The sequence below is a fragment of the Lineus longissimus genome, chromosome 1 (assembly GCF_910592395.1).
Source record: "Lineus longissimus chromosome 1, tnLinLong1.2, whole genome shotgun sequence".
In the NCBI taxonomy this organism is placed as follows: Eukaryota; Metazoa; Nemertea; class Pilidiophora; order Heteronemertea; family Lineidae; genus Lineus; species Lineus longissimus.
The window spans coordinates 5751328-5985902 of NC_088308.1; the positions used below are offsets into that span (position 1 = coordinate 5751328).

The 234575-nt window shown below is 41.6% G+C and overlaps 5 protein-coding genes and 1 non-coding gene across 29 annotated transcripts; 3 read left to right on the forward strand and 3 right to left on the reverse strand.

Moving 5' to 3' along the window:
• Positions 1 to 237: 237 nt before the first annotated feature.
• On the reverse strand, positions 238 to 70663 carry LOC135486659 (bifunctional heparan sulfate N-deacetylase/N-sulfotransferase-like). 4 transcript variants are annotated; one of them, XM_064769671.1, is made up of 14 exons: positions 70576 to 70663; positions 59844 to 59896; positions 57966 to 59134; positions 57531 to 57657; positions 30274 to 30386; positions 21041 to 21226; positions 18730 to 18858; positions 15877 to 16059; positions 5976 to 6072; positions 5668 to 5791; positions 5032 to 5206; positions 4515 to 4685; positions 4242 to 4351; positions 238 to 3826 (listed from the first exon to the last, which is right to left on the reverse strand). In XM_064769671.1, the coding sequence occupies exons 3-14, from the start codon at positions 58965 to 58967 to the stop codon at positions 3604 to 3606; spliced, it is 2640 nt and encodes an 879-aa protein (XP_064625741.1). In that variant the 5' UTR covers positions 58968 to 59134; positions 59844 to 59896; positions 70576 to 70663; the 3' UTR covers positions 238 to 3603. The 4 variants fall into 4 exon arrangements, with proteins under 4 accessions (XP_064625741.1, XP_064625713.1, XP_064625722.1 ...); XM_064769643.1 differs by lacking the exon at positions 30274 to 30386 and adding an exon at positions 41165 to 41280; XM_064769652.1 differs by lacking the exons at positions 30274 to 30386; positions 70576 to 70663 and adding exons at positions 41165 to 41280; positions 68419 to 68755.
• Positions 70664 to 72337: 1674 nt separating this feature from the next.
• Positions 72338 to 76873, reverse strand: LOC135498421 (aquaporin-like). The gene is made up of 5 exons (XM_064788686.1): positions 76586 to 76873; positions 76107 to 76233; positions 75180 to 75439; positions 74125 to 74274; positions 72338 to 73627 (listed from the first exon to the last, which is right to left on the reverse strand). The coding sequence occupies exons 1-5, from the start codon at positions 76819 to 76821 to the stop codon at positions 73438 to 73440; spliced, it is 963 nt and encodes a 320-aa protein (XP_064644756.1). The 5' UTR covers positions 76822 to 76873; the 3' UTR covers positions 72338 to 73437.
• A 3095-nt stretch (positions 76874 to 79968) lies between these two features.
• LOC135486677 (prominin-1-A-like) lies at positions 79969 to 132401 on the forward strand. Of its 21 annotated transcripts, none has more exons than XM_064769684.1 (28): positions 79969 to 80388; positions 95938 to 96008; positions 96640 to 96845; positions 97541 to 97673; positions 97938 to 98004; positions 98281 to 98364; positions 98663 to 98862; positions 99187 to 99198; positions 101546 to 101620; positions 101937 to 102000; positions 103544 to 103697; positions 104042 to 104188; positions 104667 to 104799; positions 104995 to 105074; positions 105416 to 105497; positions 105960 to 106118; positions 106646 to 106720; positions 107181 to 107270; positions 107503 to 107550; positions 107835 to 107915; positions 109474 to 109542; positions 109876 to 109965; positions 110301 to 110425; positions 111185 to 111325; positions 112412 to 112465; positions 116563 to 116610; positions 119244 to 119498; positions 128129 to 132401. In XM_064769684.1, exons 1-28 carry the CDS (start codon positions 80115 to 80117, stop codon positions 128166 to 128168), a joined length of 3057 nt encoding a protein of 1018 aa, XP_064625754.1. In that variant the 5' UTR covers positions 79969 to 80114; the 3' UTR covers positions 128169 to 132401. The 21 variants fall into 21 exon arrangements, with proteins under 21 accessions (XP_064625754.1, XP_064625764.1, XP_064625773.1 ...); XM_064769703.1 differs by having other exon boundaries at positions 79970 to 80388; positions 119244 to 119386; XM_064769724.1 differs by lacking the exon at positions 119244 to 119498 and adding an exon at positions 123669 to 123688 and having other exon boundaries at positions 79970 to 80388.
• A 3683-nt stretch (positions 132402 to 136084) lies between these two features.
• LOC135498427 (26S proteasome non-ATPase regulatory subunit 12-like) lies at positions 136085 to 140912 on the reverse strand. The gene is made up of 9 exons (XM_064788699.1): positions 140816 to 140912; positions 140435 to 140494; positions 140078 to 140206; positions 139630 to 139737; positions 138984 to 139238; positions 138413 to 138547; positions 138045 to 138157; positions 137417 to 137672; positions 136085 to 137237 (listed from the first exon to the last, which is right to left on the reverse strand). Exons 1-9 carry the CDS (start codon positions 140909 to 140911, stop codon positions 137028 to 137030), a joined length of 1362 nt encoding a protein of 453 aa, XP_064644769.1. The 5' UTR covers position 140912; the 3' UTR covers positions 136085 to 137027.
• A 3655-nt stretch (positions 140913 to 144567) lies between these two features.
• On the forward strand, positions 144568 to 148012 carry LOC135496873 (cation channel sperm-associated protein 3-like). The gene is made up of 6 exons (XM_064786443.1): positions 144568 to 145125; positions 145473 to 145691; positions 146085 to 146246; positions 146632 to 146730; positions 146916 to 147073; positions 147916 to 148012. The coding sequence occupies exons 1-6, from the start codon at positions 144568 to 144570 to the stop codon at positions 148010 to 148012; spliced, it is 1293 nt and encodes a 430-aa protein (XP_064642513.1).
• Positions 148013 to 163544: 15532 nt separating this feature from the next.
• On the forward strand, positions 163545 to 163618 carry Trnan-guu (transfer RNA asparagine (anticodon GUU)). The gene has a single exon. It is a non-coding gene; the product is annotated as a tRNA-Asn (tRNA).
• Positions 163619 to 234575: the final 70957 nt, after the last annotated feature.

Genomic DNA, 234575 nt, shown 5'->3' on the forward strand with positions numbered 1-234575 from the left:
ACAGTGTTTTCTTTGGAAAGAAGGTTGTCACATCCATGTTGTGCTATTGCAGTCTTTCACTTGGGGAATATTTGGTTGTGACATTAATGTGTATCGCTACAGCAATGTCTCCTTCATGAGAGCAGGTTGTGACATCTTCAGGACTTCTAACACACAGCCAAGAACCCTCCGATTGTAAGATCATAACCAAGCCGAGAGCAAAGAAAGAAACATCGACCAATTTTCACAATAACCGATTTTATTATGACATACAACTTTTCAATACAAAACCCAACTGTATTAGTTATAAAATAATCCTTTCTCAGTATGATCTACTTACAACAGTAGATATTTTATTTACATATTTCAAAACCCTATTAACCCATTCACAAACACCATCCCTAAACTAACCTGTACAAGTACATAAAACGAGGTTCACTTCAATAAAAAATGAAAAATGTTAATATTCTTTTCCAAGTGCTTGTTAAGAAATCCATCAGCCCCCCCAAACATGTTCTGTCAACTAGCAAGGGACACCCACATGACGCAACATTGGGTGTCTTCTTGAAATGAACACTACATGTATAACGACCCAGATCATAAGTTACAGATAAATATAAATCCGCATTAAAATAGAATTGAAAAGCATGCAAATAATTTTCCAATCCTACCAAAAAAGACATTCTTTTTTTCTACCATACAATGCCAACTCATTAGGCTCCTACATGCAGTCATATTATTTTAACTAATTTTAAGTTGCACATCATTGAGAGATGAATTTACTGCACTTGAATTTGATAAATGTACTTTTCAGCAGATGCATTTACCTCGCTGTCTTTTGATTAAAAAGAATATGGATCAATAAGGCAAGTGTTTTGGAGTGAATTAAGTGTGAAATGGTTGGAGATTTAGGAAGATGTGTCTCCTTTCAAGAAGGCAGGAGCAAAATGCACTTTACCGCCTAACAAATACCTGTATCACCTCCGAAATCTCATTGGCATTTGAATTTTTTTGATTAGTGTTTTTCAAGAATTTCTCTGTATAATTTTGTAGCCCTACATTTGATATAATGTGATATGTGACCCACACTTGCAAAAGGGGATGCAGGTTGCATGAAGGATTAGGAAATATTGAAAGTTCCACTATGCCTAGTTGTGTCTAGAGACCACCAAGGCCACGTGATACAGCAAATAGGTTGCTCCTTCAAATTTTTTTCCGATTTAGAAACCTACCTTTGGACAAGGCTTTCTCTACTTTACACCTGAGAAAGTGATGTACATTGTACTCCCAAGTCCACATCTGGGTCAATCTTCAAGAGATTGTCATGTATCCTACATAAATTCGAACCAAATACACCAGTAGGGTGTTTTTCAGATAGATCAGCCCAAAGGTTCTGACCTCTTGTCACTGAGCTGTAATAGTTTGATCAAAAATAGGACACAACCCTGGGCAGCCGGCTTTTGTTGAGACTGTGAAAGAGCTATACTCTGTTTCTTCAGCCTTGGTTAGGCCTACTCTAATGGAATACAAGATACCCTTGTGTTATGCAACACCACTATCTTTTGGTAAATGTGATCTGGTCGCACTCCAGAGTACATGTACATTTACATTGGCCAGAACCATAAGAAACACGATACAAGTAATTTCATTTTGAAGAATTTTACTCGAAAGCCTCCCTTTGCCAGAGTGGATCACATATGAGTGGGTCTATCAAACATGCCCTGCATGCTGAAATCTCAACTCACATTGCCAATTTTCAACATTATTACAAGTATAAAGTCTACACTTTACAGGCAGTACAAAAAATCGTACAGAAAATAACACTCAAATCCACAAAAGTTTCACATCCACTATCATCAACATACAAAAATGATTTGTTATAATAGCGCGGTGTGCATTATAAAACAATGCACAGGCAAAAAAACAAGCTAAAGTAATTCACCTGAGAATCAGAGGTCCCGAATAAGGTGTACAACTTGAAATAGGAAAAGGATATCAACATGACAAAGTTGAAGAAGTCAACGTTGTTATCTCTCAAATTCTTGACCGTCCATCAGTGCTGAAGAATATTACAATAAATGGTCACATCAAAGGTTTTAACAACTCTGCACTTTTTGGTGACAATTTCTTTGAGCAAATTTTGGTAATTTGGCAAAAACTGTTAATCCTTTTTAAAGATTAATCTTTTAAAAAGAGTTCAGAGTTGTCCCTCTGACCCTCGGGTAAATCTGGGTATCATTCAATCTATACAAATCAATCATTCTATACAAATCAATCATTCTATACAAATAGAAAGATTATAGGAAAGGTAATGCCCTTTCCACATTATCAATTTCATCTTCGATTACATTATTGGATAATATCATATCCATTTGATAGATCAATCAAATGCTGTTCTATTTTCATAAATAGGTCATAACATGTACATCATACATACCAGGGCTTGGTATTTCAATAACTTGGCTAACAATTAATCTTGGTGTAAATTCTTCTCATCTGAGCTTTTATGCCAGCATCATGACACCAATGAACAGATTATCCCCAGGTACTAGTATATGCTATCCTATCAACCACACAACCATTCCTCTTATGCTATTGCTCATAAAATATGATCACTTTCAAATCTGATGTCATATTTTTGGATGAGAAAATTTTCCAACAATCAAAAATGTTCATAATAATCTCCACATGATGACTAAATATCAAACAAGATTCCAATGTGGCATAAAATTCAAAGAATCTCAATGAATCATATAAAGAATAGAAATTTCAATTCGGCTTGAGATTATGTTTATTTTCCGAATCTGACGAGGCACCAAAGTTGTATCAATAAATTATGATCCAGTAATCAAATCTTTTGAAAAGCATTGAGAATTATTTGATCACAGAAAATATTTGATTAAGTGAAGATTCTGAGGAAAATTTTTTAATAATCTGAATTCTCAATTTCTTTTCATTAGGCACCAATGATAATGGTATCAGCCAGAAACTTTTATAATAAAATCTCGTGGCAAGATCTGCTGGGTATATAGAGACATAGCTCTATAATTGATTAGCATGCCCGATAATATCCTTTAAGCTGAATGAAACTTTTGTTAATGTTTTTATGTACAAATGATGATGATGGCAGTTACTTTTCATCAAAATGCTGAAATGTCATTGTTCTGTTTGTATCAAAGCGATGGAATTATTGGAGGATGCTGCACCACACATCAAGCTAGCATGGCAGTGTACAGGTTAGGACATCAGACTCATAATCAAAGTGTAGTGGGTTCAAACCCCCGGCTGGTCATTGTTTTCTAGTTGGCTCTACTAATGGTATCACAAAACCCCCGGCTGGTCATTTTTTTCTAGTTGGCTCTACTAATGGTGTCACACGGTGCCGAAAAACAGCTCACTTCAACAGCTCACAGAAGACCAGCAATCCAAAAATCAATTGTTCGAATCCCAGTCAAGGAAATTTGACTTTCTGTACTTATTTCATTCTTGCTCACTGCAGGTCGAACTCAATAGGGCACTGTACAGCAGCATATCCTACCAAAAGCATCTAATCAGAGATACATAACAGTGAAAGGTGTTGCAAAGCACTTTGATTGTAACTAGAAATAGAAGTCTGACGCTCTCCTATAAAGCCTCGGCCAGTTCGTCTTGAAGCCACTCAGGTTGTGCCTGAGCAAGACGGCTGAGCAGCTTGGACAGCGCAACGTTAGCTTTCCTGTACAGAGACTTCAAGTACTTCTCCGCACGGTCTTCAATTGGAGGGTATTGGCGGCCCTTACTCCGACCCAGGCATTTCGTATGATCCCCATTCACCACTTGGCAGAAGAAACCCTTTTTGGGGTCATATCTGAAAGAAATGGAAGAACAGAACGTGAGAAATTTGAATTAAGATTTCAAAGCTTCTTTTCAAAACAAGATAATGCAAAATGAAATTTATGATTGTGTCACATACCCTAGTCACTCCCAGAACTAACTTCCACAACACTTTATTCCCCAAACATAGTTCCATGTTGGTTAATGCCAGACACCTGGCAAGAAGGTACATGTACATAGTTCATAGCATTGATATTATTTCATTCGAAGATGGTAGCTTGTTTCAACTTGTCACTTTGGAACATGTTACCAGTACAAGGGGCTCTCGAACCTAATAATGTTTAATACAAGATCACACTGACGAGTTTGGGAGTAGCGTGGTAACAAGGATGATTTAAGATCAGGAGGAGAATGCCCTGCTTACTAGACTGAGATTTTACTTTTCTTACCTCAAATATTTTGAATAATTGTAATACGGTTCTATTCTGAGAAATCTCTGGACTTTATGCATGACGGACACAGGATCTGACTTCAGCAATTCCCCATCCAAAATTAATAACTGAAAAGGAAAATTCACGTTATAGTCATGAAATTCGCCTATTTTGCGATCAGCGTCTGAGTGTCGGAGTTTTTGAGGGTAAACGAAATTGCTGAATTGAACTTAACAGTGAAGCTGTGATGAATGGATGATTCTGAGGACTATATATCCGAGAGAATCCTACCTGTTTTGGCGAATAGTAGTCGAGCCACCGCTCCAGGTGTTGAGCATAATACCCTGGATTCAGGCAGCGATGTCTAAGCGTACGGAGATCTCTTGGTGCATCATCTCCGGCCGTCACCACATCGTGGAAATTATACGCCAGCGCCGTTTGGTCCCCATGCGCTCGCATGTGCTAAACAGAGAGAAATCTCGGTTAAATCTGTTTTATTTTGACTTTTTTACTTGGTAAATATTCTTGAAAGTATTGTAAATCACTTCAAACAACTTGAAGCAAACTGTGATGTAGAAGTTCATAAGTTTAATTTGAGGTTTTTTGAGACAGCCCCCACAATCTCTTTGTTGCAGACGTCACTACAGTTGTCTGCAGAAGTTATGAAGGGCAGTGCTGACATCTAGAGTCCTTAACTTCAACTACAACTATAAACAACACAGCCTCCATCATAAATTTCCATGGGCCACAAGTCATTATGAATGACATAGGCCTTTAAAAACAGCTTGATTTGTGTAGGATGACTCACCTGATACCACGAGTAGGCCCGTTTGGATGGATTGATGAGAATTGTGATTAGCTTGGCGCGAGGGAGAAGTGCATGGGCTCGCATTGGCACCAGATCATAGTCAAAGTAGTTGGCGCTCTTCTCAAATATATAACTGTTCGTGGTATTTTTTGAATGTGGAAAAAACCGCATGTACCTGAAACCCCAAACACTGAAATATTTACTCATGTGATTAGTAGGGGGCGGAAGACCAAAGCTGGGCCATGACACCTGAGTGACGACAACGATAATGATGCAACAAGTGGCAAATCAACTCCACCTCTAGATATCCAACGACAACTTTGCCTGCAGGACAACTTCTGCAGCCACATAAGGTAATTAGGGAATCTTAAGCGATTTTTTAGCCTCTGCCATTGTGGAGTTGAGGTCCCCACTCAGTATTCCACCTCTCGTGTGTTTGTGTCACCACTATCGGCCTCTGAGCGGTCTAGAAACATAAGGGACAAGATCGCCTATTTCATGCACGTTTTCTCTGAGTGGCCATGTATGTAACTTAAGGAACAAGATGCCCTATTTCATGAAATTATTCTCAGAGTGCTTATATGAATGTGTCTCAACTTGAGACCAATACTTTACGCCTATTCTCCAGTTACTTACCAATCTAAGCCCCTGTAGTAGTTCTTCCCACTAAAGAATTGGACTTCTTCAAATGTCTCAGCGCTCTTGTAGTTGCTGAGGACGGCAGGGTGCATAGATAGGAATGTATACAAAGCTGTTGTGCCTGAAACATCAAACAATTTGTCGTGAAACATCAAGTTACGCGTCTGCTTGGGAATGGCTTGAGCTGATTAACTCTCGTGATTTACTCTTCACGCTCCAGCTTATTCAGGAGCACCAGTGCCAATACACCTCCGACATCAACCTCCCCATCTACTGACACTTTACAACCATTGATACAAACTCACCTGTTTTTTGTGGTCCAATCACAAGAAACCGTGGTAACATATCACAGGATTTATTGGTGCTCCATATGGCCATGTGGCGCTTATCATCGCATGGATTCTGCAAAGATACAGCGATAACAATCCATTAGTGAATGGTTGTGAATACAAATAAGGGGGGTGGCCTCGTATTAGATGGACCTTGGCAGCAGAGTTGTATTGACTCCTCTAATCAGGAAACTTCTCTATTTAGGACAGCACTTGTTAGTCCCAAGGGTGTCCTTGATAGAGAGGTTCTACCTTACGACCATATTCCTCCTCTATTGATCAGTCACCAGATTTGAATGTAGCATCCAGAAAATTTGAGCCCCAGGAATCACGGCTATTAACTAGTGAATAATTTACGCCAAACCTGAATATTCCTGTCTTTTTAAAAATAACCTAAAGGTTACAATTTTACTACAAAGGTGTTAATCACATTGTCAGAACACTGAAAAAATTCTATTGGTTTCTATGCAAAATAATCAATAATCAATAACCAATAATCAATAATGTATCCATGATATATGATCATGTTCATATGATTGTTTACTTTTGCTTCATATTGTAAATATTTTCCCGCAAAGATAATGTGCATTTGTGACTCGCTCTACCAAAACTAGGCGCTTATGTCGCATCTGAACTCGACAGGTTGATACGGACTTGTTGTTCATTTCCCTATTGTAGACCTTTTGTGAAATCTATTACAAACTGATTTGGTCACATTTCACAAAAGGTCTACAATAGGGAAATGAACAACAAGTCCGTATCAACCTGTCAAGTTCAGATGCGACAAGCGCCTAGTTTTGGTAGAGCGGGTCACATTTGATAACAATAACATCACGGTTTTAACAACTTCATGCTGAAAAACACCCACGAGGGAATATTCGCAAACCATAATTTTCCCTTTTTGCTGCCATGCTGACAGTTACTACTTGCAGTTACTATAAACTTTGGAGATCCCAATCAAACAGTTAAGTTCACAACTCCCATTTTCCATCGCTATGAGCAACAAGTTCATTCACTATAACTTAAAACAAGAACAAATGTAGTGGCATCTTGAGAGCAATCGGCAGGGAGAGTAATGACAATGTACAGAGATATAATTCTTCATGCGTGTACATTCATTATGCAACGATAGCATGGCAGATGCATGTCTTATCACCATCTTCAATAAAGAGTAATTGGAAGAGAGAGTAATGAGAATGGCGCAGAATCGTAACTCTTAATGCATGTACATTTACTATGCAGCGCCGGCTGGCAATATGCATGTTTTATCACCATCTTCTGTGAAAGTGAGCCGAGGAAGACATGAAATATGGTAATAACATGTCCAGTAGAAAGAAGGATGAGAGCATAGCGATAGTAGATAGTAGATAGCGATAGTAGAGAGGTTTAGATTTTGATCCGAGAACGAGAAAGTTCTTTTCTCTCTCTGTGGTTTAATACGACATCAAGTCGATCGCTTTGTATCACTGTTTCTGGCCAATGAAATAGCCATCGTCAAAACTCAACCTCGTTCTAGTTTCCAAACCAAATCTGATAACACCTTATTGTGCAGCAGCTTTAAATTGCATGAGAGATTGAGTGCGCATTTCAAACTATTTTGTCTAGAGGGCCTGATTCCTCTACAACAGCTTACGGCAGAATTCTCTCAATTTTGTATTCTACACTATTCGCTACAGCATGTATGAATATTTTCCCCATCTTTCTGCAAGCTCCACACATCATTAGCAGTATCTTCTGCCACCATTAACAATTCATATATTATGGCTCATTTTGACAATATCCAATTCGAAGTTATTCACGAGAATGTAATAACACGAAATCATACCATTCTGCATCATTTGCAGAGAAGTGTTACGAGATAGCTGTTTAACCCTTTTTTCACAAATGCTTTAATTGCCAAAATAATTTATGGGACTGGGGGGAGGCTTCTAGCCGTTCTAGCCAAACAGTCTAGGAGAAGGAAAACTCTGATACAAAACCAAAGTCCACCAAAGTCAGCAGGGTCCAGGCCATGTGGCTTAGCTGTCGGGACCATATGACAAAATATTTAGAAGATGAATATATGTGAATCACCTGTACCTGTTATCTATGGCTTCCTTTTTCTTGGACATACTGACAGTTCTGACACCCAAAATGAATGATGGAGAATGTCATGCCAAGCCTTATTCTTGTGAAAGATTCCATTAAAGCAACAGATAAAGAAGAAGTAATTGAAAATAAGACCAATCATCCTAGTCTTATCATGGATCACTCAAGCGACAATCGGACTACTAATGTCTGCCCTTGACCCCCAGCCAGTGCTGACTACCAAATGTCCATTGCGCCTAAACGCCAGGCCATCACAACAACAGACTGACATTTGCTGATATTATCCACATATCGTCAAATTATCTTATTATTTCTTGACAGGAGAACATAAAAATTTCATTTTTGATATACATTCTGTAAATAGGCTGGCCAGAGTGTTCATTATCCTGCCAAGCGAAAGAGTTATTGGCGCCAAAGTGAGAAGCAAGGTTCAGTGGTTCGGTCACGTTGTATGAGAGATGTCCAAGAGAGGCAGCAATGTTTGATGGCAAGTGATGCCAGAGTAAGGCTGCAGTGTGGAGTGCTTTGGTGGTTCAGACTGTGAATGTTGAGACATGAAGATGGCACTGCTTCTGTGATTGTATGGATGGTCACAGGTACAATCTTCGTGCTTGGCTCTTTCCTTGTTACCTCAGGCCAGTCACTTTTGCATTGCTGTAATTGCCAACAATATCATCAGACTGTAGTGGTTCCAACTGTTCCACAAAATCGTCCAAGCACCAGTCTTAACTGCCATTCTAACAACTATAACTCTTAAAGCAGACACGTATCAACATTACCCTGATGTGAGGGTGGCCCAATAACCATTCACTGCCATTCCGAATAACATCAAGCCCAACAACATTCCACAAAAGCAATTACATCGCCAATCCTATAGCTAATGCCAGGCTATCTTGTTTTAGGGAGAGGATGATTAGACAGTGTGACATTGGAAGAACATCGGCTGATGCAGCTGTGTCAGATGTCGAGTTGAAGATGGTGCAGGATCTAGAATCAGGCAGAAGAGGATAGGCAACTAGGCTGACCAGGAAAATAAATATGCAGTTACACACAATGATGTAGTGCAGTTATTATGTATGCAAATCAGTCATTGGGGGAAAAGGCAACAGACCACTGCTTACCAACAGAGCCCCACCTTAGTAGGAAAGGGGAAACCAAGCACTTGTCTCATTGATATATGATACAAAATCTCCACGTCGACACTTGGTCATCTACTCTGGTCAATCCTCACATCAACCATCCTCCTCCACGCATTTCTTACTGGTCGCGTGTCATCATATTGACCGTTTCCTTCTCCACCGTATTTCCCCAAATTTGCATGATCAGATATCTACGGGAGGTGTCGTCAGCTCAGGCTAATTACCGGAGAAAGAACGTCATCAGATCCCTCGTTCATTAGGAAAGGAGTCGGACTGTCTGAGATGGTTCTCTTGTTTCTTAGCCGCTTAATGGTTATCATTCTTTCATACCGGCTTGTTCACGTCGACTAAAGCTACAAATTATTTCTGAGAAGGACTCCTCTCTTTCACGCCCCAAAACAACTGTGTCTGGCATATCACCTATTCTTTATTAGCTTCCAATAGCTTTTTTGTTTAGGGATGGTTAACATATATGCTGGATGAGAAGAAATGTCAAATAATATCATGATTACGATCAAAGAATCATCCAAGAGAGGTGACAACCTTGCTGTCATCTCCATCGGTCCTGCATCAGCAAGAAGACACATCACCACTTGGGATGTTCCACCGATAATCACCTATCAAGTGACAGGAAATAAGCTACGAAGCTCGCCCTATCCTCATTCATAATACACATCGACCTTGCTGATCTCCCGAGACAGAAAATAGAAGCGTAAATCCTCCGGTGATCTCCAAGTTTCATCGACACCAAATGAAACGCGATCGGTGGATTAACAAGTCCATCAGAGGATAAAGACATCATAAATAACTACATAATTTACATATTTTTCTATCCCCAAACGGGAATTTGGTAAGTATGTGATCCACAGTTGGAAAATTAAGGCAGTAATTCTTTGAAATATTAGAAATTTGGAACATAAAAGCAGGTTATCAAATTCAAAAAGGAGATTTTTCAGTTGAATAATGATCTTAAAATTTCCCTTTAAGGAAACAGTTTACAAAAACAAGGAAGAGACTTCATTTCGAACCAGTCAAATCTGTGACAAGTACAATCTTTAAAACCATCACAAGCCTGATCAGCCAATCATGAAAATATGATTACATGCCAATCAAGTCTTTACAGCAACCTTTTGTCCATGTCAGCCTAACATGACCGCCCTCACCCATACTTTGATGTAGAGATGTATGGATAGAATGCACATCTAATCTGAGTGAAACCAAGTTGAGCGAGATTATCGTTTCAATGTCTTTGAGAGTTACCAGAGTTTACAAGAACTGATTAACAAGAGGCCCAAGGGCCTGGCACTCGGCTGAAATACATGGGTACAATGTACAAAACATGGAAAGTACCTGGTAGGTCTCTTTCAACCTCAATTTTGATTTGCCTAGATCACCCCACTAAAGTAGACTCTTGGACAAATAATGACAAAACATGCCATTAATGAGTGAAATTGAAGAGCTTGAGGCTTATGGCCTTTAAGAGTAAGTCAAACTGACTTTCGTCAGCTGAGCTAAAAATAACATTAGCCGATTCAAAGATATCAGGGAAAATTTAAATTAATTAGGTAGAAGATGTATTTCCTATGTTCCCCCTTGGCAAATAACCTCTGCGGAAATTAAATCTCCAGAGGAAATTGAACGTCAATATTAAGTGAAGTATTTCAGTATTCTGATAACGCGACTGTTGAATACCCACGACCATCAGGATCGAAAATGATGACATCTTCTGGCCGTTGGAAGTGTCAGGGTTCCAGGCGGCAAACTGGTATAAATGACTCTTTCTAAACCACATAGTCATTGGGATCAGCTGCGTCTGAACTTAACACCAACAAGAAAATGGAGATATAATCGTTAACGCGCCTACTTGGTTGTTACTTGATCTACCAGATAAATGGTGTTGGTCATTTGTATGGGAGACAGTGCTTGAAGTGACCGAAGGATCATGCCTAATGGGACAGCAACAGATGGAGTTTAAGTAACAAGCAAGACACAGAGAGACACTATCCCTCTCCTCTGTTACTCTTACTTGAAATACCGTCATTTGTCAGTGGGCCTATAGATTAGAAGCGACTGAGGACTCCTTAGTCTTTACGGATAAACTGATGGCCTGGTGTGGAATCAGACAAAACATAAACTCTTTCCTGCAGCCAAGATAATTTTTCATCTCGCGTAATCTAACAACTGTGCCATCGGATGTCCAAGTAAATTTTCCCAAGTTGCGCCGAAATGAATTGAGATACCACCTCTGATGTGTTCCTCATGATTGGATGGCCAGCGATATCATCAATCGCGGCATTCAAGAACATCTCAATCACTGGACCAGATGTCCCAGTTGTGGCCGCGGTTTTCTTCTGGGTAAACACACCGATCCAATAAAGGCGATTCCGTCCACGGGAATGAATCCATGGATCAAGTATCAACGTGGCATGCTGGATGCAACCGAGGAGAAGTACGATGTATAGAATTGCAATAAATATCTCATACAGACCTAGTCTGTGTGAAGAATGCCTGTCCAGCTCACATTACTGGCCTAGTGAAGCGGTGATATAGAAATACAATAATCATCCCACACTGATGTATCCATTCGTGGTGGGTTATCGTTTCCAATGGGGTATATTTCTCCCCGATATCAAGTATGTCTCTAATCTGGATGACTGGAGCCTCACTTTACACAAGTTATCTCAATATTACCTCTTTCAGAAGGATACAGTTGACTGGTTGAAAGAAATCAGGGATGAATAGAAACTCTATCTCTACCTCTAGAAGACCATTGTCAACTATTATTTAAGAAGAAACTCAGGCTGGAAGAGTTCCTGATAGGTAGCTTTTCAAAGATATCTTCACCAAGCTTAATGCTGCGCTTCCTCCAGACTTGTATTTTAGTTTTTTGGTATATGGATTGCAAAATGTTCCCAATGGGTAAAGTGGGGAAGATCAGTGGCGCAGTGGTTAAGAGCACCGGGCTCATAATCAGGAGGTCGTGGGTTCGATTCTCGGAAGGGTCACTGCTGTTTCGTCTTTGTGTCCTTGAACCAGGCACTTAACCCTACTTGCTTCTCTCCACCCAGGAGTAAATGGGTAACTAGCTGGCAGAGTTGGCACACTATGAATGTTAGTCCTGAGCGCTGTATAGCTGCAGCTCGGACCTGTAATACTCCCAGGGAGTAGAGCTTGAATCATGAATGTACAGGCCAATAGCTAGGGGTAATAATGTGAAGCGCTTTGAGCGACTGAAACCTGTTGGATTTAGCGCTATATAAGTCTCATAATTAAAGTGCCTCTTTAATAATTTGCAGCAAAATAGGTCTCTGGGTCTATTTGTCCCTCCCTAACCCCATCTTGCTCTTGGCAGGGTTGACCCTTTTAACCCCTTATATTCCTGACATCGATGTGGCTTACCAGTGGGACCATTTTAATGAAATTGATACCCGGGGTGATTAGAAAACAGAAAATATCCTAAGGTAATGTGACCGTATCATCCAGAGCTACTCCAGACATATCAGACTCGAGCCCCGTGAGACGGGTCAAAATTAGATCAGGTTCAGAGTGAAATAGAATCGCTATCTCACTCTGTATCAATACCCTCTCAAATTCAAGTCATGATTGGTATCAATAGTATGTGATTTGCTAACAATCTCAATAACTCTCTTTGTAATTTCTAATAATATCTCGATCCAAACTTTATAAATTATTCATCTCACTTCGTTCCATTCAATTATCGACTGAAGAAATGACAATCTGATCAGACATATATTTGGCAAAGACGATATTGGATTTTTCGTCAATTACAAAAGAAACCATTCAATCCATAGAAGTGGATATGGATGTGTCTGTATGGATCCGTGACGCTGTCTAAATGATCTGCTGGATCTGGAGCAACGCGGTGATAAAGCTATGACCCCTGACTCCCAGCATATCTGTTTTGTCCCAAATCTTAAACGACCAGCACATTAACGTCTTGCATGAAATAAGTGTGAAGTTTATTGATTCGTTTCACAGACGACGATCATTAACCGTGTCAGAAATAATTGATCGATGTGGGCCGGGGACCCAGGGGGAGGCGGTTCAGAGTAAGTCAGGTGCTGCGTGACAACATGTCAGACTTAATTCCTATGATCAAAGCATATTATCAGCAGTTGGCCAGCGAGGCGTGACCCTGGTAATAATAGTACCTGGTTTGGTGGTCTTGGTTGGGCGGTGCAAGGCCGCGGGGAGTCACGAGGCAAGTGGCAGAAGTAATTCGTGTGATCTTGGTTTGTGGTAAATGTAATAAGCTGGAAGAATGTTGGTTCCTTTGGCAAGGAATGTATTTTTGTCAAAGAAATCTAAGCTTACCCTCTCAACACGTTCCAATGGTCCATCTGGTTCTGGTGCCAAAAAAGAAACCTACATCCATGACGGATCATTTCGAAATCAACAAACTGGCCATTATATTAGAGTTATTGTCCTCGTGTCACATCCAATGACCACAATCTCCCGTCATGAGGAACAGAGGTCTCACGAGGATGCTTGATGGGAACCATCTCCAGGACATTACCACGCTAATCACATCAACAGTTAGCCAGAGCACTATCGTAACTCACACTATAGTTGCTTTTCCCCAGTGTCAACTCTCTAGAGTTTCACTTGCAGCTATTGTTACAGGAAACAAACAACTTTGGAGTGCACTGGTCAAAGTGATGCACTGTATTGGCAGCTGCTCGGTAGATACCTATTCTATGGGAGTTGGGTCGAGGACAAGGAAGGATTTCGAACCTATCACCCTTGGACCCTTGGAATGTGATGAGACTGACATAGAAATCAAGTTGCAGAAGAGAGTGAGCGGCCTTTGGAATGTGAGCCAAACCCCTCAACCAGTGCGCACCACTGCTCTGCCCTCATATCCTCTCGGATTCTGTGGCATCCACTCCCACTTCCTGCACTAATCCATGCACGATGATGGCTTCCAATTCCATCATGAACAGAATTCATTTTGGCAGAGTGAGGACTCGAGCTCATCCACGGCATTGCCGTGGATCATAAACATGGAGTAGCTCACGAACGACGTCGGTGGGATTATCGACAACGTCGGCAAAACCACCACTGCATAAACGAAATATTCATAAAGTTATTAACTTGTTGAGCTCCTTCTCATTAATTATCTCATCATTCATAACAGTGACCATAGTTATGCCAGTAGCCATTTGTCGAGTCCAACTTTCTGACTAGAGCAGATTTAGCAACAACCATGTTTTCTATCACATGCAGCGTAAGCTCACACGATACCTCAAGCCAAAACAAGCTGTTTTCCAATACAGAATGCGCACTCCACATTTCTCATAAACTTGGGGCTAATTCTTATTTCCTCTTACAATGTACATGCAGCTTTACAATATGGTATGACAATTAAAAGTAGTAAACATCCTGGAATACCATCTTTTAGGAGAATGTGCCCCGAGCTTCCAACAGACCGATTAAAAAGTTCACTACAGATTCTTCCAATATGCTTTGTTGCTGCAAACAAGCAGTATCTGTTCGCAGAACCATCACCTTTTTTTTCGAGACATACCGTATTCATAAAATCAATCTCAGATTTCCCAAGCCTACTGTACATGTGGTATTAAGATGTTCTGTTGCCATTGCCACCAAAATGCGATAAAATTGACATTTCTTTCAATAACTGCCTCTGGTGTCTTAGTCCCTATTGACACCTCAGTGACAGCTTTTCTATAAGAAAATTATGATCGAAACCAACTTCTGTTAACCTACATCAACGGTTACAGCCATTCTGTGATAGAATACCTTCTCCTAATGCTGTTCTGGGAATTTGTGGTATGCCACTAAGGTTGGCTGCAAAATGGGGTCGCATGGTCAAGGAACCCTGTCTGCAGTGAGACAGAGGGTCCATCACAAGCTACTCATGTTTCTCATTTGCATCTGCCTCATATCCTTATCTAACCTAACTAAGTTACTGCGCTACAATTGGCCTTGAATGGCAACTTAGTTACTTAATGCTTGATTCAGTTCCTCTGACCATTGTCACATCAGATTGAAGTGCTTCCTTTAATCAATGGTAGACTATAGGTTTTCCCCGGGAGCGGTGGTTGTCAGTTCGAATATATTCAATTGTTTGATCAAAATTTGCCTGTTCATGAAGTCGTAAAAACAAAGATAGTTGTCATTTTCATTCATGGCTAGTCTTTAGGGTATTGAGAAATGTCAGGTCTAGTATTGAAGTTTACCAGATGCTCACTGAATTGTAAAGACAGCAACCTTCGTTTTCATTCTTCTCCAACCAAGGTTTTGGTTCTGAGAATTTTCAAGCTGGGTACGGTAGAAGCTGATTTGGTGACGAGTCTTCGATGAGAAATGCCGGTGTTGAAATATTCATGTGATCCGAAGATAAACAAGACCACGGCTCTTTATGACGGATGTGCTGTCGTACACTGATCAACTATTCATTACCTTTCTGTCATGACGGAGTATAAGCATGCTTATTAACGAAAACACCAAACAACATATCTCATTAGTTATGATCTGATGAATGAGTAATGGTTCATCGGCGACCAAGTAGCATGCACCATCAAGTTCGAAGAGTTAATAGCCTGTATGGGGCAAGGCCAACCTGAGTAAGACTACTGCCCTCCTCTTAAAAATAGAACACTGCCTACCTGCCAAATTGGGTCCACCTCTTCTGGATACATCATGAAATACTTCCTGGCAAGCTGGAGTGGAGGAATTGTCTTTAGCTTAAGATTGGTCCAGCACTGCACGAATTTCACGACGCTCTCAAATGTGTAAATTGCCAGGCGATCATTGCCGTAGTTTGACATGTGCGTCATGAAAATGTTGATCTGGAAAGAGTAAAAGGAACGGTTGGTAAGAGGAAGCTTCCAATAAGGGCAGGCAAAGAAAGGGGACATAACTCTAGCTTTCAGCAGCAGAATAGAAGAGCAGGTAATGGTGTAAAACTTGAAGATCACTCCGCCCTTCACAATCTCTGTAGTACCTCAGCAGCTTTATTAGATCGAGAGAAAAAAGCTTTATGATGTCAACCAAAAACAATAATGTCCACAATACCATCACATTCATTGCTAATGAAATAATTCCTTCTTCATCATCCACGCCAACCAAGCGAATGCGCCAATTCATCTCACCGAGATATTTTTTCCCAATGTCGTCAAGACTTACTTATCCTGTTTCACACTCGGCGCTTCCTTTCACGGTGTGTGGACATGATTGTTTTCTATATTTGGCAACAGAATTATTTCCACTACTTTCTGGTTCGTATTTTCTAAGATGAGGCAGCCATTTCATCTATTTGAATGACCGAAGAAGACTACCATGGGGTTTACACTTAGCGAACTTACTGGGGCCCAACGGTTTATCAGGCAACTGAAGATGGAAATACTTTTATTTCGTATATAGCACTTTATGATGCACAAATGAAACCATTCTGTAGAACTCAGATAAGGTGTTCAATCAGCGCTACAACCCGAGCATTTCGGACTGGTACCCATTTTAAGACCTGGGTAGATTTAGGCATGTAAGGCAAAGAGACCTGCCCATAGTCTCACGCCAGCAGTGAGGATCAAACCAGGGACCTCTTAACTGCTAGTCAGCCACTACACCACCGATGATTTCACATACCCCAGAATATGTCTGTGACTCGTGCAACAAGGAGACAAGCCATCCACTGACTGTTCATAGTGTTTGATATAGGAATACGGATCAGGCGGGATGTAGTCATTTGATCAACATGTTTATGATCAACAATAAGCCTGTGAAAGTCTGGCAAACTCGATACCTAAGCTACAAAGCTTTTCACCACTTCCAGTACCAGTACCGGTATCACAGATTTCAAATCCAAACAACACATCAAACATGAACAAAGCCTGTCGTCTGCTATTTCACAATTTCAATGAATCAATCTGGGTTGTTAATCTGAAAGCTGTATTGCTTTTACACTGTTAAATCAACTGAAATTCATTATAGGAAGGAAAATATCACGCTTTTGATATAAGATACATGTAGCACTAAATTATTCAGCGATCTATAAACACAGTTCATTTTGAAATTGTTTGTGTGCGTATTGAAATTCATCTGACAGCTAACAATTAATCATCAAAGCAAGTGAAAATTGTGTTCAATTTACTAGGAAGTATCAAGTTTGAATTCGATTAAAACAAAAAACTTTCATCTCGGAGATACGAGAAAATTAATCGGAAACTATTTTTTGCAATTTTCTTAAAACAAGTTGTGAATTGCAGAAAAAAGTATTATTTTCTATTACTCCATGGCATGAGAAAACTAACTTACAGTTGAGTTAGCGTTATGTTATGGTAACATTCTTCAAATCCATTAAGTTTGCAAGCAAGCATTTTTTTAACATTCAGTAGTTTGCACTGAATAATTGTTAATAACTCCAGCATCATGTTGAAATTAACAATTACTGAACAAAGTAATATTTTTTCCAGCTGCGAGTCAAACGATGAAATTGTCTATCATATTCGATGTGTATGTACTATTAGGAAGTTTTGAAGAACTAATTGTTATCTAATTAATTTTTGGGCTGGCTATTGTGTCGTGGGTTTGAAGCACAGAAAGATATGAAGAAGTATTGATGGATACTAGAAGACTAATTGTTCATTGCTACATCGCCAGTGCACATCACTCAACTGCTCACAGCAGTGAAATTGTTGAGAAGTTATCTCGGGTTCCGTGCCATATGGCTGCCTTGGTTCTGTCCCCGTTCTCCTTCTGCAGTCACATCAGTCCTTCCCCAGTTTCGAAAAGTTCAAACTCAGTCACAAATTAAAAAATCTTAACAAACGGCGGACGTATTGACCTTTAACTCATGCTGCGCTCATAGTGGTTTCACCCTTTGATGTAAGTCAATACACCAAGATCAATTCTCCAACGGATACTTATAGAGCTCACAAATGGAGCATCGCTGTTTGCCTTCCATCCGTAGGCTATATAAGCACACGTTAATTCAGCCTGTGATGAAACTGAAGACAAACAACAGACTATCCTATAGTTTCAGTTCAGCTTTAAATCAAAACTATCCACAATCTTTGCACCAGCGAACTGTCTCAGCGCACAATTACAGCTCAACTGAAGGAAGTCTCCCAAGTTGATCATGATATGTATTTGCCAAGTAATTAGTGAGCTTGGCTTTCGCCCGAAGGAAATCACATTTATAACACTATTGATTGTTTGTATCGTTATCAAAGCTACCCCTTCAGGCGTTGTCCTCGCTCCGAGCCCCAGTGTCCAATTAATCCCAGACAATTAGCAAAGCCGACCAACTTTCAGTGATTAACCCTATACACTAATTTGCTATCCATCTTATTGGTTCCAGAAGCTTGCAGTCAGATGTCAGTTCAGATCAGGCAGCACAGTAAGCTGTTTTCAGTCTGTGTCCTTTCCTGCCCTGCCTTTCAGATTCTTGGCTGAAACAACAGTTACGGCGCAGTTCCCCTTAAGAACGCTCGACTACTTTGAGTACAACAAATACTTACTGGGTTATTTAGAAAAGTTTGGAACAACTCGCCACCTCGTATACTCATATCCAGCTTCCTTGGACCGCCCTGGTATTTGTCCAGGAAGAGATTGTGTGTGAACAGCCCGCACGTCTGCCTGGGTAGCACCTACAAAGATATGAAAGAAGAGATTCTGTGAAAGTGGTAACGAAGGGCCGAAGCAGGAGGGGGTAAATCCACACTAAGTGTCACCAAAATGGGCCTACTTGCAGATTTTAAAATTTGTCTTTCAGGAGCAAGTTAAGCCACAGTGAAGTATTCTCCCCAGATCAAATAGCTTGTTACAGAACTAAAAAGTTGGGTTTTCTCAGTCCAGTATATCGCTGTTTCTTCAGTTCTGACAGCGATGGCCAGGTCATAGCTTTTGACCAGCACAAATCAGTATTTTCTAAGGTATCCACCGTTAACGTTCGGGCAAGAAGATCATGGTAAAACGGATATTTGCCTGAGGGATCATGTGAATAAGATATGAAGCCTCGATCGTTTGAAGTTTTTCTTGACTAGATACACTGCCCTTTTGAAGATTTTCACCACATGCCTCGAAGGTGCGCGTGAAATTCATCTCCAAGATTGATCAGAAAATTGCGGAAGCAACATGAAACCATGCGGATATTATTGCGGAATTTCATAATAAGGAAATTAGAATTAGAATTTCAATTTCAAACTGACAGAAAAGAAAACGCATCATCTTTGGTAAGAAATTTATGATTTCAATTCGAAATTGCAAGAAATCCTATCTGGTTTAGAATCGGGGTTTTTATTAACGATATGACATTACAACTTTTATGTTTTATTAAGCGTTGGCAACAACACAATAAAAGTGGTGTAGCTTTACAAAGATGATATGTTTCCTTGCCGATATCAAAATAATGAAGGGAATATTGTTGAGGGAAAAAAGAGCACGGAAATTTATTAAAGTATTGAATTGCACAAGGGCCCAACTCCAGCACAAAAATCGAATCATTGAATCAAGGAAATCCAGGATTCTACTGTGCTTTGGTACACTTTCATGGAATATTTGAATGGGGGGGGGGGGGGGTGGTATAAAGACCTTTTAAATGAAATATCAAAGATGTGTACCACTGCATGTAACTTGTTGAAACATTTCCCATTATTGACAGAAAACCTTTCACTAGAGAAAGCCATTTCCTCAATTCGTATTGCCATTACTCTGAAGTAGTTGTTGAGGATAAATGGAACAAAACCTACTTGACGTAAATGTACTCTTGTCTCAATTAGATTGAATGTGATATCTGTAAATGGGTCTGGTGCTTGGAGATGGCAGATTTAATGGCGAATTGAAGAAAGCGTTCACAGAAATATCACGCCTGATAAGGTATATGCTAACCCAGAAACAACTGTTGCCAATCTTGTCAACTCGCAAATTAGCAAAGAATAAGTCATCAGAAAGTTTCCGCATTTTGCTAAAAGGTTTGGGCTTCCACAACAATGGAGCTGTCATCAATAGGTTATTTTTAAATTTAGCAACACTGCCTCTCATGTTTTAGTCATTGTTGCATATTTATATAACACAGAAGTAGCAATATTTCACATGTTTCATGACTTCAAAAAAACCTGGTTGTGTATATATACTGTAGGTTTTAGGTACCGTTATGAACTTGGCAAATGAAGCATTAAAGGTAGCCTGACTGTAGTTAATATTGCACCACCAACCAGAATAGAGAACCCAGGCTAAAAACTTGGTCGTCACTTTTTTTGCAGTCATTGCAGGTGCCAGCAATGACCAGTTCTTGTTGCCATTCCCTGCAATGACCACTGCAAACGAGATAATTTGGTCTCGTTGCTGCAACAACGATCTCAGGCTTGTGATACCAGACACGAAGGAAATATTGGCAATATGGCAACGTAGCTTATGACTCTTGACCTATCTCTCTCACTGTGTGTTATTTGCACTTGAATGCTTGCTGACTTGTTATCATGTCCGGGGAAGTTATTGAGACTGCCCTGGTACTTTGAGATCGCTCAACATCAACATAGCTGTCGTTTTTGAAGGAAATGCGTTTTTGCTTTTAAGGGTAGAGAGACATGACACATCAGTTTTTGTTTGTCAAGACAAAAATGTTTGATGCTTGGAAGCATGTTTCATTAATGGTAGATCTTGCACCTGTAAATCATCCACTGGTATGCCAGGACTCATCCTTCAGAACAAATCATCCAAATTTCGTCTATATCTTGTTCACTTGCTCTGTATTCAAAACATGTATTTCAAACAGAGGGTATTGAATGAATCGTGGGTCACCAAAACCAAACACACAATTTCTGTACCTACCTTAATACTTTTATGTATAAACCCCCTCCTGAACCTGGCTGGCCTGAGATGGGGGTACTCCTCCGTGCTGGTCACCTGAACCCCCCAGACCTTCTTCCAAGCCTCGTAGAGGGGGTCATGGATCGGGAAGACACCGGAGTGATGGGGGGCAACAGCGTAGGACTGGTTGACAGGGATATCATTGTCCTGCAAAGAAAATTGGTCAAATTGAGACTAACATTTATTTACTGCTTTGTTTTTCTTCATATTTTAAGCAGTTTGACAAGGCACATGGAAAAAGAGGAAAACTTTTTAGCCACCTTTTTTCAGGAGAAAATGACAATCAAGACCAGTTTGACCTTAGTGATGACAAGAAATTGCAACTAGTTCTATTTCTAACTTGTTATTTCTAGAGTATTCTCGAAGTTCTTAAATCGACTCAAAATGCCAAACTTAAATCTGGTCCACAAATCTGACATTCACTATTTATACTCAATATAGACTTCAAATGTCAAAGCATTTGCGTTCAACTTCTATTTACAACAAGAGAGAGTATTTCTGGAAAAAGAGTTTGGAATGTGAACTAGAAATAGCCAAGTCAGTTCTCGTGGTTAAGGCTTTAGTTCGGTTTGATTTATCAACAGCTAATCCTAAGATGTCCTTGAAGAGATATTCCAACTTAATGATAATCTTGCAAAATGCCACAGGTCAAAACCATATAAAACTGCCACAAATCTCGACAGATTGAAATCTCTAATTGAAATGCATTCTGTGGCTACAGCCTCGGGATTTAAATGATTATATTTCCTTCACAATTGTTATAATGGAAAATAAAGTGGAATCAATTTCAATTAAATTTTGTAAAACTTTATGGAGAAGTTTTGACAGTTTTCATAGCTTTGAGAAGGAAATGACAAGAAGTTGGAAGGAAATTAGAAATATTGGCTTTCTTTGGTTCAGAATTCAAACCGTAACAGATGATAGACTTTTGATTATCATGAGATTTTCTGACCTTAAGGTACAAATATCTAGAAATGTACCAAAAATACCATGGTTTTTATGAACGAGGAAGCGTGTTTCCCAATGTTCATGCTTATCCGACCACCCTTTGACAATGACAAATAACTTAGATTTGTGATTTAAGTTTAACAATGACATTCAATAGCACGAGATGTGGTGTTAAGAAATCCCTAAAGGCAGCCAATCATTTCCACTCAATGTCAGGAACATGTGTGAAAATTTCAAACCCAGTGAAGATGAAATTACCCTCTATGCGTGATCAATGTGTGATGTTTTTGCAGTAGTGATGGAACAATGTTCATGAAATTGACACCACTTATGAAAGAATAGACCGTGAAATACTCAAATAATAACAAAAAATTTAAGATTCGTGAGCGAAGTTTCATTCTGTCATTGAATGGCATGAGACATGATGATAGGAATCCCTCAGGACAGAAAGATCATTTCCACAATCTGCCAGAAACATGCTAAGAAATCTCACCCGATATGAAAACCGAGGTAAGATCAAATTGCCCAGTATGCATGTTCAGAAAAGTTTTCACCTCCCCAATGAAAGTGACACAACTTTTAAAAGCAACTGCGTAAATCGAGCACAACTGATGTCTGAGGTGGTTTGCTCACAGCTACAGTCACGAAACCCATTCTGACTCGTACTCTGAATAAGAAAAGGGAACTCGAAAATAGTGCTCCAATGAAAGTTTAATAGTGCCGAGATTGCCATTAGAGTGGCACATTTATCATTAATGTTGAAATATCAATACACACCCGGACAACACTTGTATAAAAGCACAGAACTCCTCAAAGCAACTGTCAATCTATGATGTATAACCTGAAGTAATTCTCTCGAGCACGTCAATCCAACTCAATGAAAGTAGAGCGTGACAAATTTTCCATCATAATTTTACTCTCCACCAAAGAAATGGAATACAACACGAGGAATCTAAGTTGTTTGATAGTAAGAAATCACCTGAAGGCAATGTTATTCATATCTTACATTTTTCCTGATAGAAGTTGCTGATGTGTACAATAACTCGTACTGTTTTTTAAATGCCAAAGGTAATGTTTATGTCTCAATTGAAAGATCAATTTCTGTTCTTCAGATGTTTTGACGCTGTTATATATAGTGAGTGATGCAATTTGCAAGTTTTTAAGAAGCATGAAACCAGAATTGGAATTATTAAAGTAAATATAGGTATATACATCTCATAATAGATCAGTCTTACTTGCAAGAATCCTTTAAATGAGCATAGATACTCCAAGCCTGAAACAAGGCACTTCCACATGAAGCTCAGTAGGCGTTGCTGTGCCATATGCCATCCTCAAAAACCACAAAAATATAAAGCAGTTTCCCCTAGAATCTACCATTTGAGAGTGCATGAAATGCTATTAAATGAAGAGGCCTCAAGCCTTATTGTTACACATTCTATATATTCTGTGGCATTGATAGAAGCTTTAACCACAAAAACAAAGTGTTTCTTCTTTCAGAACCAGAGCCCTGTAGAATACTGAATCAACCAGCTTGAATGCCTGTGGTCTTGTGCCACACTTTAATTTCATCCAGCATCTCAAAGAGCGCACACAAAGCTTATTTAACTATTACTCAGAGCATGCTTTTAGAAATAAAATATCGTAAAGGTTTGTGGCAAGAGCGTGGTATTCACAATACTTTGATGAAATCTCCGAGACAAAGCATTCATATGGAACTTCAGAAACAAAGGTAAGTGGTAATAAAAGTTTCATCAGACAAACTGTGAATACTGAATGTATCCCGCCAGCCTCCAATCATGTGAAGTGTTGGCTTTGATAAAAACCAGTACACACTGGGTATATAGGAATTTCAACAACTTTTATTCTTGAGTTGACAAACATTATGGCATTGTGATGACATAGCATGCTGTATGTTGCTGCAAAGGGTAAGAGAGGAGACAAGATTGGCTTTGTGGCATGTCGCAGACATCCCGTAGCATTCCGATTATCACCCTGAATGTTGAAGAAAGTAGAGGACTGTTGACATTTTCATCTGTGATGCGAACACTTACTGTCGGGAAGCCTCATCAGCATTTAAGATTCTGAGCATCAACCTCGAGGCAAAACAAACCAATGGAAAACTGTAGATGAGGTGACACTCAGTTTGCAACTGACACAAACTGAAACATACATTAGCTGGATGTTTTCATCTTGAGCACAAGTGCAGTGACATAAAAGCATCATCATCACCATTATGTTCCTAACCTAACCTCGAGGCTGACTACATCCTACAACCCCATAAATTTCTCCACATGTTATGACAAGAGATAACAGAGACGACATTGCACTTCCCAATCTTCACCAACCTACCGCAGAGGCAGAAAGAGGCATTATTAAGCCATTAACATCAGACCGTAGCAACTTGAAATAGATTTTAGTCCTGCTAAGTTCAGAAACTCCAGTGGGAAGGGATTAACCAAACCTAAAGATAAAGGTTGCGGGTTTCATTTTACATGGAATTCCAATCCAAAGCAGTACGAAACTTGCAATAAAGAAGACTTAAAACGGAATCAGATTTCTAGCAAATATGCCTGGCCTGATAAACTTCTTTCCACTCTGAACATATCGAGATAAAACAGGGTTTGATTTTTGTAAGCTGGCAAGATACTTTAGCGAAGCTTTTAAGGTACATATCTGCATGCTTTTTTAAGCTTGAATGATATTACTCCAGGGTAATGTTATGCAGAATACTAGTATTACCCTACTTGTTTGTGCGAAACATCAAAAGAGCAGCCATACTCAGAATAGTAGAGATGACATGAATAGAAAGATGCCAAGATCAAACAAGTCATCCTGCTTAGCTGTAGCAAGGAAAGTGGAAAGGAACCTCTTTCAACTTGGAGGTCATTTTTCTTTCACTGTCCAAGGTCTGTCTCAAAGTACTTAAATCTGAACAACTGTGTTTACACACTCTAGCTGCAGGTTTAATACATTGCTCCTTTTGAGCTGGAGGGACCTGGGAGCTAGAATTCTGCAAAGACCAGAACATGCTAACATTTGACCAATTCCAATCATACAACTCTAGACCAATATCCAAGTTTGCCAAGTTGCCATTCCGCCTGCCCTAATCTCTGTCAACCTATCAAAGACTTTTGATTTGTGAGTTTCACAACCTCGCTCATCTCACACAGCTGCAGAAATTCATCCCCCAACGCAGAAGGGTAACAGAGGTGGATGCAACATGAGACCATCAGCATCAGAGCTGCCCCCATAATCCGCTCCATGTTCTTCATAATCCCCAATTCTACATCTGCTCATTTCCCCAATGCACTCCCTGATTGCAGAATGACATCACCTAATCGTTCCTTCATTATCTGTACTGTTCGGTCTAGGCGTAGAATTCTCTCCAAGAAGACAATAAATAAGGAACTACAAATCTCCTTCTAATCCTCGATGCACAATCAGTCTGATGTCCCAAAGGCACAAGTCAAACCTGATGACATATTTTTACCAGTTGCTCCATGCTGTTGACACAAGAGTGCTCTACTCTAACATTTCTAGTCTAAGGTACCCAATTTGACCTTTTCTGCAAACTTGTAGTTGATATAAACAATACAAGTTTTGTCCAATAGTATCTTTCACTAATCCCTACGGTTGCTCAAATACCCAAAGCTCCTCTATATATGACATTTCGATATGAGCATGTCATCTGAGTATGTTTTTTTCCTATCCTTGGTAATCCATGTCATGATTGTGTCCGCTGTCATTTGCAGCTTAGTAGTTATCATGTCTCCTGTTGCATCTAGAATAGACTGTCAAGGCAACTCCCTACAGATAAGAAATAGAATTGACGTCATTCCCTGTCTGCCAACACAGGCGTCCTCCACAAATGTCACGCGAAACCCACACCAAAGGGGGACTTTTAGGAGCAGATCAAAAGGTCATCAATAACCTTCAAACTCTAACGTGGAAAGAACTTCAGGTGGGATTTGACCAACGGCTTCTGCATCAGCCATCAAGCCGTGTCAGCAATCAAGCGCTCCAACAAATATCTAATGCTCAAGTCAACGCAAGGCAAGGCAACAATGAAAAAAAATAATGTATGCCAAACGCGGTCTGACAGAAGACAATGGACAATAGATGAGAGCATAGACGTGGAACCATTTGGTGACAACATGAAAAGGCTTTCAGCTTCTACCAGGAAAGGAAAATCAGGTACTGTTTACCAGTTTGGCAAAGAAAACAGGTAAAGAAATCTTACTGTATCAGATGTTGTAAGATGCGATTGTGTTATCACTCACGATAAAAGGGAACGCAGACTAAGAGATCCAAGTCATCTGTCAATAGTATCAGAGGAACAGACAAAAGGTCATCAGAGAGATACCTTAAGGGAGTGATCTTTCTGGGCTGTAATTGGCGGGATACCATCGCATTGTACAAACTGCAACTATTCCTTAGCTGGTGATGCCGGTTCAACAACCAAGTTTTAGCCTTTACTATGAGAAATGTTTAACTGACCACAGGGATGTCATAGTGTCACAGTGTTCCTCAACTACTTTAACAATCAGTAGGTCGTTCAAACTTTTCCATGAGTGCAGCTGTAATTGGCAACTCTGCTTCAACCATTTCCTATAGTTTTTTTGGAATGATATTTTCTCTCGAAAGGCTTCCTTCTTGTTGGTCATCAAGGGAAAGCCCTCCAGGATGAGATCAGCTTTTGTTTTGAGACGTCACATCCACACATATCAGAGTTGCATCAGGCAAGAACAAAGTGATACTGGTACAAGGTCTTTGGGACTGACCATCAGCAGATCTTAGTTTCTAAGTGACTACACCTTTTTGGGCAACTAGCAAACATAAACAAAAGTCTTGAAACTTGCCTACTCTAACAGCCACTTTGTAGAATTGGCAAACTGATGATTTTATAGTCATTACACTAGAGAAAGGAATCCACTCTTATGATAACATGCCTGGTTATTCACTAACGAATTTGTAAATCAACAAGTTAGCTTAGCCTGATTAAAGCCATCAGGAGAAGTCTTGGACCCTTAACGTAATTAGGTGAAAACATTAATCTACTCGAGTTAATCAAATCAGAGCACTAGGAAGAGATTCGATTAGACGACACTCAAGATACTTGACAAGTGCTCTGAAAGAATGAGGGATCTATTTTTGATGGTTCAATTTCCGGTGGCTTTATATGACCAAAGGATTTTTCTTGAACGGCCACCTCTATCCCATGGAAGCCAGATAGATGCCATTCTTCCTGTCAGTCGGGTGTTTCCTGGTGGACACCACCTCTTATCTGCACCAAGAAAAAACATGATGTGACGGGCAGATCATCACACTCGGGAGAGCAAATGATTTCGAATGTTTAACATGTTTAACAGCAAGGCATATTTTCAGTAACTGCCAGCAACATGCTTTATAAAAACCCTCTAAACCAGTAGGAAATACTACTGCCAGTAAGCAAATTGCAGTCTTGAACCAAAAGACATTTTGCCCACTCCTTTCTCCAGTTACCCTCGGGCAAGTGTGAGTGCCACCATATAAACTATCCTCGAGGAAAACCATACCATTTTCCAAAGCTTTTCTCTGATGTTGGAAAAAGAAACCATTCACAACCAAAGTAGTAGCCAATGATCTTTTTTATTGGAAGAGAAGCCAAAGGCTATCGGCATGTTCTAGCATTCTAGTGTAAGAACGCAAAGGATGCCAACCTGGACCAGTTAACTGTAAAAGGAAGACTGGCCACTTGAGGCAGTTCGTTCTGAACAAAAAATATCAGTATAATAGTTATATTTTAGACTGGGGCTATTCTTAAACTATTTCTTGCAGGCTGTTCTGACCTGAGTTGGGTGCTGAGTTACGAGAAATGCAACCTTGCCACTTTCATTCGAAGAATTATTCGGGGATAGCGTACACCACTCCGTCATAATTAGTCAAATGGACTATCTGAGCAGCATAAAACTGCCATGTTGGCCACATGCATTTTGAATAGCCCACAGGATTGGTATTACGGTCACATGAGAATAGCCACAGCCTGTTTTTTATTCAAAGCATCTTGCAGATGGTTCTCCTTTAGCTATCTGAGTTAAATTGAGTAGAAATGACATGCCTGATGGTGCTGAGCCATTTGCTGAGAGCCATTAAGCCCAATGTCCACATCTTCTTGGCGAAAAAAACTGATAATTGACCATCGTTTTAGGTGCTAGTCATAAATTGTCCCTATCACAGATGCTAGGGATAGCGGAGGAAACACACGCTAGGGATAGCTCAGGAAACAAACGGCATGAGATGAACAATCTAATACTGGGAACCATCTACTGCCTGCAGTTATCTTTCCCAAATTATTGGATTCCCTGCTTTTAATAGTAGGTCACCATGCTCAACTGCATTATAGTTGACCTTTTCTTGGGCAAAACGCTTTGAAAGCCTGCAATATTAATTGCCATCACACCATACGAAAGCAAATCCAAACTGCATGATTTTGATAGTCCAGCACAAAACACTTCTAAAGGATTGACCATAGGTATATAACCATTTCGGCCAGAACTTGAAATCCTCAAGCAATTAGAACTTCTTCAAAATGATTTGAATGCCGATGGAGGCTGTTCTGTGGAAAGCAAAAGACGGAGTCTCACCCTTGAAATTGGCATCCACTTCTTATTAATATTGCGTTCGGAGGTCAAGTTCCAGCCAAAATGGTGTTGATTATTAAACAGCAGCCACATACCTATATAGACCAGTGCAGTGCAATATGGTGGAATGGCCAAATAGCCATACCGGTACATGAATTTTCACAATTGCTTCGAATGCTCCAGCACACCAGTCTGGCCAAGCATAAGAGCATTTCTGATCTTGATTGTCATTTCGTCCCCTCGATTGGATTTGATGAAAAATATATGAAGAAACAGCAATGCATAACAGATGAATAAAGGACATCAACACAGTGGCCACCATCATACTGATGGTTTGTGGATGACAACCAAATGAGAGTTTGGTTCCGAAATGAGGAAACATAAAGTGGGGGAAAGGTAGCCCTTGTCATAATTCCCTGTTCAAAATTATTGAGTGTATGAACAGAGAACGACGACGGGTTACTTTTCCCCATATCGACTGCTCCTCGAGTGCCATGAAAACCTGAAATGGAATATTCTTTGGAATACAACAAATTCAATACCTACCTCTGAAACAACACTATGCAAATTATGACAAGGCAAATATTTTCTTACCACAAACACCATATTCAACAGAAAAAGGATTTATAAGATCACAACATCGAACATGATGGCATTCACTTGAAATAATGTTTGAAACAATAATAGAATCTGGAATTGTTTTTTTAACACCCACCTATATTCACCTTGAAGAAAGTGCAGTGTGTGAAGTTGGCAGAGTTGAGAAAATTGTAGCAGTTTCTCTGACAATGTCAGAGTAAATAGATTTTTTTCTTTCCCTTTTCATACCATAGGCACAAGCCCAATATCAACAGGTTTTATCACATTTAAGATTTATACCCTGCTGATAGGGACCCTGCATATCACTAGATTTCATCAAATAATCATTTTACACCAGAGACAAGATCTGACTAAAGCAAAATAACTGAAACGCATGGCCAGAACAGGCATACATGCTGGCATGCGCTAGGTCACATAAAACAGGTCTTCAGCACAGCATCAGAACCACCACCACCATCGATGTAATTTCTATCAAAAACATTGCCAAGTGAGCAGTTCTACACATACGCCAAGCACTAGAGATGAAGCTGTTAATACCCTAACCCTGGCAAATTACAGGATGAAATGTTTTTTATGGCAGCATCAGGTGGTAAACTAGCCAAGGAAATGAGGCCAGAAAGTCAACGTGACCATACATGATACCAGTGGAGCTGAACCCATTTTTAGGTTCTCTTGATGCAAAACCAAAGATCTATTTCATGTGGTCTCTGAGCGCTTCATCGTGCTCAGTTTCAGAAGCAGGGTCTTCACCTGAGGGTACGTTGGGCACAGTTAAAGTACCCTCAAAGATGATGTGGGTAAGGATACCAAAAAGAAATTAGCAAAAATCCTTTTTTTTAAATTTTATACCCAGAAATGTGTTTACCAGATGACTTTTACACATTAAGACCCAGAAATGTGAATTCTATTGAAAAATAAAAGAAGGGAACATTTTGGGGAAAAAGTTTTTTACCCCCCGCCCCTCCTCCCCAACCCAAACGTACCCTCAAAACGAATCCTGGCGGCAACCCTGAGAAGCCTAATTACCTTAGCAAATAGCTTGTTTCTAATCATTTCTTCTTCTATCCTGTCACGTTCTGACATATGAGCTTGCGAGTGACTCCACATATGTCCAAACCACCAGAATGCATGCCTGTGTTCTATAGGAAACAACGACAACAAACAGAGAGCGGAGTTAGATGGGAGGCTAAGCAGCTGAAGAGCAAAATAATCATTTCGAGTGTGGGTGACGAAAGGAGTGACGAGTAAGGTGGTTGCATGGGTTGTTTACATTGAAATACACTGAAAGTGGGAGAATTTACAGAGAAATGTATTATAGAATTTACAGGAAAATCATAATAGAATTTGGAGGGAATTTCGAATACGATTAACAGGAAAATACAATAAGGAATGGAAGAATTACATTGAAATACACCTTTGATTTTCATAGTAGTTGATTTTATATCGACGGGCATGAAGTTTATGGAAAGTTTACACTGAGATACATGCAGATGGAATTGTAGTTTTCATTAAAATACACCTAGAGTCAAGATTTACATTGAAATACACATGATTAGGCTTTAATTTACTTTCATTCGGTTTGTCCATATCCTATGAAGTTTGTTTGATTTTAGGTTGAGACACTTGTTAATTTCATCATCAAAATACAAATTACGCATTCCATGAAACGTCTAACTGAACATCACGTCATACCAAACATGGTATACACCCTACAAGGTAATATGACTCATCCCCAATGGCACGTATTTACACCCTTTTTACACTGGCAAGCACACAGCAAATGGCAAGTAACATGGAAGAAATTATAAAACTTCCCCTAAGGATGGTATGAATCATTGGCTTAACAAAATAAAGATGGCTTGTGTGTGATATTGTGACTACAAAGCTTTCTCGATATTTGTAATTTTTTTAGATAGCTGCAGAATTTATGGTTGTTCGAACATTCCATGTGTTTGTGTGAGGAATTCACCGTGTAGCTTAAACTGCAGCGTCATTGCGCTAGCCTGGGGAAAGTGGTAAACGGTAGCAATAGCATTTATAGCATGACAATACAGTTCCAATATGTCTCCAAGATACACTTAAGAGAGCAGCTGTTAGAACATAAACTATCTTTCAAGATTAGTAACAATTAAAACACAGCAATGCCGTCTCAAAAACTCCACACCACCGTCAAGTAGAATCTCATACACATTTTACAGCCATTTTGTACTCCAGACATGTTTTGCATCTTTGCCTTGTTGAAGCATAGTCAAACAACACAGTGATTGTTATGTCCTGAAAATGGCTCCCAAATGTGACAGAGTCGGAAATTCTACATCATAATCTGACTCTGTCAACTGATTGCAAACATTCATGTATCAAGACTTTGAAGTTTATAAATATGCAGCTGTTCTGGTCCACTGCAAACCCCTTTATTTTCGTGAGCCTAATATTTTCGCGATTTGCACTTTTGGGACCTGAAAATTGTTTAACTTTATAGTTTTATCTATGGAAAATGCACACATTTGCGAAGATAAATAACCATGGACGAACATCATGCCCAGAAGGATTTAAAAAAAACGTCAATCTCATCAACCAAGTTTTAACAGGTAAAACAAAGCCATCAGTCGAGACCGAAAGACTTTCAGCAGCACGAACCAGCTCCATGGCAAGCTATTGCTCACAAAGCTGTGGGCTGACATGCAACTAATGTCAATTAGCTGATTGCGAACTGCCAATATCAGCTCAGGATTATGAACACAAGCCTGCCTGCACAATCAGTTTCTTTCTAGCGGATTTCAGCAAACGCAGCTTTTTAGGAAATGATTTCGTAGCAGATTTCTAATTTCCTTATTGGCTTGGGTGTTGTTTCCATTGTTGTCTACTTCCTGTCTCCAACATTAAAAACCCAGCTGCTTTATTACTTGGCTACAGAACATGAAAGGTTTGTATTTTCCGATAGTTTTCAAACATACTTTTCCTGATTACTAACGAATCTATCCAATTCCAGACTTGTAACTGGACAGAAACAGGTTTAATCCTCTCCTACAGACCAACAGGATGGCTAGATATAAACAAACGGCCAAGGAAAACAAGTTTGTCGGATGCGCAAATACCAGCAAAGTGTCTGGAGGGTACTTCTTGGCCATCTTGTCATCTCCTTGGTAACACCCTTGCCATTTGACCAAAACAAGTCAGGCAAATAAGGAAATGAGTTTGAGCATAAACTAGGTCTACGAGTAATACTTCGGGAGTTGAGATAAATTGTAGGAGGAAACCTGCAGTCACCTTCCCTATCACATGAGGGCTTGGTTGGACTGGAAATCAAAATCCACTAGCCACTACGGCTGTCTTTAGTAGAGGCAGACAAACCGGAACTGGAAAATAGATTTTTTCATGCAGATTCTTGACAAAACTTTGTCAGATTATGCCTTATAGCTGTCACTGTCTGCTTAAACGGTCCATTTATGGCTGCTTCAAAGATGCTTTACGCAAGAACTTACATCTTCTATTCCTTTCTTTGACTAGCATCCCTCCTAATGTCAACTCAATCAGTGGCACAGTTTGGCTCCCCATTCAGCTCTCTTTCGCAGCAAATACCAATAATCATCTCCTCATACCCAGGAGGGCTAGATCTCGTTTGTCTACAGTGGCCTGTTCTATCGTTAGGGTTCATCCCCAGATTAGATCAACAGAAACTATTGACATAAGCATTTGTGGACTGACCATTACTGATTGAATCATTTTAGATAGTTGCCCCTGCGACGATGCCTTTGACTTTGGTCGTGACTCTCATGGCGTTTCTGATAGCATTTGTCATCGAGGTCGAATTGGCCATCTCAAGGCGCTTTTGACCATGGAAATTATGGAAGTTAGGTGATGGGGGACTGCAACAAATTGGTAAGGTAGTTAGGTCGATTATCTCATTCGATCTTGATCATTCACCCCTGCAACTCTTATACTGACCTTAAGGACAACTGCTTTCGAAGACTTACTCTCTGCCTTCCTAACCAACAGTAAGCATTGAGGTGGTCAAAGCCACTGAACCTGCAATGTGAACCTAACCTGCTCATCTCACGGTTACTGGATGTCCATAATCGTAGCAAGTTTACCAATGCTATTTGAAAAGGGAAACCTGCCTAATGCACAAATGAGTCACAACAACATCAAAGTCACCAAGGAGTCTCTAGTATTGCATTGGTCATTCTCTTGTTACAGTCACTGTCAGACTGGCGCCATGTCAATTCAAGTCAGCGGTATGCCGCACAGACACCAACGGATTTCAAGTCCATAGGGACGACACAGGCCATCTTCAGGGATACCACCACCAGTAATCAAAAGTAAAGACATTCAAATAACTGAACAAGAAGAATGTCGTTCCTGAGCCTAAGATATAAGGGTCACCCACTCCCTTCCATTGCAAAGGAACTGATGTGCAAAAAGAACGGATAGCAAACATTACATCAACACCACTGGCATTGACCTCAGTTCTTCTGCGCAAGAGCCTTTCTGGCTTGTGTTGTCAAAACCCATTCAGTGGCATCTTACTTCAGAGAGCTTTGACAGAAAAGGGACAAATGTTCAGACAGCTTAATAATACATGTCTTACAATGAATCATAATGGATCATTGACTTCTCTTTGGCTCCATCAACCAGCAACTGCTCTCCTCATTCACTTTGAACTACAAAACCCCCAGCCATTCAGCATGAAGAATACATTCCACCCATCGATGAACTATTGCTCTTACAACATCCCCTTGCCTTTCACCACATTCAGCAACCCTTTCAACACTTCCTCCATCAACCTCTCAAGACGAAATTGACAATGTTTGAAATGACGAGATGAGTCACTTGAGCAGCACAGAGAAATTTAGTTAGTCTGATTGAGGATGGTTCGATTTGATAATGATAATGTCATAAAAGAAGTGAGGATCTGAGAAGGTCTCCAGGGAGATAGGTGGAGTTGTAAGGTTCCTCCACATTGAAGGAGATCCTCTGCGGAGATTGGTGTCAGCGGGATATCTTTTTGTGATGCAAGGAGTTTGATACAACCAACTACTGAATGCTAGTAGGATTGGTATTGATGTTAAAGGTCATAGTTAATACTCGATGATGCCTTTGAACTTTAATTTAAAGTGACATTCTGCTGAGCATGCATGCTGAACAGTAACAAACACCACTACGGCAGCAGTGACACAGTGCATAAGCCTCCAACCATCAGGTTATGTCCTCGAGATCTCAAATTTCTTTACCTACACATCACCTTAGGGTCACTATACTTTGGGTTTTTTCAAAATGCTATTATGGTAGAAATTCGTGTGAGCACAATAATGCCAATCGAATACCCTATGATTGATAGATGAAATGGCCAGGGCCATTGTGCTCACCTCATGTGGAGGATAGATGGATAAAGAGCATGGTATTGTGTCATGTAGTGTTAGGTTTGATGTAGGTCCAAGCAATTACAATTTCCCCAAAATGGCCAATTTACAGTACATTCGACCTCTGTGACCTTGAAAAGTAGGTCAAATCAAAGAAGACCCGGGTGACACATTGAATGGTTGTTAGAATTAGATGTACCTATGATATAAAATTGGTGCCAATCGGGCAAGTCATTACTAGGTATAATGGCATTTTGAAGAATTTAGGATTTGGCCCCCTCCCTGGAGGCCAAACGGCAAATCAGATCGCACCAAACTTTGGTACCTGAGATCACCTGACCAAGGGGTACATGTGTACCTAATTTGTGATCAATAGTCATTGCAGTTAAGAAACGTGCCATAGTTACGGCCTGACGGCGAATTTATGCCATTTGACCTCTGTGACCTTGACAAGAAGGTCAAATTAAAAACCTGTGTGACATATACTGTATGGTGGTTAGATGTACCCATGATATCAAATTGGTGGCAATCGGGCAAGAAGTTAAGGAATAATCACATTTTTAAGGTTTTTGGATTTTGCCCCCTGGTGGTCAAGTGGTGAATCATATTGGACCAAACTTTGGTCCCTGAGATCACCTGACTAAGGGGTAAATGTGTACCAAATTTGGTATCAATAGTCATTGCAGTTTAGAAACGTGCCATCGTTACATCCTAACGGCCAATCTACACCATTTGACCTCTGTGACCTTGAAAAGGAGGTCAAATCGAAAACCCGGAGGATATATGATGCACCTTTGCTAGAAGTACCTACCATATTTTTTTCAAAATTTCCCGACTACTATTAAGGGAGATATTGCATATTTTCACTTTTAACGTTTGGCCCCCTGGTGGCCAAACCATGAAACGAATCAGATTGAAACTTAGTCTCCAAGGTGTCATTACATAAGGGTACATGTGTACCAAGTTTCAACTCAATAGCTCTAACAGTTACGAAACGTGCCCTGCTAACGGACGACGGACGACGACGACGACGACGACGACGACGACGACGACGACGACGACGGACGACGACGACGACGGACGACGGACGCCACGGTATGGGATAAGCTCACCTCTGCTAAGAGGTGAGCTAAAAACGAAGCAATTAATTGTTGGATTGCATGCAAGCTTCAACAGCTTGAAGATTCATCCATATCGCGATCTCTGACCTGATAGGAAAATGTCTCTTCCCAATGAATCGATATAAAAGATATCAGTTAGATTGCGCACGCTATTCCAACGAGTCACTCGAGCAAACTGAGCTCGGAAACAAGAGCTTAAGGTACAGCTCTGGTGATCAATGTGGCTTTATGACTTGTTTGCATGCAATGTCACAATCTGGACAAGCATGCCTGGGTTAGAAAGTGATCTTAGATAGAGAATGCAAGTCAGGAATCGCTGTGAAACCGTAGTTATAAAGTAGCATTCATGCCGGGAATATATTCAGATACAGGTTTTGGTCGTTTGTATGGAAACAAGACCAAACTAAGAGAGCAAGATACCAAGGGTTAAACTACTCCTCCCTGGCAATGTTCTCATGGTCCCCTCATGGGTCACCAGACTTCATGTATCGGGAACCCGATGACAAATTGGATTGGAATAGATAATGGTATTACAAACCAATAAATCATCTTCCACATTGACAATGATAGACTGGTGTCTTCTCATTTGTGTCAGGAACGTGGAGAATATAATAGGAAAACTTGTAGCTGTTGGCCAGGGTGGCTTGACATCCTGATGGTAAGTTGATAGGGAGAAGTATCATGCTTGGGCACATGGTTCCATTGCCTGGACACTGGGAGTGGTGCTTTGAAGGGCATTGCAATCAAATTGGAGGACAGGATGTTATTGAGGGAGGGCATGTAAAACAGGAAGCTTGTATATCTTTGCCAGCACCAGTCTGATGACCAGACATATCTCCTGATTGGGCCACCTATTAACCTCATTTGGACCAAATTACTTGACATTTGCATGAAATTGCATGAGCACTAAAGAATTTTCATCCTGTGTTCCAAACTCAATGTACCGTAAGTCTTGATCAAAGCATTATTTCTTGTTTTCAATTAGATATGCACCACAAAGGCTTTTCATCCCTTGTTACACTCAACAAATGCATGTACCAAAGCATTTTTTCTATATCTTTCATCCCAATTCAATAAATTCACATACAAAGGCAATAGTTCCATAATTTGGACCAAATTACTTGGAAATTATAAGTACCAAAGGAATTTTTTCTATCTTAGCTCCCAATTCAATAAGCAGCACTACTCCCATTGCGTGCAGTGCATCCTTGCATAAACTAATTTTCTCATATTACCTCTTGATTGAATGACTCCTGACCAAATATAGCTTTTTTTCCTGCACAGTCAGTCAGATTTATTAGGAGATAGTCAGTCTTTTATTTCTTTGGCTCTGGTTGCCTGGGGATCTCTGCTCCACTAAAGCAAGATTTGTGTGGTATGGTTGCTTGGATGGCCCGACCAATCAAGTCAGGCATGTTGCCTAGAGACCGTTGACAGTTCACCCGAAAGCCCAGCTGATTTGCTACATCCAAGTTTGGCCCCTGGTAAAAGTTAGCGCATACAATATGAATCTGACGACAAATTGAATCAGACAGGCTGGGAATTGTGGTCCATCTCTTGTCCAAGTTGTGTCATTTCGAACAACACTCAGAGCCGGAAGCAGGTGTTTTTAGCCGTTGGTTGATTAAACATGGAAGCAGTTGATTCAATTCACCACCTCACTCATCATGGAGAGTGCCGCGTAGTGTCCCCGGGGAGTAATGAAACTGGTGGCTGAGCCCACATTTGGATTGGACCGCATGCCACTTGTTGGGTAGTAAAGCCAAATAGTGCTTTTTGGAAGATGGATGTTGAGTGGGTAAATCACATTTGATGTTGGCGACAATAACTGTTTTTTAACACATGATGCAGGGGTTTCTAGCCATTTTACCAATTTTACCCATTAAATGATTATAGTCGGAGGCTTGTGTAAATTGTGTGAATTCTATTTAGTTTTATCTTGGCCACCAAGATTTTTGCATCTGATCATACCCGGGCTACGTTTAAAGAGAGTATATAGACTATGAGGTTCAGGATGATTTATAATTGCTTTTGCACCTATAAGTCAAACTGCTTGTGGACTATATCATCCAACATTTGATGTCCGCAGGCAGTAAATCCCCTCATAGTCATACTTCCAACAACATCCTAAATCTCATCACGTCCCAAAATCCTCATATATCTTTTAAAAAGATTTGCTTCCATCAATATATTCATGCCAATGAGACAAATTGTTCTCTACAATATGATAACACCAACCTTATACCGATAACTTATACTCTAATCATTAGATGATGTCAGAGGTCAGAACACAGGCCAAATTACTCAATGATAAATCTTGCCCAGATGAAACGGAGAACCAAGTACGCGGGGACCATTTTTACTGCCTAGTACTCGTCTTCAGAGGTACCTTTCAAGATAAGTGCACTGTTTAATCAGAGTTATCTTTGAAGTTCTTCAACTGGTAGTTAATCGAACCAAAGATTAAAGGTTGACTCTCTCAAAAAGAGGCTTTTGCGTCCCTTTGCTGTCAATTTGCCATCTGCATAATTGAAAAACAACACACACGATTTTGTACATGTAACTTGATAGAAGCTCAGCATTGATGATGGAATATCTTTATAACATAGCTAAAAGCGACCTGGCACAACACAAGTGCAAAAATATTCCAAGCCATTTCCGAAATGAGACAATTTCAAGCTTATATATTGAATCATCATGGCAACAAGCACTTAGCATTTTTCTGCCTGTCAGAGGAATGAATGCTTCCATTAGCAGTAAAATGTGATGGGTACAAGTCAACTCCTGATAAAATTGATGAAGGAGGCCATTACCATTTTAACAAATAGAAATCAGCATGTTTTTTTCTTCAAATGATTGATCTGGTTTTTGGAAAGTTTACTGCGAGAGGTTTTCAAGTGCTGGAAACATTCAGCAGTAAAGTACCCAGACTGAAATGCTCTAATTTCACCGATCAAGACTGGTTTGGAAAATTTCAATTTAAGCTCGACACTATCCACTTTGAAAAAGTGGATAACTTTCAAATTTAGACAGTAGCCCAGAAAAGAAGTTCTTGGGACAAGGTTGCAATGTCTCTGTAGTTACACCTTCTTCATACATGTAACTAAATGTTGTGTTCCCATCTTGTGCAACTCCCTGCAAAATGCACATAGACTTGCTGTAGTTCAGCATGGAATTTTCTCTACTTGCAAACTATTGACCACATTAGGATATTACATGTACATATGTTGATACTTGAGAACGGTCGTCTGCACCAGAATCGAAGGTTCAGGTCACACTCGGTTATTTGTCCGAATATGGTATGCTCAAATGCCAATTTTGTGTTACCAAATACAGATGACCTTGAGAGGTCTTTAATAGTAAGGGGACGCACACCACAAAGATGACCATACAGGCTCTTAAGAACAGAAAAGTACAAAATACACAACAGTGTTCTTTATTTAACTTCATGATAAGAAAGTCTTGTAACCAGGTTGTAACCGCTGAAACTCATCACCATCAGGCAGAGATGAGATAAAATTATCGCTTTGAAAAAGAAAAACTTGCAAGATGTATGTTTTCGTTTGTAGCCATGTTGTGTTTTCGGCGAGTAACTCAAGAATGAAGGATGGAGAAGGTAAAACAAGAAGATTTTTATAAAGATTTTGTTGAGTCTTATTTACATGAAAGTATCCAACTCACACAATGTTTGCAGTTGGTCATGAGGGAAATATCTTAGTTCAAGCTGAGGGTAGATACCACTATTTTCTATGTACCAGTAATACCCCAGGGTTCACTCCCAAAGATAGGGTATGAACATCAGAGGCCATGGAGACTTTGTTAAGTCCCTTATACTGCAGGCAGGCAATGTAAGAATATTTTGTGAACTGTCAATTTCTATGGTGTTACCCCACCCCGGTGAAGGCTTTATTCTTGAACGCTATAAAATGGCAGCACCAAGGTGACACATGTGCAAAAGCTTCTCCTTATGCAAGAAAATGAAGCAAAATTATCCACCAGAAGATGCAAAAGTTTCTTTCTATGCAAGTAAATGCAAGAAAATGGAGCACCATTATCTACCAGAAGGTGCAACATGCGCCAACAAGATTTTCTCAAGGAGGCAATATCTCGACGCAGGCAACTCTTCCCAGATAAGGAAATCACCTGCGTCTGGTGAAATCCGCCATTTTTTCCCCTGAAAGTCTTCCCATCTCCAAAGAGGTGATCACAAAATAATGTAAGCTTGATGAACTGCTCAACGGGATGATAACAGGTATCTTGGGATATGTGTTTCTTCCAAACACGCATGACTTCCTCACTTTTTTTGCCAAGATGTTGATTTACACCCGGTTGATTGAGCTACTCTCTGTGTTGAAATAACATTCACATGATTATTCGCATTCTCGGGCAAGCTACCAGTTCTGCACAGAATTCTCTCCTCGGCTCCGCAAGTCTGGAATTCTGTGATAACAGCCGAGCAAGGCTTTTTTTCCCCAGCTTAACCTGCTGTGTCCTAAAGGTCACGGGGCAGAAGGTATTCCTTCAGATCTGGCAATAGTGTAAATGTTATGTGGAATGGGATCTGTGAGCATGGGCCACATCTACAGTTGTGACCTCTATTAGCAGAGATGTGCAGCTTTTTCAACCAATTCCATTAATACTGATTTAGTTTGACCAATTGAATATTTTAGCAAGGATATTAGCGCATGGGGAGGTCATATCGACCAATGATGAAATGCCAGTGAAAATATACCTGAGGTCAATGGATCTAGATCTAAAGTACATCAAAGAAAATGCAATCAACGAAGATCTATAAAAATTGCAATTCATTTGATAAATGGCCAGTGATTTAATCAATATTATTACCGGTACACGAAAGTTTAAAGGAATAGAAGAGCCCTGAGGCAAATTGTGATTTAACAATACGATATCAATCGACAGCTTATCAATAATGCCCAGGGATGAGATTTAATATTACATCCCAATTTGATAATAGTTATTGGTGTCCAGGTACTGGAACATGTCTGAAATTCTAACAAGCTTTTGTATGGACAGCACATGTACATTTGTAAGTCCTGAGGGTGTCCCTATTAGAGAGACTCTACTGTACTTTAAGGTTATAGGAAAGAAATGTCACATTATTTTTGATGAGACACCACAGCTGTTTGTATTTTTGAAAGTTTGGATGAAATTTTTCTTCAAGACAAACAGGAATTGCTGAAATTGGCTTTCTAGGTGTAAATTCAATGATTACATCTCAGAAAATCTTAACGCAAACCAAAATATGTTTTGAAAATCAAAGGTGCACTTAAAAGAGATCAAAATGCATGTTCATAAAACACTGAAATAGTCTGAGGGGTGACCGTGCAACCATCTTACACATAGGGAAGGGAACACCCATAACAAGGATTCTATACACCGGCAGCCAGCGACAGCTCCATAACGAAGCAACCATACCTTGGCAAATTGCCTGTTTAGCAACATTTCCCGCTCCAAGGTCGCCAGGTTGTCGAACTTATGTGCTGATAGGTGTCGCCACATGTGGCCAAACCACCAGAAATGGTGTCTATACTCTGCAAGAGAATGGGTTGTGTTAGGAATACCCACCTCGTAATTTCAGGGGTGAACATAGATATTCTGATTTCCTTGTTTTTGTAACGAGGAGGAGATCAGAAGTCTGCGATGTTAATCCTTGAAAATCAAGATGGCGATGCGGGGATAGGCATGTTAGGTTATAACGGGAAGGAAGTCTGAAAAGGAAGCTCTGAAATGGAATATGTCAAAGTTGTCTTACTTTCATTTTTACATCACTTTAAAATCTAATCTCATCTTCTTGAGATGCAAAGCCAGCTTTGGTAAGTCAATTTGACAAGATCTTCTTTCAGTAGAGATACACTGAACATAACAATGCCTCTGCTTTGGTAAGAAATTGTCTTTCGCTCAACAAAGTGCACTGGCAACAAATGGAACACTGAAATAGAACTCAAAGAAGAACGGATCAATTGATGAAAAGGCAAGCTTTTACCTTTTTTGAAACAGATAAAAATCGTTGGTTATTCTGATGGGTAAGATTCTCACCTGACAGCCATTCATAACAGACTGGGAGTTCATGAAAAGCGACTGTAACTGATAAAGGTACATGCACTTTGTGTCACTTTAAGCAGGTTTCGTGATACCATTGGTAAATATTTTTCATTTTAGGATAAACAAGATAAAGGAAGATGAGTCACAGCAAGACCTGGAGTAAGAAAGAAATGCAGGCTTTTAAAAAGAATACTGGAGTTTCGAAAGCACTATTTTAACCTTAATTAGCCAACTGCCGCATACACTCCTGCGTCAATCCCCTAATCCAAAACAAAACACAGAAAATGTCCCTTAATCCTGATAAATAATCCAGCCGTGGTTCTTCTACTTCAAGACAAGTTCATCACTAAATTCACTCCCTATTTGCACCATAACCCTGTACCGCTACATGTACAACGTTAAAAACCCAACCCCAAAGCAATCAGTGCACACACCCTCATCTCTATACATCATCCTAATCAAAACATCCAAAACAAATCACCAATTGACAAGACGTATCATCCACATCAATAATCAGGCTGTGGTTTGTCCATGACATACTCATCACAAGACAGGGAAAGTTATACTTCCACTGGGAGCATTACGAAAATTGGAAAATGCAAGAGGGATATCACGCGTTGTTTGGGTAGGCAAGAGGGATCTTGTCATTCTCATCTGCAATCATGCAAATATTGTAATATCGTAGAAAGCAAATCTTTGCAACAGACAAACACGTAGGGATGATCCGGTAACTGCCTCATTTGGTGTGTTTTTTAGATGTGTTGATGCGATATGAGATTGAGAATGGCAGCTAATCATTTGTCATGAATGAAAACGTCCAACTTGGAAAGAATCACCCGCAAGAATCCGAGATTACCAACCTGCTCTGCCCTTGAAGGAGGTATGAAACACTCTACGAGAAAGTTCTCAAGGGCAGTGTTGAGCTAACAGGAGATGGTCAATATGACAACTACTGCATTTTATGGTCACTGCAACAACGCGGGTCAAATTGTCATGAACGCAAATGTCCGATTTGGGAGGAACACAATGAATAGCTAATGACTAGGATAAGCTACACTTGTCGCCGAGTAGTCTAACGAGCATGCACCATCACCAAGGGTACCATCAATGATCCTGCGGTAACCGTTAGTGACATGATTAGCCTTGTGGGGCAGGACGGTCATTTATGTTCATTTGGAGATGTAATACTGACCAAAGTTACTACATGACAAACATGTAAAGCTAGTACCATCAACAGTACTGTGGTTCATGTTAGGAATGGAATATGATTAGCCCCAAGATGGATGGTCTTTCGCTGAAGTTACCAACAGAGGTAATTCATAATGACCAAGTGGCAATCCGTGCATATTTGAGCAGTTTACTCAATGATATATGGTCTTTTTTTCGGTAGACTTTTTTTCCATACAGTAGTCCTTCCTCGTTTTCACCTTTCCTCATAAAGTTGGATCTGTGTGTTACAAAAAAAGATCACATCTGCAGATCTTTTATAACAAGAGGCCCAAGGGCCTGGCGCTCAGCTGGATGACCTAATAACACAGGACTGAGGGTATAAAGTAGTAAATATCGGCTTTATACTACTGTTTGAAGGTCAAGAGAACACGTTATACCACTAAAATTTCCAATGCAGAGCTGCCAGGTGGATGAAATATGATTGAACTAATCAGCCATGGTATGTAAACATTACAGGAGGCAACGGAAGATATCCCTAGTTCAGCATGTTGTATCAGTAGCTTTACAGAAAAAAAGTGTCAGAGAGGATGAGACTTCTCCATGGACAACTGTGGTATGTCCAGGCTGGGTTGTACAGCACAAGGATACAAAATGCTGTCTGTAATTGAGAGGTATCATGATTTAACAGAGGTCAAAATAAATAGAAATTACCAGTTTGGGACTAGCACCACTTTCTTTTTTTTTTAATAAGGTAGAGATTACAGGAGTCAACAAAATTAATTTTATTGAGAGAAATTGACCTGTCCTGCAGGTGATTGGAATTTACAATACAAAGGGTCGTTTTTCATGACATTGTGCTCTACTGCGTATTCCTAGTCATAGTGAGTCGATCTGGAACCAATCTATCCTTGGCGCAGACAGGTTCAAATTGGCTATATCTTGAATAGATCGAATTGCGATGAAAATCTAATGCAATAAAGGAGCAATATCGAAGAGACAAATTAATCAAACCAATTGTCCACAGACTCGGACCCTGAAATGGCATGATGTATGCGTGCATATAAAAGTATATCAATTGGTCCCATAGAGATGATGAGGCAATGTCAATATGCCTTGTTCCTTAGTCAGCAATATGCCCCTTTTTATACGGAGAAGAAGGAGAACCCAGATAGGCCTTCACATGTCGGCTTCCAAATGGCTCGAACCAACTATCACTACTAGAACTTTAAAATGCGTGCTCCTCCTAGTCCTACATGAAGCAATGTCTCAGCCAAAAAGGCAAAGTTAGCAGCTCCTTGGTAAGGCCATGTCAGGTTCCGCGCGCCTCTTCAGATACATCAAGTATTGAAAGCTGTGGTGAGCTGAGCACATAAAAGACTATGGTCACCTTAATTTGAAAATCCCTTCATAATCAAGGGCTACCTCTGACTAAAACAGCACAATAGACCACCAATTTGATCCAGCTCCTAACTGCGGGAAAACCCAAGTCCAGCAACCAAAAGTACCAAAAATACATTTTTGTTTACATTTGAACTGCACACATGCGTTTGTTTACAATTTCATTTCCCGCGAAATCTCGAAAATCAGGTGACCTGCAATCGTGGATTGAAAATAACATTAACCTCGGTTCAGCAGGTCAGCAGGTATACCGGCTGTTCCAATCATCCCCCTACAGCCAGCCGTTCAAAAGGTAATGTTATTCACCCCACATGGAGTGCAAGTAATTGATTAAGCCCCTGCATAACTTAACAGCAATCGCTTGGCTTCTGTGAGTGGTAAGGAGAATTGACAGTTTTTTTATGGGAGTAACATTATTGTGTTGCTTAAAACGTCTACTTTTTACTCATGTAAGAATCGTAGTACTAATAGTAACTTCAACTTATTTTCCAGTTATGATAACACAACACGCATCTTCATGATCATGATCTTTCTCAAACTAACTGAATGACCTAATCGCCTTGGACGCACAACCGAACCACATACAATCCGCCCCGACGATCGACACATCCATTCGATTCGATAACCCTCGATAAAGTTTGATAAATAAACTAGAACTGAGATTTCACAGGAGCACCTGTGAATTCATGACTCCAGGGTTGTTTTGAGGGCGATATTGTAAGAGTTGGTCTTGAGTATGGGGACGTGAAGGTCCGTGTGAGGCACCTGGGCTGGGGAGAGAAGACTAGTTGAACGATGTGATCATGGAGGTATAAATAATTATTTATACCTCCATGATGGGATCTGACACGGACACTACTATTGATCTCATTATATGAATACCATTTAATTACAAAAAAATGAAACGGCCAGGGGCCATTGTGCTCACCGTATACATCTTTTAGTAGGCAGGATCATGCTTAGTTTAGAGGTGAATATGGTGAACACAATCAGGCATGAAGACTTTTTTTAGATGTGTATTGATGTCAAGTAATAAGACAGGGCAGTATATATAAGTTTATGATCCAACCAATAATTGTCTATGACATCAACAAGATCAATATCGTGTGATTGCTAAGAGTCCCTGCAATAAAAAATTCATCGAAAAAAAGTCATTAATAAGCGAGATATTGCACGTCCTACTTTTTCAGTTTTGACCCACTGGTGGCCAAATCAAGAATCAGATCAGGCCAAAATTCGGTGTCAGAGATTATCTAATGTAGGGGGTTACATGTACCAACTTTCAAGTTCATAGCTTCAGCAGTTAAGAAACGTGCCATAGTTACACTCTAATGGCCAATTTACGCCATTTGACCTCTGTGACCTAGAAAAGGAGGTCAAATCCAAAAATCGTAGGACATGTGGTGTATCCTTGCTAGAAGTCCCTGCCATAAAAATTTTATCGAAAACAATTCACTCAAATAAGCAAGATATTGCACTTCTTCCTTTTTCCATTATGGCCCCCTGGTGGCCGAATAAAGAATCAGATCAGGCCAAAATTCGGCATCAAAGGTTATCTGATGTAGGGGGTTATATGCACCAAGTTTCAAGTTCATAGCTTTACTGGTTAAGAAACGTGCCATAGTTTACACTCTAACGGCCAATTTACGCCATATGACCTCTGTGACCTTGAAAAGTATGTCAAATTGAAAACCCGTAAGACATGTGATGTATTCTTCCTAAGAGTACCTACCATAAAAATTTTATCGAAAACAAGTCACTTATAAGCGAGATATCACACTTTTTAGATTTCCACTTTTGGCCCCCTGGTGGCAAAGTTGAGGATCAGATCAAACTGAAATTCAGCACCAGAGGCTATGTGATATAGGGGGTTATATGTACTAAGTTTCAAGTTCATAGCTTTAGTGGTTAAGAAACGTGCCATAGTTTACACTCTAACGGCCAATTTACGCCATATGACCTCTGTGAACTTGAAAAGTAGGTCAAATTAAAAACCCGTACGATATAAGATGTATATTTGCTATGAGTACCTACAACACAAGTTTCATCGAAAACTAGTCACTAATAATGATCACATGACCTAGGACGTCATGTGTAGGCCTATTCAATTTCAAGTAAAAAGCTTTAGCCGTTAAAATAACGTACAATGTTCCACCCTTCACGACAAATTTACACCACTTTCCCCTCAGTGACCTTGAAGATTACGCCACATCAACCTGATTTTTGGTCAACATGTTCAGCTACATAAGATGTGTCTACATACCAAATTTAAAGACTGCAGGACTAATGAAGGCAAAACGTGCTACTATCGGTGAAATTTTAGAGTTTGACCTCTGTGACCTTTACAAGTAGGTCAAATCAAAAACCCGTATGATATGTGATGTATCCTTGCTAGGGGTACCCACCATAAAATTTTTATCAAAAACTAATCAATAATAAATGAGATATTGCACTTTTTAAGAATTCGGTTTTAGCCCCCTGGTGACCAAGCCAAGAATCAAACCGAAGGGAAATTCAGTGTCAGGGTACATATGACCTTGGGCATGATGTATAGAAAGTTTAAGGTTCACAGCACAAGCGGTAAAGAAACGTGCCACAGGATACGACGCCGGACGACGGACGACGGACGCCGGACGACGGACACAGAGCTATGGTATAGACTCCCCTACGGTGAGCCAAAAAGTGAAAACAGATCATATCATATTCCTTGGCATAAATTAAAATAGGAGTGCGGGAACAAGGTTTTTTAGCAGGAGGAAAGCGAGAACATTTTGCGCCGTCGTATTCCGATTTGGCTGGTTAGTGGTGAAATCTGCTTTTAATTTTGCAAATTAACATATTCGTTTTCTAGTTCTCACGTTGTCTGTAAAGATGCTGGCAAGAGACATTGCCAGGAAAACGTGACGTCATTTTGGCCATTCTTCTTACCGCACGCCCTCTCTCTCCGTAAAAGTTCCTGACATGGTGTGAAGTGGGAGGGCGCACAATGGGAACCACACTGCCGCGATGTTAATAGTTTCTATTTATAGAATTCAGCGGCAGCGATTTTAGGCACGGAAAAAGTGGATTAACTCGGCTAATCTCAATGGATTTTACCCAGGAATGTTTTCAAGGCGAGAGAAACATCTGATTTAAGTACTGCGCTTATTAGATTTCATGTTCAGGCCGAAGATTGGCCTAAAACGTGGACGAAAAGAGTGCATTATCGAGTGTTGGAGAGGTCACGTGATTGGACGAGAAACCTGAACAAAGTTTTCGTGTTTTTAGCTGTCAACATCAATGGCTATAATATACTCCTGCAGAATAGGAGAACTAATAGAACTAATTTCCGAAGTTTCCAATAGCAGAACATCACCCATCAGCTGGACTCAGATCTGCATAAATTACGATAAATAATGAGGTCGTCGCTTCAATTTCGCAAAGAAAGTTGACTCCATTCGAAGGTTGTTTTGACCAAATTCTGTTGAACTCATCGTTATGAGGGCATTTGAACACATTCTTGTTGATCTTTTCTATAAACGTGTGAAGTTTCGTACCAAAATACGTTTCCGTAAAGGCTTAAAAAAGAAAATTCGTCACTTTCAAAATCATCGCTCCGGTAGAAATAAAAATGTCACCGCCATTTTTTTGACGATAGTACTCCAGGTAACCTCGGCGGGAAATTTAAAGCGGGGTCATCCGGGGTCAAACAACAGTTTTGCTCACTACCGCCAACTGGTGATATAAATCGACACTAATCTATTTTATATCAAAACTTCTGTATCATGAAGACCTTTTCAACTTTATTTTAAGCTTTTATCTGCTGGAATAGAGCGTCAAAAAATTGTTTTTTCATTTACGCATTTTGCCCCCTGGGGAGCTGAATTTGAGTCGAATCGCCCAAAATTTTTTCCGTAAGCAACATTTTCTGCGGTGTTTATAAGCAAGACTAGATTTGAAGTGCCTCGGTTGTATGATTACAAAATGCCCAACTTTGTCTACAGATGGCATGATGGAAGGATGGCAGGATGGGTGGAAGGACGGACACCAATCGAATAGCTATTTGACTAGCTCCGCTGACTTTGTCAGCTGAGCTAAAAAGCATTGTTTGAAGACAAAGCAACAGTTTGATTTTAGCAGCTGTGTTTCACTTGTGGTTAAAACTAGAACCGATATGAATATGATCTCTTCCGAAAGCTGATTCAGCATTATTCACTCACATCGTGTATTTTTGATTCAAGATGATAAACAATATGGTAAAGAATAGAATGCATGCAACTGTTATGGAGCGATGTTGATTCCCTCAACACCTGAAAAAACCGAATGATTTTGTTGCTCTTCTGATTCATCGAGACTGCAGATGGTTTAACCATTAGAGGCAAGCAAAGACACGCTGCAACAGACAGTCTTGCAGTGATGCTGATAACATCACCTGACGCCTCACACCCCGAGGGAAGGCATAACCTGCAAGGTAATGACAGCATCTAAAGGTACACAAGCACAACCAGTTTTGTTAGGTTTTTCAAAAACGGGATTTCTCCAGAGGAAAGGCGTAATCTGAAAAAACTGCCCATGGTGATGACAGCTGCTAATAACACTCTCAGACGTGGACTGTGACCCGAAGCTGAATTCATACTCTGACGAGCAATCATCAGTGTTGGCATTTCGTATTGATACCCCAGTGGCGAGGGAATAAACAATACAAAATGTGAAGGTTGATGGTCTGTGAACCCTTGCCTGCTGTTCATCCAGTAAAACAGTGGCAAAACCCAAAGGAAAATTTGGGGAAATCCAAGTCAGAATTTGACTTGAGAAAACTAATGAAGCAGATATCCAAGACCCTACGCCCTCCCCCCCCCCCACCAGTGCGACACTCCCACAACTTGTGATATGTTGTGTCCACTGCAACCATGTGGAGCAAACAGAAGTTAGGTTCTCACCATCAGAGGAACTCCTCCCCTCCAATGAGAACTACGATTGGCGCCAACACCAATGAGAGTCTTGATACTCTTCTGAATTCTCAATATGGCCGGCAGTGTATCCGCTGCTGATACCGCCAATAGTACTCCAATATGTAAGGTAACACATGTAAGTTAATTACAGCCCTACAATGAAACGTGATCATGTGGAACAATCACTCTTGGTGCAGATTGCAATCCCAATTCTATGAATCCAATCTGCTCGTTCTGCGAACTGATCCTAATTGGTTGCTGTGACCTCCTGACCAATGATCATACAGTTTCATATTGTATTTTGGTGGCCACTTATTATCTTCTTTTTCTCTTCTTCATCCGCTCTCAGTGGTAGTGCATACCAGTGTTGCTTGGCACCTTAAACCCAGTGATTCCAACTTGGCCGAACCCTACAAACTGAAGGCTCTCCTCTAAACTAATGTTTCGAGACTGCAAAACAATAAACCAGCAATAAACTGGACTCCTGTGCCTACATATACCTCAGTAGCAGTTTTTCCCCAACGATAACAAAGCTAGTCTATCTGAAAACTTCGCCAAGGTCATTTCTCCTGATCAAACGGAGCAGTTCTTTATATTCTCGAGCTAAACAAGGCTAGCAACCTAGCTCCTCGAGGGAGTAGAAATCCATGCACTAGCTACCTCTCATTATGCATTTATCAACATTAAGCTACACCTCCCCCGTGGTGACTCTCCCTAATGGGTAACAGTTTCCTTTTTTCCAGCCACTATTCCATCTAACTGAATATATCAGTTACAATCGGATTAACAGATTTGCTTTTCTTCTCACCAGCACCATTGACATGATGCGGAAAATCTGATACCATCATTTTGCACCCTTTTTGCCAACTATTTTCCCCTTCTTGCCTTCTTTTTTCCACTCGCTCATATTCTCTTTAATTGATTGGACAAAGTTCTCAACCTCATCCAAAATACTGTCACAATCCGCCGATGGTATTTCCTACTCCCCAGCCAGCACAGCAATGATTACAGAGCAGCTACTTGACATGGTGCCAACACGGAGGACAGGCCATTTGGTATTGACACCAGCCTGGAAACCTCACCCTGAGTAGCTGCAGCTTTTTTCTTCGCTAATGGCCAGCTTTTAGCTGGAGAGGCTAAAAGCCCTGGCTTATTCGACCCATACACTTCACACAGTTGTTGGCGATATGACAGTTGTTGAGTTGTTTTTCCAATATTGATGTGTGGATAGGATTATTTCTATCATCAATAAACCACCATCTTTGCCGTTTGCATACTAAGACAAGAGTCTGGTCATCTGATGACAGTTTTCATGGCTTAGTTTGGATGCAGTTTGACAAAGTTTGGGGCGCTGTTGCCATTAACAGTAGCTGAATCCTAATCCTAAGCAGTGCTGCAATCTTGGTCTGTCACAAGCTAAGACAAAGAGTATGGTTATCCGAAAACAGTTTTTTGAGCTGTAAGTAGAATGATACTTGTAACGGTTGATGCAGGACTCGTACAGCTTCTATGTCAGCCCGATCAAATGGCTTCCATGCATGCTGTTGCATGCTAAGTGTTGGGCTTGAAATCCTCAAGTAAGAAATTCTCCACAGAACAGAGTCGTTTATGTGGTGAAGTCGTCATGACAGATAGCATCAAGCGAAATGATGTCTACCATGCTGCTTGCATACTAAATGTATAGTATCAGGTTTTAGGGTTCATTTGCCAAAATGTAGTTGACATTTACTGATCTAGTGGAGGCGATAGCCACCCTCCCTGGCGCTAATGTTAAGTCTGTAGAAGACCTATTCCGCCAACTGGGATCAAGTAAGCTTTGTGGCAAAGTAGGATGGTTGACACTGTCCAATAAACATGATGAATAGCAACGACAAAATGGAAATTGGCAACCATCTTTGAAATACCCTGGAGCGGCTGTCTTGATGATGCTGCCAGCACTGATCCATAACTGACGTGAGCAACAAGCTGACCTCTTCAAGGCAGAGAAATAAGCAAGTTACTCAGAAATGTCAGGTGCTGAAAGTGATTTTGTTTCCAATGCCACAACGCATGCTTTTCAGATTTGTTGGAGGATGTGATTGTGACAGAATGAGTCCCCTCCGCTATGGAACAAAATTGAGTTAATAGTGCAAGATATTATAAAAGTCAGTTGCCTGCAGAGAAGTAACCTCTCCACTGTTTGCAACTCTTTGAGACGTCGGAAATATAGTACGTGTGACCCTTCTCTGCCCTTTTGCAGAGAGTGAATGAGACATCAGTACATTTCCTTCTTGACACGAACAATAGCTGCGTACTCTTGCGTCTGGAATCGCCCAGAGGTTAGTTCACAATTGTCGCAGTGAGATCTATTGTCGTCATTTGGCTCAGACAGCTATCATCGCAAATACTGTAGTACAAGTAGAAACCGTTTTGTGTCCTCAAGAAGAATGGATTAGTAACTCTTGCGTCTACCGAAAACCACAAAGACATTTGGATCATTCATGTCATTGATTTGAAATGAAAACTGATGCCATTACCTTAATACTCCATCTGATGATTGGACTCACCAAGTAAAAACCTGGTAAATACATTCACCATGTGTTTCCAAGCCGTCAAAGTGCAGACAAGAATTCCGCATTACCATTTTTAGAATGTCATTCATTTCAAGAGCAAGGCAACATTTACACATGCCAGTGGCGATGTTGGTATTTCCTCGACATGCTTTATTCTGACACGCTCTTATGGGCCACATAACAGTTTCCCAAAGGAATCTTAATTATTGATTTTTTTTGTCGAGATAGAATTTGACTTGGAAAGTGTCTGGATTTGCAATCATGGAGTGACTTCTACAAGAAGGAGACGCATCCATCAGGGTATGCAGGATTCTTAGCTGATCAACTGAGGTGGAGGTATACAACTGATGTACATTACCTAAACTAAAGGGGAACTGATCAAGAGAGGAGCACATTTAGGTTTTATGTAGCTCCTTTATTTCTAAGCTTGGGTCAAGGTGGTGGTAAATTGATCAACAAAAAGTCAAACAACTTCAGCTTAATGACTAAAATGCACTGTCAGTGTCAGGCTACATCAAAAACTGTAGCTAGCAGAGCTTCTAAGCTAGATCAGTCACTCTTAGTCCTTCTTCGCTTTTGTCATGTTAGTTCTAAAGCTTTGGAGAACACTGACACCAACCTGGACGATTGGCCATAAGAATGATGTTGACCAATACGAAACTCCTCCTAGCCATCCCCCCCCGCACCACAACCCGAGCAAAATGTCAGACAGGACGACAGCCAGATAAAAACATGAGTTGATTTAACCCAGAGTCTGATCGATATAGTGGCCCGAGGGAAAGGTCACAATTTATTGGTTATCATTCATTCACTCTAAATGTATTGGAGATCATCGAGACTGGCCAAATGGCAAATGACTCAATCAGTTTTTTAACTGAAGCTGACATATTTGTGAGAAGTTCTTATCTATATTTGAAAATGGTATGCTTTTTGTGCTCAATTTTTAAAATGTGTATTACATTGTATAACTGGAGATACTGATACTTGCCAAACTGGCCAGACTGTTGTCAAATTGGCCAAACTGAAGAGTTTTCAGGACTAGCGAAAGGTAAGTTTTCATGCCAAAACCCAATGCCAATAGCTCAGAGCATTTTCTTTCCAAGCTACATATTCACAAGATTCTGTAACTGAGAATCGAACCTGTCTGACAGCAATAGAATGAGCAAATTGGGTCTTTCTGACAGATAGGAAATGACTGATCAGCAAGGGAGCAACCTCAAATAAATCACTTTTGAAGAACTCTTAACAATGCTGATGGAAATGCCAATCATAAAACTGGCTTCCGGGTGTCTGGTGCGGCCATTGTCAATACTAGCTAAGAAGCTGTTGTAATTTCAACAAAAACATTGTCCAGACTGTAGCAGATGCTGCTAAAGCTCCTGAGACAACTGCCAAGGTTGTGTGCTCAGCACAGTCCATCTTGATTCCTGTCAATCTATACTATAATGCGCGTTGTGGCCGCTATTTAGGAGGTAATTTTTGTTTCAAAATTGGGCCTTGGAAATGCGTCGAATTCTTGCAACCTTTGGCTTCGTTGGTCTGGATCATACGTAAGAGTGTCACTGAGGGTGTCATACGTCGAATATCTTCGTGGTTTAAGAATAAATAACAACTTTTCAGAGAGCACGTCGACTGGAGAGCTCCGCTCATTCTCAAAAGCATACACAAACTTCACGCATATTCTCCCTGCCACATCAGTATTAGCTTCCAGCACGTATGTAGTGCTATACAACCTGGTCCATGGTGCAGGGTATTAGCAGGGAGATTAATGATTAGCCTGTTCTATTTTAGTTCTATTCGAGAAACACTGACCTGAGTGATAAGGCAAATTCTGCAGAGTGGCCTACCGGAACATGCAGTCAGGGTATCAATAAACAGTTATGCCAGGATGGACAAAATATGTACAGTGGCCAGCGCTTGCTCTTTGTTTTATTCTTTACTGACTGATGTTGTCAGTTTGAATTGCGTTCTTCATCTCTCCATGCGCCTGGCTTTGGTCCGACAGTGGCATTGGGTACGGGAGTGGGTAGGTGATATGCCTAATATGTGAGGGCCTTATTTGGAACAGGACCTGCTGTCACTGGTCTCAATGCATTGTGCAAAATAGCGTACTCCAATCAATCTATTGGGGGTTGCATGTAGATAGCAGCAATAAGTCCCTAAATGCAGTTAATTTCGTGTTTAACCTTTAATAAAACTTCAGTAACGTTAGAAATTTAATGTAGCTCAATCATCGTGCCCATTTAACTAATGTATATTACATTTCAACTTTGCCCGCTCCATGGGTATATGCTAGTTCTTTTAAAGAAGAAGGAGGACATAACCTTGTCAAAGCCTTTGTGGTCAAGAGACTGACACTGACCTAATTTACCAACAACTGATTTCATCTAAGCACGATTTTCTCTGACAACCAGACAGAGAATCCTTACAAATGAGAGGAAATGACTCGATCAGCAGTGGAACAAACTATAAAGAAGCCGCATGAAGGAATGACAATTATAATCAAATGATCATTGAAGAGAAATTGAGGAGGAAGCAATTAGGCTTCATCCTTCCTTTGGGAGCCACATTGAGCATGTGAAGAAAGAGAAGCAATGACATCCTTTTAATAGCAGTGTTTGCTTTATGAGGACTCCGAAGGAAATGGGCAAACAATGTGAGATTACAATACATTACCACGAAATCCCCTAGGACTGTGACAGGATAAGAAATCAAAGATGGGCTTTATAGTATGGTTCGGTTTCAGCCCTTCGGGAGCCACTTTGCTAATGGAAATATGCTGGAGAAAAGGTCAGCTATTACAGCTTGATATTTTTTACATAGAGAGTGTGATGATAGTGACATCAGGGCTATCATCAATACATCACGCTGAGTGTTAATTTGTTGTTGATTGTCTGCAAAACATGACCTTTAAACCAAAATCAAACCAGCTTTGTTCATTGAACTTTCACAAAGTTAGTTTTGCCTGTTGGGTCTAATTTCAATGCTTTTTTCTGGAACTGTTGCTTAGATTGACCTTTATTGTGGCCTAGTGTGTCATGATCCACAGTAAGCTAAGCCACACTTACAGTCCAGAGACTTCATGATAAAATGCATCATGGGAACCTGTAGCATAAAAAGTTTAGCTAAAAAGCTCAGTAGCGAAGTGGTAACTGTTTTTTCACCAACATCCAATGACTGAGTCATTCTTTGAGTGCTTCATTTAATGAGTGCTTCCTGGTAATCTTTTTTGATAATCCACCCACATAAATCATCAAAACAGACCACTCTTTCAAGCTTGACAGCCAGTGCTCATGTAAACAGCAATCTCATCCTCTCCTTCTTGCTGGTGGAGTTATGCCTGTTCAACCTGCCAAACATAAGTTCATACTTGTATAGTCTCTCGCAAGTACTTCCTGTACAAATGTGCAGATGCCAATATTTCTACATTTCAACAGAAAAGTAATATGCTGAAATTTGGCAAATTCACAAGTGCATCTCTCATTCATTTTGGAAGCCCCAACGAGCTGTTACATGCAGCACCAAGCTATACCAATATGGGAAAGCAGATTTAAAATGTTATGAAAACTGCCACATATTTTATAGTGTAGTGTAGGCTGGCAAATATTTGATAGTGTAATTCATGAAACTGGGCAAACAATATGTGCTAGACCTGATTTAGAAACAACATTGAGGAAAGAAGGAGACTGAAACCCCCTTTTTGAAGCCAGATATTACAGGTCCTATTGGCATAACGCATCAGCAGATTCTGACCAAAGTCCTGAAATGAGGTAAAAACCTGAAGACTCTCATGCCTGATATCAAGATACCAGCAAAAACAGATTGACCCCAGTCACACAGGTCGCTATTGACCAAAGATACAATTAGTGGGTAAGTATGACCATAAAGGACCGGGTTCCTGCCTCACCATCTCCGGCACTATTGACACGAAACCTTTGCCAAGTTGTGAGTTGCAAATTTGCTGATTTTCAATTGGTGACAGGCTAAATATCACGTTTACTGTGAAAAATAGTCATTGGGTTACAGTAAAACAGTTTTGCGCCTTTTAAGTTTGCATACTGACAGTGCATTCGGGAAAATAAAATCTCACGATTATTTCATGGTATACACTCCCAGTATTACAGACATCTGTGAAGATAGCTCTTTATGTCAATCTGACTGGCATCTCTGCAAGCGCCACATTGACGGAGGCATCTTGCGACAACCACTGCCAAGGTCAGGAAAAGATGCAATCAAGGCAACAGCATGGATGATGCTTTCTTCCTTCAAATATCAGGCTCCTGTCAACTCCAGACATGCTAGACAGATGACAGACACAGATTACAGATTACAGATGAATGCCCTGGGCTTCAATGGAGTAAGCAACATAGTTGGACGAGTGAAAACTACGTTCTTACTATCAAGATATAAGACATGTCAATTCTGACAGATTTCACTACTGCTGCTGGCATCTGATGACATTTACTGCCAGCCCAAGGTCGGGAAAGAAGCCAATCAAGACAATGGTTTTGAGCATGATTCCTTCCCTGATTGGGCACCTGTCAACCCTAGACAGGGATTATTGGCATGCCCCTGGTGTCTGCTAAGACTAATATGGTTGTCCTGGAGACAAGAAGAAGTTCTTTTATTATTTTGTTATTCCCAGAGACATCTACTATCTTCGGTTGGTCTGTTAGGCAGTTTGCCATTGCAAACAATAACAGGATGCAATCACTTCCTACTTCCCCAACCTTTCTAGAGGCTTTCAAGTCTCTTTTCGACATAGCTCTGCAGTTGCGAACATTTATTTACAGTAAAACCTGAAGGACTCATGATGTGACCAAGTACTGTATTGACTCTGGCCAACGTCAACATTGGTATGGATGCTATCAAGGCAAGGTCAAGGAGAGTGCAAATCTTAATATGGTGGTGATATTTCGTCCCCACAAACCAAAATCAAGGATGCAATCAGTGCAAGTGTCCTTGGTGCCTCTTCTCTGCCTTCACTTGACTCATACGGACATGAAGGACGCCATGCTCAATGATGTGGACAGGTTCCTCATTGACTTTTGCAAAAGATAAAACGGGTGAGGATGCAGTCAGTGCAAGGACAAGGTGAGGAGGATGCGACTTCTTGAAATGGCAGTGCTAAAGGGGGTTTCATGTCCAGTCACCTGATGGATAAACATTCATCTGAGATACAGTAAAATAGCATTGTGGCTACATGGTATCATTTTAAGATCAGGTTTGAAATATCTATCTTAGAAAGTCACCTTCTCTACCTCAAAAGGATTTGGACATCGAGATACTAGTGAATTCAAAGATGTAGGACTTACGCTGAACATCCATTGGGTAAACACTGTCACCCCTTCTTAGCTATTTCGATCCTCTCTACAACACAGTCTACTTTAGACGGGTACATGTAGGTATTGTTAAGCATTTTGACATCATTGATCCCCGGCATTGATCTTCATGCAGCAAATAACGCTTCAAGATGACAGAGAGCGTATTTGAACTTCAACCTTTCAGAGTCTTTACACAACTAATAATGTAACATAAATATAGTTATCGGAATTGGAATCGAAACCTGCTTATTATGACATGTGTGACACTGAGATACATGTATTAATATCATATTCAATTAAATGATGCTTTACCATTTCAAGGGTATAGCGTCTAGGCGATTATGACAAAGGTTTGAACACTTACTCAGTAATCTGTCATCCCCTAGATTTTCTTCTGTTGACCCGTGGTGGAAATATTTCCCACTAAATCCTAGATTATAAGTAAATCCTTCAACTGAACGTCTAAGCCGTTCCTGGGATGAAACCAGTGCCTGAAAAGGGAGATCAATGAAAAATAAGAATAATAAGTGCCTCCCGCCCCGATTTTGATAATAGGTTCAAACGAGAATTTTTGTATCATATTTACTTGCCCTAATTAAGGGAAGATACAAAATGATCCAGATGGCATTTAAGGTTTCCCATGACAGTGAGTTCTGTTTTTGGAAGAATGGCCAAACTGGCTATGCAGCACATTCAAGCAATGTACCAGTTCTTATAAGTCATATTGCAGCAATGAATACCGGTAGATCTCAGATTTGTTTTTCATGAGCCAACAGACTTTGGGAGAAGGCCTGCTTACCTCGACGTCATCTGGTTTCAGCCGTATTCCTGATTTTCCAACAAATATATCATCAATGTCTATCAATATATGCCTCTCCAGAGGAATACTGAACTTTCCATGGGAAAGATATGATAATGAATCTAAAAATAGCAGTCTATGAAGCCAGAACCGCAACCCATTACCAAACAGCACCCGCCGCACCCCGTCAAAGTTGCCGCAATCCTGAACAACCACCGTATGTAAAATATCAGACTCGTGGACAACACTCGATGAGGACTGAGTCTTTGCGTATGCAAGGGGCTCATATGTCGAATGATTTGTGGCAAATACCGTCCAATTGTCATCAGGGAGGTCCCCATACGCAACCTCCCCAGCTCGAGTCACTCTCAGAATGTCAGATTCGGGGTTGATCTGGTAGTCCCTCAGGGCTAGATTTGTGTGTAGCTTTATCGGCATGCCCTTGACCTGAAGGGCGAGTGGGCTATCATTCTTGGCACTTATGAACGTAATCATCCCCACATTGTAGTCCCTGCAGTACTTGTCCAATAAATCCCGATTCCATTTATCCATACTTGTGTACGTCTGCAAACTCTCAAAAACTACTACACCATATTTCCCTTTATCCATATGAGTCAGATACGGCAAATTTTTTCTCGCCAACGTCCGTTTGTACCTTATTTTATTTGCTTCTAATAACATTAAGACATCTATGCCAAGGCGTGAAAACTGGGTCTCCATTATCACTAACACCCTATTATCATAGCGTAAATTTGCACTTGAGGAATGACTTTTTGGTGAAAACGGTGTGTGATGGCTAGGATTGAAACGGCATTTTATTTTTGGCTCCGGTGGCTTACGCTCCATTGTCGAAAAGTGGTAATTTGAGACGTAATGCGCCAGAAACATGAGTGAGACCACACTGAAGATGATCGCCACTAATATCCCTTTGGTGATGGTTGGTTGACGCACATGGCACCAACGGGCAAACACACTGCCAAGACCAAAAGTCTTCAGCAACATATTCAAGAATTTCTTTTCCTCGCGTCCAGCTCCGACTTATGTGATGTCAACCATTACTCCATGTATCTCCGCAGATATATCCAAATGCAGCCCAGTCCTACGACCCCTCGACATGGCAGCCATCTTGCTGACAACTGTGCGTCATCCTTTAGCTGAAAATCTTGATTCTGAAAAGAGAAAGTCAAAGACATATTAACATTGAGCCAAAATCCAATGTCAGTTTCAGATTCAAACTCAGGCATTCATAAAGCTTGCAGTCTACCAACTAAATAATCCACCTATGCTGCCCTACATCCAAACCCCAGCCAAGCCTATGCCTCTGACTTTGATGACATTTTTATGCTTTTGTCACCAAATAAAACCTCATATTTCATTAACCACGGAAATCACGCCTTCCAAACCAGGAACAGGAAGACATCAGCCACATTCACCACCAATCAAGTCGGGCAATGATTCATAATTTTCATGATAATTAACAAATTATCCGCAAGAAAAATCTGCGTAATCTGAATGTGAGCATGATTAATGAGATGGCTGGAGTCTTACGGACGGGACTCAACGACGCCGGGATGCAGCTGCTAAAATCTGATTAGAAGGAACTCAATGCTTTATAGGCTCAACAGTTTTCCTCTGGATTTTGTGAATTACATTGTAGGGAATTAAGTTTTACTTCTTATAGCGTTGTCCATGGACAGATCCTTGCTCAAAGTACTCCAACATCACAGGGTCTTCCGGGGATAATGTTGTCCTCAGTATTCCCCATTAAACATTGACGAGAGTACTTTAACCAAGTGTGGGTACTACAGGATAGCTTAGAGTAACCAGAGGATAGTAATTCTGAAAATTCAGATACAACTATGATATCACCATACATACCTGGCCGACACAAGTTACAATCAGGTTTTTCTGCAGCTAAATCATTGCACCATCTGCAAGTACAAAAACAGGCAGTTGGTAAGAACAAATGCAAACAGAATAAGGTACATTCTATCTCCTGTAATCAAAAATTCACATGAAAATAACATTAGCTGCACTTACACCACGAAATATTGGTGGACCAATTGCACTTACACCACCACATTGCCGCGACAAATTGGTTCGGCAATCCATTGCCGATACAAATTGCCGAGCGAATTTGTCCCACCAAGCTTGATGGTCCAAATTCGCCCGGCTTGTTAAAAGCTCGGCTTTGTCGTGGTGTAAGCGCAAATGGATCGGCAATTAGCTAGTTAGATGGTTCGGCTCCAGGCGGCGCTTTCGAAATGGCGCTTTCTGCCAAGGCTTTCCGCGTTCTGCTTATTGTTTGCGCGCCATCTGTAGCCGGATTTTATAACTAGCTGCAGCGCTGGTGTAAGCGCTTGGTGGATTTTCGATGGTGCGGCATTGGTTCCCGAACCAAGATTGGTGGTCCATTTTCAGGTGGTGTAAGTGCGGCTATTATGGTGATCATTATTTGGATTGTGTAACCATTTCTGGTTTTAGCCAGTTGGTTGTCTTGACATAAATCAATATTATCACAGATGGACAAGGAAAGTGTATTCAAGATGCAGGTAATGATGAAACATTAGCCGCACTTACACCATCTGAAAATGGACCACCAATCTTGGTTCGGGAACAATGCCGCACCATCGAAAATCCACCAAGCGCTTACACCAGCACTGCAGCTAGTTATAAAATCTGGCTACAGATGGCGCGCAAACAATAAATTGCATGCGCAGAAAGCGCCATTTCGAAAGCGCCGCCTGGAGCCGAACCATCTAACTAGCTAATTGCCGATCCATTTGCGCGTACACCACGACAAAGCCGAGCTTTTTACAAGCCGGGCGAATTTGGACCATCAAGCTTGGTGGGACAAATTCGCTCGGCAATTTGTATCGGCAATGGATTGCCGAACCAATTTGTCGCGGCAATGTGGTGGTGTAAGTGCAATTGGTCCACCAATATTTCGTGGTGTAAGCGCAGCTATTGGTAGACAAACTTGAAATCAAAGTAATAGTATCATGCAGACAACTGACTCCCGGAGGATGTATGTACGGTTCTGGAGCCAAGAAGGGTATCATGATTAATTAGGGACAATACAGAATCAAAAGGCCGCCATTAGGGACCCTGCAATCAGACAATGCAACACCACACTGTTCTGGCCTCAGGAAGGCAGATCAGGTCTTGTGTTAAAACACATCCTGTCATTAATTTCTGGTCAAGCATCCTTCCTGGTCATTGCGTTGGCCGTCTCTGGTCTTGTATACTGCCAAGTCGTTATGGTTGTCCATCTTTGAATGGGCGCATCGTAACTTGCTTTCAACTGTCCCCCGAGCAGGATGATATTGCAAACCTGTTGTGGTTGCCTGTGCATGGTAGCCTACATGGTTTACAGCCTAACATGTATTTCCTATTTCATGGCGGACTTAATTTTACCCATCCGAGGCAACAGAAAACAAATGGTGCAATTAGTCGATGCATACTGAAATCATTAAATAAACTAACGGGGTTCCACATGAAGTGCATTAATTGCCTAATTAAATTTAATGGCGATGATAAATGAGCCATGTGTATTATGCCGTGGGCAATTCATGATGCCGTCCAATGCCTGTAAATTTATGCTGAAGATATCCCACAGCAATCTGGGGATCACTTAGCTGCGCTGATGCTTATAGATGTAACAGCCCATTTTTAGCTGTGATGTACAGCTGGACTTTCATGAAACTGGATTGAAGTCTCTGTCTTTTTTATCGTCTGGACGGCTAAAATAATCCATAAAATGCATTACTGATGACTTTTTTCCAAACAAATACCCACTAATGTTGATATTCCAACCTTTATTTCTATTAGTAGCCTTCAGGCATGTCAGGCGCACACATGCATTAGGCTCTATCCTTCCACCTCGCAACACAGTATCGTTTTCCAATACAGTTTTGCGCTGCCGTCTTTCAAAACAGTTTGTCAGGTGGTCAAACCGATATCCTTATATTATATCATTACCTATTAGCAAGTAGCTAGCCTCAGAAATCGGAATCATGCGCTCTTGTTGTGGCCGATGTTTCACTCAGCTGTAGGGGCTGATTGAGCAGGTCTTATTTGAAAGGATTGGAAACTCACATTTGCCCACTCGTAACCGGGAAAGGTGCTTTAAAAAAGATATTCTATTACCTCTCATTTCACTGTCAGACACAACAGATTACAATCGCTATTGTTCTCAACTGATTTTTACCTTCTGCTTGTAATATGATGTTTACCATTTTACCTTCTGCTTGAGATGTTTACCAAACAAGACTCAGCAGAAGACTCTGTGTTTATAAATCTGAGATGGCGACATTGGTCCAATAAGGCCCACATTTTGCAATATTAAGAATCAACACAGCAGCTTCCACGGCCAAATGTTCTGGCATCAACATCAATGTTGGTGCCTTTCATTGCGATGTTGATGCCTCTCAATCCCTAATCATATCTGTGTCTCTTTGATGCCTCTGAATACGAAAAGCAAATATGTTTGCTACTGCCTCCTATGATTACACGCTATTTCATTTGTTTGACTCAACTGATATCCATTCTTATATTGCTCTCATCTCATTTTTAACTTCTGCTTGTGATGTTTACCAAACAAGAGTCAGCAGAAGATGCTGTGTTTACAAATGTACTTCTGGGATCAAACAGTTTCTCTTAGCAACATGGTTTTTAGTCTCGCAAGGGATTTTGTATAAAGATGGCAATTTCCCTACAACCATGGAGCGCTAAGTCTCGGCAGTCTCGACATAAGGGCAATACGCCCTGCCGCCCCTAGGGGCCACCACTGTGCCCTTTTTACCCCAAAATTCAGCCAAATGTGACAGTGATTCGAAGCCCTCAAGGAACAAGCAAATGTATCTTGTTTTCGGACTAAGGAATTTAAAACAGGGTGAAACGAAACAAAAGCAATACCTTTTGACCAGAAGTCGTATTTTAATGAAGTAAGATTGTATTGGTGTATTTGATCAAACCTGGATTTTCAACCAAAAAAAACCCGTATTAATTTGCCGAAATGGTACTAAATGAAATTACCTCAAACCACTTGTGTCATTTTTGATATCCTGAACCAACTGACGAAATCAGACCAACAACACAAAAGCAGATGATGTGGAAATGTCTAATATTTGCATAAGCTGCAGTGCCACGTATGCCACCATAATATGGTCCGATCTAAATGTTTTGAATTGAGGTTTTCGCCAGTATGGCACCTCAAAGTAGGAGTCTAGACTAGGGCCAGCTCTCATTGCTTGTTTGCAGCACTTGACGTCTGCTTACAAAACGTTGACAAACATCCTGGATGATGATAATATCAAATCGTGACATGAAAATCCTGTTTTGTGATACTGCTTGGCGAGACACTGTTGAATATTTTTTAATCATGATGCTATTGCCAATGCTGAATCATGTCCTCAAAAGGAAAACTTGACAAGCTTATAAAAAAATAACAATATCATGATTTAGGCAGTGGTGTGTACAATACACGTAGATCACAGGCATGCATCTCCCCAGGCCGGATACTCCCCGCTCATTCAAGTGAGAAGAAAATTGCCTTCATTATATCCACCATTCCAGACTAACTAAAAATATTTTGAATCCTAACAGGCATTTAGGAGCCAGCAAGGAACAATAAAACTTTTATTGCCCCCACAATGGGGTGTCTGCCAAGCAATGAAAGACCCCAATCATGCCACTAGTGAAATGGAGAATGTGAGAGTGATAATATATTGTACAAGAACCTTGTTCATCCAGAGTTTTCAAGAGAGAAAAATTCTTATAATAGGAATCCTATTGTGATGATCAGGAACCTGTCACTCTTGATGCCCAACACTGTGACAGGGACAAGGAACACAATTCATCTCAAATCGCCGTATATCTCAACCAAAAATAGACTAGAGCTGCTTTGCCCAGATGTGACGCCCAATATTCTGCCCTGGTGTATGACAGTTTCATCCACTAGGCTAATGGTGCTTGGTGCTCCTTCATACATGGCAGTTTTCCCCGAGGCTACCCTACCTTCTAGTTGCTGTTTGGCATAAATTGGCTAGAACAGAAACCTTTTTGTCACATTGCGACTTTCAACACGCTCTATTCTGTGTTTTACTGCCACTAAATTTCAGAAGATCGTCAAAAAGCCTTATCCATCTCAACAAAACCTGTTCTCACCTATTACTAAGACAAATGTCTGAACTAAATCACCCCCCAGAGAACCAATAAAATAAAACAAAAGAACAAACACAACATCTCCATGTCATCCTCTAGAATAAATAGAGAAGAAATGGTTTCAACTAACAATATCGTTCCTCCTAATGATGGAAAAAGAACGCTTGGAGAAACTTTCCTAATTTCACTAATGGATAAGAGATGCAAAAAGCAGCATTCGTTCGTTTGGTACGTGCTCAGCATGACTTGATCGGTGCAAAGGTAAACTTCTTTTCAACATGTAATAGGTACATCTCTATAATCCCAGGGGCAATTTCATATGATACTATTTCTATGATCAAGACACTTCACCATGAAAAAAACATGATTTTGGTAATTTCAGCAATAATTGTGGATCCTGCTAAAAATGCACTTTCCCACGGTAAATAAACTCTCATTCATTTAATATGCATGTAATTTTCTGTTTTTTTGGCCAATATATATGTACATTTCTGTCTCGAAAATGGAATTTGACCTGATGAAAGATGCGTCAAAGTGTGCCTCTGGAAATCTACAAGTTCATACATGTATATTGCAAATCCCATTTCCTGGTGGCATCTCCATCTTCAGAAGGCAACATTTCCTTTATCCCAAAGACCTGAGGTATCCCTTAACAGACGTTACTGTTGATGGTAAAGAGAACTCTGCTCGAACCAATTGGATCCATTAATTAGCAAAAGAGAAAGTAAATTCCTGAATAAAACGGAAACCAGGCAGGAAACAATAAATACAGAAGAAGATCTAGTACTTTAGAGAGCAACAGAAGCTGCCAATGGTTAGGAGAACTCACCTAGAAGAGACTGCAGGTGAATTCCAGTCCACTATAGGATATCCCACAAGGCTCAACTTGCCTCAATGAAGGTTAGCTGATTCTGCTGTGTTTACTCATTCAGAGATAACAGGAAGATCCTCTGGAAGTGCTTTTTCTTGTTCCAACTGATGAAACAGGTTCACATTATTAAACAGTTCCACCCAACGAAACACAATGTAGAGCAGAGTCTTTTAGAAAAGTCATTTGCTGAATATAAACACACTCCCATCAAGACGTCAACAATTGTCATTCACTTAATGATGTAATAACCCCAAAGATACCAAGTGAATTCCCGCCGAACAACGTCATTCACCAGATAACAACCTCCAAAGAATGTGCCAAATGATGATAATCACCAGCCAGTCATACACGATTATATCACTCCTAACCACGAGTAGCGAATGATAACGAAAGCGGCAACGAAGCAATATGTACCATGTGAGTGTAATGTCAGCGAAGGCGTGTTCTTGTCCAAACTCAAGCCGATAGAAGACTTGAGCCAGACAGCGTGGAGGAATGTGATTGTACGAACGTAACTTGAAGATAAGATAACGGTGATGATGAAACTTTTAATATTTTGAGTAGGAGCTCATCCAAACAGCTCTACGGTCACATGTATAAACTATGCATATTGGCAAGGGCCTATAAATAATAGCAGGGAATACGTACAGGCTATGTAACATGCCACCCCTTAACGAAAATACCTTGTCCTCAAGGTTAAAGAAATACCTGTGGCGACAACAGAAGAGCTAGGGTAGGGAGTGTCACTGAATAAATCTAGATACTAATCTTTGGACAATAAGAATAAATAATACACCTGTTCTAATGATATATAGACAATGCCATGTATGGCTAATATCTGCCGTGTGTGGCGAACGAAGAAGCGGGTCACGTAAGGATGCGTTAAATGCAAAGTGATAGCGACAATCCCTTGATATTTCATCAGTAAGGACCAGCTAGTTAACATGAGCTTACAGCATCGCTAGAAGCTACAGGCAGCGTTGTACAGAACTCCGGTTGCAGCCACTTAGAATCCCAAGTCGTTATCATCGATGCATTGATGCGCCAGACTACAATTTACTCCAAAGTCATTCATGTCATATGCTGAACACGCATTATCACATGTACAGTGAACAATACATATGGCATTCAACTTATGATGAAGGAACTAAAAAAATTACGTTGAACTCTCACCAAACCATGTCATTTATTAGATAGACGGATGCGATAATTGCTATAATATACACAATTATATCTTTCCTGTCCGTGGGCATCAACCGATAATGAAACCAACGCAAACAAAATAATCTGTAGACTCTGAGCGTACAGCGTTGCTAGAAGCTATTGACTGACAACTTTTTTCGGAACTCCGGCAGTGCCTTTATACGAGGCTGCTGGAGAGTTGCATCCAAGACAGCGTTATGCACAACTCTGGCAGTGACAACGTGGCTACTTGAGAGTTGCATCCACAGTCGGCATTATGCAGAACTCTGATAGTGACTAACAAGGCTGCTGGAGAATTGCATCCAGAATGATATGAATGAGGCAATTTATTCGAATGGCTATCAAGCTGTGCCGACATCGGCAATAACAACAGCAGCCAGTTTTCTGACTCTCGCTGATTGTACGTTTCTCCCCAGTCCTTTTCCAAGAGGACAATTTAATGAGATATTTTCACAACTTTTCTTTCATCGAACCCAATGGGACATGGATAATGCAGCATATCAGTTTATCATATGTTGTTCGTTTTGAATGTAGACATGGGGATGTGGGTGAGGGGAGTCGTGCCCATCTATGAGGGGAAGCGGTCCTCAGTCTTCTTCTTCAGCCAAATTAGCCTTCCTTCTGCACTTGGAGATAGTGTCATTCTTCAGTGAGTATTCCTCCTCCAAGGCGGGAAGAGCTCTCAAAATCTTATATATATAATTCCCATCTCTCAACCCCTAACGTGCGTACTTAACCGTCATGATCTAAGTGTATGACAGTGTTGCTGACAACCAAATATTCACCCCTTTGAGCCACTATCCCTTCTCAACAAATTTGTTTACGAAGCATTTCCTCATTCCAGCAACATCATGAGGATGTGTTCGGCTCTCTTCACAAGACAAACTCTTCCTCGTGTTGACTTACCAAACATTGACTGCCTAATTAACTACAAGAATGGCAGGAATGGAGGCTGGTGATTGTTGCAAGTTGGTTTACAGTTACAGCGCAAGTGAAATATAATGTATATAGTTACATAGCATGTCAAGTCATGCTCTCACAGCAAGTACAATGATGGTAGGAGTTCATCCAAGAATAGCAACCATACAGGGCCTACTATGCCAGCTGTTCATCTATTGTCAGGACAGTTGTATACAACAGCATCATCTACAGCAGCATTTCACCAACAGCGCAATAGAAAATCTCAAATGGCAAAAATGCAGTTCCAAGTAGTCGCAATCAGAAACCATTTTATGATTTGCTTTATTCTCCAATATCTTACAGCTGGCCTATATCGATCACAAATCTCTAACTCATATCCATGATATCCAAAAACCACCAATTATTTAGAAATGGCAATGTGCGATTGGCGCAAAGGGATGTACAAATCGATAAAGTGTCCGTGTTTGAATTCAATTTATCATTTCTACATTGTTATTGTTGTAGATGTTTTTGGTGTGTTTAGTTGACCACATCAGATGTAAGAGGCAATGTTGGGTGTTTGGTTGGTATTTGCAAGCAGTTTTCAAATATTACTGATCTGTTCTAAAGTGGCTGGATATGGAAATATGGAGCATTTGATATTGACATGCAGCCAACTATTCATGATATTACTTTGACATAGAAAAGACCTGATAGTCAAAAGTCAAGGCCATAGCTTACTGCCTTTCAAGTCTTTCTCATTTGAAGGCTGTATAACAAGAGAATACAATGCCCAGCTTGCAAGGCTAGCTGTTTGCTTGTTGACATACTGTCAACAAATGTCAAAGCCATTACTTGTTTGCCTTTCAGTGACTCTAATCTAAATCCATTACCAACATTAGCTGTTTTGCTGGCAGTATCATTCTAAACCGTTAGCAAAATGCAGTTATCAAGGCTACAATGTAGTTGCTTGCTTTCCTCGACAGAGGCCTATAGTTTATTGTCAAAGCCATTGCTCGCCTGCCTTCCAATTTGTGACAACATGAATCAAGTGGAAAGTTTCGGTATCGAGTACTCCGCACCCATGATTGCTACCATTTTTTTGCACATTTCTGACCATTTCAAAAAGCTTCCTGTAAATCGAAGCCCTCAAAGTCTTAAAATAATCAAATGGCCTACTCTAGTCTCTAGCCGATGGAAGCCAATGGAAGCAGGGACAGAGCGTCACCATCAAGAATTAGAGTTCCAGTCCTGCCCAAGGAGGACAATTAGTAAAACAAGCTATTGTCACCACACAGAAGAGAGGGTACGTACCTCCTTTTCCAAGCCAAGCGGGTATTTGCACCCCATTCTCCGCTGCCAGAAAAATACTGGTAGAGTTGTCGTCTATTCTCGCGAGCAACCGTCTCCGATGTCATAAATGCACTAGCAACGAGCTACTGTACAGTAATGGTTCTTTTTCAGGTGAATGATGACATTATACAGATCCCAGGCATCAGCATCCGATTGGATTAGTGAATCATTCTCTGATGACATGAATCTTGCTTCCGTCCCCAGGGATTAATTATCGTACGCGATGCAGCATTGACGACACTGGCTTTTGAGTCACCCTTGTCACAGAGAGTGTCACCAGGAGAAACCTTTGTGGTTCATATCAATGATATCATGCCTTGTTTGACAATGTTTTACGACACAAATCATTGGTGTTTGGGGCAAGATTGTTAGAAAGAATATCCGATTATGACTTTGAGAAATCATTGTCATGCAGAATACCTGGATTCCAGGAGAGTGCCATCAGGAACCTCATATCCTGTTTGACTGAACAAGGTGGTCGTCCTTCTTCACAAACCAGTAGACAGAAGTCCTCCAGTGTATTTTTCGGGAATAGGTGAAATATCTGGTTGCCAGTACAGGGCAATGTCACAACTCAAAGAAGAACCCTGCCCAGAAGTCAATGGGAAGGCCACTGCTATAAAATATTTAAGCATGAAAGTACGAAACCCATTGAAAAGAGTATATTACCAGACAACTATCTACATGTACATGTAGTAACTATACCACAGTTGTCTATCATCATAATTCTTCTTTAATTCCATCATTATTTATTCTGCAGTTACCGATTGAATTGAGGTTAGAGATACATACCAACCTGCAGCACTGGGCACTTTAGACAAACAGTCAGGTTACAATTATTGCAATATCAGCATTTTAGGTCATGAGGTCAAACACTCATCAGTGATCTGACATCCTCTCTAGGGAGCACCTCTGTATGAAGGACGTACCCTCTCTAATAAGGAGGCGATTTTGGTCCTAAACCTGTCATTTCCATTCAAATTGACCTCTGTAGTCAGGACATCTCTTTATTCAGGACAGCATAGCTCAGAATAGTTTTGCATCCACTGTCTGCCTGTTGAAGTCGCTCAAATTTCACAATTCGAGAGTCAAATTTGATTAGTTTCCCCACCTTGTCTCCTTAAAGGGGGACTATAGGCAGGAGGTGAGGGGCTAATTTGGCCATCTTCAAGTGGCTAGTCAACAGAGTAAGGCCCTTGGTCATGTCAGACTTACACTAAATATATCCCTCGTACAAGCGTGAATCATTTCAACCTACTGCAAGATGTGAGAGACTCCTATTGGCGGCTTTGTGTAACTTTATCTTACCTGCCTAGCTGCTGCCTATATTGTCCCTTTAAAGGGAACTGGAACCGCCGAGCGACTTATTCAACTTTTCGACTTTCACCGCCGGAGAAAGTCAAACTTCCAACTTCCTATTCGAGTTCAGATTTGTAACTCCGCCCCCAGTGCCCGAGCATGCGCAGTTCAATTTGTTATTATTGAGAATCATGTGAGAATCACGTGAGTCATGCGATCTTTCATTCATGAGTTTTCGTAGTAAATTCCATAGCAGTGACGTCACTCAATGATTGACAGCCATGACAGCTAGGCGCCATGTTTCATTCATGCCTCGTTCTGATCACCCGATACGCGGGAAATGAAAACGAGGTCATACGAACTGGCTTGGCGGTTTCAGTTCCCTTTAATATGAATGGCCCAGCCAAACCAACTCGAAATTGCCTACTATCATGAATAAATAAGCATGTTACTATACATTGGTAACACCCTGTGTAAAAACTACATGCTCAGTACACTAAATAAAATCAACTACACTCATCAACATCATTGACATGGTTACTCACTGTCTCTGTAGTGCTGTGTGCTGTTCAGCTGTAGATGTATTGTAACTGTATGTACATGTGTGCATGCTATAACAGTAACACTACAGAATACAGTAACACTAACTAGTAACACAGTGTACTGTAGTGTAGTGTAGTGCAGGAAGATGAGAATGAATGAAGTAAAACAGTTGAAGTAAACAGCTGAAAACACTCGAAAATCGGGAGAAAAAACGCAACCTGAAAGAATATGCTACTACAAATTCACACATGAAGCCTTACACGACACAAAACTTACCAAATTCAAAATATGAACGTATATTTACGAACAAAAACGATCCACAAACACAAGAAAAATTTCTGGAACTGGAATTAGCTAGCAATTTGTTACATCTTCGATTTGCACAACGAGTAATAACAGGTGACGCCACCATGGTGGCGTCACCTTTTAAACGCGGGAAATACGAATGCGCACGTGGATTACATTTGAAAAAAAGGATACCCGTCCGTAGATTTGTATCTTTTAAAGAAGAGGGTTCGACATAAAGTAAACGGCCTAATTTACCTAATTGTAAACGAAGAGCTTTTGAGAAACGAATTAAAATCGCACAATGCATGGAAAACGGTGAATGTTATATCCAATCCGCGTTAGCAGGTTGTAAACAAACGCACGTGCGCAGTTAAAATGGTGAGCATTTGCGGACTTGGGTTTTCCCGGTGTTTTGTCTTTTGTCGCTACGCTATTAAAGGGGCCAGGTCGGTACTGTCTCATGGTTTAGACTCTAGAGATCAAATAAAATTGTTGCCGTCTTTTCTGGTGACATAAACACTAATTTAAGTAGCTCGATGATATCATTTTTTCTTCGTCTTTCTTGACGTGGATGTCACTTCTAGGGCAATATTGATGGCATCAACTCTGGCGCTTTGACCCAGTGTTTCCAAAGACATAGATGTATTCGAACCATCCGCATTGAGCTGTGACAATGATGACTTGGAACAGAACGTTCTACTACTCACGTGTTTTGACCAGTAATAAAATCAGGCTGTAAACCGATAATGAATAATGAAAAATGAGGCTCTGTGGTACATAATGTCTCAATTAACTATGTCCGAAATAAAACCTATCCTAAAAGACATGGTTTATTATCAATGACACTACCGCCCTACCTATAGCCCCCCTTTAAGAAACCTTTTTTAAATCACCGGGAAAACCCAGGTCGGCAATTGTTGCCATTTGAACTGCGCACGTGCGTTTGTTTACGGTTTCATTTCCCGCGAAATCTCAAAGATCACATGAGCTGCTAACGCGGATTGGATATAACATCGACCATTGAAACGGACGCGAGGTTGTTTGGTTCTACTTGTGACCACCAGATGTCTTCAGCTGACGGAGCGTTGTCTCAAAACATTGTGCTGTAAACTCTGCTAGGAGCCGTGTCCGTCTTCACTGTACGAATGATAGCTTCAACGGGAAATGAAGCGATTTGGTTTGCAGTTTGATGTGGAATTTTTTTCTGTCTTCTCCCGGCTCAATCTTAGACTTAAGTAGTTTGCAATGTCCTCGAATAGAATGTGCGTCCGGGAACAAAGGATTCTATCATGGGCTTTAATCTCTGTGCCACTGACGGCTTGGCCTCGATAGAACAATCTACCATAATCCGTCAGAATACAATAGGGACGGACATTCTATCCAGGGGGACATGTTCTACTTCTACACCGCCATTCCCTCAGCGACAACGTTACGACGACTAAGTCGACTCCCCTAGTGGACAGAGACCCAAAGTCAAATCAAGATCAGTTTTGTATTGACAACCACCATGCACTTTGGGCGATAGAGGTCAAAGACATAGAAGGGAAATGTATGCACACATAGCGGAGCCTCAATTTTCAGGGACATGATGCAAAAGATCAGACATTTGCCTCAACGGTTCATGATCTGACCAAGTTTACAGTCTGCAGTGCAATTGTTCCAGCATTGTCCAAACTCTGACCTGGAACTGTGGATAGAGTCAAATACAGTCAATAAAATAATGCGATGGACTTTGATGGTCATGTATTACATCGCAATGATATTTCAGATATATGTTTATTGATTAAAACAATACAATGTATTTACAATAAGTTATAGCATGAGGCGCCGTCTTATTATTATTATTATTATTATCATTATCACTATTTCATAGCAAATTTGGCAGGTTGCCGATCAATGATCTGATTGGCTGCACATCGAGCCGTGGACGGAGATCATGAGCTTCAGGGCCTTTCACTCGGCACTTACCAACCTTGCGTGCAAGGGGAGGAGCATGCAACTGATCCTCTGGTAATCGAGGATGTAGTCGTGGGGACAGCAAGGTTTTGGTAATAGGTGGTGAAGAAAGAGACTTTACACCTTCAGCGCTGAACCACGTAGATCGACGTGGGCCAAATCCCCCCCGCCCCCCCCCCCGCTTTGAGCTGGTTATCGGAGTCTCATGGACTTCATGAAAGAACTACGCCATCGCCATCTTCAGGGCAAGGGAAGAACTGAAAAGACCAAGCCACTGAATTACAAAAAAAAGCTGTTCCGACACCGGGAACCTTTCGGGGGTGGGGGGGGGGGGGTGTTGGAAAGCGGGGTCATTTTGGTCATTGTTGGTCCTTTTTTCGACCAAAAAATAAAATATAGTAAAGGAGTGTAGCTAACATAACTCTATTGATTCAAGAACACCTTGTCTTGGAGAAGTTACTGCAAAAGACCTTATGCAGCCATCTCTTATACTTTTTTTCTGGGGTCTGAAAAGGGGGTGTTGGGGGGGGGGGCGAAACACCGGCGCTGAAGGTGTTAAAGACAGAAGAACAACGCCGGTACGTCGGCAAGGAGGTCGGGTTATACATAGTCAAGGAAATATTTACAGGCGGAGTATATTGAAAACCACTGGTTATGCCAGGGTGACTAAAAGTTGGACCAAAAGGACTTTCAGATGAAATGTTACTTCATTTAGCCACCGGGCACAACGCAATGTTTCCTGTCACCATAAGGTAGGCGATCAGGAAGACGAAAAAGACTGCATGGAAATCTACTGGGGCCTATAATCTTACTATGGCTGACCGTCAAAAAAATGTTGTAGCACCACTTTTTCTGACAAATCACATAATCCGGGTTTTTTTCTCTGAATTAGTCCTACAATAAACTTCCTTCTGATGATTCTCTGGAGCCCCACGTCCGCTCTGTTTGTGTGTGCATGTTCAGGCCTATCGCGTGACCATCATCTCCCTCCTCATCCGAGTCTTCCAACTCCCCCGCCGGCGACCCCTTCCTGTGTGGTACCACAGCATACTCCTCCCGGTTTGTGGTACTCGCGAATATTATCCTGGTCGGAGAGAAAGAAAACATGCATCAAAACACTGCTGATCAAAGCCATCACGCCAAACGAGGAGGAACCTATCTTGGGTCACATATATACTTCTGACTGTTTATACGAATATCAGTTGAGTCAGGAGCCGTCGCGACTTTCACGTCACCAGCGTAATGGAATATCATTACTGTTCAGTGTTGCTACTCCTAGGTATTACCCCGGTTTGCTACCAGCTCAAAAGTTGTTACGGCTCCTGATCAGTATTACAGTTATCGTAGGAAGAAACACCCATGGCATCCTCACACTATTTCTGTATCAATGGCTTTGAGAAAGATCGACAGTACAACTGAGTACTGATGTCACAACAAGATGACCACATTACTTCTAGCTAATACTATAGGGAGTTTCGCAAAGCGCCCGAAACGCCCACCAGAACGCCTATCCAATTATTCAACTTCCTAATCACGTTGCCGAACAATGTGATAGGCGTTCGCGTTGCTAGATTCTCTCACCAATATAAGATTGTTGCCGCTATGCTTCCTGTCATTGGACCCGCCCAATAGATGTAGTGCTTGTCCCAGACGCTGGGAAAATAAGCCATGGATATGACGGCTGGGCCGAAACTTCGGGCAGGGTTCATGCAGCCACCGGTCGTTTTTTGACTGCAACCAAATAAACGAATAAGTATAGAAGTATTAAACAAGACGTACACAAAAAATCACAATAATTGTATTTAACACCTTCAGCGCCGAACCACGTAGATCTGCGTGGCCCAAATCTCCCCTTTGAGCTGGTTATCGGAGTCTCATGGACTTCATGTAAGAACTACGCCATCGCCATCTTCGGGGCAAGATAGGAACTGAAAAGACCATACAGTGCCCTGAAGATGGCGATGGCGTAGTTCAGAACTTTAATGACTTCATGAAAGAACTACGCTATCGCCATCTTCAGGGCAAGGTAGAAACTGAAAAGACCTTTTCAGCTCCTCCTTTGCCCTGAAGATGGCGAATGCGTAGTTCTTTCATGAAGTCGATGAGACTCCGATAACCAGCTCAAAGGGGAGGGGGATTTGGGCCACGCAGATCTACGTGGTTCGGCGCTGAAGGTGTTAAACAGTCTTTTTGGCGAGAGTCTGTGATATAAAATTACATTACTGCTGGGAAGTAATATTCGTCGGAACGCCATACCTACCCTTTGACTTGCAAATGGTGAGAGATGTTTCTTTTTACTAGTGCTATACTGATTTAACAACCAGGTAGATTATTATTGAGTGATACAACCGACGTTTGGTTTCCCCACAGACGGCAAAAACAAGAAGACCACAATTCGTCTTGCTTGGCTGTTGTGCAAAACTGGCAGTGCTAAGCTGCGCTGCATATAACGTGGTATAGGTCAGAAGTAACTGTACTGAAACTTACACTACGGTTACTGGTCAGGAGCAAGCTGCCCAACAACTTACGACACAGTATTGGTCAAGAGTAAGAGTAGGATGGGCTGCAACACCTGTCGATAAGCTATATCGGCATGCGACAACTATGTGACAGTACTGGTGAGGAGTAACTCTTACTTAGCTATTATTCCATTCATGACTGCAAAACCAATGGCGAGTGGTGCGAGGGGCGATTTGTGTTCTCTATCTACGGCAGAAATAAGGACTGTCAAGGTGAGTATGGCAGTGATGATAGCTTCAGCTAGAATGGCATGCAGAATGTCGACCCCCACCTCTGGGTGGTGAGTTCCTCCTTTGATGTACATGTACATTGACATGGTGTGGTTCCCCGTCACTAAGTCTGTTGTGATGGGAGCGGGTATAGGTTGAACTATGATCTGAAAGAAGGTAAGATATTGGCCTACTAAGCATTGTACCGGAAAAGTCCAACTCTATCAATGAATATATTCCAATCGGAAACGTTAGAGTGGAGGCTACTGTCAGCCATTATTATCATTATTATCATCATCATCGTCTTCGTCTTCGTCTTCGTCGTCGTCTTCGTCGTCGTCGTCGTCTTCGTCTTCGTCGTCGTCGTCGTCGTCGTCGTCGTCGTCTTCGTAGTAGTAGTAGTCATCATCACTAACATCATCATCATCATCATCATCATCATCATCATCATCATCAAATTAATCACCGGATTTCATCTTTTTGTTTCAAGTCACGTCATATGCACTGCAGAGCCGGTATAGTGAACCATGTATGCGGTGGCCATATCATAAAGACATGCATTCGAAAGCTTGTGGGCCAAATCACCTAGGAGATGTTTAATATCCTCAAAAGAATGATCACACTGATTTCCTCACGCTTGTACACTACACGATCTGTCAGTTTAGTCCCGTGCACGTTTGTGCGACCGCTTCTTCCTTCTCCAAACATGCTCCCGTCTTTAAACTCATTATACTGATTGATCTGCCTCACAAAACAGAGTTTATGACAATTTCAAGACTTGGTTTTCTTTTCAAATTGAGTATCATGTTATGAATTTGATTATTTCGAACTCACCCGAGCAGCAATAGCGCCGACGATGCTTCCAGCTAGCTGTGCGATGACGTAACACGGGAAAAATAGGACGGGCAACCGTCCAGCGATACAAATGCTGAGGGAAATGGCAGGATTCATGTGAGCACCACTGCAATGAAAGGAAGAAACTATATGTAAGGGATGCTACTTTTAGACACACTTCAACTTCCCGGAGCGATAAGTGCGAGGGCTGTTACTTCCGATCAGCAATGTGCATTCTTCGCGAAACGCTCCAGGTAAGGGATGCTATTGTTTGAGGAACACGTGCCAGTGATGTTATCAGGAACAGTTCTATGTAACCAACGCTGCCATGTTGGATACTCCTAACTGGCACTGCGAGGGCTGTTGCCCCTTGTGGTCAGGAATCAATAAACCTCCCGAGACAAGCCTGAAGCGACAGGCGCTAATATTGCATTTATTGCGCCTGACCGGTAGGTCTTCTCTCTACTGTATGTCATCACCTGATTTCTCCAAAGGCCACAGCAAGAAAACTTATCGAAGTCCCGTTCACCAATGCAATAGCCACCAAGTTATCCGTCATTTTACACAAGAGGCACAAATAGACGTGGATTGCTGTCGCGACCGTCTCAGCAACGCAGGCCCGTGCGAGGTAAAATGCCTTGGAGGCGACTGTGTCCCCGTTGCGCCATCCGAGGAAGACACGAAGACACTTGGATGTCCCTTTTTCCTTGGCCATTACACATTGCAAGTGTAATAACTGTATACACCTAGTTCTCCATTTTAAGTGGTATTTGATTGTTCCATACAGTATGTCAACAAACCACAGACTGACCTGGTTTTCTTCTTACAAAGTCCTGTTCTCAACCAATTCTCAGGGTGTTCCAGAAACAATTCAGGACCAGTTTTGGCCACCCGATTCGTCACTTTGATCACTTCGCCACTCAACAACCCGGTTGTTAGAAAGCATGTTAGCTTATAACATCATGTTGACATGTTGTTACATGTACATCAATGCACATTTAACAACATGTCAGCATGATGTTAGGAGCTAACATGCTTTCTAGCAACCGTTCGTCGCGTACCATTGGATGATACCATAAACCAGACGCGTGTGGTTCCAAGGTCGCAGTAGTCACGCACCAACTAATGGTGCTGGTCTAGAATCACACTCCGGACGCAGTGGACTGGCCTCGCCCTGTCGCCCATGAAGGAAAGACGATCACTAGGACGAAATCGACTGCATATGAATCTAGTCTAAAGTAGCTTCGACAATCGAATACGCTCATGCAAAACCGCCTAAAACGCGCATACGACTTTGCGCGACGTTGTCTGCTTTCTCCTTCTCCAAACATGTTCTCTTCTTTATAGTCACGAGAGATGTTCAAATTATGTTCCCAGGACGAAAACGAGGTCTTTCTTTCTCTGGTTGACATCAGTAAGTCAATCTGATTACTTTGTGTTATCATCTCTTGGTGTACCAGACATAACACACACGTTTTCATTAATTGCACTTCTGACAATAGACAAACGCGATATCCGTCGTTAAAATGCCATCTCCGTCCTCGTTCTCGTTCTCGGATTAAAATCTGAACTTCTCTGTTTTACTGACTGATCAGTATTTTATGGACTGTACTGTTCCTACCTTATTTCTCCAAATGCCACCACCAATAAAGCCATCGTCGTCCCAGTAACCACTGCTGACATCAGCAGATTTTCTGTCTGCAAAGCCAAGATGCCCAGGTAGACGTAGATCAGCGTGCCGACGGTCTCAGCAACGCATGCTCGCGCCAGATAAAGGGCCTTCGGTCCGTAGGTATCACCGGCGCGAAATCCTATGAGGATCCGTAAACAGCTGGAACAGCCTCTTCCATTCACCATCCTTGTTGACACCTTGACGTTAGAAAAATGTTGCTACTCTGTTTATCATACGACTGGCTGTTCTAACTGTTCACCACAGATCGTTGCATGTGGACCTAGGCCTACTTGTAAGGCAGTATGTATACATTTATGATAAAAGGGACCACCAAGGCTTATAGGTGACCATTAAAAAACACGTACCCTTTTGCAGACTTTGCTCAGGCCTGCTTTTGATCGAAGTTGTGCTATTTACCGGTAGGTTTTAAAGTACATGTATGTAGTTCGCCTCAGTCTAACTTCACTGGCAAGCTACTAAAGTGGATGTTAAAAACGCTATTTGTTCTCAATTCACGTCTTATTTTCATGGTTGATGTTTTTTAAATTTCCGGTTTGTTTTGGCAACTAAACTGCAATTTTAGTCACTTGCATTGCTCATCTTTTTAATTATTTTGGTAATGACGATATCTATGTGTTTTCTTATCAATTGATTTCGAGCATAAAAGTGATGTTGTATTTTTTGCTTTACCGTTAGTTTTTTCTGGGGGCAGAGTAATCCGTTTGACACTCATCTTCTTTTCATCACTGTCATAGCATAAAACTAAAATATATATATACCGTCATCGGATGCGCACCCGATATGCCACGAGTTTTACTGTTCCCTTACCGTCAACATCGCCGAAGACGGGTGCCACGAATTTTAAAGTTCCTTTACCGTCATCGGATGCGCATCCGATATGCCACACACACTATATACAATCATGCCACGAAGTGTGTTTCATTGAGGTTTCGGGGGACGACTTGGGCATGCGAGCCCCACCGCGACCCCCAAACCGCCCTCCCGGCGTACCCGGATGCGACTAGACTGTCCGCAACGGGCCCTCACGGCATGCATGCACGCACGCACGCACGTATCTACAGGACTAGAACACCGGTGTAGAAGTTTAAAATGTCCCAGGATAGAATGCCCGGGAAACAAAGGATTCTATTATGCGCTTCAATCTCTGAGCTATTGACGGTCAAGGTCTCTATAGAACCGTATTGCAGGATACAATAGGGCCGGACACTTTTTCCAGCGGGCATTTGTTACTGTTACACCGGGCCTCCTCTATAACAACGAACCTCTCTTATAATATTATGTGTTGTCTTTTTCCTATGCATTGTACAGCGTAGCGGATCGAGGCTTCGCGCCAAGTCGTCTCCAGCTTTCGGAAATTAGTTTTACTATTTGTCGGGAGATGGAGACCATGTGCAAATTGAAAGAATCCGAAGCAGGGGAGAATATTGATATCCTGGTCTGTCCCATATCTCGATTGATAAACAAAGTCAACATTGATTCTTATATTTATAGATTTTTTCTGTGAAATGAAAATGATTGAATCGAGGAAGTGTCGAACGTGGTGACGTCGTCTGCTGCCAGAGGAATGTGAACTATGACACATATTCATCCCCCAATGAATGAGCAATACTCGTCCCCCCAATGAGCAATTGACAAGAAGAGTATGGTTTATCACACATTGCGTCAAATGAAATGTCAGAACATCAAATATCGTCGACCCACTGTCAGCCCACATATAAACGCAAGTCTTCCTAAGTTTAACTTTTAACTGCCACTTACCATGGAGGTAATACCTCCATGCACTTACTAAGGGCCAAGGGACCACGCACTTCACATCTCAGCGACAATTAGTTTGAAAGTTTAGAGCCAAGTCTAGCCCCTCCCCAGGTTTTAATTTTTTTAAGGCTAATCTACTGGTGAGTGGTATAGCAGTCCCCCTCCCCCCCCCCCCCCCCCCACACCACCCCCCGAAAATGTGTCTCAGACACTTTTTTCCCGGGGACATTTTCTGCTTCTACTCCGGTCCGGAGTAACTTCGGCTGATCTTGGCACTCACTCTTCATATTATGCAAATTTCGGTTACAAGTTCCTTTAATTACCCAGTGCTAAAGGGTGTGGTCAAAAATAAGATAATCCTGACGTCACCGGAAGTGCGGGGTTATAGCTCATTCCGGATATGCATAGACAGCACAGCGTACACAATATATCCTACAAATGTACAGTGTGGTGTAAGTAAGAAGATGCGGCTCCATAAAAACTAGCATTTTGGGATGTTTACAACTAATCTAAGGATATATTTCTGTTTTCTGTGATCTCATAAAAGACTTTGAAGCACGATGGCCGCAAAGGATACAATGGATCAGTGTTCATTCGTGCTAAAAACGTTTGTTTTGGTGGGGATCTTATTCGTCGGGAGTTGCGTACACTACGCCGATGCTGTTTCAGATGGGACCAACAGTTCGTCAGCCGCGACTGGCAGCGGTGCTCAGGGAGATGAGGACCTCTCACCCCTAGAAAAAGGAACACAACCTTTATTTTTCGTCACCAATTTCTTCCTGAATTCAATACTACAGCCGAACACTAGTGGGATACCCATAAACTTTGCAGTTGGTGAGTGTGTATGCTGTAGTGTATTCTAGTGTATTGAAACATTGTATACCGATAGTATTACAGGGTGGTCCAGCAAAAATATAGTATAATAGATAATATAGTCTAGTACAAAGACTTGTGGTACAACACTCATGCTCGTCGTTTGAGGACTCTCGACAACCCATGGCTGGGTCCCGCACAACTATGCATTGTGTTTGCGTTGTACTAGCTGGTGTGTTGTGAACTATAGCTGTTAAAATTTTATAGCCAATTTTTCAACAGAACCTTACTGGAAAATTGCACATTGCACACCTGATATAAAGTGTTTGTTGTGATATATAGGCCTATGTGTGTAGATATATACATATATATATTGTCATTGAAGTGTCAAGTTTGCCTTTAAATACTGTGAAACCTTCTTTGTAATGAGCATGCAGTCACCTCTGTCTGTTAGCAGGACCCTCTCTGAATTTTGTTCCAAATAGGGATTTCTATACGATTTGACCTCTTTAATCTGGACTCCCCTCTCTAAAGAAACGTATGTCAGTCCCGTTCTACTGTATAATGGTTTGCTGTAACCCTCCCTGATCCTGCCAATTGAAGTACATGAACCCTTGCCCTAACCAAGTTAGTTTTATTGTTCAAGACAGCCTTGCATGGCAGGCCAAGTTATCTAAATGACCAAGGGGCAAATCAATCACTAGATTGTTAGGATCCCAGTCAAGTTCAGGGTGGTGCCAGCCAAAGTACTTGAATATTGTGTACTTGCAATATAATAATCTTGATTGTACAAGTATGTCAAAACTGGTTCTTATTCCATGGCTTGTGTCTGGCGGGTGCACAGTCTTTCACTTGAGTTATATATGACATAAGTACATGAAGTATCAGTACACTATGTTATACATGTATAAGGCCCTAAAAAAATTATATAGCAGTTTATAACTTATTTACAATGTACCAGAGAGGGTTTTTGCTGAAGAATTCTGTCGGAAGGAGTGAAAGATCATTATTGCAAGGTTTTTAGCTTAAAAAAGTTAAAGGCCATTGGAAAGTGAAAGATGAAAGGCTACAACATTAGTTACGTACAGAAACCCATAATAATCCTTTGAGGATCAAGATATTGTGACCTTTTATTGACCAAATGTTGCCAGTGGTAGTTGATGCATTTCCAATGTCCTGGTTGCCCAGGGTTGCAGCTTTTATGGATTTCCCTGTTTGATGTTAAGAGTAGGTGCCTTCATGACCTTCAGTAACTCATGTATCCATTGGCAACAGTATTTCCTGAGAAGATGCGTCCTTGAACCTCATTCTACCAGCAGTAAATTCTACATTGTGGACACGATTATGGATAGTCTACATAACATGTATCTACATAACATGTATATGCACAGCTGGTGTAATGTTCTTGCTGCCTTCATGTAGAATGTATCCTTCTTCGTTGACATCACCCTTTGATCCGTCATCTCTCAAATTGAGCCCCTCGCTGTACACATCGTCCATGTCCAATAAGGCTGGTTTGACTTATTGATATAGAGGTATCCAATGGTGACAGCTTCTCTGATGCCAGGACCAATGAGTGCTTGCTTCTTCCTACACCAGACACTCTGCTTTCTTCATACTTAGTTTATTTATACAACGGGTCCCAATGGAGTCTGTATCCATTCCATATCGGAAAATTCTCACTTAAGACTTGCTGTTCGATATCTATTTGCAGCTCATGTTACAACTACACAGAAAGAGCTTCTTGGTTCTATGGATAATTGACTTGATGCATTTGAAATTATCTATCAATTTAGCGTGTTTGCTATGGTTTTCAGATGGTTTCCGATATTCTTTTGTTTGTCGGTGATGGTTTGGAAATCGTATCACTCCATACATCTCGACTTTTTGGCCATCTTTCTCGATAGTTGAGACTTGCAGGCACTGGAAGTGGTGCACGTAAAACTTCGCTATAAAACTAGACTTGCTATAGTGCAATGTATATTTAGTCAACTCTTGTGCCTCACTATTTAGCAGTGCACAGAAAAGCTTGTCATTTGAAATGGCCCTGCTGATGTCCATGTCACTGTCTAAGTATATTTATACGCCTGCATTCATATTCATCGGCATGGAAATTGAATGAAATTATCACTTCAAGTCAGTGTTAATTCTTGGGAGGAGCCCTATTTTCCTGGCCTTAAATATAAACCATCAAAGACCACAATATGGATTTATGGTCCCCATGGTAACACAAACTGATACTGAGCACGTCAGTTTTTGTGTACATAAGCATGTACATGTATTTTCTAGTAATTATTGGTTCAGGGAATTTGAGCTGCTATCATACGAAACTGCTGATAATCTTGAACTTCAAGGGGGTTCAACTTGGGCACACCCAGTGCATCCTAGAAATCTGGATACCTAGGCTATATGCACATTGGCCACCACACCCTTCAGAAGTGAGATTTTTTGTGGTGAAGCTGCTGTTTGATAATTTGCCTTGGATATCATCTACATTTTATCATTAGTCTCCGTCAACCTACGTATGTAGGGTTGAAAGGAGACTCTTGGTTTAGCTAGGCAAATTCCCCCAATTTATAACCCCGTTCCATGTGACTACGGTGTATGCAATGCACTATGTATATCATTAGTGATTGGAGAACCCAGGTGGATTCGTGTTCGCGAAGTTTAGGGAAAACTGGACATTAAGTAAATCAAATAGTATAATGAGTTGTTTATCGAAACATCAAAGGTGTGCAGTGCGAATTTTCAGAATTATTTAGCGAGCAATAACGACATATTTTAGGGGACGAGACAGCCGTTTGGCGATGGGTCGTGAAAATTTGATCCGCCATTACACAATCTCCAAACGAGACGTATTATGCGACCATATTCCCTGCCAATTTCGATTTCCGCCATTGCACATTCTCCAAATGAGACGTATTATGCGACCATATTCCCTGCCAATTTCGATAGCTTCCATGTTGGACAGGAAGTGGCCCGTGGAAATGGACTGAAAATGGCCGCAATTGATCAATTCGTACTTAAGAGCAACGATTACAGGAACACACTTGCTTTGACATAAATTGAAATCTTCTATGATTCATTGTTGTTATAAGTTATTCTTGCTACAAACAAATTTTCGCGGCAACAATAGTGGTCAATACAGGCAGGGCCTTGGAGCGAGGCGACGGCGTTGATAAGACGATCAAGTTCCGGTCATGCGCAAGTCGCATGTGCAGAATAGTGTTTAAGGCACATGTGAACCACAACATCACCATCGCTGCTATCCCAACACCGGCGGGCAGAAAATGCATGCTGCATACAGTCTGCAGACTGGGGGTTTTCTCATGAGTCAATAGAATCTAAGGTTTGGAATTAGGGGACCATATCAGTAGTTGCTTTGCGCCAACTTTTTTTCAAAGTTTGTTTTCTTATATTTGAATTACCTGTGAATCATCTTGCAGGAAGATTTTTTTGGGTGTGCATAACAGATGACGTACTTGATACAGAACATGTATATTGTATCGGCCTGGTGCCTCGTGCGCCTGGTTGATTGGCCGGCAAGGTTGGGTTCGTTTCAAAGGCAGGATTTCATGATAAAAAGTGCTGAATGATATGGGTAAATATAATTAAAGATAACAGAATGAAGAAACCCAGGGAACAGAAAACCATTGTATATCAAACACCCACCTTGACAGTTCTCCTCTGTCTCTTGATGTTAAGTGAAAATACCGGCCTCTTTGACATTCTAAACAGGTGTTGTTAGGCCAAATAAAAATTTTTTCAGGCAAATGTTTATTACTACAGTCCTGGTCACAAGATACATCCTAGCTGATTAGCATCATGTAGGCCGTACGTGCTAAATCCGTGCGAGTCACACATACATGTAGCGTGCCAGTGGATGCACTTGGTTCACAGTTAAATGAATTTAGGCCTACACCCCAACTCGTGGTGTATCGCGAAGCCTGTTTGCACAACGGCCTAGATAATCTTTGTTCTACCGTTTGGCATATACCTGAAATGGCCTCTTATTTTTTAGTGTGAAAATCACATGGCAACTGTTGAGATGGTCCCCTAATTCCAGATCTTAATTTTAATACAGAAGTTGGCTGAAAGCAACTGCTGATATGGTCCCCTAATTCCAGACCTTAGATTCTATTGACTCATTAGAAAACCCCCAGTCTGCAGACGGTATGCAGCATGCATTTTCTGCCCGCCGATCCCAACACAGCGTTAACACAGCAGCAACATAAACCCAATGCAAACCTTGCCAGCGAAGACAATTCTCATACAAAGGTCTACAAACCAGTAACCCAACTTTTAATCTCCAACTATGTATATATGTATACATCTATTTTCCCAATAAACTTTTAACCAAAACATACTGCCTCCTCCACTTCCTCAACAAAGCACCCCACAGTTGACGGAGACTCCAGAGTCTGCCTGCAGACTCAACCGACAATTCTAGTTTTGACATGCCACAACTTATGCTAAATGAGAACACACCTGAACGTTTTTGAAAAGTTATTTTTCTATGCATCTATGTCATTTGTTTGTATTTATGTACCATCTGTTGACAGCTCCAGTCGGTACCAAATAGAATGTAAACAGTCCATGGTTAGAATAGAAGGTTCAACCATGGCCAACGACATAACTGAACATATCCCATTGCAAAATGTCAAATTGGCATCTGTTGGTGTCGTCATTATGATTTTCAGCTTTTGGGCATTCTAAAACAGATTCACTCAACAGGGGACCTTTCAAAAGCTCCAATGTAATCAAGAATCCTATGAAATATTCATATATTCGTTTGAGTGTTCCATCTATTGGTTTTTGAACATATTCACATTCTCGAGCTCCAATTTGCTATTGGTATTATTCTGATGATGATGAGTTCATTTGGTACATTTCAATAATGTTTTCTAATTGGGAGAGGGTGGTTGCTATGTGAGAAAAATCACAAGCAAATCATACCCTCATTGCCCTCATGATTGGCATCATATGCATATTCACAAGTTTTCATTGCAAACTAGCTGACACAATGAGCATTTTCATCACAGCTGATTTCACATGTATGATGGAAATGCATGATCAGCTCTCGGTGCAAGTCTGCATGATATCCCTCATCCTGAGGAAATCACGGGTTAATGTTCGCTCCTCCAGCCCTGCACACAATCTCCCGAGATATTCGCCCACATTTGGTGAGTGTCTGGAGGACAGATTTGCTGCTTCTGCAGAGATATTTTTCAGTGATGGTGTATTCCAATAGAGAGCCTATTCCTTTTGAATAACTCTTTTGATAAATCCACCTTTAATCATCATTGAGAATCAAATGACAATGTCATTCCTAGAAGGTATAGGTATAGGTCAGTGTACTCTAAAAGGCTTTCATATGTCAACCAAAGTGTTCCATTATTTGAACTATTTGGAGTACTTCTATCTGAGTGTGTTCTTTGGGTGGAGATGTTATTCACTTTGGTTGTAAAAACAGGACGGGAGACCGATGACGTTACTGCAGGCCTATATTTCCATTTGTTGTCAGCGATTGGCAGAAATGAATTATCAAAACGCCATATTGAGTAGGAGTACAACAATTTGAATACAATCGAACCTGGTTTATTGGGAATGCTTATGAGTCGGCCCTGTTCTTTGTTGAAAGTGTCACTCAGCTGGTACACAAAATATATGGGGTCTGCGATTGTTACAAAGCAAATGTTTGTACATGTATGATGGTCATGTAATTTATAAACGAGAGATCATGGGACATACATAATACTTCTAGCTCTCTTGAGATTCCTAGATTTTAGATACTGGGTGGGGCTGTTTTCTTTTCAAGTGTGACCAAAACGCGTGTGACTCTTTCAATGTGGGCCTCATGATGTTTGAAAACAATCGGTCAATAAAACATGCTTAGTTCTTGACGTCACACACTTACTGTGTACGTATGAATTTATTGACATAATGTCTGTGCTCAGTGTACATCCTGCTATGTTATATCCAGAAAGACACATAGGGCTGACCATTGATAATTGCTGTTATTGAATACATAATGCTACTTTTGTTGATTTTTACTGATATCCTGGAGTTTGATACATTTAAGACCAATGCCGGATAGAATGATAATTGGGGTCATTGATAGGCCAGGGATGTTTCTTTCAGTGAACACTGTGTATATGACTTTAAAAAAAGTATATTCTCCACTATACTGTAGACCTGTTCCTGTTCATAATCCCCCCATTTGCTTTCTTCTGTTGAGTTTTGTTCTCATGTGAACACATGATCAGCCGAAAAGTTAGAGTTAACTGTATTTTGCCATTTACCCAATGTTCCATTCCGTATATTCCAACGTTTTGGTTAGTCATAAGGCCCTTTTCCACTACCGCACAATCTGTCCCTGTTCAACTGTGCCGTGCTCGGTCCGGATCCGGCCCACTTGTTTTGTACCATTTCCATTGCGCGCAATAATATCCAGGCCAAATTCTGGTGTCCACATCGGCCGCTGTCAGCAGCGCTACTCTCCTATTTTTGGAGTTAGGAATGTAAGTAAAATTCTCTAAAGATGGCAGCGAGCATGCGCACTATTACTCAGATAAGTGGGCCCGGCCCAGTTCGCGTTTCCACTGCTCATTTTTATTGCCGAACCGTGCTCGACCCGGGTCGAGCTCACGTCCTTTTGGGGGGGTTCGGCCCACATGGAAATGGCACCGTGCCGAGCCCGGTCGACCCATTTCCATTACACTTTTTTTAACCGAGCCGTGCTCGACCCGGGTCAAGGCCCGGCAATTTTTGATAGTGGAAAAGGGGCTATTGGGTGCTAGCTAACCAAATTACTTGTAAATAGGGTGAATGAGCCAGGAGCTATATATAACAAGATTTCCCTGTCTTCTGACCTAATGAATGGCACGTGATATCAAGTTTTACTCCTAACCCTTTCTGGCCCAAAATGTCTTTCAAAGGAAGGTCGGTTTAAAACAAGGAAGAATGTTCCATTGTTGCAATTTTCGACACTGCATTTAAAATGATTTGCCACAAACCCCTCCACAATCCTTGTTTAAGGCTGCATATGATTTTTGCCGGTGCGAGAGTTAGTCTAAAACCTCAATCAATTATCGCTTTAAATAGTTATTGAAATGTTGCTGCTTGAATCTACGTGTAACCCTTGTCACATAACATGTCGATAAACTCATTGTCCCAGCCCATCTCACCTTTGGAAACTTCATGAGGACAGCGCTATGAAATTGTTTGGAGAGACAGTGGTCGTGTGAACCGCAGACAACAGCTTGTCTGGATCAGAATATGGTTTGTGTTGTAGCAGGCGAGGTGCTTGCGAACGCTTGGATCAGCTCCATGATCCAGTACCTTATGAATAATTCACTGACCTATATTCTCATGACATGGGAAAGCTTTCTGACTATCTGAGTGATGATACTGGGTTAGGCTGTAACCATGACATTATTAAGTACATGTAGCTAAGTTGCACGATGGTCAGTGCAAGTACCTGCGACAAGTGATAACACCAGCAGCTATGATCAACATCAAATCAAGCGCTGATCTGTTTTAACTGCAGATGGGAGATTGTTTTATGAGATATAGCAGTGATAACGGTTTCGTTGTGTGAGAAGCAGGTTATCATAGTCATTGTTTGCTGATCCATTCTTTGGTACTATGACGGGCATAATGGCCTGGAAACACTATGTCAGCAACCATCAGGTGTTTCAGTGTCTGCGTTCTGTGCCTGCACATTGTGAATCACGCAGCAGATCAATCCTCTCTACTCTGATTCATACTGAGAACAAAAAACTGACTTCATATTACGCTTTTGTGTACTACGACACCAATGAACCATGCTTCTCCTCTCCTGGCTTTCATTTTAAGTTTTTCCGACCTGAAATTCGTTGCAGGCGTAACGGAAGGTGGGGAAAGATGGGCTGTTGGAGTGGCACAATGGCAACTTCAGTGCCTGTCACCTCTGTCATGTCTGTGAGAAATGACTTGTTACATTTTTAAAGACACGCTAAAACTCATCCAGGTCTATAGCCGCACTTACACCACCTGAAAATGGACCACCAATCTTGGTTCGGGAACCAATGCCGCACCATCGAAAATCCACCAAGCGCTTACACCAGCGCTGCAGCTAGTTATAAAATCCGGCTACAGATGGCGCGCAAACAATAAGCAGAACGCGGAAAGCCTTGGCAGAAAGCGCCATTCCGAAAGCGCCGCCTGGAGCCGAACCATCTAACTAGCTAATTGCCGATCCATTTGCGCGTACACCACGACAAAGCCGAGCTTTTAACAAGCCGGGCGAATTTGGACCATCAAGCTTGATGGGACAAATTCGCTCGGCAATTTGTATCGGCAATGGATTGCCGAACCAATTTGTCGCGGCAATGTGGTGGTGTAAGTGCAATTGGTCCACCAATATTTCATGGTGTAAGCGCAGCTTATGACTCCACCGTCTATACAGAATGTAAATTCAAGTGCAATATGTATGTACTAAGGGTGAAGCAAACAGCAATAACATTTCTTATCTATAAACAACTTGATATTTGGTAAACAATCGGTTTGTCATGTTCGTATCAGTTCTTCATAACTAAGTGCATTAAATAGGTCGACATTTTCTTCCCGTGATTGGGAAATATCAATTATGGACCCGATTGTCATGTTTTAAAGGGACAATATCATTTTAAAGGATCCTGAGTGTCATGTGTGCATTGTTCCGATTGTCTTTGTCAGTTATGCTCATGAACTTAGATTTGGTAATCAGGATGGGGTGCAGTCGAGCTTTGTCCGTGTTTTAAACGTGTGCAAAGCTTCTAAAAAGATAACATTATGACAATATCGCCCACCAGCACTGAGTGAGAAGAAGGCCTTTGATATTGTATAGTCTACCCATTTCACATTGGCACTGCATGTGTTATTGTGGTGTGTGTAGGCCAAAAACTTCCTTCTTGATATGGCTTTGAGATAAGCCTATACACTTGTTCGTAGAGCTGATTATTCTACCATTGAATAGTTACATGTATTAGTCACAAGTCCCAGTTAAATCACTGGTGAATAAGCACAGTCAAATATGGCATTAGCTCAACTCACTTTTGATGAGAGTCCGCTTTAATACCAACAAACATGTATACAGGATATTCTTCAGTCCTTTCATATGCCAGGCGGCTGGGAACCTCGAGTTGTGTGCCCCAAACCTTGCCAAAGAATTGGCCTTAGTACTAAGGCCAAGCAATTCTTTGGCATATATATGGTGGTGCCCAAAGACAGTTATTCATTTGCTCATAGTATTCAGCAGCCTTGACTCATCAGCATTCACTGCATAAACCAGAACTTGGCAGCATCCCGGTTAAATTTCATCACACATTTTAATGAAGGGATAAATGGATTAAATACAGATCACCGCAGAGCTTTTCTACAGATCTTAGACTCAATAAAAAAACGATTGTAGAATCCTCTCAATCCCTCAGTGCAGTTTATAGTCAATCTCTGTGCTAGGCTGCCATGCATGCCATAATGCATCATTCTGTATCATGGTCTCATGTCCTTGAACATTTTCTTGATAAACCCTCAAATATTATTGCTCGTCCATCTTTGAACCCTGACGTATCCCCGACGTGTCCTGAATATAAATGAAATCTTGAAGTGAAGCTGTCTTAGATTCAAAGTCGATAAACATCAGGGAAGATTGAGTGTTGTCAAAATGAGAACTCATGAGAAAAGTAGTGTGGACTTTATTGATTCCTACGGGAAGAGGAAGAGAGTTTTATTATATCTTTCAATGAAGAGGAAGGCAACCCATTCAACTTGGTCTGATTGAGATGTTGGGAACTGGAAAGCAGTATGTTATATTGCTTAACCCGTGTTGGTTCCCAGGGTGGGACAGAATTGTGAGTGCTGTAAGTGATGAAGCCAGATAACGTTAACTGGATGCTGTAGCTGGTGCGGTGCCATTAGGTCTTGGCTGCTGGTGCTACCCCGGGCTTTTTTTCTCAAGGTCAGGACTGGAATAGAACTTGATCTGTTTCAAAGAAGAGATTTTCCCTCAGCAGACATTTGCCAACTTGTTAATATTCATGCTGACAGTCTCTTATACAAGGCATTGAGAAAGATACAGTCCATTTCAGCAGCAAATTCGTATGGCTGCTTCAAACTTGATGGCCAATACAAGGTGCTGAGTAGCAAGTTGTTAGGCAGCACACTATCCGGTCTCACTCTCATCTGCATGCTCTCGCTGGCCATGATTTAGTGGTGCGGTGGTACTGCTATGTCAGGCACACTATTGATCCGGGGTGCAGATTGCGTGGATTAGAGGTTGTCAGAGATAGCAGCGAGGCCGATTCATCTCTTTTCTGAAGGCAGTTTGAGAGATGGCCAGAGAAGAGACAAATCTGCAGGAGATCTCATTCTACTGTTGTGCCATCATAGTTGGCAGTTTTGCTGCTGACCTCCAACATCTCTCTAACATTGGAGGAGTATGCACTGAGGACGTATAGTGATGTCAAAGCCTTGGCGTTGAGCACCAAGATGGTTGACTGTGGTGGAGGTCCTTGTTGTCTGGCCAGCTACTGCTAAACACCCAAAGCCTGGTGGTCATTATTACATGGCATCTTCATCTGTTCCCTCCTAGTGACGTGCAAGGGAAGGAGTTACGGTATTGAAATGAACCCGTAATGCAGGGATGCCTGTAAAGGGGTTTAAAAATGACTTGTTTCCGCCCTTTGAGTACGATTTCGGAGGTTGCTATTAGCAGGTACTTACTCTGATGTACTGATGGTATGCATCCTAGCTGTACGTCAGCTATTGATTCTTCTACAGATCGGTCATAGCTGATGCAGCACACTTTCAAGTTACATTTGTATTTCAGTGTAGTGTACCTTCAATTTTGCAAGGGACACCGTAACATTGCACGTCATGCAAATGCTATCGCCTTGGGACATCGCATCATATTGATCGGAAGCACCTTCATGTTGGTCTGTGCTGGCATGATACTACAATATTTTGTGCCAGGAATACGAATTAGCATGCTTACATTGCTGATTCGGTTACCTTGTTGGCTGAGCATTTATTTAGTCCTGAAAAAATGACCATTATTGACCACGTGGAGATGCTGTTTGCTGTTGGCCATCTATTTGCCATCGCCTTGTCCAATACATAATCTTACCTGGCAAAGGCCTACATGTAGGATCGGGAGTATAACTTCCTATGAATTGAAGCTAAAGTTAGTCTTGTTGGAATTAGTAGCTTGGAAAAGTAATTCACTCTATGATCTTGCTGCACCTTACCACGCAGTTCAACTTTAAAACCAATACTCTTTTGCTTAAACTTCAGAAGAGGCTAATTAAGTTACACCGGGTGTGACTATTGATTTTGATCGAAAACCCATTACCTTGTTGATGATAAAGTCACACAAATTTGCTCTACCACTGCCAGTATTTTCAGATTGCCGTAAATGCCTTGCATCCAACATGTCTGAGGTGTTGGCAATCAATACTTGGGTTGATTTCCCTGAACTTACATGTGTTTGCAGGTGTAAAATGTAGAATGAGAGGTATATGACTCAGTGTGTGGGTTTTTCATGGATTTCTGCCTGGCAGGTTCAGAGAGAACACACAGGTTTAACTCCCAAGTGCATGTCTGGCCAGTTTTTGTCGAATAGATTTCACTTTTGCACCATGTAAGAGCCTCTGGGTTCTGTGGGGATTAAAGATGTCCAACTTGTTTCAGAAATAAAATATTTGATATAATTGATAAATTAGTTATGATGACCAACGATGTCGATAAAATATTGTGCATAGAACTCGTTGAAGAAGCTTCCCATGTTGAACTGCCAGGGAAATGGATATCTCTGTCCTGGATCCTGTTGTGGATGTTGCAACAGAGCTCCCATCTGGGACGTCAGTAGATATCACCATGACCACACCAGCAATGGCATTACTAGCCATTGTAGCAGGAGACAGGGCGGCAAATTGGAAATATTGACCATTGCAACGACAAAAATCTCATTTGCTTTCTAATGGATCTGAGAGTCGGCTCGATTAGCCAAAAATCCATACCATGAGGTATTTGATCATTCTGATGCTCTCGATGAGGGCTTCACTCCAGTTAGTCTCGATCACCATTTTCATTTTGACGGAACGCGAGTCATGAGCTCATCAATGCAAAGATGCATCGATATTCCCCTCGTCATTTCCTTCAGTATTGCAGTGGTCTGCATGACCCTGCTCTCTACTCATATATATATACAGTATATACATCATGACTTGTCAACCACAAGCATTGATCTGCAACATGTGTTTTCTAAACGATCTAAAATTTCAATTTTCTCGTCCAATTTATTGACAATATGTCACAAAGTTGACGGTTTCAAATGAATGTTTCAACAAATGCACCGGCATCACAAAGCCTAATTGTTCAATTATGCTGTACTATTTCAATTTCATAAATTGGCGTCCCTCTATATGGAAATCAAGTTAATTATAAATGATTTACTGGATGCAGCTGACGTGCAGAAATGGACATGAATGGTGTTGCTGTTCTGTGTCACAATAATATGTGCTCCTTCATCAATAAACATGATAAACAATAATTAGTATCATTGATTACTTACCACACGCAGGCACACAGTCATTTCTGGGATCAATTTTTAAATGTTGATTTGCCATCGATGAGAAAATTAAAGTAGTGTCGTACATGGTCGGGCACGATTCACATTTTGGGCAAAAATGAAGGTTGGTTCTTCTTGAAAGTTGTGTGTTATGCTATGTGGGGATTTTAAACACTGATGTAAGTTCTTTATTACTTGTTGCAGTCTTCCTAGCTATATTCGACAGATATTTGAATTGAACAGATTCTTCAGTTATTTATTTGAGCGTGCGGGCAGAATTCATGAAACTAGCCCATGCTCTACATACTGTACTACAGTCGTCCTTCGTACTCATATCAATATTTAGTCACATTATTGATTTCTGATCATCAAGGTTTATTAAAACCATTGATATGTTAGATAATCGATCACTTTCTATATTGTTCATGCACTAGTCATATCCTGCTATCAATTCTGAAGTCATTTAGTCACAATTGATATGACAATTTGAAAAATTGATATTGGCTTGCAAGTGTGATAAAGTTAAAAGTTGACTTATGTATCATATTTTGGTATGGAATGTTTGCTTACAACAATTAGACATCACATTCTTCTTGATGTTCAGGGGGCTTTTGATCTTCGCAATCAAAAATGGAAATGTAATATCATATCCGTTGAATATCCAGATCTGTTAAGGCTTGATGATGGGATGACAGGGAGTCTCTACTTGTAGAAAACAGCCCAGATGTATACAATGACCTCTGGGGCAACTTGGTTTCTGTCTATCGCAGTATCAGAGGCTAAAGTTATTCCTGTTTTCCTCTGTAGAGGAAGTTTGATATGTTACTCTAAAAAAAGGTGATGATTTGAGTGAGAAATCACTGCCAAAGCCAGGCTCTCTGAAAACTTGCTCACTTGCTCTCCTTGCATCTGAGGCTAAAGGTCCTTCTGTTTCCCTCTCTGTAGCTGAAGCTTCATATGTTGGTAAAAAAACAGGTGATGCTTTGAATGAGAAATTACTGCCAAGCAGAGAGGCTCTTCATCACCTTGCTCTGTTCACGAGTGCATTGACATGTGTTGTGGTGCAGCTGTCCTCACCTTTTCTTGCATTAGTCCACTTGCTTTGGTTTACTTACAATAGTATAGGTACAAATGTACATGTACAGATCATAGAAAAAACGCTTTGTAGTAAAAATTCTCCTGTATTCTCAGTTGTACCCTTAACACCATTTACAGTTTTACCCAAAACCCAACTTGAACTTGAAGTTGATTAAACACTTGGCTATGATAGTTCAAAGTGCAGACTTCTGATCCTGCACAGGCAAGGTAGATTGTTGTTGATAATCTTTCTAGATTCATCAGACTTTCACTGTAGGTGTAATCCTGTCTGATACAGCTTGCTTCAGGCAACAACAACTGCAGTAGGCTGATCATTGATGGATTGATCAATTGGATTAGATCACCTAGGCAATACGAGTCTGTAGCCTTGGTATTGTCTCACCTACATACAGGTTTGATACTTAAGATTTTGTTGCCATGGCCATCCTTGCGCTTCTGTCTGTATCTTGCGTTTTAGTAAAGTAGTCGAAATAAGGGAGTTCAATAAGTAGTGAGCAACCACACATATGCTATTGTCATTTCTTTTCAAAGATTTTATGAGAAAAAAGTTACATGGTTAATAGGTCCAACTAATGGCCCATGCTTGTGCTATATCAGGATCAGGAAATTTGCTTTTGCACCCAGTAAGCCTCTCTTGGTTTGCATTGCAGACAACAGAACTAGACAATAAACAAACCGTAGGTGATGTCAGGCCTAACCATAGAAAATTGCTCATCTTCCTTCCTGTTCACCATAAAACATATTTACATTCTGTGCCTGCAATGTTGGACATGTTGGAGTCGCTCCAACTTTCATTTCGTTGCCAACATTATGCATATTATTGGCTTAGCATGCAGTTACCCATCAATCTATCATATTGTCCGGTTTCATAGTAAAAGTTGTGGTCTCTAGTTGAGAAGCAACAATCATTGCTTCAAAGCTTTCGGGCTACAAATTGCAAGTCAGTTGGTCGTTGAATTGCAGGTCTGTAAAACGTTTTGCGTCAGCCTCTGATAGCCATGAATAAATTTTCTCAGAACTAGGAGTTATCTGGAGGCCAGTCATCTTCCTGCTTGAGAGCTCAAACCTCTTACATTCTGGTCGACACAGTTGATAATTTCCCAAGGGGTGATTGAATTTGTTGAACTGAACATGTGCATACATGTACGTAGTTCACTTGGTTTATGCATGTAGTAGTTCCAGGTATATCCTCTCAGCTATAGCCCGTTCCCGCCAAGCTATTTACAGTATGCCAGTCCTCATTGCTGAACAATAGGTCCTCTGATGAAACACTCTAAACAAAACATGAGTTACCATGGCTACGTACACATCTGCACAGATCAAATAACTTATGACAAAAGTGTAAAATATGTTTTTTTCATACCGATATGCGACACTGGGATGTGCTCTAGAATTCAGCTTTTCTGAATGTTTGCTCCATATTGATTATGTATGGGGTATGAATGGAGTATGTTGATATAAAGGTGTCGGGGTTCCCGCTGAGCCTACACATTGCATGGAGCCAACTCGCATAGTCACATTGATTGTGACAGAATAAATAAATAATGTCGAAATTCCAGATATGATATTTTTATCATGTTCATAATCGGGAATTATCTGACAATGTGTTTGGCTGTGTCAGGACATGTTGACCTGTAATACAAAGCCGTTAGCCAATGTGCCAATATCACAATTTAGAATCAATAACCTGGCTCATGTCTGGAAATGATTTCAGGAATTGGCTTATGATAGAAAAGTGTGTTCAGTCCTTTTAATATATTGATATTTGTATTGATAAACCTCTACTGGGGAACAAGAGAGCTTATATTCTTAGAATGATATACCGGTAACAAATAATTCCTAATGATCTTTTCTTAATTGTATTCCCTTCTTTCTCATTACAGTTTTTGGGAATGGTACTGGTACAGTTGATCTTTTTGCGGTGTTAACGACTGCCGAGACAGAATGGTCAAAAGTAAGTCGTAAAAGTTTTAGAGTGGTCTGTTGCTATGATTTTGAGATTGATCCTCCTAACTTTAAAGGACTTGTTGCAGCAGGAACTGCTGGTGAATCAAGGATATTGTTCGTTTTTCACTGGCGTTTTTGAGTATTGTAACTCGCCACAAAGCCTGTGTGATGTGAGATGCCACTGAGTTTTTGGATTAGATCCGCAAGAACCTGAAAGCAACTTTATGTAATCTTCATCATGAATACCAAGGATATCAAGAACCAATTCAGGACCATCCCTTAAGGAAACAACAGTAAAAATAGCAACCTTATTGTAATTTCAACAATAAACATACAAAATTAGAACAGGTATTTGAAAGGAATCTATTTTGGATAAGGTACCATGTACCAATTTCTCGTTCCTTCATATTCAAATAGTTGTTTAAGAAATGATGGCTTCACTTCAATAGAGAAGTTTGACAGTGTCCTCACTCCCACTGCTACACTGGCCAAAGTCTCCATCCATGAATCTATAATGGGCCATGGTTGGTCCATGGATGGACCTATGATACAAACCGCTCCCATCAACCTTGTTGTATTTTGGAATTTGTTTCCAGTTGACTCAAAAAAGTGATTTTATTTTCTGTCCTCTCTTGCAGTATGTAATGCACTACTTGGGCTTCTTGATATGCTTTGCACTGGGCATAATCTTCATCATTGTGATGCCCATTGTGGGCCTGTGTTTCTGCTGCTGTCGTCTCTGTGGCAGATGTGGGGCGCGGCCAAACCCAATGGATAGCAAACACGCCAAATGTAAAAGAGTGACGTTTGGGACGTTTTTATTCATCGTCACAACCTTTATGCTGTAAGTATGATTGGATTCATCAAAGGCTCGATGTTTCCATAAACATTGTGGTAGGGACTGCAAATGTCAACGTTTCTTGGCATAAAAGATTCCTGGGGAGTAATTAAGGTTGATTGAAAGTTTACCCATTCTACAGACCTTTGTTTCAAATTTCCTCTGCCAGTATGGGCCCTATGTGCATAGAATTAATGGTGGACTGTACTGTTAATACTCATGTAATTCTAATAACTCTGGCACACAGTAATTGATGAGGGAGTAATTTCAACTTTCTATTAGTTGTATTTACGAAGATAACATGATTGTTTGGATTCAATATAAACTCATTGAACATATTAACCTGATCACGCTAATAATGTGGTTTACTCTGCTACTGGATGGAATGGTATTTAACCTGTCTAGCTCGCTCATGCTCAATTATTATAAAAGATCTCTGGCTGTTTTGGAAAAAAAGAAGAAAATGTGTCATGACATACGTCCCATCAGAATGTGCCCACCGACAGTTTTCAAACAAGTGGATGTGAAAATATTGCTTACCCCCCCCCCCCCCCCGAGCTGAAATAGGTCCTGATATTGAGAGGACTATAGGAGTATAGTATTGACACCCTGTTTTTTCCCAGTTTCCCAAACACATGAAATCTGGCCCACCTATAGCACTTCCTGTCTTCTCCCTTTAATCTCTCTATTTTCACTTCCAGTGCTGCCACTGTCTGTGCTTTTGTCACCAATGATCTCATACACAAGCAGGCATCAGATGATGACAACGGTTTTGTGGGGTCCGTCAGTAGTAACATCGAGGGGGTGGAGCAATACGTCTCAAACACTGCAACGGTAAGTTGGCCTGGATTATCAGCAGACGGTGTCAGGTCATGTAACTTTAGAGTTACCTGCCAGAACTCAGCTGAACTGCACAAACAAAATCAAAGATCAAATTGATTTAAAATATGGTACGTTTCGACCCAATTGAGCAGTCAAGGATCAGAAATTTCTTAGAAGTCTGATAAATCGGATACATCCTTTGAGGGGATGATATGACTCATTGATGGAAATCAAAACTAACTGCTAGTTTCAGAATTTCATCTTCTTTGATTTTAGGAATTAAAAACAACGGTGCTGAATAAATTCGATGAAACGAAAGCGAAAATAATCGCCGACGTGAAATGTAAGTATAGAAACAGACATTGAAAATATCCAAGAATAATGACAGAATAATGACAAAACCGAGGACATTTTATGAGGCTGCATGATGTTGTAAGAAGAACACTCTCAGTATGATTATCAGAAGTTCAATGAAGTCATGAGTCTTCGGAAGATTCATGTGTTGAAACCAAAAATACGGTTTCGACACGGAAGTGATCACACCGAAGAGGAGATTTTGATGGAGCTTTCTTGAACATGATGCCATCTTTTAGTAACAATTTCAACTGTTTTTTTCCAGCTATATCAACGAAAGTCCAAAACGATATCGGACAACTCACAAATGCTGGACCATTACTAGACAATGCTACTAAGCTTGCAGAAGGTAAAGGTTTTGAATACAAAATAAGATGATTTTGTTAATGATGATTACTATGGAAAAGTTGTTTTTATGATGGGTTCATATCATTTTTCATATACTGAATAAATTGGGTGAAAAAACCATGAGGATTATAGTTTATTTGGTATTTTTTTGCTTGACTGTACAATCAAACCTTTGAAAGCATAGCTGTAGTGGAATTCTGCCAAGAATTATTAGATGTTATATCATTGGTGGTGACATAGTCCAGCTTTTTGTGTATCGACCAATCAGAGAGCTGCTTACATGCTCAGTTTCCTTTCAGATGTAACAACCCTCAGGAAAGGTTTAGAGGTGACGCGGGATTTGACAAGTAAGCTCATAACGGATGCCAAAACCCTCGAGACTCAGCTCGGTAATGTCCGTACAGACGTGAAAGGTGCACTCGGCGCCTGCTCAACTAGTTTGTGTAACACTGTGTCAACTGAGACGGATAAACTCAAGGTCAACATCGAATTCACCAAGGTATGCCTTGCATCTATAAACTGAAGTGCCTATTACTTGTTGCAGAACATCACAGGGTTCCCGAAAAAAAAGAAATGGGTAGTAATCTATTAGAATTGATTCTTTTAGCTGTCTTGTCCATGTGAGTTTTCATTTAGTGTCTGTTTTGTAGATAAAAACATAGGGTTGTCCAAAGTCGACGACATGGATAACAAGAAAAATGACTTATACATGCAAAATCAATTTCACTGTCCCTTACTAATTTCCCTTACGATTTTTGTTGCATCGTGTAATTTTCGTCTACTTTATGTTTCATACCGTTCCTTTGTTATCACTGTATTCCAGGTTAACCAGACGGTGAGTTTAAAATAGGAGAACATTCTAACCTCACAATCCTCCTTCCGTCACAACCATATTTGTCTTTAACAGTTCATTGGACAGAATTGCCCCCTTTGGCCATTCCAACCATTCCAAATTAACGTAGAAACTTCGTATCTGGGATAATTCAAATTATTCTGGGCATGGTGGTTCATAACTAATTTTGTCACTGATGTTGGCGTTAACTTGACGTTATCTCCTTCAGTGAAGCCCTTAGACTTAAGGTCTAGTTAACTGAAACATTAGTGGCAAAACTTGTTTTTGAACAATTGGGCCCTGGCTGTACAATTCAGGTCTGTTGAAATGGTGTGCAGGTTTTCTCCTCTGTTGACTCCTACTTGCTCCATCGGACGTATTTTACATAGGCCTAGGGTTGATATATAATTCTTGTATATATGCAAATGCTGCATCTGGTACTAACAAGTCCTTCAAGAGGATTTCCCTAATGGGATAATCAGCTCAATTGCCTGTACTCTACTTCCACAGATGTAAGACCAGTTGATTAATTACTAAGAAATGAAAACTAAGGTCAAGCCAGAACATGATGTCATAACCATCAGCAAAAACATCTTACTTCACTTTAAACAAAAACTTACCTTCTCTTTGAAGTAATATGTTTTTGGTGCGAATTGGTACGTTTTTGACAGTGGGCAACTTTAAAAGTTTCGCCAACCCATAGTCTATTCAAATTGAACTTGTTGAAAGGCATTGAAATGCCATGTGCATTAAACTGGGCTTTAATTGAATATTCAAAACCGGTCTTAGATAGGTGAAACTAGAGGACGTGCTTGACAAGCATTGGCTGAAGTCTCTGCAGGTATATGCAGGCCATTGGTGGCAGTTTGTTATAGCATGTTGCTTTTCTGTTCCGATAATTTCAGTTGTTCAATGGTGAGGGGGGGGGGTAGTGTTTCAACAGAACTTCTTCTGCTACCTTATAATGTGATAGGGCTCCTATTTGGACGTATCTAATCACGTGTTTAAGAACTAGACCTAAACAGGGTCGTGCATGACTATGAATGCTGTTGTAAATCCATTGGAGATCTTCAGTATGTGTTGTATACATTTGTGATAGAACCACTCATGTTGCCTCTTGTTTTTTTCGTCACCTGGCTCATGATATCATGCCAGTTCTTCCTTATGTCTCAACAATGACTTGATTTGTAAGGAAAATCTTGATTTACAGTGATATGTTTGCCAGCAATGATATGTACATTGTGATAATATGAGCGTTAGCGTCACATAGGATGGACATATCTCGTTCACGGAGTAGATTCTATGAGCACTTGTGTCTGAGCACAACCTCCTCAGTGTGAATCTCCTAGGCCACAAGTTCTTGTCACATGATGTGAACATGCATGCAGATAGATATCTAGGAATTAAATCACGATTATTTCATTATGGTGGAAGGTATGATGCATCAGTTTTCACTCGAGGAGTATTTCTGAGACAACTTTTCCTTGTACAGTACAGTAACAACTAATCTTGCGAGGGGCTTGGTGGTGGCGCTATTTCCCTACTAACGTAACTTGTGCTTTCATGGTGTAAAAAACTGCTTGAAATGCCTCGATCTGCCTTATGCTGAAAATAATCCCCCTCTCTCCCAGCACTCCTATCAACGGTGATTCTCCTGTATCACAAGCAGTGGGAACTTTTCTGTGTGTCATTCTAACAACTGAAAGATCATTTTGTAGTTGATTAACAAAATCCATCACCCAAGTTAAACAGATCTCCCTTTCTTACATAAAAACAATTTTATGAGACTTGATAGAAAATTTATTCATCTGGCCTGGGCACAATCGGCAGGCGGGGAATCCTTCGTCAGCATGGAGATCTGATAAGCTGGGGTGATTATCATTGGTTGTTCAGGAGCAGGCGTGAATTTGCTGCAGGTCAAAGTCGCACTGGCGGATATTGCAACATTGGTAATTTGTCTTGAGGGTTGTAATAGTGACCTGATGACCGCATTAGAGCAAATTCATTTTGGATTTTGCGGCATACAAGTGTCAATTTCATTCACCTGATGCATACAACACACACGTGTGACACAAAATTAGGGACCGATCAGCACCTGTGTGGCATGCATCCTGTGTTAAAATTTCAATGAAAGCACTTCTTTGCAGATTTGTATAGATGATAATCATCTCGTGGTCAACACAGAGTTTAGAAAATTTCGATGAAACAGCACAATCGCATTGATGGATCCCAAGCCAAACTGTTCATTTGTGTCTAGTAACAAACTGCTGATCATACTGTACTCATCGTCATCTGTCCACTTTGTTTTAAGGTGTGATTTATATCTCAGTGTTTCCCTCTGTTTTTTTAGCTGGCCAACGTTGATGGAGTTATCCAGAAGTTAAAGGATATTGAGGGCAAAAATATCACAGCAGAGATAAATAAGGTAAGTTTAATTTGTACCGTTTAGGAAAAATCAAGTTTGAGAGAGATTCGCCAGCGGAAAAAACAACGACGATGTCAGACGACATATACTTGTAGGTACCTACATAAATACCCTATTTCGACAGCGCTCATTTCAAGCAGGTGCTTGCTCACAGTGCTTTCCATATGGTGCTATTACGTGGAACAGTGATGGCCATATGCAGATAGTGCGTTAAAATATAGGTCAAGATAAATTTCCCTCTGTTGCGTAAAAATGAAATCACTCGGCATATGAAATCTTTGTTGTCCCGAGATGATGTCGGTTATATATATTTCAGGGCAAAGCAGACTACAATGAAATTTCTGCCAACATTTCAAAGAGCGTCCAGTCGTACATTAATCGTAAGTGTTTTGAAGTTGGAAATTTTATTCGAACACCACTGACTGCAGTCTTGATTCAAAGTCCTCAACCTTGATCATACAAAGTAAATAAAAGCTCTGTTTCCCAGAGACCAAGCTAAACATATGGACACTTTAAAATTGACTTGAGTTTGGGACACCCTGTATTCACTGGTGTTAAATTTCTATGAAGAAGGCACCAATTCAATTGAATGGGGCAGCTGTGGCTGAGAAATCATTTGCCTGTGACTATTATCAAGTGGACAGTCATTGTTTATGAGGATGTGAAAAATGACTTGCATAGGATTTGTGCTAGAATTACAATGTAGATTAGGTGTTGTCACTGACCCCAAATTTCCTAAGTGTACAAAAATAAATAAGACGCAGAAAATTTTAGAAGGGAGCATAGTTTACTGTTTACGATACACTCTGTTTACTGTAGTTCATTGGCATTCACTCTACCGCTGCAATGAGTTCTTTTGTACACCATGATGCCACTTCCCATTGTGTCACACTATAGCAGCAGTGCTGCCATCTAGAATTTGTTTTTGTTTAGGTCATAAATTGCAAATACCTGCATATAAACTAAAACTAAGTGATAAAATGCTAATATCTTTTAACTAAAATGTTGTTTCAGTGACAATATACAATGTGTCGAAAGAACTAATCTTAACGTCATTCCATTTGGTAGTTTAAGCTGCAAAAATCTGTGTGAATCTAAATTTCCTTGACCAAGTATTGAGTGGTACTAAAATTGTACTAGTGATCAATGGTGCCTTCATCTTCATAGGCGCATAGCCTAGGCCTACAATACATGGCACTCGGGTCAATTCCCGAGTGGTCTTTATTTATGTCACCTCACAGATTGTTCGCAATTTGTTGGGGTTAAATTGAAAGGAAAAAGATAGATGAGAATTTTGAAGCAAAATGTGATGATGATAAAGGAATTCATAGAATTCCCCTTTGGATGCCACTTACCAAAATGAAGTGGCTGAAGACATTGTGTACGCCCCCGCCCCCCCCCCCCCATTGTGTCACACTATAGCAGCAGTGCTGCCATCTAGAATTAGTTTTTGTTTAGGTCATGAATTGCAAATACCTGCATATAAACTAAAACTAAGTGATAAAATGCTAATATCTTTTTACTAAAATGTTCTTTTAGTGACAATATACAATGTGTCGAAAGAACGAATCTTAACGTCATTCCATTTGGTAGTTTAAGCTGCAAAAATCTGTGTGAATCTAAATTTTCTTGACCAAGTATTGAATGGTACTAAAATTGTACTATTGATTAATGATGCCTTCATCTTCATAGGCGCATAGCCTAGGCCTACAATACATGGCACTCGGGTCAATTCCCGAGTGGTCTTTATTTATGTCACCTCACAGATTGTTCGCAATTTGTTGGGGTAAAATTGAAACCAAAAAGATAGACGAGAATTTTGAAGCAGTTGTATAGAGAAACTCCTCTGACACAGATATTGTATTCAGGTAATTCAGCTTGAATGAAATTGTGAAAATGGGTTCATTTGCATTTGCATTTCAGAGTCTGAAACAGCCATCAATGACATTAAGGGGAATATAGAGCAGCAGCTGACCAAAATGAGTGATATGTTGTCGGACATGACAAAACAGTTGGAGACTGCCAGACAGACAGTCGAGAAGTTTAAACCCGAGGTCAAGAAATATGGCGACTATGTGTAAGTGAAGTAATCGTTTACTAGAAACTTAATTACACCCAGATACAAAGAAAATGGTGACGTAAACTTCACTGTATATTCGCTTCTAATGGGTTTATAGTATACGAGGCTGTTTATAACTTGACCCAAAATCACCTTAATAATCAATTTACCTTGGAGCCATGACTCACAGAACTAAGGCCAAGGCTGTGGCACCCAAGGTCTTAAACGACTTTGTTCATGTTGCCTAGGCAAAAAGGTTGATACTTCATTGGGAGGATAGCAATGCCAGGGATTGGTAAGTGTAACTGCATATTTGTAAGTTTCACTGCAACGTCTAACGAAAATAATCATTTCTACTTCAGGATGTACGGTGGTATTGCCCTGAGCTGCATCCTACTCCTGGTCGTCCTCCTGAACTTCCTTGGGCTGATGTTCGGAGCATGCGGTGAGAGACCTTACGAGGATGCACGGGCCTGCAACAAGGGGGTGGGCGCTGACTTCCTGATGGCGTGAGTATCAATAGCGTTGTTGTGTTCTATTCCTTTTTTGCAGTTAAACAATTCTTGAGCAAATCCTCGAGACACTGTAAGAAGGGGGTAGATATTAATTTTTGGGGTCTAGAATCCCGACTAAGGGCCTTCCTGATAAAACTTGCCAAATGCGTATTGTACATCACGAGGTGTAGAACTGGTTTGTCTTGAGACTACTCCCTAGAAAGGGGTCTGATCTGCTCCCTGGAAAGGGGTCCTGAAGCTTTGACAATGTCCTGTGGTGTCCACCCCTGACCTTTTCGAAGTGGCAGAACAAAAGTTTCTGGCATTTTCGAGGTAGGGATGCCTTCCAAACTTAAGGTATGAGCATGGGCCTTTACCCTTTGATAGAGTTTGTGCCCGGGGCCTCTGGGGAAACCTGTTGTTGTGACAGTTCTTGCAAAGCACATGGTCAGTATAAAACACTCATTATAAAATTTGACCTGTATGATTTCAGTGGGGTTGGATTCACATTCCTTTTCTGTTGGCTCCTGATGCTGATGACCATGATCCTGTTCATTATTGGCGGACCTGTGGAGACCGAGGTCTGTCGGCACTTGGTTGATCCAATCAACAGTTCGCAGATTGAGGTGAGTAAATTTGCCGAGATGAACAGAAAGGTAGTTATGTACAATGCCGAACCAACAACACTTTGAGAAGAAATTGAGATGAGAGTTTAAATTCGTATCCAGTATTAGATAGGAGTTACATGTGCCATTGTGACTTTTTTTCAACGAAACCAACCAGCTTATCAAAAGGCTCAATGATTTTCTCCATGTTTGCAGCAAATTGATGAGTTCTTGAACCTTGGCCAGTACATTTTCCCGGGAAAGAATACCGAGTTGAGCGTGCAGGAAGTCCTAAAGTGAGTTCTGCCAAGTTTACATTTGTAAACTTTTTACCCAATCCATCCTCAGGCTGACCCCCCCCACAAATTCACCCAGCTCACATTAACCCATTAAATTAACTGAAGTAGACAATAGACCAGTCATTCGATGTCTTAGTTTGTCCAATTGATTTTTGTTTGCATTCGTATCTGCACATCTTATAACAGGAAGAGCATCCACTATTGGAAGGCACCAAAAATATTCTTATCAATATTACTTCTCTGAGGTCATTTCTAAAAGGGTGTTAAGTGATTGCAGAAAAAGAAGTATTGATATGCTGTAGTGTGTGTTGTGACACGATTGTTTGGTAATGTTTCAGGAAATGCAGTGAAGATGCTGCCATTTACAGCGCCCTCAAGTTGAAGAATTTGTTGGACGTCAGCAAGATCATCGACGATGCTGTAAGTCAGTTATTCATTGAATCCACTGGACACCTGTCGATTTTTTTGCCCGCTAGAAAATGCTATAGTGCATTGCTTTGTACATATATGTGTACGTCAAATTTCTCCTGGGTCACCGTGAAAAACAGACATCCAAGATGGCAGACGGCTGGTAATTTCTATTAATACTACATTAAACTTGAGTGTATTCTGGTTAAGGGTGACTTGGATCCGAAGCAGTTGTGGGTTTGAACCAAGGTCTGGTCATCACTTTTTTATTTGTCCCCCCTGCAGATTGAGCACAGTTGAGTGAGACGTACTCGAGGTATGGAAAAACAGATTAATATAAAAACCTGCGATTATTTGACTGTAGATACTATGCAGTCATATAGGGGAGTGTCCCATGCGATTTTTGGCATAACTTGATGTGGTTAACACCACTATCATCATTTCTCATCTTTAAGTTCCAATTTCCTTTTCCAGATGAAAACAGTAGACCAAGAAGTTGATAAAATCGCAGCACAAATTAAGAACGTGAAGATTGATAACATAGTGTTGCTTCCGCCGGATGCCGATAAACTGCTCACCGATGTAGTCAACTCAGATTATAGTACCATCAACTTCCAGGACTCCTTGGATGAAGTAAGTTGGCTATAGTGTGGTTAGAGATGTACCTAATTGTACCATATTCATTATTTAGTGATTGATCAGAATACAATGTCTCATGATATACTGACTGGGGAGCACGGTGGCACAATGGTTGAGCATCGGCCCTCTGATCAGGAGGTCCTCGGTTGCGATACCCAGCCAGTGCCACTACCTTCAACAGGCCTGAAATGTCCTTGCGTGCGCTAGATTGTGGCTGTCCTTGGTTCTCCAAAAAGGGTTCTGGATAGGCTGGGTAAAAATGGGTGCGATTGTAAAGCCCTTGTGAGTGCAAGATTATGTCCTTGTGTGAGCTAGATTGTGACTGCCCTTGGTTCTCCCAGAAGGTTTCTGGATAGGCTGTGTTATAATGTGTGCAATTGTAAAATGCTTTGAAACCGTAGATGGTACAGTGAAAAGGGCTATATATAAACTCACTATTATCATTATCATCATTGACTGTTCTTCTATCCAAAAAGATTGCTTTCGTCATTTTGACTTAACCTATACTATTTATTTTTCAGCTTAAGAAGCAGCTCCTTAGTATTTCACTTTCTACCTACATCACAGCGCTTGAAGGAGTAAAAGGTGAACCAGGGGTAAGCATGTTTACCAATACTGTAGAAATCGTTAGGCGAGTGAAAGTTTGAATCGTAGATGTATCTACAGGCAATATGTAATATTGCAGGAAACGTTAACTTAAGATGATTTAAACTGCTCTGCCATACAGAGTGCTTTGTACAATTGAAGCGTTACAGTCTCTGTTATAGTGGCCAGTAGAACTTCTCTATAGAGGACACCCTCGGGGAACCACAAATGATATTTGTAAAGGAGAGGTGTCCTGATTTGAGATGACAAATTGAGTGGAAACGATTAATTCAGGATTAAACGCAGTGTAATGAGAGATAGGGTGTCCAGCTAACAGATGTGTCTGCTAAGGAATGTTCCACTTTATTTTTCCTGAGGTACGTTGTAATGAAAATATAGCATGCCATGTTCTGAAACTCTTTCAAGTTTGACACATACCTGACCTATTTTTGTCGTTTATAAAACTTCCAGGTGGACCAAGCTAAGATACAGACCAGCATCACCACCCTCAATGATCTGAGCAAGGATTCAGGACTTATCAAGACGATGAACACAGATATTGTAAGTATGCTTTCCTGTGGATACGAAATGATAAAAATAATGCTCTTCGCAGAACACCTGCATTTATTTGCTTCGGATGGGCCGTTGTTGAAGTCTAGGGCAGACATATATTCCTTGCTCTTATCATATCCCGAGACTTGATATTCCTGAAGTGTCCATTCTGTATCAATGATATTTACCAAAAGGGTCAAGGCATGTACTAGGTTTCTAATCATTGCCTCTTTTTCTTCAGGATGCCCTCAAAAAACAGATGACCGACCTCTCATCGGCAAACATTCAGGTGAGGTGCTCTCTCTGCTCATTTAACATTTTAACCCTTTAAGGACCAATAGATTATGAATCATCGCACGCTGACGGTTCCTAATTTCATATCATACCAGAAAAATTTGACTGTAATTTGAATTTTTTAAGCCCTTGAATTGATCTAAAGTTAGTATTTTGAGATCTTTCCTCTGATTACCTGAAATCATCTTGTTTTGCAAAACCTTTCCAAAGATATGAAAACTTGCTGTAATTTTCAACCAACCTGCTTTGGGTCATTAATAATCCTTTGTTTATTTTCAGACCAGTGCAGGCGATCTGAAAACCGGATTAGAAAATGCGCAATTGAATATAAATACTAATTTCGGCACACTCATCGCGAAGGTAAGATGTTGAAAATCTGTTGTTTGCATGAGCTATACTCGAGAACTTCTGACGAACTACAGTGGAACCCCGGTAACACGACCACTCATGGGACCGTGGTCGGAGTGGTCGTGTTACCGGGGTGGTCGTGTTAGCGGGGTTGGGAATCCCCAGACGAAATACATGATTATTTTTCCCGCCAAAATTGCCGACTGCATGGCGTGTGTACGCTGTACTACCATAGCAACGCTGCCTGATTGAGATGATGCACGCTCCAAAGTTTTGTTATCATGCCTCGCAAGAACAGTTCGTCGATAAAATTACATGTTACATTCTCAGAATGAGTTAGAAAAGGTAATTTTGTAACTCATTTTATCCACAAAGTTTCATTATCTGCCCGACGTGACGCATTTGCGGGCAATTTGGTGAATCATCCTCCATGTACCCGACTGTTTGTGACGATTGAAGTAAACTTGTCGTATGATTCCACGTGAATGATGAGTTGAGTAATGCTACAGTTTTAATCAAATCTATTTTCAGTCAAAATATTTAAAGAAATATAAAATGATACTGTCGTAAATCAACCAAGTTCTCCATATCATAAAACATTCAAACGTCTCGCAAGCTTGTTATTGTCATAAGTGTGGTCTTCAAACTACCCGCCGTTTTTTTAAGTTCATATGCAAATCACGCAAATCACATGATTTTGCTGCTGCTGAGTGCGCATGTCTGGTACTGAACTGGCTCAGTAATGAAAACAAACCATGAAAACGTTAGAAAAGGAAAGTTTATTTATTCATTTACACTTATACAATTGATCATACCTGCAAAATCACATTGTATTTTTTGTTTTCATATGTATTCCCATGGCCATTGTCCCCGTCTTAACAAAGCTTGGCAGCGAGGTGCTAATTACTATGCCGCGGTCGCGACCGATTACGGCAATTAGGCCTGGTGGTCGGGTTAGCGGGGTTGATTTTCAGTTTGGGACCGGCCAAGCCAGTGGTCGCGGTCGGGGTACCGGGGTGGTCGTCTTAGCGGGGGTCTCTTAATGGTAATTAGAGAGGAAACCATTCGGGACCGGAGAATCGTGGTCGCGTTAGCGGGGTGGTCGCGTTACCGGGATGGTCGCCAACCGGGGTTCCACTGTAATGTAAATTGTGAAATATTTGATAGAAGAGCAGGATTTGTGACCATGCTACTCCAAGCCCTATATATGAGAAACTGATCAGATGCAAGAACCTTGGTGGTCAAGATGTATGCCGTCTAGAGTTAATCAGAACTGACCTTCAGTGAAAAAGACTCCCGGTTCTGACATAACTTAAATGCATCTCACCACGTTGGACGAAACCTTGATTTCAGTATTCTAGAACAAAATCGCCCCCCTCCCCTCCCACATGCTCACAGCATTGCCAGATATTGGAGAATAATACAATATAAATAAATCAAGCAACTGGTTGAGGTACCCTTTGAGCATTCTTAGACCAGGCTCGATTCGAGTTTTTCACGAAAACATCATTTTGCAATTTAATGGCTTCCTATTTTGCATTTGTTTTCATGATTCCCTATTTCTTTCCAGGCTGCCAATTCAACTGCAGTTTCCATAAAGCAGAATGCCAGGGTGCTAGGAAACCAACTTGTTTATGAGGTGAGCTACCGTTTCAAAATTGTGAGGTGAAATACTAGTCAAATGTGTGAACTGAGTTAGAGTGTCGTGTGTGGGCATAGAATAATTTCTGTGGTGAGGCAATTTTCCTGAGGGTTTTATGGGCATTATCTCGGCCTTGAGAAGCTGTGACAGAGCTAGCTGTCTAGTCAGCATAAAAGTGCCCACTCATGCCCGGGTGGACTAATCCTATAGAAATGTGGGACAATGCAGGCTGGGCTTCAGGCACTTCTCATAGGCCGTCCGTGACTGCAAAAAAAGGCCTCCCTAAAAAAATTATTTGATATTTTCAAATCTTCTCTTCTCTCATTCCAGTTGGAGAATAATATAGGCAAATGTAAACCGTTATATGATTCATTGATGGGACTCATCAACACCACATGCAAGAAAACACTCAACCCACTCGTAAGTACACATAGAATCCAAGTTATATCCTGGTTACAGACAATCCGAGTCCTTTGGGGCTAGTTAGAATTGCGGGGTGAAAGGATTAGAGGGTTGAAAGATGCTCGTTTCGCCCCTCAATTTTCATCAGCCACAACGAATTCCTGCGAGTCAATTCTGTTATTTCCTGTGGCATGTAACGGGTGTATTAACTTGAATCACCGCACTTGCATCACCTGTTGAAAAATAACACTCTTCTATATTAGATATCAGTTCTCACTCTCAGATGTCAACTTATTTCTCCTTCACCCGTAAATATCTCGCCCTGATATTCCAATGTTTGCATTTCATTTCAGAATGGATTCTGGTTTGCATTTGGCTGGTGTTTATTCTTCTTCATTCCAAGTCTGATATTCAGCGTCAAGTTGGCGGGTTTATATCGCAAGACAGAAAAATACTCCGCTAAAGAGTTTGATGACGCGTAAGTAAAGAAACACTTAAATTTAACTTGCTCCTGTTCTCAACAGGGTAGACATGGACGATAGAAGCACTGCTCGTGTTTGCTTATGTTTGTTTAACATTTGTCTTATCCCCAAGTGCACCCGGAGAAATGTCACCCATCCCACCGAATTGGGCAGAAAGTCAGGCCTAGTATTGAGTAATCACCGACAATATAAAATCATGTCAGTTTCGGTCCACTTCAGATTAAAAGAAAGTAAGGTTCGTTAAACATTGTCAATTTGGCAACGATTTAATTCAAAATACATCCAACAACTCTCATGAAGCATGTCAAACGGAAAAATGTGTTGTCTTAAAGACCTTGATGTTGTTAAAAGCTTGCGATTTCCTCCGAACATAATTACAAATATCAATGGCACGGCAGACGATGGGAATAGTCTCAAAATAAAGCTTGATGCTCAACTGAATGTCATAATATCATAATTGTTATCGGATTTAACGTTGCACTGATGAGCTCAGTTGATTGAACATTTGATTTTGAATCATATCAATTTTGGTGTGAAAGTTTATGAGCAATTTTTAGCTTACATGTGCAAGCTTATAACAAATATATTTGAGTATTGGTATGGATACTATGGTAGTTGCTTCCTTCGGTGAACTAGTGGTTCACCATATTTCTAATTTGTTTGAATGAGGGAAAATCCCGGTACGGCAGAGCCAGAGGATATTTGGCCCCACCTATTGGTCACATTGGAATAACTCCTCCGCTTTCATTCCTTAGAGTCGATGACCGCTCCCCTTGTCATCATTTCCAAGCTGAAGACCCTGGTCCTCTCGCAAAAAGAAGGAGTTGGTCTAAATTGACCAGACGGCACGAGAAAAATGACCATCGAAAAAAAGATGTCGTTAGAAAGCTGTCCAGGTAGCATTTGAATATGTTCGTGCCTTCCGCAAACCCTTTGAATATAATTTAACATGCTAAAAGCTAATTTTTTTTTCAAAAAAGATGCTCTATGTGGCTAAAATAGTATAATAATATCAATCCTAGATACCGGTATGTTTTTATGACGTAATGGCAGACTGATGATGGTGAAGACATCGTGCCTAAACAGAGCTTGTCAATTTTTACCTTGGCTGGTGAGCTTGTGATGTCTGGAGGGATCATATAGTTTAGCAGCTGTCATGAGCGATACAAGTTCTAATGTCACTGATGTCTCTCCCGATGTGAGTCCAACATTGCATCGTCAAAACGTACAGCACCAGCCACTATTGACATACTCTCACCTGATGATGAAAGCTTCTAACTGCTTGAATCATTTCTAGTATTAATGGTTTATTAAAAAAGTACAAATTAAGTTAACGACGCTGGTTTTGTGGCAGCAAACACATAGATGTTTCATTTCATATGCTCATTCAAGAGGACACAAGAACATTTATCGATTTGCTGCTTTGTTCCCATTCAAAAGTCAAATGCTACATCATGATTGTATGAACAGAACCAGTCCTTGTAAAAACCATGCCTACCCAAAAATAAGACCGTAATAACTAAAGTCCAGATGTTCGGCGATAAGTCATCTAACCTCTCTCACCTAAGCCTCGTCCTATTGCCCTTCCTGTTCCATGAATACACAAAAGTCTAAGATCACCAAATCTTGATGTCAATAAATAAATAGGACAATAGGTTGTGTTATTAGGAGAAAAGTATGTGTTATTGATTTTTCTCATCTACTTGCTTAAGTCACATTATCGTTAGTGTTGATATGATTTTATGACTTGTGTCAACTTATTCTGTACCATTCTCATGTGAGCCAAGCTTAAGATTTGTTGTTACAAGAAAGTATCTCATAACATGTCTCGAGTGAATGAAACATTCCTCTGTTATCAAAATGCACACAGGAAATTTTTAGGTAAAAGTGCTGAGAATCCTTCTGTCGTCTTGTGCGCTGTCTTTGCCATCTCATTCTTTGACTTTAATCAAGTTGAATGAATGTTCATTTTGTCTTTGCAGTGATGCTAATAATTACCACGGTATCTACCCTGGAGATAACATTCCACTCAATGAGTAAGTAGTAAATCCCCCCCCCCCCCAAAAAAAACAATCATCAAATGCCTGTAAAACGATCAACTTTTGCTTCTCGAAGTGACTAACTTTTCGCTGGTGTTGGCATGGGGTTCTTTTCCTGGATTGTTGTGCTGGTGAAACATTTTGAGGTGTGAGTTTTAAATTTGTTGGAGTCATCCGTACAGTTTCTGACCAGTTGTTCTATGGTGTTCTATGTCCAACTGTGTTCGAATGCCACTGTCTCGGTGCCCATGTGGTATAGTAACTTGTCCGACAGTCACCTCGTACTGGGTAAAAAATCAGGAAATTTGGTCTGACTTATTGGAGTATTGAACTACTGCCTTCAGGCAATGAAGTCCCTCATTGAAAGGTCATGCCAGATCTGTCTTTGAAGCGTTATTTGGTACAAATTTGTCGCCAGTATGTAAGCAATCTAAGAGAACTCAATACTAAGGAAGATCAACAGTCAAACTTGCATTTTTCATTTAAGTTTGTCTAGAATTGGAATCCCTGGGTACTGTATTTCAGTTATTAACCTTTATTCATATTGATAAATAATTATGCGTATTGTGCGTCCATATTTCATGAACTTTTCAATTAGTTTTTAATGACATTTTCCGCAAATTGCTTCTTATAGTTCTCAATTCTTCACTGGATGCATGATCAAATCGAATTTGGTTTTGTTTGATGAAAATATTCTTTTTATCAAACAAACAAAAAGTTGGAAGATTTCTGAAAATAGTATTGTAATAATCAAATTGGATTGCATATAAAAATCCTGAAACTTTACATCAAGTGAAGATTAAGAATCAGAATTCTCGCTGTATCATGTGTACATATACATACTAACATTTTAACTTTCCATCCTCTCACTTTCCAATCTGCATAATACCGTACACCACATGTTTCAACAAGTATTTTCCTGCGATTGCGGTTTCTCACGAAATATTGGAACAAATTCCCTCGAGGGAGAACTTATTTCTTGATAGTCTCCTTGATATGCTTGCTCTCAGAAGGTTCTCACCTATTCCAGGGACCGTCAGTGCAGGATGATCAATGCTTGTTACATGGGTGTATGGCACAGGGCCATCTGTCATGTATCTGGCAAATACTATACTAAGACACCACAACCCCCAGGTTGTGAAAAACCGTTGTCAGATTCAGCTTACTAAGAAATCTTCATTCATTTATTCATTCGATGTGAATTTGATCCTCTCTCCCCTCGTTTATAAGTACTTTACAGATGGCCCTGATTCAACATGAACATCATCATAACAATACCAGCCATGTCATTACCATTATACCTGTAGCTTCGCCGGTCTTCTCAAGCATACTCTGTCTTAGTGAAGACACCCCTGTCTCAGTGAAGGACCTCTGCCTCAGTGAAGACACGTCTACACGTTGCTGTGTCACTCTGCATGCCTTACACTTTGCAGTCATGGCTACTAGTAGTACAGTGAAACCTCCCTAAGCGGACACCTCTCTATTAAGGACAACGTCTCTATCAGGGACACAAGTTTTGGTCACAAATTGATTGTATCCATTCAATTTGACCACTCTAATCAGGACATCTACTAGGGATAGCAATTGTCAGTCTTGAGGGTGTCTTCAATGGAGAGGTGCTACTGTTTTGAAAAGAACAAAAAAACAAGATATTAGTTTGTAACGATCCATGGCTGCTTGTAAAGACACTACATTACTCCTCACATCATATCTCCTCACTAACAAAGGTTACTAATGCTACGAATCTTCGCCTATTAGTCGGTTTCCTCCGCCACACAGCTGATGCCATCTATTGTGGAGAACCAGTACCGGGTTGTTACTAATCAAATTGCAGTTTTGTGAAAAAGGCATTCACCTACCGGTTGACACTGTGTCTACTCCATCTCCTCTACCCAGGATGACGAGGAATTAACTTTGGGGCGTCATCATTTGTTGGAAGTCCTGCCTAAGGTCGTGAAACATTAAATGACTTTCCTTGGCCACGTTGTCAGTCTCTTTATCGGTTGTTGTAATAGTCTCCAATATCATTCACTAGTAGTCTTCCTGAGATATTTGACATTACACACCATCGGATTAACATCGCTATGACTTTTAAGCATTTGCACAACACCACATTTTAGGGACTGGTCTGTAGCGTGATTTCAGATGCATTCTGGTGGAGAGCTAAGGCCTCTTAGATGTAGAACTTGGTTCAGGAAACTAACTTGTGGATCGTATGCCTGAAATGCATCTGAAATTTGCTTTAGACATGGTAGAGTGCATTTATGCATGTCGCGTGTGCTGAGACAGATGTAATCACTGACAAGTACTGTAGACCCTGTTATCTTTCTCACATAAACGTGATAATTTGGGATGATAAGCTTGGTGATGGCTTATGAAAAGCTTTCCATTGCTTCCAGTTTGTGTAGATTTGATAAAGTATTTTGGCAGAAATGTCATATTTCTAAAAATGAAGAAAATCAGTCTGAGACGAAGGTAAAAAAATCTTGACTTTTTGGCTCCGGGCTGTGGAAAGAACAGGGTTTACCATCACAGTAGGCATAATCACTAGTTCTGTGTTTGTCCACTAGGTGTCAGCACTGAGCATCCCATCTCATTTAACTCTATCTCATCTAGGGACATGTTAGGCTATCGCATCAAAGGCAAAAAACTCAAATTTCCACGCTTCCCTCTGAGTGAAGACACGAGACATTTGATAATTGAGGACATGCTTCAGTTTGTTAATCCTGCTGAAAGGTATTTTGTCACTCAGATGTTTGTAAAATGCAAGATGTTGGGCCTCTGAAATGTGCACACGACAATTTCATCGATGTGGGTGGTAATTGCAGATAGCAGTTGGCTGTTTCCAGCTGAAAGTATTTTGTGTCAATTTTCCTCTTTTCAGATGAGCACCTTTTTGCATGGGCAAATTCTGTTGGGTTACACTGTTGATTGGGTCGTCAGAGCTGACAAAATGTTGACAACCTATAATTAGACAGCCATTTTCCCCGAAAAAGAAAAACACCACTATGAGCGCTGATCTGGAAAGAAGTAAAATATGTTTTTCTTGCCAAATTTGAATGGAAGAGAAATCAGAATGCAATACTGAGAAAGCTAGGCTTTGGAGTCTTTTTCACTGTTTCTAAATAATGTTGTCATGACAAACAGCAAGCATGTCTTGCCTCAATGAACTACATGCACCTTGTGAAAAACATAATTTGACTTTAATCTAAGCCATCATCTTGACAAAAATGATGGGATGTCTTTCGATAACATATCTGCAATTGTCACCCCGGCCACAATCTTTGTATCACAGGCTCATTTCGTGCCCTTGTCATGCATTCTGTTGTTTGAGCTTTAGTTTTCACTGTATGCTGAGTTGTACCCATTTTTTCCCGCCTACTAAGTATGTACTGTGTCGACCCATTTAAGCCAGTTAAGGCAGGTCTTTTACACATACACATAAAATAGGTGTTTTGTACAGGCGCCTCTCAGCTGGTTTAAATGCGTTGATACAGTATGTGCACAATATATATGAGCATGTGTTTCCTTAAAGTACTTGGGGTACCACCACTGAAGATTAGAGGTGATATAATGATGTTCATTATAGGCCTGGTATTTTAAGGAGAGCACATTTTGTCCTTTAAAGGGGGACTTTAGGCAGGGGCTAGTGAGTCAAATTGAAAGTCTTTAGCTGACTAGTGTGCCAAGTTAGGGGCAAGGGTAGTGTTTGGTTCAGTGATGGTTATAACACAAGCACGAATAGTTACCATTTACTGTGAGATAAGAGAGACCCCTATTGGTCACTTCATGTAACCTACCTAAATCCTACCCATAGTCTCCCTTTAAGCACAATGCACAGCAACTCAATTGAAGGCGAGTGTTGGAGCGACAAAAAATCGTGATTGCTGATTGCTCAAGAAGAGTCAACTAGCTTCTCAGACAAAGGACTTTTCTATTGTTCGAATTGTCTCCATTTTTTGTCGTCAAGGCCTGTCCCTCATGTCACTCATGTCATTCATAGTCCTTCATCAGTCATTTGCTGGGCTAGTTCTATCTTGCCCGATGCTATTTTTCTCAACTGGTACATGGTATTTTGTTCATTTCCATATCAGGCCAGACACTTACACGTACTCTGCCCACATCCCAGCTAGAGTGTTGCAGTAAGTCGACTGCTGGTGCCATGTCTTTGGTGTCTGTCAATAGTGTTGTTCATATCACTTTAGGGGGTTTTTGTATTTTAGTGATATACCCAAATGAGGTTAAGAGATAGTTGAAACGAAAAGACAACTGAAATAGAAGAAATGTTAAACTCATTCGGTCTAAAGTTGTTCATAGGTTGTCTGCTCATGGTTTGAGTGTTTTCAGTCGTAATGTTGAAATGGATGGACTTGCCACGCGAGCTCCCAATCACACCTATGCAGTGATGTGCAAAGCCTGTTTTAGTTCAATCCTCAATCCAGCATCAAATGGAAGATTTCCCCAGTCACTCGAGACATTGTTGGGACCCGGGTAGGGTAACATTCTGCGACTCTGACATTCTTCTTGAGGTTGATTTTTGATTAAGGGCTTAGGTTGTTTGGGAAATAATTGGGTGCACCGTAAACCTGTATTACATGGGAACCTCTTCTGTTTGGTACTTTTGGCTGTAATCATCGAATATGGCTATAAATGGGGACTATGCATGATTTGTCGAAGAACGAGTTGTTGTCATCCAATTGTCATTATGATATTCTCCACAAGTTATCCAATCAATTTCTTTAGAACCTTTCATCAAACTTTGGCTATAAGTATCTTTTGTGATATTTACAAATCTCCGATGACTGATCAGTTTTGCCATTCAGCTTAAACACTTAAACTTGAAACTTTAGTTAGTATACTAATATGCACTAATAACATACTAACATTTAAATTTCTCCCTCATCTATTTATATGATTGATTCAATCTGAACTGTTTTTTTGTTTCCTCAGTCTGCACAAAAGTTTGGCCTGCTCAATGAAATCTGGTGAATTATAGTTGAATTCAACCCTACTGTACTTTCAAGCCCTTGATTATGATATGAAACACATGAATAAATGTGCCAAAAGAGAGGAATTATTCAATTCTATTTAACTATATATTTTATTACTAATATCCAATTTGATCATTTCAAGACCACCTGGGTCACCTAAATCCCTCTGACCACTGTATATTTTGATTAATTAGATTGATAGATTAACCTAGGCACTGTACATATCCTTGTGATGAATCTATTAATCTGATGTGTGTTGTCCCTTCACTGATTGGTATATGCATGCCTCACTGACACCCGACCCCCCCCCCCATTAAAACCCTTTTGGTGCCAAAGTCCCATCTCTCCAACGTGCACTTTAGATCGGAGGTCTGCCAAAATTACGTTTCTTCTACTTTTTTAATAGTTGATGAAATATCCCTCCATGTTGTAAGACAGGATATTTCAATGTTCTTCGGTCAATGCCAAATCGTAACCTATGCACAAAGCTATTCCAAATCGTTGTATCTCCGTAATTCTGTATTTACAAGTCCCAAGTATACAAATAAGGTGATTTTCACGTCAATTACTGTTTCTAGTTCCTTCCCTTTATCCCTGTTATTGCAGTGTGTTAATTTGAATTAAGCTGCTATTCTTAACTGCCAAACTCCATTTGATTGATGATAATTTAGTCAGAGAGTAGCCCATTGTTTATCTCAAAGTTCTCTAATCCACTTCCCTAGTTCATTAAACACTTTGTTTTGCAGCCTAGACTGGTGTTCTCTTCATAAACCCAAACCTCATTCCTATGTTCTAGGTCGAAACAAAAAGACAAATCTTATGGTGGCGTTGTTTAGTCCGAAAGGAATAGAACTAAGATGCCATGTGGTAAATTACAAAATGTTCGCATAGGGGATTAGTGGTACCCTGTAGGTTCATGGTTGAAGCTATGCGCTCCCCTGTGGCTCCGCAGCAAATCTTTTGCCAAGAACATTTGAATTTGCTTTAGTATTTTGTCATTCGGAGGAAGCTCCTTTGGGTTAACTTTTCCTGTCCCCCTCTATAGACCATCCTCAGACAACATACAATTTATTTATTTCCATAGCCTTCATCAACCCAGCCCGTTTTAGTAATTTCCTTATATCTAAGCAATGATGCCATTGGGAGATTATTATCTGGACTACGAATAAAGAATCTGAAACCCCTTACATCTGTGATTATATTTGGCAAATCAAAAAATACATCATATCCTTTTTGTCATTTGGAAATTGATGATGATTTGATGTGCAAGAATGAAGTATGACATGCTTTTTAACCATTTAGGAGTCGGCCATATTGTCGCTATAGTAACGGTAACTATATGATGCAAGTTTTGTATGCACTGAAGGCAGCCTGTAATGTGCATGACACTTTCTGGGGGTCGAATTAGCGTGTTGAAATGGCTAATGTCGTTCTGCTTCTGCTACATGAATTGTCCAAGACGGCAGATGACTGTAGCTTAGTCATATTGTTTGTTCCTCTATCAGTTTAAATAGGATTGGGTGTGTTCAGGCTATGAATGGGTGTTGGTTAGAGTGCTGGGCCCTGTCTGTTATGTGCTCCAACTGATTAAATATTGCTTTGGCTCTGTAGTTTGGCATCAAATTCATGGTGTGGTGGATTGGTCTGCAGACTCTTAGTCCAGATAGTAATCCCCTCTGGTGGCAGGTTTTAGAACTAGAATTAGTAGTGGAATGATCCTGTTGGTTGGTAAACCCATTGCCTGACTTTGTTCTATCATACTTTTCTTTGCATGCTTTGTACAGAATGAGGAACAACCCCAAACACTATCGCGATGGTCGTGGCTTACAGAATACCGGTTATGAAAGAGATAGTAACGGCCCAGGCCGTAGTGATCAGAGAAATGCTAACCCTGCTCATAATCCTGACTATAATCCTGACCACAGAGGTGGGTACGGTGATGGGGGGTCTTCGCGGGCAGGCCAAGGATATCCTGATGATTATCATCCACATTCTGGGCCACCCGCTTATTCGGCACCCTCTCCGCCACATTGGCAAAAGTAAGTTTATTTAACAGACTAACACACCTGACAGCATTTGCAACTGTAACACATGTGTTGCCATCATTACATATTTGTTGCTATGGTTTTAAGTTACCATGGCTATGTTGCTCTGTAACACACTGGTTACCATGGCTATTTTGTTCTGTAACACACTGGTTAGCATGACCATGTTGCTATGTAACCCTCAGGTTACCATGGGTATGTTGCTATGTATCACGCTGGGTACCATTGCTATGTTGCTATGTAACACACTGGTTACCATGGTAATGTTGCCATGCAACACTGGTTACCATGGCTATGCACATGTTGCTTTGTGACCATTCACTCATCACCGAGTTGATGTCAAACATTGCCACACACTGGTGTTTGAGTGCGATTCAGTGGCTACCATTGTCACATATATGTTCTATGGCGACACATTAGCTGCCTTAACCTATTGTCATGGAAACTCACTTGTCAGAAATCTATCGGGGACCAAGTTTATTGTCGCTTTTTGGGAAGAAATTAGGTAATTTGCGGACAAAATCCACGAATGATATTTTTATGCTTTGTGTCCTTACTTCATGTTAATTCAACATCTTTTAGTTATTTTGTTTTCTTAAACAGTTATTTATTGCTTCAGTTTGTGATAATTTCTGACAAGTAGCCTGACTCCCACTGCCTTCTTTTAGCCACATTGTGAACTAAAAGGTAGCGCTGGGACTCTAACCTGCACAAACACTTTCATCGTTCAGTTATCTCATGTCATTTTGCTCTTACTCAGTGGGAAGTCAAATTGGTTTTAAAAAATATATGTACAACATTAATTTCCTTTCTTTTGAAACGCCTCTAGGTTCTTTATAAAGTACTAATATGGATGCTCAGTTTATTTCAGTTTCTCAATTCCTTTCTTTCGCACTTCTTTCGCACACCAAATAATGTAGGAGTGCAGTTGTACTTAGAGATGTTTGGCTATTTTTCCTTCGTTCTTCAGATATCCTAGTTTAGTAGCAGTATTTGTGGTCTCCTTCTTCCTCATCCTGAATTGATTGATATTTGTGTCATTTGATACTAATCATTCCAGACATCATGCTCTTTGCAATAGTATCATTCTTTCAACCACCTCTAGTTTGGGAAGGGTGTTCATCGATGCCGAGTGCATTGGTGACACCTGATCAAACCTTGCGAGCGCCTCACCGATACATCAGTTATAATTGCTTCAACAACAACCTCGATACATATGTAGTGTTTCTTCATAACCAGAGAACCTCTTCATGTTCCAAGTTTCTCCACACATACTCAGTTCCGACAGGGAGAGGGGTTGGGGTGGGTTGCATTCTCCATGGCATTCAACCGTACTCGTATCACTGTCTCTGTCTCCGTACATCCTAGTCTCCGCCGTGTCTACATCCCTTATCCTCCTACAGCAGAGTGTATTTCAGGCCTTGGATCAGACCTAAAATGCACTCACACAGATTGTATTCAGGAGCGATGTAGGAGGATGGTTCTCTTGTGATGTTCAAAAGATGTTTTATCTCACTCTGCGAATCCCCCATTCGCCTCTGTCTCATGTCTAACCTTTGAAGTTTGTCTCCATTATTTCCTTACACATTTCTTCTGCGTTTCATCAACTTTTTCCAAAGATTTTCTATTTTTTGCATGTTTTAAGATTAATATTTCTAAGCAGTTACATTGCTGTAACAGTTACATTGCCAGTAGATGGTGACTGGCGGTCTCGTCACATACTGGTACCTCAGTGCTTTTCTTTCACTGAAGCTCCTGTGAAATTCTTAACCAAGGTGTACCATTACTGTGAAATTCACAATTTAGGTGTACCATGACTGTGAAATTCACAACAAAATGTACCATGACTGTACAATTCACAATCAGGGTGTACCATGACTACAATTTACATCCAGTAAATCAATTAAATGCACTACGTGTATATGCATGATATTACTTCTGAGCAGTACTTCATCCCCTATCTCTGACACTTCTATTCTTTACATACTAATAACCGACCCCTTTCATCTTGGAACAGAGTGACGAGGGGTGACCCAATGCCACCGGAAGCTGGTTACACCAACCAAATGTGTAAAGCCTAAATGTATAAAACCTTATGTTTAAGTCTGGTAAGTGGTGCCCCTGGTGGTGAGAAGCAAACTTACTGGTAAATGAGACCCAGCTTAAACCCCCTGTCATCCTGGTTCAAAGGTCACTGTAAACACCCTGCCCCCTGGTTCTAAGGTCACTGTAAACACCCTTCCCCTGGTTCTAAGGTCACTGTAAACACCCTGTCCCCTGGTTCTAAGGTCACTATAAACACCCCGTCCCCTGGTTCTAAGGTCACTATAAACACCCTGTCCCCTGGTTCTAAGGTCACTGTAAACACCCTGTCCCCTGGTTCTAAGGTCACTGTAAACACCCTGCCCCCTGGTTCAAAGGTCACCGTAAACACCCTGTCCCCTGGTTCTAAGGTCACTGTAAACACCCTGCCCCCTGGTTCAAAGGTCACTGTAAACACCCTGTCCCCTGGTTCTAAGGTCACTGTAAACACCCTGCCCCCTGGTTCTAAGGTCACCCAAGCTTCACTGCGACATCTAGCTTCGGGCCGGCCCTACACATGCTTTCATTCTGTCCAGAGCCAATAGCATTCCGCGAAGATGACGTCACTGCAGCTGCTGCCCTCTATTTCCCCATCGCTGAATTACAGGCAATGTCGGACAAACATGCGGTTTCGTAATGGATTCAGGCTTTCTAACTAGGGCAGTTAGATTCAATCTGGCACATGTCCGAGTGTTGGAAATACTACATAATTGTTCTGAATATTTCTCTCTCTGACTCTATGGTATCATTCATGCTAAAAACAATGCAGGGTCAGAGATAATTGACTTTGAAATAAGCTCAAATGCGTAGAAATAGGTGTCGATGGCCGACTGTCACGTGACTAAAACGTCATCAATATCTTATGCAAATGACCTTGTGACCTATAAATAGTAACTTCGCAAGATGCTATTATGAAATTCAAGTTATTTCATCATATTTTGCTGTGTCATCTGGAATGCTCCTGTTGCCTTGTCCTCTGCCCTCGTGGTCATTTCTTGCGCCCTACCAAAATAAACCATCAAACTCCTCTTTCAAATACAGTTCTTTCCTATACACATATCTAACTAACTCTTCTTGCCTCCATCTGTTTATTTCAGATCGGCCAACATCAGGGATAATTTGAGAAAATATCAGAAAAATCCTCACTTCCCGCCAAATGCTGTCAAACCTGATAACCGTGTCACCCATCCAACTGCCTCATATCAGGCTTGGGACTAGTTGTAGTGATCACTTTCTATTGTTAGGTAATAGTAGTATTTGTATGCAAATGTGGCCCGCTGTGGTCAGGCATATATCCTTCAAATGTTTTCTCAAACTATCCTGCTGTTGTGTACCAACACACCGGTAACATAATCACATCTTTTGCCATTTGGATTGGACCGAATTCCACTTCCTCAATTTTGAAGGGTCCTCAGTCCCTCCCCAGTCCATACTCAAGTCCTGGAAACACCCGTGATATTTTCAGTCCCCGTGTTCAAGGTGGTGTAAGCTTTTCACAGTAATGTACCAATGTACTGTGCCCTCACAGTCGGTTTTGAGTAAAAGGAGCAGTTCTGTATTGGACCTCGACTTGTTGGTAGAGCTACAAATGCCTAGTTCATGAACCTGCAATTAGATGGCACTGAATATCCATTGGAGAAAAGCAGCCCAAAGGTTGAGCTTGAAAGCATGAAGCTTTATCAGGGCATTACAGTATGAAAAAATGTTTGGAGTCAGTTTTATTTTTGCATGTAATTCGTCAATTTAATGCTCATGATAACATAAACGAGAGGGCCCAATAAAGTCAGGAATAATTCTCGTCTCTCACTACCCTCCGGCGCCATCTAGTGACAGGTTTCTTCACTAAAAAAACCGCTATGTAGCTCTACCAAATGGCCACAGCCAGAAGGCAATTGCTGCCGCCTTTGAAGTTAGGTGGCCAGATTACCAAGTCTACAGTGACACCCTCTGCAATGAAGGACTCAGCTTGGGATTTGTCCTTACCTCATTCCTGACCAAAAGCTTTGGCGTGTGCCTGTGTTTTTGGTTGGTGGAGTATTTCTCTGTATCATACTAATACAATTCTCGCACTATCTTCCACAGTGATTCTCAATTTATTCCCTGTGAGTTTGTTTTGTCTTCTGATAAAAAACAGTGTTACATATCATTTGCTGCTGCAGTTCAGTGGTGTACATGTATTTTGCTTAACCTCTAAGACTTCCCACTTTGTGTGTTGTGCCATGCTCTTCACCCAAACCAGTGCCAAGTTTGGTATACAGTTCTATTCAGAAGTAAATTCAATCAGATATTTCTGTCAAGCCTTGGTCTGTTTTGGGTAAGAACAGTAGACATAATGAAACAAATTTTGAGCTCCTCTCAACTTTGTAATTCATCAAGAGACATAACATTTAAAACTCCAGTAAATTATGAGATGATCTTAACCAGTCTTTCAATATAATCACTGGCAGACGTCATTTAGTTTTTCACACGATAATCTTTCACGTACTCGTAATTTGCTTTCTTTGGCAAGAAGCAGAAAATATTTGAAATGTCAGTAGTTTAGTGATGAGTTGGACATTTATCGAGTTGAGAGGAGCTAATGTTCATTTCAGTGCATTGGGCTAATTGATGTTGTAGTCCTTGTTTTCAGTGTGTACATTTACTTGGCTTATCTGCTGAATGAAGAGTTCATCTGAGCAACGGTAGTTTCAGCCCATGCTCCGACCGATTTACAGAATAGCCTCAACTAAACTACATACAGAGTGTACCACAAATTACTTAAAGGCAAAATAAAATGCTTTCAATTCAGCGAGTGACCGTCAATAACATTTTGAATGACATGTAGCTTATGATTTAAAACTTTTTGGGATATGTGATAATTGTTAACGGAAATGAAGGTAAAAAACTTAAAAGTGACATTTGTTGTTTCACAGAGAATGCCGTCTGTGATGTCACTTCTGTCTTTTTGGCTATTTGTGACTTGCTCTACCAAAACTAGGCGCTTGTCGCATCTGAACTCGATAGGTTGATACGGACTTGTTCATTTCCCTATTGTAGACCTTTTGTGAAATCTATTACAAACTGATTTGGTCACATTTCACAAAAGGTCTACAATAGGGAAATGAACAACAAGTCCGTATCAACCTGTCAAGTTCAGATGCGACAAGCGCCTAGTTTTGGTAGAGCGGGTCACATTTACTCTAATGCTATTTGTTGGATAAAACATACATATTTGTCATCATAACTTTCCAGCGGGTGTTTTTTATTATCTTATGCTGGAGGGGATCTTAATATTCGGTTTTATTTGCGCTTTAAACAGTCTGTTGCAACAGAGACAGGATTCAATGCACTGAAATCTGAAGCATGGAGAAACGCACAAGGATCTGCAGAGAAAACCAATTGAAGACAATGGAAATGTCCAGGAAAATATGTGCAGACGAGATGCAGAAGTCAAAGGAGGGCATTGCTTAACTGGCTTTCTCTGCCTTTTCTGCTTCAAATTTGTAAAGCGCTTTAATGTCCTACATTATAAAGTGCTCTATATCATTAAGTTTAGAAAAAGTCAATTTGCCTTCAGAAGAAATGATCTTATTCTCTGCTTTAAAAATTCGTCTTCTTGAGCAATTCGTTAGTGGAGATAACTACACCGTCCAGGAGGTTTTTCTCTGCGAGAAAGATTGTGGCTGATTATGAAACTAAACAGAAGTTATGTGATGCGATTTCTTGTCGAAAGGAAAATATCGTCCTGTCTTGTATTTCATTTCGATCCTTGTGCGTCTGAGTGCCCGATAGACCTTAGCTATGTTAACTACCACATTTAGTTTTGTATTAACATAGCTAGGGAGCTTGGGTGACATGTTCTAATAATCTCTATTGTCTTTTCTTTTGCTGATATTTATCAATTGCATTGTTTTCTCACAAAAATGGGTGCAAATATTGGTCGAGATTAAGTTTCTTTATTTCAAATTTACTTCATGGCCTCATCTCTGATACGTTTGGCCACCTTGCCATCAGCTTTATTTTGGTTAAAGGTTTTGAAAAAATGTCGCCACTGGTCATCTCCGTTGGTCATTGGCTGATCAAAGTATTAATGTAAAAGGGAAGTGCAAGATTCTTTCAGTTCTTTATCATAAAGAATGTCTAATTCTAGACCTCCTTTAATCTAATCCATGCCATCAGCATCCTACATCTAAGAAGGCAGGAGAAATTCCGGCGACGGTCGACGGTTCATTTGTGGCACTTGCCTGGCATGGTCAACCAGGTTGGCCAGACGGACAATACGTGGCCAAAACATAAACTTCCCAATTCCCAAATAGACGCGCCGTTATGGATTGAAAAACCTTTCGCAGAGGTATTCATTGGTACTATTAATAAGCAAGGGATTCTCTATGAATGCATACAATGCACAGCCGATACTGTATTTGCACTCATCATTTTGATTTTTAGGTTAGGATGAGATGTTTTTTGATAGCAGGCCAGACGAAAAGTGAATCATTGAATTGAGTTTAAAATTACCCTGTTCCTGTGGATGATTTGAAAGAGAAATTTTCTTTTTGATTTAGTTGATAAAAATGGTGTGCCTGCTCACCCATTAAGCTATATAACCTGAGCCTGCTAACAACAAATGCTGTAAACGGCTAAAGAATTGCGTCTTTTATTTTTGCGATATGCTAAATATTCAGAAAACTTTGGAGGATTTCAAAGTTCTTTCAGTTTTCTATTCAAAAAGTATCCTTTTGCGATTCTTATTGTCGCAAAGCTCTGTTATTCGCAAATATGCAGAAAGAAAACACACGCAAAAAAAGAGCCATTTACAGTATCTTGCCTTCTTGAATTTTTGCCTTTTTCTTGCCTTGGCTATGAAATTTTGATATTCTAAATACTATTGATGGTGTTCGTTTTCAATTTTTTTATTTTGTATGTTTTAGAAATTTGTGGCATGTACGTGATTGATGGCGTGTTTTAGTAAAAAAGACAAAGTTTGTCGACTGTCTGAGAGTTATTGGTTGTCATGGGTTAAATTGGTTTAAATGGATGGTTATCATAGGCCAACTGAAAAATTTCAGGCGGATGTGCCTTTGATTTTAACTCGTTGTCTCTGATAACCACGAAAATGTATGCATTGATTGTTAATTATCAAGTAACTTTCCTTGATTTTTATTAATACTTAAAAAAAATAATCAAGTAAGCTCACAACCACTCTTTGTATTTGTATTGACCACTACTTCCGTTGCCCTGGCGACACTTTATCACCTTTGTTGCCATGGTTGAGCATTAGCACTTTGGTTACCATGGCAACACAATAACACTCGTGACACTATGTCAAAGTGGTTGCCATTAGGTGGCCCCGTGGCACTTTAGTTGCCATGGTGACACAATAACACTTGGTTGCCGTGGTGACACCAAAATGGTTTTGTTTCCATGATTTTCTTCAGACACTTTGGTTGCCAAGATGACAACGCCTTTGTTGTCATGGTGACACATGGGTTGTCATGGTGACACATGGGTTGTCATGTTGAGACAGTATCACACTGGTTACAGATTTGAACATTTGAACACATGTTGGTTTGAGCATGAACACATCTGTCCTCTCTGTTGTATTCTATTGTCTAGACAATATTACAATGCTCTCACACAAACAGAAGCAGTTACACCAAGTTATTACCATGGTGACGCTTATATACTGGTTTACCCAGTCTACTCTGCTTCGAATTAACTACATTTTCTCAAGTTATCAGAGAAATTGACAAGGCCTCGGTGTGTGCCTTTGCTTTAAAAGCCTATGAAAAGCTAATGTTCTGCTGCTCTGCCTTTATGTCATTTTCATGATGCAATGCTCGAGCCTAAAGTGATGCATTGAAAACACACATCCTGAGTAGCTTGACAACATTCCAAGAGATTGCATCGTGAAACTCATGTATATAATTACTATACTTTGTTTCCCTTCTTGATGCTTGGTTTAAAATGCACGAGTTGCAACTAATACTTTACTAATATCAGAATTCGGTTGGGATGGCATAAGCCATCTCCCAGTCGATTTCTTCTTGTAAAATAAAAAAAATATTGGCGAGTCCCAAAAGTGTTCAGTCCAAAAAGGAGAGGGGGCATTTGTACTCGGTTTGAAACTGCATTTAACCTTGTGTAGATAATACTACTATCGTTTGATATCAATCTAATTTGTTTCTACATACGAGCTGAAGAAACAAATGTCTTTCAAAATGAGTAATGTAAAAAACTTTGATAATTGAGTTGGTCGCTATGTTTTAAAAACATGTCTGACATTACATGATAACTATTCAGAGGCACAAACGTGTGAATCGTTATATATTCTCAAATTAATAGCGCATCTTCACTGTAATTATGTTGCACAAATATTGTACTGTGAGAGTTTTCATTTTGACAGTAACATGTAGAACAACACTCCGATACATTTCGTTCTGTGTACATTGTATCAAGAATTAATAAAGACTAGTCTTTATCCATTCTTGATTGTATACATGTATTTGATGATGTGAAAACTTTTTTCTTTGCCTAATTCTTAATTTTCCTTTTGTATGTTTCAGTAACCGGTACTATGGACACGGGGGAGGGAATGGATACTGAGCTGCCATACGCCACACCTGCCCGGCGCCCGTACATGCCCGGGGAGCAAGCATCTCGTGATCACACGCCATATGGGTTTTCTTACGGACCGTATTTATAGGCCTTGATTCTTTTAACAATTTGAACATTTACACAATTATTTTACAAGTAACAATGTGGGGAAGATCTCTGTTGGCTGAGCTAGCCATAGGAAGCGCTGTGTCCATAAACTCTGTCACCAGTATATGTCCAGAACACTTTGACCGTACATGTATGATGCTGAAAAGTTCGTCACCATAATTTGTCAATAAGTCCTGAGCCGTATCGGCCAATTAGAAAACTAGGTGACCTTGTGATAGGACTTGGGGGTTGTTCGGAGCCATATTCTTCAACTTGGAGGATTGGAAGCCACCGTGAGACGTAACCTGGAGGTCGCACGGAGGAACTGATTCGAGATGCAAATCTAGATATTCTCGAGACCTGAAATGAACATAGCATCCAAATTTCATGCAGATGCCCAAAATTGTACTTGGTTCGATTATCAAATTTCCGGTAGCATGATTTCAATGCATAGGTTTTCTGGTCAATCATTGTGTTACGATTTGTACCCTGCTTGAATGTGGCAGACGACAGGGGCAATAATTCCTTTTGGTTTGATAGAGGGCGCCCTCAGTTGCTTCAAGACCAGCTACCATACTTTTATGCTATTGTTCTATAGGACTTCCGGCATTAAGTCAAGGGCATCCTAAGACTTTTATAACCCTATGAAAGTAGAAGTCATCGACTGATCACGAATTTGCTCAGTATTTTTGTAGATTCATTTTCATATACATGTTCATTTTATGATCCAATGATGTCTTATTTATCTGCGTACATAATTTATTGTTCTGTAATCAGTCATGCACATCAACGAATGTACGAGTCTAAATCGCCCCGCAAACAATCAAGTTTCATTGCAGCAACTTGCAATAATTATTATTGCGATAAGAAATAAACATTCCAAGTCTGACAGTAAAACTGGTCTGCTTGGTTTGACATCTATCCCAGCATACAGTGATGATCAGGTTTTCACAGCAGGCACCTGCAGTGACTTATGCAGACAGGCTATTTTTATTGCATGCGATAATTATTGCACGTCATTGCAATAAATGACTCATTTGTTGGACGCTTATTGTGTGCACCGGACGACCTGAAATAGTGTAGTTTGTTTCGAATCTTGATCAGTTTTGAAAATTTCACATGCAGAAACCTGTCGATTCGTTTATAAGTTACCTGTACAAGAGGCAGTAGCAGAGACAACTCGCCCATTATTATTTATCTTTGTTGTTATTAAATCGCCGCACAGTAGATAGTCCGATTCATGAAACACAGATATTGTTAACTTGGTTTGATTGTCTGATACAGGTTGGCGCAATTGCTGTACATTTTGCTTTCGGCACAAATAGATGTAAAAAATATTGTTTGCTTCTCGACTTGGCTTTTGTGAAATGGAACTTTTAATGGAAATTGAACTGCCTAAGCTTCTACATTGTATACTCAATAATGCAGGGTTTGGTTAGGGAATGAACCTTAGGTCCATAATCATTTACTATGGATAGCACAACTAGCGTCGGGATTTTGTCCCCCAGGATAGAATCATCATCACCATCATCATCATTAGTTTTGGCTTGGTGGGCCAGACTTTAGCCTTGGGGCGGTAATGGTCGAATAAATAATATGGTAAATGATGTGTGGCATTCTGACTGTTGTGGTGAAGAACATTGTATACAACCAAAAGGTGTAAACAATCACTTGAAACTCTTTGGATACTCATTTGTCTACTAATCTTATGACTCCTAACTCGATTGTGTTCTTGATCTGCTTTTCATTTTCAAGGATAGCTGGCTTGGCTAAATGATGCTATTGCTGAGTAAAGATGGTATCAGAGCATCAGTTTGTTGTGAAATAGATATATGAGTTTAGTTTTCACACTTTAACAAGTTTGTACTTGTTGTGTGCAGCCCATGGCTTAAATTATCAAATATATCAAAAATAGTGGAGACACTTGTGTGGCTGGTTCAATTGATAAACATGAGGACCTATGGAATTATCTTGTGTCTAATATGGAGCCTTGTCTTGGATGTTTTTAAAAAAAATGGCTGTTTTAGTTTCTTTTAGGCTCGGTGTTTAAGTCTATAGGGTGGTTGGTGAAATCCTGGAAGTCCTGTTGCAGATCTCTATTGGTCTGTTCCTCCCATCCAGTCCCACCTGGGTGCTACATCATTTTGTCTATCTGACTCAGTGACCGCACAGAAAAAAGCGTTGTTGACCAACTGTCTATAGACTTGACTCTGTGTTTCTAGAGTATAAACGATTGTAAACATAGTAGATATGGTGCTATGTGTATGTATGTGTGTTTGGAAAGTCACCGTGTGCATGACTGTTGTAAATCACGCCAATTTTATAAAGTTGTGGAATCCTCAAGTACGGCACACTCTGGCGACTAAAGTGAGAGCGATTGAGTGATGGAGAGTCTCGTTCGTCTGTGTGATGCTCGACTCTTCTGATTTGTGACACATCCGATCACATCTTTTTGTCTTTCCAACTTGCCCTTGATTTAGTTGCTTGTGTGAACCGAACTTAAGTCTGTCAGACAAATGACTGGATGCTTTTGTATTCAAAGATCTAATGTGTTGTTGACTTTTGTACAGAATTCATTACATTGTAAATATAATGACGATTATTGCACAGATTCATTTGATTGTTTTAAGTCTTTGAGACACAGCTTTTCCCTTATCCTGATTCGACCTGGTCGGTTGTGGAATACCAAAAGATTTTATCATTAGATTCAAATTCATTGGCTTTAGATCCATCTACTAGTACATGTATATTGAATAACAGATTTTAATTTAGGGAAGGTTGAGATCAGATCTGTGTTCGAAATATTTGTGATGGCAATTTTTTGTAAACAATGTGCCTGTAAACCCCATTATTTTCTTGTGCCTTTTATTTCTATGCTTCTTCTGTGAAGGGTTAATGGTTTTCGAACCATCCATTCGTTCCCATTCTGGGAGTTGGGGCTTAAAGGCACACTGCCTCTGAAAGAATTCGTAAATTTTCAAATCATGTACAAACCGAGGAGAGAAAAATATCCACGGCGTCATGAACAGTCATCAAACTATACGCTATACTTACTTTGTTGTATTGGATTGTCTGAATTGCACATCTGGTATGTTGATGTCTACTTTATAATCATGATTGGGTCAATATTTACACAGCTTCATATGTAGTAGGATTTTGAAACTTGGTTGTCCAGGGCCTTGGATGTAATGGGGTTCACAGCGGCAGTAAGAAGTACGCTTTATATCCTGATAATGTGAAATATCCTGAAATTGTTGGTCGATATTGTGATTGTGGTTTTGCCCTTTTTGCGCATAGATGTTGAAAATTGATAATTTTATTAGGATCTTTGTTTAAATCGATGGTAACTTTTTAAGACAATTTTTATTGCATTACTAAGATAACAATGATACTAGCTATTTGCCTTCAAGGATTCTAGGTACTTCATATTGTATAGAATATTGTGATCTTTCATGTTAAAACTAACCAGTTTATTGAGCAACTGACCGAGTCGCTAAGTATCGACGGAGGTGTACAGTCCAAGTCACAATTGACATCCTTCCTGCTTCACATCAGTTATGCGCAGCATACTGGCGAGTTGCACGCCAATGACGCACCAGTGACCCGCTTATCCCTCTGTTTCGCGTGTATTACGGTGACCTATATAGGATTTACCCGCGACCTACTCGCTATTGGTGTGTCAATTACGCGAATTTAAAGGGATGTCAATTGTGAATTGGACTGCCCAGGTCAACACTATTAGGGAGCATCTCAATGTATGAAATTGATGAGGGTTTAGGAAAAAGAAGCTTACTAAATAATGAGGATACTGGTTCTGCATAGCATGGACCATGTCAAAACCAAAATAGGACTTTCCTTCAAAAACTGGTCAGGGTCCATTGTTCAAAACATAGTAGCTATAACTTGGCGTTAATTCTAACTGAAGGAAATAACACAGAGTTGTAGTTAACGCCAAGTTTGTGACATAACTTGTTTCGAACAATCTGGCCCAGGACACCTAATTAAAAAGCATCTTCAAGGTCAAGTTGTCAATACTTCTGGTGAAATTACTATATCTATTTTGCATATGATTTGTACTTTGACTTGTGAATATGAAAATTGTCTGAATAAATGATAGTTCTTATGATAAACAAACATCTTGTTCTGTACTGGACTGAGAAAAAAGATTCTGTTGAGCCACACTATAAGTCGGGAAGTTCCAGCATGGATTGAAGCTGATGATCGACTTCATCAGAGTAAGTGTAGCCCCTTGTGCAGTGCCTGTCACCAGATTCAAGTGATAGATTCTGCTGAGCCACACTACAAGTCTGGAAGTTCCAGCATGGATTGAAGCTGTTGATAGACTTCATCAGAGTAAGTGTAGCCCCTTGTGCACTGCCTGTCACCAGATCCAAGTGATAGATTCTGCTGAGCCACACTACAAGTCGGGAAGTTCCAGCATGGATTGAAGCTGATGATCGACTTCATCAGAGTAAGTGTAGCCCCTTGTGCAGTGCCTGTCACCAGATTCAAGTGATAGATTCTGCTGAACCACACTACAAGTCGGGAAGTTCCAGCATGGATTGAAGCTGATGATCGACTTCATCAGAGTAAGTGTAGCCCCTTGTGCAGTGCCTGTCACCAGATTCAAGTGATAGATTCTGCTGAACCACACTACAAGTCGGGAAGTTCCAGCATGGATTGAAGCTGATGATCGACTTCATCAGAGCAAGTGTAGCCCCTTGTGCAGTGCCTGTCACCAGATTCAAGTGATAGATTCTGTTGAGCCACACTACAAGTCGGGAAGTTCCAGCATGGATTGAAGCTGATGATAGACTTCATCAGAGTAAGCGTGTTCCCCTAGTGCACTGCCTATGAAGCTTTTCCATGAGGCATGCAGTTACCATTAGGTATTGGAGACTGAGCTAGGATGGAACAACGGATCTCCACCAGCTGGTTATCTGATCATCTTGGTTATCTGATAATGCTGGTGGTCAAAGACCACTGAAAATGGTACCTCAGACAGCAACGGGACCCTCTGCCTCTCGGAGCTAAGGTGGACCATCATCTATACATCAGTCTCTGGTACCAGTAAAACCACAAAGGGTCATGTACTGGGCATGAGAGACCCAGGAGAGACGATGGAACAACCAACCTCTACCAGCTGGTTATCTGATCAAGTTTGTAATTGGCATGACCCAAATATCAAGGTTCTCAAATAGTATGTTACTATTGGGCATTGGAGACCTTAGATGAGACGATGGCACAACAACCTCTGCCAGCTGGTTATCTGGTCATGCCGGTCGTCAGAGCAGGGAGTTGAAATAGACAACTCCCTGTATTGCAACTCCCTGGTCGGAGGCACGACTGTGAATGGCCAGAATGGCTTTTTCATGGTGTCCTCCTCTAAGATTGTGACTGTCCTTAGGTTAAATCTGATTGAGACAGTTACCATCACATGGTTAGGGGCAAGTTATTGGGGGAAAGACCCAAAAATATTCCATAGCATTCAACCTTTTGTGTTGTACCCTATCCCCAGTCAATGGTAGGTATGGAGTACAAGCCTGTTCCTTCAGTATTTGATGAGACATGCCACAGATAGATGGTCAGGAGTGCATCCTTGATGGCCTTTTGGAGCAGTATATTTCAGTCCATTTCGTCAACGTGGTCGTCTCTTCCCAAAGCATTCCATACGTGTGCTCTAGACCATCTGTAGTGTGTAATGGTAACTGTCTTAATTAGACTGAATCTAAGGACAGTCACAACATTAGAGGAGACACGATGAAAAGCCATTCCTAGTCCGGCATGACCACCAGCTGGCAGATGTTGATGTTCCATTGTCCGTCTTTTCTATAGTGGTAACTTATTATTGGTTTTAGTTTATGCCAACAATAACTGCCGAACTGGAAAAACATCCTTATCCTTTCTTGGGTGGGATGAAGTACAGGTCGAATGCCTTAGGAAGATTTTTGTGTCTCTCTGGAGAACTAGCTCCAGGCCATCTGGCGTGTATCGTCCAATACTGGAGGGACAGGGTCGTACACCATCTCTAGCCTTATTGGGGGTAGATATCACAAAAGGTCGAATGGATTTGGAATAGGCGACCAGGATGACGAAATGGACTGCACCAGGTGTCTATCAAGAACGTGCTCCTGACCATCTGTGGCATTTCTTGTCCAAAACTGAAGGGACAAGGTTGTACTCCATACCTACTATTGCTTTGGTTTGGATGGGATACAATACAAAAGTTCGAATGCCATGGAATATTTTAGTGTATTTCCCTCAAGAACGTGCCCCAGACCATCTGTGGCATGTAATGGTAGCTGTCTCGGTCAAACCGAATCTAAGGACAGTCACAACCTTAGAGGTGACACCATGAAAAGCCAATCTTGTCATTCACAGTTGTGCCTCCGATGACTGGCGTGACCAGATGGCAGAGGGTGTTGTTCCATCGTCTCCTCTGTAGTCTCCAATGCCCGGAGGTAGCTGTCTCAATCAGACTGTATCTAAGGACATTCACAACATTTATAGGAGACACCAAGAAAAGCCATTTTTCTAATTTACAGTTGTACTTCTGATGATCGGTGTGTTCAGATTATCAGCTGGCAGAGGTTGTTGTGGGATGGGCTACGACCTTGTTACTTCAGTATCGGACGAGACATGCCACAGATGGTCAGGAGCTCGTTCTCAAGAGAAGACACAGACATATTCCTATGGCATTTGACTGAATACTGTTCATTGTTTCGAGGAGAACTCTTCATGACATGGAGACAACGTCACAATCTATCTCTGTCTGAACACTTGAGTAGGCTATACTGTCTTCCTTGCGATATTCGGAATATCTCAGAAAATGATCTGTACTGCGGCAAGGGCCATACATTGAGATATTGTCAGAATCGATCTCCTTCGCACAACTGCTTTACATAAAAAAGGGGGTATACAAAAAGGGTCTTTGAGGACGGCCTGATATTGAGACATTGTCACAACTTGTCTCTATTGCACCGGCGAGACACTTCAGTCTGACTACATTTTAAGTATAGTCCACATGGGAAGCTCTGCTGGTTGTGACTTGCAGTTAGTGGGTGTTCCTTGTCTCCTGCCTGTTGAGTTTGTGCCATTTCTATGTCTCTTTATGAAAAATCTATGGGTGTTCTTGAAGACAAGGCTTGATGGTGATCAGGTATTGGGTTCGATATCTTGCCATCCATGGCGAATTGAGTGACATTATCTTTTGGGAGGAAATGAAACGGCCGTAAATATGGCTGAGGAGCTCAACTGCCCAGAGCCTTTAGAGCTACATTACCAATGCTGGGGAGAGTGTTGGCCAATCATTACTGCGACAAGAGACTTTTTGCAGCTTGACTTCCAATACTGACGAGTGTGTTGGCCAATCATCACAATGGAACAACCCACTCTGCCAGCTGGTTATCTGGTCATGCCAGTTGCCGGAGGCACTGACAGATCGGGTGATATGAATAAAGGCTAGCAAATGCTTTTACTTCAATTTTGTACAGAAAGGCCAAGTGTAAATGTACATGGAGTTTTAGATAAAAGCATCTACTACTCTTTATTCATATCACCCAATGGCTTGTCATGGCGTCTCCTCCAGGGTTGTGACCATAACATGCCATAGATGGTCAGGGGCACAAGTAGAATGCCTTGCTGGCACGACATGGCACTGATCAAAATTATGTTTCATATACACATGTCACCTTTTCTTTGACATGTGGAGGTTGTGCCATCAACGTTACAGGCACGTAGAAGTGCCTTAATGTATTGCTATGTCACAACACGCTACATACATGTAACAAATTCACAGACAAAGAAATGTTCACCATAATAGCATTCTTTATTTAAATACAAAATGCACAGTTGGCATAACCAGATACATTACCCACATTTATGCCCATGTCATCTGACAGAAAAGCACATTGAAAACGAGGACAGATTGTGCCAAATTAATTTTCAAACAGTCACATGAGAACACTGTTGTCGGGACACCAAGAACCCAAGAAAATTTGATATCTATCTGTCTCGGTGAGATACATTGTGACGGACAAACATCGGTCAAGATTCCAAACTTCCCTGCAAGGAAAATGGACACATTCCCTCTCACGTTCAAATGTAATCTCACTATCATAACCAGTACAAAAACTCCCCATGTCTGATAGCAATAGTCAACAGGCTTAAGTTTCAAATTTTATTTCTGTCCAGACAGTTTTTTGAGATCTTCTCCGTGTCAATTCATTTCACCCAATTAATCCCCGAATGATTAATTAACCTTTCTTTAAAAGCAAATAATTGATGATGATGTCATACTGGAATAGAATAGTCTCCTTTTTTATTTATCCTTTTTAATTTGCAGAGCTTTATTCAACATTTATTAAGCAACATGAACCAAAATACTGTTTCAGCTAAACCGATCAGCAGTACACGACACCCTGCTTTTTTCAATTTTCTCTAACGGCCCTCCCTTTCTTCATCACTGCACCCCTTTTAAAGCAGGGCTGCACCTTCCTTTTTCAGACGGTGCCCTTTTCTGCCCTGCCTTTTCAGATTTTTAGCTGAAACACTGCAATGGACCACATTTCAGTTACTCCCAGGATCATAATACATCCCTGTTTAAAGCTTGTTGATCAACCAATGCAGAAGATTTTGTGAATAAAATGTTGGAACAAACTCAATGAATGCAAAATTCCCCAATATGTTTTTCTTCAGAAAGGATGACACTTAGTTCAGGGGAAAAGTCAATTTAACCAACAGTCCTACACTTCTTAATGTTCAACTTAATTTATGCACCATCTCCTCCTTCGTGATGAGATGAGTCGTCTTGTTAACGAGGTCCATCAAAGAATTGATATTAAACGACCATTCGTTTAACATGTCGTTAGGATCCTTGGCTTGTGAGAAACTAACAATGCCGTCCAAGCGGTCGATCTTGGCTTCCACAGTTTTATTCACGACCAGATTTGACAAGAATTCTTCGGTTTCCTGAAAACGCGAATGCAGGAAGGTCAGTTTACAAAATGTGATTCAAAAAGAAAGGCCAACTGTTTTGCATCAGGTTTGTTTGTCCTCATCTGCAGTGATTTAGAATATCAACCCCATTCTTCAGTAAATTTTTTTACAAATATTTAAGACAGATATTTCCAGAGAAAAGTACTACTTACAGCTTGTGATAGCTCCAGCAAATCAGCCATTCTCTTCATGTATATTTTAGTGTAATACTTGGCCATTACACGGATGTTGTGTTCAACAACGCGGATCTTCAGATCGGCCCACCTCTTCTTCCCCTCCTCTGTGTTCATGCTGAAGACTCCAGTCGGTGGACTACCGGTGGAGCCGGTCTTCAGCTCTGCTTCATACGTCTGACAAATGTCCTTCCACCTCATTATCTCAAAGGTTGTGAAGCATTCTAAGAGTTTTCTGAAATAGATGAAGATAGCTCAGATGAGGAAGTCTTGTCAACATGGATTGGTCTGTACCCAGAGCCTTTTCAAACTAAGGAAGTAAAGTCTGCTGGGCTATTGCATGGGCCACTGAACGACTCATACAGGCCAGGGCTTATCCCAGTTCCAGTAGCATTAGTCAACTTAGGAATATCATTCTCCCTGGATAGGATGCTATTCCATCGCAGGTTACTCCCAAGGCAAGGCTGGTAACCATTCACACTCCTTGGTGGAGAGAAGAAAGTTTTAAGTCCCTTGCCAAAGGACACACCAACCCACGAAAAGTTTCAATTTTTAACAGACGTCATTCGCTGTTAACAAAATTCACCACGGAAGTGTCTCAACTTACTTATACGGTTCAATTTCTTCCAACAGTTTCTCTTCCTTGAGTCTGTGGGTGAGATCCGCCTGGTCGTTATCGAAGGGAGCCAATATCAGGTAGAGTACTGAACACTTCAGCGCCTGTGACACATAAACAGAACGTTCTAGACTAAAACATATCAGAGACACGAGGGCCAGAGGCATCCACAAACTTTAAGTTAATTTCAGAAAGTTTACATTGTATTTCTTAGTTCTTAGTTTATCTACATTGGCAGAGTCCCAACTAGTCATACATATACTACTCAATTATTCTTCACCAACAGACAGTCAATATGTCTTCCCCTTTTGCCGAATGGCTAACCGTACACTCTCACGCATTAATTTTTGCCTCCTTACCTCATGCATTTTTGCCTTGTCCTCCTTGATACAGGGTGTATCAAAAACAGCTCGGTAGTGCTTGCATATTGACAGGTAGGAGCTCTCATGTGCACCAAGCTCAATCATAAGCTGGTAATACTTTAACTTCAGATCCTGAAAGAGATGCGAAATGACATTAGAACTACACATTTCCTATGTTTGCTGGTACTAACTTTTGTGTACTTTAATCCCCTTTCATCAATAGAGGCTTTGTATAATTTATTCCCCTTCCTATGAATGTTATCTGTCAATAGAGGCAAGGCCATGTGGGCAACTTACTACCAGATCTCCCAAGTTCTGTTTTGCAATTTCTTAGGCGGGGAAAATGAACCTTCACATTTCCTGTTTATAAGTCCAGTGCAGATCAGTAAACTAGACGCAGCCTGATACACATGTGGACAAAAGTGTCTGCAATTTGGTTCCATTCAGAAACTCGCGAATGACTTGATGATGCATCAGTTGCTTTGATACCGACTGAGGCGTGGTAAGGGCATTGTTCAACTGTACGAAGTTCACTTTAAGGTCAATGGTCTCGGAATAATATACTGACCTGTGTTTTGTCTTCATCAAAGTACTTGGTGGCAATTTTCTTGCTGATGATCTGCGTCCTGATGTAATCTTTCTTGGCCAGACACAGTCTCATCTGCTCCAGGATAAACTCCACCTTTTCTTTCTTCTCCATGGAACCAAACGTCTCAACCTGGAGTTCTTGTAAGACGTTAGCCGCCTCCGTCACATCTCCCTGGTCTTCCTTAATCTTGGCTAGCTTCATCGTCAGGCGTGCTCGCTCGATCTCCACATAGATCTGAAGATATGAAATAAATATTCAAGTCACTACGGCAAAAACAAAGTAAGCAAAAAAATTTCGGAAGTTTGCATCTTCGAAACTGCACATTCTGAAGTAGCAGGGTATTTCAAAGCACATTGTAACGGATGAAAATTTCAATTCAATTTGATCTCTCTCATCTCTATAAATCTCAGGCTCATGGGCGTTTTTAACCACCTAGTTATGATGGACCATTTGTACAGTCCAGTGCATCATTGCGCTCACTATGGGCTTCTGCAATGCAGTGGCGTAACAAAAGGCATTGCATCAGGTATAGCGTCGCAAAGATGCAGTAGTGGGCTATCGTTTACTCATAGTGTAAAAAATGTGTTGTAGCGAAGTTGAGATATTCTTTAGTATATCCAATTACCTTTCCAGCGGTGACAGTTATGAGTGTATCGATGAGCTTGAGCTTCGTCTCAAGGTCAGGTGTCTGCTCAACATAACTGTAAGCCTCCTGTACCATCTTCGTCACAGCCTGAAACAAAATTTAAGCAGATTTTGAAGTCTATTTCACAGATGAAGGACTGGGGAGAAACCATAGCAAGGAACAGGGACTGGCGAAAACATTCGAGGCCATCATTATCACATTTTACACATACATTACTAATTCAAAATTCCTCCATTTATAGTGACACACCTGTTGTAAGTGTATTTTACCACCTTTTTATGTCATGCCCATTGAGTCATGGTCGTCCAGCAGCCTGTGGAAAAGGTGATAACGAAATGGCCGCAGGTATTACGGAACTCCCGGGTCCTTGGCTTTTGTACGAAATCAATAAATAGAAGGGAGTCTGGAACACGTGCTGAGGATGTACCTGTTTCAGTTGTCCTCTCCTCTTGGTCAGCAGTACGATGTTGTCATTCAGAGCCGTCCAATTCTTTTGTTCAAAACACATCTTTACGACAGCAACGAGGATGCGCGCAGTGGAATGCATATCAGATGCCTGTAATGGGATCAATCAGAATATTCATTTTAGAAGACTCTAGCAACAGGGTACATAACAGAAGATTATATTGAGAATTCCTGAGAGTTGAGACCAACATTTCTCAACCGTCATGTCCGCAGTGGTACTCTTTTTGTACCAAACTTGTCACAGTAAGGTCTACACTAGAGCTTTGGATAAAAAGTGCCTGTTGCACTATTGTTGCAGCCTTCATCGAAATAGACTTACAGTTCTTGTTTGCTTCTCAAGCGACAATAGAATCTCCAATGCTTCATTCAGACTTCCCTCCTGAAGAAAAAATGTTACAATATTATAAAAGTAAACGAAAGTAGGCTACCGTAAACAAATGGGGTTGGCTAGGCAAAGCTAAGTGCTCATCAGAAATCAGTGGAACATACAACAGCAATCGTGTAGAGGAGTTTATAATCCCAATACTTATTGGTTTGGAAAACAATTTGTACATAGAACAATGCACATGATGATGCGTACAAAATGCACAGCGTGACTTGCAGAACTGAGATTCCGGGGTTCGGTATGAATTTGTGAGAAAAGTACACGTCTGCCAACCTTGATTTTTACCACATATATTCCCTATATTTTAAGCCTTACTTTGGACATTTTTTCACAGAGAGGAAGCTTTTCATCGACTGTGGAACTGTAGTCCACTTCCATCGTTTGGAGCTTTCCTTCGCTAGGGTCCGCCATGTTGCCGCTTTGATGTTTAGTGTACAAATCTTTCGTCAGAGGGCGCGGGATATTAGTCCGACAGATTGTCTTCGAAGACAGTGCCGTGGTTCTGGCCATGGTTGTGCCTTTTCGTCTTTCGGCACCGCAGGATGTTTCTTTGTGATCGGGTCAAATCCGATTATGATGGTTACAGACAGTCGGCCCATCAGTGGCACTTCATAGTTCTGAAGCTATATGATGTCGTATATAGTGACAATGTTTGTTTCTTTTGAGGAGGTGCGTGATGATAGGTTGTACCCATATATTTTAAAGACTTATAAGAATTGGAATCTTCAGAAAGGCCCTGTATGTCTTTATTGATCTTTCAAAAAAGACAAGCTCAAGATTTCCTGAATAAGAAGTGAATTAATTCGAATTGCTTGTCTGCCTTAGCTCTTGTGAACTCTCAAATAAAACAAGAACATGCAGCATTGAAATATATATAGCTTAAAACAATTTATTTTGCGGTTTCTTGCCTTATTTGGGCTCTACCTAGCTAACGAACGTGAATCCAGGTTAAAAAAAATCTCGAACACTTTGCTCTCCATTTTATGGTCAAAGAAGAAAATCACGTCATATAATCATCGTTGTACTGCATTATGAATGTACTGCATCATGAATGCAGTACAGCCAACAGGAGCATTCTGACCCAGGCTCTCTCGTAATTTACCGAACATGTCCACATTTACATAGACCTTGAAAACCAGTGATGTTTAATGATCCATCGGCATCGCCAGTCCTTTGACAATGACAGGTTGTGCGTCCCCCTGTTCCTCGCTGTGTCCCCGGACCAGTCCATGGTGAGACGACAAGATAGGCCAACTGATGGTCGGTCTCGATGGATCCCCTGGGAGCTCGATCTTCAACATCGAATGCTGTGGCGAGTCCGACCCCATGTTGGTGTAAGCACGGAATGTTTTCTTGAGAACCAAAAACACGACGAGCTCTCCGATTCCCACAACGACGAAGACAATTCCTGCGGAGAAGACAATCGGGTCAAAACTTTCCGTATTCGAGGCAAAGACTGCAATGACTATGGCGATACCCACCACCATGAATATGAAACCGAGTACGATGTGCGCTGTGATGAGTTTCCGAGTGACCATCTTGATTTTGAACGTGTAGTCTTTCAATGGCCAGAGGCGGATCCCATCCGCCGTCCGTGATCGGCGGAGCAAACCTTGCCCAACGCAACAAAGAGGAACGTCACGAGACGTCACTGCCTCGTGACTGGTTTTCGCGCACATGGTGACGCACATGGTCCTTGTCTATTTCTTGGCGCGAATCAGGCCCACCAGTTTATGGCCATAAATAGGGTCACCAGTAAGCTTACACAGGAGTCCATCAAAAGTTTTAATAGTAAGTAACTTTTTTCTGAGAGACAAAATGGAGAGTAGGAATTGCCACTTTCCAATTCCCACGGGACGAAGGGTGGTCCACGACTATTTTTCTCCTGTGTTTATTTAGATTTAAAGAAAAAAGGATCGGTGCCTCGATTTTAGATCCTTTGACAAAACAAAATATGCTCAGTGGTCCTTTTTTACAGGATACCACCAACACCCAATCCAGGAAACATTTGGGGGTCAGATTCGCCCCAGGGAGGAATAATCCGACGCAAAAAGAGATGTAGCGACGCCAAACTACTCTCTGGAGGATGTGAATGACACCGCAGATCTGTTTTTCGTAATTTCACCGCATTTATTCGCCCGTTTGCCCGAAGAAGAGGAAGCTGTATTCCAAACCATCACTGCACTTCCTTACAAGTTGTGCCGCATAATTGGAGTCGTTAAGTCATTGCGATGGCACAGCGTCCCCGAGAATCAATCAAGGTATTTCACGGCCCCCTGCGTCTCTACATTGTCCTTGCGTCCGGACGATTGTCTTCGGGTTGGCGGTGACCTATAAAGCTACCACAGGAGATAATCATGACGTAATGTTCGGCGGTAAATGTAGCAGTTGTGCTGATCCTTGATGCAACCAAATGATTCGCCTCGGGTGATACTTCTGTCGCAGCCAGCCGAGGCTGGGAGTTTTGGCCTTATCATTCCGTATTTGGGGTTGTGTCTTCTCTGCAAGTCTACAGACGATGCCGGAAGTAGGAGAATACTAGAATGGTGTCCTTTCTCCGAAATACAAGTATTATGAAAATGAACACGAACGCGTTTCGGTGATGTTTGGTAGTCTTATTCATTCCAAATCGGTCGTTTGAGGACAAAGTCACAACCAGATTGCATGACCATGCGTGTTTACAGTGCAGATAATTCGATAAACAGGTACATGTATTATATTCTACTGGTTCAACTGGACAAGTTTATGGAGATGACAGAGTCGGACGTGAGGGAGAGAATTGCATTCGAACGCCGCCTCTGCTTTAAGAGTGTAATTTAGAAGTAGTGCTTTTACTGTATGAGATCCCAGCCTTATTGAAGTTTCAAGGGTTGAAAGAGATTCAGACGTGATTTTAAGAATAGGTCAACTATGATTTCTGCAATGTGACCAAGACTATGGACGAAATCAGGTTGTGTCTGAACACAGTGTCGTTTGAGAACTTCAAAGCGCTGGCAAACGGGCTCTTTGTCTCAACAAATAGGTGTCGTGTTCAGCACTGATGCAGTTTGGCCCTTTTCTTAGCAATCTAAGACACGTTTAGTCCTGGACGTTTGTACATAACCTGTCGGTGATGAGAATGGCCTGCGGACTGTTAGAGCACCACTGCACGGTTAGGGAGATATCGGGTCCTAATGACAGCATGGCGTGAGGGCGGAAGCTCGTGTGCACTGACCACATGAATAATCGTCTGGTCACACCTATAATTTGGCGGGGGACCCGGTTTGTAATTTTCGGATTTGTTGCGTAGCATCAGTCACTGAATCAACGAATAAACAAAGAAGACACAATCAGCCATGTTTATCACTCGCCGCACAAAGAAGGCGAGGAAATTGTTCTGGCAGACGATACACACGAAGCGACGAAGCGCATGTCGGAATTAGAGACTCTGTAGTGTTTAGTGGGGCGGAATATTTGAGAGTCGACAGAAAATGAAATTACACCACCACAATGGAAGGATTTGTTCAAAAATTACCCAAGGCTATCAAATTCGTTTGATCTTTTTATGAAATCGTTATAGACACAGAGCGCAGACCAGTGCATTTCGTCATCCTGATGCCGGACAGGACGAGACCGGTCCACTGCGTCAGTCCTGAGTGTAACTCAGTATGTGCAAAACTGACTTCTTTGCTTCAGAATCAAATACTATTTTCATAATCTCTAAAATAAAAAAAGTGTCCTTGTTTTATGACGAAACCACTGGCAACGTTTTCACGCCATGACGTCTGAGGTGACGTAAATTATAGAACGTCTCCGTCCCAGATGACGTGATTTTGCGTCATTCAAGGCGAAACGCGCGCAAGATATCATGTGTCACTGTCATTGTCGTCAAAGCTGAAAAAGGCGACGAAGCCTGAACTGAACATTGCTGAACGGACTCAAAATTTTCGGTTTTATCTTCTCGATTCGTTCTTTAGATGTTGTGAATTTATCATTACTCATGTGATGTTAGGCGTCCTGATTTGAAGTGATAGTTGGTGTATCCTTGCGATTGCGGGCACCGACCGCCCACGCACCAAAAAGTAAACATGGAATTACAGGACCAACCGAATTTAAGGGTGTCTGACCCCGCTGAAGCCAAATCAGCCATCATCAAGTTCAATCTCAATGATGAACCTGAAAGAAAAGATGGTGTCGATGACGAGCAGACGGATGAGAGTACCGGGAAGGCGAAGAGTACTCGATTGGACGCTCAATTCCATACTTTCATACGGAATATGACTGAAACGTCCCTCTTCAATGTCTTCATCATGACCGCGATTGTCCTGAATGCGTTTGCGATGGCTTTGGAGACAGACATTTCCTTGTCCGAGTTGGTTGGCCCTGATTTTTTCTCAGTGCTTGACCAGATATTCTTGGCCATCTACACCGTTGAATTCATCATGAAGATCTACGCCGAGCCTAAAGAATACTGGCGAAGTTTCTATAATTTGTTTGACTTTTTTGTTCTTGTCATGTCGTATGTCCAAGAATTTATGGTTATCATCGACCCAACTGGACAGCAGAATTTTGGTGGATTGCGGATCCTGCGAGCTCTGAGATCACTGAGGACGCTGAAAACCATCTCATTCATCCGAGGACTTCAGGTGTGTACTGTATAGCCAAACTCCCGCCGTTTTCGATTTTTGCTTCGGACACTTATGCACTTATGTCGTAGTAACGTTGGTCGTCCGTATTGTTGCGCCAGTTGGGACAAAGACGACACTGCGACAGGAGCCAGCTCAGTTACAATACATTATTGGAACGAATCATTTCTTTGTTGCTCCCTTATCTTCTCCTTCTTCTTCCGTCTTCATCATCATCCCCGTCGTGGTCGTGGTCGTGGTCGTGGTCGTGGTCGTGGTCGTGGTCGTGGCCGTCGTCGTCGTCGTCGTCGTCGTCGTCGTCATCATCGTCGTCATCATCAACTTCTTCTTATCTTCTTCTCCTTCAGGTCTTGGTCGTCGCCCTGATGGACACCATCCGGAAATCAGTGCTCAACATCGTTTCTCTCTTGCTGCTCATGATGCTACTCTTTGCCATCATGGGTTACTACCTTTTCACCTACGATATCGAGATAAACAGCGAACAGGACCAAATTAATGCGGATCTGGTGTACGAGAATTGGGGAAATCTTGGGGCAGCCATGTTGACACTATTTACTTTGGTCACAGTAAGTGTCCTCCCATAGCCAGTTTTCCGCCTTGAAGGCAGAGGGTGCATCTTATAATATAGGATATGAACTTTAGTCTTCAGATCTAGTATTGAGTGAAACATCAAGAGTGTCAAATGATCGAAACCCAATGTTGAATCGGCTGAAACTGAGTTCCAAAACACACTGCTTTAAAAAAGGAGCCTACTCCTGCCGTTGGTCAAATCATCATTCTCACATGCCTGGCTTCGTTTGAAATTAGATGAGAAGTAATGGTGTGGTACGAGAAAATAATATGGATATGTCAAAATATGCACGAAAATGGGGAATATGTATTGGTAGGCGTCTCGAATAATGTGAATGAAAATAAGTTTCTCCGCAGATATATGAAATTATACTCTTCCCGCGTAACAGGTAGAGGGTTGGACCAAGCTGCAGGCAAGACTGGACGCATATGGTTTTGAATACAGCCGTCTCTACACTGTTCTCTTCATCGTCATCGGTCACTTCATCTTCACTAACGTCTTCATCGGCGTCATCATCATGAACATCAGTGATGCGACAGAAAACTTTAAGGTAATGTATGACTACACTCCTGAGGCACTGGTTTCGGTTACACGCATAGTAATTACCAGGGCTGTAAAAAACGCGCTGCAGGAGAAGTATCCAAGCTATGTAATGTTATAGGACACGTCATGTCGTGGTGATTCTGGTTGTGACAATACAGAAAAGTGGCGCCGGGGCATATTTTAGTCATATATTATCGTTATCTACAGAAGAATCTGAGACCTCTGGTGGTGGAAAGGCAAACTAGCCAGCAACACTTTCGTGGAGACATAAGGTCCCTTTAGCAGTTGTGCCTAGTGGTCAGAAGAATAACATTTTGATAATCTCCACTATGATCTCGCCCGAAAAATAAGATATCGCTTCATATCTTATTGGAACTTCCGCTTTTTAACAGAAATCTCAAATGAATGAGCGCCAAGCAGCGCTCCAGAACAAGAAAGATTTTACACTCCAGAGGCAGCACAAGTACGTCTCGCAGATGATGGAGAGACAGGTATGGTGAATTGATATGAGCTAGCTTTAAGAAAATGGAAAAATGCTCAAGCAATACACATCTCTTTGGAAAAATGTTCAAGCAATACAACTCTCCGTAACAAAACTTGTAACTCTCTATCTCACTCTCAGCTAAATTATGTTCTCCACCGAATCTTTTGACACTCATATTTTGATATCTTTCAGAAACATGGGAAATATTTGAATTTTCAAGAAATGGTAAAAGAATTCGGGTTGGCGCTCAGCCACGATGATTACGTCATGATGGCAGACTTGTGTAACAATCTCCTCTGGATGGAGATGTTTATGACGTCACTGGATCACATGGATAACACCATGTACAGGTAAACGCAAAAAAAATTGTCACAGGGAAGACTGCAATTGGCTACATACATGTAGGTCTTTTCATCGAATCTATAATTATCAGCTGTCAAAAAGTTATTTTGTAGTCTACGAGCCTAATAATGACTAATAATCTGTCGCCTTGAATAGCCGTAGTCGTAAATTCTAGGAAATTCTTGCCTATACAATCGTAGGCCTACGCCAAGTCCGGCACAATGTATCTGAGAAGACAGTAGTATCACGGATGCAGAGAGCCGCCTCAGTCCATCCGCGGCAGATTCAGTTCAGACGAAATCCAAAAGGTGTCTCTGTGCTATGATATAGATTGGATCTATAAAATTCCCAGAAACAGTAACCAGAATGTATAGAAATGAAACTGCAGAAAATATTTGTGGTCTTTGTGACCAGGTTTGTGTAAGAGACGAACTTCATTATTTTATTACGTGTCCGTATTTCCGTCACATGCGAGTAAGGTTGTTTCCAAACTTAAAAGAATTACCTCAGGTTTTTTATCATGAATTTTTCCATCGCATTATGACTAAATGTTCCCGGGTAAACTTAGACAATATTCATAGTTTTTGTAAAGAATTCATCAGCTTGGTCCACCATATGTAAATGTTAAATCATGTAACCTCTTATACCCGAAAGGGTTTTTTGGAGAGAAATAAATTATGTTATGTTATGTTATGTTATGTTATGTTATGCCATGAAAGCCACGCGTCATTCAGGACGATCTGTTTTTTCTTTTCATTTCGATATATTTCTTTGATACACAATATGAGTTGTTTTAAAGAATTTGAGTATAGCGTTAGTTACATCTTTTTCGGAATTATGTCCACTTCAGGTGTCAGCAGCTCCATTTTGAGATCGCCCATGTTCTATCAAGCGCCATGGAGAATAAATACAGGCAACGCTATGGGACTGCCGATATCGAAAAGTGAGTTGATGAGCTAGGCAGGGAAAAGTCAGAGACGGGGGACTTTCCACGGACAGCTTTGAAAGGTTTTGGGTGACCACCGAGGATTTCCAGCGGGATCCGTGTGACCAGTGAACGTACCGCGTCTTTCGTAGCTGATGTCCTTGTCAGTGAGCTCAGATAGTCCGCCTTCAGAATGGTCTCCGTGCATTTCAAGATCGGTGGATTTCGTTTGCGATTTCAAAAGAGAAACTGAAGTATTACTTGTCAACACGCGTTTGTACTCAAAGTGCATCGGTTGTCTTTGATATAAGTTTCGAGCGGGAAAGAGCATAATACCTTGTAATTTTCCATGACGGTCAAGTAATTTAAAGACCGCGATCGCACCCACCGTCTGAATTCCGCCGCAAAAGTTCTATATTGGTCAACGTCTGCAGACTCATTCTGTTCAAACTGTCTTTATTGATTTAATTAATTAGCAGAACAAGCCGTCCTCTGTCTACACGGCCAATCTCCGTGACGCGTGTTGGACAACCGTCTTCAAAATGGCGCCACGTGTCCGATAGGGTACGCATAAGGACTTCCTCTAGATCTTATCACCGTCACCACAGCCTAAATATAACAATATTACATCGTTCTGATTTATACTTAATACATCAATCAATTGTTGGCAAATCAGAGAAATTCAAACTTTTTGTTCGTTTCGCTCATAAGAATGTTGGTTTATCCAGAAACGGATGACTTACGGGAATCGGTATTGTCCGTCGCGCCAACATCACGGGCGGTGATGGTGCTTGGCGGACCAATACCGTTTAATCCCCGCCACTATCAGGCGCACTTCGGGGTGGCCGCGGATTTACTCACCCCGGCAACATGACCAGCCATCCGAATGACAATCGTACAATCTAGAAAAATAGAATCGGTGCATTCTGACGTCACTAACGTCACCACATTGTCTCCCATTACGTCCCCTAATCCGAAATCCTCTACCCCCGTTAGAACGCGTGGAATAGATTATCCTCTTAAAGTCAGATGAAGTCAACCCCTGGTGATCCCTTCTGGTATCCTACCAATTTGGACCCGTGACTTACCGAGGATGAGCCACAGGGAGTCGAGACATTTGGCCTTGTTTACGTCCATTATCCTCTTCGATCCGGGTCATCGGTTTGGAACAAGCCAGCTTTAAAAGGCATTCCGAAGACTCTGGAGGTGTTTACATGGAAACAGTTCCCAAATAACCAATATAATGGTGATCTGTATTCTTCATCAAGATCATTGACAAAAGCCGAACTTGGCAATTGCTACCCAACCGGAGGTATTAGGTTGTCGCAATAAAAACAATACTGCATTGCAAAAAAGGTTAGAATTGCCAAACATAGCTTGTAACCTTTTTGGCACCCCAGCCGTTGGCACCAGCAAGCTGGCCCTGAAACCGATCAAGAATATTGCAACTTGTAAGCTGTACTATTATATTGCAATATGCTGGTGATTGAGAATGTTGGTCACCAGAAATCGACTGAGCAAGTTGACAATTCGGCCATAACTGTCAGTTTCTGCCGGGAGTCAAATGCCTTTCTTGTCTCAGCAAATATCACTCGCAACACACTGCCAAATTTAGACCATTGGCACCTTATCGAAATTCTTACGACCGTTAATTTTATAGCAACATTAGATGGTTACAAATTTTCTCCATTGTGTGAGATGGGTTTAATCTAGTCAAGTGGTCATACCTACTGTCTTCCTAAACGATGTCATAAAGATTTGACCAGATCTGACAAAGGGCTGGCATTTGTGACATCCGTGGCTTAGAGACCAGTGTTTGGCTAAGGCATCCAGTTAGTTGCATTTAAACCAAGGTATGGCCATTCACCACAGGTAATACCATCTCAAGCACAATGATGATGATAATTATAGCGTTTAATGGAGAATATTATCATCTTGGCTAGTTATCTCCTCTCCATAGATCACGGCGTTGTCAGAAATAGCCTACGCCCATTATCGCCTCCTCCTCCAAGGAATTTAAACATCTCTAAATATCATCTGGTGCAGGTGCGAGGCGATGTTGCGGCAGGGGGCTTGACTGGTTATGGTCGTTTCAGTCACCTATCCCAGGGCGAGATCCGGGCGAAAGAGGCTGACACCCGGCAAAATATAAAACGGAGGGAGTATAGAACCCAGGAGTAGACCGAGAAAAAGGCCGGGTTACCTGTTTACCCTTCCACTGCAAGTGCATGGCACACACTTGAATGGCTGGGATAGTTTATCGTATTGATATAGCTCACTGTGATTTAGAAGGAAACTTGGGTTTTGGATTTAGGTAACCAGGACAAAAATGCACCAATTCGCCTCCATGTGCCTGCTCATGCAGCAACAGACTAAATGCTGACCACTAATAACGATTTCCGCAAGTGTTGTGAGGTGGTTTTGGACATGTCTAGGAAATTCTACAGTTACGTCGTATCATCTCTTGAAAATGAAATAAGTGATGGTAGAATTAGTTTCTCCACGACGATTAGAGCGCATCCGAGAAACATTGACCACTTTTTTTATTCGTCCTTCCACTTTACCTATAAGCAAACTTGGACACATGGCATTGTTTGGACTGCGCCGTGACGCCGGTGGCTGCGGCTCGATATGTCAACAATGGGCGGCCGCCTGCAGACGACCACGACACTTCCGATGATGGATATTTGGCCAAGGCAACATGAGGTCGATCAAACACTGGAGGAAGAATGCAGGGGTGAAATTATGGAAAAATGACACTTTGATAAGTTTTAGTCAAGGTGCTAGACGCGGCACCTATATAAAAGAAATTAATATTTTTTTGTTGTTTTTTTTGTCCTTTTGCTTATTGAATTTCACGTGGCGCTTATCTTTGAGTTGTTCTATCTTTTCTGTAAGATGGTATTTACATTTATTTTCTACTTGAGACACTTTTATGATGCTGTCATAAAACATATTTTCTCGTAAAGTACAACGTAAGTGTTTGGCCGAAGATGCAAATATTTTGGGGGCAACATAAAAATGCACTTATCGCTGTAAGTCAAATACCTAATTCACATAAGACAAATGTTCCCGCAAAACAGTTGCTCCTAAACCGGACATGACCTTAAAACATCTATTAACATTTTGACCATGATTCCAACTGCTCCTCAGGGATAATTTTGAGTTCATGAGTTGCCTCCTAGGTGGCAGGCCTGAAGGAACCAGGTTTGGCCAACTAGGAGTGAAATTATGAACTAAAATAGCTGTCGCCAGCATTGCTGCTGATAGACTAATTGCAGAAAACTCTGTCCAAATATATGATTCGGGCTCTTCGAATATCATCAATTTTGTTTGCGGTCATTTCATCTCCGCGCCAATGTTTTGCTTTTGACTAATTGGCGTTGTGATCAGTTGGTTTTAAACATGGGTTACGTGGTCCTCCCGTTGTCCGTAGAGTACGCTAACCCATCATCGGGTTTTAAACGCGGTAAGCCCGTTGTCGCAGTATGCTAACCGGTCAGAAAACTAGACAGAGACAAGACGAATGTCCGATGCTTAACCTCTTCTGGCTTAATGGGGTGTCATCATTATACAGAGTGGATAAAAATTGGGGTGTCGAACTTATAAAGGACAACCACGCCGCCAGCCATCTGTAGCGTCTGCTTACAAGGGGTAAGCGTGAAAGGTCACTGGCCCCAATTAGGATGCAAAAACTACCCTTATCTATTTAATGATAAAAAGAAGCTTTTGGGATAAGGTCAACTGGTCGCGTCATTAGGGTTGGAAAAAGATCATTGAGAGTCACGTGTTTCGCGGACGCTAAACAAACGCACCGTCTCACCATTGTTCGCTGGTGTCCATTTGGATAAAACCCGAATTGTCTCAGGCCGGGATCGTGCCAAAACAACCCCTCATCACTAAACTCATTATCACGACCTTGTCAACTCCTTGGTGCAGCTATCCATCACATCTTTCACGAGGGTGACAAAATTAGCGCCCTGTCCGGAAAATTTCGTGCAGTTCACTCAAACGCAGGTACTCGGGACTTCCGGTAAAAAGATAGGTGTCAGTTTTCACACTGTCGCATTGTCATAACGTTTAAAGCCATTATTTTTGGACCACAGATCATTATTTCCGTTATCTGTAAACTAGCTCCCTGTATTCGGAACCACGTCTGGGTGACTTTGCGATATCTCGACGAGTCTTGAGGACACTGGTGTCGGTGTCTGTCCACATGGCGCACGTGTCCATGTTTAATCGAATGTCAACAGAAGGCCAAAGGTCACCTGCAAAATCGATTTCGCGGTATCGGAATACGACTCTTGATTTGTACTACATTGGTACAACATTTGAAGAGGAATCTTATCCTAATAAAGTCCAATCTGGCGCAATTTATTAATGGAAGAAAACATGGACGACAAAGATGAAATTGATGTATGATTGAGATTGTTTTCAAGGCGGTAGATCATTCGTTCTCTCTTCAAATCATGTCAGATTGATGGACCGATATAAAAAAGTGCTTTTGTGACAGGGGTTGGATATGTGTGTTACCTCTAAATGTTAGAAATGATTCCTCCATAGATGAAAGCGGCATTGCTTAAGGATGATGTACATGTATGTTTCAAATTATCTCAGATCCGTGTTCACGCCCTTATAGTATATACTATTGGTACTATTCAACCTTTTCCGCGGCAGTACTTTTAGTCATCTGCACCTTTACCTTGAATGATACAACATCCAAACGTCGTTTTGCTCTGAGAAGCTTATCTCAACTTGATGATAACTTCTAACAAGTTTAATAAATGCTGTTTGATGGTCGTGAAATATTTTTCAGTTATTTCAGAGTTTTATTGTTGGCTCTCACAATCATAAATCGATTTGCCCAGCAGCAGCAAACAAAGAATTTATCAAACTCAACAAGTTTGACAATCTGACAAGTGTTTTATAGAGGAAATGAATGATCAGCAGTGTGCAAGCAAAGGACAATGCAACCTTTAACATGTTTAAGAAAATGTAGAACGGAAGGACTTGAAAATTGCTTGGATATTTGTGATAGTCCACGCCACCTGACATTGCCCTCAAAGGGGTCTGCTTACAAGACCAGCTTTTCGACGTCATGAAGTTCTTAATTAATTTCCTCAACAAATAATGCTGTTCTTTTCTTAAGGTTTTGAAAAATGCCCTCCCTTGTACTTGGTTCAAAAGTTCAAAGGATAAACTACGCGTTTTATGGAGTAGTAACGATTAAGGATAGGCAATAATGGTAATATACATTGCTCCGTGTGAATGGTAACTTGCCAAGCATAAAGAACCAAGGATTGGTATTTGTTTTAATCAGGCAAGTGGCCCATTTGAGGATTAAAGCTCCAATTTATGTCACTATCAGTAAATCACAACGGCAAATTAGATGTATTATGACTATATCGTATTTCATGTCCAACCGCTGTTTGTTACCCGATGTTTCTCCCTCTTATACACTGTTTTGTCGCAGCCTCCCCATTTCTTTGTGGCCGTCTTCCTAATGCACGGAGTCAACACAAAAGCTGTCCTGCCCATGGGGTCCAATCTACGCGGACGGGTCACAGCGAACTGCAGCTATTGTTTAACTGTGCCCCTCAGAGGTACACGTGTGCCCAGCAAGGACCCACCCTCTGCGGCAAAAGTGCATTCAATTGCTTCAGAACCCCCGCAGCCCTCCGCCAAATCATCTGCGACGTTGATCCTCCGCGCTAATTCCTGTAATGAATTCAGTGACGGTGTCCCCTGTACCAAAAGCTTACTTCTAGTGTTGTGTCTCCCACTCTCCATACCCCAGAGTTCCCCTTCCAGCAACAACAACCCCTGCACTCACTTTAAATTACACAGAGGCGAGCTGCATAGAAAACGTCTCGGGTAAATTAGCGATAAAATAAAGTCCCTCTCATAATTAGCGACGAAATAACTCGTGCTATGGTGAATGTTTAATGAATCGCGAGAGGGTGTAGGCAGATCGTCAAGATTGAGATTGTTCTGATGGCAATTTACATAACTGTTGTCTAATATCGTGAAACAATCATTTATTTTATCCGCTAATTGGTCCATAGCTTGAGGTGATGTTGGTGTTCGGACGAACGCCTGTGACGTGTTGGAAACGGCAGACGGCAGTGCTCTTGAAAAGCAAGAATCCTATGCTACTTTATGGAAGGATGACTGTTGAAGTTGTACGCGTGCATCTTCACTGTTCTTTCAGGTCAAGAGTATATGTAAATGTGGTCTGGTGGTTACGAACCTACATGTATTGATTGAAGAAAATTTGGGAAGTGTAGGTCACGGGCTGTCTCCAATGTTTGCGGCGATTCCCACGACGACATGAACAAAATATCAAAAATCCAATATGGCCGCCATCAGGCAGCCATCTTCAATTTGGTTTCTGAAGTAGGAAATGGCTTTTCGTTCACTCTGCTGTTCATTGTAGTGCAGTTTATGTATCTACCAGTTTCTGTTCAGGGAGTTTACAAAAAGATATTTGATCTAAATTTGGAAAGTCTTTACCTTATTGATATAAGCAGCAGTGTACAACCGGTACACTGCTGAAACTAGAATTGAAATATCAGATGCTCACGGGTGCTTCTCGTTGGGTAGTCAGATGGATGCACCCAAAGATATTGTCCCCGCCAGTGTCACAGGTCGCCAGTCTTGTCCCACACCACCCGGCCTATGACCATATCGCCCGGGGCGCCGAAGCTGCGAGTCGCCTGGGGGCGCAATTCGATGGTATTGCTCCACAAAAATAAAATCCTCCCAGACTATTTATTAATTTGCTGGCACGCGTATGACCGCGAGCTAAGTTCTGAAACGCCCTGGGCAGAAGATCCCGATAAACGCGCAACATTTGGAGGCCTCTTGACCGTAATAGGCACAAAACCCATAAAGCCAACATAAAATGCAACACATATTGCTTTTCTGTCAAAAGTCTATTTAAGAGACACGACGTGCGAAACATTAATTGCTTTTAAATCGAAATATGAATACTTTGTTTCGCCTGCAGTGTGTCAGAGACCAAGCCTTACGGTCATTACGTACCGCCCCCGGGCGTGATGGAAAAATGGCATCTTTGTCCAGGCGCTCTGGGAAGCGTAGATCTCCTCAAAATGTACTTAGTATTTCCTTATGGCGACACATGTCTCTTCAAAATAACCCCACGATATCTTTCTATCATTGTTAAATCAATCAAAATTATTTGCATTGGATGTTTTATCCATTGCAGTTGACATTGTAATGTCGAAGTCAATTCATAGATTTTTTGCTGCAAAATAACAGGTTTGAATTGTTTGTCTCTGTTGGAAGTTTGGAAGTCATTCCAGCAGCAGTAGGTTCCATGTTGAAGTTTTTGTGAATAGTCGAAATATTGGGAAGATTGTCTTTTAGAATGCATTGAAAGAAACCTGGTGGGCGTGCAGGGGGCAAGGATGTTTTCTTAAACTGATCGTTGTTCACGAATTGCCCATGGAAATATATCGGGATGAAGGAGTTATCTACGTGAAATGGTGTCACTTTGGTGAAGATGTAGTTTGTATGCCGAATCCTCCAACAGATGGTATTTCTTGGAGCACGAACATCCTCGTTACAAATACACTTCTCTGTGATACTCACCGAAAAGAATAGAAATGTGGACCACAGGTTATCATAAACAGACAACTGAAAATCACCATGAAATTAAAGAAGCCAAAAGTATTATGGCGACTTGTATTTCATTCCTTATTTTAAAGCAATTATAATTTGAGCAAAGCCACCATTTGTGGACCTCCTGCGGCGCTGCCAAAAAGCAGCCCGCGATTCTCGGGGTGAAATTGGAATGTAACAGTACACTTAATTAGTCCAACTTTTTGTGAAAATAGCTCACGTGGAGACAATCAAAAGTTGAAGACATTATCTGCCGTTAGACTTTTGTTCCTTTTATGTATGAAGATGTTTTGAGTAATGGTGCGAGCACCTGCATGGTTTGGCTGGCTGATTCGGCGGCAAATGGAACCAACTTCTGTTCTTAAACGAGCTTCAAATTACTCCATTAATGGAGAAGATCAGACTTTAGTAGCCCTTGGAATAAACCTGGATTAAAAGGCCGCAGTGACGCGGATTGTCCCCCCAAATACCGCGTTGTCTTCCGATAAAGTTTAAGAGAAGATCCCGGGGAGATGTCCCGGGGCCATCAAAGGTACCGTACGATTGACTCCGGGCTGTCGTAATGACCTTAGGCGGTGCCGACCAAAATAATATACAACTGTGAGGCTGAAGGTAGACTTCGGCGCTGCTGAAGGCAAACTGATCATTGTGGCTTACCCCCGGGTGGTGGCCGCCGGCTACGCTGCATTCAACCCTATCCAGCCACTTACTCGAATCTCCGGTGGACGCCACCAAAATACCAGTGGCAGATTGGCGATAGAGGAATTTTGGGAATTTTCGCAGTTGGAGCCAGGACGATTTGGTCATGTCCCGTTGGCCGCCTGAAGCTCACCGAGCTGGCAGAGAAAGGGACACTCTGGCGGGCTGAGAGCGGTTTAAAGAAATCAGAGTCGATAGCCTGAGGGCATTAGTGACTGTCACCCCGAGGACCAGCAAGGTATTTTCATTAAGATGTAACCGCTTTGCCGATGACCGTTACGTAAAATTAGACCACTTTTCCCCCAGAGATTGTGTGTAGTACCAGTACTGAACGAAAAAGATCCGATGCTTTAATGTATGGTGATTAACTTACAACAAAGAACATAATCTGAAATGTCAAATCATGCAGGTATGGGGATAGATTTATAGCCAAACTGCCACAGATTATCTCATCCGCTCCCCCCCCCAAGAACCTTCACGAGAAATTTTTGGAAGTAACGTACATCGGCATCTCATCTATACATGCTTCCCGAAATTGGTGGCTTGCATTGGAACTAACTTTTTCCCCCTTGTCCGTCATTAAAGGCATTCTAGTGTGTTGATCAACCATGACTATCTCCTTTGTCCCTCCACCATAAAGCCTAGTTTCCCCTTATGACATCACTATTTCGGACACTCAGCGCCCCATTTCTGGAAAGGTGTATACAACATGGCCGACAAAAAACAAAATGGCTGCCAACAATTCTCAGTGCAGGTAGCTTTTGCTGTATCTATGCGATGAAAGGGAGTAGATGGATCAAACTTTATACATCTACAAATCGACCTACAAATCGGGTCAATGATGCAGTGTCATGAACCGTCGATCGTTGTATGTGCATGCAATTGTTGATAAAAGTAGCGTGCTCCAGCAGGCATGGCAGGCGGAGACTGGGAGGAAATGTCATCGCGTCCTAATTGCGTGATCGCCAATTTGAGGAGTCCCATAACACTTACAGAATTTTGATAAGAACCCATCATATTCATTCAGATATGGCTATCTCCTTCACAGAAATAGCTCAAACCTGAATATAGAATGGTCACTTGAGTAATAACGCCGCAGGGTGCGTTATCAAATGTGTGGAAGGGTTATTTCCGTGAATTAAATCCTGGCGACGTTTGTAATGTAACTTTATTCCCGAGTAGTGTCGCATCCTGCACGCGAAACGTTGATTGCCATGAATCGAGAACTTTAGAAAACCTTCGCTCGGTGGAGATGTGACTGGCAGAAGCAATGTCAATTCGATTTCAGTGGCATGTTCATTGATAATTCACTTGACAGGTTATCAGGAAAAATAGAAGTCCATCTTTATACATTGCCATTCTGTCCAATACAGGGCGGTTTTTTTTTCTCGTCCTGTGTTTTTGTATCTTCTTATCACCTTTCATGATTTGGTTACGGGTTTTCTTCAGCCCCGGACGATTTTCAGCAACCTCTTTGTCTCTCTCAAGACGACTTCAACTTTATGTTCACCGACCTGCTGCATTAACAGACTTCTTAACCGACACCAAGCGTCTGCTGTGGCAAATTATAGGGTTATAATGAGCCAAATAATGAGAATTTCACTAATCAAAACTCATTCATCATCGCAAACGAATTCGTCCTCAGGGCAAAAATCACCTTGCACGAAATCGTAGAAATTACTAAAAGTTGTTTGATTCCATTCCAATTATTGCTTGATTGAAATGTCCGTACATTTTATACGTCATGGATATACACCAGCACCAAACATTTTGGGTCTAGTCTTGGTGAATTAGATTTGCCGCATCATGAAATTCGTCTTGCTAAGAGAGAGTTTCCTTTCATGGTTCCAAGAAAGATATTGTGACCTTGGTGACATTGGGACGATATGTTAGGTATTGCTAATGACTGGCTTTGGGCTATGAGTGGTTTCACTACAGGTGTGGTGGTTGGAGATCAGTGGGGTCGGCGCGGCTCCAAGGGACGGTCAGTCTGTCGCCGCCGCGTGATCATGCGTGGAACAACCACCAGGACTGGGGAGTGTTATAGCCCGTGGCTGTCCGTTGCCGATTCCTCCACCTAATTTCTGTCACAGGATTAAATTTCCCTTCGATCGAATTTGGTAAAGTTCAGTTTAGAAAATGCCTCAGATAGAGAGGGGAATAGCTAATAAGTAAAAAAATGCATCAGTCAACATGGCTGCAATTCTTTTAAAATGATTAATGTTGTCAAAAAGCTAAAAAAGCAGGTGCCGGGAAGTGCCTTTGATAATGGTCGACGAAACTTTTGATGAATTCTGACCAGGATGATGAGAAGGGGTTTTAAAAGAAGCGACGGCAAGGAGACGGTCATTGCCGCGAGATGGTCAGCGGGTGACCATGCTCGAATGATGGTTACTCTGCACTCGGTTGTCATGGCTGCAAGATATGGCCACTCTCGCGAGGCAAGGTCACGACATGTAACTTGGTCTCGTCAGTATATAGACGACATCAAAGAGATGACCAGACGACAGGTGCAAGGTAGATCAAACCGGCTGGAATCCGGCACGCCCAAGCCGGAACCCCGTCCAATGAATCGTTCTAATGTGTACGTCCTATAATTTCCAATAGGAGTTTAGGTACTTGGGGACCAGAGTTTATCACTCCGCTAACTATGGTCATTTCAGAGTCATCTTCCATAATCTTGTCCCTCTCCAGGCAAGCCTCTCACAATCTTAATTATAAATCTCAACAGGACAAAGCGGCGCTCGACCTGCCCAAGCCAAGTGGCACAAAAATAACCACCAACAAAGACAAACAAAGTCGTTTCGGTTGCGGCAATTAAAGTGGAGGTGGACAAAACGTGTTGGGTCACGAGGCAGGGTGAGGTTGACCGTCAAAAGGTTCTCCACACCGCTTGATTTGAGTTGAGATGACTGTTTAATCAGGACAGAGAAATCACCAGCACGGTTCATTACGCTTATTTTGGACAGCGTCCGCGCCGCTTGGCTTAACGGTCGTGATTTCGTACTGTCACAAGATTCACTGCGCTTCTATAACCATCAAATGACCATATAAATTAGTCTTTCCGCCATTATGCCGATTTGATGGGGACTCTGAAGCGGCTGGTGATAGGGTGTTAAGGGTATGAAAAGGGTCTCAGACGCAGGGTAATGGTCATGAAGTGTTATTGACCACATTTATAACGATCCTTGAAAATTGCAAGAACTCTGATGGTAATTGAAACGAAGTAAAAATTTTCTGGTCAGTAGCTTTGTGGCTGGTCAGAAAGCCATACAGCCCCAGCAAGATTTGAAAAGGTCGTCTGCCGGTTTGTATCAACAGCAGATTCTCCATTCAATGAATCATTCCATGAGTGAGATTCGTGAGATTAGTTTCATTGGCTACTGTAGACTGCCAAATGTTCGTGGATTTCGCAAACACATACATGTACAAGGATCCGGCGTAAATATTTTATTTCTATCCGAAATTTTCGCGAATCGCAAAATTAAAGAGTCGAGAAAGTTTGGCGGTTTGCAGCATAATAGTTTGCAAGAGGCATGACTAAATGAAACAGCTGAAAGGAATACACGCTTGGAATTCCCTCAAAGCGAAACCAGTGTGATAATACAAGTCAATCATGGTCGTCGAGATCGAGGTAATGATAATGGCAATAGCATTTAATAGCTTTCCTCTCTAAAACAAAGGCAGGTTCCGTCATACCATATAGAAACAACAAGGAAAATGTATTACATGTACTTTTGAACCGACTTGTCCTCGAAGTTGAGTTTCATTTCTTGCCACTAGATGGCTCTTTCTAAAAAAGATCAAAGGTATTGCAGACTCGGTTTCCTAAACAGATGGTTGCTGAAAGCTGTGCATTGCGCTCCATCAAAGTTTGCCGTATTTTTGATTTTGTCAAGAACCAACTGGTGTAACTACAAAACAAACACCATATGCACTAGTTCTCACATGTGATGACTGTCGTTATGTTTAAATAAACACGTTAAACAAATACATTAACTGAATTAGGGAAAGCATTATTTCAATGTGATTGTCACAACTGTAAATGTTGTTGCGATGGCACATCGAGGCAGCAGTAATTGAGGATGATCTCATCCAAATCGCCGTGATTTGTTTTTCAAGAGAAAGGGACGGGCGCGTGGCAACGGCAAAGTCCAAGACTTATGGGACTCAGAAGAATTTAAGTCCGTGGTTCCACTAATTCCAAAATTATTGGATTTTCCATTGATTGTCAATAGCAGTATGCTAAGGTGTGTTCTTTGTTTCCGATATACTGCTGTAATGCGTCATAGGACAAATGCTTGCTAAATGAGCCCGTAAGAGTATTTCCCACTCGATTTCATTGAACACAAGACATCTGTTTTGACGTCCTTTATTGCAAACCTCTCCAAATAGTTGGCCTTAACTTGCTTACAAATCCATCTTTCCTACTTAGCTTTTCGTCAAGAACGTGGCAGGGAGTTTAAGGGTCCTTGATTTGACAACTGTAGGGGTGGAAACAAATCCTTAAATAATCGGTACTCAATTTAGTTAAAACTGTTAGAAATGTATAAACTATTTTTATCGTCATCATTAGTACGGGTTCCCTAATTAGTTTTGACGATTACCAATATTGCATCAATTGAGAGTTGGGTTACCTTAACTTAATGTGTTACTTAAGTTACTTCAAGGGCCTCCTGACGTTTTTTGCTCTCTACACTTCCTCTTGATCAAGCAAATCATGGTTTGCAAACAGAACTAAACTATTAGATTGAAACTTGGCGTGTACATTTTACGAGTAAATTTTGTGTCAATGCCTTCAATGTTTGAAAAGATAACTGAGGTAGAAATGAACACTTATACATATTCATTGTACACGTACTTGTATTGTGATTTGGTGTTTCCCGAGCATTTTAGGTGTTCCTCCAGGTTTCACCAGACAATTTCTGCCAGTAGTGTTGAGTAACTGCCTGAGTTAATTGATAATTAGCTTGCTTTCCCCAGCGAAGTAGCGAGTCGACCCATCTTCACCACGAGATGAGGACACACCAGCATCTGAGACCTGCTGCGAGATGTGAAGTTTGTTCAAGAAGAGACAAGAAGATCTTCGGTGATAATAGGGCCGCGTGTTCGGAATCACGACCAAATTAGACCAAACAGGACTGTTAAATTTAGCACCAGAAGACAGAAGATTTGGGGGACATTGCGTAAGCGCAGGCGATCAATCACATCGTCTGCTCGTACACCAAACAATGGCGCTGATGTCGTCTGCCTGCTCCACAACAACTTGAAGTTGATCTCTCTCTGTGGCTGCTCGCGGACCCCATCAGGGGTTATTGCACATTTAAGAGGGATGTCGGTTAAGATGGGTTGGCCCGAGGCTATGGGTTTGCCGCCTTGCTGAGGAGTCGTCTGCCAACCTTTCTATGCCTAATTCTCACCAGACGACATGATAATGTATTGGTGACAAGTGGTTTCTTGCTGATCGCGCCAACTGTTTGTATTTCATCCTCAGTCCAGGCTGACACTGACAAACCGTGCCTCATCTCGAGTCGAAACATCATTTCTCACTTTCCAAATGAAATGTATAGGCTTATCCTCAGTTCAGAGATAGAAACCGTCAACATCGGCCCTTACAGAAATCAATTTCTTCCAAGCAAAGTTTTGATTGTCATACTCCCAGCTCCGCGGCCTGATGGCGGTGAAAGTTTGACTGCCGTATAAAAGGATCGGAATATCAAGATCTACATGTATTAAGTCTTTACACTGCTGGCCTGGACAATTCATGACTATCAACCAGTAATCCGAAAACTTCCTGGTGTTTTTGCGACAATCCGGGTAAAGCTTATTGTTTCAACTGGTGCAGGACATGGGTTCTGAGATCTCCTTTGGCCAAGCCTCGGGATAGGTTTCTAAAAAAAACTACTCCCTATTTCTTACAGAAACAGCGTCAGTTCCTTCAACACCGGGGGTCGAACACAGCATGGATAATTTCGACATTTCTTTCCCAACTCCTTGAGGAGTGCTTCCCGTGGATGTGAAACGTCTTGACCAGTAGGTTGCCATACCTCTCCCAGTCCATCTGCTGAGTGTCCGCCTAAATGTTCTTGCCCAGTAATGATGTGAACTTAAGGATTCCGGGCAAAATACGACATCGTGGTTTTAGCATTTGAGCTACTGCTTGATGACCAGACTCCCGCCCCGTATTGATGTTGCGACAACTTGGACCAGCATCCAAACCTGTCCGCTCCACAATAAAGATCAATCACTGGATGGTCTTGATGTTTTGGCGTACATGGTGGCCCCCTGCCTCTGAGGCAGGACCCTGACTGTCATGAGGTGACAGGGCAGGGACTGGTGGATGCAGGTCGTGCCCTTGGGGAGGTAGGGGTCCTTTGTGTCAAGCGATATCCGCCAGTACGCCCTGTCTACACCCACGGCTGGCGTTCTCAATAAGTCACTTCTAAAGAATTCTTTCTTCTTGATTGGACTGAGATTGTTATGAAAATAGTAATTAAGTGTTATTCTATCCCGAGAATGATGTTAAACAATGGCTGGTTTGATGAAATCATCATGATTGCAAAGGGCAGATGATTTGGCTCCGGCGCCTGCTTCACCCTAACTTCACGATGCTCTCAGTGCATAATGTACGCGGTCCTGTGGGCAATGTACAGCCGACGTCTTCCAACATGGTTTGAAATGGCTTCAGGGAATGTAAAGCTTCTTTGCACATTTTCAAGAGGCAATGTATTTTCATTTACATAGAGCCCACACTTTTGCTTCAGGGTTATACTTCCATAACCATATCTAAGACAAAACACAAAGAAAAGTCAGATTTTTGATGATCAATAATATAAGTTGACACTAAGACCATAGGGGTGCATGTAGATTGGAACAGTATTAAACTACAAAGGCTGGTAATTGTATTGGGCGATGAAATATTCGAAATGATTCTTGCTTTTAACAAAACACCAAACGAAATTATGATAATGCCAGGTTCTTTCACTGTGGTGTGCGGCATTATATCCAATGGTACTTCTACAATGTATACTAATCATAATTGACCTTGAAACTCGCGATATTTGGGATATATACAGCATTGGTCTTAAGTAAAATAAACTGCCCAGAACGGCACAACGTGCGGAAGCGCTCAGGCAAGTTTTGAGCAAGTCTCTATTGTTATCGCAATCAAACCTTCAGTTTGTCCCCATTTTCATTGTAAGATAACAGCTGTCTCTGTGGCGCAATCGGTTAGCGCGTTCGGCTGTTAACCGAAAGGTTGGTGGTTCGAGCCCACCCAGGGACGCTTCCTTTTGGCATCTGAATGAGTTTTAATTTTTTTACTCTTCCATTTTTCATATTTTGAAAAAATACTGTAGTAGAGAATACGTTATTTTTAATGTATCGTTCGAAACAAGTATGAGTCTCGCCTCGGTCATCCCGGTTAGCAACAATTGTTGAGTATGAAGCGGGCAGGAAAGGCGGGAACAGTCGTGATATATCGAATAATTGCGTGGAAAATTGGGATGACGCTCCAACACGATGTTTCGGGATTAGGACTAATACGGTGAAGATTATCCGGTGAAATCCATCACATTGGGCCCGCGTGCGAGCGTTTGCCTGGGCGGGTGCTCCTTTCTTTCCACTGAAAGGTGCCACAAGTTCTTTGTCCGGGAAGACGATGCGTTGAATGGCGTGTTGCTGGCTTCGCGGCGGAGATGTCAGCGCAACAACGCCGCGCTCGTCACCGAACACGTAATCTCTTGTAACGGAGACAAAATTTATCAAATTGTGTAATTCTTCAAGCGGGATTAGGGCGGATCTAGACCTTGTACCAGCATGTGGCTTGGGTCAACAGATAATAGCCCTGATGCAAGGGCTGTTTAATATTCCGCCAGCTCAGCCCTTTTTCGGTTCGAACCGATGACAGTATTTAAGGACTAATGAGTTTTACTTCTGCTTGACTAAGAATATGTAATCGCTTCAACAATGATTGGGCAACGCCTGTGAAATTTTTAATTGAAAATGACGGCGGGGTGGTGGTTTCTTTTGGCTGACATTTGACAAAAGGACGCTACAAGATGGATGACAACTTTACCAGCAGACGACGTTGCAGACGACACGTGACCATTTTGAATGTTTTGACCAGTAACTCTTGTCTCATGGAAATATTTTGATCGATTTTGGTCATTGGAAACACAATGTTATGATAATTTGTCGAAGAACGGCCTCTAATTGGCAGTTAATTGAGAATATTCCGCGTATCAGTCAATCACGCGATCAGCGTTTTTGAGATCGGAATGGTTGCCTCAGGAAACACGTGCATGCATAGGAATCGTTTTCAAACACAATCATCTTTTGAATTAATGCCTCAGTTTTCAGTTAATTGACTCCATGTTGGCTACTTTAGAAAAAGTAATTAAAAAAAGAAGCCAATATTAATTCCTGAATCTAAAAACACCAGAAATGTTCCACAGATAGGCCTTTGTGACCTGCTTGCAATTGGTTAATTTCTTAGAGTAGAGGTGAACCGGTCAAGCAGGATCTAGAGCCGCTATTGCAACAGGAAGCCTTGAAATGTGGCTTGAATTATTTTTCCTGACCACGCTACAAATATCAAGCAATTCGACAAAATTAAGGCCGCGGCAAAGACTGTTCGAACATTCAAATCGTTATTTTTCAAGTAGTGCAACCAGTCAGTGGTTAGAGTCGTTTTAGCGCTTTATGGAACTACCACTTCATTTCCTGAGATCACCAGCAATTTCCGACGACAATACCAAAGGAGAGAGACCTGCAGTTTTCACCTCCGGCATCTCCTGAGCATATTGCGTATACGGTTGGACCACGGACTTCTACATGTATGCACCACATATGGCCATTCGCCACTTTTTTGGACTTCCTGACAGGTATTGACCAATCAGAAGACAGCTATCATGCTTGTTCGGCACAGACTGCACGGCCATGATCACATATGGGCGTTCTGATTGGTCAAAACCTGTCAACTGACATTTAAGTCCAACAAGTCAGAGACGAATGGTAGTCAATCTGCTATAGGTCGCCTCTTTGGACGGACTCCGATGCTATCAGGTGCGCCTCGTACAAGTTGCCGCTCCCGAAACATCCTACGGTAGAAGCGGTCAGGTGCACCAATCAACCATTCTAAAATTACGGCAAAGGAAAGAAAAGCTTCTTGAAATACGAGTCCGCCGCCAATATGTTAAAATATCGTGCGCACGAGACCAAAGAAGTCGATTCAAATCTTCACAAATTTGCCTCTGTTTTTATCATTTTTACACAGATATCTACAGGAGTTTCGACAAGGTAGAGCTGAAATGGACAACAAAAAGGAGTGGACCTAACAAAAAATTGGGCAGAACTAATCCACTTTTGCCGCCTGATTAAGATGAATATTCGGGGATATTGTTGACTTTCTAAACGGCGGGTTTTAAGTCCGGGATCGCGTTTCCATACGAATGTCATTCTGGACCTGTCATCAACCACCTGCATCCTCTATTCGCCTGTCCACTAATGCAGCCTTAAAGGGGAAAGTTATGTCAAAATCAAAGCTAACAATGATTATTCTTCCCATGTCTTAAGATAATTGCTATTTTTCCAATGTCAAAATGCAAATGGAGTTTGTAAGGTGTAATTAAGGCGGTCCAGCCGGGTGCACCTGCACGCGCGTCAAATCTTGCTGCGGGACAGTTTTTCTAATATGGTCGCTTGGCGATCTATGAGAATACATCGCGCGCACCCATCGGCAAAAAATCAGCAAGCCCTGTGTTTACCTGATTTATAATGGACCTGTTTTAATTTAATTAGAAAATATCAAAAGTTCCGAGCAAGCGGGTAATGTGTTTTGTGTGCGTACATTTGCACATCTATGAGATAATTCCTTTAGAACGCTGATTAATATTCTTCCGCCTTCAAAAATGCAAATCTCCGTTTCGAAACCTGTTCACCAGCGATGTCAACAATGTGGGTCACGTGACTTGTCGTCTGTTCAAATGTTTATCTTCGGATTAGTCTTTCTTCATGCTTTCTTCGATCTATCGGTCGGCTTGTTTCGGTTGTTGCCGAAGCGGCGTTTGTGACCACAGGACCGTGTGCTCAAAGAGGTACGGCGTAAAATATCCAGATTAATGGCCGGTTGCCGTCTTCTGTTGTCACCAATGTCATTTTCACTGACTACATCATGCAACACCCTAAGACAAGAGACATGGCGCCGGGCCGCCAACACGTCATACTGGTACTGCCATTGTTCTAAGCGAACTTTGTTAGACTGGAACTAATTCTATTTTCATACCCGAAAGTTGGTCTTTTGATGAGAAGCAGTGGCTGCGTACACAAGACGTAACGCCGTCTTAGGTGTCAGCAGCGCGTGCGGACGGTGTTGGAGCGTTGTTTAGCGGAATTGTTAGAAAACTATGACAACCTGTAATAAATCTGAGAAAGAGCTCTTGTAGCTTTAGCGCGAACACCTTGCTAGTGGCAAAGCTGAGATGAGACATCACGCGTTCTTAGAAATCAAGGTTTTTGAGCCGGTTTTTCGCCCACCATGATACACTCAGAGGCTCTCTGCGAAATGAATCCCTGAACGTACAATCGCGGTACAGTTACAACGTAGTATTTTCAATTTCACGTAGTCTCGAACTTTGAACTAATTTTTGAAATGGAAAAGTATGAAATCGAAAAATGAAAGACTGGTTGAACGAAGCTGAAGGCACTGACGATTAGTCACAACTTCAGTGTAGAGAGCGAAACTTTAAATTCTATAACCTTGTTCGAAGGAAAAGGCGAGAGGCGTGGCAAGCAAACGGTAATATTAAACTTCACCTCACATTTCAACAACTGCATACCACTTATCAAAGAGCGTGTTGAATGATTTGCGATGAACCGCCTTGGAACCATGACCGCTATCAACAATAACATAAACTGGAAAACTGCAAACACAAAGATACTAAATATGATGTAGAATGCAATGATTACGTACGCGTAATGGAGGATGATGATATCATTCACAAGGTTCCTGGTAGGACATCGAGATAGCATTGTAATTGCTACAAAACCAAATCTGAACCTATTTGCTAATTGAATAACTTTTTATGAAATGTTAAGCAGAGTAAATTACTAATGTAGTGAACTCTTCACCTTTTGCTATCATATCTTTTACCACCCGAAGAAGCGAACCCCGCCTATTTCGTAACCTTAACCAGGCTTTTTGTGACGGGGTTGCACCGTAAGCCATCTGGAACCCGGATGTTACGTGACGAACAATAGCCACAAATAAGCGAAGAAAGGAAATAAATAAATGGACCTCGAGTCGCATTGCGCAAAAATCTTTTTGAGATATCAGTAAAGTCCGTGCAGCAGCTGGTAAGGGTTCAAATAGACCCTCTTTTGGGTATCAGCTTCTTAGGAGTCTTTTGTAATAATTGAATCTGATGTCTTGTAAAGCCGTCGAGTTATTTTCATTTTGATCAAAATGTCATTCAAAAAAGGTTTAGTCGTGATGAAGTGATCATAACGACATGGGGGCGCGAAACCTTACAAACAAGTACACGTTTCGTTACCAAGATGAACCCCAGACGCTGTCACCAATGCGAGTGGCGGTAAGGTCATGTTTGTGTAATCGTAGTTACATGACAGATACTGTTTGTAAAGAGTGATAAGGTAAAAGACATTTCAAAGAACATAGGAAACTTGACACATTGACCGATATCATAAGGAACTAACCCATATCAATATCAATAATACACGAAGGCTCGAATAATACTGTTTGACCACTTCAGCTTAGTCTTTGGCCTTCTTCAGCCCATCATCTATGGAGTTGAGGGGACGTCCCACTGGACGAAACCAAGGAAGTTCCGAAACTTGACAAAACCCATGCACATAACCACTGCTTCTAATACATGTTTAAGTCATTTCAAATTCATCTTTGACCACTTCAAATTCATCATCTTTTGTCACTTCTGCCTATCACGGAGTTGAAGAGTTCATATACCCGACGTATTCTGGTGTTCAATCGCTATCAAAATATGATTGCTTCGGAAATTCAAATTCAAATAATAAAAATGGTCAAAACGGAAAGAATGGGCAACTCAAAATAGATTCATTTAGCTGTACTCATCAAACATCACCAATCTCTATCAATATCATATCTAAAGTGGCCATTTACAGAAATCAATTTAAACACTTGAGGGACAGATTGCCTCAGATCACAGCGGAGACGCGTGATAAAGGCGCAAAATGCCGTCCAAACGTGGCCAAGTTTTATCTCAACAACCCCTATACCCCAGATTATCACACAATTCCTCCCTCAAGTGCACCACTCAGAAATTAATGATGTTTATTTTGGATACAATTTTGGCGTTTTGCAATCCGTCAAAATGTCCACCAGCTTGTTGGTCCCTAGTTTTGTAGTTGTTACATTGAGCCGAGGTGAGAGACGCTGTGGCACCTCCAGACCCCCATGACTCCATCCTGCCGGTTTTGCCTTGCTTTCTCCCACGCAAACGCGCTATTACTCACCGAGTTCACCGTTTTCTTCAGTGAGGGAATGGCGGCGGAATGGTTGGTAGATTTCTCCAAGTCTTGAAGACTTTGAAGTAGGGCCGAGTCTCATGATAATACAGCCGTCTCTCCATAATCACAGCTGCGCGTCTTTCTTCTCCTGACCGACCAAGGACTATCAGTTGATCCACCACTACGCAGAAATCAACAAATTTTTTTACACCTTTCGTGTGTTATCAAAAAAACGTCGTAGGAATTGCCAACAGTTCCGAATCCTAAGCTGTGGTGGGATACTCTAAAGAAATCCGGGCAACAGGTGGGCAGTTCTAAGGTATAATCACGGGCACAATCAGCCCGCAAAGGGTGGGGTAAATATTTGCCTCACACAGTGACCTCTTCCTCACCCTCCGGTCTAAGTCAAACACCATCATCACACGTTACATAACCTTGTATCAACTAAAGACAGAGACAACGGTTACTCCGACCAAAATCCTAAGTCACATCCTCAATGCAAATCCCTTGTCGGTATTGTCTTCGAGCGAACACCAAATCATCCTTCTATTTATTCTCGCAAAGTGTCGGAAATTTTGATACGAATTGAAGGCCTTTTGAAGGCGGTTACGTCACCTTGTTGTGATGTTTACCCAGGACCACTGACAGAAACCCGCCTCTATTGTGCCGCCCAAGGAAGTCAAGTCCCCCGTCATAGCTCTAGGGACGTTCGGGATATTTTTGACTGGGTTCCCCTTGAAGTTATTTGCCGACACGTGGGTCTACTAGACTGTTTACGTAATTATTAAATGGTATCATTAAGATGGAGTCCTTGCACCCTTTCAGATGTCGCTAACTTTATACACGTTGTTGCATCGGTTATGCGCATGACGTCACATGAAGAGTTCGCATCTGCCGCGTGTGTCTCTACAAGATTTCAAACTTTGTCGCCTCGGTGAGTTTTCAACAGAGGATCTTAGCTATTCTGCCGCTTGCGTTTATTTTGGATGACTTTTGTTTTCCCTACCCGCTGACTCTAGTTTCAAACACCCAGCTTCTTAAAAAACGAATGGGTCGCTATAGCAGATGTTACTGGCAATGTCGCTTATGCACACACACTGCGGTTGACATCGAATGACATTGTTACAGGGTAAGTTATCCCACAGACATGCCTTACAATTTCTGTCACGATTAAAATCATACGCGAAGAAAACATTGATGTATTTTTCCCACGGAAGTGATTACTGCTGATAATTACATACAAGCTTGCTTTCGCAGTGCGCGTTCCCGCAGCAGGAACAGCGTAAATCACCCGACGATTGACGAGACGCTCGCATGGACCTCACGTCCAATTTAAAGCCGTCGAATTCTTGAAGAGATCAGGAGAGATTCCAAAAACGAAATTGCATCATGAATCAACATTGAAAAAGCTTGTTGCATCCGATGGCCACGAAAGGTCTCCATCACGCGAGATGGATGTCATACCTAGAACATCGCATGATCTCGTGACAACGAGAACCGCCCAAAATCACGACCGCCTCACGTGTGTCGGAAAAAAGTCAACCGTGTCTGCACGCAAGGGGAAATCGTCAAGAAGTAATTTTTATAAGCAGTTTTTTTAATGCTCTGCATTTTTCTCATGATTAACTTCTCTTCTTGAAAAGAACTGGTTTCTTCTGCAGGAAATAGCTTGGAATCCAACTGGGTGTCATCACGCGGGTTCATGGTGGCAGACCGCGTGACTTTGGTTGGTTCTTCCGCGTACCAAGCGTCGTCGCGCGAGCAGTGTGATCCACAGCATCTCGACACTCATGTCGGTACGTTTGGCGTCCTAACTGATCATAGTCCTTACATCTTTTAAGTCCAGGTCGTAACGTTTTGTTCAATATGTATGGAGAATGCACTAAACCTGTTCGTCAAACTCTAGTTTTAATTTAGATTAAGTTGTTGCCATCTCCCTGCGTTCTTACCGATGTTACAGCGGTCTTTAAATCACGAATTCGTGGCACTGATGGACATATCGGGTATTGTTTCACATCCACCACTGCCACTGACCACCATCACCACCACCACCACCACCACCACCACCACCACCACTGGCGTGAAATGATGATCCATCCAAATCACCCAAAGCCCCGAATTCCAAAGATAGAAGTCGAATTGCGTGATGTCTGCCCAACACCATTACGTCTGGCGTGAGGCTGCGCAGTGTGCACTTCCTTTGTTCAGAGAGTGGCCTTTGACCTCCATGCAGATCACGTGCATTGAAATCGGCAACATGGCGCCTTTAATCATACTTAATTATTTAATTGGTGCAGATTGGAAGGCACGGACCTTCTGCAGGCGAAATACCTGCCGTGCTATAACACCAATTTTGATTACTATTACAGTCATTTTCGTACGACAAAAACGTCCAGTTCGCCTGCAGATGGAAAGCGGAGGGGAAAGAAAGGTTCCGTATAGAGGTTAAAACATCCCCCGAGGGTGGGTGTCGAGTTACCGCCTCTGCACACGCATTGGGTGTATCAAACTGTATTGCGCCCATGCACTCTTTCATAGACGTAATAAGGGTCCGCTGATTTCAAGTAAATCACTTAAGAAACCAAATGGTCAAGGATTTTTGCGAAGGAGGGGGTAATGATGCGTTGAATACAGAGTAGGTGTGAAGAGGGTGGGTCAATACGCGGCCTTGGTCGTGAGACTAAAGGCACTCACGCCTGCTCATAATGAAAACATAACTCTAATCTGACCTAATGAGAAAATTATACACTTTGAGAGTGGTCTGTATCTAAAGAGGCAAGAGCAGGCTTGTTCTTTATTACAAATTGCAAACTGGTCTTTTTCAAGTAATAGAAGGATTGACTAGTTAAAAAGGGGCCTTTCCCCTAATGTTTATTTTGAGGGGGAACAACCAGGCACTTACCAGCATTATTTTAAGAAAATGGTGCGCCGTTCTTCAAATCATCTTTCTTCAGATTTGAGTTTTTTAGTGGATGCTTACATCATAACTATCGCCTGCCTCATCCAGGACATCGATCAAAACCATTCAGCACAAAAAACGAGCGGTCATCAGGTGCATTCCCATCTTCTTGGTCCCCCGCAGAGAAAATTGATAGCTGTCCACGGTATTGGTGAATTCGATATAATTTAGATATATTTGGGTTCAAGTGGTGCAGTGGTACCCCCGCTATAATGCGTAACTCAAGAAAAACTGGTTCATTCAAATGTTGGAGAATGTAGAAAGCCGCGACAGGAACAGCGCGCATTTTGGCTCTGCCAGGCACTCTACAGGGCAGGCTGCACGGCGGTAAGTTGGAAGGCCTGCCTGCACAAGGTTATATACAGCATCTTATTGGTAAACCTAGCAAATAGTGCGTCCTTTAAACTGCCCCAGGAGGTCTCAGAAAAAAAACGATTCTTGCAGATTTGGGCCCTCCAGAGGACCAACTTCTCCGACAGGACGAAAAAAGTTAAATACGGCCCTGTGTTTTCCAATTTTTTCGCTGTCTTGTTTAACCCATGTTTACCTTGTTTTCAGTGACAGGACAATTCGACTGCCGAAATATATTAAACATTGGAAATCCGGTATTCTATGAATGATAGTTACAAGTCCGTTGCACCCGCTTCTCAACAAAGACAATCTGACATAAACCACTCCAAAGATGGTTACGTTGTAGCAGCGTGAACTGATGAACGGGTAAAAGTGTCGTTATTGAGACATGGCCCCGGCACTCGCCCAGTCCCCATACACGGATCCACCCACGCACGGTCGTACTTTCCTCCATCGGAGTTGCCACAAGCCATAATCGCAACACGTGCGTAAAATAAAGCTATGAACTCCGCAACAATGCGCCGCACTTGCATTTTAACTTGACAAACGGTGACTGGCGGAGGCTGAGTGTGGGAACCTTTGCTGTCCAATTGTTCCACGTCAGCGAAATCCAACAATTAAGCACGAATTTGTAGTTTATGGATTTTGGACTAATTAGCTGAGATGATTTTCCGGGAACGATCTAAACCCCCGTTCCCAGTGACAACAACGGAGCTAGTTGTATCGTCAGTTAGAGATTACCAAGCAACCAGTTACTATTCTGAAGAACACCTTGAATTGGCGTGAAATTCGGACAATCATTGCATCAATGAATGTGCGGAATATGTCATTAGGGCGACAAAAATGGCCGACACCTGACGTGACCTTGACTTTGACCTCTGCTAAACGGGCCTGTCCGGCCACAAAATCAGCTGCGTGTCCTGGTTGATGGGTCATTTCTCAACATGTTTTGATGTGTTAATGCTTTTCAAATACGAAAAGAAAATAAGACAATCATTTTAAATAGATAATGCAACACACCAGATGTGTTCCTTTTTGTTTTCAATTTCATCTATTGTTTAATTATTCAGTCCTAACGACACCCACAGCGTCATTTCCTTCAGACATTAATCCTGTCTTTTGAAAGTTACAATTGTTCTCCAATTAGGTACGCTTTCTGCAAGTGAGTCTGATTGTCCGCAACCTTCTCCTTCCCTGATATGCTGGACCTCCCTCAATTGTGGACAATAGGCGACAGGTCAGAGCCTTAACATTGTCTTACTTCATAATAATTCCTTATATCAACAAACACCATGCACGATCTTCAAACCCCGTCTTAATAAGTGCATTGTTGCCCGATTGTTGTCTAAAAGCAGCAGGTTTCTTTCTAATGAAGGCGAATCTTTTTGGTCTGCAGCTGTGCCGCCCTAATGATATCAGGTCAGTGAAAGCGAGGCCGAGATTTCCATGAGATTTCAAGATTACTTTTAGAAAACGAACGCGCCACGAGCGTCCGTCGAAAGCTACCCCGTGTTGCTTCAAACAAACGAAAAACCTGAGAGCCTCGTGTCGATTGATTTCAAAATAAGGGTCATTTTCTGGTTCTTGTTTGGGCAAATCTTTGGTAACGTACAGACGATAGCCCACGCCAAAGGTCAAAGGATCCTCAGCTGCCGCTTATGACAAAAACAAACGAGGTTCACGCCAATCAAGGATATCGAGAGTTGCCATTGTGATTTCGTTTGGTGATACCATTCTTATTCTTCTTTCAACCTAAGTCAGCCGAAAAAATGTGTATCAAACCATAATTTCCAACTCAAAATGTACACGCATCTCCAAATGTCGCATTGAACAATGATTTACTGCCGCCTCGTGACTTCTCAATGACATAATGCACAGGAACTTATCTTTTTGAACCAATCTGTCCTTGATCGACAAGTTCTGATTTCAACTTCAATGAATATCTCAGAACTTCGAGAAATTGTTGCCGAATCTTTGTTTAAGTCTTAGTCTTTGGTTGGAGGCCAGAATGATAGAATCATTGATACCATCGGAAAGAGATATTCAAGCTCATACCAGAAAAAGCTTTTACATGAACAAGTAATCAACAATGGTAGCAGATGATGAAATCCATAGTTTATTGTTGTTTGTTGCTGCCGTATAACAACAAATAGTCGCAATGTAGTCCGATTCGATCTACAACAGAGCTTTATCAGGAATCGCGGATGTAGACGACAAATTCGATATAGAGGAGATTTTGGGAGTAAGCCCCACAAAGGGATTACTAAATGGAGGGTAGTTAGCACGACCAAGATGTATTGGGATATAAATACAGGCACATGAACCAGTTTTTCATTTCCAATGTTTAGTTACGCCCAATTTCCCAAACTATTTGGGAGAACAGAATCAGAATTTCAAATGTGTCAAACTTATGGGTCAAGGAGGCTTATTTGGAATCAGAGGGAATAAAAAGGATGTCTCCAAGTGCGATTTTCTTCAATCTGTTCTTGTTTCGTTCTTGTTTGCGCGGTGTTCTCCCCCGGAAGAAATAATATCCGTTCTGTGTCTTGAACAAGTGCATGTTTATTTCTATTGTTAACATTGTCAAATCAAATTCTAAAGGAAAGGGATATCGCAGGTCCCGACCTTGGTCAAGGTTAACGGCAAAGAGGCGTATTATTCCTTTACAACGGATGTAGGTTGTGACCTTGGAGCAAGGTGAAATCAAGTGTCACATTGGGAACACTTGCGTACAGGTTACCGCCGCAGGTCCCAAGGTCAGGTGTAAAAATCCAGACACTTCTTACAAAATGTTAGACATTTTCCCGGCTTTTTGGGATGCAGGATACGATTCCTTTAAAGGCGGAGCCTGGACAGTAATGTTAATGCTGTGGGTTGGAATAGCCGCCACATTCCTTTTCTGCATATTTTGAAGCTTGACCTTGGTTCAAGGTCAAATAATGTTTTTTGGTTGTTTCAAGTTCATCATGAAGAGAGGTATAAAGTTCAAAGTTCCGTCAAACTATTAATTAGTCTGTAGTTGCCATGGTCTAAAAATGGTGAACTCGACATTTTGATGTTCTATGACGAAGCATGCAAACGCTACAGGTACTCCGTCGTTGCCCTTCGTGTAAGGCCATCAACAAACCATGACTCTCAATGTTTTGGTCACGTTTTGTTGATTAAACGTTTACACCATGGCACATTGTTTCTTACAATACAGTTGTCACGTAGACCTAATCTAAAGGTGCACCTATAGCTAAAGACTTTGGCTGAGAATTCTCGCGGTGACCCCTCCCTTATCACTCATGCGGCTCAGTCATTTCAATCCCCAACCATCGACCCTCTTTGCTTGCTGAGTAACGACCCATTCAAAAAGAGGACCCCAAGGGACCATCCCGTGGATATGACACTGATCGATTTTACTCAGCTGCAAAAACCAATTATAAATTAAATTTGTTTTGTTGTCCAAGACTGACTTGTTTATTCGACTGATGAATAACTAACAGGCTATTAAAAAACAAATAATTAAATAAATTACGAATCTTATTTTCTACTTCATGGCCCCATGGGACCCCAACTAGGTTTGCCGTGACGTGTGAAAAACTCCATCTCCCCTGGGGCCGTTACTCAACTGATCAGATTTTAACACAGCAAGACAATGAATCAGTCATAACAAATCACGAATGGCATAATTTGTTTTACTGTGTAACAACCTTTGTTTTGGTGATGTTTGTATTGGTAAAACTAAAGGCAGTTATTGCCAATTCATGCAAGATAAATGTAACTACTGGATGCGTTAGTTTTGCGCGTCCCATATAAAGAACTACATCGTACATTTGTATAATTACATGACGATATATTGTCTCAATTCATTATTGCGATTTAATGCTCTCATTTGCGGGGCTCATCGGACTCAAACATAACCGAAGCATCTCCATCACACAATCTGCTGTGACTTCTGTAGCGTGCCATTCGTCGATCTCAACAACGTGTTACATGTACTTTAAAATGGGCGTATTTATTCAAAAGCGTGTAAAAAGCAGAACCCGATACTTTTTAACCTTCATCAATGCTGCAAGTAAGACCACTCACGAAACATCAAACTCCCATTTTCTCGTCGCCTGTAAACCTGTCTTCAGCTGCTTATATGAATGCGTTTGATACTTGTAACGTAAACCCTAGTCCTACTCGATGCTGAAGAGAGGCTCATCCCCCACTTTATTGCAAGTGGCACAAATATTGCCAAACAAACTAGTTTCCGTTCAAGGGGCACTTCGCGACATGTTGTGTTTATTATCACAGATGTGGTGTTGGATTGAACAGGTTCTTGGCTCATGATATCTCTGCTAGGAATGGGCCCTGACCGCCTGATCTACATTTGAAATAGGTGCCGAGAAACTATTCCGTAGTTTTCGTTGACCATTTTCCCAGCGACCCACTGCGTCGTATTCGGCACTGACAATTTTTGGCTGGGGAATGCGCGTTAGAAAAAAGGTCACTCAAACTGATTGTGGTCGAAGACCGGGACTGCAATCAACTTTGTTCCAAGCCTGGTCTATATTTTGGGAAATATATTACTTGTTTAACGCATACTGTGACTCAAATCACCAAAGTGAAGTGTGTGCACGTCTCTGACTGTCTAAATTCTCCACCGCTTTCTTCATACGGCCGGTTAATGAAAACAGGACGGAGGGAAATTCATAGGGAATATCATTGGGCGATGAAAGTAAAAGAACTGCTGTCCGTGTCCAATACATGCGGTGATCTCGAGCTAAGACGGTTCCATCATCCAAACCGCCCCGCAAGCGAGCGATTTATTGGCGTGATCGCAGACGACAAAAAATAGCTCGTTCGCAGTGGTCTTCGCAGGTGCCTTCGACAAGAATCGGTCAGATCGCATCGATCTGCAATCAATATCGATCCCAGCGATTACCGATTGTACCCACAGAGAGTGCGCAGTCTTGTCATATTCCCGCCAATTCCGAAATTTGCGGTTGTCAAATCCGGCACTCGCGCCTTTGACGTCACAGCAGGAAAGATCGGTTTGATCGTTGTTTACGAAATTTAGCGGGGGTTTATGCATTATATGGCCTAGTGAATTTTGATATAATAGGCCAGACGCGAGTTGGTGTCCGCCAGGGATTATGGGCCAACTCTGACGGTATCTCAAACTTGTGAACGCGAAAACGGAAAACTTGCGGCATTGTAGCGGCCCCTGCTGGAGTCGCAGGGAGTTGACACGTCCAGACCGAAAAAACAGTTACAATTTAATGCGATTTTAGACATTTCAACCAAAATGTCATGGATGTGTCGATTGGAATTGACACTACACAGTTTGCCATTGACCAATCTTATTGACCACAGTCATGTTCGCATTTCCATGAGAGGCGTTGGCCGTGTGAATTTTTCCAATTTTACGCGGCAAAAAATATATTTTCGTAATTCCTGTCACAGTCGACTGATTTTCTCATACATTCATTTTAAAATCACAAAAGTGTTATAATTAATTATTTTTTTGCAAACCGACCTTCTGTTGATATCATAGGCGAAATATAAAGGTAATATTCGCGCGTCGTAGTCAGGTGCGCGCTTTCTGCAACAGTGACCGAGCCTGACCTTTGCGCGAAAAAATGTCCGTTTTATCAACTGTGTTCGTAATCTGAACCCTTTTAATATCATATTTCACAGATGAGTGTTGCGAATTTAACAATATACAAGCAGGTGCGAGAGAAAGACCCTTTTAAATCTCGCGCATACGTTTCTAATTGGAATAGTGTTTTCTCACTGTTTTGGTCAGAGCGAAACTAAGGCGCAGCAGGTGTCACCGCTGCATCCTGATCTAACGTCACAATATCCTCGTCTAAAACTAGGTGCATCTACTTTTACCGACACGTTTCTTTTGTAATTTACGATGTTTTAATGCAGTTTTCTTCTTTCAAGTCAATGATTTATCTTTTTGGTCATACAGACCCAGCGGGCAGTTCAGCCAGGGCATGCGGCGGACATAAATACAAAATCATACGGTGCATCCAATCACTTTCGCACTTTTGTCACAAAAATAGATGAAAAAAGTCTCGAAAGGTTTTGAATTATCTTTAACGGCCTTACTTGAAAATCAATTGGTTTTTTGTGAAAAGGGTAATTTCTATCAAACGTCGGCTCGCCTGACGTGAGTGTGTCTCTACTGTCACAACCGTCCGCTCCGGCGACCATGAGCATACCCCGACATTGGATTGTGACCAATGCGTTTCATAATTGGATTGTCATCATAAAAGGTGAAAGAGCCATAATTATACCTAATGACACGTGACCGTAGAGTCGACAACCACCAGAGTGTTGTCTCTATGTATTTATACGCATCTTTATCACGAGACCAGGTCACAACCACCCGGCGTCGGACCATTATGTTGTCCTCGTGACGTAAAAGACGCATTCGCTTTGTCCCCGTTCTATTCCTGGTGTCAGCAAATCTAACTTAAAGCAGCAAAACGTAGCCCTTTTTAATCCATTTCATGGGTACACTGTCATCGAGAGATGTGTCCACAATCTGTGTCTTAACCTGTTTTTCTTCCGAAATAAACTTCCTGGTGAAGACACTTTTTCTGAGGACGAAAATCTGTCGTTTTGATTCGTGCCTTCTGTCTCACTGAGAGTGTTTCTCTGGGAAACAATAAAGAGGAACATATGTTTTCTCAGGGGCGTTATAAGTTGGTTTTAGGACTGTTTTGAGATATGGCTTTATAGTTTTGTCAGGGGCAGGTGAAAATGGAGCTCTGATACCCACTGTCTAACATCCTCGTGCCAGATGAAAGAGGCATGGATAAGTTTGACAAACATTTGCCTATCATTGTCTGTCAAACAAAAGCGCAACATAGGTATCCTTTAGTCCACGACAGATGTGAGCCAAAATACGTTTTTTAAAAAGGAGAAAAATCATAAAGGACGCACTCATAAAATCGTAACGCGAAAAATTCCACTATCTCTAAAAATCGGAGGTGTGGAGGCGAAACATGTTAACAAAAGTTTACCTAAATTAGACAAGGTGCACCGAAGCAAATACTCCTCTTAGCTAAATCAAATAGCCAATTCTAGCCTGATTAAAATATGAAACGGGCGCAAGTATCGTCCCCAGAGAGTCTGGGACGGACCTGGCAAGGTTGTGCGATTTTTTGTGAGGCACGCTCCCCCTAAACAATGATAGAAGGTAAACCACCGACAGGTGAAACGAACAGACGCCTCAGAACAGCCAAATCAATGATTAATGCATGTAAAGTACCGTCAATTAAGTATAGAATTTATTAGACATGAAAAGAGTGCGTTTTATTAGTGTCCCATCACACAGAGACCAGGTGGGGGTTGATTTTCGGCCTTTGTGGAAACGAACTCTTGCAGCCGTCGCAAACAGAATAAAACTTATAAGAATCAGTGTGAATCATAATTCAGAGAGGAAGTTACCGGCAGGTTGCAACGATACACCGGTTAAAACGATAAAAAACCGCATTGCGCGCTGCAAAAGTTGCGCGCAAAACGTGGATAAAACGCAACTGGCCAACGAACTTCAAACCAGCGCGCCAGGTACTTTTGTTGCGCATGCGCGGTAAATAGCCGCGTGCCTATTCATGGTTAGCTGCTTTGAACCTGCGCGTCGATTAAGTGACTCCACAACAAATGTGTCATCTTCAAATGCGTTGCGCTCTCAACACGAGTACGCCATACTCAAAGTGAAAAGTCTCACTAAATAAACAATCATTTTTTTATCATAAAAAGATTTTTTGAAGAACTTTTGACAGTGCATTTGTATTCTAATTTAGTTGCGCGCGCGTGTTGCGCAAACAGTTCCAGGACGAGGAAGTGCGTCAAAAAGACGGGAGTCAATGTTGTGTTTTGATGATACATGACTTTATAATAAGTTCGATTGTCACTAGTTAAAGTCTGATAAAAAATGTGTAAGTTTGCTAGAGATTTGAGGCTCATTATATCTTTTGAAATTGGGGAGATTTGGGCAAAAAGTTGGCGACATCGGCGAGTCACTGCCTTGGCGGGAGAGTTGGGTTTGAAGCTGCGCCGCAAGGGGTTTAATGCCGTGTCGCCTGCTAGTGAGCTGAGAACTAGAAAATGGCGGCGCAATGGACCACGTTTGGGGCGTGGTCTTCAAGATTTTGGGAACAATAGTTAAAAGTTGATTGGCAACCATTAAATATCAAAATGGGCCGCGTTATCAGAGCGCGCAAAATAGTTTGATACGACCGAGGACGGTCTTTGCTAGCCATTGTTGACACTATCAAGTCCTTCTTAGTAGTAGATGTGATAACGTGGTGTCCTTCTAGTGGACGGGCGCTCCTGTTGACCCAGTATATTCATAGAAGTATGGAAGTCGTGTGTGGATAAACAAACGCACGCGACTTCGCCGCCATCTTAATTTTTACCTGCTGAAAAAGAAAAAACTCCGGCGCTGCTAGTGGGCCAGTGTAAGAAGAAGTGGCACAAAATCCTCACAACTCATACCTAACGTCAGTGACAGACTCAAATTCCCAAGTAGCCACACAGTAGGTCCACAACAAGTGTGTAATCCTATAATAATTAAGAAAATTCACCAAACGCCATTGTGATTTTGTTGTTTTTGTAAATGTGCGTTCTCTATCGAGATAATGCGCAATGCGCATGTGAAACAAAAGAGTGTTAATTTGTCGCGTGCCCCGGCTCGCAAGAGCGTGACGGCCGCCGACGGGCCCTTCCGGGTCCCCTCGCATACCTTTCAAATCAGAGTTTCCAAGGTGGGTGTCACGTGGTCTTTACCCCGGCTCCCGTGGCCCATTCATAGCCTCTGCTTCCGTGATTCAATTGTCCGAGGTCCCGCCCCTCCGGAGGATTTTCAGCTTTACGGCCTGTCAATGGGTGAATGGGGGGACTGGTATAATAGGCCGCCAACAAGGCCATGTTTATCATTCGGGGTTAGACCTTTCAGAGATACGGAGCTATGGTGCAGCAGAGTCTTGAGATGCCAATTAAAGTCGAGATGCCCGAGCGTGATTTGAGTCCGATGAGTTCGCATTCAATGGAGTACAGCATGGACATGGAAGACGCCGCGACGCCCACTAAGGACATGAGTTCAGAGTCTGGAGACTCACGGTCTGGGAACGATGACATGGAGTCTGACGTCAAGCCGGAAAAGGGCCTTAAGAGGCAATCGAAAAATTGTGACAGTGACTCTGGAACTAAAGCCAAATCGATCAAATCTGAGACGAATCCGAAAAAGAAACGGTACACGAAATCACGACAGAAGGTCAAGAATCCAGCGGTGGTTGTCAAACTGAAGAAACAACGGCGTAACAAGGCGAACGACCGGGAGAGGAACCGCATGCATGGACTTAACAACGCCTTGGATACGTTACGCGATGTGTTACCTACGTTACCAGATGATGCTAAACTCACCAAGATCGAAACTCTGAGATTTGCTCACAATTATATCTGGGCGCTTTCGGAGACACTAAAAATGGTCGAATCGGGGAAGGAGCTGCCGCGGGAGCTTCAAGAAGCTATCCAGAGTAACGCACACACGCATCAGCCGCAAATGGTCGATTCTGATGAGTATTCCACGGACTATACCCGCAGTGAGAAAGCCGCTAGTGATACTCGGTCCCTAACTCCGGTAAGTCATGGCTGCCTAACTCCAATGACTGATTACAGTGTCGCATCGCCGCAAAGTGTGTTCAATAATGACTTAACATATCATCCATGTGCCTATGATCCCGTGCCTTCTCTCTCCCTGCCCTTGATGGACCAAAGTCGCCTGGCCAACCCGGAACATCACACCCCTGGTGTTGCGTTTACGCACTCCTGGCCCCAGCCCTCCGCACCAGTATTGTGCTCTAGTCAACAGGAATTGACAATGATCCATCAGGTGACAAACGACTACCTGCTTTGAGCGAAAAATCTCATATTTGTTGACTTGTAGCATCGCTATCCCGGAATTTCGTCCAACACGTTTCGGGGTTTCATCGGATGCGGGACTTTGTGCTCTTAACGGAACTTGTTCAACTTTAAGACATTGACGCAACAAGCCATGATGGCAATCTGTGATTTTGTAAATATTAAACTTGTGAAGATTTCTCGTCGACAACGCATTCTGCAGATCTAAAGCTGTGCATTTATATGTTTTAAAGTCCTGCTTCGGAGTGCAACCACTATTACATTGGTTACTACGCTAATGACAGCTTTGAAACAGCATCAGCGGAATAACGCATTGGACTCAAGTAACTCACAACTCCACAGCCTCAACTCAAGACGGAATGGAAGCGTGGTATGGCCTTACCCGTGACCAGATAAGTTATTGACACTGCCAAAAGAGGATGCATCAAATCATCTTTGTTTTGCATTTTTGTATATTTGTACATAAGGTAAATTTTTATATTTTCTATTTCTGATACGATATACACTCGGATGCACTTGTACATAGCTGCTGTAGATAATCATTGTATCATTGCAACATCATTTCCCGCCGACATTTGCACATTTCGTCCTAAACACCAATATCATGTATAAATTGTGCCCAGACTAAACAGTCTACACAACTTTATCGTTGTTTCAAATTACAGCAAAAGTACTCAAATTACCGGTAACGTAATGTTCAGACTTCGGAAGCTTTAAAATGTCAGCTCTTCTGCCTTCTGCTCGAAAGTTTGAAAAGTCGTTGGTAGAATATTTGCTCACACCATTATATACATACGTCACGGACTTCTATACGCTTTAGTTACAATTTATCCCATTTTCGATCAATTGGGCATATACATTTTAAGCCTATCACCCATTATCCACAAGTTTGTTTACATTTTTCAAAGTATCGGTGTAATCAAGATACTATTCCTGGTTTATATGGTATATCTTTAATCAAAGTGTCCTCCTTTTGTGTACTATGGTATTTAGCATTTATGCTCGTTTATTTTGCTGTTTACATTTGACATAAACCTCGATAATTGCGTCACAGATACTCTACAACAAAATGACCAGGGCATCTTTAGAGCTCTTTGTACAATTCGAATTGTCTTATGTTCCAGAAAAAACCTAATTACATCAAAATACGAATCGTGCATTTTCAATTTTACCACATTTTGATTACCATAGGGGGTTACATGTAACGCAAGTTTTGTTTAACATTGTGCGATATTGACCTCTCCCAAGGTCAGCGTGTTATTCAAGAGCCGGCTCAGAACGTGGGTGTACTCGGTATTCAGAATCAGAGCCCCAAATCTCAGTACCCTTTGATACAACTTGACAATGCATGTGTTTCCCAAAATATTTGCTCGTAAATCTCAACTGAAAACATTATAAATTGAACAGTCAATGACAGTAGTGTTTTTGCTGTAACCAATTGGTCAATGTTGACTGACGCTGTCCTTAAATTTTCATCAGGAATTTTTTCCGGCGTTGACAGATTGCTGGGATGTTCTTGCCTTGTTATTATTGGCCGATGTATTCAGCTTAAATATCTTAATTCAGTTGTACAAAGTACAAATTATTCATTTCACGCATTCTAATCTTTGTTTACTGCCAGATTGCAAAGTTTAACTAACTTTTCAAGCCAACATAATACCACCAATCTCGCCGTGATAAGACCAATTTATCCGTTTCAAATATGTTTTCTTGCAATAATTAGCTTTTTTCAAAGAACGTGCCCCTATCAACAACAAACTACAACAAACTATTAGACTAATTTGTACCTTTTTCATCTGTCATTATTTGCCCCCAATGCGTTCTCCAGTAATTAGCTTATACGTTAGATTGGTTGAATTCGATGTTTGCTGTAGAACGCGGAGCCAGTCGCGATCTTGTGTTGTTAAATCATCCAGTTCGGTGACTTCCTTAACAAAAGCAACACAGAGGCGAGGCTCATTATTTCTAAAGATGGGTCACAATAGATTCCCTCGTTTCCTGAAATATCACTCGGTGGCACATGATTTCTTGAGTTCAGCTGGGGTTCTGTTTAGTTTCCCTGTTAACCCTTTGGAGAATAAAGGGAGCCGTCTTGAACTATCTTGAGGTTGAGCTGGGGCTCTTGGTCGTCTCACCAAACATCGCGAGCGTGGATGAGCTCAAATGTAGTCTAAAACCGAGACGGCTCGCCGAGGTTATGGGGAAATATCAGCTCACCGCATCTGTGGTACATCATGACGCCACCCCGTAATGCATGACAATGGTACTGCCACCTTGCTGTATCAAATGAGAATGCCTGCTGCATAAGATTTGAGGCAGGTCTTTGTTATAGAATTGCATATCTCAAGACGACACATCTTGTGCATACAACACTTTCTGGCGAGCCACCTTTTATACTAGGTGTTTCAGAATTGATTTGACACTTTTGGCCTCATAGATCCTCCTACAAAAAATTGGTCCGTTACAATGAGTTAATACTACCAACTTCTTGCATTATATTTTCAAGACCAAGTTATGATTTTTTTTGTTTTGGTGTCAGCTACATTTAACCTGATCTTATAAACATAAGCCGAGGTATCAGAAATAAAAAAGACAAATATCTATTTTGAAACACCTAGTACTTTTTAAGGACATTAATAAGTGCGACGTTCTCATTTTTTTATATTTGAAAAGTAGGTCAAGTGGTCGATATAATCGCAAAGATTCAATGGTATGTTGAATACCGAGTCAAAAGTTGTCAAATAGATGATGGTATGCCTTAGAAATTCGTGAGTTTTTTATATCTCTGCAGACGCTCAATTTTTATTGTACATGTAGTGCATCCTCTATTATGTCAACTTGAACGTGTAAATTTTGACATGGCAGCTGTTAGAGTATGGCAAAAGTGTGTGTTTAAAGGATGTTTCAATGTGTTCTTGATTAAAGGTCGTCGGTCACTTATGGTAGAAAATTGATACCGATATACAGGGTGACACAAAAACATTTCCTAGACATCAAGAATGGGCATAATTTCTGGGACAACCTGTACATGTATTATACATGTACTATCACATTTAGACTAAAAAACCCCTACCATTTGTGACAGTTTCGTCGAACTCACATTGATGTGTGCTCACCCTAATGTGTTCAAAAAATGTCCTGGCGTTCATGTGTTCATTCTAATGTGTTCATGAGAGTCAGGTTCGAGTCTTAAATGATCAATCGAATCTGTCTGCATCTGATTTATAGCTCAATTAACAGTCCTGCATTTAATGGTATACAATGTTCTTGGATCTCATTTGTTTAAATTCATAATGTTAAGGTTAAATCATTTAAATTTCAAACATTCCAGTCATTAACTATGCATTTGATCAATATTGGGACTTTCATGCTTTTCAATGTAAAGTTGGTCTTATGAAATCTTGATATTTCTTACCATTTAACCCCCTTTTGAAGGGATAGCTTACATTCCAAACATTAGCCTGTACATTTTTTCTCAGTCATTATCATGATAATTTAGTCAACAATTTGTATATTTTGTATAAATCTACGCCTTCCACTGCCGAACAGAGTATATCGTTATGTACATGTATATTGTTATAAAGTGAAATAAAATTTCGCTTATGTTTACAAATGAAAAACGTCTCGTATCCGTTCTTATATCATAGCTAGAGTTCCAAACTGTTGTAACTTACAGCAGTCTTGCATCTTACAGTAAGGCAGTCGAGAGCTTCACAGACTGGTAACTTACACAGGTCCGAGCGTTCTGGCTTGTGGCTAAGTATAATGCAGTCTAAATTCCATGGATTGTAACTCACTGCCATTGACCTGTAACTTACAGGCCACGTTCCACGTACTTGTAACTTCCATTGACCCGTGGTAATTTACACAACAGCCCAAAGTCCCACTTAAATGTACTTGCAGCCATGTAGCTTTCAGCCCCAAGTTACACTTACTTGTAACTTACTGCCAGACCTGTAGCTTACAGCCCCAAGTTACACTTGTAACTTACAGCTCCATTAACTTGCCTCAAAAATCAAATGGTGAATCCCAAAAGCCAAATAAGTTGTCATTCTTCAGCAAGATTCCTCAATTTGCATGAGCAGAAACACTTTGCAAAATCAAACTGAATGGTTGGGCTTTTAACTGATTTAAAACCTAAACCCACTTTAAATTCCGCGGACTTAGAAATCACAGTTTAAGTTTCACGGACTTGTAACTTTCAGAGCTCTGATTTCCTAGTCTGTGTTTTTTCACACCCGTGGTTTTCTCTGGGCACGAATCCTCGCCTCCTCAGCATCTTGCCCCATTCAATTGATGTGTTTTTTAATCGAACATTTCCTCGAGTTTCAAATGGTGTTGTAACTTTGATAAAGGGACGGCGTCCGCGCCACGTGCGTGACCACTTGTTCGCTTGGTCTTGCCATCCACACCACTGCACCCTGAATGGAGCCGCGGGGGGCTAGCAAACAGCAGAGGCGAGGGGAAGACAGATCCGGGGAGTGGGGTGTGGGCTCGGACCCAAGCCGATTACCTCTAAATCCCGCAAGAATCTGCACTGATCTTTCTGCCGAATTTCATCACCCGCCGTTACAGGAATTATTCTGCTGGAAGTCGCCCTATTCTTTCTTCTTCGTCTTTGTTACGGGCGTCCATTGGTGCATTATCCGGCCCCCATGGCACGCTCAGCTGCAAGATTTGTTTTATGGGCAACAACTCGAGCGGAAGTGCCTTACAATCTTAAATTATCTCATTTTGAAAACTTTTAAAATCAAAGTTTCATTATGAAAAGTTGATAGTGGTTCTTATAATGTGTTGCCCAGCCACTGTGAGGTGCCAATTCATTAGCCAGAAAACTGGGCCGAGTTTCTTTTTTAAGGCGTCGCCTAAATGAGTGCCCGTTTGAACTCTACACCACTGCAGTGCAGACCGTGCGTTCTTTGCCATCCTCGGCGGGCATTGTCTGAAGGAGCGCGAAGAGGGGGAGAAGAAAGCATCTATTCAGACCAGCATTGTTGCACCAGCACAAAAGTCTCTTCCTGCTTTGAAAAATTTAAAAACTTTAAATGATAAAGCTGCCTTTATGATAAAATGATTCATTTTGAAAACTCGGCCTCAAGACGCTTGAATATGAAATATGATTCACGCGTTGTGTACATGGACTCAAATCTCCCTAACTCTTCCCCCCGACTCCATGAACTCATCCTTGTAACTTCGTGACTGCATCTCGGGATTTAACCTTCTAATTATCGCTAAGGTTGGGCAAGACCTGCAGTGCAACGCCGTGATTTCACGGTGGCCACTTTCCAGCCCGTTGTTTCTTTCAGACGGCGCTGACGCACGCGCATGTCGGATGGCCAACCCACCAGAACAATGGCGGCGACAATGGCGGACGCGTGTCGGAGAATAAATCCCTTATCAAGACTCTGTCGAGATTGTACGTGGCAGTGTAACAACTGGTGCACTTCATTCATGCACCAATTAGAAGGCTGTCTTGTCGTGTGCTTCTTTCAATCGTCTCATCCACAGAGCAGCGAAAAATTAACAAAATTCCCTCCCAGTTACGTCGACTGTCAGCAAGACTAAAGGCGACCAACCCATGCAGATGCTCCCCGTCACTCTCCCCAGTACTGATTACAAAGTCATTTTGGAAACTGCTTCTCAAGATATAGCAATTTTGAGCGGAAAATTAGCAAACTATTAATTTGCATTGTAGAAGACGGCCCACCCCATAGAGAGCCTGGCTGTCCCTTGTAAATGGATTTTCTTATGTTCGAAAGGTCTTCGCCAGAGTGACCTGACTCCCATATTTATCTGCAGGTTTCCTGGTCAACTGTGTGTCATGTCAAAGTATGTACTAGAGCACAAGTAGCAACACTGTGCAGGGAGTGAAATACGCCTTCCATTACAGTAGAGGTGGTTTGAAAACAACGACGCCCTCATCAGTCCGATTCCAACTTGAAAATGTGGATTGTGCTAAACGACGTTTGAGCCTGCTGGTTGTGCAGTGTGCATATCATATCTTTTCTTGATGAGCGCATGATCGTCATATTCTGAGATAGATCATCGCACTTATGTTCTTTTGTTCCGATGCGGGCAAGAAGCAATAACAGAAATTCGTCCATGTCCACAACGTTTTGGTCTCGACCTTCAGATGTCAACAGATGGCGAAGTTGCAAACCGGACATCACGTGGGTTGGGCGGGGCAATTAGGCCCTTTTTAGGTGTCAACATAACGTGAATAAGGGGTTTAACCACTCGTGTCATGTCGGGTCGTATTCCGGTCGCCACGATAGGGGGTAACCGTGATTGGGTCGGCGCACGTGGTTTTTTAATTATTCTTTGTCATTAATTTGATTTATTTGTTTGCAATCACAGGGCCTGTTTGTGGAGGCCTTATCTATATCAATAGACGGGCGTTCTCACTCACTATCCGTAGCACAAAACGCGCCCGAGTGTTCTGTTGCGAATTGCGGATTGCAGACTTTGGTCGGAAGTGGGGTACAGAACAATATGTAAAAGTTAGTAAAAACTTGATCAGATAAGTGGAATTTAGATTATGATAACAACATCATATTATAAAAAAAAGTCGGGGTTGTCACGCCCGCAAAAAAAACCACTGAACATTAAAAAAAATTTGGCAGCACCATCTTGGCCAAAACAAAGACTTTTTAATCATATCTTCTAATCTGGTTATTGAATTGGCGGACGAGCTGTTTGATTGGGGCATTCAAAAGTCATATAACGAATGGATACGTAACACAAAGCCTTGTTGCCCAACAAAAGAGAAAAACTAAAATGAATTTCATTGCACCAACTGTCAGTTTTTAAACGTCGCGATTTAATAAAAGCAGTATTGTAATATAATACAGATTTCACATTTTGCTCTGTGAGGAAAGAAAGGGCGGCCATTTTGACAGGTTTGTCTAAAACATGGGTTGCAACCGCACAGACGGTGCGCGCTGGTAAAACAATAGACCAGTCGCTGTAGCATTCTGGTAAATATAGTAACATGGTATCAGCTGAAAAAGAGATTCTTTTAATTCATTGATAGCAATACAATTTGATTGGTATCTCAAACGGGACAATGCATCCTAGACAGCCAACATACCGCAGATGAACACACGTCGACAACTTGATGAAAACATCAGAAGCAGACGGACAGACGACACAGTTTAACACCCAATTGATTTTCAAGAAATGATATCTTCAGAAGACATGTCAGGACTTGGCCTCGGCCTGACCCACGTCTCTTCAAAAGTTATCGGAAATGGCGCCCGCTAAAATATTTCATTATCTCCCCGTCTTCCTCCTTAGCTATTTGTGAGGTGTTAACATTATGATTACGCTGCCCCCTCAAGCATGACTCCAGGTAGCCACACTGGCGAATTTCAGAAAAAGATGCTGCATCTTATAACATTAAAGCAACTAGGTCACTTAATTTCAGGCCTTGTCATTTTCGACATAACAGTTCATCCTTGCCGCCGGCTCAGTTTCCTCCTTCTATGTTTCCTTTTTCCTCGTCTCTATCTTACCATATGAAAGCACCCTGGAAAGAATCGAACCCGCCTCGGGTGATCCGTTGGACCATTCCGAATCCGATGAGAAATATTCTCGATGGCAACACCGTCTTTGAAAACAATCATCTATAGAATGTCGATACATTACCGGTGAGGTTAAAAAAGACTTAGATTTAGGGTCACTGTGATGGAAGAAATTGATAACGGAATCTATTTAGGAGATGGTAGGCTACAAGCACGACATGGGTTTTCACCAAGGATGCCGGACAATTGGCCACATTGAAAGCCTTTTGAGGCCATGACAAGAGAAACTGGTAAAGGTAATGAAAATCACGCCGAGAAAAGAAAACCAATTCCAAAAAGATTTCAGTAAAAATTTAAAAAGCATTGAGCATTTCAAAATCTTCACCGTGATGGTTGAAGCCACCATTGCTACCACACGAAGGACTACAAAGACTTGGAGGCTGAGACATTTCGAAGCCAAGCATCACTTTGGTCGGGGCTTTCCCTATACCTACCCATCAGGTCATTTCAACGCTGTATGGCATATTGAAACTGTTTTTTTCCCGCAAGGTCGAAGGCAAGGATGAACTCGATCCACTCGATCGTCCAAGATGATCCCTGGTGCTTGTCCCATAATTATATACACATTTAATTACATGTACAATGCAGCGGACGCGTACTTCAAAATGCTTTCCTGTTTTGGAAACCACTTGTTGCCATATAACTACTTGCATAGGCACCAAATAAGGGTCAACATTCAAGCGGACATTTGGGTTCGATTTACTAGCCGAGAGCAGCCCAAAGAGTCAAGTGAACACACTCAGGAATCCTTGATGCTTGATGGATGCATAAGAGTTTGCGCTGATTTCACAACCACGTGTGGCAAACTAGCCAAGAAGGGTCAACGCCTGGGGTCAAAGTCAGCACGGCCATATTTAACAGTAAGGGTTTGGTGAGGGCACTCAGGAATCCTTGATGTTGTCCAAGATTGATGGTGGATGCATAACATTTTGCTTTTGGGACACCCTTCCTCATACTTATCTGTCAACAGAATCTCTTTTATCAGCCCGCGCGGGGTTTCTGCACTTGTGTATGAAGATACACCATTGAGATGTTAACACACTTATGATACGGTGGTATTTTGAAGTATTTGAGCACACATTCACTAAACATATATTTAACAGTAAGGTGTCGTGAAGAGGTGCTGACTCCGACCCATCCCCATGACCTGGGCTCCTTCCACACGTGGCAGACTGGAGTGCGGCTATTTTGACTAAGGTGAACTCACCTCACACCTTTTGATTGGGGATGCCGATTTGAAAACGGAGCTGGGAGCTGGCTGGCTGGATACCGGAACAAGACAACCGACCAAGGTTTAAACTCTAAAATGGCATTTCGTCGAATTACAAATCAACCGACATTTTGCTGCCCATGTTTTGGTCATTTAATGGCAAAAGAAGAGTACGCACAATAAACACATATTTATTGCCGTTGTCTAAAGCTCAGTACTTTAGTAAAAATTGATGTACAGATGAAGTTTGACAGTTTGGTATTTACACCGTTAAGATATTTCAAAGTCCCTCTTCACCGAGCTTCTGGTAAACTGTTGTCACAGTGCAGTTGGCCTACTTCCGGTTATGGCGAGATGAGGTCGCTTCAACACCATCTACCATGATGTGCATTATTGGTTAAGACGAATCCTTCGCCGATAATAGCGTTAAATTGAATTCTGTCTCGGCGCAAAAGTGATAAAAATCCATTTCGAGACAAGATACTTTTTAGCAATCAGTTGTTGGTTGTCCTGAAACATCGGGGTGATTAGTATAACGTCTTCAAGTTTAAATGCTTAGAGAGCCACGGGGATGAAATCTGAGCACAAACGCCGAGCGGGTGACCTTGTTTGTAGAGGTATAACACCCTTTGTCAGGAGGCGTAGATCCCTTTCAGGAAGAACATGAATAGTGTGATTGTTTATTAACCCCTGAACGCTGTAGCTGAGGCAATTGACTTCTCAAAAGTAGCCCTGGACTAGCGGAATTTGAAAAATAACAATACGCTGACCTGTTTAGCGAATCTCAAGGACACCTATATTGAAAAGTGCGTCATGCAAGGTATAAAAAACCGCCGTAATGAATTCGGATAATTTCTTCGACGCGGCGTGCACAACTTACCATCAATAGGTAATTTTATTTAAAACGCTTGAAGACAATCAACACTTAATCTCGTTGACTTATTATAGGCCATAATTCAAATTAATGATACGGTGTGCGCGATCCTTTGGCATTCTATGCTCTGTGGTGTCGGATTGCCGCATCAGCAGGCTTTAGTACCTTTGCTAAAGAGGCCAACTGAGGTGTTCCCTTTTAAAGGAGGATAAGAAAGGTAGGGGCGTTCGGGAGACGTTCTAGGATTATGCCATTCAATTTGAGCAAACTTTACCAAAAGAGATTCATAGGCTATGATTAAGTCATTCGTCTTGGACCGTTATGAGCGTTTGACCCTCGGAGCTCTTTCTTTTGGAACCGTTCATAATAAGTTGATAAATTAATTTTGAATTTGTAAAACTGGTAAATAAGGACCACTATTACAGTTGTAATTGTATCTTGGCTTCTAATGGCAAAGAATATCATGAAGATATTAGCATTATCTTTTTAACAAATACAATCTCGAGTTATATTTTCTGTGAATGCGCGGAAGCGAACTCCCCAGCAACGACAACTCCTCGGGGAAGGGGAGGCTTGCGGCTCCTCCCTTTCCAAACCCACACAAATATACCTATCCATCAAGTCTCTTCCATCTTTACAAGAAAACTATTCCGTTCCACTGCAATCAGACTTGATCTCGAAACGTGTGCATGCACTCTTAGAAATAAAGTTTTTCTGCTTTTGAAAAGCTTTGATTGTTTTTCGGCTAACACAATTATGCACCCCGTAGAAGCCCTTCAGCATCTTGGCCCGTAATTTCCCATGATAACATCGATAATCATATACATTTGTATATGCACGATAACCTTTGTCAATCAGGACCAGCCTCAAAGAATCATCCCGAATGAAACGCATGTTAGTGTAGTTACGACACCGAAGAGACTATGGGGACAGGAGTAATAGTTGCATTGATTTGGTCAAAACGTTGAATCGGTGATTCCTATAGTATTCCGTGAAGGCTGTTTGCTCTGATGGCTTTAGAGCCACTTGGACGTTGTCAAGGGGAGATATATCACCATGGACGTGAATCGTCAATCCATATTTTCACCTGAGGTAAGCAAGGGTTTGTACACACAGCTGATGCCCTTGACAATCTTGCCAACATTTCATCCCTTAACGTGGATTATGTCAGAAGCCGGAAACGGCGGAATAACATTATGGATGTGTTATGATGGATGAAAATCGGTTGAGATTGCGCATGGACGGTGTGTTAATAGTCTGTTTCCGTGGACAACATGATTCCTTGTGTCCACACTCGACCAGGAGAGACCAAGGGTCACCTCGAAGTTAAAGACCCTGCGGTCCTTTATAAAAGGAGGAAGGGTATGATCACGGATGGAGAACATCATCAGTGTTTGTTTTATGATTGAAGTACGCTTCCTCCCATAATGCCAATTAAGATTCCATAATGCATATTCCATCTTGATTGCGCTATGTACACACGGCGTGACTCGGTCACAAAATGCAGTAGGGCCCCTCAGCGACCCTACCTCTCAGAATAAAACCATGATAAATGCTTAACTCTACTTAAAATATTTGATAATTCGGCCATGAAAAGACACCAAATATCGGCCTATTTTCCTCACCTTCTTCAAGATGTCGCCAACACAATGGGTTTGTCCGGGCGGTTCCTGGTGAAGACGCTTCCTAATGTATGAGCAAACATCTAAACAGGCCAGCTTATGTGCACTCATCCTCTGAAAACAGGCGGTCGCGATGGTAAACATTCGTACCAAGGCGAGAAAACCTTACGAGAGATGCTGCAGACCGATCGTTCAGCCCAATTCTTACCCCATACTTTGCCTGCAAGAATTATAAACAATATTTTTGCCAAATTATCTCGACAGGCACCCAGTTACAGTGTACAATGCTTATAATGTACGATGAACAATATGGCTATGTTTATTCTAGTATACTTGTGTTTCCTTTTTGGCATAAATGTGAGAAAAAACCAAGCAAACAACGCACGACAGCATACTGCAACATGTACATGTCGTCTGCCAGCCACCTCACTTTTTATCAGTATACTTCGCACATCGAACAGTAGGTACATGGATAGCTTTTCATTGTACTGGACAACATATTGATAAAGATACAGAAAGGTACTTCGAACAAGTGCAATATTGAACCTGACTCCAAGGACGTCATTCACAATACATGGCCTTCTCAACGCCCTCTCTCTTGCTTTGAGTTAAACCTGTCGGTAAAGGCACGTAGTCATCTAATTTCTTTCAAGGACAGTCTTGTCACGACAGTGAGAAGTCACGTTTTAACAAGAAATAAATAAAGGGATTGTCTTCTGAAGATGGATGGGGCATATCATAATCCTGCCACAATGGTATTTGGAGAGGCCACCTTGTTTTCTTTTAGATATACATTGGTTTTCTCTTCTTCTTTCAGCCTGAGTTGATCTGAATGACAAGTACCACGGTGTACGGGTTCTAAACGAAATGCTCGAGGGTTCTCCAAAAGTAAAGATGAACTTGATTTTGAAGACATACGCCAGCAGTTCATGATGCACCATAATGCTCCCGGCGATGGTATCTTTATTCTTTATAGTACGACAGGCGACCTTTATCCTAGAAGAAAGGGGATTGCGTGTCGATGGGTCATCACGATGCAACCTTCAGACAAGACAGGGGTGAAAGTGAAAATAGTTATTCTCCAGCGCATGATGAGGATGCCCAAGTGCTATTGTTACTTTACAACCGACGGCGTCTGCGTATTCTTATTCCGTGAGCAAGATGGTCGGTTCGCGTGCCGAAGTTGCACAAACCAAGATCACCCCATTCACCCAAACATGGCTGCTTTCATGTAGACTCTCAAACAAGTCGTAAAATTCACATTCCAATTGTATTTTACGCCGAAATCTGACTTTTCATGAATTGGGGTCATGTGTTCAATTCTGTGTTTAATGTACGTGTCCATTTTATTTGCAGACGACAGTGTTTAAGCATGTGCAGTGAACAAACACGCCAATGTCAGCAATACCCATAGTCCATGAGCTAGACTCCACAGTTTCATGGATTGGTACCACCTGGGGGACGTAAAGGCCACTATGATTTTCTGAAAGTACTTGTTGCTTGGAGCCAGAAATGAAAGATCGGCGTGCCAGGTGCATTCCGCAATTCATATGCACTCAAGAAATGTCTGCTGGTCATTTTCTTAAAGTACCCGGATGGTAATCAAATTTTACACCGACAGTGAAAAATGACTTCCTACTGGTATAATCATCAACATGCCTCCTTGTTTTAAATATAAGGCGTTTCCTTTTGTGTAATAATATCAAGCTTTGGGCGTTTTTTTCTCAAACAGTGATCAAACACGTGTAAGCAAAACAGCTGAAGCTTTCGGGACGAAAGTTTGAAAATATACTTCCCAACTGCACTGAGGCTAATTAAAGACGCGGGATTATAACACTGCACTGTGGTTACACCCTGCATCGTTCGCGGTGGGGAACTGCAGATGCTGGCTCGTAGGACCAAAGCATCTTTTCGGCATTAATTCTCATTCGGTTTGTGCATATTTGCATAAAATTTGCACAGAAAGCATGTGTTCAAGTTGTGTTGCGAACAACGTATGAGAGTTAATCATGGGCGTATAACAGGTCATAATCAGACGAGAGTAGCTCGGGCAGTTACCAACAACTGCCTCTTGGGGGCAGTTATTGGTAACAGGGCCCCACCCTGTACATATACATGGCTTCGGATTAACCATAACTCACAATACATTGTACATGTACAAGAAGAAGATGTAAGGCAAAACGCTGCTAAGAATGTCTTCGGTTGCAAATGTTAAATAGGAAACATTAAAGCCTGGAGGTAGAAAATCGAGAACTGTGAATCTCCCATTCAACATTATGCGATTACCGAGCCCATCCATATCTAACGTATCAGTGAAATAATGTTCCATGAAAGTTTCGTCAATGTCTATGATGTTACTTTGAGGCTTCATACCTTGAAGCGAGTACTCTTACCTCCTTCCTCTAGGGCTGGAAGAGCTAAAGGTCTTGGAATTGAACTGGCCACCGGTACGAAGGACTATCCTTGCCTTTCAGCAAAGCCTTTTCAAAGAATCCAACTGCCGTCTTTGTAAAAGACCTTATCAAGTTTCCCCGAAATTTGGGGCTACTTTTTGTCATCTTTTTGTCGCCTGCTAGAAAATAAATTAATGGAAATTGACAATGGACGTAAGGATTATGGCGATTCGTCCTTTTAAAGTGCAAAAGGCCAAGGGCCTCCGATTGCTAGTTATAGCCCCGTCCTGCACGGGCAAACGGAATATCATATTTCAACGCAGTGTGACAAATGAAAACTTTTTTATTGACGATTTTGTAATAAAAAGCTGGAAGGTTGGGCATCTGAACATTTTTAAAGGTGCTGCTTAGAGTAATATTTCAAAGGTGCCCCAGTTTCTGGTACTTGAGGCAATGTGAGAGGGGAAAGTGATGGAATCGTTTGGATAATGTAATGTGATTTTTCCCAATGGACTGGGCGGGCATGCCACGGTGAGAGTCCTGAGCGGGGTGACCCCAGGGGTGATGATCGAATGCTATAAAAGGATGTGGGCGCAGTATGAAACTAATAAAAGAAGCAATTCTTTTTGTTAATGAAAATATCTGGTTGAAATACAAGATTCGATGTTGATGGGTCAAACAGCAATTCCCCGCGACAACAACAACTGCAACATGTACATTACTGCACAATGGATTGTCCGGCCTGAATCACTAACTTTGCACTGATTTGGTGTTCTCTCGTGACATGACAGGGTTCAAAGAAAGAAGGTGTAAAATCCTGCTGTTAATAAAATCCGCCCGATCATAGACAGGGATGTAATGAAGTCCTTAGTAAATAAAAAGTGCACTTGAGAAAGTTCATATGAAATCATAAAACTGCTTCCGAACAAAGGTGGTACTGGCGTTTAAAACTGACGCTGACACCTAGACCAATTCGAAAAGGCACGAAGGAGACCTATATCGCATTATAAAGAACTTTAGGAGGTGTGAAGAGATGAAAGTGGTCAATAAAACAGGTAATTTTATTGCTAATTTATTATTTCAACTTTCTCTCCTGATTGTCTTCCGCCATTTTGACTCGTCGAGTGACGCCTGTGTAAGATGGCGGCACTTTGAGGACCTGTTTTAGGCGAGACTGAACAAACATTGGTTTTGATGATCGGGAGGTCGACTTTTAACACCTTAAATACGGTATGCGGGCGAATACCTATTTAGAACCTGTACGACTGCAGATGGTGAGGAATATGTGTATGTGAGAACTTTCCCCTTTAGATGAACTCGAAAAAAGTTCAGTCACCCTGCGCGGCTTCCGATAGGTTCTGTCTCGCTGAATCAAGGTTTTGACATTTGGACTGAAACCCCCAAGTCTGAAAAAACGACAATAAAATATAATAGACCAAACCCTGAATGACGCTGGTCAATTTTAGTTTCTTACACTTTTAATCTGAAATGGCTGCCTGGGATTACTTCTGCATCTCAATAAAGTTAATCTCTGAGCACTCGCCGAACCCTACAGAATGGATATTCAATTCTGCTAGAATCGTGTGTTAGAAAATAGCCATCTTTCAGGTTTTGCCATCCTCTTGATGAGGATAATCGTATCATCGTCATATCTCGCGCCATTCGCGAGGTGAGATCAGAAAGGGAAAATCTTACGCAAGGACAGATTGGCGACCAGCAGGAGGCGTGACAACAATCATAAAATGCGCCTCTACAAAGTGAGATAAAAGCATAACTGCGAGTTAATTGGCCGTCATACAACCCGGGGATGGTACGCGAGTAACAGGTCTTACGTCACCCATTTTGGTCAAGGGAACTTACCGAAATATCTGAAGAGGTTATCACAAAAGTGTCAAAAATAAAACTTGACAGTTCAATTTTCCCAATAAAGAAGGCAATTAAAGAATTTGGCGGAGTGTCATCGCTAGGAAGAGACGGTCGCATACCTCGGTCATTCTGTTTGGCCATGAGATTGAGAGAGGGCTAAACATGATATTTTGGGGACGTTTGGATGACAGGTTTTCCAAGGTCCCTCCGGGGTGTTTCCGGGGTATGCAACGGTTCGGGTTTGGGGCGGAGTCGGGTGATGGTGTCCTTCGCCCCGATGTCATGAGATGGATTTGGCGGCATTCATACTGCTGAACACACGCTGTGAGTTTGTGATCTGGGTATCCATTTTTATCAAAACATAAACTCTAGCATAGAACGAGTCATTTAAAGGGAAATACAATGTATTGAAAAAAGTTTCCAGCCATTTCAGCCCTTTTTTGCCTGCAAGTGCAATTTTCTCGTGAAATGCCCTATAGATCGTGTTCCTTTCCACCACCTTTTCATCAACATACGCACTCCTCGAGTAGTCTCATATCCAGTTGGAAGTTTGGTACAAGTGGCTATTCTTGTCGATCTTAATCCAGTTTTATAAGGTTGCAAATTCTAGGAATATGATCTTAAGTTAAAATGAGGACACTTACAGCAGAGAATTAAACTTTTTCATCTGAACTTGCGCAAGACAAATGCGAACACTTAACACCTAAACAAAATGTTACCATCTTGACTTCTAAACGTAACATTCAAAGAAAAATTGACGCAAGATTGCTAGGATAACGCACAAGCGTCCGTCGCGCACGTGCAGATGAGAACTCTGGGCGGCTTAAAAACCTTCTTACACAGCTACATCAACGATTCATTGTTTAAATAAAACTATCTGATTACACAGAGATGCTGAGGCGAACTCCAGCAAGCATCCAACCTTTCATTTCTCACTTTGCCACAGGCAGACGACAAGCTATATCGTCTGCCAGACAATGGTGACGCAAACGGGACGTCATGTAATCAAGATGATCGCATCAACACGTGCGGCCGTTTGTCACACAATCAACGCCATTAGTGCAAACCCGAGACTACTGTCTTATAGAATTTAAAATATTAAGTTTATTTCACTTCAACGTTAAGCATGGTTTTGTGTAGAATCATATAACCGTTTTTTTCGTCGTAGTTATGTTGAGCTGGAAAAAGTATTCGACAGACGATTCCAGTTGGTCAAAACCTGGATCCATGTATTATGTACATGTAGTGTACATAAACCTAGGCATACGACGTGCTTGCAGTGTGCTGAGGTTGATTTACATTAAAACCATCCATTTTAAAATTGGGTTGATTTCCTCGTAAGCAACGCCCGGTCTTCTTTCACAGTAAGGCTGCCGTATCCAATTACAGACGGCAGTTGAAATCTCCTGCGCACTCTCCGCGTGAAAGAAATTTCCGGAAATAAAACCGCAAGATGCGTTTTGTTTCTGATGAGTCAACAATGGTTCTATTTTAAAAGATTATGAAGTCTCTCCCAGTATTGCGACGTTTGTTGGCAGTGTTTTTTCTTCAATAAAACGAAGAAATTGTTTTTTAAAGTCAACAAAGCCGGTGAATGACAGTGATTAGCAGAATCCTCATCAGTCATACCCGTTACGCCATGCACATGCACATTCAACCCGTGTTGACATTGACGGCCCGTAATAACGAGTAAACTCCTCTTCGTGAGGATATTGCTCCAAACAAAAGCGTCCATTTGGGCGTGATGAACCAGCGGCCTAGGGCGGGTGACGGGAGTCCTTACAAAGCGGCAGAATCGCAGTTTTAATTGATAGCGAAATCGAAACTCTTTCCTCTAAGACAGTCGACCCGCCTGGTGAAAAATGCGGGACGTCAAATTCACTGAAGAAAAAAGCATCCCGGACCTCGCACTCGTAGATTTTCTGCATAGACTCTGTCACATTGGGACTCTAATCAGCCTTCTTAGTCCCGCACTGAACTAAGAATGTGTGGATTAATTCATTTAAATTTGATAGGTTTCGTGTCGGGGGCCCACACATAGCCAGAGGTAAATAGTCTGACTTGAATATTTTACGTGGTTGTCATTCTTGGTCGCTGCGGGATGTTAGCGTCATATCGGACAGGAACTATATCTGTAGCCAACGTTTGCAGCATTCGCGGATTTTCTTTTGGCGCTAATTTTGGCAGATTTTTAGGTGCATTGTCCAATCAGAAACACACAATACTGCGTCACCGGGGTATTCAGTTTGATAACGACCAATCACATTAGACAACCCAGTGGCGTCCAATCAGTAGCACTCAATCCTGCTTCACCGGGGTAGTCAGCACAAGAACCAATCGCCTAGCGGAACGTTTTCTTGATAGCTTTTCTTTGCAAACATCACTGTAATTATAAGAGGTTGTGCACTGCACATGGCCTGCAGAAGTAGTACGTTAAAACTATGCTGTCTTCTTTCAGGGTTTGAAATAAATCCAAAATCTTTAAAAATTGAAATTCAGAATTTTTGAAAACTCACATTGCGCAACATTGGCTTGTTAATGGGGTCAGGACATTTGCCATAAAAACGTGTCTGAGCCGTCCACGCCATTGTCGTGTCACACGTCCACATTCCCCATCCAGCACCATGTACTCTAAAAGAGCAGCAATACCAACTTCCGAGCATAGAAATCACAAACAAATCGTATAATTGATGGCAGGGATTATGTAGGTCGCATCCCATTCTTTAGGGACACTTATTGCCACCCTGACTGACCCCCGGGCACCGCGCCATACGCATCAGTCACCCAAAGAAAGGCTCCTAGTGTTCCGAAGCGTCTGTTGGAAAGACGGCCGTTGACTGCTCCTCCGTCACAAGCGGAGAAAAGAAATACATAGACTGTTCAAAATCTCTGCAATTGCTTTTATCTTTCCTATACTGAGTCTGCATTCTAAACAATCACGAAGTGTAAGCTATATATCCCTGTCAGTCGCAAGAACGAAAAGTTGACCGATTGGAGCGGGTGACTTTGCTTGTTGATTACAACACGGTCACGTGACGTGTCTCAGCCAATTTTAGTCACGGAAACTCATCTGAGGTTCGAGATTTAATTTGGTCAACCTTGCCTCTCAGGAAGAGCGAATTCCCAGGCAGGTCGAAACAATTTGGATTTTTAGTTCAAGCCTCACCCGAAATCCATCCCTGCAGTTTGAACTATTTGTTCGTCTTAAAATGACAATGGCGGGAAAAAACGAAGCCGAGTGCCAATTTCGGCATTATCTCCATGCATACCGACTTCTGTTGGTTTCAAGCCTATACCTATATCAGTCTGAGCAGCTCACCATAATGGTATCTTTTGTTGATTGGTTTGCATGAATTGAGACAAAAGTAACTGGAAAATTTTGAGATGAGGCACACGAAAGGGCTATGATCAGGTGCCATTATTTCGTCGCTTTCTTCTGGGGATCGGTAATCGGGTGAAAATTTCACGAAACCCTTGGAAATCTTGCAAAAAATGTTTCCAGTTATTATTTCAGAACAGCTTATAGTGTCATTAAGATGTGGCAGAAATCTTAGCGTTCATTTGAACTCGTGTGCCGCGCTGACAAAGAATTTCCAAAGCGTTTCTTCGCTTTTCCTTTGACTTTCGTCCTGGGAGGTTGCGGCATTATTCTGACCAGCCGCGCCTCGTCATAGAAGTGACGAGGGTCACTGACTCCCAAAAAGTGGACAAAGCATGAAATATGATATCATCCTGGATATGCCATCTCGGACGACTCTTGATGGGTGTCTTCTCTTGACAACAGACTAATCCTTCTTCAATGGGCTGTCAGGGATGCCGCAACATCCAATATAATGAACCACTCGGCAAATGTGATTCGAAATCCTACCTCCTCGCATTGATGAACCAAACAACACCGTAACGGCAGCAGCGGTCCACTCTGAAGAAAAACAACAACAGACAGGTCGCTTGTACTGTAACCAACACTCACTCACAATTCTGGCCGCCATTTCTATATCAACCCCCGGCACACACGCATTGCGGTCCTGAGTCGTCTGTGACAGAACCTCTCTACTCAGACTCGGGCACTTTCTGCCTCGCGGGATACAACATCCATCCAGCGTGTCCGGGACATCGCGGCTTCGTCTTTAGGCTCCAACATTCCCCGGTTTCCACCCCATCAGTAGCTTGGGAACCGACTATAAAACGGATGCTGAAATGGCACTGGCAATGAAGTCCAAAAGGGTGTTTTCCCACTGCGATGCTTCCCAGAATTGTAATGATGATTCAGTTTTTCCAGTCTTCAACGTTGATCCACTGGATGGCTCGGTATCGGACATGAATGAAATCTCAGGACTCGTACAATACTTTGTCCCTCCGATGTCCTTTTTCTGCCCTCAGGGTAAATCCCTTTTCCATAGACAAGGGCCAAAATCCATTCATAAGAAGATGGATTTTTCTCAATATTTCTTCTATCAACAAAATGAAGGGCTCTTCGTGATTGACGAGATAAAATGACTAGATAAGGGTCCCTCTTGACATCAAGGCGACCCTGACGATCCCTTAAAGGGCAAGGAAAGTGGTGCATACTTACTTAATAATGAATGCCATTGACCAGTAATTGTACAAACAGAGCTTTTGTTCCTGGCGTCCATTAAGGCAGAAATTTTGTCAAATATGATGACATCCCTTCGCACTGATCAAACAAATTCTATAAGAACATCAATAAAAAGATAAGTCAATTCTTTCCGGATTTTCCCGAACAATGCCGAAGATTTCGATCAATACCGAGGAAGCTCCATCGAGATAAACCCATATGATGGAAGTCGCGTTAACGTTGCGTTTATGACAGCTGATGAGGATGACACGGCATATGGCTCAATTCGCTGTAAAGTTGCATCAGCGGGTAAAAGGGACGAAATCTCAAGATGTGGGGTGGGATTAGGTGCAAACGATTGTCAGTGGTGTTATGTCTCCTCAAAACCCTAATGCAGCCAAAGTGTAAGTTTGTAAAGTGTTTGGAAGTCCTTTGATTTCGGCTTGATGTACTTCCTCCGGTCAAGAACACTGCACGACATTGGCTCATTGTCATAGCAGGTTTGCGCTTTTCTGTCCGAGGATGACTCTGAAAGTGGCCCAATGCAGGACACCCGAGAAAAAAACCTGATGGTACTGGTTCGAACCTGTACGACCGATGACGTGAGTGACACGAACAGATATTCATTTTTAACATCCACTGCACAACTCAAAGAGAAATAGCGATAACTTTGAACTCCACGACTGAATGCCTCAATCGACCAGTACGAAGACAGGTTCGAGGAAGCTGAGGGAACGCTTTAAAAGCAGAAGTATCTGAAAATGATTATGATGAAGTGTCCGATGTTAATGAAATTCCTGACCACACCGGTCGTCGTGTCCCCTGAGATGCTGGTGAAATATGCTACCCCTCGGTACCTTTTATGTTCTTGAGAACGAAAGCAGGTCCAGACATAGGGGCACGTTATGAAGTAAAACATATCCAAGCATACTTGATGATAATTAATGAGTTCAAAGCATGATGAACGATCACCTTTATAACCAGAAATATCCAGGTACCCTAACCTTAAAATATCATTGATGACCGAAGTTTGGGATGAGTTGATTTATGTTCTCTGAAACGTGCACTGGACAATCATTTGGACAGCTAACATGTGCCACTGTCCGATGATAACAATGGACGTCTGCTGGACATTGTGTTGACCAAATCTTCCACTTGTTGTCGACAAAACCAAGAACCAGCGAAGAAACTGATTTCCTGCACTCCTCGTAAATCTTATGTCCAGGCCATCTTGAGCTAATGGGGGTAGTGATTTTTAGGGTGCTATTCTCTGCTCGCACTCGACCACCTGTCCCCAAATGCGCAGACGACCTGTCGCACGGAGCAGACGACACTTCGCGCCTTTTTAGAATGGCCGCCATTTTGCTTCGTGACCTATGTGGCCTTTCCAAAACAAAACACAAACGCAGAAACAGCAGGTGCCGATACGAGTCACACTCAGACAAATCATATTTGAGATCAGAAGGAATCTGCGGCCGGGGCACAATTTATTACCCATTTGCTTTTGTATGTAAAATATCTCTGAGTACAATGGCATCCTGCAGGGATGAGCCCATTCAAACAGACAACAATGCCTTTCTAATTACCGACAACAAGATTCAAGGGGTCATCAGATAGCACACTGACTTCTGACATTCGGAGACAATCACAAAGTAACGGTAGCCCAAATACCTTCAGACCCTTTTCCGTTATTGTCTCCGATGTCACTCTTTCGAATTCCTGTTTATATACACTTGACAGTATCAGCATCCGATGCCCACTGGAGTTCGCCGAACAGACGACCATAGACGACATTGTCAACAGACTGGATAGTACGCCAGAAAATCCCACCTCTTTCACCAAAAATATGACGCAAACCGGCAAAAAATGTTGACAGCAGAACCAAGGGCTTCGTAACTGATGTTGAATTACCTCATTTTGTAATCAAAGTCTGGTTTTGATCTTATCCCACCCACAATTCACATTAGATTAACATCAGATATTCTGTAAACGATCACGGTCGTTCCCCAAATCTACCGTTTGGAACCGTTTTTAGAATATATCATTTACAAACTCTCTTTTAACGATAACGTATTTTTAATGTAAAACGTTGATGCAGTCCCACCCAAAACACTCATTAGGCGAACTTATTTCGGGACAAATTGACCACATATCATCAGATCTGATAAGGTCAGTTGACTGTGAATTGGATGAGTTATGGATTAAATTCCAAAATCCGTTTTCTTTCGGCACTGCTTGTCGTCTTAGCGTCTTTACTTTGCTTTCCTAATGACATATGATAATCCTTCTTTTTGTGATGCTCTAGCTGTCTTCGCCGCATCAGTTCGTCATTTAGCAGACTGAATGGACAGATACAGAAGTGACATTGTCATGTAGGCCCTATGCTTCTTCCCTTTGAGCAAAGCACTAACTCGTACATATGCCCTATGTGGAGATCAGAAGGGTTAAAACAAAAAAATGCAAAAAGCATTATCGTCATCTGGAAGTAGAGTCCAAAATGCTAAGACAATGGATGCAAGAAATGCCACATTCACATGTGCGGAGCTCTCGTATTGGCTCGTACAACAAGTGGTAATTTGAACTGCCTGACTATCAAACCAATCAAAAACCAACTCACAAACTGCTATAGAAGTACTAATAATGTCCTTGATGGCGAACCGCGCCGATGGTTTCAGTCGTTCTGATTCTGTTCGATAGGTCACGTGCCTCGATGGTCATTATCCATCCTTGTTTCCGCTACAAAATAATACGTCACCTCATTAGCAATGCACTGTTGCCCAAAAAAAACCAAAGTAGCCTTGTGTGAAACGTTTGATGCAAAATAGAAAATGTCATAAACTTTGACCGTACTGGGTGTGGTGTGACCGTTTTGTTGTCTTAAAGTATATGTCGAAAGAAACGGAGCACCTGTCTTCGCTTTCACTATAAAGTCAGATGTGGGGAAATATTCCGAAAACAGTCTGGACATTACATGAATGCTTGCTGCTGAGGACACTTAGACCAGGAGTGGTTGCACTTTTCGTAGTAATGAAGTGCGCAGGACTATTAGAGACCATAAAGGGCAGGGGGGCGGGGGAATCGTACTTTTGCCCTGGAGAGGAAAGAAAGAGAAAATTGCCTCTCGAAAAAGAAAAAAAAGTCTGAAGTAGTTGGTTTATTTTGTGCACCATATATCAAAGATATTTCCGCTTGTGACCCGGAACTTCAAAAAGAATGTTTTTAGATTATGGAGTAGAGGGGATAGGGGTCATAAAGGCAGATTGGGTGTGGCATTGCAAAAGTCCGTAATGAAACATGACATTTTCGTCTTGGTTTTTGGGCGTAATAATAGGGTAAGCAAATGCTCTACGCTTCGGCTGCATTTTCCTAATAACACAACGTATGTGGAGTGCTCTTGGAAAATATGAGTAGGGCGGACAACTACCCTGGGGCACCCTGAGTCCTAACTCGCCGCACGCTGGAGAAACAATCAGGAACGCCCAACAATGGGGGAGAAAATGTGCGATAAAGAATCAGAAACGGCCACACACCGCTCCTAATCTTTATAAAACATCGTGTCACCCTTTTTGCCATCATCTCAAATCACGATACTGACGCGATCCTCACAATTTCACGCCAACATGGATAAGTCACTTTATAACAGAGTACACTTTATTTCAAATGATATTCTGCTCAAGTTTAGGTGAAATAGAATTGATATCATATCGGAATACATTTCACCACAAGTAGAGTCAAAATCGATTTGCAGTATGTGGCATGAAAGTATGACGTTTCTTGTTCTTTTTGGTGTGGGATCTAGCTCGGTCCGACCAAGCGAGGGTGGGCCACGGCCATCTTTGTTTGGCTCTTGATCCATACCTTCATCCTCAAGATCTATGCTCCCATCTTCCATTGTCCGCACAGATAAAGCCTGCGGCGAGTGTCCACCAATGTCAGAACAAATTACTGAGATTTGAGTAGCCATGTCAGCCAAAGTCTCCCGATCAGTTTGATGGTTTAAGGGAAGAGATAAGCAGATTCACCGGCCCCTAACTTTCTCGGATGACCGTTACTGGACCCTAATAACCCAAACATGGTCAGTTTATCCTCGGCAGATCTGTGTTATCTGATGAGGTATTCAGTATGGTCGGGCCGTGTCACTTCGAATGAAAATTTACAGAGGTGGTCACCAATACCCCTAACTTGTTTGATCGGAAGGTATTTGTAACCCTGGGCGGATTAGTGACCAGGCTCATATAGTCCCATCATGAGCTCCAGGACCTTTCACTCATCGGAGAAACATGTAACTGACCCAGGTATTCAAGGATGCAGAGTACCCTGGTTGCAACACGCGTAGCTCTGGGAAATGATGGAAAACTTGACTTGAAATTTGAAAAGACGAGACATAAAGACTTATGTTTAAAAAGTTGTTCACTTCTTCCATGGCATGATTAAAATATAAAGCACTGTACACGTACATGTATGAACTTAATTGCCAGAAAGACACTATTTCATTCTCCGACCAACTCCTAACTGCTATATTTTGACGCCTTTTCATCATCGGGAACCACCACGCTGGAAACGGAAATGACTACCGGATTCTGACGACCAAAGAATTAAATTACGGCTTGTTCTACATTTATCACCCCTCTGTTAACTTGACGACATGAAAATACTCATATCCGTGTTTCTTTCTGACACTATCTTGGAAACATTGAAAAAAGTTTGAGTTGGAGAATGCGACGATTTTTTAGGTAGAATTTTGAGACTTTTTATCTGAGCGGCCGCCGAGGATTTTTGTTCGCGGTTCAGTGTCCCGGTCACTCTACCGGAAATGAACGGTTGTCAGGTTTCTTTCAGTTTGTGGAGAGGCGGAAGGTGTACCTTTTTACTGCTTTATGGAATTCAGGTGATTTGAAATCAGTGCTCTTTTGGATAAACAAGACGAATGAAGATGGCCACTTGATGATGGACCCAGGTACATCTTCCCATTGTTGTGTCGTCTGCCCCTGCGGCGGTGTCGTCTGCGCAACAATGGCGAGCATCCGTCCAGATACAATAACACAAATATCACCCAGTCGGGAGCTTTCACGCGAAGCATAATTAAAGTTCATCTTTTTCATTCCTTGCAACTGCAATAATAAATTCCCCGAAATCCCGATTGTTGGCTCTAATCGCATGACTAATGGTATTTGATATTATTTTCACCAATGACTTGGCAGATTCAATGCTGATATTTGCTGTTGGGTGGCGGCCATCTTGTTGGCATACCGCAGGGGATTGTGGGCTTTTCCGCTCTGTCCGCCATGTTGACCAAGCGGTTTCCTATGGTTTATCTTATCCTGTTGCGAAACATCATAAGAACAAGGGCATCAGATTGTCCACCTTCTACGCCAATGACCCTAATGTTCTTTTCCACCGGGCGCAGCTTGAAAGGAAATCTTGAAAATTCCATAAACCAGTTTCCAGCCTGCTACAACAATCCTAAGTAAACAGGAAAAACAATATGATTTCTACCTGATGTTTGAAATCATAGCAAACTTGGAGACCGTAATTCAGTTATTCCTTGCAGATTATCAATAATTTGGAGTTTTTGTAAAGTGCTTTTACACTATTTGCTTGAACTAAATCAGAGTGCCTGTGTCGACATTAAATGAACAGAGGTTCTGGCAAGGGGTGTATTGGAAATCGCGTTATCTGACCACATCGGATACAGCCGTCTGAGAGCTAATGAAACCGCAGCCCAGTGGCCGGACCACCTTCGAGGAAGGACATCCCTGTCATTCCAACAGATTCCGGACCCTATACTCGGGCTAGTCCACGGTCGTTCTGCGCCGGTGCCATGCACAAGCTCAAAACAAGGTCAAGGGGATGGACAACACATTTCGGTCAAGAGACCATCAATGAGAGACCATCGTTCCGGGATAACACCAAACAAAATTCGTTGATTTTTCAAAAGAAAACAAAATTGGAAAGCTCTATGAGAAAGATTGTCTTCCGGTTTCCATGCAGAAACGGTTTCATCACCAACTTCCCAGGTTTTCATTCGATGATCGCGATCACTCTTTGATAATAAGGTTGGAGCCGCAATTAAAAAAGACGATTCCCTCAATTCTGGACCAAAGAGGTTCAATGCCTGTCTGTGTCCACCGCGCCTGGTCTGGTAACCTTGGCAAAAAAAAAGATAGCTGGTCCGTTATCTCCCCGGGTGTTCTTTTAGCGCGAACGACATGGTAATTTAAGTTTAACACAGCGACACTGGTCCAGCGATCAGTAATAATCTGTGTTTCTGGCTTCTCATTCAGAGTGAACAGCGGAGCGATTAATTTTGTGGTAAACCGATATTCCAAAAATCAAAAACTTTACAAGGGTTTTTTCCTGGGGTCTTCCTAGCCGTCGCAGACGCCGTCCACCAATTTACGAAATAAAAGGTATACTACCCATTTTGTCTTTAGGGATGTTGCGCTAACCTGGCCTTGGACATTGGTATCTGTTCCCAATAACCCCTTAAGGCCGGGCTTCCTTTTCACCACAAACGGTGTTTTCTCGTAAACCGATATCACCAATTAAAAAATCAAATTTTACAAAAAGAAGCCTTGAGGTTTTTAAGGCAGCCTTACTACTGTCCTTTCCCTCCCATCCCCGTAGGCCTGCTGCCACACAAGGCGAGGCGTGAAGTGTCCTGTAAACCGATAACACTGACTCAAAACTTAAACTTTGGTAGACCATAGACCTTTTCTTAGGAAGTTTGTCCCCACCAGTGAGATGTGGTAACTCGTCCGTTAGAAATACCCCGTAGGCCTTGTCTGCAAACGCCGTGGAGGTGACTCCATGTAACTCAATGACGGCACTTTACAAAATCAAAAGTTTTTGCATGGTTCCACTTTTTCATTTTTGTTCCTCGATAACCTTGGACTAATGATCTGTACCGATACCCCTAGGCCTTTCTTAAATCCATCGCAAACGGTTGGGACAAACTTCTTGTAGCCAGTACTTCATGTTTAACAGCTTCTGGACAATAGAGAGCTCAAAATCTGAGCATCACATTGGAAGATATTGATGGTTTTTACCATGCTGGGCGGGGGCTATAAAACTGGACATAATTCATCGCCGTATCCTTAAGGAAGTTACCAGAAGACAAAGGCGTGGCCACCTGGACGCGTGGCGTGGATATTGATACAAACTGCTCGGCTTTGTTTTTCCCACCAGGGGCGATGTTTCCCGGTCTGGTCGGGTGTTACAAGGGCAGAGGAGACACCAATTGTGGTGACAGGGGGCAAGTAACGGATGGACATAATTTGCTAATATCTGCAAAGGGAGATGCATTTCAATTAGAGAGATTGCCTCAATCAAATGCAAGCTCAGTTCATGAATATGTTGGATGGCGTTCATTTTGCTACTCCGGTCTTGTTTCGAGTTATCTCTTGAATTGTCCGACAGACCCACACTTCATACTTCATAAGGCGGAGAGCGCAGCGAATATCATGATCAGACCCTCGGATGATTTCATGATGAGCATATTTTTATGTTCTTGCCTCTGTACCATCATTGAAGAGCTAAATCGGACTCACCCTCCAATGAAACGAGGGCCAAAATTACCTTTAATTCCTCTGACATGACGCACCCTTCCAATTCTGGAAAACAAACGTTATTTAAAGCTTTTGGAATTTGCACGAGGCACATATTACTCACACTCAATGAACTTGCACAGCAATTAATAGAAAGAATGTCAAAATGGATACCAACAGGTTGGGGTAGTTGAGGGTCCATGGTCCACTGGCCAGCATCCTGTTATTCCTGAAACCAAAATTAATGGCCGGGGGATTAATTTGAGTAAATCTCCAAAACGAAATGTCCAAATGTAGCTGATTTGGAAGAAGATCCCCTAAAGACTAGATAAAATGTATCCGGATGAGATGTTATTGATAATAGAGGCAGCTGATAGTGTCCGGTCGGCTCAGATGGACAGGTGACAAAAGTCTCTCATTGGTCATTTGTTTGACTAGGGCGCACTACGTCCAATCCACTCCAAATTTAAACAAACATCGCGTACATTTGCTAGTGAATTGCGTACTAAATTCCATTCAACTCTACTTGACACGAACGCTTAGTCCGATGATTTCGGCCTGAATGCTTGACCACTACTTGAGCGTTTTAAATTTCACCCGTTACATTCCAGAGTTAGAAAGCCTCGCTTGTTGAAGCTTGTTAATCCCCAGTGGCTACTTTTCGGACACTGGGTGCATTTTGTCCCTTTTCATGACCACTGGTTACACAGTGGTTCTAATTTGATGAGTCCTTTGTGCTTGTTGCGGGGGAGGTTTTGTATCACGGAGCAGGGCATCTTGACCTTGGGGTCTTGCGGACTCTACCCCGTAGAGCTTAGGTGGAATGGTTGACCAATGTTCGTGCGACATTATTGTACCGTAACTCTGATATTTTCAGAGGGAAAGACAGATGGAAAGGCCAATGGTTTACGCAAGTCGCTTGATAAAGCAACAAAACCCGGGGGGTAACTCGATGTGTTGGGGATCGTGACGTATATATCAAATGTGTGACAGTTCAGACAATTCTGGAACAGGCCGATACCTATACGCCACTCTCTCGCCGGCGCTTCGATTCCAGCAGGGCGTTTGAGGGCGTTTGAGGGAATTGCCAGTTAGCAGCTTTGAGATAATTTTTCAAGAGTGAAGACAATGGGAGGCTCAATGATGCACCCAATTTGGTGCGGTTTGAGAAAGAAATATTGTTGTAAACTTAATACATACTGCACGATGCCCGGGAACTTTACTTTTTATCTTGCGTCAATTTGCGTAGACCTTCGCTGGCACGGCATTACCCGCTTAAGGATATTAGAACATTTGTGAAGTGCTTATTTTCTAACAACTGGCTAAAAAATGACAGAAGTCACCAGACACTCTTCCTTCAAGGGTTATAATAATTGTTATCAGCGTAATTCTTTAACGGTTGTTTATTCATGAGAGGTAAAAACGCTGGCATGAGGTGACCTAACAAAATTCAATCTAATTGCAAATTCAGCAACATTAGTTATCATTCAAAACTCCCTTCCCCAAAGCCTTTTAACACCATTGGTAATCATTATAAAAAAATTGATTAAAAAACTTCAAAAATAATTAACACTACTATAGCTGCTGTATTCATTGCCTGCCAAATTTTCGAATCTATTATGTCTGAAAGTGCCTGTGGTTTTAATCTTTTAACACTGCCCTCTCACTTGGTAACAATTGATAAAGAAATTGACCAATGCCCCCTGGTCAAAATCCGTCAGTATTAAGTTTCCTGAAAAAAGAAAATAGAAAAGAAAACAACTCCCACTTTTAATCCACTTGGAGTAAGATTTCGATAACCCAGATACGTATCATGAGTTTATTATCTGGTTTTATCCCCAATTTTATGAGCGACCATTGTAGATTGCAATTGGCATCTTACTTCAATAGGATTGGGACATCCGTCGATCCTTGTCCTTTAATCTTTGGGACCTTGAAAGTACCATTCTATTAACCCTTTACTTGACGATGCACAGACGAGGCTTCAGTGGCTGTGGGCACATCGCTTCGACTTCAAGTCAGGTTGGAAACAAAAAGAGAAAACCCAGACAAAATCAACATTTTGTTTGCAAAGTAACGATAAAACTGCGATTACTAAAGTTGGCCGAAATTCCTCTCTTGTCAAGAAGAGTGGTCCAGTTTGTAACAGCGTTTAGTTACAGTAACGTTATTGTCTGCTTGGAGCTTTCATCAGGCACTCTCAGTGCCGCCCGAGGGCACGCATCATAGTAACATCAAAATCAACTGATGTCGTTGAAATTCAATCACTAGATTACTATTCATTTTACACCGACCAAAATAATTTCAAATTCTCTAAATTTTACTTTGAGGTCATTTCGGTGTGTTTGCCACAATTTGGTCGCGGATTTTACGACAGACAAAATGATCGTCTGCGCGTCTAATTGAAGGTTTAGACACCCCATCCCGAGCGTTTATGTCCCCTAAACCAAAAACTGATACTTTAATGGTCGCTAAGTGTTTGTTTGGTTTCTTGTGACGGCATTCTAAATTCAAATATTAGAGAAGGCGTACAATTTTCTTCGTATCTTTGAATGATCCGAACTCGAGTCCAACGGAGAATCATTGTTTGCAAACAAATCGACTTACCTTTATGGTTCTTCGAATCACTTTACCTCTAATCACTGTTGGTTTTCCGAGTCTAATAATTTAATGATGTAGTATGCAGTTTTGCTTTGGTGACCATTTCGTTTGCTTTGATAGATAATTTATTGATGCGGAAGAATAAAGGTTGTTTGGACATAAGTGTAGGAGTGTGATACTAATTAATAGCTAAAGTGTACCGATGGGACGTGGAATGGTCCAGCGTCTGTCAGCGTCTGTCACTGAAGATGAGCCAAGTTACACAGCGCAACTGACACTGGAATAATTGGGCACCTTACGGTTTATATGACACTATAGATTTGTAAGCGATCTTTCAGTGGAGATGGATGCGACTGCCCCTTCCTGAGGCATAACGGGTCAGCTGTCTTGGCTAACTTATAATATATCACACTACACACTGACTTACATGTAAAGAAAACGTACAAGTAATTTGGATCAGACTCTCAGTCACTTTCCAAATGAGTGTCATCCTCAGAAAATAACATTCCCTTCCAAATGAAAAGTGTAAACGTGGCAAACCGGCGCAAGGTTTAAAATACGAGCTGTTCTATATTCTTGCTTACTTCAGTCAGATATGAAACTTCTGTCGACAGGCCTCTTATTTATTCTTATCGCATGGACATGACAGAAAACAAAAGCTTTACTCGCGTGTTTTTTAAAGGTTGGATATTAAACTGACGTCTGTCAACAAAGTTTGATAATTTCATTTTCGACGACAATACCCACAGAGGGACGACTGAAAAGTTACTCTTTGTGGTCGAGCCAAACATTAAATTTTTGTCAACCAATATTTGTAATTTCACAGCAAAAGAAGGCGGTGACAGAAAACAACTGTTACTATTTGAAGGAGGTTGTCAGAAAACTGGTAACTGTGACAGGCCAGCAAACATAAGGACGTGACGACTGAAAAAGATAAACATCCCTGAATAAGCTACGAGTCAAAGGAGCTATTCTTGAGCCACTGATAGGCCTTTGTGTGAGGGAGACCAGACACGTGTCCCTGTTTTAACTTAACATTTTATTCGCTGTTTAATTCGAGTAGAATTACCAGAAATTATCGGATCCGCGTTATTTTCAGCCCCTACAGTCAAATTCTTTATTCGATGCCGCTAATTTGGGTAGCAGGCATAAGGCCGGCCATCTAACGGCACGATCCGGCCATTATATTCTCTCTGTTGGAATTTAAAAAATAACAACGCATAACGTCGTGTTCTCTTCAGCATCCCAATCAATTAATCGTTCAACTTGTTGCCTGCACGTGGTCCAGTGCCATCAGCCGCGCTCGAACCGGCGTCTCGTATTTTCCTCTTCCATTCAACTGCAAAAGGGAAGCAGCAGACGATAGTTGCAGACGATGTAAACAATGGCAACAAGCCGCTATGATTGCCATACATTACTCGGTTCACTTCAGTTTGGTGATACGACCTTTATGAGCCTTCTCGGGCATCAGGAACTGCTGTTCCATACAGAGACTCGTTGCCCTAGCCCCGGGCACAGTCATTCATAAATCCCAACAAATTTACATATTCAGATTTTTTCAAAGCCTCATTGGGGCAACGGAGCGGGATGCTGACATCACATAAGATGTCACACAATGATGATGAAAATGGCGAATCAGGGAGGTTGATTCTCCTTGACTGGATGCAGCTGATCGAGAAATTTAAAGATGTATTCATCAAGAAGATTTGAGTTGATATGATATCCTTTTTATAGTCCTTCCAACAAATAGTATTCAAAAGTAATTCGCGTTCAAAGGTTATCGTTTTTATTTCATTTCGTCCAAATCTACTCAACTGCTATACGGTGGATTGTTTATCAACGGAATTGATGCCAAACTGGGGGTATTGGTTGTCTCGCTAAACAACGCGAGGGTGGAGCGAAAGTATAGACCAAAAAATTCTGATTCACCGATTTGAATTTCGTCTAGGGTACCTTTAATATCATCATCCTGATTCAGAAACCAGGTAAAGGAATCCGATGACCATACTCTGACATCGCCTTAAAAGGGCAGGTGTTGGTGGCGTTGTTACTCTAATTTGGTAAGATTCAAACTTCTTCATTATTGACCGCCAAGGTTGTTAGTTTCGCGTTGCTGGTTATTGAGCAAAGAAAGAGACATTTTTTACCCCCAATTTGATATGACCCGATCCCCGACAGCACGTATAATGACAGCGTCGTGTGGCTTTATTAGCTTTTTACTTACGGATAGTAAACCTTTATGAATGGTAGGAAGACTGCAGGAATGGAAAAAAAAACTTAACTTTTCTAAATTCCAACCACAGAAGCTGTCATTTTCAACAATAATGGAGATGAGAAACTTTTACAGCGGCAAAATGTTAATACGTTTTCTTGAATGAGAAAAACTTCAATAACAAGGAAAAGAACATCTGAATGCAAGAATGAAATCACTTTTTTACAGCGGAGGCTGGGGCTACACTACAAGAGAAAGGTACCCAGGCACTGGTTTCTGTTAGAGATTTTTAAAAAACAACTCGTGCAGTACAGGTCCGAAGTATCGTCGCTTGCAACGCACAACATTCTTGAGGAACTTGTTGGGTTGGTTGGCAGAAGAACACGGTACATGTATACGCCCCTTCGATACGTTCGTTTGAGCCACAAATAACATAACGTTTCGTCGGATACAAGAATGCTCTACGCCAATTCCGATCTGCTTGTGTTGTAAGGGAGTTCTGGTCTTCAGGAGGCCGCATCTAGGACAAGCATTACGGCGGTACACCGCGTCCGGCACCAGTTGGCTAGAAAGAAAAATCTACATACCAAAATCATAATATTACATGTGTATATTTTATATAAAGATTTTTCAAAAACTCAAAGCCTTTATTTCTACATGTATAATTTATTCATTTATTCCACATTTTTCATCGTTACCACGGTTGCGTTGGGAGTTGCGTATTCTAAGATTTTCTATGGTGCCAGCGTGGTCACTCAAAAAAGCACTCACCGCGGCGTTGTCCAGGGCACTTTTTCAGGAAGTGCCAGGTCAACGCGGAAGACGGGACGCGATTTGTTTGGGGAACTTTTCAAAATTTCAAATATTTTCATAGACCCATTGAATATAATGGACTCAATTTTCTTTTTGCCTGAAAATGTAGAACCTAATCTCGGGTCAAGGGCACTAGATTTGGGTGTCTAGAACCTCATTTCAACAATACCACATTGTCAACGTCAAGAAAACTATCAAAAGTTTTTTCTATAGGAATTAAAATTCATAACCATAACAAACCCGTCCTCTCTGGTTCTTTTGGTGGCTGGTATGAGCCAGTAAAGGAGCATCGCGAGAGGCGAGGCGAAGTGATGTCTCGTTAATTAGCGAATTAGTGGTTTCGGGCGGTGAATTTATAGGACAGCCACGCGGGGCTCGCGACAACAATCAACGAATCTTAAAGAGCAGGCCATCTCGAATGTGCTCACTCACCGTAACATCGAAACCGTTGTTGAAAAATTCTATGATTTTCTCCGCATATGAATACATCCTCACAATAAAGTTCAAAGGTGACCACAGCGGTATTTGATAGTGATTTTTTTCAACGCGCCGAGATTTTAGAGCAAGGGTTTTTTCAATGAACAAATTGTCAGGAGAGTTTGGACAAATCTCGGCCGCGTCAGACTCTCTTGTCCGCAAACCTTATCATTGTCATCTTAGATTTTTTGCTGCTTTTTCCATTATGGTTATCTGATGATGTATAGTGCGCGATGCACCCGGCAGTTTGCTTGATAAAGTGTCTTTTAAGATGTGGAGACAATACAGGAATGTCGAGCAGACTGTTGACTTTGCAGGGGGTGACCAGAAGAGCAGTCACAAAGACACCAAGTGACCTTTTTGTGAAGGTCATCGCGCGGCTGCCCCGGATCACCTGGAGTACCGCATTCACCGGGATCATCTTCAGCTCGGGCGCATTCATCCACGCATCTTCGCCAAATCCTCACCTCGGACAGGTCCTATAAATCTCAAGTACTACAATAAATGAATGAAGGAGGCCAGGACAAAGATTTTTAAGAATACTTTCAGATGTGTAGCGATTTACAACAAGGATGCACCCGCTTCATAAAGACTTTACTCGGCATATGCCCCTTTTGGGTGAAATTTCCTTTCTATATCATCCGAACAAAAAGATGGACTTGTAGCCCTAAAACTTTCACCCCCTGCATCCCATTGTTGTGGAGATAACTGTCATGAAGATACGGGTCGGACATTCATTCATAAAAGCAATGTGAACATCAATTCATTGTTGTGGTTCAGGGGACGGGGTATTTCATATCTTGTTTGTTATTGTTGAGTTTAATGTTGTATTTTGCTTGATTCAGTGATCTTTTAAGCCTATGCACAGATTGTAACCTTGTGCCCGGTATGGACAGTTAGATTCACCTTATGAAAGCAGTTTCATTCGACTGTGTATATAACTCGAGCAACAGTTGTAGACTTCTTGTCCGTCCTGTTGGCCAATCAGAGTCCCTTAAATCTGCATCACCGGTGCAGTTGTAGACTTCTTGTCCGTCCTATTGGCCGGTGCAGTTCTAGAACTGAACAAATCACGAGGGCGTATATTCACATAGACTTTCGGTCATTTTTGCCTTGATGGAAATGGCGAATTTATGGTGGGCAGAGGATACTTTGGAGATTCCCCTTAAAGTTTCAAAATATCGTTACCAAAAGTTACCAAAATCTGCAATGTAAACGGTGAAAACAACCTCTGTACTTTGCCAAAAGAAGCAGTATCTTACCAATGTTCCCAAAACTCGCTGAAATATAAAGCGTTTCGCAAGATCCTTTGAAGCCATTGCATAAAACATACCAGATGCAACCGTTGCTAAACCCTGTCAAAGTGTACACAGAGGGATTTGCAAATCAGCTCACAGAGCCCGAGGAAAGGATACAACAGAATCCAACTGTTAAAGTTGATTTTTCACACCGTTTTTGAATGCGGAGGCGTCTAGCTGCAGCAGATGATAATCCCACCGCGGGAGGAAGCTGGGGATGTTGACAGAAGGATACGGCTCGGGATGGCGGTGGAAGTTACAGACCTCCATCCAGCTCTGCAGGTGGAACGGATTGTTTGAGTCAATATAAGGTGGTTAGAGCTGAGACTAAGGATTTGAAGCTTAAAATACAGGTTTTGAGCTTTGAAACACCTTTTAGTGTTTTTCAGCCGACACAAATACTCATCCTGTAGAGGTTTTTCAGGCAAACGAAGGCTTAAAAGGCCCAAAAACCTTCTGGGGTTCGTCATTTCTCTAACCTCTGCGGAATGCTTATTTGTGTTGGCTGAAAAACCTTGTTTTTGAAAAGCTCAAAGGCTTTGTCGACATTCCGCGCCTGTATACGACAACTTTTTCAAAATATTCCTCACGACAAACAATACCATTTTATCGAAACATCATCCGTTTCATATGCCCATCCTCTTTGTGGTTTGAATGAAACTGGGGTCTGGATTCTCATCACACTTCTCAACCCTGACAGTAACCTTGCTTGATAATTATTCACATGACAACTAAGTTTTCAAAGTCACCGAAAAAAAACATATGACCCAACGAAACGTCACATCATTTTAACATTTCAACAATCATGCACATGAAAGCGGTTTAGCTTGAATGGAATTTTTCAAAAGCCCTCGATTCTTCGAAAAAAAGTTTGCAAATGGCGTTAGGGTCATGTATGGCCACAACGCTCCATCATTTTTCCTTTTCATCTTGTTTGCTTCTTTGAGGAGAGATGATGTTCAATACAAGAGGCAGACGATGACGGGACCGCGCCAGCGGCCCGTGTTTTGTCCTGCCACGCGTCCCTCACACCTGTGGATCAAATTAAGCTTCAAGGCAAAGCTTGGCCAGTTTACTATTTTTTTAAAGCAACGAAACGGATTTGGCGGAAACTGACTTGAAAAGCTGGACTAATCCGAAAGACTCCACGTTAACAAGAAAAAAATCGCGGACGTATTCGCATCCAGAAAGGCGTAAACTTTCAATGATGACTGCAGAGGACTGGTAAAACTTAAATATCACCAAAATTATCATATTTTTGGTCCAAAAAAGACAAAATTGACAATGGCTGCAATGAATAGGGCGTTTATTCTCTACCCGAGGCTATAGCTAATTAATGAGTCAATTCCGCGGGATACATATACCGAGTGGATGGAAAGATACTGGCCTGTATCATGCTAATTAAGGCGTATGTCATGCTTTGTCCGCATTCTCCGGTCTCTATTTTAATTATAACTGCTATTAAAGTGCGGAGTAGCGGCCGCGCGTTCGAGGCTACAATTAGCCGAGGCTTGATAAAGGGGTCGGAGTAAAACACGCCTCGGCGCATGCAGCAGGAAAACCAGAGGGTAATTAGACTAGGAAGTTGAAACGATGGTATTCTTGAGGGGAAATTATCGGAATTATCATATTAGCAGCCATTCTTGACGTGTTCTGTCTAATTACATGATTGTGTCCGCGTTTTTTTCTTTTCTTCAGGTAGGTCGTTGAAAAACCTGTCGAGTTGGATTTGGGGAGGTCTCTGATCTTACCGGTGAGGAAGCCGATTTTGTAAGCGAAATGCTGATGATGACACTCGAACGAGTCGTTGAATCGGTACATGTAAGTGTACAACGACTGTAGAACGTATCACTTACCAAGCCATCTCTAAGTCAATGTCACAGGAACACCCTGGAGGAAATCAGGGATTAAAGCTCGCTTATTCTCCCTGTTTCTGTGCACGGCCGACGGAGTGAACCTCAACCCCTGATTTCCTAAGGATGCTGATCTTTTGGCATGATTCATGAAAGAAGAAGCGTGTCTTTGAATTCGACTGAGGACACATCGTAATAATGCGACGGCGAACGTCGTACTAGCATATAGATGACTGAATTGCTCAAGGCATCATTGGCGTGGGATGTCAACAGGCACGTGGTACACAACATGCACATGTCCCCCTCTCCTTGCGCGCATGCCGAGAACCCATGGTTCCCACAAACTAAAATGGGTCCATTTTGTGACACAACCCGAACGTTGGTTGACGGCGCAGAAGAAGCCAAACAGCACCTGGCTTGATACTGGAAGTCTTTCTCAAACCTGCCTCTTGAAGCAGTCAAGGAAAAGGATATAACTCAAACTCCATTACCACGATCAAGAGGGTGCTCCTCTGTCAATGGGGCGGCCGGCTCTCTCAACAGGTGACGGCGCGTGGCGCTCTCACACGAGAAGAAAGCAGTCGGCAAACAGTGCACCGTGATGTCGTAATTATCCATTCTTCTGTTTTGTTATATTTATTATGAGCAGCGAATTTCACAGATAAGGAGACTTTTGTTCATAAAGGGAAAGAAAATCAAAGTTGCTCGGTTTTTGACGGGGCACGTGCCGGGGCGACCGATGACATATTTTCAATACCGTCTGCGCACTTCGCCGGCGGCCATTTTGTCGTCAATGGCGGCCAGTTTTTGTTGTGTGAATTAATTAGTGTTTTTTGCGGAGGACAACACTCTTGATACATACTGGTATCTAAAGTGGAGATCCACCAAGATTAACTTTCAGTTTCCTCATCAACCTCAGCTCACTTTAGCCTCTCGGCAGCGGTAGCCAACGACATCACTTCCCTCGAAAGAATCCATAGAAAAATGGCTACGACACGACACGACCCTTCTATTTGAAATCAGTTTGGGCTGCAGAATATTCTATTTTGGATGTGCTATTCACGCCACTCTAAAAAAGTATTTATAGTACATGCACTTTATACTTTTGCCTTCGTCATTGAGAAGAGGCGCGGCATCCGATCCCACATAGGGACACCCATCCTACGTGATCTTGATCGGGAAAGCATCGATCAGGCACAAGTCTGGGGTTATAAACCTGCTCCTTCCCCGTTTATAACCCAATAAACAAGGGCAAAAGTTTCTGTATTGTGTCTGAATCCGAGATTACCGAGTTGCCACGAGTCATCCAGCTGCTTCTGTAATAATCTTGGCTCGGGGTAAGGCATAGAAGCACAGAGAGACACCCTAAAGGACGGAGACTTTGTATTCAATTCACTGCCATTCATAGCCACATGCCTAGGAAAATACATACTTTTTGATCTAACCAACTCTTTGGAAGAGGCCACGCATAAACAAGAGTCAAGATAACGGCAAGGGCCCAAGCTTAGGGAGGAAAGGACTGAGTAAGTGAAGAACTCGTGAAAATTTCGTCGTGAAGTGGCATGCTATCTCCTCCTACCAGATAAAGAATTCGACGTGATTGAAATCTATGGTGAGCTAACATCTCCGCTCCTAATTACTTTGAATAACAAGTGTCTTGCAACATGCGACCCTCTATCACAATATTGCCTTAATTCGCGCAGGGGTTCCTAGACTAGTGTCATATGTTGATAATTTCAGTCCACCCTCCGTTTATTTGAGGCAAATGAAACAGAATTTACGACCGAGACGATGCATGTCACCACACAATTCAGCAAACTTTTCAATTCTCAAATCTGCATATCCATTGCAATGTTAGTCACGGTTATTCGAAATGAAACATCATAAAAAAAATCATCAAGCAATTTGCTATTACCCCGCAAGACCCTCATACATGAACAGGCCGCCATGTTTATTTCCGTTATCGTGAGATCTCGTCCTCGGGCAACGTGAGCTATTCATTTCATTCTGATTGGCTTTTTGACGTGGTCGCTTCGGATCATAAAAATAACGATCGCTGGAGGGTCGTGTTTCTCGTAAAGAGCATGCGAGGGTGGGGTATTGTTTCATTTGTTTCAATTCTATCGTTTGACTGGAAAACTTCGCAGATTAGATCCCATGTTAGGGATGGATTTCAACCAAAGGAGAATTGCAGATAAGAAGCGTGCCACCACCATTTGCCTATGGTCATGCAGATTTAATGAGGCGTTTAGAAAAACAATACAAGAATTTACATCGGTGAATGAAATTTTTGAAGGTTTGGCATGGTCTCAATGTTGATATTCCAGAAATTTGCATGCAGACGACACCCACAGCGTCCAACAGTATCACAAAGAAACTCATTTAAAATTCTTAAATCGGGTCAATGTTTCAGTGAAATATGAAACAGTTGAATATGATCGTAAAATGAAAGTAGAAAATGTCCCCCTGGAAAAAGTGGTGTTCTGACGGATTATGGTATACGATAGAGGCCATGACCGTCATGCAAATAGCTTAGAGATTATAGGGCCCATTAATAGAATAGTTTGTTCCACGGATAATCTATTTTAGTAAGACATTTCAAACTTCTTCACCTGTAATGGAAACAGCTTCGACATGAAAATAAGTGAGACAAATCTGACCACGAAGCCGCAAATGTCCGCCCGAAACCGTTGAGGGAGGATGAACACACAGAGATGACATGGACCGATATTGGAATACAACGCCGCCTGGTGATTTTAGTCTGAACCCTGTTACGGGGAACTGGGCGAAGCTTGGTGCAACGTTGCTATAATATAAAGGGATGAGACATGGTCCAGAAATCAAAACCGCTTCTCCAACCAATTTACTCATCCAAACGGCTAAATTTGACTTCCTACCACGGGCAGAAAAGAGACCTTTGACCGCTATTGGAGGTCAATATTGAAGCACTTGACGAAGAAAGGTCGTGTCATCAGCGTAAACAAGCTATGACCGGTTCCGCATTTGCCAAACTCATTCCTGCTAATATTTATTAAAGCAGACGATAGAGGTAAGATGACCTCTTGGTTGTTTGTTGACAGCTTTGACTCGTGGTTTCTGTGTGCCGATGCTGTGGTGTCCGCCCGCAATACTTCAAGTGAACAGATCTCGACCCGGACGAGCTGTTGAAAAGTTGCTCAGCATTGGGAAATCGGACTGGCCAGAATTTTAAAAAACCCATCTATGTTGAATTATATCTGCATTCGTTATTCGGGTCGCTACAAACTCTCAACATTAACAGAGTTTCCTGAAAGATTCCCTTGGAACGTCAGAACCGATGCCCACGATACCTGTCGGGACGAGGGCACAAACGCTGTCCCCAGTAACTAGGTTTCAGGCGGAGTCCCCAGGCTACCTCCCTGCCCTCAGCAAGCGAGGAGACATGTTTAACAACTATGTCAGGGCATCTTATCGATGGAGCGACGGATAAGAGCTGTCCGAGGAGGCGACAGAGTCTCCGGCGCTGGGAAGTGCTCCAGGGCAAATTAGGTGTCCTAAACATGGATTAAGTTATTGTGAGATATCACCCCGGGACCTAACAGTTAGATAGCTATCAAAAAGAACTAGAATAAGTTCCAGTCTTATTGACTGAAAAGGCCCACAAACATACTGACCAGTAAATGCAAATCATACAGTTAATACCGCATACCAGGCCAAGCTTTTAACCTCTATCCAGAAATTTTCTTCAGGGAAAGGACATTTTTAATAAGCAAAACTGATATATTTTTATTACAATCTGCAGTGCGTTGTTCAAGGCCCTTGTTGATATTGATGCCGGTGTAACATCTGTGGTTGTTCCCCATGTTTCAGTGTTTCCAAACAATAGGCAGCTAGAGAGACCATGACTTTTCAATAGGGGGATACACAGAAAAACTCGTCAATCTATTTTTGAGCGTTCCCAAACAATGAGGGGAAACACTCAAAAACATTACACCGGCCCTCATCCGGCTATAAGAGAAGGTAACCGTCTACTATTGAAGACATATACCCAGTGTTCCATGATTCCTGTCCTGTGGCATATTCCATGACGAAGATGGTGTTGAAATAGGGGTCGAAAGCTGGTTATTTCGAATCTTCTAGGCGAACAGCGGTAAAACCTTCGATACTACCTAAACAGCTGGCTCGACGTGGCATCAGAAGGCAGCCTTGGGCCAACGATTCGAGATGCGACAGGTTTAAATAACTTATCAGTCCTTTGATGACGTGATAATGTCCCCCGCAACCTTCTCCGAGGCGGTTACCAATACTGATAACCCTTGAGGTGTAAAGAAGGTGAGAAAGTGCTCTGACTGACTAGTGACCTAACATCTTAACAGGAATATTGGCTTTCGGGGCACAAATATAACTTCCTAGGAGAGATGACTGCAGGCCATACTAACTTGTCCGACTCAGTTGAGACATGGGGGGATTGAGGCAAGACTGTCGTCGGTTCCAGCAGGGGTCCTATAGGTGACAAGATTATATAATAAGACAGGAGTTGTAGCCCCCAGACAGTCTCCTGGGCTCAGCGATATTTTGATTTCGGGCAATGTGGGATAGTTACCCGGATTATACATAGTAATTCTGAAGATGCTGATTTGGCTCCAGAATGTTCGAATCTCGGGCGGTTATGAAATATGAATAAGATTTGATCTTGGAAGCATCATTAGAGCCATTTACCCACGCATACTGATTCATCAAATTTAAGTATACAAGACCTCTGACGTTTCAGTTAGAAGACACGAAGACCCACCGGCGGTGAACGTCAATCCTGAAGCCTCTTTCTTCCACTGGCTATACGCCGGTAAATCGGCATGGCTAGAAGGCGACGCATTCACGCATTTTGAAAAAGTCGTGCGTCGCATAAGTAGAAAAGGAATGACGATCTTCGTCCATGTACACGTAGTCATATTATTTCATCACAGAAGTACCGAACACATATACATGTACAAAATGTACTTCCCATTAAAATTTAGATAGCGCGCGCGACCCTCAATGTTTTGACACTGGTCAGCTTTCAGACACCCCGCGGAAGGCTACGGAGGGAATATCTCTGGACATTCAGAATTATATCATGTATAGCCTTTTGGATAAAGCGTTCCTAACCATTCTCGATTCAACAACAGGCCACCCTTCTGAAGGGCCTGATTCGGTGAGATATGTTGGCCATTACATTAAATGTGCATCACACCACTGCCCCCCATCCTACAGTCTTGGATAGTGTCCCCACTTCGACAACCTCATGTCGTCTTTCCTCCTGTATGAGCAAGTTGTAGGCATCCTTCTCTGATTCTGTGGCACAACCTTAAAACCATGATTCATCATCAAACACGGGCGCCGTATCCGGCGTTGACCTATCCCGAGCGCATGTGCGAAATCGGTATCCGGTTCAACGGGCTCTTCTTCCAGAAGTCCAACTTCTTCTTGCAATAAATCTACCAGTTCCGGGGTCCCATTATGTACAATCATCCCTTCTTCTTCTTCCACCTGCTTTTCAAGGAATCTGACATCGCTTGTGAGGGATTCCATCAAATCGCGATTGATCATGTCAATCTGACTTATTTTCCGGTTCCGTTCAGGCACTTGCGGTAGTTCCGGACGCCCCGAGTGTCGCTTTGAGAATTTTCGTAAGCCACTTGGTTTGTCCGCGAGACCGGTGCGACGGAGACTGGTGCGTTCCAACTCCAGATCGAGTGGAGGGAGCATTGATGATCGTCTGCTGAATCGTCTGCTCAGTTGGCCGATTGTGCCACTTGGTGGAAATTCTGTAATAGCAGTAAAATAATGACATGTACATGTACATACAAAAGAATTAACGCCATATTTTCCGAACAATTTTTTCGTAAATTGGAGTATAGCAATTTTGACAACGGGAAACTATTGAAAAGAATCCTTCACGGAGGGCGACCCCGGGGGTGATTCTATTCTTTCGGCGATTTCACCGGGTTCAAATCATCCTCCGGAGTTGACCATCACCTGGAACAAAACTATAGGGATCGGAACCAGGTTCATGGCTGGCGATATCGGAGAAATGCATCAGCCACACCCTATAGCGTTAATTGAACTAGGGGACCAGGGGACATTGTACATACGTACCATTACTTGAGTTCGGCGGTAGGCGGACTACACTTGAACACTTTCTGGGCACCGTGCCAGCCATACTGAAGATGGGCCTGAAAAGAACAGGTTGTTATAACAGTGTTACTTAGAACCAAAACAATACGAGTTGCAATTGAATAAGTAAGACACTGCGTGGGAGAAGAAAAATACCTTTGACTAATCCCTACGAGGTCTTCCGTCTTACATGTACCTAGGTGGCTGTCCAATGTTTATTCTGCAAGGCTGTATTCCTCCTATGCTTCCACACTCCCTAATGTGACAGGGAGAATGCTAAGGCAGATAACTGCAGAGTAGGGATGGTGTTAATATCACTATGGATTCTACAAAAAAACATTAACAGTTCATAAGGTCACCAGGTCACACCTACAGGTTTTCTGAGCATTCTAATACTAGAGGTCTACTTGGAGCATGGAGTTGAAAACTTCCTTGCTTGGAGACGAGATAGGGACAAAGTCCTTAAAAGAGTCGGAGTTGCTATGGCTTCCTCTTGTTTGAATGAAAACTTTATCAGATGATTGCGATGTCAAAGTCTTGGGAATGATCAATTTGAAGGAGCTCCGGGTTTTAACATCCTCGTATAACCAGTGGTTTTCAACACATTCCGCCTCTCGGTTTTTCAATATTTCCATATGATGTTGGAGGGAAAAAGCTGAATATCAGGGTGGGTTTTAAGGGTCTTGGGGCCTCCCCCCCCCCCCGGAGAATCTATGTGTTTTGAGTCGCGATCGGTCATGCCATTTCCACTGCATGGTCGTACATGTAGCAACCAGGGGAATGCCCCCCCCCCCACAGAGGTCACCAAAAATGGGGTTTTAACCGTGATTTATGAAATTTCGAAAATTGTCATTTTCCAAATACATGTACATGTATACATCTACTATATCACTTTTTAATAAGTAGTGATTTGGATTCAGTGCGGGGTACGGTTTTCTTCTACCGAAATACGATAGTTTATGCTTTGATGTCACAAAAGGAAAATGACAAATATAATTTTTATTTTTAGGACATACGATTAATCTTCCTGATTTCAGCAAGTTGATAATGCTTCTTTTGGAGGTGTATCCGCGGCTAATGGGACGATGAAGAAAGATAATGACGATAAATCCGTAATTAAACGTGCTCTGGTTGCGTCAAGGTGCATGCGCACAGGTCAGAGTTGACGTTATTTATTATAGATGCTACGATGTAGACTGCCTGAAGCATTGCCAGCGTCCCTAAGACTTAACACAGGCGGGTGGTTATCTAAGGTGTTTATCTCGCCAGTCTGTTGGACAATGTGTCCAAACCAATTGTTTTCCCTGTGCAAGCGTCGTTGTCTCCTGGCTATTGGCCTGGGGTTCGATCTCTCATTACGCCATCGTTCCTCCTAGAAGACGCCATGGGCTGATCGGGGAAGTTCTCTTCCATGGTCCCTTCGGCATTGGTGTCCCCCGGCTTATGTTACGTCACCCAGGGCAAACCATGCTTTATCGCCAGGCGCTATTCCCGGTTCTCAGCCTCAATGCGACGCCATGGAGTTTCATGTGAAGCAATAATGGTTGACCGGCGTTCATGTCAGGGACAACACTGATAAGATCACCATAACATCTTAGATCGCTCTGATCATGTTTATGTGACAAAAAGCGAAATGGTCCACTTAGATTATCGAAGGGGTTCGTAATGGCTAAAAGTTGACATGGAGGAGAGGGTTTGGCCTCGCAGCGTTAAAGGGCCACAATATCAGACACTTAAGGGAGCTGGTTGATAGATGACCAAAGGATGAACTTTCTCGGAGGTACTGAAGGTGATAAATATATCTTAATCCGTCAACCTACAACAGGGAAGGACACCATTTCTAGAGGGACATTTAGGACTCCTGCACCGGGAAAAACAAATATCTGTGTCCTTCTTCTTGATGGGGAATCCAGTTTATCGTATTGTCCTTGTCATGACAACCAGTAGACACGAATGTTTTCAGAAGAAACCCCTTACAGTCCAATCTTCTCTTTCCAGATACATGTACAGTATACGATTGGAGGGGACAAGCCTACATACATCGATAGTCAGGTGATCGCAGGCCAACTTTGATGTGGCGGGAGAATGTCATTTTGAGACTAATCAGTTTGTTGGCCATGTCCAGATTACATGGCTTAAGGTCGTTAAATATGTTGATTCGAAAAATAACCCACACTCAAAATCTCGCCGATCACAACCCTATGCAATCGTGTAAATTTGAGATGTGTCCGGATAAAGCGCATTTTGACGTACGTGTCTTCCTAATAAACTGTGTGAATTAACAGGAGTCAGCGTCTGATGCGTGAAGAGACTGGTTTTGAAAGGCTGTGAATAGATAACTACCGTCACATCACGGTTCATGTGCCAATTTCGCTGATCGGTGTCGCGAACGACGCAATATTGCCCCGGATGTGAAGGTGCGGCCATATTTGTTTTACGGCCAGAGGTCACTTTCCGTCATCACGTCAACCTGCTCCGAGGCTTTGATTCTCAAATTACAGGTTGTCTCTTTAGGATCCTGTTGCAGACTTTTGCTTGGGGAGATGAACGTGTAGACAGGTAATGGGGAGTAATTGGTTTGGGACGCTTGCAGCGGTAGTCGTCGCCTACCCCGCCCACTGGAAGCCTTCAATTGAAATGTTGCATTGCAACTTCCTCAGTTTTTGAGAATACCAAAACTGGCTTTCAAATTTAGAATTTCATCGCAAAGAAAGACTTCCTCTTTCATAGTGTTCCGGCAAGGCTAACGTCAGTAAAACTACTTCGACTCGCAGCAAAGAAAGTTCCTCCTCCACAGTGTTCCGGCAAAGCTATTGTCAGAAACACTACCTCGACTCGCAGCAAAGAAAATTCCTCCTCAACAATGTTCCGGCAAGGCTAACGTCAGTAAAACTACTTCGACTCGCAGCAAAGAAAGTTCCTCCTCCACAGTGTTCCGGCAAAGCTATCGTCAGAAACACTACCTCGACTCGCAGCAAAGAAAGTTCCTCCTCAACAATGTTCCGGCAAGGCTAACGTCAGTAAAACTACTTCGACTCGCAGCAAAGAAAGTTCCTCCTCCACAGTGTTCCGGCAAAGCTATCGTCAGAAACACTACCTCGACTCGCAGCAAAGAAAATTCCTCCTCAACAATGTTCCGACAAGGCTAACGTCAGAAAAACTACTTCGACTCGCAACAAAGAAAGTTCCGCCTCCACAGTGTTCCGGCAAAGCTATCGTCAGAAACACTACTTCGACTCGCAGCAAAGAAAGTTCCTCCTCCACAATTTTCCGGCAAGGCTAACGTCAGTAAAACTACTTCGATTCGCAACAAAGAAAGTTCCGCCTCCACAGTGTTCCGGCAAGGCTAACATCAGAAAAACTATATTTCGACTAGTAGCCTATGGCCAGATATGCGGTCGACTATAAGAAAAGCTACCCTGCACTTTACCATTCTCTGAGCAAGGTGCAGTCAACAATGGCGCTTTATTAAATTTATTAAAAAACTTGACTCCAAAATCATGTTTTTTAAACAGCAAGATATCCAGATAACCACGGACTGAAGATTAATGATGCAGTTTTGCAACAAGTTTTTTAAACCTGCGATTTACGAGATGCCGGTATTGTTCATGAGTGAGCTTCAATTGAAATGAACCTGCGGATAAACTTTAAAATGATAATTAGTTGTGTTGGCTGCAGCACAGGGTTGTGGCTGCGTGTGCATCTTGCTGCTGAATGACAAACTGATCAAATACGCCCATCTGTTACGAGGCTTCTGACTCGAGTCGACGCAGTGGCCACCTATAATACACGCCTGCTGCTTGTTCCAGACGACTTATCGTCAACCTGAAACTGAAATCCATGATTCGCATGCTCTGTCAGCTGATTGGGCATATTCCCGTCAACTTCTCGTCATGTTCCCGTCAAATTCCCATCTCGCAACATCGCAACAGAACCTCTCTATATTGGCAACTTGACGGGCGCATGATCGGAGGCGTTGGATGAACCGCATTGATTAGTCTCATTGGGCGAATTTGGCGACACTACAGAGTTAATATAGCCGAGATGTTACGCATAATAGATCTTATCTCATCTTAAAGATTATCATCTGAAAAAAACCCTGATGTATAAAAGTTGTATTCCGTCCAAAGAGCGAACAAGGAAGCAAGGTGCAATGCGCATCGCGGTCAGAGTTAAACGGTTCAGAAAAAAACTTACAAAAAGTCGTTAATCTTTTTTAAACTTGATTCATTTTACAGATGTTTACTGAATTCTTTTATAAATAATAAGTGTAATTATCTATTTTTATTCGCTTCGAAGCAAGGTGCGATTCTCGAGGGACGACTTCACAATGGGAGTTTTCCTCGAGTCGTGTTATCGTGGGGATTTTTTGTTCAGTCACGAACTTCCCGTACCACGAGACCATATTAAACATGATTGAAACAATGGGAGGCTCCGTGAAAATACAGAAAAACAAGCAGGGATCATGGCCCCTTTACTCATATTTAGGAAACAATGAGATGATTTCAAAGCTAATATATACGCTAACCGCAAAATGACATAAAAATGCATCAGTTTGATATCTCGCTGCTTAATTGCACGTGCGCGGGGTATTTTTTATCGACTCCTTTTCCGTTGTATTTGCTTGTAAAAACGTGCTGTTTTGGGAGTCTATTTTCAACATGGATTTAAAAAAATTACTCGGTAAGTTGTTAAGTCAGTGGAGAGGTTATAGTGGCTGTCGTAAAGTGACACACAATACAACGCGCTGACACAAAGTCTGTCACCGCCTTACTACTTAAGATATTTCTATCAATACATTTGTATTTTCCCTTCAAATTTCTTGGTAGAAGTGCTTACATATACCTCACCTATATAAGCTGGCACAATGTAATTAAAACATGGATTCTCACAAAGAGTGGGAACCAGCCAAGGCAACGTTTGATTGAAAACAACTATCATTCATTGCCGGCAGGTCCTCCATCAAAGTGGCAACCACACTAGAACATCGCATTTGGAATTTTGAATTTCGCATTTGGAATTTGGAATTTGGAATTTGGAATGAGCCTTCTGGGCTTTCGTACAACGCGTGTGTGAAATACAAATGTCGCTGTATTCCACACAAGGTTCATATCGCCATAGCGTGTATTACAGGCGAAGAAAATCTCCACTCTAACATGAAAACCTCTGTGGTTCAACGGTTAGAATGCTTGACCTTCGGTCTGGTGGTCACGGGTTCGACTCCCCGTTTATCCACAACATTCTTTTTTTCTTCATTTACTTTTTTTCTTCATTCATGTACATATAGTATTATTAGTATTATTAGTATTATTAGTACTATTATTATTGAGACCAAAGATGATTGTGAGATGTGACTTTAATCGGCTTCTACTGAGTTTTCAGTGGTCCCATAGGATAATCGCTGCGTTTTTTTTTGGTTTAAAAAAATTGATATTGAATTTTAAAAGCTCTGCCCCAATTTAGGTCATCAAAACCAGAAGTGGCCCTTCTTAACCAAGTTGTTTTAATCAGATAACATGGAGCGCTATCTCCTCTCGTCCACTTGTTGTCGTGTGCCGGTTGAAAGGCCATCACCCGCCTCTGTTTGCTAATGTTATCTTGGCGCCAGAGAAAAATGTGTCATATAGCGTATCTGCACCAGTTAACAAAAAGACAAGAGTCTTTTGACAAACTTTGAAGTGTCTACTAAGAGCGTTTTTACTGTATTTGGTGCAAAAGTGTCTTTCATTATTGGCGTGTACCCCGCGACCTTGAACAAGCGCTTTGCCTGATAAAATGATTTAAAGTCCACTTCATTACATTTGTTTAAATATCTCGTGATGAGAACTTCAGCTGTAACATTACAGTTTGTGCACAGTCACCGGCATTCTCCAAAGCAGACCATCCAAGCATACAGTAGGACCGCCTCAACACGCTACTATCACTACGCCGGAGTATATGAGCCACCGCCTCATTGTTTCAACTAGAGAGATACAGAATGGCTTACTGCCTCATTCTTTCAACGAAAGGGATACAGATATGCCTACTTGCCTGAGCAACATAAGACAGCGATCCACCAACCTTCTTACAAGACGTGCCCCCGAGATCATAATCTCACCCCGCGTGCCAATTGTCTTGGCCAGAGACAGTCACAACCTGAGTTGTCCTAAGCTTATTTCGTCATGCAATTGATGCTTGGCCAGCCTATAGGTTTGGCGATGTGTGCACCTTGCGCTCTTGTTTCATTACAGAACGGGAAAGTGAAAAGATGACTTGATATTTGTCTGCAATCTTGACTGATCCGCAACTTCGGACTATACATGAACGTCCTTTTAATTTCGTCTCAGAATAGACACCCTTACGTTTAGAGTGATGCTGAGGTACCCCACAAGGAGTATACTGATCTTCCAGCGGTATTGCCTCAGTTACCTCCGCCCGTTGTCTGCTTAGCTTAGCATTGTCAATACATTGAGGGTCAAGATGCACAAGGTGGTGCATTGTAGTGGCCAATTTGTAAAATTTATGTACTGTATCAGTTTGATTTGTCTGCGGTCCGCCTGCGTAGAGGCATTCCACCGAGACTTCCGTCCGCACTGAGGAAGAATGGTTTGCAAAAGCTTTTTCCACTGAGAGATATTTACCTGAGGAAGTTTTGTTCGGCATTTTAAGGCCTAATAAGTTGATCTCATCCACAGATCTCAACTGCGTGTCTTCCGCCATCTGAAACCTCCTCGTTGCGGCTTTGTCGTTACACCGATGAAGCATTTGCAATGGCTGATACCGCTTCGCGTTGTCTGAACAATTTTCACCAACTCCTTGACTTGACATGGAAGAGGTCAAAACTGGTCAATGATTTTTGCAAGTGGTTTGACCACCAAACGCCAAACGACAGTCAGTGTTGATTTTCTGGACGCGGACACGTGACAGGAATGCGCGAAAAGTGACTATTTCATTCTACCATGGCTGCCATTGATTGTCAATTCTTGATGTCGGGGCACCATAGTTTGTACTCTTCAAGTTGGTGAAACAATTAAAGTAACATTTAGTGCCACAAAGAAATTCTGAAATGTCAAAACTGTCACTTTATGATGAAAGATGTGATCTTTGGTTTCACCTCTCTTCGCAGACGACACAATCCAACATGGCCACTTGATTAGGTCAATTGAAATGAAATTCCTGTCGAAATAATGACAACAGACACGAATGAATTAAGTGATAATGTTTACCAATATCGTGATTGTGTGCGATATGGAGAAGAGTGCGACGCCCTCACCTCTAGGAGGGAGTCACCCCTCTCAGCGGACAAAACCGATACCTAATATCCATTCATTGTTTGAAAAATACACCAAGTGCTTCGTGAGAGACCCGCCATTGTGCTTATAATTAAATTTAGCAAATTGGTTATTATCGTGCCAAAACTTGGCCCATTCTTCTTCTCCATTGATACTATTAGTGGCCATTGGTCATCCTGGACTCAATGACCTTTCATCACCACCTGCCTCTGAAACGGAATCCGCGCACCACTCGGGTCAAGTTTTGAATGCTACGGTCACGTGATGTCAATAGCCCGTTGACGTCTGCCCTTTTGATGTGATTGATGAATTTCAAATCATAATTTCGCAAAGTCCTGATCGTTCTGCATGCAGTCACGTCTGATAGTGATTAAGCGTTAAAAATATGCTTGCCCGAGATTGGCCCCTGCAGAGGTCCGCTTTCGTCATCCCGTCAGCGAGGCCAGAACCACTGCGACCGGAGAGTATCGTGGTGAAGACATGGTAGTGTTGTGATATCGATAATGTGAATAATATTATTCTTCTACTCTTGACATCGTTCATCTTGATCAACACGAAAGTCTATTCTTAACGTGTGCTTATACCTGCATCCTGGTTGTGACATTGTTCTCAAAAGACCAATTTGCGATAAATGAAAATCATAATTCGGAATCACTTTCCGTGCAACACCAGCAAAGATAAAAGATGGTTTTTTATGCTTTCCATCACAGCAACGGTGTTTGTGTTAAGCTTGGAACAGGAATTGCATGTATAGTTTAGTACATTTTACTGTCCCATGAAAATGGACTGATGTAGAATATTTGAATGGGGCGGGGATAACATGCAGATTGCACCAGCGTTCTGGTCGCATTTATCGGAAAGTCACTCACAAACCGGGGGAATTCGACATGGGGGATGATGACCCGTCAAGCTCTTCTTGGCCACAACACGGATAGTCACAACCTACAGTGCATAGGGCACTGGAGACGACGTGATTCACGCAATGGATTTGAGAAGGGACATAATATTTGGCAATTATTTGTATATACACATATTGTACTTCTAAACAGGAGACAATATCCAATTGTTCATGCTTTGGAGTCTCAACTCCAATCCGGAGGGCCAAGGTCTAATGACACCAGGGTGACAGGTCGTAATCCCGGGCCCGCGTCCAGCTGTTTTCTTCTCGGGGATTATCGTCCCTGATCCGGGGTCATTGTGGACACCAGTTCGGAGAGGCACATACCTCAAACACCCTCAACCGTCATTAACCAGAGGAACATACGAGAAGGCGCCCTTTTTAAGTCATTAAAACAACAGACGGTGATTTCGACGTAATCTTTTGTCGGACAAAATAACATGGATGTGATTGATTAAGTTTGATTTTGCAATTTGTGTCTCCGCGACTGCCCCCTAATAGCTAAATGCAAAGACATATTAAGTCAAGTGGAAGTTGACATCAGGATAACAGTTTAAAGTAAATGCTATTTTCCTTTGTTTTCTTTTTTATTATTCGGGTTTGATTTGGTGATTTAAGCGGACAATCGACCTGGAGGTTGTGGAGGTAAATCCATGACGACAACGACACGGGTAAGGAATCACTCCTTGCTCTGTTGGCTTTACTCAATAGTCCAATCGGATAAGTAAGACCAAGTTTACTTATCGGAAACGGGATGTTATTCTTTTGGTTGATTCTTGCACTCAGATACTGGATGAAAAAATGTTTGGAATGAGATTGGAAGTACTGTCCGAGAATATATAAATAGACGGTGTGGGTTATGCATTTCGATACGCTTCAGGTAAAGCACTTGCAGAGATGACAAGTTTGATAAATGTCAACCATTTTCTCATTCTGAATGACCTACTGTTTGTTTATTTATTATCAAAGTGCCGCATTTACTTGGGGGAAGAGCACATGGAGAAATGCCGGGGACAGGAAGAAATGGAAAGATCTTGTTGGCGACCCATGCTCCACATACCAGTAGAAACCACACTTCGACACCAGTTCGGTACTCAATAACCAGCTGGAGGAGGACCTTGGCCGTCCCATACCGTCAGTTATTCACATAGGCGATAGATGGCGAGAGCAGCCGATAGCCACTGTCTCGGACAATTGTGATTGGTCGAACAACCACAAACCGTCTACAATTGTCCGAGCTTCTGATAGTGACAAGCGTTGTGATGACAATAAAAATAATAATCTTAGTGC

Bases quoted from the DNA above. Each gene is read 5' to 3' on its own strand.
- LOC135498421 (XM_064788686.1), bottom strand. From the start codon at position 76,821: ATGGCCAAGGAAAAAGGGACATCCAAGTGTCTTCGTGTCTTCCTCGGA. The intron at 75,440-76,106 runs GTGAGTTCGAAA...ACCTTCTTTCAG, and splicing joins TCGGCGCTATTGCTGCTCGG to ATCATAGTTCAACCTATACC. The intron at 74,275-75,179 runs GTAAGAGTTACT...ATTTGGTTGCAG, and splicing joins ATGAATGGAATAATAGCTAA to TCAAAAAACGACCGGTGGCT.
- LOC135486659 (XM_064769643.1), bottom strand. From the start codon at position 58,967: ATGTTGCTGAAGACTTTTGGTCTTGGCAGTGTGTTTGCCCGTTGGTGC. The intron at 21,227-41,164 runs GTATGGTTGCTT...TTTTCTTTGCAG, and splicing joins TAAACAGGCAATTTGCCAAG to GACAATGATATCCCTGTCAA. The intron at 6,073-15,876 runs GTAGGCAGTGTT...GTATCTTTGCAG, and splicing joins AGGTGGACCCAATTTGGCAG to AATCCATGCGATGATAAGCG.
- LOC135498427 (XM_064788699.1), bottom strand. From the start codon at position 140,911: ATGGCGGACCCTAGCGAAGGAAAGCTCCAAACGATGGAAGTGGACTAC. The intron at 140,495-140,815 runs GTAAGGCTTAAA...TTTTTTCTTCAG, and splicing joins TCTGTGAAAAAATGTCCAAA to GAGGGAAGTCTGAATGAAGC. The intron at 137,238-137,416 runs GTAAGTAGTACT...TCGCGTTTTCAG, and splicing joins TGCTGGAGCTATCACAAGCT to GAAACCGAAGAATTCTTGTC.
- LOC135496873 (XM_064786443.1), top strand. From the start codon at position 144,568: ATGGAATTACAGGACCAACCGAATTTAAGGGTGTCTGACCCCGCTGAA. The intron at 145,126-145,472 runs GTGTGTACTGTA...CTTCTCCTTCAG, and splicing joins CATTCATCCGAGGACTTCAG to GTCTTGGTCGTCGCCCTGAT. The intron at 145,692-146,084 runs GTAAGTGTCCTC...CCCGCGTAACAG, and splicing joins CACTATTTACTTTGGTCACA to GTAGAGGGTTGGACCAAGCT.
- LOC135486677 (XM_064769684.1), top strand. From the start codon at position 80,115: ATGGCCGCAAAGGATACAATGGATCAGTGTTCATTCGTGCTAAAAACG. The intron at 107,271-107,502 runs GTAAGTATGCTT...CTTTTTCTTCAG, and splicing joins AGACGATGAACACAGATATT to GATGCCCTCAAAAAACAGAT. The intron at 112,466-116,562 runs GTAAGTAGTAAA...TTTCCATATCAG, and splicing joins GATAACATTCCACTCAATGA to GCCAGACACTTACACGTACT.